The 257,316-nt window shown below is 49.4% G+C and overlaps 62 protein-coding genes across 62 annotated transcripts; 26 read left to right on the forward strand and 36 right to left on the reverse strand.

Moving 5' to 3' along the window:
- Window positions 1–6,356: 6,356 nt before the first annotated feature.
- On the reverse strand, window positions 6,357–10,055 carry KIP1_2 (Kinesin- motor protein; the record flags this gene model as incomplete). Its single annotated transcript, XM_056218992.1, has 4 exons — window positions 6,357–6,833; window positions 6,883–7,326; window positions 7,379–9,550; window positions 9,618–10,055. The coding sequence occupies 4 exons, from the start codon at window positions 10,053–10,055 to the stop codon at window positions 6,357–6,359; spliced, it is 3,531 nt and encodes a 1,176-aa protein (XP_056066119.1).
- A 15,952-nt stretch (window positions 10,056–26,007) lies between these two features.
- On the reverse strand, window positions 26,008–26,739 carry N0V89_010249 (uncharacterized protein; the record flags this gene model as incomplete). The annotated part of the gene is made up of 1 exon (XM_056218993.1): window positions 26,008–26,739. One exon carries the CDS (start codon window positions 26,737–26,739, stop codon window positions 26,008–26,010), a length of 732 nt encoding a protein of 243 aa, XP_056066120.1.
- Window positions 26,740–27,041: 302 nt separating this feature from the next.
- On the forward strand, window positions 27,042–29,252 carry N0V89_010250 (uncharacterized protein; the record flags this gene model as incomplete). The annotated part of the gene is given in 6 exon segments (XM_056218994.1): window positions 27,042–27,187; window positions 27,455–27,811; window positions 27,829–28,135; window positions 28,231–28,462; window positions 28,536–28,625; window positions 28,768–29,252. 6 exon segments carry the CDS (start codon window positions 27,042–27,044, stop codon window positions 29,250–29,252), a joined length of 1,617 nt encoding a protein of 538 aa, XP_056066121.1.
- A 3,080-nt stretch (window positions 29,253–32,332) lies between these two features.
- On the forward strand, window positions 32,333–33,075 carry N0V89_010251 (uncharacterized protein; the record flags this gene model as incomplete). Its single annotated transcript, XM_056218995.1, has 2 exons — window positions 32,333–32,338; window positions 32,386–33,075. The coding sequence occupies 2 exons, from the start codon at window positions 32,333–32,335 to the stop codon at window positions 33,073–33,075; spliced, it is 696 nt and encodes a 231-aa protein (XP_056066122.1).
- Window positions 33,076–33,233: 158 nt separating this feature from the next.
- On the reverse strand, window positions 33,234–34,565 carry N0V89_010252 (uncharacterized protein; the record flags this gene model as incomplete). Its single annotated transcript, XM_056218996.1, has 3 exons — window positions 33,234–33,535; window positions 33,582–34,155; window positions 34,233–34,565. The coding sequence occupies 3 exons, from the start codon at window positions 34,563–34,565 to the stop codon at window positions 33,234–33,236; spliced, it is 1,209 nt and encodes a 402-aa protein (XP_056066123.1).
- A 942-nt stretch (window positions 34,566–35,507) lies between these two features.
- N0V89_010253 (uncharacterized protein) lies at window positions 35,508–37,568 on the reverse strand (the record flags this gene model as incomplete). The annotated part of the gene is made up of 8 exons (XM_056218997.1): window positions 35,508–35,877; window positions 36,008–36,188; window positions 36,252–36,366; window positions 36,448–36,590; window positions 36,664–36,789; window positions 36,861–36,954; window positions 37,024–37,285; window positions 37,405–37,568. 8 exons carry the CDS (start codon window positions 37,566–37,568, stop codon window positions 35,508–35,510), a joined length of 1,455 nt encoding a protein of 484 aa, XP_056066124.1.
- Window positions 37,569–38,385: 817 nt separating this feature from the next.
- N0V89_010254 (uncharacterized protein) lies at window positions 38,386–39,603 on the reverse strand (the record flags this gene model as incomplete). Its single annotated transcript, XM_056218998.1, has 1 exon — window positions 38,386–39,603. One exon carries the CDS (start codon window positions 39,601–39,603, stop codon window positions 38,386–38,388), a length of 1,218 nt encoding a protein of 405 aa, XP_056066125.1.
- A 9,922-nt stretch (window positions 39,604–49,525) lies between these two features.
- Window positions 49,526–50,059, reverse strand: N0V89_010255 (uncharacterized protein; the record flags this gene model as incomplete). Its single annotated transcript, XM_056218999.1, has 1 exon — window positions 49,526–50,059. The coding sequence occupies one exon, from the start codon at window positions 50,057–50,059 to the stop codon at window positions 49,526–49,528; it is 534 nt and encodes a 177-aa protein (XP_056066126.1).
- Window positions 50,060–51,119: 1,060 nt separating this feature from the next.
- On the reverse strand, window positions 51,120–52,808 carry N0V89_010256 (uncharacterized protein; the record flags this gene model as incomplete). The annotated part of the gene is made up of 1 exon (XM_056219000.1): window positions 51,120–52,808. The coding sequence occupies one exon, from the start codon at window positions 52,806–52,808 to the stop codon at window positions 51,120–51,122; it is 1,689 nt and encodes a 562-aa protein (XP_056066127.1).
- Window positions 52,809–53,631: 823 nt separating this feature from the next.
- On the forward strand, window positions 53,632–54,849 carry N0V89_010257 (uncharacterized protein; the record flags this gene model as incomplete). The annotated part of the gene is made up of 1 exon (XM_056219001.1): window positions 53,632–54,849. One exon carries the CDS (start codon window positions 53,632–53,634, stop codon window positions 54,847–54,849), a length of 1,218 nt encoding a protein of 405 aa, XP_056066128.1.
- A 328-nt stretch (window positions 54,850–55,177) lies between these two features.
- On the reverse strand, window positions 55,178–55,948 carry N0V89_010258 (uncharacterized protein; the record flags this gene model as incomplete). The annotated part of the gene is made up of 3 exons (XM_056219002.1): window positions 55,178–55,319; window positions 55,376–55,875; window positions 55,940–55,948. The coding sequence occupies 3 exons, from the start codon at window positions 55,946–55,948 to the stop codon at window positions 55,178–55,180; spliced, it is 651 nt and encodes a 216-aa protein (XP_056066129.1).
- A 160-nt stretch (window positions 55,949–56,108) lies between these two features.
- Window positions 56,109–57,020, reverse strand: N0V89_010259 (uncharacterized protein; the record flags this gene model as incomplete). Its single annotated transcript, XM_056219003.1, has 2 exons — window positions 56,109–56,730; window positions 56,785–57,020. The coding sequence occupies 2 exons, from the start codon at window positions 57,018–57,020 to the stop codon at window positions 56,109–56,111; spliced, it is 858 nt and encodes a 285-aa protein (XP_056066130.1).
- Window positions 57,021–58,131: 1,111 nt separating this feature from the next.
- Window positions 58,132–60,249, forward strand: N0V89_010260 (uncharacterized protein; the record flags this gene model as incomplete). Its single annotated transcript, XM_056219004.1, has 3 exons — window positions 58,132–58,766; window positions 58,819–59,401; window positions 59,461–60,249. The coding sequence occupies 3 exons, from the start codon at window positions 58,132–58,134 to the stop codon at window positions 60,247–60,249; spliced, it is 2,007 nt and encodes a 668-aa protein (XP_056066131.1).
- A 3,208-nt stretch (window positions 60,250–63,457) lies between these two features.
- Window positions 63,458–64,747, forward strand: N0V89_010261 (uncharacterized protein; the record flags this gene model as incomplete). The annotated part of the gene is made up of 1 exon (XM_056219005.1): window positions 63,458–64,747. One exon carries the CDS (start codon window positions 63,458–63,460, stop codon window positions 64,745–64,747), a length of 1,290 nt encoding a protein of 429 aa, XP_056066132.1.
- Window positions 64,748–64,984: 237 nt separating this feature from the next.
- Window positions 64,985–66,073, reverse strand: N0V89_010262 (uncharacterized protein; the record flags this gene model as incomplete). The annotated part of the gene is made up of 1 exon (XM_056219006.1): window positions 64,985–66,073. One exon carries the CDS (start codon window positions 66,071–66,073, stop codon window positions 64,985–64,987), a length of 1,089 nt encoding a protein of 362 aa, XP_056066133.1.
- An 841-nt stretch (window positions 66,074–66,914) lies between these two features.
- Window positions 66,915–68,156, forward strand: N0V89_010263 (uncharacterized protein; the record flags this gene model as incomplete). Its single annotated transcript, XM_056219007.1, has 1 exon — window positions 66,915–68,156. The coding sequence occupies one exon, from the start codon at window positions 66,915–66,917 to the stop codon at window positions 68,154–68,156; it is 1,242 nt and encodes a 413-aa protein (XP_056066134.1).
- Window positions 68,157–74,605: 6,449 nt separating this feature from the next.
- On the forward strand, window positions 74,606–74,941 carry N0V89_010264 (uncharacterized protein; the record flags this gene model as incomplete). Its single annotated transcript, XM_056219008.1, has 1 exon — window positions 74,606–74,941. The coding sequence occupies one exon, from the start codon at window positions 74,606–74,608 to the stop codon at window positions 74,939–74,941; it is 336 nt and encodes a 111-aa protein (XP_056066135.1).
- Window positions 74,942–75,518: 577 nt separating this feature from the next.
- N0V89_010265 (uncharacterized protein) lies at window positions 75,519–76,845 on the reverse strand (the record flags this gene model as incomplete). The annotated part of the gene is made up of 3 exons (XM_056219009.1): window positions 75,519–75,981; window positions 76,030–76,691; window positions 76,747–76,845. The coding sequence occupies 3 exons, from the start codon at window positions 76,843–76,845 to the stop codon at window positions 75,519–75,521; spliced, it is 1,224 nt and encodes a 407-aa protein (XP_056066136.1).
- A 1,970-nt stretch (window positions 76,846–78,815) lies between these two features.
- On the reverse strand, window positions 78,816–81,990 carry N0V89_010266 (uncharacterized protein; the record flags this gene model as incomplete). Its single annotated transcript, XM_056219010.1, has 3 exons — window positions 78,816–81,440; window positions 81,488–81,544; window positions 81,598–81,990. The coding sequence occupies 3 exons, from the start codon at window positions 81,988–81,990 to the stop codon at window positions 78,816–78,818; spliced, it is 3,075 nt and encodes a 1,024-aa protein (XP_056066137.1).
- Window positions 81,991–82,637: 647 nt separating this feature from the next.
- N0V89_010267 (uncharacterized protein) lies at window positions 82,638–83,187 on the reverse strand (the record flags this gene model as incomplete). Its single annotated transcript, XM_056219011.1, has 3 exons — window positions 82,638–82,967; window positions 83,016–83,069; window positions 83,122–83,187. The coding sequence occupies 3 exons, from the start codon at window positions 83,185–83,187 to the stop codon at window positions 82,638–82,640; spliced, it is 450 nt and encodes a 149-aa protein (XP_056066138.1).
- Window positions 83,188–86,037: 2,850 nt separating this feature from the next.
- On the forward strand, window positions 86,038–87,499 carry N0V89_010268 (uncharacterized protein; the record flags this gene model as incomplete). The annotated part of the gene is made up of 4 exons (XM_056219012.1): window positions 86,038–86,358; window positions 86,450–86,590; window positions 86,639–87,181; window positions 87,254–87,499. The coding sequence occupies 4 exons, from the start codon at window positions 86,038–86,040 to the stop codon at window positions 87,497–87,499; spliced, it is 1,251 nt and encodes a 416-aa protein (XP_056066139.1).
- A 579-nt stretch (window positions 87,500–88,078) lies between these two features.
- On the reverse strand, window positions 88,079–89,985 carry N0V89_010269 (uncharacterized protein; the record flags this gene model as incomplete). Its single annotated transcript, XM_056219013.1, has 3 exons — window positions 88,079–88,297; window positions 88,426–89,682; window positions 89,902–89,985. 3 exons carry the CDS (start codon window positions 89,983–89,985, stop codon window positions 88,079–88,081), a joined length of 1,560 nt encoding a protein of 519 aa, XP_056066140.1.
- A 1,889-nt stretch (window positions 89,986–91,874) lies between these two features.
- On the reverse strand, window positions 91,875–92,301 carry N0V89_010270 (uncharacterized protein; the record flags this gene model as incomplete). Its single annotated transcript, XM_056219014.1, has 2 exons — window positions 91,875–92,129; window positions 92,224–92,301. 2 exons carry the CDS (start codon window positions 92,299–92,301, stop codon window positions 91,875–91,877), a joined length of 333 nt encoding a protein of 110 aa, XP_056066141.1.
- A 538-nt stretch (window positions 92,302–92,839) lies between these two features.
- N0V89_010271 (uncharacterized protein) lies at window positions 92,840–95,036 on the reverse strand (the record flags this gene model as incomplete). The annotated part of the gene is made up of 3 exons (XM_056219015.1): window positions 92,840–94,600; window positions 94,652–94,942; window positions 94,995–95,036. The coding sequence occupies 3 exons, from the start codon at window positions 95,034–95,036 to the stop codon at window positions 92,840–92,842; spliced, it is 2,094 nt and encodes a 697-aa protein (XP_056066142.1).
- Window positions 95,037–95,437: 401 nt separating this feature from the next.
- Window positions 95,438–96,577, forward strand: OST3 (oligosaccharyl transferase subunit ost3/OST6; the record flags this gene model as incomplete). Its single annotated transcript, XM_056219016.1, has 4 exons — window positions 95,438–95,782; window positions 95,833–95,933; window positions 95,986–96,344; window positions 96,396–96,577. 4 exons carry the CDS (start codon window positions 95,438–95,440, stop codon window positions 96,575–96,577), a joined length of 987 nt encoding a protein of 328 aa, XP_056066143.1.
- A 5,976-nt stretch (window positions 96,578–102,553) lies between these two features.
- On the reverse strand, window positions 102,554–104,081 carry N0V89_010273 (uncharacterized protein; the record flags this gene model as incomplete). The annotated part of the gene is made up of 2 exons (XM_056219017.1): window positions 102,554–103,555; window positions 104,073–104,081. 2 exons carry the CDS (start codon window positions 104,079–104,081, stop codon window positions 102,554–102,556), a joined length of 1,011 nt encoding a protein of 336 aa, XP_056066144.1.
- A 1,339-nt stretch (window positions 104,082–105,420) lies between these two features.
- Window positions 105,421–106,837, forward strand: N0V89_010274 (uncharacterized protein; the record flags this gene model as incomplete). The annotated part of the gene is made up of 2 exons (XM_056219018.1): window positions 105,421–106,084; window positions 106,149–106,837. 2 exons carry the CDS (start codon window positions 105,421–105,423, stop codon window positions 106,835–106,837), a joined length of 1,353 nt encoding a protein of 450 aa, XP_056066145.1.
- Window positions 106,838–107,216: 379 nt separating this feature from the next.
- N0V89_010275 (uncharacterized protein) lies at window positions 107,217–111,967 on the reverse strand (the record flags this gene model as incomplete). The annotated part of the gene is made up of 5 exons (XM_056219019.1): window positions 107,217–109,227; window positions 109,275–109,599; window positions 109,652–110,307; window positions 110,355–111,087; window positions 111,223–111,967. 5 exons carry the CDS (start codon window positions 111,965–111,967, stop codon window positions 107,217–107,219), a joined length of 4,470 nt encoding a protein of 1,489 aa, XP_056066146.1.
- A 355-nt stretch (window positions 111,968–112,322) lies between these two features.
- Window positions 112,323–120,603, forward strand: GCN1 (translational activator of GCN4; the record flags this gene model as incomplete). Its single annotated transcript, XM_056219020.1, has 7 exons — window positions 112,323–112,449; window positions 112,497–114,589; window positions 114,638–115,316; window positions 115,363–115,557; window positions 115,602–118,391; window positions 118,423–120,037; window positions 120,096–120,603. 7 exons carry the CDS (start codon window positions 112,323–112,325, stop codon window positions 120,601–120,603), a joined length of 8,007 nt encoding a protein of 2,668 aa, XP_056066147.1.
- A 401-nt stretch (window positions 120,604–121,004) lies between these two features.
- N0V89_010277 (uncharacterized protein) lies at window positions 121,005–122,537 on the reverse strand (the record flags this gene model as incomplete). The annotated part of the gene is made up of 1 exon (XM_056219021.1): window positions 121,005–122,537. The coding sequence occupies one exon, from the start codon at window positions 122,535–122,537 to the stop codon at window positions 121,005–121,007; it is 1,533 nt and encodes a 510-aa protein (XP_056066148.1).
- Window positions 122,538–127,648: 5,111 nt separating this feature from the next.
- On the reverse strand, window positions 127,649–128,089 carry N0V89_010278 (uncharacterized protein; the record flags this gene model as incomplete). Its single annotated transcript, XM_056219022.1, has 1 exon — window positions 127,649–128,089. The coding sequence occupies one exon, from the start codon at window positions 128,087–128,089 to the stop codon at window positions 127,649–127,651; it is 441 nt and encodes a 146-aa protein (XP_056066149.1).
- Window positions 128,090–133,529: 5,440 nt separating this feature from the next.
- On the reverse strand, window positions 133,530–140,392 carry KRE5 (killer toxin resistant protein; the record flags this gene model as incomplete). Its single annotated transcript, XM_056219023.1, has 7 exons — window positions 133,530–136,478; window positions 136,529–136,976; window positions 137,032–138,018; window positions 138,065–138,228; window positions 138,734–138,770; window positions 139,036–140,059; window positions 140,173–140,392. The coding sequence occupies 7 exons, from the start codon at window positions 140,390–140,392 to the stop codon at window positions 133,530–133,532; spliced, it is 5,829 nt and encodes a 1,942-aa protein (XP_056066150.1).
- A 4,755-nt stretch (window positions 140,393–145,147) lies between these two features.
- Window positions 145,148–147,485, forward strand: N0V89_010280 (uncharacterized protein; the record flags this gene model as incomplete). Its single annotated transcript, XM_056219024.1, has 2 exons — window positions 145,148–147,210; window positions 147,260–147,485. 2 exons carry the CDS (start codon window positions 145,148–145,150, stop codon window positions 147,483–147,485), a joined length of 2,289 nt encoding a protein of 762 aa, XP_056066151.1.
- A 7,456-nt stretch (window positions 147,486–154,941) lies between these two features.
- N0V89_010281 (uncharacterized protein) lies at window positions 154,942–155,599 on the reverse strand (the record flags this gene model as incomplete). The annotated part of the gene is made up of 2 exons (XM_056219025.1): window positions 154,942–155,535; window positions 155,591–155,599. 2 exons carry the CDS (start codon window positions 155,597–155,599, stop codon window positions 154,942–154,944), a joined length of 603 nt encoding a protein of 200 aa, XP_056066152.1.
- Window positions 155,600–155,861: 262 nt separating this feature from the next.
- Window positions 155,862–157,488, reverse strand: N0V89_010282 (uncharacterized protein; the record flags this gene model as incomplete). The annotated part of the gene is made up of 3 exons (XM_056219026.1): window positions 155,862–156,383; window positions 156,437–157,339; window positions 157,372–157,488. The coding sequence occupies 3 exons, from the start codon at window positions 157,486–157,488 to the stop codon at window positions 155,862–155,864; spliced, it is 1,542 nt and encodes a 513-aa protein (XP_056066153.1).
- A 4,425-nt stretch (window positions 157,489–161,913) lies between these two features.
- N0V89_010283 (uncharacterized protein) lies at window positions 161,914–164,545 on the forward strand (the record flags this gene model as incomplete). The annotated part of the gene is made up of 2 exons (XM_056219027.1): window positions 161,914–161,918; window positions 162,007–164,545. The coding sequence occupies 2 exons, from the start codon at window positions 161,914–161,916 to the stop codon at window positions 164,543–164,545; spliced, it is 2,544 nt and encodes an 847-aa protein (XP_056066154.1).
- Window positions 164,546–165,482: 937 nt separating this feature from the next.
- N0V89_010284 (uncharacterized protein) lies at window positions 165,483–167,800 on the forward strand (the record flags this gene model as incomplete). Its single annotated transcript, XM_056219028.1, has 2 exons — window positions 165,483–166,169; window positions 167,549–167,800. The coding sequence occupies 2 exons, from the start codon at window positions 165,483–165,485 to the stop codon at window positions 167,798–167,800; spliced, it is 939 nt and encodes a 312-aa protein (XP_056066155.1).
- Window positions 167,801–171,856: 4,056 nt separating this feature from the next.
- Window positions 171,857–173,897, reverse strand: LRO1 (phospholipid:diacylglycerol acyltransferase; the record flags this gene model as incomplete). The annotated part of the gene is made up of 3 exons (XM_056219029.1): window positions 171,857–172,032; window positions 172,090–173,497; window positions 173,562–173,897. 3 exons carry the CDS (start codon window positions 173,895–173,897, stop codon window positions 171,857–171,859), a joined length of 1,920 nt encoding a protein of 639 aa, XP_056066156.1.
- Window positions 173,898–174,101: 204 nt separating this feature from the next.
- On the forward strand, window positions 174,102–174,795 carry NAA30 (N-alpha-acetyltransferase 30; the record flags this gene model as incomplete). The annotated part of the gene is made up of 2 exons (XM_056219030.1): window positions 174,102–174,287; window positions 174,340–174,795. The coding sequence occupies 2 exons, from the start codon at window positions 174,102–174,104 to the stop codon at window positions 174,793–174,795; spliced, it is 642 nt and encodes a 213-aa protein (XP_056066157.1).
- Window positions 174,796–178,907: 4,112 nt separating this feature from the next.
- Window positions 178,908–179,795, reverse strand: N0V89_010287 (uncharacterized protein; the record flags this gene model as incomplete). Its single annotated transcript, XM_056219031.1, has 2 exons — window positions 178,908–179,479; window positions 179,789–179,795. The coding sequence occupies 2 exons, from the start codon at window positions 179,793–179,795 to the stop codon at window positions 178,908–178,910; spliced, it is 579 nt and encodes a 192-aa protein (XP_056066158.1).
- Window positions 179,796–185,811: 6,016 nt separating this feature from the next.
- Window positions 185,812–187,419, reverse strand: N0V89_010288 (uncharacterized protein; the record flags this gene model as incomplete). Its single annotated transcript, XM_056219032.1, has 1 exon — window positions 185,812–187,419. The coding sequence occupies one exon, from the start codon at window positions 187,417–187,419 to the stop codon at window positions 185,812–185,814; it is 1,608 nt and encodes a 535-aa protein (XP_056066159.1).
- Window positions 187,420–188,332: 913 nt separating this feature from the next.
- N0V89_010289 (uncharacterized protein) lies at window positions 188,333–189,131 on the forward strand (the record flags this gene model as incomplete). Its single annotated transcript, XM_056219033.1, has 3 exons — window positions 188,333–188,345; window positions 188,399–188,611; window positions 188,698–189,131. 3 exons carry the CDS (start codon window positions 188,333–188,335, stop codon window positions 189,129–189,131), a joined length of 660 nt encoding a protein of 219 aa, XP_056066160.1.
- A 1,605-nt stretch (window positions 189,132–190,736) lies between these two features.
- N0V89_010290 (uncharacterized protein) lies at window positions 190,737–191,360 on the forward strand (the record flags this gene model as incomplete). Its single annotated transcript, XM_056219034.1, is given in 2 exon segments — window positions 190,737–190,740; window positions 190,756–191,360. 2 exon segments carry the CDS (start codon window positions 190,737–190,739, stop codon window positions 191,358–191,360), a joined length of 609 nt encoding a protein of 202 aa, XP_056066161.1.
- Window positions 191,361–191,502: 142 nt separating this feature from the next.
- On the reverse strand, window positions 191,503–192,168 carry N0V89_010291 (uncharacterized protein; the record flags this gene model as incomplete). Its single annotated transcript, XM_056219035.1, has 1 exon — window positions 191,503–192,168. The coding sequence occupies one exon, from the start codon at window positions 192,166–192,168 to the stop codon at window positions 191,503–191,505; it is 666 nt and encodes a 221-aa protein (XP_056066162.1).
- A 266-nt stretch (window positions 192,169–192,434) lies between these two features.
- Window positions 192,435–194,201, reverse strand: DAL5 (Allantoate permease; the record flags this gene model as incomplete). Its single annotated transcript, XM_056219036.1, has 4 exons — window positions 192,435–192,667; window positions 192,738–192,982; window positions 193,037–193,703; window positions 193,751–194,201. 4 exons carry the CDS (start codon window positions 194,199–194,201, stop codon window positions 192,435–192,437), a joined length of 1,596 nt encoding a protein of 531 aa, XP_056066163.1.
- A 1,069-nt stretch (window positions 194,202–195,270) lies between these two features.
- PTH2 (Gluconate transport-inducing protein) lies at window positions 195,271–196,635 on the reverse strand (the record flags this gene model as incomplete). Its single annotated transcript, XM_056219037.1, has 1 exon — window positions 195,271–196,635. The coding sequence occupies one exon, from the start codon at window positions 196,633–196,635 to the stop codon at window positions 195,271–195,273; it is 1,365 nt and encodes a 454-aa protein (XP_056066164.1).
- Window positions 196,636–202,901: 6,266 nt separating this feature from the next.
- N0V89_010294 (uncharacterized protein) lies at window positions 202,902–204,044 on the forward strand (the record flags this gene model as incomplete). The annotated part of the gene is made up of 2 exons (XM_056219038.1): window positions 202,902–202,908; window positions 202,948–204,044. 2 exons carry the CDS (start codon window positions 202,902–202,904, stop codon window positions 204,042–204,044), a joined length of 1,104 nt encoding a protein of 367 aa, XP_056066165.1.
- Window positions 204,045–204,474: 430 nt separating this feature from the next.
- N0V89_010295 (uncharacterized protein) lies at window positions 204,475–206,064 on the forward strand (the record flags this gene model as incomplete). The annotated part of the gene is made up of 1 exon (XM_056219039.1): window positions 204,475–206,064. The coding sequence occupies one exon, from the start codon at window positions 204,475–204,477 to the stop codon at window positions 206,062–206,064; it is 1,590 nt and encodes a 529-aa protein (XP_056066166.1).
- A 3,109-nt stretch (window positions 206,065–209,173) lies between these two features.
- On the reverse strand, window positions 209,174–210,235 carry N0V89_010296 (uncharacterized protein; the record flags this gene model as incomplete). The annotated part of the gene is made up of 1 exon (XM_056219040.1): window positions 209,174–210,235. One exon carries the CDS (start codon window positions 210,233–210,235, stop codon window positions 209,174–209,176), a length of 1,062 nt encoding a protein of 353 aa, XP_056066167.1.
- Window positions 210,236–210,545: 310 nt separating this feature from the next.
- UBR1 (E3 ubiquitin-protein ligase ubr1) lies at window positions 210,546–217,063 on the reverse strand (the record flags this gene model as incomplete). Its single annotated transcript, XM_056219041.1, has 2 exons — window positions 210,546–211,955; window positions 212,054–217,063. The coding sequence occupies 2 exons, from the start codon at window positions 217,061–217,063 to the stop codon at window positions 210,546–210,548; spliced, it is 6,420 nt and encodes a 2,139-aa protein (XP_056066168.1).
- A 1,467-nt stretch (window positions 217,064–218,530) lies between these two features.
- N0V89_010298 (uncharacterized protein) lies at window positions 218,531–219,115 on the forward strand (the record flags this gene model as incomplete). The annotated part of the gene is made up of 1 exon (XM_056219042.1): window positions 218,531–219,115. One exon carries the CDS (start codon window positions 218,531–218,533, stop codon window positions 219,113–219,115), a length of 585 nt encoding a protein of 194 aa, XP_056066169.1.
- A 609-nt stretch (window positions 219,116–219,724) lies between these two features.
- N0V89_010299 (uncharacterized protein) lies at window positions 219,725–220,444 on the reverse strand (the record flags this gene model as incomplete). The annotated part of the gene is made up of 1 exon (XM_056219043.1): window positions 219,725–220,444. The coding sequence occupies one exon, from the start codon at window positions 220,442–220,444 to the stop codon at window positions 219,725–219,727; it is 720 nt and encodes a 239-aa protein (XP_056066170.1).
- Window positions 220,445–221,720: 1,276 nt separating this feature from the next.
- N0V89_010300 (uncharacterized protein) lies at window positions 221,721–223,296 on the forward strand (the record flags this gene model as incomplete). The annotated part of the gene is made up of 2 exons (XM_056219044.1): window positions 221,721–221,804; window positions 221,857–223,296. 2 exons carry the CDS (start codon window positions 221,721–221,723, stop codon window positions 223,294–223,296), a joined length of 1,524 nt encoding a protein of 507 aa, XP_056066171.1.
- A 1,035-nt stretch (window positions 223,297–224,331) lies between these two features.
- Window positions 224,332–225,789, reverse strand: N0V89_010301 (uncharacterized protein; the record flags this gene model as incomplete). The annotated part of the gene is made up of 1 exon (XM_056219045.1): window positions 224,332–225,789. One exon carries the CDS (start codon window positions 225,787–225,789, stop codon window positions 224,332–224,334), a length of 1,458 nt encoding a protein of 485 aa, XP_056066172.1.
- Window positions 225,790–227,227: 1,438 nt separating this feature from the next.
- N0V89_010302 (uncharacterized protein) lies at window positions 227,228–228,431 on the forward strand (the record flags this gene model as incomplete). Its single annotated transcript, XM_056219046.1, has 3 exons — window positions 227,228–227,431; window positions 227,617–227,971; window positions 228,022–228,431. 3 exons carry the CDS (start codon window positions 227,228–227,230, stop codon window positions 228,429–228,431), a joined length of 969 nt encoding a protein of 322 aa, XP_056066173.1.
- A 2,690-nt stretch (window positions 228,432–231,121) lies between these two features.
- On the reverse strand, window positions 231,122–232,570 carry N0V89_010303 (uncharacterized protein; the record flags this gene model as incomplete). Its single annotated transcript, XM_056219047.1, has 1 exon — window positions 231,122–232,570. One exon carries the CDS (start codon window positions 232,568–232,570, stop codon window positions 231,122–231,124), a length of 1,449 nt encoding a protein of 482 aa, XP_056066174.1.
- A 596-nt stretch (window positions 232,571–233,166) lies between these two features.
- On the forward strand, window positions 233,167–233,941 carry N0V89_010304 (uncharacterized protein; the record flags this gene model as incomplete). The annotated part of the gene is made up of 3 exons (XM_056219048.1): window positions 233,167–233,239; window positions 233,288–233,677; window positions 233,730–233,941. The coding sequence occupies 3 exons, from the start codon at window positions 233,167–233,169 to the stop codon at window positions 233,939–233,941; spliced, it is 675 nt and encodes a 224-aa protein (XP_056066175.1).
- A 302-nt stretch (window positions 233,942–234,243) lies between these two features.
- Window positions 234,244–234,972, reverse strand: N0V89_010305 (uncharacterized protein; the record flags this gene model as incomplete). Its single annotated transcript, XM_056219049.1, has 1 exon — window positions 234,244–234,972. The coding sequence occupies one exon, from the start codon at window positions 234,970–234,972 to the stop codon at window positions 234,244–234,246; it is 729 nt and encodes a 242-aa protein (XP_056066176.1).
- Window positions 234,973–235,733: 761 nt separating this feature from the next.
- On the forward strand, window positions 235,734–236,803 carry N0V89_010306 (uncharacterized protein; the record flags this gene model as incomplete). The annotated part of the gene is made up of 2 exons (XM_056219050.1): window positions 235,734–236,246; window positions 236,300–236,803. The coding sequence occupies 2 exons, from the start codon at window positions 235,734–235,736 to the stop codon at window positions 236,801–236,803; spliced, it is 1,017 nt and encodes a 338-aa protein (XP_056066177.1).
- A 2,535-nt stretch (window positions 236,804–239,338) lies between these two features.
- Window positions 239,339–240,448, forward strand: N0V89_010307 (uncharacterized protein; the record flags this gene model as incomplete). Its single annotated transcript, XM_056219051.1, has 2 exons — window positions 239,339–239,729; window positions 239,802–240,448. 2 exons carry the CDS (start codon window positions 239,339–239,341, stop codon window positions 240,446–240,448), a joined length of 1,038 nt encoding a protein of 345 aa, XP_056066178.1.
- A 2,072-nt stretch (window positions 240,449–242,520) lies between these two features.
- On the reverse strand, window positions 242,521–243,863 carry N0V89_010308 (uncharacterized protein; the record flags this gene model as incomplete). The annotated part of the gene is made up of 3 exons (XM_056219052.1): window positions 242,521–243,165; window positions 243,422–243,733; window positions 243,828–243,863. 3 exons carry the CDS (start codon window positions 243,861–243,863, stop codon window positions 242,521–242,523), a joined length of 993 nt encoding a protein of 330 aa, XP_056066179.1.
- Window positions 243,864–245,877: 2,014 nt separating this feature from the next.
- N0V89_010309 (uncharacterized protein) lies at window positions 245,878–247,137 on the forward strand (the record flags this gene model as incomplete). Its single annotated transcript, XM_056219053.1, has 1 exon — window positions 245,878–247,137. The coding sequence occupies one exon, from the start codon at window positions 245,878–245,880 to the stop codon at window positions 247,135–247,137; it is 1,260 nt and encodes a 419-aa protein (XP_056066180.1).
- Window positions 247,138–257,316: the final 10,179 nt, after the last annotated feature.

Consider the following 257,316-nt stretch of genomic DNA (forward strand, 5'->3'; position numbering starts at 1 on the left):
GAGGATAAGGCTAACCTCTATAATACTATATTATAAACACGCAAAGACGGAACGCTAGAGTATAACTAACTAAAAATTAAAGCTTAAGTAGCCTCTTTCTAGTATATAGGACTAGAGGTATATAACTTATAAGACTACTCCCAACTCTCTAGGGAATAAAGAGAAGAGTATAATCTATTCTAGAATAGTTTTAATAAAACCTAGAGGGACCACTAATAAAGGGTAATTATTAGAGACTAATACGCACCTATCTTAATTAGAAAGCTATATAAATCTAGGGAATAGGGACACCTAGGCATTAAAGAAATAATGCGTTGTATTATAAATAAATATACTATCCTAAAACTTAAGCAAAAAGTTATAAAGGAAATAAGTAACTATTTAGCATATTATAAAAATAAGCCTAAGAGATATAAGCCTTATAGACTCCTATAGCCACTACTATCTATAGAGAGGCCATAGTAAAGCGTAATAATAGACTTTATAGTAAAACTCCTAAGATTACCATAACTAGGAATAAAACGTATGTGTAATACTATTATAGTTATAGTAGATTAACTTATAAAAGCTACTAAGTTTAGACTAATAGAAGAGTCTATATTAGTAGAGAAACTAGCGTATAAGGTAGATAATACGCTATTTGCGGAATATAGCCTACCTAAAGAATTTATTATAGACTATAATAAACTCTTTATATCTAAATACTAGAATACGTTTACCGCAATATTAGAAATATATAGAAAACTCTTAATAAGTTTCTACCCTTAAATAGATAGATAAACGAAATAAATAAACTAGACACTAGAATAGTACCTTTAGTTCTACGTAAATAAATAGTAAGATAATTAGGTAGAACTCTTACCTATAGCGTAATTAGTATATAATAGCTCTAGGTTAGGCTTAATAGGGTACTCTCCACACTATACTAACTATAGATATAAACTAATTATTTATTAGAATTCTAGAGATGTGGAAAGTCTTTCTATAGAAGCTTATAATAAAGCTTAGAAAATAAAGGAACTTTACAAAATTCTACGTAAAAGAATTACGTGAAAATCCCTCTTAGTATCTAAAAACGTAAATAAATAAAGGATTAAGGGACTAACCTTTAAGAAGGGGGATAAAGTTTTCCTATTATAAAAAAATCTAAAAACTAAAAGGTAAAGCAAAAAACTAGATTACCTATAGGTAGGCCCCTTTAAAATATAAGAAGTTAGAGGACTAGTTATAAATAAATTACTTCTACCTATAGGTACTAAAGTATATAACACCTTCTATAAAAACCTCCTAGAACCAGCACCGCCGGACGCTCTAGTTAAGACCTAGCTAGAACTAAAAGACAACGAGTATAAAGTTAAGGATATTAAGGACCTAAAAATAGTTAAAGGTTAGTAGAGATACCTAGTTAAATAGAAAGGATAGCTAGAATAGTATAATATATAGGAGCTAATAAGAAACCTTATAAACTATAAGGAATTACTAGAGGACTTCTATTAGGGAAGGGGACACCCTTAGAGAGATTATACGCTAGTATAGTAGGAACTAGGTTAGAAAAAGTAGTAGTAAAAGCTAAAAGATTAAAAGAAGGGTTAGCCTATAGCTAGGTAGGATTAGTAAATAAAGGTAAAAATAGTAATAGTATATAAGTACTACTAGAAGCCCTACCCTCTACTAAGCCCTTCTCTTATAACTAATCTATCGCGTTAGTAACCTAGAGATTATAATAAGTAAAGGAATATTTCTTTACCTTAACCTTAGCCAACTCTAGTTTAAGGTAGGTAGTTTTAGTATATACCTAAAGAAGAGCTAACTACTTCTACTCCTTCTCTTTATAAACTAAGGTCTAATCGTCCTTAGGGACCTATAAGCTATAATTAGTATAAGCTAAGATATAACTAGTATATTAACCTAAGGTTATATCTATAAAATAGTAGAGTTTTAACTTCTAATAATACTTATAACTAAGTAACATCTTAAAGCTTTAGGATTTAACTTTTAGCGTATAAGTATAATATTTCTAAACTAATAAGCAAGGAGCTTTAGGTATATTTAGGATAGAAAGGGAAATCTAGGTTAGGGTATAACCTAAGTAGGTAAGAAGGCTAGCGCACCTTTATACGTCTAATAGGCGCTAATAGGCTAGCTATGCCATAGGAAGCTAGACTAGGGTATTAGAATAATACTCTTAAGGGGGGGGATAATATTATAATTATAGTAGAACTAAGTAAGGCGAGTAGGGAGGATTATACTTAGAATATTAATAGTAGAGGTAAGCTAGATTAAGCCCTATAAGCTAGCTAGATAGGTAGCTTATATTATCTGTTACATAATAAGGTCTAGTATAAGTAGGAGACCCTAGGGACCTTAAAGGCCCTAGGGACCTTAGGAGGTCCTAGGACTTTAGAGTCTAGGTAGAATCTCCTAGATAATAAAAAATAGTATATAGTCTAAAGGGACTTTAGAGTCTTTCCTATTCTTTATAGTTAAATTCTATAGTTAAAATTAGAGTATATCTTCTACACTAAGATCTATTAGTCTTCTTATATAATTATTACCTTACCTTTTATAGTAAGGCTAGGATATTCTCTTACCCTACTATTATCTATCTACTCTCGTCCACTAAATACCTATAAGATCTAACCTAGGTTAGGTACGTAAAAACCCCTTATAATAATCTATTAGCTCTCTAAGCACCTTAATTAGCCTTTCTAGTAGCTATAGGAGACTAACCGTCTTTAGATCCTTAATATAGAAGTGTTAAAAGTGCTTAATAATTATAATATAGGCCTTTCTTAGTATGGTATACTATTAGTAGAGATAGACATTAAGATTCTATACACTAGTCTTATAGCGCTTATAGATTAGGACCCTATACTTATGTAGATACTAAAAATACTCCTTAATATTCTTAATAGACTAGTCTACTGCCTTCTAAGCGCCTTTACTAGTAGTTAGCTATAGGTGCTATAGCGCTAGCTATTAGTTATTTTAAATATTACTAGTTTATATGTCCTAGGTAAGTTCTATAACCCTAAGTCTATTTACCCTAACCACTACGTAACCCTATATATGTCTAATTAGGGATGTAAAGCGATAAAATTATATAGAAAGATAAGAGGAACACTTTTAGTATAGGAAGGTTAAAGGGATTTACGCTAGATTATATATAGATTTACTATATAGTTTTACCCCCTAAATTTCCATTCCTAGACCCTTAAACTCTAACGTTAAACCTAATTTAGTATAGATTAGGCTAGATCCGTTACTACTTATTAGTTAGGTCTAGGTAAAAAGATATTAAGGCTAGAAATTCTCTAAGTTTAGTCTAAGTACTATTAAACTTCTCTAGATCTATAAGTTTTAGTAGTCTATTCCTTATTTAGAGTTCTATCTACTAGATCTATTTTTTTATTATATTATTAGCTTCTCCCCCTATTCCTTCTAATATAACTCTAACCTACTTAACTAATTACTTATAGGCTTCCTTAGCCCTAGTATTTTCTTTATTAAAGTAGTTAAGTTATTCCTTTATCTAGACTAGGTCTATTAGGTCTAATAATATTAGTTAGTTTACTATAAAAGCTATTATTAATACTAGTAATCTAGGTATATACCTATAGAGACTTTTAAGATATAATTATTAAAGTATAATAGGGCCTCTAGGACTCTATTACTAGCCGTGGCCCTATTAGGGTTCTAGTAAGAGATAAGTAGCGTATAGGGTTATATTAATTACGTAGGGTATAAATATTAATTAATTACTACTATAAGAATATATTACTAAAGACTTAATAGTAATCTTCTATAAGAAAACTAGATATAGAGAACTATTATAATAGGGCCTCTAGGACTTTATTACTAGTTATGGCCCTATTAGGGTTCTAGTAAGAAATAAGTAGCGTATAGGGTAGTATAGATTATATATATTATAAATATTAATTAATTACTACTATAAGAATATATTACTAAAGACTTAATAGTAATCTTCTATAAGGAAACTAGATATAGAGAACTATATTATAAATTAATAATAAAGGCTTACCTAGTAGTAATCTATTATCTCTATATACTACTATCTAATAATGGCTCTATAGGCTTTACCTATAGATTCTATAAATCTAGGCTCTATAGCTTTATTCTATAGATCTATAGATCTAATTACGTAACTTCCTTACGTGCCTATATTATACTTAGTATCTAACCTATAATTATATTCTTTTCCTATATAATCTAATTAGTTACTACTATTATTAATATAAGTCCTATAATTCTATTATAGCGTAGCAGCTGTAATAACTATATTATAGATTAATAATAAAGGCTTACCTAGTAGTAATCTATTATCTCTATATACTACTATCTAATAGTGGCTCTATAGGCTCTACCTATAGATTCTATAGATTTAGGCTCTATAGCTCTATTCTATAGATCTATAGATCTAATTACGTAACTTCCTTACGTGCCTATATTATACTTAGTATCTAACCTATAATTATATTCTTTTCCTATATAATCTAATTAGTTACTACTATTATTAATATAAGTCCTATAATTCTATTATAGCGTAGCAGCTGTAATAACTATATTATAGATTAATAATAAAGGCTTACCTAGTAGTAATCTATTATCTCTATATACTACTATCTAATAGTGGCTCTATAGGCTCTACCTATAGATTCTATAGATTTAGGCTCTATAGCTCTATTCTATAGATCTATAGATTTAATTACGTAACTTTCTTATATACCTATATTATACTTAGTATCTAACCTATAATTATATTCTTCTTCTATATAATTTAATTAGTTACTACTATTATCTTTATAAGTCCTATAATTCTATTACGGCGTAGTAGCCGTAATAAAGAATATATTTAAACTAGTACTATATATATTTCTTAGTCTTTTTTTAGCTTAGTATTTTTATTAGGTATTATCTAGCCCCTAGTAGTAATAAGACTAATATTTATAAAGATAGATAGGTAGTAAGTAAAATAAAATAGCTAATCTAATAAAATATAAAAGGTATTATTATAATAGAAATATTAGTCTCTTCCCTATACTACCTAGTTCTACACATAATAGTAGAATAATTAGGTAATATATATATTTAGAATAAACTATTATAATCTAACTAGTTAGATAAATATTATTATTATATATTATTATTATATAAGAAACACTATTCTAAGATTAGAATTTAAACCTAAATTTTAGTCTTTCTAAATAATACTAAAAGCCTACTATAAGCACTACTAGAGGCTTAAAAGGTTAAGGGGGTTTACCTCTTAAAATAAATATATAATATTTCTATTTCTCTTTTACGCTTCTATTTATCCCCCTTTTAATATATTTATATACTTACCCTTATAACTTCCCTATAAGACTAACCTATCTATATAGTAGTAAGTTAATTTATACCTCTAGTAACTTACTCTAGTATATATTAGTAATAACCTCGTCTATATAGATAATAATATTACTTATAGTATAGTTTATATATTTAACCTTATATAGATATTAACTTAGAAAAGTATATAAGCTTTATACTATAACCTCTCTATTAGTAAGTACTTTTCTCTAAAAAATCTCTCTACTATCTTCTCTATTAATAAGCTCTCCCTATATAACTCTCTACTATCTCTACTATCTTTTCGGCGTTAAGAAGCTCTCCCTAATAATACCTAAGTAAATTTATTTTAAGGTATTCTCTAATTCTCTATCTAATATTACCTAGGTAAATAGCTTTCTCTTAGGAGCCTCTAGTAATATCTTTTAACTATATAGAAGGTTCTATACCCTTATATTATACTTAATTAGGTAATTTACTACTCTATTTACTACTTTAGTAAGTATATAGGCTAAGTGTTTTAGGCACGTAAGTTATAGAGAATAGGCTAAAGGGTCTCTAGATAGCTCTAATAGATACATATACTACTTTATTGCGTGTTAGTACTAGCGTTTTAATGGCGCCACGATAGGTGCATAATACTTCTCTCATACATTCCGAGGCGGAAATGTCCACAGCTAGTACGGATGGCTTCGCACGAACATTGTCTACCTAACCACGAGGATGCACCCATGCCCTAGAACATGTCTCGGTGTCTCATTCTAGTGGTGTAGGGCTTGGATCTTGCGTGGCCGAAGCCCCATTCGTCATTTGCTCCATGCTATCCTACAAGCCACCAACGCCAAGTTGGCGGTCAGTGAATGAATCAATGAACATTAATGATATACCAAGCTATCAACAAAAGCCTATCTGCGGTCCCATTCCTTCAATCTTTGGGTGTATTCTCTTAGCCAGACCGAACAATGTGAACATCTAAGGTGTCAAAAAAGCTGCCAAAGCCCAGCCTATTATCTGCTCCTATTATGGCTCCTCAGCGTCCTTCCCAACGGAAACACTGCGCCATGCCCCACGCTCGCGCTCAGATTCGGCATCATCAGGTTTTCCCTATCCGCTAGCATCGCACTGCTGGGCACCATGGTGCTGCGCGGCCCGCGCTTCTTAGGCGGAATCTTGCTCTCCTCTGAAGCGCTGATTACGGCGGGCCGCTTGAGCGAGGGAAAGGGTGCGAGCGCGTTGCTGCTAGCGTTATCTTTCTCCGAGAGCACGCTGTCTTTTATGCTAGTGATGTTGCTCTTTGTCGTGGTGTTGTTCATTGTGTTGATATCCAGCTCGCGGAGACTCGTGGCATTATTAACCGTGCCTGCCCTAACGACACTACCGTTCTCCATCTGCTGCCTAGAGACGTCATAGTTATCCGCAAACATGGGCGTCTTGCTAGGATTTCTAGGCCTTGAAGACGATGAAGGCTCATCCCCCCACGTGCCCTGTGCGCATCAGCTCCATCAGCGTGTCACGGTCGCTCGTATGCGGTACGGCTGTCGGATAGCTGTACTCTCTGCGCGTTGGTGTCTGTCCTGTACGGATGTATTTCTCAAGCTTATTGTGCTCGACACGCTGCCTCAACTCTGCCAGCTGTCTGCGGATATGCGCATCCTTGTCAAGGTGCAGCAGGTTCTCGCGTAACCCATCCGTCTGTTCCGCGACATAGTTACCAAGACCTTCGACGCGGTCAAATGACGCAGTAAAGGCACCACCGATGTTGGCATACGAGTCCTGAACCGTTGAGGTGAGGGCGGAGAAGGACCGCCTCTGGGCGGCGTGTGCGGTGTTGTTCTTCTCCTGGATGCTGTCGACAATGGTGGTGAGGGCGCGCATCTCCGTGTCTAGGTGCTGGACGTGCTCTTTCACCATCCGCGCGGTCTCGTCGGGGACGGAAGAACTCACGGCCCTGAGGTTTTCCGTGTGCTTGCTCGCGGTCTGATTTGCGTTAGTTCAGCTCGTACTGTCTGTTCATGAGTGGTGGACTTACCGCGTGATCGCCCTGGATGCGTGTGTTCATCGTGTCGTGGGATTTAATCAATCTGGAGCTGAAGTTCCTTAACCGTTCCGCAAGCTGCTCGCTGCCATCTTCGAACGAGGCTCCAGCAGCAGAATGACTCTGTCCAGCAGACCTGAGCTGTGCGGAGATCTTAGCGATCACTCCAATACGCAGCGCTTGCTGCTGCGCGTTAGCCTCGACCAGTTTCTCAATGCGCTGCATTAGATCCTTGTTTTCCTGCTCTCTGACAGTTCTCTCCTTGTCTACGAGATCTGATAGCGTGTCAACCGATTGCGATTGACTCCGTTCTAGCTGTTGGTTCGCCTCGGCCATTTCGTCCTGTAACCGCTGCATCTCTTCGCGCTGCTCACTGATCTCTTTCGACATGTCGTCAAAGGTCGTCTTCAAGTCCATGCTAAGATTGAAGTAAGATAAGTGCAGCTGCGTGTGGAGGGTCTCGACTTCCGCCATGATACCCTCTGATATACGTCTCGTAGCTACGCTTAGGTCATTGAGTCCTGCCCCAACCTTTTCCTCGAGCGCTTCCCTAAGCATCTTGACCTCGTCCAGCACCTGATTCATCTCGTTCTTGCTCTGCGTCGTCTGTCCTGTAACTTCTCTGTGTGATCGCTCGAACGCTGTACTTTTCTTCTCGAGATCCGTTCTCGCCGTATTGAGTTCTTCCAGCTCGTGCTTGACGAATGCCTGCATACGCCCTGAAAGCGCCTCCACGAGCCCTTGCTGCTCCGTCTGGAGCTCGGCAAGCCGGCCCTCAACAAGCGTCGTGACGTCCACCACATTTCGCTGCGTTACGCCATACTGCTCCTGGTTCTGCGCGTGCAGCTCCAATCGCCGTCGTAGTCCCAAGTGTAGACTTGTGTTGTCCGTAGTGGACTGGCCGAGCGTTGTCACCAGCTCGCGATTGAGGCTCGTGAGCTGCTCTTCGGTGCGCTCGTGCTGCTGGCGGACGAAAGTCTCCTCGTTGAGCATGCGCCTCGTATGCGCTAGCGCCGCTTTTGTCTTTTCCAGCGATGACTTTGTGCTGTCGAGAAGGCCTTTGGTAGTTTCGCTGTCCTTCTTCAAGGTGTCGAAATTGCTTGTGATTTCGAGCAGGTCCTGTCCTTTGCGGGCAAGTTTGCATTCGATCGTTTCAATCTTCTCGCGTTGCTCCTTGACTAGAATACTATGTGACTCGGATTCATTTATGAGCTCCTCGTATGCTTCATGTGTAAGGTATACGCCATTCCGCTGTCGCGTAGCGGTGAGCTCTGACTTGAGTCTCTCTATCTCAACAGTGAATTCTTTGAGGAGCGTCTTTTTCGAAATTAATTTGTTGATCTGCGGCTTGTTTCTGATGTTCTTCGCGCGGAAGGCGTAGTCTAGGGACGAAATAGTCTCCTCCAGATTTAATCTCGTAGGAGAGATCGTGACGATGATGCATGTCTTCGTTCGGCCGCCCAAAGAATCTTGCAAAAGCCGTGTGAGTTTTGACTCGCGGTACGGGATATGTGCTAATCGATCGACAAGCCCGTTGATTACGCGGCCTAATGTGAGGAGACTCCTGTTGATGAGCCCAGCTTCCGCCGCTCGCTTGTTCTCCGCACCAGAGCGTCCAATGTTTTCCGATCCAGCGAGATCAACTAGGTTCAGCTTTCCAGAGCATACAAGTTCTTTGCCGGAGGCTAACGTTCGTTTGGTGTACACTGTGACGGTGAAGACTGTGTGACTGCGGGAGCTGACATCGTTGCATTTCGTCGCCGCGACCTGTCGCTTGTGGCTACCGTTTCTTAGTAGCTGAATGGCTTTCTTCGCGCTGGGGATATGTCGTTCTTCCATGCCCTGAACAACAGTTGCAGCTCCACGCTTGCTATCTCCATCGAAAATCTTCAAGTTGGATTTATCCTCGGCGGAAAGCAGGTCGCGAAGTTCTTCGTTGTATAGCTCGATGAATGATACTTTCACAGAGTTCTCGGGGGCAGCGCCGCTGGTTGGTGAGTTTGGTAGGGAGCCAAGCTTGAGAAAGAGGGAGTGCAATACGCGAGGAATGATACCAGCATCGTCGGGTAGTAGAGTGTGATCTGAAATATCTCCAGACATGGTGTATGTCTTTCCAGTACCGGTTTGTCCGTATGCAAAAATTGTGCAGTTGAAACCTTTTAGTACCTGCATTGAAGTTAGCCTATCTTCAAATGTTTCCTACTCTAACGCGATCATGTCTTTGACTTCTTACCTCGTCTAATATAGGCGTTACGACTTCATCAAAGATCATCTGCTGATCTGCCGTTGGTGAAAAAACTCTGTCAAATGAATACGTCTTGTTGCTGAGGGCATTCGGCCCCATGGACAACTCCACCGTCCTGCCTTTCACCCCATGCGTGTTTACCACTACGCCGCTATTCTCTCGCACCTCTCGCTCGTTCCTGCCGCGACACCGCACAAACACGTCAATCTTCGTTTCATCACCCGAGTCACGGTGGTTCATCCTCGGTGTCGTTGTCGATGCCGCGTCGTCAGAGTCCGGCTCCTCGCGTTTCGTGCCAACCCCAGAGGCAGTCGAGGGGAAGGAATCGGCGGGGGATGCGCGTCCATTGTTCATGAGCGAGGGTGTCATTGAGGTAGCGCGAAGCGAAACGGCAGCGGCTGTTCGACGGGTCGGCAGCGGGGGCATCGCGTTGCGCGAGCGCGAGCTCGCGGTAGAGAAGTCTCTCATCCCCAAGCGACTGTTGCATGGTAGTCTTGGGATATGTCGAAAGACTAGAAGTGGGTCTTGCGGGGTGGTATAGAAAAAGATATGTGTGTGACAAGGTGTGAGTGTATAGTGAGAACAGCTATGGGTGGTGTTGATGGCGGCAAGGGGAAGTAAACAGAAAACAAACCAGGGCTGGTCCGTGCTCCCAACGATTGCATGCACAAACCCTGACGGGGATTAGCCAAACCACTTAGCTCTGGTCGACTGAGCTGCATCCTCCTGTATACTTATCTCACACTATCAGACCTACCCTCCCCTAGGTGCGGAAGCGGAATGTCCATAAGACGTAGGCTATATTACTAAAAATTAATACGCCTTTTATATCATAATATTCATTCTAAATTATTCTTAAAATAAAGATATTAATTAACTCCTTAACATAATATATTTAGAAATTAAGTAACATTAGTATATTTATTATAAGACGAAAATAATAGTAGGTAATAGGTTAAAGTAGAGTAACTAGGGAGCCTATACCTTATAGATATTTCGCTTTTTTCGTGCCTAGAGAGCCCTAAATGTGGCTAGAACCACGTAATTATAGTATAGATAGCGGTTTTACTAAATTTACTTAACTATACTACTAGGTGCTAATAAGATATTATATAACTAATAGTTAATAAGTAATAGTTAACTATTAAACATATAACTAATAGTTAATAAATAATAGTTAATAAGTAATAGTTAACTATTACTTAACTAAGTATATAGAAATATAAAAATAAGTTCTTATACTTATATTTAATCTATTTCTTAATTTATTATTTAGATTTACTTAGACCTCTCTTATTAACTTATTATACTTTATAAAATACTTTTATATTAATAAGAACTCTTTCTCCTCCCTCTATAAGTCTTACCTAAAAACTAATCTTAACCTATTTAGAATTAACTACCCTTTCTAGATTTATATTACGAACCAGATAATAGTAGAGAAGTTTAGGCGCTTATAAAGGTAGAAAATATAATAACTAGGATTATAATAAGATAAGGATATACTAAGTTACTTAGATAGTAGTTACGTAACTTACTTAGCTACTTAGGGTTTCTAAATAACTAAGTAGCTAAGAGTTATTACGTAGCCTACTTAGTTATTTAGGGCTCCTAAGTAACTAAGTAAGATCCCTATATAGGAATATAAGGATAAACTTTTATACTTATATTTAACCTAAGTTTTAATCTATTATTTAGATTTACTTAGGCCTCCCTTATTAACTTATTACACTTTATAAGATACTTCTATATTAATAAGAACCTCTTCTTCCTTCCCTTAGTAAGTCTTACCTAAGAACTAATCTTAACCTATTTAGGACTAGCTACCCTTTCTAGATTTAATATTTTAAACACCCTTAATATAACTATAAGGACTCCTACTTCTTCTATAGCTTTAGATAATAATACTATTACTCTAATAGGTAACTCTAAGAGTAAAGCATATAAACCTAATTTATATTATAGTAATAGAAAGTATACTAATATCTAGCTTCTTTAGTTAGACCTCTACTTCTTTAAACTTAATAAATAACCTAAAGATAAACAAAAGGTTATTTTTATAGCCACTTATATATAAGGTAATACTAGAGAATAGATTTAACCCTATATAACTAAGTATCTAGAAATAGACTATAATAATAAAGATAAGAAATATATAGATAACTATATAGACGTAGTTAATATTATTAAAGACTATACTAATTTTAAGAAATACTTTAAATAGATATTTAAAATTACTAATAAGGTACCTATTATAGCATAAAACATTTAAACTATAATATAATAATAATTAGTAGCTAAGTATATAGTAGAGTTTTATAAGAATACTATATAACTTAACTAGGATAATAAGTTACTAATAATAATATATAAATAAGGTCTTAAGAAACCTTTATAAGAAGAACTTCTATATAGTAGGGAATTATTAGAACCCTTAATAAATTATATAATAAATTAATTAGGATTAATAGAGAATAGTTCGCACTATAATAGAAATTTTAACGCAATCTAAGAAATATTAGTTTTAGATAACTAGTACCTATAGTCTATAGGGTACTACTAAAAGGACCTTAACGCTAATTATAAGACTCCTATAGATACTAGCTAATAGAAGATATCTAGTTTAACTACTTAGGTAAAGAAAAAGGAAAAGAACTAGGCTTTTATAAGCCTAATATATATATCTTAGATAGAACCTAATACTAGAGAACTAAGACTTATATATATTTTATATATAGTAAACTAGGCCACATTACTAGAAACTATAAATCTAAGAATAAGGTTATTAGGTAGTTAAATGTACTTACTATCCTAATAAAGGAAATTAAGGATAAAGAATAGACTATTATAAATACTATTAATAACCTTATACTTAATAATAAATCTAGATTAGAGTTATTAACTAATTTATAACTTTATAAGGATATAGAAGAAGAATAATCTAAAATAATAAATAAGGAAGTTAAGTAGACACTAACACCTTACCTATAGTTTAAAGGTAAAAAAAGTAATCTTTACTAATAGAGTAAATATATAGGAATACTTAGATAAACTACTAATCTAACTATAAAATAGAGATATATTATTATTATCTATAATAATCTTACTATTATTCCCTATACTACTAGAAGCTTATAATAAACGCCAACTAGAAATTATTATAAAAGAGGATAGATAATAGGTAGATTATAAATATATATAATAAGACCCTAGTAAATACTTTTATAATAAAAACCTAGACTATTTATAAAAGTACTACCTAGACTACTAAAACCCGTAGTACTTAAATATCTAATAGATTAAATATAAATATAACTAGTACCTAACCTACTATAGAGCTAAGGAGCTATATAGAGGTAATTAACTACTAAATAAATAATAATACTATTAGGAATAGTATAATTACCTAATTAATAAATGTAATAAACATCTATAGGATAAGTAAGAAAGGCTATACTTCCTAAGTATAAATAATATATAAAATATAGTAACTAGTACACTCTATAATAGGATATATACTTAAGATAGATAGTAAACTTACTTAAATACTAATTATAGTAGATACTAGGATAATAAATATATCTATAAATTTAGTAAGAACCCTAACTAACTAAGAATAATTATTAATATTTATATAGAAATAAATATAGTATAGAAAGGTAAAGCTTCTAAAAAGAAACTATAGTAGAAGGATAACTATAGTAGAAGAAAAGAAGGGTAGAAATAGAAAGAATAATAATAAGGAAATATAGACTATCTAGCTCTTAAGAGAAATAGTTCTTTTTTTAGACTAAATCCTAGCCTATAAGGCCTAAGAAACCCTTAAAAACTAATAGATAGGTAGGAAGATACTGTTAGAGAATTAAATGCTATTAATAGTAAGGTATTAATTAAGCTACTAGTTTAGCTTAATAAAACATAGATTAAGGTACTATTAGATTTAGGTATATTAGAAAACTTTATATTCTAAGAAGTAGCACTATAAGTAGGACTCTAGCTAATACTTAAGGATAAAGCTTATCCTATCTATATTATAAATAGAAGCTAAATACCAAATACACTATATATTACTTATAAAGTTACTACTATACTTTAGATCTATAAATATAGAGAGATAATTATACTTAATATACTAGATAGATCTAGATATAATATTATATTAGGATTACCCTAGTTAAGGAAGTATAACCTATATATTAACTAGAGTTTAAGAACGCTATTCTTAGAACGCTATAAATATATATTATAAGCTAAGCCTATATAATAATAGAGATTAATAGTAGATAAGAGTATTATTAATAATATAAACTTATAATAGAAAGTTAAAAAATAGAAATTACCCTTAGTAGACGCTAGTAGGAACTACTAGGTTATAAAGCATAAGAAGAAGGAAGAAAGTATACCCTTAGAAGTACCTAGAGAGTATAAAGTATAGATATATATATTTATAAAGAAGGAAGAAAAGGTAAACCTACTAGAATATTAACCCTAGAATTATATAATTAACCTAGAAGAAGGGAAGACGCCACCCTTTAGACTACTATATAGTAAAATAGGAGAAGAATATTAAATCTAGAGAGGGTAGCTAGTTCTAAATAGGTTAAGGTTAGTTCTTAGGTAAGACTTACTAAGAGGAGGAAGAAGGGGTTCTTATTAATATAGAAATATCTTACGAAGTATAATAAGTTAATAAGGGAGGCCTAAGTAAATCTAAATAATAGATTAAAACTTAGGTTAAATATAAGTATAAAGGTTCATCCTTATATTCCTATATAGGGATCTTACTTAGTTACTTAGGAGCCCTAAATAACTAAGTAGGTTACGTAATAACTCTTAGCTACTTAGTTATTTAGGAACCCTAAGTAGCTAAGTAAGTTATATAACTACTATCTAAGTAACTTAGTATATCCTTATCTTATTATAATCCTAGTTATTATATCTTCTACTTTTATAAGCGCCTAAACTTCCCTACTATTATCTAGTTCGTAATATTATCCCTCCCCTTCTTATTCTTTACCCTAAAGAATTATGCCTACTAACTATTATTCTATAAAGCGTTACTATAACCTTATTTTTACTATTAAAAACTATAGTATTATTATAGTGTTAAAATATTTATTCTATTAGTTATACGCCCATATTTATAAGGTCTATATTAGTTTAGGAAAGTGTAGTAAGTGTTAGAAGTAAGGTTTAAAGTATAATATTACTATTACTTAGAATAAGTTCTTATAGTTAGTTACTAAGAAGAAGAAGTTAGAAGCGTAATTAGATAAAGTATAAAAGGAGTAGAATACTACTTTTAAAGCTATATATATAGCTTAAGTAAAAGAGGATTAGTTAAAGAAGTAGTTATTATAGAATAAGAAGCGTACTAGTAAAGTTATTATAGTAGAAAGCATAGTATTAGTAGAGTTAAATAAAGATTCTATTTAGCCTACTTAGCCTACTAGTCCTATAGAGCTTCGTCCCTCTATTTAGTTAATAATAGATAATCTTCCTTCTAATTTCTAAGAAAATATTCCTCCTATATCTAGTAGCTAGGTACGTCCTTACCCTCTTTATTATATAATAGGGTTTTAAAGGTTTCGTTTATATTCTCTAACCTTTTATTAATAGTTATCTAGATTACTTCTTAGTTCCTAAGTATTTTTGCTATTAGGGTATCCTTTTTACTTAATAAGGTACTATTAGATTCCTTTATAGGTTCTTACGTATATAATACTTTTAACTTTAAATTTAGTTTCTTCTTTAGCTCTATAATAGAAGGTGGTTTTAACTAGTGTCTTAGGGTCTACTAGTTCTAATAGTAATATATAGAATACTAGGTGTACTTTTATATCTAGTGGTAATTCTAATCTATAGTTTACTAGCGATATTTATTTAGAAACATAAAATAGTTTAACCTTAATATAGTCTAGTTTTTTATATTTTTTCTTCTAAGTTTAAAGATTCTTTATAAGTAGATATGCTTTATCCCCCTTCTTTAGCTAAGGTGCCATTTTTCGTTTCTAGTTTATGTATAAAATACTTTACTATTAAGCTTTCTTAAGGTTTTCTTAGAGTTTATTATATATTTTTTTTATATTATCTACTATATCTGTGGCTTTTTTTGCGTTAATATTTATTAGTAGTTATTAGTTAAAGAGATTTAGATATTTTCTATATATAGTATAGTAAGGTATTTGCCTTATTACTATTAATACTTTATTATTATGTGCCAATTATGTCATAGGTAACAGTAAAACCTAGTTATTTTTTATTTATTATAGTATATTTATAGATATATTTCTATAGTTTAATTTATTCTTTCTGTTTTTCTATCTATCTATGGATAATATACTATAGATAGTTTTTATTTTATTCTAATAAGTGCTATAAATATTATCTAAAAGTTTAATATAAAGAGCTTATCTCTATCGCTAATAATTATCTTTAGAATACTATAGTATCTAACCTACTTATCCTAAAAGAGGTAAGCTAGTTCTTTAGCTATTATATTCTTTAGACATAAAATTAATTTAATATAGCTTATAAATTAATATATAATTACTAAAATACTATTATACAAGGTTTTTATGGCTAGGTTAATTAAGTCTAGTATTTCTATAATAAAGTCTATAGTAATATCTTTAAAAGGTGCCGTTAGTATCTTAATTAGTTATATTTCTCTATACTTAAGATGTATACTATATTTATTTTTCTAGTAGTCTATATATTTATAGATATACGCTATTATAGCTTCCTTAATTCCTCTAAATATATAGTTCCTCTAAATTAATTCTAACGTTTTTATAATGCCTAGGTGTCTGTATATTAGGTTATTATGGTATTATCTAATAATCTTAGTTTATAGTTACTTTAGTACTTCTTAGTTTATAACTAAAAGTTAGTTAAGTTCTACTATTAGTTTAAGAGATCTATTTTTATTTCTATAAAGAATTACTAAGTAGGTCTTAACCTTTTCTCCTACTAGATTACTTTATCTACTAAGTGCGTTTACTTATCCGTTTTCTTTTCCTACTATATAGATAACTTTAAACTTATACTATCTAGTAGTCTATAACTATCTTTATTATTATAGTGTTAGTTCCTTTATTATTATAAACCTAAGTAGGTTTTTATAATCCGTGTAGATTTCTAGCGTAAAATAGCTAAGAGTATAGATTCTCTAGTGTTTTAAGGCTTTAATAATAGTATAGAGTTCTTTATTATATACGTTATACTATGTTTCTACGTTATTAAACTTACATAAGTAGTAGGCTATTAGATACTATTTACTATTTCATTCCTATTTTACGTATACTCCTAGTGCAAGATTACTTATATTAGTTTTAAATTATAGTAGTTTATTACTCCTAAAATAAACAAGAACTAGTTCTATTATATATACTATTTTAAGGAGTTAGAATAATATTCTACACTTATTTATTTATTTAAAAGGCGTATCCTTTCTAGTAAGGTTTATTAATAGTATTATAACCTTTACGTAATCTTTAATAAACTATTAATTAAATCTATAGAATTCTAAGAATTCTTAGATATTTTTTATAGTTTTTAGTATAGGCTAGTTTCTAATACTCTCTATCTTACTTAGTACTATCTTAATTCCTTCTATAGTAATAACGTATCTAAGAAATTTAAGTTATTTAATATTAAATTAGTATTTCTTAAGTTTAATTCTTAAGTATACCTTATCTAGTGCTTTTAGTACTATCTATACGTACTTAGTATAGTTAGATTTATTCTTAGAAAAGATAAGAATATTATTTATATATATAATAATAAATATATCTAAATATTTATAGAGTACATTATTAATAAGTGCTTAAAAGGTTACTAGTGTATTAGTAAGTCTAAAAGGTATTACTAGGTACTTAAAGAGTTTATAGCATAATTAAAATACTATCTTCTATTCTTTACCTTTCCTTATTCTAATTAGGTAGTATCTATCTCTTAAGTCTATTATTATAAAGACTTTTACTCTTAAGAGTCTATCTCTAAGCTCTAAGATATTAGGTAATAGGTATCTATTTTTAATTATTATATTATTAATTACTTAGTAGTTAATATATAGTCTATCTAATCTATCCTTCTTTTTAATAAATATAAAGGGACTTACTACTAGTAACTTTAATAGTCTAATATATTCTTTTACTAGGTTTATCTTAATAAATTTATATTCTTTCTAGAGTTTTTCTTCTATTTTGCTATATAGTGGTCTAAAGGGTGGCGTCTTCCCTTCTTCTAGGTTAATTATATAATTCTAGGGTTAATATTCTAGTAGGTTTACCTTTTCTTTCTTCTCTATAAATATATATATCTATACTTTATACTCTCTAGGTACTTCTAAGAGTATACTTTCTTCCTTCTTCTTATACTTTATAACCTAGTAGTTTCTACTAGCGTCTACTAAGGGTAATTTCTATTTTTTAACTTTCTATTATAAGTTTATATTATTAATAACACTCTTATCTACTATTAATCTCTATCGTCGTGTAGGCTTAGCTTATAATACACATTTATAGTATTCTAAGGATAGCGTTCTTAAACCCTAGTTAATATATAGGTTATGCTTCCTTAACTAGGGTAATCCTAATATAATATTATATCTAGATCTATCTAGTATGTTAAGTATAATTATCTCCCTATATCTATAGATCTAAAGTATAGTAGTAACTTTATAAGTAATATATAGTGTATTTAGTATTTAGCTTCTATTTATAATATAGATAAGATAAGCTTTATCCTTAAGCATTAGCTAGAGTTCTACTTATAGTGCTACTTCTTAGGATATAAAGTTTTCTAATATACCTAAATCTAATAGTGCCTTAATCTATGTTTTATTAAGCTAAACTAGTAGCTTAATTAATACCTTACTATTAATAGTATTTAATTCTCTAATAGTGTCTTCCTGCCTATCTATTAGTTTTTAAGGGTTTCTTAGGCCTTATAGGCTAGGATTTAGTCTAAAAAAGAACTATTTCTTTTAGGAGCTAGATAGTCTATATTCCCTTATTATTATTTTTTTTATTTCTACCCTTCTCTTCTTCTACTATAGTTATCCTTCTACTATAGTTTCTTTTTAGAAGCTTTACCTTTCTATACTATATTTATTTCTGCATAAATATTAATAATTATCCTTAGTTAGTTAGGGTTCTTACTAAATCTATAGATATATTTATTATCCTAGTATCTACTACTATTAGTATTTAAGTAAGTTTACTATCCGTCTTAAGTGCATATTCTATTATAGAGTGTACTAGTTACTATATTTTATATATTATTTATACTTAGGAAGTATAGCCTTTCTTACTTATTCTATAGATGTTTATCGCATTTATTAATTAGGTAATTATACTATTCCTAATAGTATTATTATTTATTTAGTAGTTAATTACCTCTATATAGCTCCTTAGCTCTATAGTAGGTTAGGCACTAGTTATATCTATATTTAATCTATTAGATATTTAAGTGCCACGGGTTTTAGTGGTTTAGGTAGTACTTTTATAAATAGTCTAGGTTCTTATTATAGAAGTATTTACTAGGGTCTTATTATATATATCTATAATCTACCTATTATCTATTCTCCTTTGTAATAATTTCTAGTCGGCGTTTGTTATAAGCTTCTAGTAGTATAGAGAATAATAGTAAGATTATTATAGGTAATAATAATATATTTCTATCTTATAGTTAGATTAGTAGTTTATCTAAGTATTTCTATACGTTTACTCTATTAGTAAAGATTACTTCTTTACCTTTAAACTATAGGTAAGGTATTAGTGTCTACTTAACTTCCTTATTTACTATTTTAGATTATTCTTCTTCTATGTCCTTATAAAGTTATAAATTAGTTAATAACTCTAATCTAGATTTGTTATTAAGTATAAGGTTATTAATAGTATTTATAATAGTCTATTCTTTATCCTTAATTTCCTTTATTAGGATAGTAAGTACGTTTAACTGCCTAATAACCTTATTCTTAGATCTATAGTTCCTGGCGATATAGCCTAGTTTACTATATATAAAATATATGTAAGTCTTAGTCCCCTAGTGTTAGGTTCTATCTAAGATACGCGTATTAGGCTTATAAAAGCCTAGTCCTTTTCCTTTTCCTTTACCTAAGTAGTTAAACTAGATATCTTCCATTAACTAGTATCTATAGGAGTCTCGTAATTAGCGTTAAGGTTCTTTTAGTGGCACCCTATAGACTATAGGTACTAGTTATCTAAAACTAATATTCCTTAGGTTACGTTAAAATTCCTATTATAGTGTAAACCATTCTCTATTAATCCTAATTAATTTATTATATAATTTATTAAGGGTTCTAATAATTTCTCTACTACGTAGAAGTTCTTCTTATAGAGGTTTCTTAAGACCTTATTTATATATTATTATTAGTAACTTATTATCCTAGTTAAGTTATATAGTATTTTTACGGAACTTCGCTGCATACTTAGCTACTAATTATTATTATATTATAGTTTAAATGTTTTGTGCTATAATAGGTACCTTATTAGTAATTCTAAATATCTATTTAAGATATTTCTTAAAGTTAGTATAGTCTTTAATAATATTAACTGCGTCTATATAGTTATCTACATATTCCTTATCTTTATTATTATGGTCTATTTCTAGATACTTAGTTACGTAAGGTTAAATCTATTCTCTAGTATTACCTCGTATATAAGTGGCTATAAAGATAACCTTTCGTTTATCTTTAGGTTATTTATTAAGTTTAAAGAAATAGAGGTCTAACTAAAGAAGCTAGATATTAGTATACTTTCTATTACTATAGTATAAATTAGGTTTATATACTTTACTCTTAGAGTTGCCTATTAGAGTAATAGTATTATTATCTAAAGCTATAGAAGAAGTAGGAGTCCTTATAGTTATATTAAGGGTATTTAAGATATTAAATCTAGAGAGGGTAGCTAGTCCTAAATAGGTTAAGGTTAGTTCTTAGGTAAGACTTACTAAGGGAAGGAAGAAGGGGTTCTTATTAATATAGAAGTATCTTATAAAGTGTAATAAGTTAATAAGGGAGGCCTAAGTAAATCTAAATAATAGATTAAAACTTAGGTTAAATATAAGTATAAAGGTTTATCCTTATATTCCTATATAGGGATCTTGCTTAGTTACTTAGGAGCCCTAAATAACTAAGTAGGTTACGTAATAACTCTTAGCTACTTAGTTATTTAGGAACCCTAAGTAGCTAAGTAAGTTATATAACTGCTATCTAAGTAACTTAGCGTGTCCTTATCTTATTATAATCCTAGTTATTGCATCTTCTACTTTTATAAGCGCCCGAACTTCCCTACCGTTATCTGGTTCGTAATAAAGAACTCTAGAAAGAATATAAATTTATTAAGATAAACCTAGTAAAGGGATATATTAAACTATTAAAGTTACTAGTAGTAAGTCCCTTTATATTTATTAAAAAGAAGGATAGATTAGATAGACTATATATTAACTACTAAGTAATTAATAATATAATAATTAAAAATAAATACCTATTACCTAATATCTTAAAGCTTAGAGATAGACTCTTAAGAGTAAAAGTCTTTATAATAATAGACTTAAGAGATAGATACTACCTAATTAGAATAAGAAAAGGTAAAGAATAGAAGATAGTATTTTAATTATACTATAGACTCTTTAAGTACCTAGTAATACCTTTTAGACTTACTAATACACTAGTAACCTTTTAAGTACTTATTAATAATATACTCTATAAATATTTAGACATATTTATTATTATATATATAGATAATATTCTTATCTTTTCTAAGAATAAATCTAACTATACTAAGCATATATAGATAGTACTAAAAGCACTAGATAAGGTATACTTAAGAATTAAACTTAAGAAATACTAATTTAATATTAAATAACTTAAATTCCTTAGATACGTTATTACTATAGAAGGAATTAAGATAGCACTAAGTAAGATAGAGAGTATTAGAAACTAGCCTATACTAAAAACTATAAAAATATCTAAGAATTCTTAGGATTCTATAGATTTAATTAATAGTTTATTAAAGATTACGTAAAGGTTATAATACTATTAATAAACCTTACTAGAAAGGACACGCCTTTTAAATAAATAAATAAGTATAGAATATTATTCTAACTCCTTAAAATAGTATATATAATAGAACTAGTTCTTATTTATTTTAGGAGCAATAAACCACTATAATTTAAAACTAACGTAAGTAATCTTATACTAGAAGTATGTATAAAATAGGAATAAAATAGTAAATAGTATCTAATAGCCTACTACTTATATAAGTTTAATAACGTAGAAATATAGTATAACGTATATAATAAAGAACTCTATACTATTATTAAAGCTTTAAAATACTAGAGAATCTATACTCTTAGCTATTTAACGCTAGAAATCTATATAGATTATAAAAACCTACTTAGGTTTATAATAATAAAGGAACTAATACTATAATAATAAAGATAATTATAGACTACTAGATAGTATAAGTTTAAAGTTATCTATATAGTAGGAAAAGAAAATAGATAAGTAGATATACTTAGTAGATAAAGTAATCTAGTAGGAGAAAAGGTTAAGACCTACTTAGTAATTCTTTATAGAAATAAAAACGGATCTCTTAAACTAATAGTAGAACTTAACTAACTTTTAGTTATAAACTAAGAAGTACTAAAGCAACTATAAACTAAGATTATTAGATAATACTACGATAACCTAATATATAGACACCTAGGCATTATAAAAATGTTAGAATTAATTTAGAGGAACTATACGTTTAGAGGAATTAAGGAAGCTATAATAGTGTATATTTATAAATATATAGACTACTAGAAAAATAAATATAGTATATATCTTAAGTATAGAGAAATATAACTAATTAAGATACTAATAGTACCTTTTAAAGACATTACTATAGACTTTATTATAGGAATACTAAACTTAATTAACCTAGCTATAAAAACCTTATATAATAGTATTTTAGTAATTATATATTAATTTATAAGCTACGTTGAATTAATTCTATATCTAAAGAATATAATAGCTAAAGAACTAGCTTACCTCTTTTAGAATAAGTAGGTTAGATACTATAGTATTCTAAAAATAATTATTAGTAATAGAGATAAGCTCTTTATATTAAACTTTTAGATAATATTTATAGTACTTATTAGAATAAAATAAAAACTATCTATAGCATATTATCTATAGATAGATAGAAAAATAGAAAGAATAAATTAAACTATAGAAATATATCTATAAATATACTATAATAAATAAAAAAATAACTAGGTTTTACTATTACCTATAGCATAATTAGCACATAATAATAAAGTATTAATAGTAATAAGGTAAACACCTTACTATACTATATATAGAAAATATCTAAATTTCTTTAACTAACGACTACTAACGAATATTAACGTAAAAGAAGCCATAGATATAGTAGATAATATAAAAAAATATATAATAAACTCTAAGAAAACCTTAAGAAAGCTTAATAGTAAAGTATTTTATATATAAACTAGAAACGAAAAATAGCACCTTAGCTAAAGAAGGGGATAAAGCATATCTACTTATAAAAAATTTTTAAACTTAGAAGAAAAAATATAAAAAACTAGACTATATTAAGGTTAGACTATTTTATATTTCTAAATAAATATTACTAGTAAACTATAGATTAGAATTACTACTAGATATAAAAATACACCTAGTATTCTATATATTACTATTAGAACTAATAGACCCTAAGACACTAGTTAAAACCACCTTCTATTATAGAGCTAAAGAAGAAACTAAATTTAAAATTAAAAGTATTATATATATAAGAACCTATAAAGGAATCTAATAGTACCTTATTAAGTAGAAAGGATACCCTAATAGTAAAAATACTTAGAAACTAAGAAGTAATCTAGATAACTATTAATAAAAGGTTAGAGAATATAAATAAAACCTTTAGAACCCTATTATATAATAAAGAGGGTAAGAATATACCTAGCTACTAGATATAGGAGGAATATTTTCCTAGAAATTAGAAGGAAGATTATCTATTACTAACTAGATAGAGAAATAAAGCTCTATAGGACTAGTAGACTAAGTAGGCTAAATAGAATCTTTATCTAACTCTACTAATACTATACTTTCTACTATAATAACTTTACTAGTATACTTCTTATTCTATAATAACTACTTCTTTAACTAATCCTCTTTTACTTAAGCTATATATATAGCTTTAAAAGTAGTATTCTACTTCTTTTATACTTTATTTAATTACGCTTCTAACTTCTTCTTCTTAGTAACTAACTATAAGAACTTATTCTAAGTAATAGTAATATTATATTTTAAACCTTACTTCTAATACTTACTATACTTTCCTAAACTAATATAGACCTTATAAACATAGGCGTATAACTAATAGAATAAATATTTTAACACTATAATAATACTATAGTTTTTAATAGTAAAAATAAGGTTATAGTAATACTTTATAGGATAATAGTTAGTAGGTATAATTCTTTAGGGCGAAGAATAAGAAGGGAAGGAATAATATTATAAACTAAATAATAGTAGAGAAGTTTAGGCGCTTATAAAGATAGAAGATATAATAACTAGAATTATAATAAGATAAGGATACGCTAAGTTACTTAAATAGTAGTTATATAACTTACTTAGCTACTTAGGGTTCCTAAATAACTAAGTAGCTAAGAGTTATTATATAGCCTACTTAGTTATTTAGAACTCCTAAGTAACTAAGTAAGATCCCTATATAGAAATATAAGGATAAACCTTTATACTTATATTTAACCTAAGTTTTAATCTATTATTTAGATTTACTTAGGCCTCCCTTATTAACTTATTACACTTTATAAGATACTTCTATATTAATAAGAACCCCTTCTTCCTCCCCTTAGTAAGTCTTACCTAAGAACTAACCTTAACCTATTTAGGACTAGCTACCCTTTCTAGATTTAATAATTTAATAGTTACTAAAAATCTAAATAGATTACTAAAAATCTAGAATAGGTTACTAAATAGTCTTTACCTATATATTTAGAATATTAATATAATATATATTTTATAGCTAAATCTCTACTAGCTATATATTCTAATTAGTATTATATATACCTTTCTATTATACTACCTATATTTAGCTATACTAAGACGTTAAGGCTATAACTAAAATATTATAAGGGGTTTCTATATACCTAACCTAGGCCGGCCTTATAGGTATTTAGTAGATAAGAGTAAATAAATAATAAAAAGAAGTAAGAGAATATTCTAATCTTACTATAGAAAGTAAGATAATAATTATATAAAAAGACTAATAGATCTTAGTATAGAAAATATACTTTAATTTTAACTATAGAATTTAACTATAAAGAGTAGAAAATACTTAGAAACTATTCTAGACTATATACTACTTTTTCTAGTTCTTATAATTCCTTACTAACCTTTATTTCTAAAAAGTATAGTCTTAACTTAGAAGTAATTTCTTTACTTCTACTAAGTTCTTTTACTTCTAGAATCCTATTATTTTAGTAGAATTATAGTTATATACTTACTAATCTAACCCTTTTAGTTTTTTAGTATCTAATAATATATTAGCTTTTAGCCTTATTAGCTCTATTCTACTAGATATCTTTATCTATCTACTACTATTCTATAGGATTATAATATAAAAGCTAAAAGTATAATTTTAAAATATATATCTTAGTAAGCTTACCTAGGTAAATTACTATACTATATAAGGTAATAGGGGTATTTTACTAATTTATTTAGTTTTACCTTCTATAAGGCTAAACCACTTATAAAAGTAATTAAAAATTTAGGCCTAAATTAAGGTATAAAATAGTATACTTAGGTATAAGAAGAGATATAAAGAACCTAGCTATTACTACTTATTAGGTAGTATTAGAAGTAATATTAGTAGTTAGTTTATTAGTAATAGTATCTCTAGTAGTAAAAGTACTATAATTTAGTATTCTCTTTTCTAAGACTTCTTAAAAGAAATTAGTAATATTTATCTTAAGGTTAGTAGTATTACTAAGATAGTAATATAAAGTGCTAATATGGCTATAGCTTAAAGAATACGCTTCTTATAATTTCCTAGGGGCACTTATAGCGCTGGCCTATTTAGACCTAGACATAATCACGGTCTAGCTATACTAGATATAAGCTTCTACAACACTATAGCCCATACCTAGAGAGCCTCTAACCATGACCACTTTGTTGCCGTTGAGCCTGTGGGTATATTTCTTGCAGTCGGGAATATTCAGTATGGTGTTGTGACGCCCAACCAAATGGTTCGAGGTCGTGTTGAGTCAAAATACTGTTGCCCCAGGATGTCCTTATGTTATCTTGCATTTTATTCTATTATTGTTACCGTGACTTGTCTACGATCTGCTGTGCCATTTCCTCCAGCCCCCCAGCCACAACGTCCAGCTTCGCATCACTGAAGACATCGAGGCAAGGCTCCTTCTCCAACACCGAACTCCACGCACCCCGGAACCCAACTTTGGTCGCAGCGGCCACATCCCACAAGTGGGCGGCGGCAAACCACTTCACATCGTCGGCACCCAGCCGCTTCCACACGGCCTGGTATGCGGGGAGAGCGGGTTTCGCGACGCCTAGAGAATCGCAGCTGATGAAGTTGTCGACGGGCATGTCAACACTGGCGCGCTCGAAGTAGCCCTTGACGCGCTGGACGTCGCCCGTCGTGAAACACCAGACGGTGAAGCCATTGTCGCGCAGAAGGCGGAAGGTCTCGCGACAGCCAGGGCGCAACTGCAACGCGCCGTAGCCCTCGATGCACTGGTCGCGTTCAGCGTCGGTGGCCAGGGCGCGTGGGTCCGCGACGCCGCAGAGGCTGAGGGTGCGGTAGAACAGGCCGCGCATAACCTCCTTGTACGCCTTGTAGCTGCCCGAGATGGACAGGAAGGTGAATTCCAGCTCGGCAGCCGTCTGCCAGGTGAAGCCAAAGTGCTGGGGCGTGATGGTGTGCGTGCGCAGTTTGGGGCCGAGGACCTCGTCGATGCGCGCGTAGTAGGCGTCGAAGGAGACGCACGTGCCGACGACGTCGAAGACGACGTGTTTCTGGGGCTGGGACGACATTGCGGGGGCCGTGTGGTGGTATTCTTTATCGGTATCGCAGAACTGGGTACTTGTAATAATCTGTTGGAAGTGGGTTCGTTGCGATGGTCGAGATACCGGGCCGGTGACCGGAGCCCTGGCAACACGTCCCTACGATAGCGGCGGCGGGCTCGTCTCATCTTGTTGAAGCCATCGGATCCGGTCACGCCGTTGCGATTGTACGATTGTACACAAGCCGCGCCATCATTAGACTTAAATTCAAGGGCAAGGTGCTGCTGGGAGCGGCATTCGCAGCTTGCCTGTTGTTTCTTTCTCAGCCCAGCATGGTTCTGCCGACTGCCAACCCCACCAAGTCCTACTGGATCGAGGCCGCCGATTCGTCGCTGCGCGATTTCCGCTCCAGCGACCAATTGCCTGTCGAAACGGATGTGGCTATAGTAGGCAGCGGTTATGCGGGCGTTGCGACTGCGTATTGGATACACAAAGTGCGTGGGGGGCACATCGCATCAGTCGCCACTGGCACGCGCTGACACCCTCCTAGTATGCTGAGAATGCTTCCACGCAGCCTCACGTGACTGTCTTGGAAGCGCGAGATGTCTGCGGAGCTGCCACAGGACGAAATGGTATTTAGAAACACACCTGCTGCGTTGTGAGTCGATGCATTTTGGAACCCCGCCAACCATCGCACAGGAGGTCAATTGCGACCGCATGCCTACTCCCGCTACTCGGTATGGAGCGAACGCTTCGGCCCCAAGGTCGCCATGGACCTCATCGCTCACGAAATGGCCCATCTGCCTGCCTTTCGGGACCTAGCCAGTGAAGAGGACATTGCTGAGCAAGTCTGCCTCAAGTTTGGAGAGACGTTTGATGCCGCCATGACCGACGAGGCTTGGGCCCGGCTCAAGGGCGCGCTGGACGCTATGCGGAGGGACCATGGCGAAGACCATGACATTGTAAAGCAGTGCAGAGTCGTCGAGGACCCAAGTGAGGCGGAGGAGGTCTCGCAAATGAAGGGTGCGAGGGCCGCCATAGTGCATCCTGCTGGGCAAATGTACATCTGCCATCCCAATTCCCTCTCGCCCGAATCAGAATTGTCTGACCACCTTGCAGATGGCCCTATAAATTCATCCACGCCCTCCTGCGCATTCTTCTGCAAAAAGACAATATAAATCTCCAAGCCCACACGCCCGTGACAGAGGTATCACAGCGCGACACCGCCGGCTGGATCACGATAACGACTCCTCGCGGAACCCTCCGCGCCAGGTCTGTTGTCCACACAACGAACCGATGGGCCTCGCACCTCCTCCCTGAGTTTTCTAAGCTCATCCGGCCCGATCGCGGTGTCGTAGCCGCCATCAAGGCGCCCGAAGGCTTCATCAAGCGCACTGGCGCCCAGCATTGGGATGCCGTCGTAAATGTAAGTGAAACGCATTCGAATATCCATCGGCATCGGTCCTCGCTGCCAAGTCGTCCTGCCCCTTTATTCCCAATGTTGATGCCAATATGCTATAGAATTACCACCTCCAGCTCCCCCCACCTTATAATACCATCATGATAGGCGGTGCCCGCCAGCTCCTCGTCCACACGCCAGACGCATGCCATGAAAACGACGCCGAAGATGAGCATGTTCCCGGCGTAGCAGAGTTCTTCAAGACCTGGCCGAACTCGGATGTTGCGGGTTGGGTGGGGCCGAGTCAAGCAGAGCTGGGGAAAGAGGATGAGCAGGGTGGCTGCTGGACGGGTAGTAAGTGAGCTCCATGCGCCGCGTTTTCGAAGCAATCTTTGAGTAGGCAAAACTTGAACTGACAGGCGAACAGTTCAAAGCACAAGCGCAGACGGCTTCCCCTTCGTCGGCCCTGTGCCTGAAAGGGAGGGACATTTTATAGCCGCTGGATTCGCTGGACATGGTACGTATTCTTTTCTACTTCGTTCCTTCCCTTTCCTCTTCCTCAATCTGCATCCAGTCTCGCCTTTCTCTCTTCCTTGTGTCCATCCATTCATCTATTCTTCCATTCATCCAACATCCCCATAACTAACTTGTCCCAACAGGCATGCCTCGCGTTCTCCTCACGGCCGCACACATAGCCCCTCTCGTCCTATCATCCCTTAACATTCCCCATACTACGCCGCGTCTCGCCGCCTCGTACCCGCCGCTACCCAAGCCATTCTATGCCACGCGCGAGCGGATCGACAAGCTGCAGGAAAACGACTTAGCTGCCGTTGCTGATGCCTATAGGAAGCGCTGCGCCGATAGCGCCGCGAAGCCTTTTTGTAACACGCCAAGGAGCGTGGTAAGCAATGCAGCAGAGATTGAAGAACGGCCAAAGGAGCAGAAGGGTACAGGTCTGAAATCGTGTGCTGGTCGCACATCAGTCTTATCCCGAGAGACGGAAACGAATTTGTGTCCTGAAAAGTCTAGACCAGGCGCCTTCTCCGATATGGGCTATCTTGAGAGAGCATTGCAGGGAGCGAGTATCGACACTGCTCCGGCGCTGGCGATGGGGACACCTCAGGATATAAAGTCGGGTGCTTAGGGTTATGAATGGTAGTAGGGAGGTGCTATAGGATTAGAGTATCTGTGCGTTATATGCTATATAGAGACAACTCATAGAGTCTAGCTAGAGAATATGCAAAACTCAAGATCACAATAAGTTAAGTGTCTAACACATTGTATTGGGGCAGATATGCATTACTAGAGTATGGTATCTCTGCGAATACCCAGCAGGCTTCGGAAAGCGCCTAATTAGACGCAGTCGGATAGGCCGAGACCAAGCTGAGCATTGGATGACTTTCTTCACTGCTATACTTTCGGATGGTCTCTACTGTCAGAGGGTGTTATCCCCAGTGCTCTAGGAGTAGGTAGCTTTTCGAAGGATCAAGAGGATTGGGTTTCTCGTCACCAGGGAAATGGAATACCTGCACATCTGTAGATATGGAAATGTCTGTTCCCGTGGCTGTACCGGTTTGACGGGTGTCTAGTTGTATTAATGAGCAGACTGCTTCCAGTATGAGGGCTCAGGCTCAAGTGCTCTTGCACGCAACGATGCGTGACATGGATGCCATTGTTATGCAAAATCTGAAGCGTCTCGAGAAGGGAACAAAGTATGTGCACCTCGTTGCTGGCCCACAATATGAACTCAGATGCACGTTCCTCCAGATCGCTCGCTGCTAGCACTACATATCATAGCCTTCCGGGCCATATAGCCAGGAATTGTCCGAGTAGGCATCTCTAAGTGTGGAGGGATGCCGGATCTAATATTCCATGGAAACATCTGCAGCATCCGTGACATCCTCGATTTTAAGAAAACATACTTGAATTGGGAAATTCTGCGACTTACTCCCAGACATATTGTCTCATGGTCGTCGTTTTCGAGAATGACCAACGCGCGTTAGCAGCTACATCGCGTACCATAGTTCCATTCTAAACATCGCCTCTCAACAGAACACCAATAAGTCACGACAAGGCTATTTCCCCGAACGTTGCCTAACAGCACGCGATCGAAGTGCCGAGCGAAGACTAACGCGCGTTCTGATTGCTTATCTTTTCGCCCTGATCAGCACAGGGTCCTCAGCCCGCTAGCGTCCTGGCCGGTCCGGTCATCGCCTCTAACCGGACCGGCTGTCAACACCACACTCCACCGGGTGCCACCTCCCACCTCCCGCATCACTCCCAACGACTCTTATCATCCCTTATGGACGCTGCGCATCCAAGGTCTGCAAAGCGGCGCTATGTGGCCGCCGAAGAGCGACAGCGAGCCGTTCGCGCGTAAGACAGCACTGCCGACCAGCGGTCTTTACGAGCATAGGCGACAGAACCTGAACTGACGTTCAACGTGCAGCTGTGCCGAGTGTCGACGTCTCAAGGAGAAATGTGAGGACGGCATCCCATGCAGGCGCTGTCGCCATCTACGTCGCGCATGTGAAGTCGCTCCTGTGCCTGCTCCTGCCGACAGGGTGACCCCCGACTTTGCCGGCTCGCTCAAGGAGCTGATGGACCGCTTGCGATGCATGGGATTCATCCTCAAACACCATTTTCCTAATCTCGCTCTGGACATTGATTCTCTGCGACGCACGTGCGACACCCTGGCCTCGCGCACTCCACGGCTCGACCAACATGACAACACGGTGGAATGGTCCGAGCCCATCGCCAATGCCCAGCCGGCTGACAACAGCCCTGGTATTGAAGATGAAGATTGCACAATCGACTCTGTAGATGATACGACAGTTCGTGCGTTGCCCTTGGGCTTCTCGCTGCTAAGCGCCTCACTGACAGCCTTTTTTCTCCGTGCGCAGATTATTCCGGTGAATTCTCTCATTGGAATTTCTCCATGCACATTAAACGCAACCTAGATGAGCTCATGGCTAAATCCAACGCGCCGGTACGCAACCATCCGCTGCCCTGGTCGTGGGTCTGTCCCTGATTTGTTCACGTACCTTTGCTCACCTTGTCTCGTAGAGCTTGGACAATGTCAACCGAGTACCAGAGTTCATCCGCGTTGGCGAAGCAGACCCAGGCTCGACTTCCATCAAGGACGTCGTCGCCATAATTCCACCCCGTCCGGTAGCTACTTTTTTGATCAACGTCTTCTTCAAGCATGCCACGAGCATCTATTATTTTGTAGACCGGCGTTGGCTCGACGGTTTCCTGGACCTCATTTACAATAACGCTACAGGACTGCGTTCAAAAGACCTAACTGCAGCATGTGTCGTGTTGATGGTGATCGCTGTCGGGACCCAATACGTCCACCTAGAATCCCCTGATAAGCAGCGAAGATGCAGCACCAACGCTCCGGCAACCACCAACACCCAGGGGGGTTGGGAGCTCGAAATTGGATCGGTATTTTACCGTCAGGTGGTAAAATTACTTTCGGAAGTTATTCACTCTGGTTCACTACTCAGTGTCCAGGTTTTCCTACTTCTTGGACTCTATTACTTACCTCTCGATGCCTCTGGACTGAGTTATATCTATCTAAACTTGGCCATAAAAATAGCTATACAAAACGGCATGCATCGGAACGTCTCTCGCAGTTCTTTTGATCCGGGCACAAAAGAGATCAGACGCCGTATCTGGTGGACGTCTTACTGCATGGAAAGGTTCGTTGTCAGTCTTCTATAAATATCTAGACTCTTCTGCTCAAGCATCTGAAATCAGAAAAATAGGTATATACCACGGCCGTCCGACATGCATCGCACGATCCGACATTGACGTAGACTTACCCCGAAGCCCTGGCGCAAGTAATTTGAATGATGACTCTTTCGATTCCTCCGGATTGTTGGAATCAATTCATCTGACTGGGCAAGCTGAACTATTCCTTCAAGAAATGTGGGTGCCGCGTTCCATCATTGACAATATGAGAGACGACGAACTGACCACGTTCTACTAGATCACGTCTTAGAACATGCGAAAAGTCCGAGGTTAGAACGATTTTGAACCGCATCAAGCTCATGAAGACGAACCTTCAAGGACGGTGGTCGCCCCCTCCAACCGATGCCCCATTGACATCCGCGACCAGCCAAGCAGAGCGACCAAAGTCACGTGCCGAGATACATGCTCGGTTAGAGTGCTGCCTATTGCACATGTTCATTGGACGGCCGTTCATTCTCGCCCACCGCCATGTGCGTGCGGGTATAATCGTGCCGGAAGCTTCAGCACCACCGCGATCAAAGACACCTGAGCCGCACATGCAGTGGAGTTTCTTAGTCCAAGACTGTGTTGCAGCTGCGAAAGAGGTTATCAACCTCTGCCACACTCTGCAAACGGGGCGCATGGGCCTCGCGAAGTCGTCATACACTGAGTATAGCTCGTGTCGTGCATCCCTGCTGGTCTTGATTGCCTACAGCATCTGTTACCGTACGAACGAGTTCGCAAGCACCTTAGAACGAGGTCTTGATGCAATCAGAGAAATGGCTTCGGTGGGTGATTCGGCTCGTTCTGAAGTGTCTCTTCTTGAGACGCTGGAGGCAGCGCTGCACCGCCTTCGCGTGTTCGATCCATTGCCCGACCAATCTACAGATACTGCCAATAACAATTCGGCACAAGAGGGTTACGCAGGCTTTCTCGACTGGTACAACAGATTGGGCGGCTCCGCTAATTCTCGCGCTGAATCTACGCACAACGGCGATGACGGGCAAGCGGCGAAGGCGCAGCAACCCCGTGAGACCGGTCCACAAATGGGCCCGATCAGATATGATCCAGGAGTGACCGGCATACCGACTGATTCAACCATAGATACCTATCCTTTTGACTTTGATTTGCTGAACACGGATGCAAGTGCGGCTTTCTTCACGCCAGATTTCAATGAACACGGGAATCCAGAGCGGGAATTATTTGAGAATCTTTTGTGGATACCCAGGTAATTGGTGTATCTACAACAGTTCAGAGCTACGTGCACGAGTTTACATAGCAAAGGAGTCATGCGATGCATAATTAGCTCCATAGAATTCCAATCTATGCCTACGCGAAGCACTGTGATGAGGAGGTAGGTAACCGTTAGATTCGTCGTTTACGTAGTTGCTCACAACACTGCCCGGACAGGATCGCTTTCCACGATCTGTTTCCACAACTTCAAAGACACATGCTCCGTCGGCTGACTCCATCTGGTGTGCGAAATACGATATGGGAGAGGCAGATCCACGTTCTCCGTGTCACCCGTAACGATCATGGAAGCAACAGCTTTCGCGGAGAGGAAAATCTGCGGCATACCGTGGCCGCTGAACCCCCCGCACAGGTATTGGCCGGATCTGCCAGGAGTCGGACCTACGTATGGAAATCCGTCATTCGAGTAGCCCATTACTAACAGGGAGAGGATCGAATCAGCTCGATATCCATTGTGTGATGATTCGCCAAGATGAGTTGTACTTACTGCCGGTCCAAACATCTTCAGTGCGAACGTCGCTGTTTTCCCATCCATAGAAATGCCGTTGCATGTACCCGTCGAAGTACCGTCGCGCGCCCTTGATTAAATTGCTATCGTCGGAATTGTCGAACCATTCGTCCAAATTCTTGAAGAAATCCTGCTTGGCACCTCCTACAATAACACTACCGTCTGGCCTCGGAATCATGTAGTCGTACTCAAACTCCGAAAGTCGCATCATGTAGCTATCTGTCAGTCTCTCTATCTTTGTGCCCGCGAGTCGCGCCACTATGCCTTTCACTGGAACGATTTTATCTTTCATCTCAGGTATTAGAGCTGAAGTGTAACCGTTGGTAGCATACACGACTACTCCTGTCTTGACTGAGCCGCGCGATGTGGTGACGAGCCATTGGTGATCTTTTGCATCTGTGCTGGCTGCAGAGACGCTGGTAACAGGCGTGTATGTCTGCAGATTAATGCCGAGGGAGACGGCTTTTTCTAGCAGGTGCGTCACAAGTCGGTATGGCCACAGACGAGCGGCATCGTATGTGAGACAAGACTTTGCGCCTCGGACACCGGACACCTGGAGATACAGTCAGCTTTGGCAATCAGGTGACATTGTACAACGGATATAATCGCTAAGGTTACGTCCATGCATACCTCTTCAGCTTCGCGATCCTCATAGTAACCGATATTGCTCGCGGTAGAAATATCTGCATCAACAGCCCTTTCAAGATCTGCTTTGATCTTCTCCCGACCCTTATCATACAGACAGACATCCATGACTGTTGTCTCTTCAAAGTCGCAATCTACATCTTCGCAGCTCACCAAATCTCTAATTGCATCAACCTGCCTCGCCTCAAAGCTAGCCACATGTTCTGCGACCTTTTTGCCATGAGTCTGCAACACACTAGCTGCCCGAAACAAAGGATCAGGCTTTAGATGTCCACCTAGCATATTCTCCATTAGCATAATCACGATCAAACCCTCCATGGCCAAGTCAGCAAGCAGGCAGGTTGGGTTAAGCACACACCATTGCGGCCAGTAGCTCCCGAGCACGCCTCCCTCGCCTCAAGGATAAGAATCGATGGTACCGGCCGCCCACATCGTACACTCTCTTCAATTAGGTGATGCACAATACTCGCACCCACATATCCAGCGCCGATAACGACAATGTCAGCGTAAGAAGGGAGCGATGAAGTGCTGCGGTGGCGGTCGATCGGGCTGACTTGTCTGCGCCAATAGGAGGGGAGGGCGTGCGCGGATGGGAATTTGGGGTTATCGCGATTAGAGGGAGACATTGCAGCAAAATGAGATCCGGGTATCGTGTGCAGTCCCTAGCATGTTTGATCACGGAGATGTGGGCTTATTGCGTGTAGTTGAGTTGAGCACCTTGTGGGTCTGGGACCGGGCCGGTCGCCGGCAAGGGTTAGGTAGGTGCCGTTGCGCATGTTCGAGATACAGTTGTACTTATGAACGGCTAGTCTGTGCTAAAAGAATGGAAAGTGGGATGATAAGACGATTAGGTTGAGCAGGCTGGACCGGTTGGATTGCTGTGCCAAAGCACCGTTCGATCACCTTGATATCGTGGAAGAGTGCCCCACACGTGATCTGGACTCCATGCGACTATGCGCCATCACGAAAATCTAGGCTTGAGCGAAATCTACTCTATCGGTGCAGAACCCATGAGATGGCAAAGGTACGGCAATGAGATCAGAAGCGTTTGCAACAACGCGTCGTTTGCAGGAGGTGCGCCAGGCATCGCAAGCAACATCCACAGTCGGCATAAATAACGGTCAACATCAGAATAACTCAAGTGAACGATCTCCAAAGGAACGACATCTGTAGATACGATGCGACATACGTAAAAATTGCTAACACATCTCGGCTGTCTCTACACAACGCCCTTGACCGCAAAACCAATCTAACACACACTCACTCCCCCTTCCCTACCTCGCCCTCTCCTGCCCTCCCCTCAGCCTCATTCAAGCCCCTCGCCTCTTCCACCATCGGCCGCAGAGGTACCTTGGATATCAATGCAATCATAGCTGGAACCACAAGGACCAGAAGCGCAGTATTAATATACAAACTGGCCTCGTAGCCGACGGTCTTGTTCGAATTGATTCCATAACTGATGGCCTGGCCTGCCACTTCGAAGGCGCGGAAGACGCCTCCGGCGCGCGATTGAACTTCGGTTTTATTCGAGAAGGTCCCGAGGACCCAGTAGAGTGTGAGTTGGGTCCAGTATCCGGAGACAAAGATGATTAGGTAGGGCATGTAGGCTTTAGCCCAGCGGGAGCCGTCGCTGGATGGTGATGCGTTAGCGAATTTTCTGGACGACAAATTGCTCGGTTTCTCAGGTACGGAGAAGGGGGCCGAGAGATAATGGTTGAACGCGAAGTGCGGAAGCAGGAAAAGAAGGGTGGTATACTTACAGACTGTAGTCCAAAGCCGACTTCTTGCCCAATTGATGGTTCTCAATGTTGATCCATATGAAGCAAGCAGTCTGCGGGATGACCCATAACATAAACGCAATCCAGGCGCGGGTACGTTGCGACCAACGCTGATTGTCGAGGAATCTACCGAACCCGATGACGGAGGGGATGGTTATAGATGCTGCGTTCAACCGGTCAGTCTCAATGGAAAGAACGGTAGGCAAAGATTGTTCAGTGTACTTACGCACGATAAGCGAGGAGAGGGCACGCGAGCGGACAGAGAAGTGCAGTGAAAGGTAGGTTCCCAATGTGCCACCGTAGAAGAAGGAGTAAAAGGCGGGTACGAATACGAGCCATGTCTTATCACATTGTCAGTAAATCTGTGCATGTGAAGCCGAACATCCAGAGAGAGCTGTTCGATCAGAGTTGGATGTATGTACCTTGCTTTCCCGGAGGTAGTGACCCAGAGAAACAAACTCCTGCTTCCATGTTTGCATCTTCGATATGAGGATTTTACTGTTGTCGCGGCGCCGCACTTTCGCTGTCTTGGAAAGGAGCAGGGCCCAAATGACTCCCGTGCATTCTGCCCATCTTCTGTCAGCATCGAACTAAACCAATCCTCGTTTTCTGAGGCAGAGTGAATGCACTTAACGTACCAAAACCCAAAAATATCAGATATGTTACCCAAGCGATTCCGCCGCCTGTTGATTGCGAATGATTGTTCGAGAAGTTGATTGCACCGCCTATGACACTGCCTGAGTTGCGCATTGCGGACCATATACCTGGAGTGATATGTTAGTTCAGAACCATCGTTTCTTTTGAAACGTGCTGGTAGATTGTTTTATCAACATACCAAGGTAAAAGCCCCTATCCTCAGGGCTAGGATAGGACAACATAGCCGTCGTTTCACCCACATAGAGGAAACCAGAAGCAACTCCTCCGATTATCTGTACACCCAGTTAGCACGATAATCCCCAAGCGTCCGTCTCCACTACAATCTACTTCAGAAAACATACATTTGAGGCGAGCAAATACCAGTCAACCGAAAACCTCGCATTAACATAGTACGCACTTCCATACAGCGGCATTGCTAGCGCGGCAATGAAACATGCCCACTTAATTCCTATTTTGTTGACAAGAGGGCCTCCAATAATAGTGACAAGGAAACTGCATGCGTAATTGAGTGAGTTCGCGAGATTGGCGAGCCACGGGGAGGACAGACCGCCGCCACCGAGGTTGCTGATTGCGTCCGACATGGCGGGGCCGACGAAGGAGAGGCTGTTATGGGAAAATTAGTACGGTATTTTTGCTTGTTCTCGCGTGTTGTTGACATGAAAGAAGGCCGAGTCGGTGGGTGGTTTGGAACGTGATATGATGACTAGGAAGGATGAACGTACCATCCAAACAACACCATTTGGAAAAGCACACTTCGGTAAAATTTGCCCATGGTGTATTTCGTCGGCGCGAGTTGTTCTGTACTCCCGACCGCGAAATCTTCGTTTCCGTCATTCATTGTGTCGGCGACGGTTGGGTCCTTCATCTCTTTCTCGGAAGGCTTCATGGCAATGTCAATGGTTGTTGGCCTGCTTCAGCGGGCTTATGTTTGGATTTCAGATGAGTGGTGGAACGGACACCAGATAGGTCGACCCACGAGCACGGATTCTGGGGTAATTTAGTTCAGTACAAGTACCCCGCGCTATCAGTGTAGTTGCCGCGTAACGTCGGGCCGGTTGATGTAGTTGTATCGCGCACGCGATGCCTGTCATGATCGGGCCGGTCGACGCTACGCTAGATACTACTAGTACTTAAGTTAGCTATCTCGCACAAAACGCGTCTACGATAACGTATCTCTTATCTGCGATATCAACGCAGGACTGGGAGGAAGACGGTCTACTTTTAAACCTAGATTAGCGATTACGTTACTACTTGAAGCGCTGGTCCACATTCGGTAATAGTTCCGCTACTCAACGTTGTTAGTTACCACGACTTAGTAGATTGACGCATCCCACAGGAGCTAATTGACACTTTCAAGTTGACATGAGCATGAATAGTTTACGACAACCTCACTAAAACGGTGGCACCCGTTGATAGAAATGGTATTAACACCTTCAACATTCCTCTGGCTGTGGTGCGCCCTAGGGCTGAAATGATGTTTTCGACCAACTTCATTTACTTCTTAGCAGATCGGTTGCGCACCACGCCGTCTCACCTCCTTACGTCTACCAAATATTGGCTTTGGCACAACAGAAAGCTTGGTAGGCCGCTCGGTCTTGTTCACCACAGCCTTATTTGTGAAGACGTTTGTGTCTTGTGAGCTCATCCAATTCAGTACACAAATGCTCTCCAGCCGTAAATGCTCTTACCCAATGATGTACAATTCATTTCAGGTGGGTCTTGTGATACTTGGTACTTCTCTTCAGCCCGTAGGCTATCTCTTGAGCTTCCAGAATGTCCAGCTCTTCCAAGACATCACTTTCTTCCGCATCAGCATGAATCTCCAAATCGGCATCTCGCCTCGGCTCACGCAGAAGAAGTGGATCCTTAGACTTATTCTGCTTCATCTCCGTGACTTCTCCCTCTGGTTTCGCCGCGGATCTGGACATCTTCTGTAGCCAGGCACCATCCTTCCGTACGTTGAGATTACAGCCAAGGTAGCTTTGGCCCTCTCGTTCACGGTTCCAGCACTCGAATCCCACAAAGTGCAAGAATGCGTCGGCAAAACATTGCACCCAGTTGACAGGTGGCATGCCACAAGCAGACACCAGGACTTGGGTTACGACCAGAATACGGTGGCACCGGTTCAGAACGTCGTCAACTCCCTTCTCCATTGTTCTTATGTCTCCGCGATCGTATGACATGCTTTGCAGCTTTTCTGCAGTCGTTGTGTTGCTGTGCGTGGCGTCGGAGAGGGCAAAAACAAATGGTACCCACGTTTCATGTGCAGCTGCAAGCGGGAGCGACTCTGAGAAAGACTTCAACATGACCAGAGAAAGGGCAAGCTCGAGCATTTCATCAATCATACTCAGCCAGCCGATGTTTGACCGCCGTGAAGAGCACAGTATGTCGACTTGTACATCTGCGGCAGCTTTGATGCGAGTAGACGCACATTCGGCTAGATAACAAAGCGGTTCGGTTTGCTCGCATGCCAAAAGCGCTCTAATCGCGCGATAGTAGGTCCGTCGCGGGTCTTGGCTTTTTTGCGGGCTACCCGTCCAATATGAGGTTCGCTGCATCGCTGGCTTTAATGGAGAATCGTGCGAAGAGTAAGGTCCTAGAATATCAAGGGGAAGGCCAAACACGTCATCCGAAAACAGCTTCTCTTGCGGTGTTCGACTGGTCCTCCCTCGGTGCTTATTTAAGTCTGTGGCTCTCTGTTCGATTGATCGGGCGAAAGCCGTCGCTCCCATATGCACCTCGGAGGTCCACTCGGCTCTCGACGTCTTGGGGGCGAGAATTACTGGTTCGCGATCACCATGTTTATCCTTCCAGCTCTGGTAGCTACGTTTGTAGCGCTGATCGTGTCGATTTGTCCTTGCCGGTACGATCCAGAAATGCCGCTGCAGGATAGAATCGAGGGACCCTTGCAGTGTCTCCATTATCTCTTCTCTGTAACGATGTTCTTCAATAGGGAAGGCTGAAGCAACGGCTGTGATGAGGTCAAGATCATTATGGAAGATCGGTCCATGATGTTGCTAAGCACGACAGAAGAGTCATAGGTGAGACTAGTGTGGCTGTGCAACTCAACCTTGCTATTTATGGATGATTGGGGGCCCAAAGACACCAATACGTGTTCAGATTAGGCTACCGTTCCATCTTATCAACTTTGGTCTACACCATCGCACCACCATGAGCGTCGCTACAACAACCGTAGAACTCGACGACGTTCATTTACGACTCATCTCCGCAGGTGGCTTCAATAGCAAACTTCGACCCCTTGTTTCGACATGCTGTCTTCATTTTCCACTTCTCCTCCGCGCAAGCTGGCTGCGCAACTGCTCAATCTTGCGTTCGCGCTCAGCACTGCATTTATGCTATTCAAGACTTTTGGCGTGATTGCAGACTGCTCGTCACCCATCGTCGTAGTACTCTCGGAATCTATGGAGCCAGCTATGCAAAGGGGAGACCTCATCGTACTCTGGAATCGAGGACTGGATATACAAGTGGGAGATGTCGTGGTCTACAACGTCGAAGGAAGAGATATACCGATTGTACACCGTGTCATCAAGCGGTTTGGGGGAGGGTAAGTGCAATGGGCGCCCAACACACAGTAGTTTGTTGCTAATCATGAGAGCACAGAGATCAGCATCTACAGTTCTTAACGAAGGGTGACAATAATCAGGTTGATGACACCGACCTTTATGCGACCGGGCAAAGCTTTCTGAGTCGAGGTGACGTCGAAGGCTCTCTAGTGGGCTACATACCGTACGTTGGATACGTCACGATTCTATTCAACGACTATCCATGGCTCAAAACGGTCATGATCTGCCTCGTGGGCTTGACTGCTCTTTGACAAAGGGACCAAGTTTACTCAGCAACAAGCTGAAGAAGTCTAGCTAATAAAAACATGCAATCCTGCATCATCAACCAAGCAATCGCGAGCACATTTCTCACATTGAGTGGCGCTTATGGGAGCTTGCAAGAGAGCTTGACAGCACCTGAAAAGCTGGAGGAAACGGATGAGATGTTCGGACCGTGCTTTAATTACCAGGACAAAAGTCGCACAATGATTGCATTTGAACACGAAAGAAGGATACATATGAAGATGCATCTAATGAAGCACGTTTGACTTTTCAGTCTTCTACACGAGGGCCGCACCATGGGGGATCTCAGTCCCGTAACGCAATCGCTCCCATTTTGAGAGGGGTGGATCTACAATCGCACTTGTAACTATGCTTGCTACAACAGAGGGACTGATTAATGTGCGCGGCACTCTTGGTTCCGAGTAAGCTAGGATATACTTTATCGTAATGAGGAAGTCCGATAATTCTAGACCTCCTTCATCGTTAATGGCCTGCACTACGCCGCACACTTGCATCGCGGTACACCAAATAACCTATCCCGTGCCACCTACTTGCTGTGCCGCCACCTTCTGTCTTACGTGAGCGTATCGCAACCCGCACGCGAGCTAAAGGCCACTCTCGTGCGTGCACTTCTGTCCTGTTTTCAACCGCTACTTACCCCCTTCTCCAACTAGCATACTACCACGCTTCACTTAAGGCCAAGCTGTAACGGTCCCAATGGCCGTACCGAAGAGGTTGATCGATGATGTGCCACCAGCGGCTAGGCAGAAGCCTATGGGGGTATTGGCTTTGGGCTTCAGTAGGACAGGTATATGTCAAGTTCATTTACCTGATCGATGCTAACACTAGATAGGGACGATGTGTATGATCGTCACTCTGCAAAGCATACCTGTCTTCACGGCTGACATCACTAGCATTGAAAGCGGCCCTCGAGAAGTTGGGCTACAACGTCTATCATTGTTCAGAGTGCGCAATGCGATGGAAGGAAAACCACCCTGTCCTTTTCAAAGAAGCTATGGAGGCCAAATTGCACGGCAAAGGGAAACTTTGGACTGGTGCGGAACTTGATAAAGTTCTGCAAAACTACACCGCACGTTGCTTCCTCAATATGCTGTTCAATACTGAAACGTCTTAAGGCGATCGAAGACATTCCATGCCTGCATTTTGTAGACGAGCTCTTGGAACAGTAACCAAAGGCGAAAGTCATTCTGACCACGCGAGATATCGATTCATGGGAGAGATCCGTCCGGAATACAATTTTCAAGATCGTCGATTTACGCATAGTGCAGTTCATGGTGGCCATCGACCCGGTAAGTACACGTCATCGCATGACTCGCACATTACAAGGCTGAGAAGAGGTGCTCAGATCTTTTGGCGACCATACTACTGGCTCCTCAAAGCAACGGTAGACAAATGGACTGATGGAGACATGTCGAACTCAGCGGCCCTACGAAAGTCGTTCACAGACCATTACGATCATATCCGCGCAAAAGTTCCCAAAGGAAATCTCATGGAATTCCACCCTCACGAAGGCTGGGCGCCTTTGTGTAAATTCTTGGGCCACGAGACGCCGGGAGACGACCCATTCCCAAACGTCAATGATGCCGTTAGACTGCATTATTTCATTGTTTTGATACGTCTGTGGTACATGTTCAGAAAGTATGTTGGAATTTCTCTCGCCGCTGTCATCGCTTACGGAGTGTCTCGGTGGATAAGAGCTGGCTAGGCTCAGATGTCTGGCACGTGTTACAATTAGAATACGAGCTAAAGGCCAGGTTCTGGACAGGCTTGCTGTGCGTTTTCACGGCCTGAAAGGGTTCACGGTGAAGTTTACATGCGAGATGGGGGACATTGCACAGGACATCTGTTAGTATGCGTACGATCCAACTGAGAGAAAAGACGAATGAAGAAGGTATGGAATAAGAGTCGAGAGTGATGGCAGTGAGGCGAAGCGTCCCATCTAGGAAGTTCCATTGTGGATGGCTAGCCATTCTACACAACGAATTTGTAATATTTTGGGGTCAGGCATCGTTTCGACTGGAGTAAGTCATGACTACGGCCCATACTGGTCTCGCGTACCGAATCCCGTGCCGAAATTCTTTTTCCTGAGTTCCCACCACCTTGACTCGCGCACTGCAGTCCCGGCTCAATATCTCAATGGCAGTGCTCTCCATCCGCTCAGTAACCAGACAGTACTCGAGTACAAAACTCTCTCCCGAAGTGACATTGCATTTATAGCTATTAGTTAGCACATACGCAATTGTTCCAGTCTGTGTCATTACGTTCTTGCATTCACGGCCTCTGATCTCGACGTTCGTGAGATCGCATACGGGTTGCCTATAGTCGTCCGGTCCAAACCTGCCTTCGACAACTGTAGCAGAAGCACACCTTCCTCGACGCGAGAGAATGACACAAATCGGGGCTGAATGTGGAACCAGAAACATGCTAATAATTCACCTGACTGATAGAATCTTCCAATAGGGCTAGCATGGAATCTAGCCCATTCTCCCTAGCCTGCTTAACACATTCTTCCGCTGTTCCTAGTAAGCCCAAGCTGGTTCCGTGGTGGATTAGAAGTTCAAACAGCATCGTATTTTCTTTCTCAATCGCGTATACAAGTGGACTTTGTTCCTTGATCGTCGAGCCATCAGCCAATGCGACTCTCTCTCCAAAACCCGCACTTGCATCTACGCCATTGTTGAGTAACATTCGGGCTATGGTTGTGTATCCTCCCTTGACTGACTTCAGAAGGGCGTCTTCGCTTCCAGGGTAGGTGGTTAAGAGAGTTCGAACGATATGAGCTTGACCTCGCTCTGCAGCGCTTGACATGGCTACTGAAGCAGAAGCTCCATGTTGAAGGAGGAAGTCTACTATGGGACCGTGACCCTCCGCCGCAGCGATGCGAACCGGATGGCTCGGAGACTCATGAATGCGGCTCCAATTTTTCCAATTGCGATGTCCGACCCAGCTGAAACCATACTTGAGCGCAGGTTCAATAAGTCCCGTTGCAGGGACATTGTGTTGGATGAGGTAGGTGACTGTATCCAGGCGGCCAGCCGCTGCAGCTTCTTGCAGCGCGTACACGAGAGCATATCTTTTTAGTATCGGATCAAGCTCAACAGACAATGTCGCAGCAAACTTAATCATGTCGAGATCCGAAGTGCCTTGGAGCCACATGGTCCCTTCCCTAGAGTAATCGCCTGGGTCATCGAATTTCCATGGGACCTTGTCTATCATGTAGTGATAGAGAAAGGAGGCAATTTCCACTCTGCCTGCCTGTGCCGCTTCTACGAAGATAAACTGCCGGAAACCGGAATTGAGTGTTTCTGTGCCAGCTGTCAAGAAATATTCTAGCACTGTTGTACTCGCGTAGTGTGCTGCTAGGATGAAGCAATCACCCAGTATCAGGTTGGCCCCCCACCGGCAATTGATCGTTGTTTCCAGCAATCGAGGATCCCTATTAACACAATCTTTGATGATAGAAAGGCAATTCGTACGTATCGCTGCAGCGTAAAGATGGCTTTCAAAATGAGTATCGGTCACATGGCCAGGATTTCCTTTCCGGGAAACTTCTATGAAACGCGCGGTGGGAGAGTACCTAGTATCGGACCATTTCTCGTAGCGGCTTTGGATGTCGGTTGGGGAATAAAATGAGTCCATGGAAGAGCACAACAGCTTGACGTAGTCATCAAGTGTGGGTAGCTTGACCATTCCGGGGTCGCCTGATCTATGTATCTCGATGGCTGCCTGCCTGATACAAACAAGAATCGGATCGCCATTTGGCGGTTCGTGAATTACCCGGTGCGTGAGATATGGTCCACGCAGTGATAGCGGTACGTCTCTCGGGTCATGTGGGCTATAGCGATCGCAAAAGTGCTCAAGAAGTTGTTCAAGGAGCCCAAAAGTATACAGAGCACTTGAGACAGCTTTCGCAAAGGTTTCTTGGTAGAATTAGCACGATATCTGATGAAAGGAAGGAATACGCACTGTTCACTAATCTTAAGCGGAAGGCACGCTTTAGGCCCCTTGAGATGATCGTATCGCGCAATATAAGCTCGAACAACTCTACTGGGAGGTCAAGAAGTTGCATAGTCGTTGAAAATTACTGGAAGTCGCCAAGATCGGTGCTTCAAAAGTCCTTGTGACTGTTCGGTGGTTTGTTGCAACGCTCGTGTATAAAGTCTTCGATGACGTAGACGTCGGTGGCAGATGTTAAGATACGTGGCTTGTTGTGCCGTTGCTGGATCGAGGCACTATCCGAGTGGTCTTGATGCGGCACAGTTGGGCACAGCCTCATTGGCAACCCTGTACCTAAGACGATCGTGCCAAGGCGGAAGAACACCCACTTAGGCAGGGCACACAGCTTAGCCAACACCGCTTGACTCCGTCTAAGACAATTACGAATCTTTTCCTCTTGCAGAGATACTACTATTATAGAACCACGTTGCGGGCTAGACATAGATCTAGCTGGTGTTATAGTCATATGGGAGTCAACTTCCGTACGCAATGTCCCTATGGTACGTCACTCCACCACCACCATCATTTCATTTATTTTATCACGTCGCCATCATTTGCTGTGCGGGGTAGTATTCTCAGTGAATTCTATACTCTGTATGGACGATAATGAGTGGGATTATGCACAAAACTACCGCAATATGATTGCAAGCACCTGCACTTTACTAATGAAAGACTTCGAAGCGAGTAAACGACCTAGGGCTCGTTTCCCATCAAGCTCTCTTAATCTCTACTCTTGGGGCCCGAAAGCTCCCTTGATCTGTTCCCATTCCAGGGTAAGAGGCACTCGCACTGTACTCGCCTCGCATGTCACTCCCGGCGTAGAGCGACATCAGAGTAATTCTAAGCGAGGGTAGAATCCCATCAGTTCCCAGTACACAACTATAATAGCTTCACCTTGGGCGCTCCATCTCATACACCGTGCCTTCCTTTCCCGACAAAGCCCATATGCCTAATTTTAAGTTTACCCCAAATCTTACGGTGCTAGCCTTCCAATCAATATCTTCTTTGATTGCTGTTGATACCCAGGTTTCCAACAGTATGCGACATATGTTGCACGGAAATTTAGGCCCAGGTTTTAGCTACAAGATATAACATGCTGGAATAGCACAATGGTGTGTGTATATTATGTATGAGATTGCAAATTCGACCTTGGAACAGTCAGCTAGGTTGGCGCGTGCCGATCTACATCGCGACCCGAAAGGATTCTCTGCAGGGAATGAGGTCCCGTTTCGTCAAAGGAGGACCGAGATGCAGATGGGGAGCCAGAATCAACCTGTCAGGAAAGACCTCAAACACCCAGCGGGAGGAATCGATACCAGGACCTACATGAAGCCTTTTTCGGAGATCGGTCAGGTGTTGAGAACACATGGAGTTTTTCGGGTAGAATCGTACGCGCGGACGACTTTGATAACAGGCTCACGCCGGAGGGCCTTCACGTCGGACAGCAACAGCACGTACGTTATGCTGTCTTACAAGCTTGGTTTCGAAAGCTGGCATCTGCAGACGACGTAAGCATTCAATCTCGAGCAAAAGCTGTCCAAGCCGTCGCCCAGTGAGAAGTATAGTATGTACCGTAAACATGGGGACCCTATATACCTAGTTTCCTCGACGTTGTCCGCAATTTACATGAACGTCCCTATGTTTCCTAGAGCTATCTAGGATTGTACTCGAAGAGGATGAGCTCTTCACATCAGCACCCTTGCATCAATCTGATCCTGGAACCGCGTTGGCTGGCTGGCTTTCCGATCATTGCCTTAGAACAAGTTAAAGATCGCGACTACGATATATCTTTCCTGTGAGGGGGAGGGCGACGTTCACGCAGGGCCCTTAAGTCCACTATGCCGATAGGGAGACTAATACCATGGGATCATACGTCATGACAAGCGCGGTACCAGCCGTTCGGCCTCGGTGACACTCAGTCCAGGCTTGGCTAAACGTCTCAACCGGCAGTTGCCCTGCAGCAAACAAACCCCTGCATTCTCCGCGGGATCCGTAGCACACTTCGACTTCTCCGCAGATTCAACCCCGTGGTAATGCTGATCCTGCTGAACCGTTATACTATGGTAAGTTACGCAGGGTTACTGGGTCTATGAAGCAGCCGTTGTTTAAGGCCGAGCGTGCCGAACATGCCGAGTCTGGGCCAAATAACCGATGCCGAACATGCCGCTTGTTGAATGAAGCCAACGATGCCCCTAGCATGAACGGTAGGAGCCGGCATCTCACAAGAGTATATACATGCGGTCGATGCCGAAGTCCATTGTAGCATTCCTCTTTAATCACCATCCAATCTGCTAAGATGGATACCACTTTTCGAAAGTTCGGGCTATTGACGGCAAACTACAAAACTGTCAACAGGACGTCGATCAATGTCGACGTGCTGGTGCCTAAAGACCTTACAGCCGGTTATCATCCTATAATTACTCGCTTTCACGGAGGCGGTTTCGTAAGTCTTCAACCAACGACAAAACCCTTGCACTGTGTTCTAATGTTGCGAGAAGACCAGCGGTTCAAGTTTACACCCTGACTTCTTCCCGCGATGGGTCCTCGAGCTGGCTGTTATCATGGGAGCAATAATTGTCACCCCCAACTACCGATTGTTACCTGAGTCAAATGCAGTGGATATCATGGAAGACTTGGATGATCTATGGGCTTGGCTTTTCTCTGGATTACAAAGTCTCCTCTCTTCATTCTCTGCCACCGGTGTTCAGGCGGACCTGACACGGATTTTGACGGTTGGAGAGAGCGCAGGTGAGTTAGTCCGAAAGCTGTTGATTTCCTTCCGCTGAATCTCGGTGTGGCAGGCGGTTATCTCAGTGTCCAGTTTGCACTAGACCACAAGGGAGATGGCGTTCGTGCGTGCATTGCGGAATGTCCATCTCTCGATATTCGAGCTATTGCTGCTGCCGGAGGGGTACAAGATGCTACCGCCGCTCCTCATGACCATGATCAAGTGGAACGTCAAAAAGCCCTCTCGAGTCCATCTCCCGTCGCTGACGCCACACTTTCTCGATTCGGAATGATAGACGAGCTGATACGAAACGGAACGTTATTGAACTACTTTCCTAACATCGAAAGAGTACATCCTATCGATAGGGTACGTAATGGGACAAGGATGCCTCCAACGTTCTTTATTCATGGACTGAACGATACCATCGTGCCCCATGAGCAAAGCGTGCGTTTTGCGCAGGAGATCTTGAAACAAGACTCTACAGCTAAGGTCCATCTGGAACTTCAGCCAGGTGAACATCTGATGGATATACCACTGACCTTAGGACATCCGTGGCTTATCAAAGGTGCGAGGCTTATAACAGGCGCCTGGCTTGGTAATTAGCTCTTAGCATCATGAATCGAGACACGATGCGACAATGCGGATGAACTGGCGAGTGCTGGGAAGGGAGCGGAGGCGATGGAAAATGGATTTCGGGTACGCTGATCAACGCGTAGAGGCCAACGTTTCTTCCTTTTCACGAGTGCTGCCATTCCTTGATTTTCCTTGATATTCTCCTATGATTGCGCAGGTACAGTGTCCTTCTTTGCACGGGAGAGACGCCACTTTGGACAACGATATAGGGTTCGCAACGGTAGTTATGGTGAAACAGAAGTCTTTCTATCTGTCCTTGCTCACAGAACTCTCATGGTGATTTAACACTCAAATCTTGCAGATTGCTTTCCACTGAATTTAAAGAACCGTCCTATCATCTATGATTTATAGCTCTATCTTAAATTGGAGTAGTGCCGTAAGCCTCTGATTTGGTACCGCAAGACCTAGACAGCATCTTCGAGTTGGCTAGTGATATAGTCCATTTCATTCCATGTGCCCATTCTGTGGCAACATTAGGATAGGTCTAAACATGCGGCGCACATCAAAGCTAGCTAGCTAATCTATCAGAGCAGCTAATCTTACCTTACCGGATCCCCTAACATCTAATGGAAGTAATGGGACGAGCATGTCTGTGTATAGTCAATACTAAGGAATCTTTTAGCTTCCAATATACTACTTTGAGCTTTGTCTGAGGCGCACATCAGAAATTCTCGATCACAAAGGCGACGGAATATAATGTACAGGTCATTCTAATTAGTGAAACACCTCAAACGATCGAAAACCTCAATGATGTGATAGCGTAGGAGGATTACGAGTTTTATATACTAGACTACATCTCACCCATGAAAAGGCTCCGCTCTCGCCCAGTATATATGAAGCTGGGCGGTCCTCGGGCAAATTAGTAAGCTTTCTACTTACACTTCTCCTCTTCGTATATCTGGAACACGATCCATGACCCGAAAATCCTACTAGATCATTGCGAATCATGATGTCAAGCTCCCAGTATGGCGCCGGTAGATCAGGAACCTTGGCTGTAAATGCACGTATAATGGCGTTCTTTTGGGTTCAATCGAAAAGCAACTTGCGAAAGGGCCCAGCGGACAGTGTTCACTTTGCCGTTGAGTAGATGTATCAACGAGCAGTTTGCAGACTGGGGATTTTTTTGAAGTTGACGACCCAGAAGAGACGCGGGCAATTAGTGTACTCGCGCCATCTGTCGTTGCGCTAGTCCGCACACGAAACGCCCACATCAGCAAAAATGTTCTCGTAAAGATTCTCATCACAAAATAATACAACATGTACTGGCTGCTCCTCACCCCATTAGCGCGGCCAAAATAGAACGAAAAAACATACAACAGCGGGTATTCGCTGCTGGTCACCCACGCAACTACTAATCCGCCGGTACACTGCTTATATATGGCTGAGCGGACGGGAAGCCTAGTTTTCAGTGTCCTATGGTCGTATGTGAAATAAGGTTATATTTTGCGCTATTATATCGCAATGTAGTGTGTGCGACAGGCTGCTAATTACCCGCCTATACGCTGGCTATTTTTATCAATGTCCTTGGTTTAAAGCAGCGGATGGCCCCCAAATCACCTTTGTAGTGCCTCGGAACGCAACACGTAGGATTCTGATAGGAGGTTTTGCGCTACCTGCCACTTATCCTCCCACCGAACAGACGAAGTATGCGCCCAATGGTCCCTCATCGCCTTCACGGAACCAGTACCCGTTGCTTCCCACGGTGTCGTCTTCACCATCCTGTAGCGGCAGCTTAAGCGGCGGATGCGGGTAGCGCTCGCAGGACCTATACTGAACTGTTGGCTCCTCGCCATCCAAGCACCTCCAAAGGGCTCTTCTGTTCCACTCCTTGGCGGGCGCCTCGTGCGGGTGGTCCATCATCTTCCAATCATTCGCCTGCTTATATGCCTCAGCGGGCAGCTCAACTCTCATGTCCCGTAGCAGCTTGGAACGGTAGAATGCGTCGACCATGGGCAACGCTAGGCCATCGAGAATCTCGCACGCACGGTCATACTTGTCGCTGGCGCCTAAGAAAGCTAGGCAGAAGCTGCGCAGGCTGTGACAGTGAGTGACGATGTTGTCCAAAATAGGCTGCAAGTGGTCCAGGTTGAGGATTGGCTCTTCGTTATTCCGTTTGATCCAGTGCACCCTGATGACTATCTCAAGAGAGGTCATGGACGTGAGTCGATTGGTTGCAATGATCCGGGGGAGGTTCAGTAGCAGAGGCTCGCTCTGAATATTGATGCAATTGGCAGAGTACAGGAAATCAATGCCTTCAGTATACGCCTGTCTGCACGACAGCAAAAAGCCCATGACGCCGATTTTGTTTTCCGGAGACTTTGATTGGCTCTCATGATGCAAGCATGGGTCGTTCCAAACGTGCGGACCAGACCAAGGGTTAAGCGGAGAAGGCTGAGATCCATGGTCATTCTGATAGCAGACGAGACCTCTCCATTGCCAGGCTTCGTCTCGACGCATAAGGTCCATGTGGAGAGTGCGACTACCAAAGGCAATCGAGAGGATTATACTCCGAACGTCCCAAGGCAACTGGAAGAGTAGGCATGCAGCTGTAGCGAATGACTCTTGCGTGATAGGACGGCGTGGCGAAGGAAGCACTGGTAGCGCATCTTTGGAACGCTTTTTGGGACCAGGTTTGAGACTCAGGTGTTTCTTCACCCATGCGCTGAGTTTGGGCATTGCCGTGAGGTAGATGTTCTTCACGACGGAGAAAAGGTCGATAGCTAGGTAGTCAGTCGGTGTACACAGGTCCGGTCACATTGCCAAGGTGATTGGAGCGGAGCAAGGTAACTTGTTCAAAAGCGATGCCTTTGGCTATCTAAATACATATGCCGAGCCGTGGTGACTGACTAAGAAGGCGTTATCGCCTTGTAACGGAGCAGCCGCTGATGGGACTCGCAATCTGAGCATCTCACCGATGCCAAGGAGCTAAAGGAGGCTAAGTTACGCTAGTCTGAATACGTAAGGCACTTCATCCAAGCGCCGAAAACATCGGCACCTTGTTTATACACTTAGACATACACCTTAAGAGCTCTACGTCGGCACAGCTGACCTCCGAGCAATAGTCGTTGCTGGACCACTCACACCGACACAGTAGAAGTACTCGGGCCACAGGTTTTCGCAATTTTTACCAACTGCCGGGTTCCATTCGTAAAATTGGCTGTACGTAGGCAGTCAGCGCGAGCACCATATCAGAAGAGTCACGTAAGGGACAGACTTACGCCAAGGAAATGCCGGCATTAGATGCTATCGCTCCGCAGAGTTCGCCAGGCTGCTGCAGGTAGAATCGCACGCACTTCTCCGTCATACCCTCACGGACAGGTGATGGCGTCTCCACCGGCTGTGGTGCTGCAGTCGTTGTCGTTGCAGGCTGAGTTGACGAGGACCTCTGCGTTGTCTTGATTGCAGTCGACGACTCACTGCTGCCTCCCTGGCCGCTGACACCTACACAGACGTAAAAGTCCGACTTGAGGCCTGCACATGAGCCTACCTTAATGGCTTTGTTCCAACCGTAGAAGTCATCAAGCGATATGCCGGCCTGCCGCACAATACTGTCACAGTTATCGTCCTCTCCCACAAACCAGTAATTGGAACACGCCGTAGCAATGCCTGACTGGGTAGGCCGTGTGCTCGGTATCTGGGTCGGTGACGGTGCGCCATCGGTACGTGTCGTGGGCGTGCTCGGGCGACCTGCGCAATACCATGCTTTTGTGACGATGCCGCTGCAATCACTAAGAATGGATGGGTTCCATTGCACGAAATCAGCGACGCTGAAGCTGCCGAACATGCGTGCGATTAAGGCGCATGTGTCACCAGGGGTAGTTTGGTACCAACGTGCGCAATCGCTAGGCGACCCGGCAGGAATGCTGCCTGTAGTAGGTTTAGTCGTCTGGTGTGCCGGCAACGGAAGGTCATTATCAGAGTATGCGCCGACGCAATAGTATGTGTCGAGCCACATTCCCAGGCAATTGCCATCAAGAGCTGGATTCCACGACAGAAACTGCTGTTGCGAGAAGTAACCGTATAAGCTGACAAGGTCGTTGCAGTTTTGATTTGCTTCAGCTTTGTGGAATGCCTTGCAGTTGGTAGGCATAGGTCCCTGAGAAGGCGTCGGCGCGAAGCTCGAATCAGCCGTGGGCAACGTCACAGATGTATACTCCGTGGGCTCGGGAGGCTCAGTGAACTCAGGCTGAGCCGTCTCCCATTCGAGATCCGTATTGTATTGCTGCTGCTGGACGCCGACGCATAGCCAATAGTCGGCAATAAGCATTTCACAGTCCTCCTTGGCGGCGGGGTTCCAGCCCAAGAAAATTTCGATAGACTGGAAGCCGTACTTGTTCATCAGCCGTTGACATGTGTCGCCAGGCATCACACGATGCCACGCATTGCAGATTGTTGTCTGAACCGCGAGCGTCTTGGTAGGCGGCCACGTCCTGTCAGTACTCGTTGCCGACACATTCCACGAGGTGACGGGATGCAAGGTTGAGTAGGTTGAGTTGAACGAAGAGGTGGGGATGATGGATGATGTTGTTGCCTTCGATGCCGAGGTGATGGTCGTCTGGGATACGGACCTTGAACTAGAAATGCTAGTCCCGGATGTGGATGAGGTTGTCGGTGGTTTGGAGCTGCTCTGTCCAACCCTCACGCAGTAGGCCGATTCCAACCAGAAGTTGTTGAGGCAGTCGGAGGACACGGCTGGGTTCCAGGCGAGGAATTGCTTGAACGAGATGCCATATTTCTGGGGCACGCTCTGGCAGGTATCGCCCTTAACAATGGTGTGCCATCCATTGCAGTTCTCGGGTTGACCTGGATGGACTGCGCCGCCAGGACTAGAGTCTTGAGCAAAAATGACTGGAATTATGAGGCCAGCAGCGAACCAAGCTTTTGTTTGGATGGGAAGTCGCATAATGTGTACTGAAAGAACGGCTTGGTGAAAGTTGAGCAACGAAGCTTGTTGGAAACCTCAGTATGGCCAATTCCTAACAGACCAGACTCGGCGTGATAAAATCACGAAGACAACTGCACACACCACGGTAGGTTGGGTGCAAGTGGGTGGCTTTACTAAAGAGTGGGATTAGAGGACAAACCTGATAGCTTCAGACAAGAGAAGACAGGAGCGAAAGCGCAGACTCGAAATCGGGATTCAGTCTGCCCGACGCCCTAACACACATGAGTCTGACAATCCAATATCTGAGTCGCCTAATAACGATCAAGACCCGTGCATGGCGATGCATCCAGACAATCTTGGCAGCAATCAAGATACTAGCACTTGACCACGCCTCTGGTCACGCTAATGCAGCCGACATCAACTGCAGGGACCCGCAAGATTTGAAGACAGGGCTTGGCAAAATAAGGGTGTTATAAGGCTGACTACAGGTGCCACCCTCTATCCGGGTCAGCAACCGGATTCGTACTAAAACTTAAAATTTGGTAGTCATGGGTCGATGTAGGGAGATTGCATACCTCCATCAAGAAACAAACGTAAGCTCGTGTAATGGGGCGTTGTAATACATAGGTAAGCAAGCTGGGGCCAGAACCAGGAGACGGACACCGCCGACATGCCCATGGATTTTAGCTTTCTCTGCCTGACCATAACAACTTGGATCCGAGAGTGGTTTTCCTGATCGGTTCCGAGGCACTATCAACCTGCCGTCGAACACCACTTACCCGTCAAGTCACTCCCTTGAACACCTCAACCACGTATCGATCGTTTGGTTTACTCATTCACCATGTACCTTTCTCCTATCTTTATCATTAGCTTCTTGCTGGCCAGTGCCGAATTTGTCCTCGGCGGCAGCAGATTCTTTGAAGCAAAAGCCCCAAACAAGCGGACGAATCCTAGCCCAAACTATGTGACCACGGAAACGCTCAACGCGACATCGCAACTTGCCAGACGCGGTATATCGATCAAAAACCTCCCGGGAGACGACGGAGCGCCACGCCTATGGCCGAACAGGAAGATCAGATATTGTTATGACGATAAAGATCCTGACGCCGTAGTACGAGGACTCTGTCACCAAGCTATCGAAGCATGGGCTGTCCTCAGAGATCAGCACGGTTTCTCTTATGAGGAAGTTACAGACGCTGAATGCGAATCGCAGCGGAAGACCGTCCTGCGTATCTACTACAATTCCGAAGGCAGGCTCGCATCGACGCTAGGCATACCCCCAATCAATGAAGCAGCCAACAGAAAAGACCCTGAGAATGCCATCGAAGGGCCTCTTTCTCATCTTTCCGATATGGAAGGTATCGGCCAAGACGATATTACCGCCAACGTTGCTCATGAGCTCGGTCACGTATGGGGTCTTTACCATGAGCATCAAAATCCTCACTACTGGAAAGTAACCTCTGGAGACGTTGGCTGGAGTTTCCCCACGAAAACTGATGCCGATGTCCGCTTCCAGACTAACAAGTTCAATTGCCAGAACCTCAAAGACTATGACGTAGCTCGTGCAAGGGTGCAGGAAAAAATTGATAAAATGGTGGAGGAGATTGCTAAGTTACAAGACCAGGAAAAGATAAAGCAGAAGACAAAGGAGAAGGGCGACCTAGAGACCGAGCTTTCACGCCTTTGCGTCTCTCAGGTCGTTGCCGCCAAACACAGATTCAGTGCTGCCGAGTGGATCCCTCTGGCAAACACTGTCAACGTGGAAATGGATGACCAATTCGACCCGGATTCGCTCATGATGTACCCATCCGGTGCAGGTGGCAAAGGTCTTTCCGACGACCGTCTTGTTGTCATGAGCTACCAAGATGGAAGCCCCATTCCGAATCGCCTGGCTCCCTCTGCAATGGACTATTCCCGGCTGATCGCGCTTTATGGCACGACGGCTGCCACGACGCCGGGTACGGTGCATACCTCAAAGTCGAGTAAATTGAGAAACCTCTTCAAAAGCAGCAGGAATAAGAACAAACGTGCCGGTGACACTGCAGCTGGACTATGCTGAGGGAAGGGGCGGGGAACACATGTAAAAGCACGAGTCACTGGGATTTTATATCTATCTATTAGGTTCTAGCAATATTATCTGATGCAACAAGTCTCAAGAGTCCAGTGTACACATCACGATGAGCTGAAAGCTTTTCCATGTAAGCCAGACTCATCTCCAATTTTCCCATCCGAAAGTAAAGCTCAAAGTTTGATCTCGTGATTATTTCTTAGTACTGTTCGCTTCACCACATACTGGGAGATGAGTTACAATATGCTCTCACCGCAAGGTAACACATTTCATGCTTCTTGAAATTTGATTTGCAATATCAAGAATATAGAGTTGTTATCTACAATTCTGATTTATCAGGAATGTTGCCACACTCGAAGTAATACCTCGGCGAATATGTGGGTAGCTCAGGTCGTTGAATGTTCTCTCCAAGAGCTTTGGTGAGCGAGCCATCATCTAAATCTATAGCCCAGACCATGGTCCTAATGCGTAGTTAGTAAATGAAGAGTATTAAACAGCGAGCAGTGGTAGTTCTTACCCTCCTAGACAATGCTGATTAGCAAAATCAACCTTCATTCCCAGCGTCTTAGTATCGTCAAAAGATACCCACTGGTCCGAGTCCCAGGTGACAATCTGCACGGCGGCCTCTTCATCGTACGTGATTTTGGCGCCGTTTTTGATGATCTCATTGATCTCACCTGCCGATAAAACGCCAGGCGTTCCAGTGCAGGAGCCACCATTCGCGCCTTCGGAAAATTCGCAGCCGGCCTCCATGCACCCAGGATCTTTCATCGTGAAGCTACGTCCGTAAAAGCCAAGTCCAAGTGTAACGCGTTCTGGGTTGATATTGTTGCGCCATAGGAGCTCGAGACCCATCTTGATCTCGGTCAGGTTTGTATGTGCCTGAGCATAAGGGCCAGGGCTGTCAATCTTGGCATCCCAGACGCCGTGGATGTCGTAGGTCATCACGTTGAACCAGTCGAGATACGGCTCCATCTCTTGAAGATTGAAACCTCGAAGATACCAGTAAGAAGCGGGCTGTTAAGGTTAGCCACGAATGGCCAGGAGGTGAAGCAGGTTGTGCCGCTTACGAGGGTTAGACTGATGCCATACTCCTTTCCGGATGCATTCAAGCGGGCTCTCAGACGCCTAAGAAGATTGACGTAATTGTCAAAGTCCTCGGGGATACCGCCGCGGTCTTCCGCTACGGGGCTAGAGTGTGTGCGTCAGCTCTTAGAACAGGCTTAATACTATGAAGGCTTCATCACTTACTACTCCCAGTCTAAGTCAACGCCATCCATATCATACTTTCCCAAGAACGTTAGCAGCGAGTCAAAAAAATTGTCGTGATTAGCTTCGTTGCCGGCCATGTCGGAGAAGGCCGTTCGATATGGGCCAGGATCATTCAAAGCCCAACCACCAACTGCAATCCAAATTTTGAGATCTGGCTGCTTTTCCTTGAGCGCTGCGACCCTGCCATAACGCGATCCGGTTCCGGAATCCATGTCCTCGATGTGAAACGTCTTGGGGTTAATAAGAGCAAAGGCGAAGTTGATGTGCGTCCAGTGGCCTAAGGAAATCTTCTCAGGCTCCATGTTGCCACACGGGCGCTGATAGTTCCAGCCCTCATAGTATCCGATGGTGCGACCGTCAGAAGTCCGCTGCGAGACGTCGCATTGAGGTTGTGCCACAGGATTGGGACCACAGAAGTCGACTGTCGTGCCGCAGAAGCCGTGCTTGCTGCAGCACACATTGAGCGGGCAAGTGGTCATGTTGGCATACTGCTCGCCCCAACCACCGCCATCACACTCGGACTTTCGCTTGCAGTCGCTTGTGCAATCATTGCCACAGAAGGTAGGACCGAAGCCACAAGCACCAGTGCCGGTGTCATCACTAACGACACGTTAGAATTATGACTATGCGCACCTGCCGAGAAGCCTAACTTACAGAGGCCCGCAACATCCCAAATCGCAGCGTTTCTTTGCGGTGCACGTATAGTCAGGAGGATCGTTCACGGCCTGGAGAAGTAACTCTCTAGCCTCAGTCGTCGTTTCCTGACCTGCAACATTTTCCATGAGCAGCTTCGTTTCTGCCTGTCCAGAAAAGGTGCTTAGATCAATTGCATTCACGCTCAAGAAAAGACCTAAGCCTAGGCTTAGGCGTTGGAGAGCTCGAAAGGTCATGATGATGGCAAAGGATGTCTGCGTAACGCCCACGCAGTAAGAAGCAAGACGTAAAACAACACGACAGATTGTAGAGAAAAGCAGGATCGTCAAACCTAACAGAAAAACGAGAGTCCCGGGCGAGAGGGCAAAGGGTAGACCGAAACTCCGATCTTGTCAAGTTCTCGAACGATAATGGAAGTGTTCTGGTCAGCAAATTTCACTCGAAAGTTTCAGTATACACCACCCCCAATTCGCCTTGGCATGAGAAAATCCACAGTACAATACTAGGGGTGATTCACCTCATGACCACTATCTCTAGGCACGGCTTATGCCAAGGTGACTGGATAACGAGGCTGAGTTCATCCAGGCCGGCACATGGAGGGGCGACTAGGGGTTCTGCAGGAACCAAACGGCAAATGTAAGACGGGGTAACAGGTACAACCGGGGTGGGGGTTCTTCGAGGGTCTCGCTTCGCTACAGTCACCGTATCTGGGTAGTCGCCGATGTAGGTACGCCCCACGCCCGGTTGCCTTCTTAGGTAAGAAAGTAGCTACCTGCACATCATGGTCTGGGCCGCATATTCTACAAATCTGAACTGACGGCGTTACTTGGCATCAGACTCGGAAAAGGGAGATTCAAACTTTGTCCACCTATTCCGATGGCGAAAAGTGTTTGCTGACCATGATTGTAAGCGATGTGTATTGGCTAACTCTTGGCTCAGACTCCCGGGCGTATTCTGAGTAACACAACACTATCGTTAGAGTTTTTACGGTCTTGATATTGGGGGTCTTAAGAGCTCCTCCAAATTACTCTCTGATCACCCAGTCCAAGGGTCTTCGCACTCTTTGTCACATTCCGTCAACTTTCTATTTTGCGTCTTTGCCTCTACTGGCACATTACTGTACTATTTCCCTTTGCAGAAATTCGACCGTATCTACTTGACTCGAACTGATCATTCATGTCGCTCATTTTGGCCTTGTCATACTAGCTATCATGATTCTCGAGTCACTGGCGGGCTTCTTAGCCCTGCTCAGCGTGGTTCATGGCCATGTGCCCCAACCTCGCGCAAAGTTTGTTTTTCCTGACAATCGTCCCTCATTCTCAAGCTCATCTCCTCTGGTGAAACGAGATGATGACCCCAGCAACATGGAATGGATCAAGCGATGGGCAGCTATCGGTGACAGCTACACGGCTGGAATCGGTGCTGGACGGCTGGAATCGGTGCTGGACGGCTGGAATCGGTGCTGGACGGCCTCTTGGTCACCGGATCACTGCGGATGAAGTGGCTATCAGAGTTCCTGACGGCCTCGAGGAAATCCGCGACAACTTCAAGTGCTCTCGGTATGATATGGCATATCCAAAAGTTATCGAGGCGCAGTTTGGTGCCCACGTCGAGAAAGATGGCGGCTTCCAGTATCTCGCTTGCAGCGGCGATCGTTCTGAACAGATATACCAGCAGGCTAAGGCCCTGAAGGGTAATCTCGACTTTGTCACATTTACGTCTGGTGGGAACGATCTATGTCTGGCCGGAATCATCAAGGACTGCATAATGGTACCTTACTTTAAGAACAGCGCCTGTGAAACGGTTCTCGCAAAAGCTCAAGAGAATGTCAAATCCATCATCACGGATAACATCAAGCAGATTCTGGGTGCGCTCAATGACAAGGTGAACAAAGACGGCATAGTTGTAGTCAACGGCTACGCTCAATTCTTCGACACATCGTCGAACAACTGTGAAGAGCAGTCGTGGGACATCCTCTGGTTGTAAGTGTGCTTCCATAGGGTGAATGTGAGACCAAACTGACTCCATCTTCAGCCTTCCGTTAGGCGCCTCATATCAGGCACTCACGATCTCTCGTCGTAAGACATTCAACCAGCTGGTGCTAGACATCAATAAAGCCATCCGAGATGCTGTAGATGAGGCTGCAAAAGACGATGATATCAAGTACATGGTCGGTTACTCCGAGTGGGACCACTGGGTTGCGGAAGAGCTCGATGCCCAGATGTGTTCGCCAAGTAGCAATGGCGACTACCCAGACAAGAACCAGGCGGACATGCACTTCATCAAGCCAGACACACATCCCTGGTGGAATTGGGGAAATGATGTCGGCAGAGACGAGCTGCGCAAGCGTGACATGGATCTTGAGGAATTAATGAGCTCGACTAGGCTTTCTGACTCACAGAAACGCCAAGTCAACCGCCTTAAAGCTGTCATGGAGGCCTGTGATAGGAACATCGAGGCCACGCTCTATGACTCGATTCTCTACAAGTCACCCAGTCCCAATGCTGCCGTCAAGCACAAGCTCAATCCCCGAGATCCCGCACCGCCAGGCTGCCCAGGAGATGGCGGCGCGGACATGACTTTTGGCCTGGGCATGCCAGACCATATAGGAGAAAACGTGAGCATTTCTTGCCCCCAAGCACCACATCTTCGGTTCATTCTAGCTCACACCCGCAGTTCCACCCCAATGAAGCCGGTCACCTAAGTATAGCATCCTTCGCGCTCGCTGAACTTATGGACCTACGTTCTATCAAGCTTGGCGTCGACTCACCGTCCTGCGCCATCAAAGACGAGTTTACATGTTTCTCCAGCACCGACAGCAAGTACTACGTCAGCGGTAACCGCACCAACGAGAACTACAAGGAGTTTTGCCAAGAGGTCGCTGACAAGCACCCCTCCAATACAATCAATTGGAGCTACAGCACGCCTTATGACAAAGGTACTCCCGAGGAGCACGACTACGTCGTCACGCTCGGCAACGGCGTCTCGGCATTTGACAAGGATCAATGTGAGGAGAGCATGAAGAAGATTATCAATTCGTGCGACACGTCTGACAACCCGATGAACTGGAAAGGCGGAGGCCGTTACATCCGTAGCGAAGGAGACTACAAGTACGAGCTCAACCCTAGACGCTCCAATCGTCCTTGGCCACCGCCCAAGAACCCATACGGCCGTTGTGAGGGTTGGTACAAAGTCTTCTTTTCCCAATACGAGGTCGAGGGCGCCGGCTTCTCTACGCTAGACTATGGGCAGAAGTCCATGATGCCGAATATGGATAGCTGCTATGGGTTGGGGACGACGGCGTGGAAGTTTGATTACCATGATAATCCGGGGGATCATAACGGGTATGAGTGGAAGGCGTCCTTCAATACGCCGATCTGGGTGAGGGCAAGGTGTTGGAAGAATAATAAGGTTGTTCAGGCGGCAGGTGGGTGGACGGATGGATGCGCGGGGAATGATGCGTAGGAGAGGTTTGGGGTCGAATGGCAAGAGTATATACAGCAAGTTTGCTAGCCGTAGCGTCGAGTATGGCTGACTTTGGGTATAGTAAGTAGATGTCAGCAGCAATAACAGTACTGTGTGTAAAGTTCCAACAACGCCGTCATTACCGCTTCCTACGAACGCTTGAAAAAAACTGAACTAGTAGGGGACGAAAGCTAAGGGCTTCACGAATGTGAAGGGGTGACTATCTGCTGAAGGTACACAGCGTTAGCTCAATTGAGCCTCCTTCCGATTGGATAACCTCGTATTTGCACAGCGTGCCTATTGGTTTGCTCAGCCCCCAATATGAGTACCTAATTAGATAGTTTGGTAGTAGTACCAGACGCGATATCAAGCACAACGACAGTGATCTTTCCAAATAGTATGACCTCGCTAGGCTGAAGGTTAAATCTGCTGCAAGTATGCGGGGCTCAGCGATGTGTTAGCTAGGAAGCGCGAGGATTTGCTACTCCGCACCTGGCAGGCATCTTACAGGCACTGCAATGACTTCTCGCTAATGGGTTTTCAACTGCGAATCCCACCCCAATATCATTGAGAATTATATTTCGCCCCAATTTGAACATGTAAGTCTACAGCTATTGATCCTTTCAGACCAAGAACTCATAAGACTCTTCTATGACCTATGATGAAGAATCAGTACGATGTTGTAGTCGTCGGGTCTGGCGCAGCAGGACTCTCCGCCGCTATACGTGCACACGATCTAGGACTCTGCGTCATAGTTTTTGAAACATACAACAAACCTCGGCGGCTTGACAGCCTTCTCAACATTTGATGACACACGCCGGTATCGACGATACACTCGAAGAAACACGCGCATACGTCAAAGCGCTCAACGACGACCCTTCTAAGTTAGATGAACAGTTGCTAGGTCAGTGGGTCAATGAGGCACCACGTATTCTAGAGCATCTGGAGCGATGCGAAGCTGTGAAGTGGGAAATAATTCGAGATTTCCCGGATGAATACCAACTGCGGAGATTTTGTTGAGACAGCGATTAGCTGGTTGGATCCGGAGTTTGCTGATCAGCTCGAGGTCCCTCTCGCGCCGGCAATGCAAAGATAATCGCAAATTCTACGAGAAGATCACTGTGGCTTGGGGTTGGTCGAATGTGTGTTCAACGACATTGCATAGGAGTTCCATGAACGGAAGCTTGGACAGAGGGTTAGAATTTTATTACACGACAGGCCAGTGTAAGAGAAACGTACATATGTCCCTTGGAGTAGGTAGCAAAATGATTTCCAGAGAACTGGCTCGAATTGCATCTCGGGGTGTTGAAGCGTGTGTACCAAATCTTCGAGACTGTGATGGCTAACATCGTTGGAGCCACGGTCAACGATCCATGAAACCCACTCCCCATCGACACATTCGCAGACGTACCGCCAAATCGGAATTGAGTCGGGGTCCCTATTAGTACCCGCTGAAGCTTTCATTGGTTTTGAGGCCTTAAGCAGATTCAGAAGCGCACAGATTTCTTCGTGACGTATGGATCCCTCAGTTGCTTGAGAGGAAGAGCTTGTGAGAGTGTGTGCGACAGCGAGCATTTCCTCTCGTGTATAGCCCCATTTAGATTGCGTTTTAATCTTCTTCCTCACCATGATAGAAATCATTACATCTAGCAGATCCCTATCGTCATCCTCGTTACGTTGTTGGGTGTTAATCTCAGAAGTATCCTCGGACTGTGGAATGGCCATGCTTCGGAGGAAGACTCGAATATCATCGCTGCAAAGCCGAGGTCTGGTGACTAATTCTTCTTGAAATTCGTACTTGTAGCTTCGCCTTAGCAACAAAGCTTGCCCTTGCTCAGAAATCATCTGTGTCCCACGCAGGAAGACTTCACAGCTCATTCTTACTTGAGTCTTTGGGTGGAAAGGAAAACTACCGTAATAGATGATGGTTCGGAAGAGTAGCGGCGTCTTCAATAAGGCTTTCCTTACCCGGATGGCGCGACAAAAGAAATCGAATGAATGTCTCGGATGTCCAGTCTAATGTGTTTAGCGGTCTGATTGGCGCGGTACGCGAGGATACGTACAGCAATCATAGGTTTGAGGTTTCTCGGTCGCGTTCATGTAGAGTATCGTGCGGCGATACTCAAGGAGAGGGACTGCATATTCATAAAGTAACTCTAGGAGCTCATGTTCAAGATGCGCTTTAAAGAGTGAGTCTATAAGCACCGAACAGAAGAGATGAACGCGTAGTGTGTGTGTATGTGTGTGTGTGTAAAAATGTCCGTTATGACTGCCGGGATTACCGGGATGCTTCTGCGGCTCCTGCGTTGAAGGAAAGAATGATCAGATGTACTAGAGGTGGTAAGTACTGTTGATGGAATAGTTTTTGGGCCAGGCACGTGACTATTGATAACGCCCATTGTCACGTCTATATATGTGCTTCAGTAGTAGTGTTGAGAATGTGATAATGGCAGAGATACGGCTCGCAAGACATTGCCCCGCTTAGTCATCTGGCTAGTCTGACCTGACGTCATGCTAGAATCTAGGTGAGGTGCATGGGAGGCACAGTCGACATTTTTGGGTTTCCTCCCTGTGCAGGCTTGTTACTTTGAATACTTTATTGATTAATTGACCAATCAATTGCCACGTCCTCATGTACATGAGACTCCGTGCCCCAGTGACATGCGACCCTATGAGATGGAGTCATATGACTTGGGACTATAGAGCCATAGAGCTGCTCGCTCTGGATTGGGGATGGTTGAAATGGCTGAATGCGCGCGTGCCGACCGCTAAAATCCCAACGACCCCAACCAAGCGCTAAACTCGTGGCTAGCGGTGAGCTGTGACTCATCGTCATCCATCTTATCATCCAGACACTCACCTTGAGTCTGCGTCTTCAAAAAAAAAAACGCAGTAACTCACGTTACTGACTGTCTCAGCTCGATCTCTATTCACGGGCTGAGGTGATTTGGTCTTTCTCGCACGGATGCGCTTAGTCAGTCACCAGGCAGCAGTACATTGCCGAGCTTTTATAACAACGTCGAATGCCTCAGCATTCAATACAAAGTCCCACTGGGCCCTCTCACGCCGACTCAGTTAGGCACACAGCACTTCGCACGCTGGGAAAGCACATATTTGAAACTATGATTCCACCTTAGAGCCTAGTAAGTCATAATTGCTCCTACTACCTGATTACATTCGGTGCTTATAGAACTTTGTAGCAACCTCAATGCTTCACTTATCAAATGAACTACTTCTCGAGATCGTAGAGGCCCTAGAATCAGACGCAGATATCAACGCCTTTGCACAGTCCAATCGCCGCCTCTACAATCTCGCCAATACTTACCTCTATCGTCACAATGTGCAAGAGTGCCAGAGTTCAGGAATCCGAGGGGCTGCACAGAGAGGCCAAATCACAGCGGTCGAACGGCTCTTAAACGAGGGAGCTAATGTGCACGCTAGATCTGACGATGACCGCGATTATGATGCAATGTTTCTGGCGTCCAAAAATGGACATCAAGACGTCGTCGAGCTACTCTTATCACGAGGCGCCAAGGTAGACGACGGCCCGGTATTTGAGCCCATCGAAGGCTCGACGACCGGTCGTCGTTTCTGGCGGAGCACCAGGAGATGGGGCAATGCGCTCCACACAGCTGCGCGGAACCGCCACGAAGCAATCGTGAAGCTGCTGCTTGCCAAAGGAGCCGATCCCAATTCTAAAAATGGCTCCTGGGGTGACCCAATCGGTGCGGCAGCATATGGAGGTAGCGAAGCGATCATACAGTTACTGATTGATCATGGAGCGAAAGTCACTACGTACACGGGACATTACGGGAAGGCTCTTCAGACGGCTGCCGATAAGGGGCATGTGGGCGCCGCAAAAGTGCTACTGGAAAATGGTGCAGAGATCAACTTCGATGCCAGACAATACGGCAATCCAATCCAGCCAGCTGCGTCTAATGGCCACGAGGCAATGGTACGGTTTCTGATCGACAACGGCGCCAATATCAACATGGAAAGCATGTACTACGGCAACGCGCTCCACGCAGCTTCTACCTCCGGACACGAAGCCATCGTAAAGCTGCTCCTCGAAAAGGGTGCCGACATCAAGCTCGGCTCTCCGCTCCAGGCAGCTTCCAACGGAGGCCACAAAGCCATCATAAACATCCTCCTTGACAACGGCGCCAACGTCAACGCCAACAGCGGCTATTACGGAACAGCACTTCAAGCAGCCGCTCAAGAAGGACACGAGGATATCGTAAACCTCCTCCTCAGCAAAGGCGCAGACGTCAATATCTGTGGCGGATTCTTTGGCAACGCACACCAGGGAGCGGTCGAGCGATGCCACGATGCTATCGCCGAGCTGTTACTCGAGAAGGGCGCTATTGTTAATCCATTCGGAGGAAGTTTTTGCGAGCCAAATGTTTGCATTAGAAGGGGCTGCGAGGTGTGTTATTCTTGTGCTCCACAACGAGATCCCAGTCGTACGGGCGATTGGCGTTTTTGGCAATACGACTGAGGCTTGGGCATCGTGAAAGGGTTGTATTGCTCGAAATTACTATCTATCAAGGGCGCAGAAGGCAGGTGGAAGAGACTCAATCATTCTGCGCGACAGCATCCGGCATCCGTAGACGGCATCATTGAAGAAGAGATCGCTATAGTATGATATGAGCAAATTGCTGCCGCGTGTTTCCTAGATGAGATGGCAGTGACGAGGTGTGTCAACGAATGTAATAACGTCAATTACATCTGTCGTTCATAGATGATGGAGTTGTGAAAGTGCATCGTCGGGATATCTCCTAGGCGCACGAAAGGCTATGGGCTTCTGCCTTTCGCGATTGACCGTCAACTGGAAGACATCATGCCTTTGGTACCCACCTACAACGTCATGAAATTGTTTGCCTTCCACGCAGTCCGACAGATCAAGATCAGCGTACAGTATCCCTTCTTCTCGCTGCAGAAACTCGGTCTCTTCTCGTATACCAGTGGCACTGTCCACAGTATAGCCAGAGATCGGCGCGCCAGTAGGGTCTAAGAACATCGTCGCTCCCCTTTGAGCACCCCTAAGTACCTTTTTGATATCGCCCGCATCAGGAACTCCGGCGGCGATCGTTTCAATCGCGTGCTCGTCCAGAAAGCCTGAGCAGAGAACACCAAATGCCTTTGCTTCGAAACAGTGAGCAGCAGCTCTTGTACGGTTTGCAGCAACATTGTCGTAGTCTTTACCCTTGTCGCTTTCTCCACTGGTGTTACCCGCCACACGCGTGGGCCACACAGCCGGCCATGTAGAGATATGCAATTGCTCCCCCTGAGCCATAAGCGCGTATCTTGCTAACGGGTTGGTGTTTTCGCCGCAAATCAGTGCTCCGATCTTTCCAAAAGGTGTATCTGTAACCTGGAGACCGTGTCCATCGCCCGGTGCCCACGTTAACTTCTCGAAGAAGGTCGGTACCAGCTTGCGGTGATGATTCAGCACCGCACCATCTGGACCAATGAGCAGGTTTGAGTTGAAGAGACATCCCACGCTGTAGCGCACTTTCTCAGAGATGCCGATGCTCACGTAAGTTTTCAGTTCTCGGGCAGCAGCTTGAACCGCTTGCACTTCGTCGCCGTCAGCGTATATTGACTGCTCGGCCATCTTTGTGAACAACGCGTGATTGTGCGTTGGGGGCCGAAGCGCACTCCATATCGGGAACGCCGGTATGTATGTCTCCGGGAACACAACGAAGCTGGCATGATTGTGAGATGCGCGTTGGATGAGAGATATCGCTTTTTGGGTGGTTTTCCGAGCGGAGAGGAAGACAGGCGCAGCATGACAGGCCGCAACTTTGATTGTTCCTGCCATTGTGGCCGTGTTTGGGACTCTCCAACTAGACCAAGGTTGGTATTTGTTCGCTGCAGCCGTATCTTCTAGTTTGTAACTCAGCCGATAATCACGATAGCGACAGTGATGACGCTTCACATGTATTCTACCTATGCAAGATATATGCGAAGCGAGTGTACGAAGTGAGGGAGAGCGGTTATGGCGGAACGTGCGGGAAGAGGCCCCGCCCTGGTATCGCTACTCCGCGAGTAAGTTCTCAGCGACACTAATGGGGCACAAACGCATCCCCGCACGCTATCTTAACCTGTCCCTACTTGCAAATGACATCCGGCCGACAAAGCGCACCTTGCAGGGCCTCAATTGAACGACTTTGAAGGATGTTGACCAGCCCCCTCCGTTGCGTGCAGGTCTGGTTGGGACAGACAACGACGTAGTGCCACGGGCCAAAACAATACCACCTTTGTATTCCCCTCACCGGGATGACGATGCAGGACTACAGCATCAATATCAACTCCAATGATGTACCACTTTTTTTAACACGGATTGAGCGAGATTGTGTGCTTTCGCGCAAGGCACAGTTCGCGGGCACGTTCCAATCTATGCAGCTTATCGATTCCATTTGTGATTTATTTCCAGCGAACGCGATGCGGCACAGCAAAGAAGTGACGTGGAAGTTGGAACGCGGCGAAGCAAGTAGATGCAGGGGCACCGAAAGTAACAATGCGGCTCAGCACCAGGCTGGTCTCTTGCCACGCCTAGAGCAAGTCGCTCTTGACCTTCGTCGGGCGCTGGTCTGTTCTACAACCAGTGTCGCGATATTCGACTCCCGGAACTGACACCACTGCCGCGCACGCTGTCCACGATGTTCTCCGTGTTCATGGCTCTCTCTCTGCCTCTCATTCTCTTTTTTTGTACCACCGTTTGGAGCCTCTTCCGCAACTATCGTATCGCTCGCCAAGTCGGTCTTCCGATCATCATCGTACCGATCAGCCCCGAGAATCCAGTGTGGATGCTCCTGGCTCGCTACATGCTCCCCATACTTCAATACGTCCCTTTCGGAAATGGCCACTTCTCTCGATTCTGCCACATCGGCTGGGAATTTGACGAAAAAGCTCGCGCTCATATCGAATTTGGCGATGCTTTCATGTTCGCGACCCCAGGGAAGAATTGGATCTACCTATGCGATGCGGATGCGGTGCATGATATCATAAAGAGGGAACGACAAGGAGAGTTTGCTCGTCCCGTAGAGCTCTTGGCCATGCTAGACGTGTTTGGGCCAAACATATCTACCATGAATGGCCCTGACTGGCAGCGACAACGAAAATGCACGGCTGCGAGCTTCAACGAACAGAGTAATCTCTTGGTGTGGAAGGAGTCTCTACGCCAGGGACAGCAGTTGCTCCAATACTGGAAAGACAACTCTGACGTGGACGGTCCTTCTACTATGGCCAAAGATACCAGAACATTGACCCTAGACGTACTCGTCCACGTAGCTTTTGGGAAGTCTTTCGACTTCTACGGAGCACGTGAGAAGAGAGCAACCTCTGGCCCCCTCAGCTATCGAGACGCTTTGGCGCTCCTTCTTGAGAATGCCATATTGATTTTTGCCTTGGGACCACAAACCTTGAGGAAACTCGCTTTTGTGCCACAGCTTCGCCGGTTGAGCAACGCTGCAGAACAGTTCAGACAATACATGTTGGACATGTTCGAAGAGCAGGCACAGCATGTCCAAGAGGAAAAGGCCCAAGGCAATCTCATCATGTCACTCGTGCGGGCTTCGAAGGATGACAAGATCATAACCCAGGACGAAGTGATTGGGAACATCTTCGTGTTCAATTTTGCGGGCCATGACACCACATCGCATTCTTTCGCATTCACCTTCATGCTTTTGGCGGCGAACCCTGAAGTTCAAGAATGGATGGCTGAAGAGATTCGACACGTCGTGGGAAATTTGGATATCTTGAGAGCCGACTACAGCATGTTTCCGAAGCTTGTTCGGACTCTAGCTGTCTTGGTGAGTCATGTGCGAAGACGAGGTGGCATATTGTTGACATCAAGTAGCTTGAAACACTACGATTGTACGAACCACTCCTCAGCATCGTAAAAGGCACCGCGGATCAAGCCGCTCCCCTCACTGTTCGGGGGAAGACCGTGACTGTACCGCCTCACACCCGCGTGGTCCTAAACGTCAACGCCCTCCATACGCATCCGAGATACTGGGGCGATAACGGCTTGGAATGGAAACCGTCGCGTTGGATTGTAGAAACGTCGGGAAAAGGTCCGGTGCATGACCGCGAGCAGATACTAATGTTGGCGGAAGGTGTTCCGCACGCAGCTGGTAGGAGCTACCCTATTAGCTTAGCCTATATAGGCACTTCCCGCCACCCAACCAATTCATCACTCTTACACTCAACTTTATGTTTCCTGTACGTTTTAAGCCTACTTTTAATAGGTTATAAGCCTAGCGCTCCACTGCCTTTACTCTACTAAGCATTAATTCACGCTCTATAAATAGCTGCATAACTACTACTGCTTTGCTACCTACCTGCGTTACTAGCTCTCTCCCTACACCGCTGCACTTAGCTGCTAGATTAATTACTATAATAAATAGCTACTATTACAGCAGCTAAACTGCGTAGTCTAAAAACCACTTTTAATAGCGTCTACCGCTATTGCTATCGCCACTAGCGGTTCTATTAATAATTAATTATCCGCTATTATTAAGGACCTTGTCGACGCCTACCTAATTAATTAAGTTATACGCTAATACCTACTTACTATATTAACCTTCTCTTTTAAGCTTAATCCTACTTTGCTGCCTAAGCTCTCTACCTATGGCGATAACTTCCCTAAGTATTACTTAGCGTAGACGATAGCCTTCTAATACGTAGGCTTATGGCTAGTTATTTCTAAGAAGAAGCCTAGGCCCACTACACTACCGCTCACTAATGCTAACGCAGCGGCACTAGCGCTCTATAATAAGGCGATAGACGCTTAGAATACTAATAACACTAAGGCGCTAGTTATAATACTCTTATCTATTTATAATAACCTAACGCAGTAGGTTGCTAACTATAAGACTTTACCTATAGCATAGGACTATCTTACTAGCTACTTTAATTATAATATAGGCTAATTATCTATCTTACTTTTCTAGAGCCTTACAAATCTCTATTATTATAATAGTAATAACCTGCGCCTCCACCTTAATAAATTCTATTAGTAGTAGACCCATATAGCTAAATGTTTAGTATTATTAACTTAGCCTATAGCTATCGCCATAAGGGCTATATTTAATAATAATAATATTAAAGGCTCTTTCTTTCTAGCGACTTTGCCTAATACTATAGATAATATTATTAATAACCTAGCTACCCGCTAGCTTATAGCTTTCTAGGATATTAAACTAAAGATCCTAGATATTAGCGAGAAATACTTACTTAATATTACTAACTTATTAATAGTATATACTATTTAATAAATAGCTACCTACTAGATAGCTATATAATTATAGTAAACTACGTAGTCTAGCTAAAAGACCTTTTTACCTACTACTAATAAGTATACCTAGTATTAGAAATATAACCTAACGTTTATTAGCCACGTCTATACTAACTATAATAAGCTCCACTAACATAAGGAGTAGTAGTAGTAGAAGAAGAATCCGCTAAAGGGTAATACCTATAGTAGGCCGCATAGTAAGCGCTAGAAAGGAAACTTAGCTAAAGCCGTTACTAGTAAGTTAGACGATAATAACTTAATTACTAAGGTTAATAGATTTATTACTAGTATTATTAATTTAAGTACACTGCCTTTAACGCCGTCTATTACTCTACTATAAATTAACATAAATAGAAAGCACTCCTATAAATATATAAGTGCCTACGCTATTTTACTTTATTAACTAACTATAGGCTTTAATTTATCTACTTTATAGCTATTTAACACTAGTGCTTTGCGCTATATATCTGGCTATATTAATAACTTTACTGCGCTCTTACTAGGGCAAGGAATAATTATAATAGTAGGCAGTATTAAGCTGCCTATTAAAGGTATTAAAATAATACGTCTATAATGTTGGCTCCCTAATAGATTAATAAGTATTACTAAACTAACTAATACCCTCTATTCTAGTAAGCTTTACCGTACCTGCCTATTCTCCTAGGTATATATCCGAAACTATTATAAACTTACTACTAAAAAGAATAACCTATATCTCTTATAATAGGGTAAGACGCTGCTCTAGGCACGCTACGTAAATGGTATAATATAAATCTAACTTAAACTACTAAGTTACACGAGATTAGCACTAGTGGTTATACTAGTAATTAATTACCCTACTAAAAAGTGCTCCTTACTAATAACCTTAATAATAGGTGCTACCTACTTTAGCTCCTTTAATAAGTTCTATTACGCTATTGGCCACTACCTAATTAATAACCTATAGCGGCTCTATCGTAACGGCCACCTTATCCTAGTAATACCTAATAGATATAAGTGTAAGACTTATACTCTATCTAAATTAAAATACTACTATTTTACCTATAACGTAGTAGCACGTCTATAACTAACTAAACTACTAGAAGTTATATACTTAGACCTATTAGGTAAGTTCTCCTATAAGAGCCTTAATAGCTTATAGTACTATATCTTATTTATTAATAACTATATGCATTTCGCCTAGGTTAAGTTTCTTAAGAAGAAAGTAGACGCTGCTTAGGTAATTACTAACTTTATTAAGTTTACTAAGAAATAATTTAATGGCGGTAAAGTTAAGTATGTTAATACTAACGCTATGCTGTAGTAATTTAAGTTAGATAATAGTAGTAAGTACCTTATCTTAACTATCTAGAAGTACTTTTTACGTAAAGGTATTACTTATTATATAGTGCTACCATACGCCTATAAGCTAAACGGCGTCGCTAAATAATTTAACTAGATAGTTATACAAATGGCTTACTCTATAATTAATAGTAACACTATGCTATTCCTCTGGCCTAAAGCTATTATTACTACTTATTTCCTTATAAACATTACTCCCTACGTATTTAATAAACTATGCTATACGCCTTATAAGTGGCTATTTAATTATAAACTAATAATTAAACACCTCTACCTATTTAGAATTAAGGCATACGTTTATATACCTAAAGAGGCGTATACACCTAACTCTAAGTTACTATACTATATAGAATAAGGCGTCTTTATTAGCTATAGCTATAATACTAAAGTCGCCTATATCTATATACCTAACTAGTATATTATTATTAAGACACGTAACGTTAAGTTCTAATTCTTTATATACTAGAAAGCTCCTACGTATTTTATGCTAGCTACTAATAATAATACTAATCTACTAAACTATGTAGTCTGGCCTACTCTAAATAAGCGACTTAATATCCGCCAGCCTAAGCGTGATCTGGTAAATATAGAGGACCTATAGTTACTATTTAAAACTCCTTTTAAACTACTATCTTTACTAGGACAGACAGCGTCTAATATACCACTACCGCCTATAACTAGGCCCCTAACACCTAGCCTATTACATAGCAGCCTATATTAAGAACGTTAATGCGCTGCTACTACTTACTTATATAACTTATAAGAATCTTTATATTTAGTGGTGCTACTAGTACTACTAGGATCTTTGCGTTTAACGCCTACTTCTAATACCTTAGTAATAACTACCTATTTAGGTTAAATAGTTAAGCCATTACTTAAGGCGTAAGAGTCTTATAACGCTTACGCTATGGAAGAATTAAGAGATCTAATTTTTATAGATAACCTATTAATAATAATAGAGATCTATGTATACGCTACTATTACTATAGATAAAAACCTCCTACGTACGTATATAGAAGCTATAAGTAATATAAACACTCTACTCTAGTAACTACCTATTACTTATGAGACCTACGCTTACGAAATAAATAGCACGTATAATATTATATATATAGAAGATCTACCCTTAGGCGTAAAGCTTATTAGTATACGCTAGGTATTTAATATAAAAAAGAATAAATAAGGTACTATTATTAAGTATAAGGTGCACCTTATTACCTAGGGCTTTTCCTAGTAACCTAGTATTAATTATAATAATACCTATTTACCTATTATACGCTATAATAGCCTATAACTTATTATATGGCTATTACTCTATAAGAACTAGGGACTCTACTAAATGGATTTTAATATAGCATACCTTAATAGCGTGCTTAAGTATATTATATATACTTACTGCCTACTAGGAATTAGTATTAGCGGCTAGGTTCTAAGACTTTAAAAAGTACTTTATAGCCTTAAGTAATTAGGCTATAAATAGTATAAAGTTCTCTATAACTAGCTCTACTAATAAGGCCTTATCCTAGCGGCGTTTAATCTATGTGTATTTATTAGTAAGGACCTTATTATTGGCGTCTATATAGATAATATCCTTATAGCTAGTAACCCTAAAGTAATTAACACCTTTATAATAGCTACTAGTTAGTAATTCTATATAAAGGATCTTAGCCGCCCTAAACTACTACTTAGCCTAGAGTTTAATTATAATAATAATAACTGCTATATCTATCTACACTAGTGGACCTATATTAACACTATACTATACTACTATAGTATAAATAAGTGTAATAGTTATAAGATACTACTTAACCCTAATTACTTTCCCTATTAGACGCTATCTAATTAGCCTATTAATAAGGACCGCCAATGCCACTATTAATTAATTATTAGATCTATTAATTTTCTCGTAATTATCTTACGCCCTAACTTATTATATATAGTTAGCATACTAGGCTCCTATAATGTAAATCCTTCTAATTAATACGTATTACTCGCCACGTAAGTATTAAGGTATATAAAGGGTAGTATTAACTTTAAGATTACTATCTACTAAACTGCGTAGGCTAAAGTTAATATATATATAGATACTTTATTTAGCTCTAATCTAGATAATATAAAGTTCTTTTTAGGCTACCTTATAAAGATTAATAACTCTATACTAGCCTAGTTATTAAAGTAATAGGCCTACGTCGTAAAGTTAACTATAGAGGCTAAGTATATAGCCATATTATATGCTGCTACGCACCTAGTGTGGATATAGTTAGTAATTATAGAACTTATAGGTAGCAATTACTACTATAAATTATTAGTTAATAATAAAGCTGCCCTATCGCTTATTTAAGACTCTAAGATTAGCGCCTATTTAAAGTATATTAACGTTTATTATTACTTTATACGCTACTAGTATTCTACTAGTAAGTTTATAATCAAATACGTCGCCTCTAAAGATAATCTTACTAATATCTATACTAAGGCGTTACTGTTACTACTACTTATAGACCTAAAGTCACGAATCGCTAATAGTATTTAATGTTAATAATTAATTAATTAATTAATTAATTAATTACATTAACTACCTTAAAATTACTTTTTAGATTAACCCGCCGATTAGCGGTTCTTATAATGGGTATATCATTAATTAAGGACTATAATAAAGGACCTATAGATTGCATACTTATGCCTTATATATAATAATACGTTTACTCCTCTACCTAGAAGGACTGTTGGTGGAAGGTGTTCTATACGTAGCTAGTAGGAGCTACCCTATTAGCTTAGCCTATATAGGCACTTCCCGCCACCTAACCAATTCATCACTCTTACACTTAACTTCATGTTTCCTGTACGTTTCAAGCCTACTTTCAACAACTAATGCCTGACCACGGGGCGTATATTCCCTGGGGCGAAGGCAACCGTTCATGTCCGGGAAAGAAATTCTCTCAGGTTGAGTACGTTGCGGTCATGGTTGCTATGTTTCGGGATCACTTTGTGTCACCGAGGAGGCGCGATGGAGAAAGTAAGCAAGCAGCGAGGGAGCGTGCTGAGGACACGTTGAAAGACACTGGCATGCTACTGCTCCTACAGATGCTTCATCCAGAGAAGACACCATTGGTGTGGCAAAGGAGAACTTAATGCAGAACGTTGCCTCTTATATAGCCTGAGCACAAGTCGGCCTGTATAGCACTAAGAGCTGCGTAGTCAAATTGGAGCCGAGAATTAATATAAGCTAGCAAACTTCTGTAAGTGGAAAGATGCAACCACTCGGTGGTTGGCGAAACCGAGCCCATAGTTGTCAAAATACAGTTTTGCAGATACCGTAGACCACCTCTGTTGTGTGGTCTGGTACCCGCTGAAAGGTTAGTGCCCGCCGCATTTCCGTATTGACTCAAACGTGGTTGGGTAGGATGTACTCAAAGGGATGTACACGAACACATCGCTGCGATATTGTCGTGTTCTTAGCCACCAATATTTTTCTACATCTCCTGCACTTAAAAAAGAACAACAAGGTTTTGCAGCACTCCTCTTGCAGCTGTGCATTGTGATTAAAAATCGCGTTCGTCGACGCTCGCAATGTATGGGTCCTCCAATGAATTCTCGTATTATTCTATCACCATACACCATATTCCAGTTTCTAACACACCTTGCAAGCACAGCAACCCCAATTTGCACACGCAACAACCTCCAATATCAACCAGTCACCCTTTGCTCAACACAATGCCTTTCCTCGCAGGCTTCGAAACCGTCGTTCTAGTTAGCGGCCTCGCCTTCTCCACCGGCATCGCCATCCCCTGGGTCACAACGGTCGAAAAGCGCGAGCTACGCGATGAGAACGCCGAGCTGCGCGCGCAGGGCCGAGGCGAGATTTCCTATCTGAAGTATGTCTGGCATAGCATTTGGCATGAAAAGAAGCCTTCACAGGTGAAGGCGGTGGAGGCGCAGGGTGGTGATGTGGAGGCTGAGGAAGCTCATGATGTTCAGACAACGCTTGGCATGGACGAGACTGGGCAGTTAATTGTGGTGAAGCGGAGGAAGGTGAGGAAAGATCTATAGTGCTGACCCGTCGCCCACATGACTTAAGTGCAGAAATTAGACCCCTAAGCATTCCAACACATTGGGGCCTATTCAGTCACGCTTCCTCGTGTCATCGTCTCCAGGGTCATCCCCCCACCTATCCACGGACGGCTTCGACCAGCAATCGAGCTCGGCGCCAGACGGCTTTGACCAGCAATCGAGGCCAACGCGGTATCATGATGAAAAGCGCAATGATCAGCGCCAAAACTATTATTGCGATACTAATAGGCACTGATATAGGCGGTCAGTTACATCATCATCAACAATACAGCATTTGACTTACTGCCCACTTTCCAAAGATCCCAGGATGAGGGGTTCTTGTCGTCCCCTGTCAGTTCCGACACATTTTGTCCGAAGTAAGACGTAAAGAAGGATAGCGGCAGCTGAAACGCGGTACTGTCAGTTTCTAACGTAGTAGGAGCTAATTTAGCTTACAAATATGATTGTCATAATGGTGAATAGCATTACAGCTTGGCCTTGTTTCGTGGCTGCGCGTGCCTCTGCTAGACTTCCGGCATTCGACTTAAGGTCCAGTAAGTAGTTGATCTATGAATTCTTAGTCGTCTGTCGTTACATAAACAATCACCCAGATTACCACTTGATAAGTAGATTTCGCTTCGTCTCTGATACTGTCCAACTCCACAAGAAGCTTCAAAAGTGTCTCGTCTGCGGTTACCACGTAACCCGCGGCGAGGCCAGAAATGCTTTTCGCCAAGAGCTTCGTGTTCTCACTACTGTGATGCACACTTGCTTTTTTTTGCACGTTGACGAACATCTGACCCTGATCGAGTACTTCGATGTGTTGAAACACTGTAGTCGGCATATCGCCGTGGTTATCTTTCCGTATTTCACTCTCCGAATGGTATAGCCGGGTCAGAGCCTCAATGAATTGCGCTAGAACATCCCTCTGTGTCTGAACAAGGTGTCTTATCATCTTCAACTCGTCAATGATGTCAGACACATCGAGCGCAATTTTGAATTCTTGACTATCATCTAAAGCTGCCTCCTTGGTGTGCTTCCTGTGGAAGTTTTCAAAACATTCTGTTTTAAGTGCAGCCTAAGCATACGTTAACCACCACGGAATCTTCATGGGCGACCCTTGCGTTATCTTTGCTCTTGAAACCCATTTGTATGTTTCTATGAGGTCTACGACGTTCTTGTTGTTCTGTTCCAGGAGATGACCTACGGCTTCTCGGACTATTAGTGCCTGCAAGTCCCAGACCGTCTTGCAATGTACTGCGTTCTTCCTCACACTTCCGTAAAGGCCAAGGTAATTAGGTGAGCTTCCAGAACCGTTCTTGTAAGGAAAGCAGGAGACAATGGTTCCTAGGGCAAACGTCAATCCCGTAGTACACATGCTGTCTTCCCACGCTGTTTGCAACTTACTGTCGTCGATTGCCCAGCACCAGAGCTGATCTGCCATGAGCAAGGCACGGTCATACGCAGCGGTTTCCCTTCCATCGTTTCCTAGGTTATTACCGGTCCATTTTGAGATTGTCTGATCGGCGTCCCGCGTAGATGTATCGACAAGCGATGGATAGTAAAATTGATCAAGACTTCTCCTCGGATGGACATCCGTTGAGGTAACGTAATCGGCTATCGTATGAGTGTGTTGTTGCGTCGTCCCATCTGGATAAAATATCCGGTATGAGTTGTCTTTGTCATTATTTCGGTATTGCTTTTGGAGTTTGCGGTATCTTTTGCACGATTCCAAGCTCATGTATGGAAGCTATCCTGCGTTAGAAGGATCTCAAGTTGCAAATCGTTATCGAATAGTCCCTCACGTATAATGTAAGTCGCGGTAACCAACCTTCGCCATCCGGCTTTTCGCTTCCTGCTTGTGGAGGGTTCGCATTTATGCCTACGGTGCAGGACGGCTCCATGTGCCTGGAATGCCTAGGCTTGTTCACTTGCCTTGGAATAGGACGTTCTTTCAACTCGGCGATTTTTGGATGCAGGTTGTACTCCGCATCGATTTTCGAAAAACAAAGCTTATATTGAGTGAGCGGTTGATACTAGTGCACAAGTGCACACTATGTGTTCTGGAAGAAACTTACAGCTACAAGAGCCATGCTGTTCACGGGTATGTGAATCCATTGGATACCAGATTTGACAGGAGCAATCGTCTCTTCACCTGAGCGTGTGCTGATGGTAGATTCGGAAAGGATATGTCCATCGCCTATATGATGTATGCGCATATACTCATTCAACTCTGGTCCTAAGCTTGACATTCCCCATCGTATCCATTCCATGGTGGGCCCAGTACCGCGCTTGTCTGGTGAAATCAAAGATGATAGTATGTCTTAAGAAATGCAGCAGGCTTTCGAATTGCACGGAAGATGCACGCTCTTAAATGTAGGGCATATGTACACAAGGCTGAAAACACTGCGGGGTCTACGCGCCTTCGGATAATGAGGTGCATCAGCTGAAAACACGCGCACCAATAGCAGTTCTACATGCCCCGCGAGAACACTATCATTGGGGACCTCGAGATATGGCTGCAGGAGGTCGTTGCCGATCTTCCGGAATGCACGCGAAGGCTGTACTTTGTTCGGCCTCGGTCGATTAATCCAGGCAGCGGCTTGCTTGAGCGCGAGTTGATCTTCGGAAGTAGGTATCGATGATGGCTGCCGAAACGACTATGTCTTCTACTGGAGCGGCCACCACCTCTGAGGTAGTTCGATTTCTTCCGGTGCGACCATCGCTTGTTCCCTGTCATGCGCTTCTTATCACGTTCTGTTACATACCATAGGTAACGTTCAGAGGAATAGCTTTGACATTATTTATTGGCGTTTTGTTAAGCAGTAATTTCTTACTTGAAACTTAAATTCTTGATAGTCCTAAAAGCTATCACTACAATGAACCTCTATGTCACCCATCTTACTACTATCCTGCTATCTTCTACACCCTTATCTACATCCACACTGCCCTGACCTCGCTGACTCTAGCTACGCGGCCTACACCACTAACTAGTCATGCTAGGGACAACCTCCGCCTTCACAACGATCATCCTCTCTCAAAGTACTCTCCGCCTAAAGACAGCACCTTATCCAGGTTCTGTCGATTGAACCTGTGCGGGCGTCAGCAACGGCTTACCGGTACCTAAGCGCAAACTTAATCGTATCAATAAAGTCTACCAAGACGACACTCTCTTCTACCAAAGCGCCTCATACGTCTGCGTCAGTGTCGCCTTCTCAACTATAAAGCATGTCAGCTCTATAAACAAATTGTTCCAAACATCTTTCCACGCGCCGAGGACCAGCCTTCCCTCCGCCATATGTATTCTGACTATGTAGGGCTCACAAGGAGGCGGCCTATCTTCATAAGTTGGGTTAGCGAACGGCGTGGGAGCACTGGACTTTTTCACATAATAAGTTGCTGTTCGATTGCGAAGCAATGTAACCTCGATGAAATTCTTATGTGCCGCAAATCAGCATTCCATCACCACATATTCCATCGGTATCCCTGCTGAACAATGCGTGTTCCAGCTGTATGCGAGGCCGAGTCTAAGGAAGCTGGCTACCTTCACACCCAGGATTAGCGAACAGCAGTAGCATGCATCTCTTACAGTCCTGACACAAACAATGGAAAAAATTCCTCTCACCGTCAAACATATTCAAGACAGGTCAGGAAGCCTTAAAGTCTAAAGAGGACGAACAACAGATACCATCTTATGCATTGCCTCTATCCTACACAATAGTCTCTTAAATGTCCTGTCCAATCCACTATTCCATTCCAATACCACCTATTTTCCAACGCCCAACAACCAGCGCGGGTATCACCCCAATCCGGTCCGTCCGTCTCTAACGAAACACATACAATTACACTCCAGCTCGCCTCGTTATCGCCTTGCCTACTCGCCATCCTCCCCACCGCCCTCCACCTCCGCCGGCGCAATCTCCTCCCTCGCGCCACCCGCATCCGCCTCGTGGATGATCTTCTTCCACCCAAGTTCCTCTTCTGCGTCCTTGACGTATTCGATGGTCGGGAAGTAGTGCTCGTTCTTCTTCATGGTAGCCACCCACGGCACGTTGTCGAAGGTGACGACCTTGAGGCGGAAGTACTCGTTGTCGGCGATCTTCTTGACCTCCGTCAGGAAAGAGTCGAGATCAGGCGTAGGGACGTTGTTGACGTGAGTGAGGAAGTTTGTGGGTGCGAGGCCGTACATGTACGCCGGGCTACCACGGGAGCGGCTGGATATGTAGACATCGGAGTGGATGCGGGAGATCTGCTGGCGCACAGCTTGATGAGGACGGTGCAGCGTTGCGCCGCAGAAGTTGACCACGCGGGCGGTTTCCAGGTCTTCGGTGGCAACGGTCGGGACCTTGAGGGACATCTCCTGGCGTTTCCGCACAATGGCCGCGTCTAGGAAGTCATGGTCGTACATGACATCCAGATCCGGCGCGCGGGTAATTAGCTTGCCGTTGAGGGTGAGCAAGACATCGCCTTCCATGAGACCGCCCTCATGTCCGGAGTCGACCTTGCGCACCATGAACAGCTGGTGCCGCTCTGGATCTTCACGCTCTGTCTTCTCGATCCACTCCTCGGGTACGCCCATCACTCTTGCCTGACTCATTTGCACGGTCTGGAACTCGACGTTGAGGATGCGTAGCTTTGGTGTCTTTCCGCTCTTGATCTGCTCAAGGACGGGCAGAATCATGGGGATAGCGAGACCGAGGTGGTATTCGACATCTTTCCCTGATTGAGACGTACGCTCGCCAAGGTACGAAAGCCATAGCGCTTGCACGGTGCCGTCTTCGGCGACCAGCACACCGGAATGGCTATGGGAAGCCTGGTTCGTGTCCACGGTAATAGCATCAAAATTAGTAGCGCGATACCTCGGTGTGACAGCACTAGCAGGGATGGCTACCGTGCTGATATCCGTGACGGTGGTCTTGGTCACGACTGGCCTAAAGTTCTGATTTAAGCCGAAGAAGACTGTCTCGTCGCCCTTTTTGATAAAGTCGGTCGCAAACTTCGGTGTCTTGACTGGCGCGTTTACAAGCGACGTGTCGTATTTTATGATGGCGTAATTCTGGAGAGGGTGCATGAAAACGACCTTTGCGTCGACAAAGATGGAGTCTGCAATGATGAGGGAAATGTCGCACAGATCGTAGGGAAGGAGAGCTCGGGAGACGAGGACAAGACCCTGTTCGGCATCTACGACGAGACCGTAGCCTTGCTTGTTGCTCTTGGGGAAGCCGTCTAGCTTGATGGGCATGTGGACGTGCACGCGCACAAAGCTGCGGACGATATCGACGGCAGCAGGATAGTTCGACGTGAGCTTGATAAAGTTTGCTTTCCGAGGAATCGGGGGTACAGCGGGTATTGCGTCGGCTATTGTAGTGAAGTCCCAGAGGCCCGTTTCGTCGTTTCGCTTGGCCACCCTCATCTTAGCGTGCCAGTGTCGATCGATCGTTGTGATGCTTGTGTTCGCAGTATGGAGATCGCGCAAATGCTTGTATACCATGACTACTCGTTTCCGGTCTGGGATCTTCCTCATGACTTCGATGAAAGTCTCCAGGTTGGGCGTAGGATGGTTATCGACTTCTTGGACGAGCCAACCAGATGTGAAGCCCTCGGCGAAGCGGAAGGATCCAGCAGCCTCGCATACGTAGACACCAGCATCCTTGAGTGAGATGGCATACAATCTAGCTTGCTGGTAGGAAAGATCGTGGAAAGAGGCACCGGCAACCGATATGAAGCGATCCGGAGTGATGTCGTGGAGATCATTAACGTCCAATTCGACATCGAGATCCTCGCCCGCACGTTGTATGGTGAGCGATACCTTGCCACCAACACTGTCATCTAGCATGGCGTCTAGTCGTACGAATTGTGTCAGGAGCTGGCCATTGACCTTGACGAGGACATCACCCTCCTCAACCTTCTTGGACGCAGGGCCGTTCTCGAGAACGACTTCGGCCACCAACATTCCCGTCTCTTTCGGGAATGCCGTTCGGACGGCCTTTTCTGTGTCGGGCGATAGACCTAGGCGGCGGCACTCGTCAAACGGCTTCAAAATCCACTGCGTTTGAATAGTACCCCGCGGTACGAACTTGCCCTGGCGTACGAGCTCCAGAGCCCGCAATGGCCGGTCGAGAGGAAGGAAATAGTCTGTCGCCGCGCCATCAGCTCTGCCACCGGCCTGTAGTGCGACTGCAAAGCCATCCTTGTTGACTACAGGACTGCCAGAACTGCCGCCACTTGCCGCAGCAGCAGCTTGTATATAGTTTGTGTTGAAATCCGAGTATCCCTCGCCATACTCGGGCGCATTGCGGTCCAGTCGACTGATCACGCCAGACAAGATACTGAGCTTCTCACCGGCATCGTTACCAACAACGCGAATTTCGACACCGACCTGTGCCTTCTTGGGGTGCAGCTCGAGCGCGGTAACGGGCATGTACTTGATCTTCTTGGGGTCGAAGCGAAGGATACCGAAGTCGTGTACGGGGTCGCGGTATACTGGGAAGACATCGACCTGTCAAATGTTAGCCCGGCCATCATGGTGTCACGCGGCTGACCTACCTCTTCGTGGTTGTCAAAGATGCAATAGCCGATGAATGGCCCTGCTCCAACAACGTGCTGTAGTTCGTCAGCTGGACTCTTGATTCAAATATCCACTCATGGCTACGAACCCTGTTGGTGAGAATGTATCCCCGCTCCGCATCAACGACGAAGCCCGTTGCCTCACTCGCGACGGCCGGGTCGGTGTCGAACGAGCACGTCTGGCAGAAGTGAATGGAGACGACGCTCTTGACCACCGTCTCGATTGTATTCTGCCACTCGGCCGTGTCGTGGAGCGCGCCCGCAATGTGCGCCGGGGCGAGGTCGTCCATGCTGACGTCCAAGCTGGGCGTGGGTGTTTCCTCGTGGGCTAGAGGCTCTGGCGAGGCAGCAGCGTATGTGCCGTTGCGCGTGTGGCCGTCTTCGGGTTTGATCTGCTTCATGGGACGCTCGTTGGAGGGCGTGGGCGGCTGCTTGCGCTTGGAGCGAGTGTCCGTGTGCTCGCCATGGTGTTCGGCAGGCATGAGGTGCGTCGTGAGGCGGCGGTGGTGCAAGAGTATCGGTGCGCGAAGCAGGCAACGGAAGGCGCCAGCGAGGGGTGGCCTGGAGGGTATGCGAGCGAAGGAGTGGAATGCGCTGGCACGGGCAACGGCGCGGAGGGAAGTGAAGGGAGAAGAGGCGACGGCTGCGAAACTTCTTTTGAAAGCCACAGAATGAGTTTGGCGGCTAAGCATCGATGCGCGGGCAGTCGCGCAATTCGTCCTTTCCTCTACTTAGACACACAGATACACGTGTAAACAATCCGGCAAGACCCAGACTAGCAGCAAACTCTTCCTTTGGCGGTGCGCTGCAATGCAGTCGTTGGCCCTGCTGTCGGCCTGCAGAAGAGCGCAGGCATCAGGGTTCACTAGCCGGCCCGAGCGATGATCCCGCTTCCACGCTCTTGGGGCTGCGCCGGCGTACTCTTATCACGACATGCATGCAATGTGAAACGCGACCTTCGACGGTATTGTATTCAATCGAATGCTGCTTCTGACTCCAATGTCAGATAGAAGCGACAGCCATGATTTGACGGTCAATCAGTAGCATCTCCGTTCTCTCCTTGGAGCCACTGTGATGAAGTCGGACAAGTTCAGCCCAACAGAGTGCTCAATCCTCGTCGCCCTGTCTCTCACTCAACCAAATTCATCTCATCGTCCAACTCGTCCTTGACCTCAGCCTTGATCTCAGCGTCGGCCGCCTTCTTGCCCTTCTTCGTGGGAGAGCCACCATCTTCGTCCTCGCCCTCCTCAGCAGCACCCTTGGCCTTGCGCTTGGGAGTGCTCGGAGTGCCCTCGTTGTCGCCTTTGGCCTTTCGACCCGGCTTCTTGCGCGGAGTGGACTCGCTACCAAAGGGTTGACCCGCCTTGAGTGCCTCGAGCTCGGCCTTGTACGCCGTCTTGATGCGTCCGATCATGCGCTCGCACGCGATCTCGCTACGGCCATTGGGACGAGGAGCATTCTGTATGCATCAGCGAAAGTGACCATAAAATGAGTAGTCGATGTTTACCTTGTAGTCGAGCTTCGTGCCCGCGCTCTCGAGGACACCGAGCAGGTAGACGAGCTGTTGCACTGTTAGCAGCGAAGCTACCCAGAAGGACCAGGTTGCTGCGTACGCGCTCTTTGTCGGTCCAGGCAGACTTGGCTTTGCCGGTGCCATTGTGCATCTCGGTGTCGGACATAGTGAAGATGCGGTAGGAAGCGAACACGGAAGCGATTTCAGAAGGAACCGTTGCGTAGGATGTCAATGCTACTCCGACGTGTGCGATGGGACGGTGAAGGTGTGCAAAGGTGCGAGAAGGTGCGAGGGCGACGAGGAGTCAGTAAGGTCGAAGACGGGAGATTGCGCTGGTCCGTCGTGCCTTCCCGTTGTGCCTTCACCTAGGTGACCTGGTGAAAGTGAACTCATTCAGCGGGAGATAAGCAAGTTGCAGTCTGAAATTCACCTGCTCACATCGTTCACGACCGCGGTTGACAAGCGCCGGAATAGCTGTGGTGGATATCGTAATTGAGTGAATCATTTTAAGGAAAGAGCAAATAGCTCCATAGTGATTTGAATGGTCATGCAAAGGACTGACAGGATCATGGGCTGTTAGTAAGAGTCACTCAAAATCAGTGCAAGATCAATTGCCCACGGAATATGCTGTGATGACCTGTCGGACCAAGAGGAAATGCGGTAACATGATGAACGTGTTCAGACATCACGGAGATGGACTGGTGAGGCTGAAGTGTGAACTCGTAGAGCGATGATCGCCTAGCGCTGCTGAGGATAGACGGTCGGTTGATCTCCATGTAGGCAGCCCTGCGTCGATCGCCGTTGGAACCATTCTGCTTGGTGAGCTTGTCACATTGCATGACACCGCCCCGGACCATGCACGGCTTAATCTGGAGTACGTTGCGCCAAGTACCCTCTCTTTCAACTTCTTCAGCTTCTCCAGCCTCATGTCAGATGTCGCCCCCGTCGCTAATCTCATGTCGGCATGTAGACACTGTTCCGCGACGCCTCAGTAAGCGAATGTCGTCAAGAAAAGCGATGAGACGTGCGCCTCGCCTCCAGCCACGATGACATGGGGCGGAAACTAGGAGCTGCGGTATACCATCTAGAAGGCCAGGGTCTGTAGGAGCCGAAAATGCGACGCCGGCCGACTAGAACCGACTGAAGTTCCTCCGATTCCGTCTTCGATGCATTTTGTGCGAGATCACCCTGTAGAAAATGGAAAAAGCGGATTGCTGGTTTTGCGGAGACGGCACTTCGGACGGCGGAGCGGACGATCGTCCGCCGGTCTGGGTCCACGAACTCTCCGCTGGCACCAGATACGGTGTGTACCTCGCCGAGATTCTGCTACGTCAGTGTTCCTGAATAGCACAGCAGTTCGTACAGCGACAGCGTCCGTTGGCGTGACGGCCTTCCGGGATAGGTGTCGCAACTCGCGTAGAAGTGGACAGCCATGTGGCCGCATTGAGCCTCGCATTTGTTTATACGAGCCATTGCGCGTCTGCATTGCGTACGTGCCTTAGAAGAGAGCATATTGCGCTGCGTCAGGCGTTCAGGCAGCAGCCTTTGAATTCCAAACGGTGTTTTCGCTCGGTCGGTCGAGGAGTTTACAGGTCTGCGCCACATTGTTTAGTAGAAACCAGGGATCGCGCCTTGCCTCGTTGGGTCATGCTTGCGAGAAAAGCTAAGCGCAGCCAACCCACCGACCGCCGGTAACGACCAGCTATGAGTGCGGTTTGCGAACAAGCGTTGTTCGCTCCAAAATGCATTCTGCATTGTTACACCCTCGGTACTCCATACTGCATCCTCATAGGCTCAGTCGTCTGTTCGCACTCGTTTCCGCTTACCTTTGACCGCTGTCGTCGCCCCAGCTTTTCGCGCCCGACATAGCCGGCGCGCGCGGAACGAGGATAAACGGCCATTCGATTGAGTCGGACAATACGGTATCCACGTGTGGCTTTGACCTTTACACCAGACGATCGTGCCGCTCCAATACTGCAGAAACGCGTTCACTGGGATCCTTTGCAGGGCTGATTTGGAACGGGAAGCCCAGACTGACGACCGCTTGGCTGAGTAGCACGTCCAACGTGGTTCTGATGGTATTCGTGTGCGTCAGAGGCGGAGTGCCCTGCTGTGCATCATCGAACGACAAGATACCGGATCTTTGTATATAGCTGCTGCTGGTGGTACTTTGTGCTGGCGATCGCTGGACTGGTCACTCCAAGCTTCTTAGTTTGTTGTTTTTTTGCATTACTTTCTTACCTTCTTTAGGGTCTACTTTGAGTGTGCGGATTGGCTTTGAAAGAGATAGCAATATGGTGTACACGGGAAAGCCCTCCAAGGGTTGTGGCATGTGCAAGAGTCGAAGGATCAAAGTATGTTGTGATAATTTCGTACATTCATCTCTTCCCTCCTAGCCTTCTTATACAAAGTCGGAGTGGCGTTGATCATTTCCGCCCTCTGTGCCTCCCTGCAGGTCGTTTCGGGCCTATCGCATCGTACAATCTGCATGTGGCTGACTTTGCACCAGTGCGATGAGAAACGTCCAATCTGCAGCCAATGCCAGAAGAGCGGGCGAGTCTGTCCAGGTTATCCGGACGAGTTTGATCTCATGTTTCGGGATGAGAACAAAGCGCTCGCAAGGAAGGCCAGAAAGGGAAGTGGTCGGAGTGACAAGAGCCAGGAGAGCCGGTCGGTGTAAGTCCCTTCTCCAATCAAGTTTGCCCATGTATAGGGAATCTGCGGTCATTCAAGGCACCGCGTCTTCTGCTAAACTTCCGCCTGAAGCCTCAAGGGCAATGGCTTATCGATGAATTGGTACCATAGATGAGCATGACTGAAATTTGATAGATCTCCGGGCACACCGGTCAGCTTCACGCCATCCCCACAAATCGAGAGCTCGAAATCTCAGGCATTACCGACTTCGGAACCAGATCAAAGCTTAGCACTCACCCCGCCTTTCGCCTTACCTTCCGGCTTATCTACCTTCCAAGACTTGATATGGCAATTCGACCATTCCATCCCAGCAACCATAGTAATGGCCCCCGAATTTGAAGCCATTCCATTCTTCTTCCGAAATTTCATCACCCTCCCTCAAGAAGCAGAATCTTTGCGCGGCTACCTCGAACTACTCGTCCCCTTGTATAACCGCGCCCAACCATTTTCCGCCCTTCACCTCGCCACTAGCGCCGTAGCCCTTGCCACGTGTGGAAACTACCCTGGAAGGCAGCATCTTCTACGCGATGCTGCTACCACGTACGGGAAAGCCATCCGCAGACTCAATGAAGATCTTAAACATCCCCACCTAGCTAAATCCGATGAGAGTGTACTGGCGACGTTGCTCTTCTCCTTGTATGAAGTAAGTCGGCTCATTACTTCAGCAAGGTCTTCAGTAGTTTTCCTTCCTTTGAGCGTGCGGGTTGCATGGGAAGAAGGCTGACAGCAGGCAGACCATCATGAGCACGGATGATACGATTACCGCGTGGGGCAACCATGTCGACGGTGCAGTTGCATTAACGAAACTGCGTGGGACCGATCAATTCGATGATCCCATGAGCCACGATGTATTCCGCGCAGTCAGAACGATGATGGTAAACGCATCTCACCAATACAACATTCTTTTCTAACTCGCCGTCTAGATTACATCCTGCGTCCAGCGCTCCAAACCCATCGACACCTTCCCCGGCACCACCGGCTGGCTAGCCTCTCCGCTCTCCGAAGAAAACGCCGCGAACCGCCTCACCCTAATCTGCATCGAGCTACCCAACATCCGCTCCCGCGCAAACACCCTGACCAAAACCCCATACAACGTCTCCTATGAGGCCGAATGCCTTTCCGTCCTCGAACTCGCCCAACTCGTCGACTCCAACCTACAGCAATGGTACCTCACGCTGCCCCCAGAGTGGCACCACCATACCATCGGCATCGTCAACGAGCCGGTGGAGGATCCTGCAACGGCAGAACGCTGGCTAGGCGAGCAGCATGTATACCACGACGTCCACCTCGCCAGTATCGTAAACGACTACCGCGTATGCAGAGTCTTCTGCATGCGCGTCATCATGGCGTGCGTCTCCTGGTTCGCCGTAAACCCAAAGCACAACCTAACCGCAGACTACGAAAAAGCCGTATTCGTCATCCAACAAATGGTCGACGAGATATCTGCCTGCGTGCCCTTTCACATGGTAAAGCACCCCTTATTGTACTATTCATCTATGAGTGAGAAACACAAGCTAATTCGAGGAACGAACCTGTAGAACTACGATCTCCAGCCCATGGCCAAAGAACTCGGCCAAGAACGAAACGCCGCGGAAGCGTTCGGCGGGTACTCCCTCGTCTGGCCGCTCTACGTCGCCGCAAACGCGGAGACAGTGCCGCAGGCTCAGCGCGACTGGCTCAGCGGCAGGCTGATGATGATCGGGACGAGGTTTGGCTTGACGAGTGCACAGGTGCTAGTCCTCGCGAGGAGACACGTGCTTACCTGCGGGCCGATGTTTCCTTGATAAAGGCGGGTCTTGTGGTTCCTTTATGTTCACGAGGATTGAACGAGGATGGGATTTCGGCTACGATGTTGAGATGAAAGGAAGGGTTGCGTGAGTTTGCGAAGGGACGAGGGTTACTAGAAGACATGCAGGCATGTATACGTAGAAATGTAATATCTACTCTTAGGAATTTCTTCGAACACTCACTGCTCTGGATCAAGTTTTGATCAGTTCTAATGGAATTCCATGATATACCATTTCATAATTGGCCAGAGGACTTTCGTACACCTATTCTGGTAGGCTAGTGCCCTATCTTAACGTCTACTGTGATCGAATTCAGCTCTTCGACGATCCTGGCTTTGCAATGTGAACCGGCTAACGATAGAGTAAAGATCTCATAGGGATCGAATGACATCGTTTCAAATTTGACCTAGAGCTATAAGAACGTAGTGGAAGAACTTTTGCAATCAACCATACATATCCTAGCTTCCTAGCTGTCCGTTTTATATCCCCATCTGTCCCCCAAACCCACAACATCTCCGCCTCCCTCCCCGCTCAACCTTCCTCTTCAGACCACCCTCAGGGAACCCCGTATCCGCACTATCGCACGACCGGACTCAATTTGACCATCAGCGCAGGCTTCTCCCACAGCATAAACAGCTTGTGCCGTTCCAGCCAGTCGTCCATGCCCGGCTGCAGCTCGAGATCAAAGTGCCAGAGCATTTTAGCTAGGATGACGCGCATCTCTGCGTACGCGAGATTCTTGCCGAGGCAGTTGCGCGGGCCGAAGGAGAAGGGGTTCATGACGGCGTGGTTGTCCTGTGAGGTGTTAGTATTTGTGAGTATGGAAGGGTAGAGGTTGGGTGGTGTGAGCCCGGTCTGGGGTAACGTAGGGAGGGTATCGAGACATATTGGCGAGAGACGGAAAAAAGCAGGGGAGTACTCACATGTCTAAATTTCTCCGGCGCATCTTTCAGCCATCGCTCCGGGACAAACGCATCCGGCTCGACGAAGTTGCGGGGGCTGTGATTCGTCGCGTGCTGCGAAACGTACACGACTGTTCCCTCGGGGATGTATCGGTCCGAGACGGTGTCTCCGCCTTTGGGCGCCACGCGGGGAAAGCCTGTCGGGACGGGCGGGTAGTACCGCAGCGCCTCTTGCAGGACGGCAATCGTGTACTCGAGCTTCTCTACTGCCGCGAAGGTGATCTGATCGGCGGACGTGAAGCAGCTTCGAATCTCGCTCTTCAACTTTTCGTAGACGGAAGGATTGCGCAGTATGAGGAAGGTGACGCCGGATAAGAGCGTGGCCGTCGTCTCGCTGCCGGCTATCATGAGTGTCGTTGAGTTCGATACCATCTCCGCCTTTGTCAGTGCCTTGTTCCCGATTCCCTGGTTTTTGATCACCGCAGTGAAGAAGTCAGGGCGCTCGGTCTCCCTCTCTAAGCGCTGATGCACTTGCTCCGCAACAGCCTTCATGAACGACTCCCGCGCGTTCAGCAGCGCCGCAGAATTCTTATTGAACATGGAGAGGAACCGGTCGTAGGCAGCGACAAGGGGGTACTGCCGACGCATCGACATTATGCCTCCCGCCTTGAGCGACCCCAGCACGAGCTGGACCCAAGGGTGGTAGCCTTTGTCGCGCAGGCAGTACAAGGGCTCGCCAAAGGTGAGGTCCGTGATGATATCAAAGGTAGTATAATTATACCAGGTCATCAGATCTGTAGCTTCCTTGCCTTCTGCGACTCGCTCGTTCAAGCGCTGGATCAACAAGTCGACGAGGTCCTGCACGAGGGATTCCTGGTCCCTGAGCGCCCTGTCGGCGAAGGCGTGGCTCAAGTTCTTGCGCATGCGGGAGTGATTCGGATCGTCTGCGATGAGCATGCTTGGACTTCCGGTGTAAGGGACGGGATACCAGTAGCGATCCTTCTGAAAGGTGTCGCCTCCCTTGTTGCGGCCGGTGCGGAATCCGTAGATATCTTGCCATGCAGTCTCGCCGGAGATGAAGGAGCATTCGTTGGGTGCCACGCGAACTACGTCGCCGTACTTTTCGTGGAGCTTCTGGATCCATGGCACCATGTCTCCATACCTGATGCCAAGGATGTAGGGGATTGGTGTTGCGCGGGCCCAGAGGGGACCAGGGATGTGGGAGAGGGGATGGAAGTAGAGGTTGTAGATGCATTTGTAGACGGAGTAGGCCGCTACCTGTAGAGTTGTTAGCAGATGTTTTGAGTGCGGGAACAAATGTTGTAGGCAATGGCTCTGGTATTCGACAATCTAGCCTAAAGTGACTCTCCCTATATAGTACGTCTCCAAAAATTTGCCATGATAGTGTGTGCGGACGCCCAAGTTGACGCAAGAGAGTGATAGATCGCGAGAGGGGAATCATCGGAGGAAAAACCCGATGAAGGAGACTGTACTCACTATCGAGAGAAAGGCACCGAAGGAGACGGCAATGCCCGCCGGGCTGGAAAGCCGGAAGTCATTTGGTAGGATGGCAGTACTCATAATGAGACAGGACCACGGATGCTTTCCTCGCTGAAAGGTTTGGCAGCTTGTTTACCCCAGGATGAGCAATGCAATACCCGAACTATAGAGTAGGATTGTAGAGAGAGCAACTCCAGATGTTCAGCTCTGCAAAAGATGATTGCAGGGGAGGCTTTAGCTAGTAATGGCCTGGAGCGGAGTTCAGCTGATCAAGAAGACGAAGACGTTTGCGCCACAGTAAGCTTGGTAGGATGTCTCCTGGGTATACTTGAGGGATATAAGACGTTTAGGGTAGAGCTAAAACGAACTTGCTGATTCGCAACGTACACGTGCCGCACGACCAAGCGCACCTGGGCAACTACTGTGTACTCTCACATCTCCAGCAGAGCGTCTTATAAGTATACTGCCTCGGGCCTATATGTGTAGCGCCTCGGCCGAGCTCCTGCCAGCAATGATCAGGGATGGAGTCCTGCCCCACGGTGCCAGACTGCAGGGTCGCAGGAATGTGTCGCACTGGCTACGCGGCGGTGGAGATGTGCTGATCGCTGATGCACGTTAAAACGTCGCACATGGTTGGGCTAACCTTGAGTGGAGCTTCCGGTACGCTAGGCACAAACCTTCATGTCAGAACTTGCATGAGGTGTTACATTGCGAACCATGCCGCTCATTATCTCAGATGGGTAAATATTCGACGTCGTGGTACGTATTGGATGACGGGCAGCGTCAGCATTAAGGTCCGCGGAAACAAGCTTTTTTTAAAGCTAAGACGGAGGTGCAGGGTAGCTGGTATAGCCGGCCAACGAGGGGGTTTTGTGGGCCTTTCTCCGCACATATAATCGGACTTCGTTGGCTAAACGCTAGGTACGTCCGACACCTTGAATCAGTTAGGGACGATGAAGTTGAGGCTGCCCATGGTGGCTAGCGGAGGAACGAGAGTTACGATGACCTGCTACGATAGGTGTAGTGTCTGTACGATGGAAGCTGAGATAAGCGCGAGTTTCTCTAGCCTGGGACCGTTGTGCCATGGACTTGATGATGGCTGAATGACCAATCTATACCTAAAAGGAGATATGCTGCACTCTCGACGAGAAGTGAGAAATGCTGCGATTGGGGTGGACCTCGTGCTGGGAATTCCTGGGCACTACGACTCGACATGCTGTGTGAGGACTACCTCTGCATACGCCAATTAATTAGGACCGAACACCCTCGGTGTTGTCGGGGATTTTTCGATCACGTGATGCGCCAGCCAATCATGTAGCTTATACAGAGCTCAAAGGTTATCCTTTATCGGCCTAGTCAACACCTGACAGAAAAACACCGAACAACCCGAAGGTAGTGCAGAGAATATGCGGTGTGGATATGGAGGTGCAATTAGATAGGAAGAGCGGGTAGCGGGTGCTTCCTGTTGGCTAGCGCACACCTGTCGTACGCCCAGACACTCGTGGAAGTATCGTCTTCAACAATGACCGGCGCACCGATTCACCGAGTCACCGATCCATTCACGCATTGTCCAAGTGACGTTCTAGGCCTCTTGGTATACTATGCTGTGGTATACGCGGCTATTGACTGTTCGAGCATGGTAGCTGCACGATCACAAGCACGAAGGGTCAGTTCATTTCCTACAAGCGCACTCACGCACTAGAAGCCGGAAGCTTCAGAGACCAAGCGATAACAGATATATTCGTCCAAACCGAACCTGAAAATATCGAAATCAGCGATTCTCTAATCGCTTGGATGGTATTGCTCGTACACGGGTCCCATCCCGTCCATCCCGTCCATACCACCAACCTACATCTGCCTTGTTGCTCAAACCGAAAGAAAACACCCGCTGTACCAATGCAACGCAATGCTCCAGCACCCACCCAAAACATCCCAACATCCCACATCTCTACCTCCCCCTCCCGGTCCACCTATTTCGTCCTGCTCCTACTCGCACTCGGCCTCTTCTCCGTATAGCTACTGCTCCTCGAGCTCTGCCCCGACGCCGCGCTACCCCCCTGTGCTGTATTCCACGTCTTGACAAACGCCTTCTGCGTGCGATCGGCGTAGTCCTCGTCGCGGACCTCCTTGACCGCGACCTTCGCGCCGTCTTTCGTGAACACGACGTTCTTCTTTTCCATCTTGCGGACGCCGCGTTCGGCGAGCTCGTTGGAGTAGAGGTAGATCTTTAGAGGGGTGGGATGTTAGCGGAGGAAGGCGAGAGAGGAGAGCGTAGTGTATGGGAGAGGGGGCGGAGAAGGAGAAGGGAGGGGGAAGTACCTGGTATCCTACCCATCCTGCGCCTGCGACGACGGCGAAGAGGATGACGAGGGGGACGAGGTTGCCTATTGCGCCCATGGTGTGATCTTTGCTTGTTGTGTGCGGTGTGTCGTGTGCTTGCTCTCAGGCTGTGTCCCCAAATGTTCGCTGATCAGCGCGGGGTAATGCTTTCTTTTGGGCGATTGCACTAGATGGCGCACTCGCTGGCAAGTCTGCGACAAACGGTCTTCAAGGTAGGAACTGATTCGTAGAAAGGTGGCAAAGGAGATGCACGACGCAAAATAAATTGTTGCACCGGAGTCTGCGAAACGAAACGGTGTTTCGCGCTTTCCAGCTGAGGCTGAAACACGCGGCACGGAGAAATGACAGGGGGCTCGCGGTTCGCGCAGGGGTCAGCCGAGTGAGCTAAGTGGGTCTGATCCGCTTTCTAGAATCTTTGGAACGGTTCAGGGTGTTCGGTCGACACAACACCACATTGGAGATACTCCACGGCAAAGGTAACGTCCGGCAAATGTGCGTGTATACCGAGGGAACTCCTAGAAATGCTAAAATGCACAAACACCGACACCACCTTCAATACCCACTACCGACCATGACGACCAGCTAACCTGATGTTTCACTTCAGGAAGCTTGCACCGGGACCACCTGCCCTCCTGTCCTTCTTCAGCGGCGAAAATGTGAACCCTTCATCGGACATCATGTTGTAGCCCCCACTTATTGGCCGTCCAATCCCCTTACCCAACCCGGCCTTCCCCAGCGCCCTCGCAGCAAAGAGGCCCTTGCTACTCTTTGGCTTGGCCGGGGCATCTTCGTCAGCCTCCTCGTCATCGTCGAAAAGCGTCTTTCCAAGTCCACCTGCCCCCAGTTTGCGCTTCTTTTTCTTCTCGGCGGCAGGCTCGTCAATGAAGGTCGCAAAAGACATGAGCGATTTACGTGGCTTGATTTTGGGGACAAGCTTCGACTTTGTAGGCTCTTTGGACGGACCATCGGTGGTCTTGAGCGGCACGGTAACGGCGGGTAACAAGTTTTCAGAGTTGTCCTTGGTCGAGAGGTGAGAGGCTTCTTCAGCAACGACGTCAAGAATGGGCGCGCTGGTCTTCTTTCGGGTGCCGGGTTTAGCGTTTGCCTTGTTGGATGCTGACGGTACGAGGGCCTTGATCTTGGGTGGTGCTGCTGCTTTCTTGGGTGGTGCCATCGAGGTTGCTTCCTCAGCGGCGTCGGTGCTGGCCTTTTCGTCATCTTCCTCCTCAATGATCGTCTCGCCGGGCACGCTGATAGCAGTGCGGTTGAGGAAGGGTGTCAGTGAAAAGTTGGACGTGTCGCCAATGGCCGTGGCCGATATTCCGCGTCTAGTCTTCTTCGCTGGGATGCCGTTACCTGGTGTCCCCAGGTTGGTCTCTGGCTCGACCGAGGCGGCCATGCGCTTCCGCACGTTCTTTGCGGGTTTGACGGACGTCTCGCGAACGGCTTTGGCAGGCGGCGCGGTTTGGGCTCGCTCGGCGCGCTCCAGTTCTTCCTCCTTCTGCTTGAGCTTCTCTTTGGTGGAACGTAGCTTCTCCCGGAAAGCGCTCAGCTTATCGTCGAGAATGGCGTTCTTGTTCTGCAGGTCGGAGAGGGTCTTGGTGTATTCCTTTTCTTGCTGCTTCCGCTCCCGCTTGGCCTCCTCGAGCTCCGTCTTCATATCTTCGGCTTTTCCATCGGATTGTTGGCTGCCCTGCTGGCTCTTCTTGTTGGCTTTCTCAAGTTTCTGACGCTCGCGTTTCTCCTGGTCGAGTTGCTGCTGGAGCTCCTCTAACTGCGCATCGCGCTCGCTGACAATTGCATTGGCCTTCTCAGCAGCTGCCCGGGCGCTCTTCTCTCGTGCTAGTTCCTCACGTAGCTGCTCGACTTCCGCCTCGCGTTCCTCATCCCGCCTGTTCGCCTTTTGAGCTTCCTTCTTTTCGGCCTTGTCCAGCTTGGCTTGTGCGCGTTCCATCACCTGTTCCTGCGACTCTAGATCAGCCTGTGCCTGCTCAGTAGCCTTTTCGGCCTTGGCCAATGCTGCCTCAGCTTTGAAGCGGTCCTTCTTCTCCTTGGCCAGCTCATTGCGCAGCTCCTCCATCTGTCCTCGGAGATCCTCGTCCTGTTCCATCTTCTTTCCTTGCTTTGCGAGGGCACGCGCCGATGTGCGCTTTTCGTTCTCGAGTTCAACCTGGATTGTGGTCAATTGCCGCTGCAGGGAAAGCTTCTCAGCAAGCAGGCCGTCGTTCGATTCGACCTGCGCGCGCAGGTGTTCGACTTCGGGGCGAAGCGAGGAGATTTCGCGGGTAAGGGCGAGCTTCTCGGAAAGGATCTTATTCGAATCGGAAGTGATGTTTTCCATTGCTTTGAGCTCGGCCTGTGCGTTTGTTCAGTGGGTGAAGTTGAATGCACGGCCGAAGTGACGCACCTTTAGGTTCGCGACTTCCCGGGCCTGGGTGCGAATTTGGTTTTGCGCTAGCTCAGCAGCAGCCGCTTGCTCATCCAACTGAGCAAGGGCTTCGTTGAGCTCGTTCTCCAGACCATCAGAACGCGCCTGTTCCTCTTCTAGCTGCTCGTGCAGGTCGCCATTCTCATCTCGCAGAAGGCACTGGCTGACCCGCAGCTTTCTAATGTCTTCATCTTTCGCAACTATGTCAACTGAGTGCTTGCTGCGCTCCAGGCTGAGCTCGAGGTCTTTCGTTCGCAGCGCATGTTTTAACTACGACACGTCAATACAAACTTTTGTTAATGCTATATTCGGAGTGGCTCACATCTTTTATTTCATAGTCCCAGTCCGGATTCACGACAGCCATTACGACGATGCAGCAAAGGGTAAGATGGGATGATAGGATGGAGGGGTTGAGTTGGACGTCGGCCGACGCGTCGTAAACAAAACAATAGCCGTTGCCAAGAAACCAGGCACCACCGATGGATATCCGACGTTTTGCAACACTCACCAACAATTGAAATGATGAGGATGGAATACCGTATTATGGATATCTATGAACACTCAGAAATGCAAAACTCTTCCCAGATTGATCGACCGTAATCTTATGCTGTTTTCAAGAGGTAACATTCGAGCATCCAGCCATATCCCTGCAGCTCGCTTAAGCTGATTACGTAGCCCTTCCGCTCCAGCGCAAGGACACGTTCCCCAAGCTCTCGACATCAAGCAGAGCTCCCATTCTGTCACATTTCCACCCGCACGCCTACAATGCGCTGGCTACAGCTTCTAACAGCTTCGCTGCTGCCTTTCACGGCGCTTGCCGCCAAGAAGTCCTCGGGCGACCGCTTCAGCGACTTCCGCTCCAAGTCGTCCTCCGGCCCGCTCAAGCTCGACGATGCCAGCTACACCAAATTGACCAAGGCCCCCCGGGATTACTCAGTCGCTGTGCTGCTGACTGCTTTGGAGACTCGATTTGGATGCGTGCTGTGCCGCGAGTTTCAACCGGAATGGGATCTGCTGGCCAAGAGCTGGGTCAAGGGCGACAAGGAGGGGAAGAGCAGGTTGGTGTTTGGAACGCTGGACTTTGTGGATGGGAAGAACACATTTCAGCAGGTATGGAAGACTCTGCTGTGAGAAGGAGCGTATGTACTAATGAGCCGCAGTTGATGCTCCAAACCGCCCCAATTCTGCTCTACTTCCACCCCACCGTCGGCCCTAATGCAAAGGTTGACTCGCAGCCCGTCCGCTTCGACTTTACCAACGGGTAACAACTCCCGTTCCTCATACACTTGAAGCATAGAACTGACAATACATAGTCCTCAATCCGCTGAGCAGATCCAGGCCTGGGTTGCGCGCCAGCTTCCCGCCGACGCTCCGAAACCTGCCATCTCCCGCCCCATCAACTGGGTCAAGATCATCACCGTGACGACCGCTATCCTTGGTACTGTTACCTTTGTCGTCGTTGCATCGCCTTACGTCCTTCCGATCCTGCAGAACCGCAACCTGTGGGCCGCATTCAGTCTTATCGCTGTGCTACTCTTCACCAGCGGACACATGTTCAACCACATTCGTAAGGTCCCGTATGTCTCTGGAGACGGCAAAGGTGGAGTCAACTACTTTGCTGGTGGGTTCAGCAACCAGTTCGGTCTGGAATCCCAAATTGTTGCAGCTATATGTAAGTTTGTTATGTCGAAGTAGATCAGACTCACGGGCTAATCCGATATAGACGGCGTTCTTTCCTTCGCTACTATCTCCCTCGCGCTCAAGGTCCCCCGCATAGCCGACGCGCGCGCCCAGCAGTTTGCTGTCTTCCTCTGGAGCGGCGTCCTGCTCTGCATGTACAGCTTCCTCCTCAGCGTCTTCCGACAGAAGAATGGCGGCTACCAGTTCTGGCTGCCTCCGTTCTAAGCGCAAAGAATACGTGTGAAGCAGAAGAGAAGAAGGACAAGAAGATGGCATGTTCTGAACCTGCCAATGTTCGATAGTTGAGCCTCGCTGGACGGACGAGCGCTCCCACTGTAGAGTTGATAAGATTTGTCACGTGTATATTGCATCAGCCGGCGTTAAGGCTGGACAGGAAAATTAGGATATCTATGAAACTTCGCGTCGCGACATCAATATTTGCACCATTTCCTGTCTAGATACTTACATTGACGAATCGTGGACAATCAGTGCTATCGCAATCGGCGCCGTCAAAAGCTCGTCATCCAGAAAATCTCTCGCGCGATTCGACATCTTAGAATGCACCAGAAGTGTGCTTATATCCTTTGACTTGGCCGGATGTATCGACGTGCGGAGAACTCAATGGGGACCACGAACAGTAATTGAACTGTATAAGCCATCATGTCCCAGCATCACTATCGTTGCAATTCGCCGTCCCATGCTGTTCGCCTCAACCTTTGGCTAAGCTAGTACGACCAGAGTGTTATGCGTTGAACATATTTCTGTCGTGACAGAGACGTTATCAGACACACTTCATACTGTACGACTTCTTGATGCAAAATCAATTTAGGTGGAAACCTGCTGTTGAAGATCCCATGAGTGAGTGTCATCGTTACGCGGGGCGTGACGCCGTGCAGCATTGTGAGCGTTCTCAGCATGCGGGTTTCGCGATGGATACACAGAGAAGTGTTCCCATGTGATTTCCTGATGAAGTTGTGATACCTGCGGTTTCTTCGATTCAGTTCGGTATAGCGGACTTCGACATAAGTTATAGAGGCATAGATTCTACAAGCTTTGACAACCAATGAGTTGAGCGTAGATTTGTTTGATGAAGCAATCAATAGACTTATATTAAGTAGGTTGATAGTTTCTCATCTTGCGGGATAGCGGCGCTCGGGAAGCTCATGGATAGGTCATTAAAGGTTGAGGGAGTGGCGAATATGAAGGTGGTGGATGCTAGGGTTGTAAGTATTCTGGGATACTATATAGAGACTTCCAGGGAAGGCGTCTGACGAAGTATAGATTTCGCTACTGCTTATTTATCACGCTATCAGGTCGTTTTGTATGCGACTATAGAGCAGCTTGTGAACACCGTCCCAAAAAAACGTAATATATCAATTGTAAAGATCGAGGATATCGCCAACGGAAGAAGACTTCGAGAGGGATTAAATTCTTACATGGAAGAATGTCGCAATCGTTTTACAAGTTCCAAAGCTATTCAAAGTATAATTTAATTTGCATATAGCAACTTGTTTCTGGAAAGTTAGAATTCAACTTCTTTTTAGAGATCCTGCACTATATTGCGTAAGATAAGACAGCATGCTTTAAACACCTGAACGGCATATTACACATACCACAGTAGATTACTACCAGGCACTCAAGATATTTTAATTAGATCCGATTTCCAAAGAGCATGCGCTGTCAAAAACCGCTATTAAATGCTATTTCGTGATGTTAAGGGTCGTCACAAAACTAAACATATATCAATTCCCACGCAATGGTACAGAAAATAATATTTCACACTCCCAACAATTGCCAAAGATCTTACACTCCTACCGGAGCTGCTTGCCACAAAACTCTTTATCCTGCATCTTATCATCCAGGTATTACTAGACCCCTACTTCGAAGCTGTGTAGGAATGGAAAACGCAAGACTTCGCTCTGGGAATTCGGAACACACTTTGAACGACGAACCTTTTAGCCCATTAATATATCTGACCTAACGCTAAATAACTATCCCAACTCAATCTGTCCCATGTAAATACTGAACTATACTGCAAGGCACTCGGTATCTATTAAATATATAGAGCTATAATCCACGACGGTCTTAAATTATAACAGGGATGCAATAATCCCTAGGTCACTCTCAATCCTCTTTATTCCGTGCAAGACCCCGATAGTATTAAGGCACATAGGCTCTTGGAAGCTCTACAAGCTTGGTTCTATTAATTCCCAAAATTTGGATAGTATAAGCACAGAGGCTCCAAAATCAAATCACTGAAGCGCACTAGTTGAACGAAATCTTAGGATACGCAGAGGTACAGAGACTATTGATCGTCATAGAGAATCTGAAGATAGATCATACAGTTGACGACCATACGTTCCACGCAAGCAGGCTGATATATATGAGCAGGAAGAGAAGCAGGGCAGAGAGGTAGGGTGATTGGGTCTTGGGAAAATTCATGGAATTCCGGAAAAGCGATAGTGGCCAATATTCAGTTAAATGAGACATTTATTTAGGACACTGATCAGCGCGATGCAGATGTGAGGAAAAAATTAAAACATTTGGGGCTATGCGAATAAGAGCAACAGCGGTTCTACTGCCAAAATCGTGTGTCTGTTTAAGTCTGGCTGCAACACTTCGTGGTCAGGAAAGTGTTAGAGATGAGGATCGTTCTGCGCGCTCAAGGCGTTTGCTGAGCACTTGTGCTATGGAGTTGATCATGCCGGTGGCGGAATTAATGAGGCAAATCATGTTCCAGGGCTCTAAACCGTGTAGTGATGCTACGGAATATGTGTTATGGGGATGGCTTGTCCATCTTTGACATTTCCTTTCTCTTGAGACGCGTCTCGCTCTTGAAGTTGCCTTCGCGTACACCTTTTGTGACATGAGAGTGACGCATCTACTCACCCCTCATTGTCATCATTTTTCAATTCAACACGCCATAGGTTAAATCTTATAAAGAAGAACCTCTAAAAAGTATTCCTGGAAGGATCACGACGGTCTTCTATTGCTAACTCACGATCAACAAAACTTGTTGATACACGGCAAGACTCATACAACCTTTCGTCTTGCAAGGCCATGCAACTTGAACAAAATAGAAGATACCCGAGTATATCCCCTCTACCCTGAAAATATTCAATAATCCCTATGTTGATACTGCGCTTCTTTCCAAGCACGACTTCACAATCTCTTCGCAACAGGCTCTTTACTGGACCGCTAAAGCCAAGATATATGGTAAGCATGACAACAGTTTCCGAGAATCGCTTCAGCCCAACTCTATAATAAGCCTTCGATGTATCGTAAAGACCGTTGATGGCATAGTCTTCGCTGCTTATGATGACTACTTTTCAGCTTCTTCGCGAGATAGCGCGTAGAGCCATGCTCCGCACCTACAGCGTCTAATCCCACAGGAACTCGATTGCGCGTTTAGGCGTGTATCAGTGAAGCAGTGGTTCACTGCCCATAGAAAGCACATCTTTCATGGGACAAGATATCGTAAGTTATTGTTTAGCTTTGCCATATATGTCACTGTACCAACCGGGTAGTTTAGCCGATAGTCTCATTCTTAGAACATCACCTCTGTCATTGTGTGGCCGGGAAGCTTAGCCGTTAGTCCCATTCCCAATTCACCGTATGCATGTCACTGTGTCCCCCACATAACTTAGCCGGTCCATCATGGGGTTCTTTATGTGCGAATGGCCTCGTTGTTTTGCGATAGCAGACCAACGTAGACGGTACGTGTTTTCGAAAACTGGTGGATGAACCGTTCAAGGCAGCTCAGCATTTCGAGGCCTGCGGTAGAGATGATGTATCCAATCCAAAGATACCCCCTTTGTCGCCGCCCAAGCGCGCAAGGTTGCTGTGAATGCCTCCTTGCATTTTCTAGAAAATGCTCAGCATATCTAGAACGTACTACACAGTCGGCCAACTTGTCGGTAGCGCAATGCGCAAGCGGTAGCTAGCTTCTCAAGACACTAATCGTGTACTGCATGTGAAGCGCCTCCATCATCATCTAGATGATAAATACTTAGCTTCCTTAGAGTGCCAGAGGCGATCATATCCTTCATGAGTCTATCATGGAAGCAAGATAATGCCAAGTTTCTCAGCAGCCCACCAGCAGTCACACATAGCTTGCCCATTACAGGGATTAGGGCGAGCGTTGTAATAGGGGAAATAGTGACGCTGAGCACGCGAAAGGTCAGCCGTCTCCCGAAAAGTCGCATTCTTGCTGGGCTGGCTTTGGTCGCCACTAGGCAACATCATTGTTCATTTCATCGCATCGACAGTACAATGCGTTCGTGAGGATCGCGGTTACCTTCAACATAGCGCTGATGCCCGCCGTAGTATAGATGAATGGTTCTATCCAGAGGACCAGTCAGTGTGCAGGAGCCTGCGAAAAAACACTGACTGTTGTGGTAGAGCCATTATCGCAGCTGTAGATATTACCTAGGTACCGTGCGACGAACTCTAATGTGGGCATGCAAGGAATGTCATCACGAACAAGTCGTCGTGACTGGTATGGACCCGTGCAGGAGTAGCGAAGGGTCACAGCCATAGCATCTGACCTGTCGAAAGACTTCGGTGGGAGCCAATGGATACGGCTGGAAGGTAGGCATTGCATTCCGGTCCTCGAGGGTGCATGTTGATCTCCATGGCGCCGGGAAAGCGGTTGACACGTCGTTTATACTCGTGGTTCTGCATGATGGACCAATCGCTAAGCCACCTCTAGCGCCAAACGATTGCGCGTGTCACTATCCCAGCCTTCAGCAACACCAGCATTGTCGTCTCACAGCAACGTTGCGGTAACGTTCACCGTGAACCGAGAGCCTCGTCTCAGCATGGGCGCGGTTTCGCAAGGACGAGTCGTTCTTGAGTGTACACATCGGACTGTTTCTAAAGCTAACGGACCGGAAGCCGACTCATGGTTTCTTGATGCTAACGGGGATGCAGCGCAAGACCACTGCCATCATCAGCGTCGGGCATCTCCAAGAAATCTCTTACCTTTGTTGCCACTCGTGAGCCTGGCCCAACGACATCGTAAACCATTCCTGAAGAGTATTCTGTCGTTGAGCGGACCGCCGAGACCAGAGTAACGTCCGCACACAATGCCGTTATTGACAGAGGGTGAGTGTGGCGGGTTCAAGGAGAAGGGCGAGAAGAAACATTGGCCTGGAATGGGTATGCTCCTTGCCAAGATCAGTAATCCCTTTTTCGGTTAACTCCATCTGGGTACTTCGACATGTCGACGACGGCGTTGTGCTCCTGGCGTGACGAATTAATGGATTCCGGGCATTCGATCACCCGTCGAAGGCATTGCCGAATGTTTGTATAGGTGCTTGGCGAGAACGATCAGCATTGCTAGTATAGCGTACAACGCTGCATGCAGCTTGTTAGTACTCAGGAGCCTCTACGGCTATGGGCTGTAGCAAAATTCAAAGTCAATAGTCCGTAGCTTTAGGGTAAAAGGAACTTTGACTATGCATCATAATATAGGGTACGTGATTTTGAATCTCTACCTAGGTACCTATGGTACTAGGTCGCTCAAACAGGAAGGTCGCACAAGAACACAGTGCTCTGCGCCATCTTCCGCCGCTATTCATCACGTGGATGTCAAGTGAACCGTAGCAATAGAGCGCGTTTCAGAGACTCATTTCAGCCTAGCTGCCGGTGCTCGGGGATGATCTACGCCTCACTCTGTAGGAAAATTCAATCCACGGAGCAGACACTACGCTCCGTAGCACGCTGTGTTGGAATCGCTGAAGTCAATGGTGGCGGGTTTGATAGCACCGCGTGGGGATGGTACGAGCGTAACTAAGTAGGAAAGTAAGGCTCATGGTACTGTATGGGTTCAAATTCTTCAGCGACTGTGGTATCGATGGAGAATGGGTGGCTTCAACGGAGATTGGATAGGTCCGATCGAGATTGGATGGCTTTTCCTTTTCTGTGTAAGCAGATCAAGTTGTGGCAGCGATTAGCATAATATGTCTAGCCGCATATTGAAATTCCTAGCCGCCAGACCTCGACTTCGAGTCCCACATTCCGCCATCACATTACGGCGTCAGCTGTTTGATCGGGAGGAACTCCGAAACGATCACCCCTGCTTCGAATTGAAGAACGTGAATGCATGCCAAATTCGATATCATAAACACAACACTATAAGACAACGGATGGGCCTAAGGTTACATGTTGTACGATACTTTTTCGGTGGATATATTCAAACTAGTAAGTATGGCAGCTGTCCCCGGAAGCGATGATTAGAATCACACTAACAAACGTCCACAGATAGGCCATTCGAACCTCAGCAAGGATGTTACTGTTCACGTTTTCGATGCTTTTGGCTCTCGCAGCCGCCCAGACCTCGTCATCTGCGGCCGCAGCATCGTCAGCAGCAGCATCTTCAGCCGCAGCGTCTTCGGCCGCAGCATCGTCGGCGGCTGCTTCATCGGCAGCAGCATCATCGGCGGCTGCTTCATCGGCAGCAGCATCATCGGCGGCTGCATCTTCGGCGGCTGCATCTTCCGCAGCAGCATCGTCAGCAGCAGCATCGTCCGCAGCGGCGTCGTCGGCAGCAGCGTCGTCGGCAGCAGCATCCTCAGCAGCAGCATCTTCAGCCGCAGCATCTTCGGCGGCAGCATCTTCAGCAGCAGCAGCATCTACCTCATCAATCATCTCCAGTACGGCGCTGAGTAGTTCTTCTTCATCTATCATCTCCAGCACGACAAGCAGTTCTTCCTCTATCATCACCAGCACGGCACTGAGCAGTTCTTCCTCATCCATCATCACCAGCACGGCACTGAGTAGTTCTTCCTCATCTGTCATCTCCAGTACGGCGCTGAGTAGTTCCTCATCATCCATCATCTCCAGCACGACGCTAAGCAGCTCGACGACGACATCCTCCCCATCAAGCTCCTCATCGGTGGTGTCATCGTCTAGCAGCTCGGTGGTGTCATCGTCCAGCAGCTCGGCGGCGACATCTTCCCCATCAAGCTCCTCTTCGGTGGTGTCATCGTCCAGCAGTTCGGTGGTGTCATCGTCTAGCAGTTCGGTGGTGTCATCGTCCAGCAGCTCGGTGGCGACATCCTCCCCATCAAGCTCCTCTTCCGTGGTGTCGTCGTCCAGCAGCTCGGCGGCGACATCTTCCCCATCAAGCTCTTCTTCCGTGGTATCATCGTCCAGCAGCTCAAGCATGCTGACTTCCTCCGCAGGTGATACATCCTCTTCCTCGAGCAGCGCTGCCGCGCTTATTCCAGTATTGACGTCTGTAGTAAGTTACCTTTTCTATATTCGAATGTCGTGCAGATTGTAGCGCGCAGCACGATCACTGGTTTTAATTAACTTCTTAAAGGACGCCAGTACAACCTCAAGCTCAGCCGCAGCACTTTTGACAGCCTGCTCGCCTGTTGTCGTCACGTCACAGCTGCCTGCCTCAACAGCAGTGGTAACAGTTACCGGTTCAGCGGATACAAGCTACATAACAGTTACCGGTGCAGCAGATACAAGCTACATAACTGCGTACACAACTATCCCTGCAACAGTCACCGACTCCGGCAGTGCTGCCACAGTAGTCGTTACGGAGACAGTTATGCCGGACGCTTCTACTGTTGTCGTTACTACAACTACGACTGATGCCGGCACTGGTAGCACGGAGACCAGCACGACGACTGTGTGAGTATCATCTTCCATTGTCAATCAGATGAAGCTGATGAGATATTAGGACGCCGGCACCTAGCACATTCACCGCCACCATTTTCCAGCGTGTTGCCGTCCCCGTAACGATTGTTCAACGGGTCGCACAGCGAGTGGCTGTACCCGTAACGGTGATCCAGCGTATCGCACAGCGGGTGGCTGTCCCCATAACGGTCATTCAGCGCGTCACAGTGATTGCCTAGGGGAGCAAGACGTGACAAGTGGGAGGGTTATGTCGGTGGTGCGTAGCTATCGTTGTTGGTGTAAGTTGGTGAGAGGAGAGATCTGTGATGCCAGAATTTGCATTGCCGTCTTGCTGAGGAGTTCTTGGAGGCTTCACTTGAATGGCGCTTACCAGGTAGCGAGTGGGTGTGCTCCGCTACGTGGCCTTGGTGCATTGTTGTTTGCCCGTACAGTCTCTTTACATCGACTTCTCCACACCTGTTCAGTGTCTTTGATCTGCAGCATCAGATACTGTTACTTTAATCCCTCCATAAAATTGACCTTTTCGTACCATATTTGGCTCCAGGGCCTGCTTCGAATTCTTGAAAACGGTAAACACCCGGCTCGTGATGATTTTCGGGCTAGATTGCTTCGCGCGGAACTCCGTGTGCGTGCTGGTAGATCCGTCTTAGGGGTTCCAACAATTTTCTGGACAAGAATCAAGTATAGGAGTTACGCAGCCGCCATTCAGAGCGCTCGGTATCGCTTGCTTCGGTGACACAGCAATAAACCTCGATGGCTGGTCCAAAGAGCCTGAGGCCAATCTTGCTCTCCTACTAGTGTGCGGAACGCAGCAGGGATTACAGTGAGAGAGATGTTCGATTTATATCACACAACAAGTAGAGAGCCCCGTCGTGATGCAATCTATGATATCATTTCAGTATTCGCATCCACGGTGTGCTTTTCAGCTCAGCAGAAACAAACCTTGGAACGATTCGATAGCAAGCGAAAGACAAAGAGGCATTGGATAACGATACTCAACCCTCTATGCAGATCTGGGAAAGCAAGCAGAGATGTAAAATGCAAATATAGCGCAAAGGCCGTTGAGCTGTTCTGACATTGAATGAACTTCGCTTCGGCCACCCGCTCGTGCCGCTCTCCGCAGCCCTGCTAGCCCAACTCCGCACCTTACGGATTAGTCGACCGATAGCGCACCTTAATCCAACCTCAGACCACCGCATCACGCTCGCGTTCATCGCCGTGTCCGTCCCACAGCGTCCGATGCATCGAATCTTCACCTGATTTCAACATAGAAACCCTCTGCGACACCGATTACCCGCCCAAAACCAAGCCGGAGCGTCTCCGCAAGCATCTCTCGGCCTGTGTCGCGGCCGCGGCTGCTCCTCACGCGCGTTCCATCCCATCTCCTCCGACTTTAGACATCAAAACCGCCCAACATGGCAGGCACCAACTTGCTGCATGACATGGACATGTCGACGACGCCCGTCATGTCCTCCAAGACGCTGCCCGACCTCTCGATCCCGCTCAAGTCGGCCTCCAAGCCTAGCGCCCCGCGCGCTCCCCGCATCGACATCGAGCCGCTCTACACCGCTGTCAAGTCGGCCATCAGCGACGCAGACTGGACCACGTACAAGACCTCACTGTCGTCTTTCTTGCTGGGGAATCTCAACCAGGAGGAGCTGAGCGCGCGGCTAGATGCGATCTTCGCGCGGGCGGAAAACGAATCAGCGAAGGCAGGCCTGGCCCGCGGCGCATTGGAAAGAGCGCACAATGCGCTTGTCATGGGGCTGTATGCGAATGTCTTCCGGGATGCGCCCGAGGCGGGCATCGCGAGCTGGGTGTCTAGCTCGGATAAGGTTGCGAGCAGTATGCCCAAGGGGACGGGCGACGAGAGCGAGAAGCGGCTGAAGCAGGAGGTTATGCAGATTTCGCGGCGGGAGCGCAAGCGCTTGAAGACAATACACCAGGGTGGGGGTGGGGCGTTTGATTTTGCGCCTGTGGATCCGGTGGGCGGCATGATGATGGAGTATCATGAGGCGAGGAGGGTGAAATTGCCGGAAGCGGGGCCTGCAGCGCAGGCGGGCGGATATGGCAAGACGAGTATGTCGAATGATTTCGCTCACAATAACCCATTTATTATTATGCATACTGACAATGTTACCAGACTGGGACCTCGAAATCCGCAAACGCTACACCGCACCCCTCTTCACCGAGACGCACGAATTCCCCACCGCCCCCACAATCTCACTACGCTTACTTCCCATCTGCTACGAATCCGGCCTGCCGCAGGGCCACACCCCCGACTGCGCCGAGCTACTCAACATCGCGACGGAAAACTACATCAAAGAAGCCCTGTCCAATTTCTTTGCCTTGGTGCACGTGAATGGGCCCGGCTACGTGCGCACGGCAGAGTACAAGAAGCGCGTAGAATGGGAAGAAGGGAAAGTTGCACGGGGGGAGATGGCGCGGGTTGGGGGAGGCGAACTGCCCGTGGAAGTAGAAGAGAGGCGGAAAAGGAAGTTACTGTGTATGGAAGATTTGCGGCTAGCATTGGAGATTGGCGACAGCTACCTCGGGCAAATACCCATTCTCGCTGGAGAGATTACGCATTCGAGGTTTCTGGATACACCGGGCATGGAGGAGATATATTTGCCTGCTTCTGGCAGTAGGAGTAAGAGTTTGACGAACGGGGTCAATGGGGTGGGGAAGAGCAGCGCTCCATACGGCGAAGTGAACCTCGATGGGGACCCAATGGACATTGACGAAGAGTTAACGTGGCAGGGTGGCAGCGTTAAGGATATCGAGGACTTGGATGCCGTCCTGGATGATGTGCTTGAGCTGGGTGACCTTTGATTTCTCATGTTGTTGCGAAGGTCGACTTCGGCCTCCCCCGCTTCGGCGGTACTTGCATTTTCGGCGTTGGGATTATTACGGCATTTGCGTTCGGGTAGGCTGGCGCCTTGGGATGATACCCGGAACTTGATTTCTTATCTACAAAACGGCGTTTCTTTCAGTTTGAAGTTTGATCTTTTCAATCATTGCTGGTATCACTCTAATGCGGGAGGCAGACGGCTATAGATGCTGTAAGAGTAATAGTGTAAATGCAGATGCATACCATGCCTATTAAACCTACGACCGATGCCAAGATCACCGACTAGGGTGCCTAAAAGCTAATGTCTAAAGGTATCTCTAAACACACCTCTCCCGCATTTTTCAGCTCGCACGACGCATCTCACTTCCCCTTCGCCCCACTCCTCTCCCTAATCCTCTCCTCCCTCTCCCATCTTTCTTGAAATACCCTGAAAAACAACCCTAACCACTCCTTCTCCCTCCCACTCAAACCCCGGCTAGGGTTCTTCCACGCCCCCTGCAGCACCTCCTTCACACGCCGCCTAAGCACCTTAAGCGCAACCGCAGCCCGCCACTCCCTAACCGCAAACCTCAGCGTATTCCCCGGCATCGCAACCACACCAGCATGCAGCTTGAACTCGACATCCGCCGCCGCCATCAGGATGAGCGGAAGCGGGTAGACGATGCTAGTGGAATGGGCATTGTAGAATTTATTGCTCGACTGCATGATGTGGTAGTAGCTCAGATACTTCGCAGTTGAAGGATTAATGGAGGAGGCTTTGTTGACGGAGGTAGGTGCGAGCGAGACGGACTGCGCGTTGGAAATGTTGCGCCAGCCTTTGCCATCGCGGGTGAGGATCTTGGGGTAGAAAGCCATGCCGACGACGGCGTTGACGAGGATGTCGTTTGCGGAATGGGTATCGTAGGTGGGCGGGATGGCGACGAAGGTGCGATGGCGGGAGGTGCTGCGGTAGCGGGATAGTGCCCTGCGCTCCTCCGGGGTCATGGATATGAAGCCGGCTTCCACAAGGGAAGAGAGTAATTGCGCTTTCAGGTCTTCGATGTTGGACAGGTTTGGAGCGCTGAGGAAGTTCTTGTGGCAGAATTGCGCTTCTGAACGGCCGGCTGTTGTACATACATTTTTCCAGGCGTTGTAGGCGTTGTATGTAGTTAGGAGGTCGGAGTCGCCTTTTTTGAAGGCCCAGCGTGCGGCGTCGGCGCGTTGCTTTGCGCCGAAGGGGGTTAGGAAGGGGGATTTGGAGGAGAGGATGGCTGCGATGGTGATGGCTGCGTCGACGCAGCTGAATATCGCTGATAGGAGGACTAGCTTGCCGAGATGAGCATCTAGCGGTAATTTTGCGATTTGGCTTCCGAGAGGTGTGAGGTCCTCGCTAGGTGTGAGAGCATCGACTTCGATGAGCGCATCGATCGCGCGGCGAATGTTTCGTGATGAAGGGGGATCAAGGGCTTCGGAAAGTGTCTTCTCTATGTCACCGAGTTTACAGATCTTGGTACGCATAACGAGGTCCTGCAATGACAGCCGAAGCATTTCAGGTGTCTGCTGGTCCACCATGAGGCTGTCATGTCGATACTTGGTGAACAGGTGGAAACACAAGCCTTCTTGCACACGGCCTGCGCGACCTCGTCGTTGCTTTGCGTTTGCACGTGAGATGAATGACTGCGTTAGACGAGATAGCTGTCTGCGCTCGTCGAAGCGCATCTCCTTGTGCTTGCCGGTATCGATGACACACGTAATATCTGGTATGGTGACACCTGTCTCCGCGATGTTCGTAGCGATAACGATCTTCCTCATGCCTGGAGGTGGGATCACAAAGGCTGCTTGCTGCTCTTCGCTGGAGATGGTGGAATGAAGAGGGTATATGAGCCAGCTGTTATCAAAGGAAGGATGAGCGACCAGTAGGTCGTTCAGCTGGCGAATCTCAGCAATACCTGGCAAGAAGCACAAGATTGCGCTGCTGTACTTGGCGAGCTGCGGATCATATGCAACTGCTTCCATGAGTCGTATGATCAGTTCATAGTCGATCGCATACTCGTCATACTCGGCCAGTACATTCCGAGTGGCAACGCTGTAGCTCGTCAAGGTGTTCGGGCTGGATGACTTCTCAGAGGGGTTCTGGTCGTCATCGTCGCTGTCTGAGCCGTTGAAGATCTTGTTGTTTGGTGCTGCAGCGTAGTGTGTCAGCTCAATTGCATCCTCAAGGTACTTGGTCTGAACAGGGAACGTCCTTCCGGGGACATTAAGCACCGGTGCCCCATTGAGGTAGTTCGAAAAGCGATTCGCGTCAACAGTAGCACTCATAAGAATGACTTTCAGCTCTGGACGAGTGAGCATGAGTGAACGGAGAATGATGAGTAGAAAGTCGGTGTCGATGCTACACCTTATCAGCTTCGCAAGTTCATCAGATCCTGGTATGCATACCTTCGCTCGTGAACTTCATCAATGATCAAGTGCGTGACTTCGTTGAGGTTGTTCGCCGATTCCAACATACGCAAAACTACACCCACAGTGGCAAAGACGAGCCTTGTTTGAGGTGTTGTCTTGGACTCCAATCGAATCGCGTAACCGACTAAAGAGCGAATCGTTCCGACGTCTTTGGGTCCTTCTCCTAGCTCATCGCTCACACGCTGAGCTAGAGAAATAGCCGAAATTCGTCTAGGTTCCGTACAAAATATCTTACAGGGCTTTCCCTGAGACAGCTCGTGCTCAAGAAGAAAGGAGGGTATCTGGGTACTCTTTCCGCATCCTGGACTTGGTCAATGAATGTACACCTGCTTATCAGCTCTGAGAGAACGCACCCGTTTCACCGCACACTATGGTGACTTGATGCTTATCAATTGTGGAAAGGATCAACTCCCGATAGGCAAACACGGGCAAAGTAGTCCGACCCGCAAGCATATACTGAAACGAATTTGTGGAGGCCTTTCTATACCACAATTCCCTAAGACTGTCAAATGTCTGTGGAGGCGTGATCTGTCCCGATGCGGACGAGCTTGAACTGGTTGCAGCCTGATTACGCGCTCTAAAACGACTGGTAAGTACGACGCCTTCTGTCTCTTCCTCTTCCAATTGATCTTGCACAAGGGACCGAAAGTATCTAATTCTTTCACGGTCGGAAGCATCAATGCGAGACCTGCGGCTATCGAGCAGGTCTCGGTAAAGGTCCCTCCACGCAGGTGGAAGGCGTAGGTAAACTTTCTCTTCCTTAGCGGAAGCAGCGAATATGCTGAACAGTGCTACCGTCGATATAAAGCCCTCGCTCTGCTCCACGGAGACGGTAGCAACGTCGGTGGCCTCGAACGTGGATCGACGGCCAGATACGTTACAAGTCACGCCGACGATTTCAGTGTCATATTCAAGGTCCTGGTCTTTAGACCAGAGCACAGTCATACTATGCCGGCAAGAGTAGGTCGTAGGAGAGATTTGCTTGTATGAAAGGCGAGCACCAGGGTCCCTAAAGTATTTAGCAGGTTGGACCAAGTTATGCGTGTTCGTGCATACCTTGCACGGATGGCTTCTTCCAGAACCCTCCGTGGGTTAATACCGCTCTGCTTGCCAAAATCGCGTAAAATTACATTATCGTTAGCATCGTTCGCCTTTATACCATCGCCTTTCGGGGCTTCATCTGGTACAGCTGAGAACATATCGCCTAGGAACACCTCCTCGTCTTCATTCGCTTCTTCTGTACGTGTAGCTGGCTCCGGCTTTTTCCAAGACGGAATCTTAGGCCGATTGGACACTCCATTCTCTGTTCTAATAGGCTTGGGCGTTTTCGGAACGGTCGGTTGCAGCTGTCTCTCTGCTGCCATCTTCTGGGCAATTTCAGCCCGCTTGTTTGGCCATTGCGCTTCTGCTTCAATCTCGTCAAAGAGCGCATCCGACTCCAATTGCTGCAACTGCGACAGTAACTTTCGGACCACAGGAGGCTGTGCTACACTTGCTGGTTTACCATTTCCGGATTTCCTACCCTTGCCCTGCTTCCGGGACTTTGCTTCAACGGTGTCAGGGTCGATTTCGAACAATTTTCCCTTTATCTTAATATACGTGGGGACCAACTGATCCGGCTCCAGGTCACTGTCCAAGTCGCTAACAGCTACGTCAACTCCTTCGGGTTCCGGTGGTGGGGCTCGAGCTTCTCCTCCGCGTAGCCCTGGACTTGGGGCTCGTGATGATTCATTTTCAGAACCAACACTACTCCCCGTAGTGGCCGTAGGGGTCTCCGGCACAGGAGTTCCTGAAAGATCGAATCGTCAGCTTGGAAATGGAACCGAACGTAACAACAGCCAGTATACAGCATCAGCGAGCGCAAACCAAACGCCGTCATGATGAGTCATGATGACCAAAGCGGATATGCACGAGCACGACTTACCAGGTCGCGATGAAGTTGGGGAAGCACCCGCTACTGGACGTGCCCTCTTTGGCTCGTCGTAAGAGAGCGAATGACCGTCACAGTGATCCAAAGCAAGCCACTCAAGAGCTTCCTGTAGACCCCATACGCTAGCTGTGCTGTCGACAGAAGCAACGTTGGCACAAAGCCAACGGAGAACAGGCTCTATGTGAGTGGGCGAGAAACCCATGTCGCGCAATGTCAGATCAAGCATCCACAGTCTAGAAGTGGCATCTTCTTCAGATAAAACCTTGAGCAAGGATTGCTGTCCTTGTCTGCGATTAGAGTCTTTCGACTCGGTTTGGGCTAGCGAAATGATGATGTCTGTGACGTCCTTGGAAAGCCAATCATGCGTAGTGAGAGACTCGGCGGCAGCGCGAAGTACTCTGCGGTCTGTTTGAAGCTTCGTCGCCTGTCTACGAGACTCTCGTCGGACCTTAGGCGCATGCTTCTCAACCAGCAGCTGAAGTTCATCGCGTTCCAGCTGAGCTTCCAGTTCCTCTGGGGTCTGTTCGACCTTCTGAGCAACAGATGCCGGAGTAGGAGCAGCAGTAGAAGAGACCTGGGAAGTCGGCTCGACTACTGGACCTTCCTCCTTTTTGGGTGGACTGGGTTCGTCTTCGGTGGCGGCGGGCCTTTCCTGCTTGGGCTTGCTCGCTATGGATGTAGTAGCGAATCCACGAGCAGGATTACCGGCAGCCTTCTTCTTTTTCTTGTTTGGGGCCATCGGTCACGAGACCAGTCCTCTCTTGGTGGCAGCAAGCAAGTGGCAGGCGGAGGCAGGATGTGCACTCAGGTCGGGCTCCGTATAGAGAACCAGGGTGCTTGATCTCTGGCTAGATCGAGGTTGGCGGATCCGGGTCTGTGGGTGAAACGCATTGGGGCGTGCACAAGAGACGGATAGGCCAGGGACGAAAAGGGCGTCGATGGGTCGTGGAGGGCGCCGCCGTGTGCTGTCGCCGGGTGCGCTAGCGACTCGGCAAAAGTTTCCTCCGCCGGACGTTTACGTCGTGCGCCCAGGAACCTCAAATTTGAAGCTCAAACTCACCCCGCCAAACCCCGCCGTCGCATGGAGTAACACGATGGCAGTCAATGGGGAGAGTGCGCAACACCTGGACCGCGAGGAGCTGCGCCGCGGACTCGTGACCAGCTCCACAAAGCGCCGTATCCATGAGCTGTCGGGCCTGCAGCATCAGGTAGAAGACGATTGTGCGTGACAACGGTGCATGACGATACGAGTGCTGATTGTTTCGCAGCCCTCCTGCCCCCGGACCTCAAAATCCTCCTCGAGCTCCTCTTCGAGACATATCCCCTCTACGACGACAGCGATTCGAGACGAGCCGTCGAACAAGTCCTCCGATCCCTGATCAGTAGCACGCATGGCAATTTGGTGCTCTCCGCAGTCGTCGAATTTCTGAAGAGAGAATCGCAGAAAAAAAGCCTGGCATTGAGCAATGTTACTGTATTGATAGACTGGTGCTCGGTCCTCTTGCAACATTTCGCAAACGTGCCGGATCAATGGGCAAAACATGGGTTAGACGTCGCGCTTGCCCTCGCAAGAGTGCTGGAGCTATGCATGAGCATTGAGGATAAGAGACGAGGTGCGCGCGTCCACCATTCCGCCCTTGTTTCGACACGCCGAGCATTGCGTCCCCTGTTCCGCGCGAAGGACATCGGAGAAGATGCGCTTGGCAAGTTGGTCACTACTCTTGCGGCCAAGGGTGCATCGTCCACGGCTGGAAATGCCGTCCTCCTCGGTGCCATTGCCGGCGTCTCATCACGCCTATCGACCGTTAAGCCTCTGATAGAAGCCCGCAAACAGGAATACTATACTTTCTACGTGCGAGAGATTGTCGGATCACGGACCCAGTTGCCCGACCATATATCGCACGCTTTCCACGACTTCTTCGACAGCTTCGCGACACTGGAAGAGCTGCGAAAGGAGGTCATTCCTCCAATCGAAAAGGCACTCCTCCGCGCACCAGAGGTGGTGTTGAACGACATCGTTACGCCCATGGTATTAGCTCTGCCCAAAGACATGGACCTCTCCGACGTGCTTCTCGGCAACCTGCTTAAACCACTCCTTTCGAATGTCAAGTCAACAAACCCTAGCATTCGCGCGGGGGCCCTTCGCACGTTCCAAGCACTCGCTTCGCGGTCCCGTAGCGATTCAGCAATAGGCAAAATTACAGATGAAGTCTTGAACCCGCTGAAGCAGGGTAAAATCAGTGGAGTCGATCAAAAGGTGCTTCACGCCCAAATGTTGAGCGCGCTCCCGGAGTCCGCCGCGTCATCGCAGAAGATTCCTATTGCGATTGCGCCAGTAGCTCTCAAGGAACCGAACGAAGCCGCTGTGGTCGCCGAAGTGGCTGCCCTAACAAAGCATCTGAAATTCGGTCTGGCAAATGGTGTCGTTATGGAGAAATCCATATCAGATGCCTTCATCAAAGGAATGGCTGACAAGCGCGTTCCGATTCGGCGACTTTGGGCCCTTCGCACCGCGGACCTATTGTGGGATCTAACCCCTCAGCAACTAGAAAGAAAGGATGTTATCTCTTTCTACCAAGCTTCGCTCCCAAAATTGGTAGAGATCTGGCAAGAGGCCAATGCCAATCCTGTCCCAGCTACTCAAAGCGGACTGGTAACGGTGGGACACTATGTGACCGCTCTCTTAGCAAGCAGAGTCCAGTCTTCTGGCGATGCTACACTCAACGGAATTTACAAGAAGTCTGATGTTGTTGCTCAGTCTTTCGCAATAAAGCCTAAACCTTCGTTTCTGCTCAATCCACGCGTCTACTCCAAGCTCAATACTGAAGAGGACGTCGAGATCGCCTTGCGTGCTCTGACTGCTGTCTCGCCTTGGCTTCTTGAAGAACGTACACCCATTGAGGCACGTGAAGCGTGGGCACATGCTTTCATATTCTTCATAGTCGCACAAGGTGTCTCGACCAAAGCCAAAGCAGCTGCTAAATTGGTCCTGGAGAAGGCTTACGTACAGGCACCCAGCCAGATCAGTAGCGTCATTATAGCTGGACTGTGGTCATGGTACAAGTCGGACGAGTCAGGCGACAAAGAGAGTGCGGCGGTCGCTTCGAAATCCGGGGTCAGCGAGTTGTACAACGTTCTTGCTTCAATTTGTCTTTCCCAAGATTCTGTGAAAAAGCACGACGCAAGCATAGACGCTGAACATCTGCGAGAACAAAGCGTCAGCCTTCTTCTACTAGCGAGACCCGAACTCATGCCCCGAGTCTCCTGGATCGATCTTTCCCTACGAATGGGCGTCGATCCGGGACGATTGGTCAAAGACAAGTTGCAAGAGTGTGTCGAGCTCATTAATAGCGCCACGATGGTAGGTGACACGGATGGCTCTTAGATTGCGGAACTGACCAGGGTATAGGACCAGGAGAACAATTCATTCCCGTCCATCATTCAAGCTGCATACAGCGCATATACTGATCTAGCGTTTGTTGCCCCGGAAGTTGCATTACCAGTCATCGTAGACCAGTTCAGCGGAGACCTCGACGCACAACAGCTGGAGTCTGTCGGTCCTACCGAAGCTGCCATCTTCCGGACACCAGAAGGCACCGCATACATCGATGTCCTTTCAAAGAAGGCTCCCGTTACAATCGATAAGAATACCAAAGACTATGACACCTTGAAATGGGAAGAGGAGCTGAGGGCGCAATTGGCGCAGAAAACCGGTCAAACCAAGAAACTCACTGCTGACGAGCAGGCCAAAGTCAAAGCTCAGTTGGCCAAGGAAGCTACCATCCGGAAAGAAGTCGCAGCTGTTGAGCAGAAAATGAGACGTGGTGTTGGGATAATTCGAAGTTTGGCAACCGGTCCGCCTACTGAAGCAGAACAGTGGATGGGTCCCGCGGTCAATTTTCTCATCCAAGCTATCCGTGCTGGTGCTGGCCTATTACTCGGAGATCTGCCCGCGACTGCATATATCAAACTTTCCGAGCGAGCTTCCTCCCGCCTAGGCCCCTTTAGACCATTCGTCGGAATTGCCACGTTGAGGACCATTGGCTCGATCCAGCTACCGGCGGAGTATGAAGCGGAAAACCTAGGAGGTAAATCACACAATCCTTTAACATAGCCAGGGCTCACCCATTACAGATATGATCACTCGAGTGCTTTATCGCCTTCGCTTCCTGAGCGATCAACGACCTTTAGACGCTGTGTCCCTGGCCTACTGCTTTCCTCTTATCTTCCTCGTCCTCGAGAAGGGAGGCATAGGCCGTGCAGACCCTGAAGAAGCTGATGAACAGTTGATATTGGCCATTGAATTCATATCATTCCATACAAACTCTTGTACGTCAATCGCACCTTTCATGTTATCTGGCTCATATTTCCAGGTACCGACAACCGACTTCCACGCAAGCAACTTATCGAGACCTTAATAGCTTCTATGCAACATTACAACCAACACTACAAATTAATCAAAGACTGCATCATGGACTTGGCTCGTGGTCTGGCTGCAAATATCACAGACGAGGAACTGACAGCACTGCTAAAGGGGATTATAGTGCCAGAGGTCGCTGTACGGACAACAGTGTTACAAGCAATCGACGCGGAACTCGACATGAACGATCAACCTTTCAGCGAAGAGGTTTGGCTTGCTTGTCATGATGATGTCGAGGAAAATGTTGAGTTAGCCCGCACAATTTGGGAGGATAACGAGCTGCAAGTGAATGCCGACGTTGCGGCCAAAACCATACCATACCTGGATTCGTTGGACAAACAACTACGACGGGCAGCAGCACGCTCTATCGGCGAGACAGTGTCTCACTATCCGGCAATATTCCATGAGACTCTTAAGACCCTCCAAGAATCGTATAAGGAGAAAGCTAAGCCGCGGATGCCCGAGCGTGACGAGTACGGCATGCCGCGCAAGGTTGACCTGCGCGACCCATGGGAATCACGAGATGGTATCGCACTTGCATATAAAGAGATGAAGTCTTCATTTAAAGATGAAGATCTTGTCGACTTCTTACGATTCATGGTTTACGATGGTCCTCTCGGTGACAAGAGTGCTACGGTTCGCGACGAAATGATCGAAGCTGCCACATCCGTCATCACCGAAAAAGCTCAGTCTAAAGTAGAGCAATTGATGGAGTTGTTCGAATCTGCATTGGAGGACCCGGACCGGAAATCGGAAATGTACGACCAAGTCAACGAGGCCGTTATCATTCTTTACGGTGCTTTGGGAAGACATCTGAAGAAGGGCGACAAACGTGTTCCCAAAGTTGTACAGCGCTTATTGGCAACCCTGAGCACACCATCCGAGTCAGTGCAATACGCTGTCGCACAATGTTTGCCACCATTAGTACGGACGTCTGAGCAAGAATTGCAGACGTACGTTGAGCAGATGTTGGAGCAGCTGTTGCAGTCTAAGAAGTATCCCGCTCAGCGTGGTGCCGCCTACGGTCTCGCTGGAATCGTTAGTGGCAAGGGCATAAGCATCATCAAGGAGTATCGTATCATGTCAACGCTACGCAGCGCCACGGAGAACAAGAAGGAGGTCCACCAGCGTCAAGGTGCCTTCCTCGCTTTCGAGCTGTTCTCTCTCATCCTGGGTCGCGTATTTGAGCCCTATGTCATTCAGCTAGTTCCACAATTGCTGGCTGGATTCGGCGACTCGAGTGCGGATGTGAGAGAGGCCTGTTTGGATGCCGCGAAAACTTGCTTCTCGACACTTAGCTCCTTCGGTGTCAAGCAAGTCTTGCCGACCCTCTTAGATGGCCTTGATGATGACCAGTGGCGAAGCAAGAAGGGTGCTTGCGACTCACTAGGAGCCATGGCATATCTCGATCCGCAACAGCTCGCCTTGAGTCTGCCTGACATCATCCCGCCACTTACCACAGTCTTGACTGATAGTCACAAGGAAGTGCGCAATTCTGCTAACCGCAGTTTGCAACGCTTCGGTGAAGTCATTAGTAACCCCGAAGTCAAGAGTGTTGTCAGCATCTTGCTAAAAGCGCTCAGCGACCCGACCAAGCATACAGATACTGCTCTCGACGCTCTCATCAAGATTCAATTCGCGCATTACTTGGATGCGCCGTCTCTTGCTCTCGTCGTGCGCATTCTGGAGCGAGGTTTGGGCGACCGCTCTGCGACCAAGCGCAAAGCAGCACAGATTATCGGCAGTCTTGCCCATCTTACAGAGCGCAAAGATCTCATCGCGCATCTCCCTATCTTGGTCGCCGGTCTGCGTGTTGCCATTGTCGACCCTGTACCAACCACTCGCGCAACGGCATCGAAAGCCTTGGGTTCCCTCATGGAGAAGCTTGGAGAGGATGCGCTGCCCGATCTCATTCCCAGCCTCATGGCGACCCTCAAGTCCGACACCGGAGCAGGCGACCGCCTCGGATCCGCTCAAGCGTTGTCCGAAGTGCTTGCCGGATTGGGGACAGGTCGCTTGGAAGAAACTCTCCCAAGCATCTTGCAGAACGTTTCGAGCAGCAAGCCATCGGTGCGGGAAGGTTTCATGTCGCTCTTCATCTTCTTGCCCGCTTGCTTCGGCAACAGCTTTGCAAACTACCTCAGCAAGATCATTCCGCCTATTCTTGGAGGACTTGCGGATGATGTGGAGTCCATCCGCGAAACTGCGTTGCGTGGCCGACTGCTCGTCAAGAACTTTGCTACTAAGGCCATTGACCTGCTGCTGCCCGAACTCGAGCGTGGTCTTGCGGATGACAGCCACCGCATCCGTCTCAGTTCCGTCGAGCTCGTGGGAGACTTGCTCTTTAATCTCACTGGTATCAGCGGCAAGGCAGAAGATGATGAGGTTGAAGAAGGTGCCAAAGAAGCAGGGCAGTCGTTGTTGGACGTTCTTGGAGAGGAGAAGCGGGACAAGGTCCTCTCGGCTCTGTACATCTGCCGCAACGATATCTCCGGACTTGTACGATCCGCTGCCATCAACGTCTGGAAGGCACTTGTCGCCACTCCACGTACCCTACGCGAGATCATCCCAACCCTTACCCAGCTCATCATCCGCCGTCTGGCCAGCTCAAACATGGACCAAAAGGTTATTGCTGGCAACGCGCTTGGAGAACTTATCCGCAAGGCTGGAGACGGTGTACTCGCGACTTTGTTGCCTACATTGGAAGAAGGCTTGCAAACTACTGACACGGATGCCAAGCAGGGTATTTGCATGGCGCTGAGGGGAGTTGATAGCAGCCGCCACGCCGGAGCAACTTGAAGACTACGAGAAGACTCTTATTCAAGTTGTACGATCCGCCCTTGTCGATCCTAATGCCGAGGTTCGTGAAGCAGCTGCTGAAGCTTTCGATGCCTTGCAAGAGATTCTCGGCAAGAGGGCCATCGATCAGGTTCTGCCCCACCTATTGGCTCTCCTTCGCAGCGAGGATGATGCGCAAAATGCTCTCTCTGCGCTTCTTACTTTACTCACAGACAATGCGCGGTCGAACGTCATTCTACCAAATCTCTTGCCGACGTTGCTCAAATCACCGATGTCCGGTTTCAACGCCCGGGCTATCGCATCTCTTGCTGAGGTCGCTAGCAACGCCATGGCTAGACGTTTGCCCAACGTTCTCAACACGATCATGGACAACGTCATTAGGTGCAAGGATGATAATCTTAGGCAAGAGCTAGAAGATGCCTTCGACGCTGTACTGCTTTCAGTGGACGAGTTCGATGGTCTTAATACGGCCATGAGCGTCATGTTGACATTGATGAAGCACGATGATGAACACAGGCGCGCAAAGGCCGACTACCACCTTGCCAAGTTTTTCGAAGAAACCGAGGTGGATTTCTCTCGTTACTATCCCGACCTCATTCGCGTCCTACTCGTCTCCTTCGACGACCGCGACAAGGAAGTCGTCAAGGCAGCTTGGACTGCGCTCAGCGCTCTCACCAAACAGTTACGCAAAGAGGAAATGGAGTCTCTCGTCATCTCCACGCGGCAATCATTGCAACAAGCCGGCGTTGCAGGCCACAATCTTCCTGGTTTCTCACTGCCAAAAGGTATCAGTGCCATTTTGCCGATCTTCTTGCAAGGTCTCATGAACGGATCCACCGACCAGCGAACCCAAGCCGCCCTTGCAATTTCAGACATCATCGACCGCACCGACGCGAAGGCTCTCCAGCCTTTCGTCACGCAGATCACCGGTCCCCTTATTCGTGTGGTCACCGAACGCTCCACAGAAGTCAAAGCCGCTATCCTGCTCACTCTCAACAATTTGCTCGAAAAGATTCCCACGTTCCTCAAGCCTTTCTTGCCACAGCTGCAACGAACTTTCGCCAAGTCTCTGGCCGATACGTCTTCCGATGTTCTTCGGGCACGTGCGGCTAAGGCGTTGGGTACGTTGATCAAGCTCACACCTAGGGTGGATCCCCTGATTGCGGAGCTGGTCACGGGTTCCAAGACAGCCGACCAAGCAGTCAAGGCCGCTATGCTCAAGGCACTCTTCGAGGTGGTCAGCAAAGCCGGCAAATCCATGAACGAGACGAGCAGGAATGCCATTCTCGGTTTGATCGATACAGATGTCGGGGACGAGGGTGATGCAATGGCTATCACCAACTCTCGTCTCCTTGGTGCGCTTATTGGTGTCCTACCAGTGGAGACTGCCGCGGGACTGATCAAGACCCGTATATTGACTACGCACTTCAGCAAGGCGTCGATTCTCGCCCTCAATGCAGTCTTGCTCGACTCGCCTGACGCACTAATCGACAACTTCCCCGACGAGACCGTAGACACAATCTCCAAGGGCATCGCTTCTTCGCAGGACATTGTGCGCGACAACGCCGTCCTGGCATCAGGCAAATACCTGTACGTCCTCCCTCATCTTCTTTCTATTCCCTTACTACCCTACTAACCCCGCATCCAGACTCCTCGAGCGCGCCGCCAAATCATACGACCATACCAAACCCCTCTTCGAGGCGCTCGCCCCTGTAGTAGCTCCCGGCAACCCAAGCGACACACGGCGCCTATCCCTCGTGGTTCTGCGCACCATAGCGCGCACACACAACGATCTCGTACGCCCGCACATCCCCCTCCTCACACCGCCCATCTTCGCTTCCGTGCGCGATCCGGTTATCCCTGTTAAGCTAGCCGCGGAAGCGGCCTTCCTAGCGCTCTTTAGCGTCGTCGACGAAGAAGCTGCGGTATTCGATAAGTACATGCAAGCGCACGGGAAGGACCTAGGACCGGGTCCCCAGCGCTCTATGGGCGACTATTTCAAGAGGGTTGCTTTGAGACTCGCTGGTCAAGCGAGGGAGAGGAGAGAGGCGGAGGGCGGGGAGGGCGGATTGGGACTTAGTAGTGATGAGGTGGAGGATGAAAGGGAGGTGTGGAGTGTGGGGATGGTGGAGTTGGGTGATGTTTTTGCGCAGTAGAGGGTGGGGTGTATATGAAGGAAAGGAAAAGGAGGAACAGTGGGATGGGATGGGAAAATGGGTGGGCATTTAGCGGGCGTATAGGGTGTATATTGCTGATTTTATCGCGTTTCAAAAGTGGGTGCGTGTGTATTCGAGGTGTATGTTCTGCTGTGTACAGGAGAGTGTGAGCAGACTAGTGATTTGAATTCGTGAGGTCATGTATCGAGTTGAAAGTTATTCTCTCGCATACGACCCTAGGACACCGAGAACTAGTTCTCCTGCCCGGCCCGCTGTGTGTCATGGTACTGTTGCAAGTAGTCTGTTGTGTATTCTGAGTGGTTTTTCAGCAACCTTTTGCACTGGGGCTGTCTCTCCAGTTCTTTGATAAGAGGGATATCAAATTGTTTCCTCCATGCCGATCAATGCAGCTCTATATACTCGAGCTCTTCACCTGCCTGGAGAGCCTCGCCATCCATGATACCGTGAACGTAGGCGTCCCCAACAATAGTATAATGGTGTTCCTCTGGTCTCAATATGAATGGAACTCGACCTCCTGTCAACACTGCAACGACGTCGCCTTGTCTCGCATGCTTGGGTGCTAAACCCACCCGTCCGTCTCTTGTACCCATGACTCTTCGATTCCTGTGAGCGAGCCCTACGCTCATGTTTATGGGCCTGTAAGGGTCTGGTATGACGACTGCCCCGGCCTCTTTGGTTTCCGGTATTTTTCTGAGAGTCTCCTCGTATCCTTCATGGAGATCCGTCTCGATACCGCTCAGCCGATGGAAGATATCCGAATATTTTTGTGTAGGCTGCATTTCATTGAAATCATTGAAATCTTCCGGAGAAGCATTCGAATTTCTTTCGATACCTGCGCACATTGCTACCCAGAAGGACTCACGTTTAGCCAGTCCAGGGTCCTCTTCTTGGGGTGGTACGTTCGCTATCTTCAGCCACTCATCGATGGCATCAGATGTTGAGACCCCACGTTGTCTCTGGGAACCGCCGAGGTCTTGGGTAGCCACCGTTCTTATCACGTCTATAATCTTGCCCCGGATTGAGAGGGCTCCTGGTTGTGCTTTAAAATCAACCTTACTCCCATGACAAGCATCATAAACATCGAGAAGGCACCACTGCTTTGACCAAGCTCTTTGTTCTGGCCAGTATATTTCGCTCAGGTCCATTGTCCAATCTGGCACGAAAGACGGTAAATTAAAGTTCGGCTGGCGCTCGGTTCTGACATGGCTGAAGACGTCGAGATGCTTCGTACGATCGAGAAGTGATACGACGAAGTTTTCGTACACCTGTTCCACAGAGAGAGTATAGTCAGGCTGAATAAGATCTTTCGTGTCACTCGCACCAAGTCCCAGGAGGCCATAAATTTTGTCTCGCGGATCTGTTGCCTTCCTGTGTCGAAAGGACCCAATGCACTCCAGGAGGCTGCTACGAAACGTCTTGAGATGTTGAAAGGCCTCCATGGTCGAGCAAGCATTCGAGATATAGATCTGAAATTTGATAGGCAAGTCAACCGCACAGCAGAAGCGGTCATGCTTCGTAAGATGCGACATGAACTGCATGAAGGCGCCTCCGTCGAAGGTGTGTCCGCCGCAATAGAAAATCGATTTTTGGGCCAGGAAGAACTCTTGCACGGTCCATGTCCGTTCAAACCAACAGTGCCTTATGAAAGACCTTAGACCGACGGTCAATCCCACAATCTCACGAGCATTTTCGCCGTCGAGTGATTCTACGTCGACTTCCTCAATGTTTTCGATATAGAGGTCGTCAGGCCAGGCGTCGACCAGATGCGCATATGACGGGACTATTCCTTCAGCGGTAAGACCTGTCGCGAACTCCTTGAAGAACTTGAAAACGGACTTGATGTATTTTCCAGGCCAGCCCAAATCGCCAAGCCATATTGCCACGTTGGAAGCCTGAGTATAGATTGAGTGCATATGGGACAGTTGTTCTGATCGCTCAACCAAATTAGATTGGTTAATGCATAATGCGTAAACCCACAATACCCGGGGTTTATCTGAGTAACGTAGGCCTTCTAGCGCATACCAAAGATTGTCTGTAACCGGGACCAGACATCCTCCGATGTGCACGGCATGCTTCTCCGTACGCTCACCCCAGACGCACGACAATGCTTCGTATTCCGCGCTCTTATCATCAAGCGACGTGGTGCTGAAGTGACAGGCCAGGTAGTCTCCAGGCTTACCAGGGTGGAGATGGAGAAGTCGTGTCTGCCTTTGCGATGTGTCGAGAGCGGTATACTCCATGACTCACATGCTGTGCCACGCGATACTTTGCTGCCGCTTCAGATTTGACTTCCCTTCAAAGTTGTGGCTCCACAACTCGAATCTTCGTTTCTTAGCATATTATGTATGAATTAGGTCGAGAATAGCTGCGGCGTGCCACGTTGTAGCTAGGTCTCAATGTGTTGCTGGGAAGCTGTGTTGGTGGGGGTAATCGCTATGGTGCTGATTGGCAGAGGGGCGTGCATGGAAATATAGCACCACGTCAGCCTGCTCTAGCAGCCACCCATAAGCTCAGGAGTGGGCCTCGACGATTGGCGCCCAGAACTCACCTGCAAGGGCGGCTGGGAAAATACGAAGGCTTGTTCTGTCGACCGCCAGGTACTCAGAGATATAAGTCCAGGGCTCTTCGGCTTTCATAGCTCCTTCCGTCTGCGTCTCCCTTCTTTGTGCCATGTGCAGCTATAATGTTGTACATAATATTTGTGGTGAGCGGTCACGAGACAACAAGGCTTCCCATCCCATAAGCACGACGAAGGTGAGAGGCGCTAAGAACGTGAGCGTGTACGACTTCTGCAGCAAAGCCGTAAAATCTTTTGGCACTACTATATAATAGGACAAAACCTTACTTTCTTTCACATACGACCATAGGACACTGAAAACTAGTTTTCCTCTCCACCTCGCCATCTTTCGAGGGACCGTAACCGGGAACGGGAAACAGATCAGGTTATATTAGCAGCACAACTATGCCACACCGACTATGACAAGATCCCGTATACAATACCGCTAGCTATCCACAGTAGAACCTGCGCCATGGCCGAATATAGGCCCTGCGCGCGGCAGATAGGTATTCCTTTTACATACAACCATGAGACACTGGAAACTAGTTCACTTGTCCGTTCCGTCAAAAGTCGTGAAGCTGGTTATAGCCCAGCTGCTACTTCTTTTTTGCCATTTTGTTCACTGGAGACCGGAAACAGTTTCGAGGCAATCTGAAAAGCGACCACCCTCGCCAATACACCATCGAAACAGACTCCTGAATCCTGCAGATCTGTGGCAGGCTGTACGGCACCAACCGTAGCTTTCACGTTGCGTTCTTTGTTTCACTGCGTACCTCAACATATCCGACGCTACCTTGGTACATAAAGGCCTTAGCGATGGCGGCTAAGCTGCTGAGGCCTAGCATGATGTAGGCAGACATGGAAGGATGAAATTTAATGTCCCCTAGATTCAACGTGCCAAAGCCGCACTGTCTTGTCGCTGGATGCAGATGCTAGCTGCTTACCGTCTGACAAGAAGGCTACATTACACACCTGGCCTGAATGACCCTTAAGTATCCGTCGTAGCTCCCCAAATCTGACGTCCCAGAGCCGTATTGTCCCATCGTCTGATGCGGATGCTAGCTGCTTACCATCTGGCGAGAAGGCAACCTGTTTTACCTGAGATAGGGGGATGTGCATAGTAGGATTAGGGTTAAATTGTAATATCTGATAGAAGTAATCTTTAGAATCATCGTTAGGACTTATTGAGTGATGGTTTGTGGGCGGTGATTACTGTTGTGTTACGGCGTTCAAGGATCTTGTACGGACTTGAGCAGAAGTAATCCTGTAGTTGTATTTCGTGCGGCTGCTGCGAAGGTTCTGAGGCTGGGCAGGAGACACACTGTGCCTTGCGTAGTTTATTATACCCTGCTCAAGCTCTCTACATCAAGCCTTATTCTGCTAGGAAATAGCATCGCGGGTAGTCGGCGTGGGTATGGTGCGTCAGAACCAGGGGTCAAATCCTCGACACCGAGTTTCAACATTTTTTTCGCGATAAGAAATTCGAGCGGGAAATGCAGAATAGTGACACAGTCTTCTGGTGGGGGAGTATGCATGCTGGATCTGCGATCGCTGCTTAGATGGGCGGGTGCCGGCGCTGGGAGGGAAGGCCGTCAGAAAATTGAAAGGGCTCTAGGGTGATCAAACTCCAGACAGTGTTTCTACAAGATGTGCACGTAGCATGGGACAACCTGATGAGTAGCAATGGCAGGGAGAAACGGCGGACTGGCATGCAGTCGAACAATGTCCAAAGATTGGATTGTCCGGATGCACCAAAGGATAATCTGGAGATATTCCACGTTTCTCGTGCCTGTAGAACACGACCAGTGACAACGAATATACTGGAATTCCTCTTAAGCGGCCTGTAAAATTGTAATTATCAACGAATATGTTAGCCCATGAATAAAGAACGACCGGAGGACACTGAAAACTTAGTCTCCTGCGCGTCTGTTGTGGTACTGTTTCGAGTTAGCCGTCGTGAACCTTCCAAAAACTTGGTCTTGCTATTCAAGAGCGACCTAAAGTCCAATGTCCTTGCCAACTGGGCAGCCTAGGCTGGCCATAGCTGCCACGTGCAACAATCCGCGACTGCACCCTCTTTGGAAAGTAAGTCTGTGCCTGCACCTGCGAACGGGCAACCTCTAAGGGCGGCCTTTTGAGGAGAGGAAGGAGAGAGCTGGCAGTGTTCTCTGCACTATATGAAGCTGCACTTCGCCCTCTACCGTCCATCTCTCCTACACTCACCTTTTTCCACTTCCAACCACTTCGACCCTTCATACACTGCCCTCTTCGCCACATGCTCTTTGGCCTGCATCGTGACTCTTCTACCTCGCATTTGAATCTCTCGGATTCACCACTCTCACCTTAATGGTCTTCGATCCCAATTCAGCAACTCAAACCCGGGCTACTGCATCTGGCAGACCGTCTCGGCACAAGCACAACCGCAGTAACGTGAAGCTTGCTGTGAGTCACCTTCTCTTCCATCTCCATTCTCTGCTAACATAACTACAGCGTCCACACTGACTCGACGATCCAGCTCTTCGAGCACAGCACCAGCTCGTCGGCGTGCGCGCATCCCATCCACTCCTCGCGGCACGATCCATCCCTGACGAACACGACTAGCACGCTGCTAGGCCTGCGACCACGAGCAAGGATGCCGCAATCGTATACCTTAGTTGTTGGGGGAACAGTGTTGGAACTTCTTGAAGGCGGGTGGAATGAAGAAGCCTACGGGCACTTTGTTACGATCTGAGGCTTCGGCCAGTGATGACAATCTAGCAATCTGACCATAAAAGTCGCCCCGCATTAGCTTTGCTAACTCCGCGCAATCTCAACAGGTACCTTCACTCGTTTCAGACCTCAGAACAGTGTGTCAGCGACAGATCTTCATCACCGGTCTCGGGCACTTTGTTACGAAGTGGAGTGAAGTATTCCTTGGGAGGAAATGGGCGGCCGCACGCGAGCTTTTTGTAGTATTCGTGGTTCTTCTTTGGGAGCGTTGGGACGCTTAGAGGTTGGTTGGGCTGGGGCTGTGTATGTTAGTCCAGCAAGCTACCTGCTTCTGCATGTTTTCGGTCCCTTCTTGTACCAATGTTGACTCTATGTACGGTCTTGTGCCTTTTTGCCGTGGGTAATATGAATCCAGTTGAGTTGAAGACTTTTGTAGTATATGATTGGGAAAATCATAGGCTTCCTGTCCGCTCAGTGGTAGACAGCGTATGGGCGGATTAGTAATTGGGTTCGTGAGAGCCTTGAAGTTCCTGGTGTTGTCAAGCGCGCCTGAAGCCAATCAGACAGTCTGTCTCAGCGTAGTTCTCACGCTAATCGCGATTCGACCTCTCTGCATATCTCTGGTTGAGAGCGCTGCGAGTTTGTTGCTCAGCCTTGCTTACAAAACCCGCTCGTCTGGTGGCCTCATAGCCTGCGTGGCCGATGTCGTCTTCGCCGTCGCGTGAGAAAAAGAAGCTGGCTGCGAGACGCTGCGTGTTGTGGTACCTGTGCGCAACCGTCCGCGCGACTGTTGACTTGCCCTTACCTGCTAGGCCGTGTAGCCAGAAGACATATTGCTTGTCTTGTCTGTCCGCCCAGCCGTTTATCTTTTCAAGCAGACTGACACGTGTTCCGGGTTGGCAGGCAGGCTTATACTGCTTCGCATACGAGTTGAAGGGCGCCTCAGCAAATCTCTGCCAGTGGGCGGCTGGCTAAGCAAAGCGGCTAATAGCATCATATAATTCGCGGCTCTTCGCACTTGTGCAGGTGGTATTATGTACGCTGTACGTGCGTATAGATCCAGGCTCGCGGGAATTCCGAAACTGATGAATCTAACGGTTCACGGTGTATTCACCCAGTGACCGGTTTTCCGGAAAGGGTGTTTTTAGCGGTCTGAGTGGCGAGTGGAGCAGAGAGAACTAGGCTTCCCGTCCGCTCAGCCATATATAAGCAGTGTACCGGCGGATTAGTAGTTGCGTGGGTGACCAGCAGCGAATACCCGCTGTTGTATGTTTTTGGTTTTTTTTCGCGTTGGCGGGGAGCAGTCAGTACATGTGTTTGTGCGCAATGGGGGATAATTGACTCGCTAAGTGTACCATGCTACTTGTACTATTGGGGTGGTGCTAGTACTTTTGGTATCCACGCCGCCTATCGTAGGATCCAAGAAACTCCACACATCCTCCATGCATTCTTGACAACATTAACAATACATACAACAAGATAACAAAATTGGATGGTGATAGGTACGCATGGCGAAGAGTCTTGGACCAGGCCTTATTATTTTTTGAGATAGATTCAAGTATCGACGTGCACGATTCAAGTCATCGTTGCGAAAGTAAACACCGCTACAGCAACGCTTCTCCCATTCCATCTCAATCCAACGCCTACCATCCGCCGTACTTCCTACTCGACGTCGTCTTGGCCGTGCTTTTAGCTGTGGTCTTTGGAGTGGTCGTGCAAGAAGACGTTGTCTTCAACGTCGATTTTTTGGTCGACGAGCTAGGTTTTAGAGTCGACTTTAGCGTTGTCTTGCACGAGGTTGAGGTGGTTTTTTTCGTTGGAATTGGGGATGAGGTTTTCGTGGTGGTTTTGGGGCAGTAGTATCCTAGGCATTTGGACGTTGTGGTATGCGTGTAAATGGAAGATGAGGAGGGCTTTGAGGAGGTGGGGGAAGGTGTGAGGGAGGAGGTGGTTTTGCTTGAGGGTGACGGGATGCTGGAAGATGAAGAGGTAGGAGTGGGCGACGAGGTGCTCAAGGTCGAACTTGAAAACGGCATAGAAGACGACGGCGGGGTTGGCGTAGATGATTGGATGCTTGACGATGAGATGACGGGGGGACCGCACGGCTCGGTCGACTCCAGGTTCTTCGCTACGTAGAGCGACAAGCGATCGGCGCCACCGCAATATTGCGTGCTGTTTCCCGAGCATGGGGTCGAGCATTGAGTAGAGTCAGTAGGAATAGTGCCGTTGCCTAGAACAACACCGCAGTAGCACTCTCGTCCGAATTCGGTGCCTGCGAACGGGAAGCCTTTCGTACCGCAAGCGTCGAGGCACGTCTCGGTTGTCATTGCTGAGATGTTGAGGTAGCTCCATTGCGAATAGTCGAGTGAGCGGCCACTGTCGCCTTCGGTGTAGCAACCGAGGGACAGGAACTCTGATGAGATTGCGATGTCGTCTGCATCAGTGAAGGTGGGATCTTGGTAGATGGATACACTGTCTTCTCCTCCACAGGCTTGGGTCGAGTCACCTGCATGTATCAGCAATGATGAGGGGCGAGGAGAATGAGCTGCTATACCATTGCAAGGGAGATTGCACTCCGCTTCAGGAGCCGCAGCAGCTGACACGCTGGTCCCGCAGAAACATTGCCCTGGCACTGGTCAGCCCATTATGAGTGCCGTTGGCGTTGAGCTTACCATGATACTCAAGCCCTGCGTATCGGTAGTTGTTGCCTTTACAGTAAGCGGTACACTGCTCAACTGTAGCGTTGTTGAACTCGAGGTCGGCTGTGAATGGGAGTGCGCGACTTGCGACACTGTCTGCAAAACATCCCGAGTAGACGAATTTGGTGTAAGGGTAGACACATGGTGGTTGGGGCGGGTTGTTCCTGGCAAGTAATGATAGAGATGGGGATGCTGTCACTACAGTCAAGAGGCTTGTAAGTGCGAACAAGGCCATATTTGAAGAACGTGATCGAATCCGATGCTAGGCTTGCACTGTACCATACGATAGCCAGTGGGGAGTCTTTATAGTAAGAAGTCGATAAGAAGGGTATTCGCTGTTTCCTCGTTTCTAGTATATGCTTGGTCCTACCTACGGTTTACGCGAGGCTGGGGCTGTTATCGTGACCAGGGGCCATTCTAGATCTCAGCATCCCCTGTCGCGCGCAGCCGATACCAACAAGAACCGTTATAATCGACAGGCACAGCTTCCGGACTCGGACATCGTGTCTGCACGACAGCCGCAGGATATACCGGAAATTCTGGGACGCATCGTATTTCCCGTCCCCCGGTACCTGGATGCACGTTTTGGGGGGTTCATCGGCTTGGGGAACCATTTCCGGCTTATTGATTAATCTACAATGTACGAGCGGCCATGGATTTATCGGGATCGATGCAGTCGCATGCAGGATAAAGTATTGTCTCGATGTAGAATGGAGGATATTGAGGCGAGGAGTACGAAGTAGGTCGGTTCGTCAGCTACTACCGACCTGTGGCACGTGCACATGCCGGGTTCAACGTCGTGTTCGTCTCACATTCCTACTTCGAGGACAAACAACAGCGAGTGCATCTCGGAGATATGAGATCTTGTCCATGCTCCTGCTTCACAACGAAAACTCTCTTAATCAATTGACTCTTTCTTGCATATGATGTGGCGCTGTGAATACCGCTCTTTCCGACTCCTCCCCTGTCTACTGCTGGACCAAACCCTCGAACACACGAAAATCCCAAAAACCAAGCACATAGCGACATGATTATCCAAAATACCCATCATCATCTGGTTATGCGGGCGCTGCCATACGTGACTTATTTTGCTGAACTATAGAGCATAGGAGTTTTTGCCCCTCCCTGTCTTGGAGTAAGAGAAAGTCCGCGCAACCTGGCTAAGGTTAGCGTGGCAAGAAGCCAAAAGAGTATATAGCTTCCGCCCATGTGAACTGGCTGCCCTCTGGCTCTAGATTTCCTTCAAATCAAAAGTGGCTCGCAACCACTGCATGGTACCAAATCCCGGCAAAGATCCAGACGTGAGCGGGAAAGTGCGAAAGGATACAGACTATTGACGCCATCTCTCTTGATCACAACATTGGCCTGCTGCATATAAAACTCAAATGTTACACCTTTCTTCTGTGTTCACACAACTTCATCGCTCCTTCAAAAATGATGCTGCTACACATAGCATGGGCCTTCGAGCTCTTCTGCGGTGAACTAAAAAATTGCATTCGAGACAGTATGTGAGTGGGTTGGAGATAGTCGAATTCCTTCTGCTCATGAAGACGCTCCCGCCCAGCACTGCCCAGGTGATGACCAAGGACATGCCATTTGGGGGATCCTTTCTCGAGCCTGTTTAGAGTCGACGGACACTTGTGATATGATGTGCAGCTTCTGGTAAGCTATCTGACATCCGAAAACAAGTTGAAGATTTGCGATGCCCAAGCTTTGTGCAACGAATGTAACACCACGTTCTAACCCACCTAGTTCCAGCTCTTCCGGTAATACAAAGCACCGGTCCTTGAGCTCTCTTTCTGTCTTCACAACTCGGATTTCCTAGGTCGACTCGAATGGCACGACTAGCGAAGAATGTGTTCTGCCCTCTTTTGGGTGCCAGAAAGAATGGAAAGGGAAGCTATGACGAGCGGGCCCTTCACAATCTCATAGGCCTGTAGCATAGGTTGACGGACTTGCACACACCAAAAGCAGAACACAGTGAGACTATGTGGAGTCAACTTGCTTCTAGATCGTCAAAACGAGGCTCCTGAAACGTATGCCTCACGGATATTAGCCAACTCAGCATATGTAAAATCCTCCGTCTCCACTTCTTTCTTACTTCACACTTCTTCCTATACCACTGAAACTCATTCGAAGAAGGGACATGTAGCTTTGGGCTTCTGAAGGACACCAAAATCACATCTACAGATGTCTGATGGCCTGCGGACTTCTAAAGCGTAAAGAGCTTGGCATCGTGTGGGTTCTGCCTTCCTACCAAAAGTCAGCTACCATCGATTATATAGTTTCACTCTTCCGGTTAGTCCAAGAAAGTGCAATTCGTCAACGAGCGTGTCGTGGAATCAGGCTACGGATCGCATATATAAAGCGCCTTCTTTCCACAGTCTTCCTCTCCACACTTCCTCCATACCTACCAAAATACTCCTCGATCGCGTACGATGTGGTGCCGAGCTCCTGGTGGGCATTTGAAATCGGAAATCGACAATCCTCATGGTAGCGGACGCTAGAAAAGGCAGCATTCCCGTTTCATGTCTATGTTCCTCGTGGGAAAGCAACAGCACTAGCAACATGCGGTAACGCCCTCGTGGATCCTTCGTTCATTGGCTGGCACACATCATGCGAGCTTGCCGTGGACCCACTAACAGTCGCATGTGCAAAATCTTTGCTCAAACCGGATGCCGTCTTCGACCATGCGGGCTTGTTCTCACTGTCCCTTCACGAAATAAGGTCGAGAAGCTAGGAGTGTGAGGCGGAAGTAATTGGACGAGCAGAGGGTTTACATGCGATCGAAATACTGGACGTTGCTTCGGATGCCTGTTGCGACTTCACTAAAACATGCAGGAGCAATATCATGGTACGTCGACCTTCTGGGGCGAAATGAAAAACCCCTCCCGGAGGATCAGATGTGGAGCGCGTGTGTTTAGAGATCCAACCTCCTGCAGCTATGTGCGCTGTCTCTAGACCAAAAGTCTTATCTGAAAGCATGTATGTGGACTCGTCATCCGGCTGCTGCGATACAAAAGGAGCAACCCAATGAGTATGGCGTGCAACTACCATCCGCCTATCTACATAAAGCCCTCTCCTCCACGGTTTCCAGCCTCACACCTTCGCTGCTTTGACTAAAACTACAACCTATGCGCTTTTATGTGGACGCAAGCGCTTTGTGTGAACTAAAAGTATACACAAAGAATCCCATGTGCAGTGCGTGCTCTAAGAGTTCTACACACGCAAAATATGCGGTCGCTGTCTCTACACGAAAAGAAAATGTCCAAGTCTGCATGTGGACTCGTTGTCCGTCTCTTTCTATACGAAATTTGAGTTCATTCGGCCAGTATGGCGTGCAACTACCGGCCGGCAGCTATATAAAGCGCTCTTCTCCCCGATCCTTCTATCGTCACACACCTTCTCTGCTTCTACTAAAAGTCCAAGAAGCAGGTCTCGATGTGGATCCGAGGGCCTTGTGGGCACTAAACTCCACTGACAAACTGTTTATGGAGTTCGTGCTGTTCAGAAAGTGGCGACTAGAAGCATGTATGTGCGCTGCTCCCTTTGCATCCAATTCGGCAAATGCACTCAGGAGCGTCGAATGAGGGATAACAGTCTCTATACTCATACTGAAACCATACAGCAGATGGAAATCATGTCTCCCTAAGCGCTTTGTGCGCACTAAAGATTGCCAAAGAAATGCTCATGGTGAGCGTGCTCAAAAGAAAATACTCAGCAAGCTATGTGCGCGCTGCTCTCTTCGCACGTAATTCAACAAACGTACCCGGGAGCCAAAAGATGTGGCGTAACCGTCTCTCCACTTCCACTAAAACCTTCCCGGGACGAAATCATGTGTCCCCAAGCGCCTTCTCCACGAAAAACCCCGACAAAGCATTCCATGGTGTGTGTGTTCAAAAAGATATACATCAGCACGCTATGTGCTTGCTGCTCTCTTCGCACCCAAGTCAACAAACTTACCAAGGAGCACAATCTGTGGAGTGACTCCAGCCGACAAAGCCTTCAAACCGCGCGTTCACAAAAGCAGAAGTCGCTATTAAGCAATGTGCGCCGCTCCCTCCCCACTCAAGCCAACAACCGCACGCGTATTCGACGTATTCGACGTATTCGACGTATTCGACGTATTCGACGTATTCGACGTACATAACCCCCTCCTCCACCCTCTCTCTATCCTCACACACTTTCCCTACTTTGACTAAAACCTTTCTGGACAGGAGATCATGTGGCTTCTCGCGCCTTCTCCGCTTCGACCAAAACTTTCTGGACATCAGCCTATGTGGCTTCTCGCGCCTTCTGCACTAAAACCTGATCCCAACGTGTCTACGGTGCATGTGCTCAAAGCGACACGTATTCTGCAACATGGGTGCTTGCTTGAAAGATATGTCACCACTGACATGTGTGCGCTGCTTCGACAAAATCTGTGAAGCAGGCATTATGAGCTGCTGCTTCGAAAAAGAAGAAGTAGGTGGGCATGTGGAGAGGGCGGCTCGGCTTGTGCACTGAAGCGGGAAGAAAATGCAATCATGGGCAGACCATGAGCGGGTGGACGTCGATGCGAGAGCATAGAAATAGGATGCAATATATTGGTATGTGCGTGTGTGCGTGGGTGCTTGTTTGATCGTACCCGGCCGGGATCAATCGAATAGGGAAGAACGGGTGTTGCACGTGAATCCTAAAGAAGTGCTTATTTGACTGGTGTGTGGGATGAGCTGTGCTGCTTGTTACGAGTAGAGAACATGTGCTCGCGAACGCGGTGCGCTTCACAGGCCCACAGGCGCAGATGAACGGCATCATCACGCAGAATCCGTCAGCTCAAGAGCACGCCGCACAGAGACACGCCACAAGCCGTCCAACCAAAGTCATAACCTGCATAAACGCTAACAAGATCTATCATCTACACACATCACACGCCTATAAAAACGCCTAAGCCATCCCATTTACAACTCATCCCTCCTCCTCCTCTCCTCCTCCGCCCTCCTCTCCTCCTCCGCCCTCCTCTGCTCCTCCTTCTGCAACTCCTCCTGCACATCCACCTTCTGCACATTCTCCCCCCTCACCCGCCCAGCCAGCCTCGCAACCTCCTCATCATACACATTCCACTCAGGCACCTGCCTCCTCGCCCGCTCCAACTTCGGCTCCTTCGTCTGCGGATTATTACACAGATCGATGGTCTTCGCGTCCTTCAGACTCTCGTCGGAGCACCACGTCTCGCACCACAGCCACTCCTGCGGCAAGCTCTTGATCTCGAGGTTGAACTGCATGTTATTGGGGAGATCCTGGTCGAGATTGGACAGGGAGGCGGGATCCGCGGAGAGAGAGTGGTACTGTTGGCGCAGACGATCTCCCGCCGCGAGACGCCGGAATTGCACCAGGTCGACGACATACAGCGCAGAAATATGATACGGCCTGCCCCTCAGGAAGTTCGCCCAATACCCCGTCTTCCAGAAGCGGAAGCCCTCCATCTCTGTGCGAGAGTCGCACATGGGTGTAAACCCGTACGGCGCGCCGCCCAGATCGAAGGTGACAAGCTCGTACATATCCGTGCGAACGATCTGGTCTGCATCCACGAAGATGACTTTGTCGAGGTCGAGCGGGAAGAGCACGTCCAGGAAGAGGATCTTGTAGCCCCAGATCTCGCGCTGCTTTTCCGACTGCGCGCGCAGCCAGTGCGGCCACTTGTACGTGACCAGTTCGTAGTCGAAGCCGTATTCGGCGGCCATGTGCGGGAGGAAGGATTTGAAGCTGGGTGAGAGGAATTGCTCTACGAACCAGAATTTGACCGTGTGCGACGTGTGCTTCATGACGGAGAGCATCATGATGTTGAGCATGCGCTCGTAGAGGTGGCCCGAGGCGACGGAGAAGATGTTGATGTCGGCTTGTACGCCTTTGCCCGAGGACTTGGAGGATTGGAAGAGAGAGGCGCCCTGCTTGAGGACCTTCTCGGTGTTGAAGTTGAGGCCTACTTTGCTGAGGAGCTTGTTTACTTTTTGCGTGCCCTTCTCCATGAGCTCGACCGCGAGGGAGTCGTCTGAGGCAAGCACGTCCGCGGTCTCTTGACCTGGTTTTCGGGACAGGCGCGGGAAGAGAGTGAGACCTTGGAAGGACATGAGCGCGATCTCGCTGGTTTCGTCACCAGGAACGGGTGCCCAGCCGGCGGGTCCGGCGCTATCAAAGGAGAAGATCTCTGAACTGCGACCGGCTTTGAGATGGATATTGTAGAAACCGGGGTTGGCTTTGAACTGGAAGTAGCCCAAGTTGGCCATGATGATTGTATCAGCAAAGTGAGGGTCTTTCTCTGTGGCGAGAACGACCTCGGCGCCGCGAGGCGGCTGACCGCCGTTGGTCGTATCGCGCGAATGACCTTCAATGAGGATGCTTTCGAGGCCGTAAATGGCGTCAATGTTGGCGCCTGCGGGCAATGAACTGAGCTTGATATTGTCCAGGTCGTGGATGGATTCCTCAGGTGCGACGAGCCACGATGGCGGGACATCCATGCCCAGGTTGAGCAACGCTTCCTTTGGGATTCCGGAGAAGTGGGCTTCCAGGCTGTTGACAGAGCCGTCTTCGTTGAAGGAGGGCTTCGAGGCGAGCAAGTATCGGTAGAAACGCTTGACAGGTAACTCAGACAGCATCTGCTTAGGATTAAGATAAAGCTTCAGGTGAATGCCATCCATGTCTGACAGTGCTTTCAATATAGGCACCCATTTCTGAGCCAGCTCCGTTGCGGGATCAATGGATGCGACAACCTGGATAATAGCAGTGTTGTTGTCGCCCGTGACGATTGCTGTGTGGGCGTCATTCCACTGTCTGAATCGGTCGATCCTGAGCGTTGATGCAGACTCAAACATGCCTTCCGGGATATCTGAGATCGTAGAGAGGGCGACAAGCGACTGAATCTTGGCTACGTCGAGGGGAGACTTGACCTTCTCCGTCAGCTCAAGCGCCTTGAGCGCCTTGCTGAGCGGCTCGATACGTTTTCTAGTCTCGTAGGTAACCAATGTTTCAATGTCAGACTTAGAGAAGGGGTTTGCAGCCGGGATAGTTCCGACGAAGCGGCCGTTAACCAGAATACCGTGCTGACCGGGCTGAAGACCGAGTGCATCGTAGATCGGCTGCGCAGCCTTCCAGAAGAGGGTGGTATTCCCCAAAGTGGGTGAGAAACTGGGCTCCTGTGCCGCGATTGTCTGTAGTTGCTCGATGCTGAGGTCGTTGAGTGACTTAACCCATGCTTCTAAGATATCCTCAGAGGCACTAGACTGATCAGCGCCTGCTTGGGGGTTGTGGAGAAGCACAACTTCGACGTTCGGGTTCTCTTCACGATACTGAGCCACCGACTTGAGCAGGCTCAAACCGGGGTCTGAATCGAAATCTCCAACAAGAGTGACATGGGCCCAGTCTTCCTTATTAGCTGATTCTGCAGCTTGTACGCGCGGCAACACGTTGAAAATCGCGCCATGCTTCTCTACAAATTCAGCCATGTCGATGAGCGTGATGTTTTTCTCGTTCTCAGGGATGATCAGCGGGTTGCGCTTCCTCGCAGCCTGGAACAAGAAATACTGCGGAATCCAGCTATCGTCGTTAAGTGTGTCCTCGAAAACCAGTTGCTGGATCTGGCGAAGATCCTGTCCAATGCGTTGACTCATATATTGCAACCATGCCTCATCCTTTCCGATAGCCACGCCATTGACGAAGATGGGAGCGCTTGTTCCATCTGCAGCCAGACGGGCAAGGTACTTTTGCGCACCTTCCAGACGCTGTGTAACGTCCACCGAATGTGATACATCTGTAAATTGAAGAGCTCGGCGCTCGGCGCGAAGAGTAGCGTCCTTGACAACGGCGTCGAACACGGCCTTGTCCGGCTGTGCCAGCTTCTTTGCTTCGAGAGACTGTGTATATATATTAGTACGAACTCCGATTAAGCGTGTGGTATACTTACAGCATCGAGATACTTAATTAATGTACTCAAACCATAGGTATCAATCAAATGGTATACGACCTTCGCCTGCTCAGCAGCGCCTTGCGTCTTGGTGAGCGGGACGAGACCCCATCTAATCGGAATGCCGCGTTGAATCAAACCCAGTACAGTTTCGATGACCATAAAGACATCGTCTTTGAAAGTAAAGTCAACTGGCACAATAGCGTTGTGGATGTCTTTACGGACGGATGGCAGTTGTCCTGGGTACGTCCTCTGCAGCAACGCTTGGATCTGCGAAGGCCAGGTCTCGTATCTGGAGTCCTTCTCAATATTGTTCATCCAGATGATGACATCGCCGCCTTCGATTTCGTCACGGAAGTCGTAGCGCTGGGGTTCGTCTTCTGCTTGCGTTTCCGTGATGGCAGAATGCGAGAGCAGGGAGATTGCGTCAGGGCCGGAGAGACCCTGGCTGCGAACCATTAATGAGGCCACGCTCTCGGCGCAAGTGCTCTAGGAGTGCAAACGGATTGATGTCGCGGACAGGGACTTGCACGCCATTGATCCAGAGGATGTTGAGACCAGCGGGAAGTAGTTGTGCGCGGTTGGACTCGTGCTCTGTGACAAAATTCTCGGAAGCATTGTGTGCCACAATAGCGGAGGAATACTTTGGAAAGTCTTGAACGAGCTTCAACAAGGTGTCCATAGGATGATCGCTCTTCATCACGAAACTGGCAGCCTTTAGCCCGAGATCCGCTACCTCATCTTTGGCGAGCGGCTTCAGGTCCGACACATCTGCTTCATCGTGCAGCTCCGCATCCAGCGACTTCTGCTTCTCTCCCTGGTCAGCTGGCGCCCGATCATCAATGACGATATAGTCCGTCCTCTTCAGCTGCAACGCGACACCGTATCCATTCACCACCAGGGGCGACTTCGATGCATTAGCAGAAGGCTTGTGTCGCACGCGGTACGACGTCTTCCCCTCCTCGGCGGTCTTCCTCAGCGTCTTATGGAATTTCGAAAAAGCGGGGGGATGTGATATCGGCGTAGAGAATCGAAGGCAGCGCATGCGAGCTATTCCCCAATGTCCGGTCGAAGGGCAATTCATACGACCTGCATATATCAGCTCCGTCTCGAACGTCCTGTCAAGGGGAACCCACCGCTCGCCCTTCACATTCCCATGGCTCTCCTCCAACTGCGGGGAGCAATACTGCTTCCCTCCGAAAGCCACCCATGTCTCACAATCCGGTCCCTGTTCACCCTGTAACGACGGCTCCACCGAAGTGTTGTAGAACTGATAATGTGCCTCTATCCTCGGGGCAGCCGACCGCACGGAGAGCGCAAACTGGAACGACGAAAGCGTCTCGCGGTCCGAAATATGTCCGTCCGTCTGCAGCAGCTCCACAAACGATGTGAAGAGCTCCTGGTCTGTCTTCGCGGCATCGAAGTAGCCGTCCGCTATGCGGTCGAGGAGGGGAAAGTATGCGGTAGCGTTTTCTTCTGCAGCGGTTTCTCTGCGGTCTATTAGCTCCCATCTCCTCTCAGGGTTACAGAACGTACAATAACTCCACCAGATAGGGCGCAGAGTTAAACGAAGCCTTCAGCGCGACGTTGATCGTGGGTCCGGCGCGGACACCAAGATGCCTCCACGCGCTCAGCAACAGAAGACCCCGCGCACCCAGCAGCCCATTGAGCGCCCGCATCGCGCCAGAAAAGATGTGAAGCTGCGCAAGGCTCCGGGTAAGCTCTCAGCGAGACCAGCAAGCAGAGGGTCGGTTGTGAGGGTACGTGGTCAGCTCCGGGAGATTTTAAGATGTTGCAACGTATAGCTTTCGGCCCCGGCGCCTGTTGGATTCAACACCGCATTGATACGCGTGTGGAGGATATATACGTGAGTGGTCGTGTGCGATGAACAAGAGAGATTATTTACAGGGCGGATTTCCTGTTCCCTGGGTTGAAATCAGTGGGATATCGTTGCGGTGTGCCTCCAGGTGTTCGAGATGTGGGTGTGACGCCACCCCGCACCGCCACACTGTGGCACTTCCGCGCTCGTCGACGCGGGGAGAGCATTTCAGAACGAACGTAAATCACAATGTCGGCATTACTGCGATAAGCTTCCCTCCTGTTTGAACGGGTTCCTGGTCCTGTGGACTTCTCGAATCAAGCACCAGTAGCTATACACGCATTTGAAATTGGCTTTGAGAATTTATTCTTCGAATAGCTACTTACATGTAGCTCACTAAATTCACGCATAGATTCCCTCGACCTGTCTCACGCAGAAGGTGTCATCCCATCCTAGAGCTTTAATAGCCCACGAATGTCATGAATTTGACGTAGGAAGGTTCATAGTTATCGATGCTATCAAAATACATTTTACAAAGGGTAGCCTTGCTTCGTGTTGTACATCAAGTTTACCCCAGCTACCCTACCTGGCTTTTACTATCGAGGTGGACGGAAGTCGGTACCTTTGCCTTCCCTGCTGTATGCCTCAATAATCAAACTTCAGCCTCTCCTCCCCTCTCTTAACCAACCGTATAGGAATCGTATACCCCCTCAACTGCAGCGTAATAATGCTCGCCGTTTTCTTCTTCAACAAGAACCACGCACGATTCGCCGCCTTCCTCCACACTTCCTCTCGTCCCTTCTCGTCCATCCTCTCCATCTCCTCCTCACTAGCCCATTCGTCCACGGCAAGCTCAACGCTATACTGCGTGAATATGACTGCAAATGCAGTCAGAAGCTCTACCTGCGCGAATCGCCGCCCAATGCACGACCTGAACCCGTCGCTGAATGGGATGTACGAGCCCTTGACGGGCTTGAACAGATTGGACGATGTGTCTTCTCCTGAGGGACCGCGCAGCTCCTCGTCATCATAGGCGATATCCGCGAAGGAGTCGGTAGTTTGGGACTTGTTGAGCCAGCGTTCTGGGCGGAAGCGCTGTGCATCCGGGATGCCGTTTACGATTTCCTCGCCGGGAGGCGCAGGCCAGTATCTGGGGTTTTTGTGGATAGCGCAGGAGAGCGAGACTTGGGTGCCTCCGGGCATGGTGTACTGCTCGCCGTCCATGGTAAATTGCTGAGGGCGGCCTGGCGCGGTGGACTTGGGAATGTTGTTGATGGGCGTCATTATGCGGAGGGTTTCGTTCATGACGGCGGCGGGCATGCTGTTGAAGAGCGGCTTGAAGGTCTCTTCGTATTTCCAGTCTGAGATTGGCCGTCCTTGGATTACTTCGTCGATGTCGTCCTGGAGTTTCTTCTGGGAAGACCAGTGCATCGCGAGGAAGATGAGGGAGTAGTGTAGGGCATTGGCGGTGGTTTCGTGGCCTGCGAGCATGAGGACGAAGGCGTTTCCTAGAAGATCGGACTTCTGGATGGTGGTCTGGTTTTCATCAAGGATGCCTGAGTTGCGAATGAGGGCTCGGAAGAGGTCCATGCCGTGGGCGTCTTGGCCGGAGGATACTTGGTCCTTTTTGAGTTGGAAGATTTCGTCCATGTAGTTGCCCCATTCGGACATGGCCTGTCCTACTTTGCGGTGAACCTTGACAGGCGACTTCACTGTCGTATGTTAGTATGTGTTTACGTGAGAGTTCTGATTTATCTGTTCAGAAAAGGTAACGGAAGGGATGTAAATTCGACCATGGATCTTCCATGGCTGCAATTTCACTCACATAATACGGACGGAGGACCCATAAACGTCCACATGATATTGTGAAGAAGCTCACTGAGTGCCTCACGGTAGTTCATGGTATGTCCTGGCGGCGGCTGAGACCCTGTGAATACTGAATCAGCTCCGTCTGCTTTGTCGACCTGACTATTGCCGTCTTCATGCGGCCAAGTTACTCGAATATCGAACCCTGCACCGCTGATTATAAAGAGAGCCCAGCTCATAGTATCGTGGCCGGGATCAGTAAGAGTTCGACTCTGGTCTGCATTGGGCTTCCACATTCGAAGCAAAGCATTGGTATGATGCAAGGTTTCAGTGAATACAAGCTCATTATTACGTTCTCCAAAGCTCGGCGCCGTGAGTTTTCTGTGCATTCGCCAATCAGCGCCTTCAGTAGAAACCAAATTCTTGCCGAAAACGTCGAGACGAGTGTACATTTCAAGTGGTTTTGGAAAGTCATTTCGGCGCGTGGTTATTTGCGTGACTACTTCCGCGTCTGCGACAAATGCCATTATCTTGGAGGGGGACACTGTGAGAAAGACATCTGAGCCTATTTTCTCATAGGGCTCATGTCCAAGCCTATGGGCCCATTCGGGATCCAAAAGACTGTACCAACAGTTAATATCCGTCGGCATGATATATGTAGGCATGACACGTACTCGAACCATAGTCCTTTGCGCGAGGCTGGAAGTTTGTTCAGTATTGGGATCCACAGGTAGTACGAGGCGAGCCAAAACACGCTGAAGACATGCACTGGTTGCACGACATAGGCGAGACCAGAGCTTTTGGCGATGGAGATGTTGCGCTTCAGACGTTGATAGGTGGTGAGGGCTTGGTACAACAGCACGCATGCAATCGCGCTCCACAGGAACGGGTACGCCATGGGATACCCCGCTTTGCGACGTCGGGCTGATGGGTGCGAAAAGGAAGACGCAAGGAGGCTCAATGGGATTGTGAGTGCACGTTGGAAAGAAACGAGTCAGAGATGTCAAAAAGGCATCGTGGCAGTTGTTGTGGTCGGTCGTGATGTCAGGAGGTCACGTTTCCGCGCATCAAGTACGTTTGAGCCCCGCATGTCGCTTGTTCCCTCCGTAGCGCCGGCTGTGGCTATCAACGTCCATGGAAATGCTCTGAAAGAAAGATGTTCTGCACATGGCGAAGACGCGACGGCGCAGTAGGTGTCGCAAGGCTGTAGTAAACGAGCGTACTGTGTAGCTTCTCCTGGCGGCAAGGCTGGATGTGAGTAAGATGCGGTTGGGGCTAGCGCCCGAGGCACTCGAGTTAGCATCAGGGTGACCTTGCACGGCAGCTCACGGTGAATGGCCAGCAGTGCCGTGTCTCGTGCGTTTTGCTGGAGTTGTCGACAGCTGCAGGTGGCACAGCGATGTGCTCAAAAGCATGGTCGCGCCACTCAGACACGGCAAGTCGCGAGCCTCACAGGACAGTCGCATTGAGCGCCTCGAACAGCAAGCACTGCGGGCGAGCATGTCCGTCCCGTTGCGGTTCAGGAGGCCGCGATACCTACCGATTGCAGCATCTAGAGGGTGCTCGAACCGTGGGGGAGCGCAATGCGAAGAGAGGTCGTTTCTTTTCAGCAGCTGCTAGATTCACCTCTGCGGCCAGCCCCTGCGCCCGTCGTTACATTGCGGCGTTTCGACGGGACTTCGTCGGAGCATTGTTGGGCTGCTTGGAGTGTTTCCTGGCGACCTCCACGATCTCTTCCACCCCGGCCCTCGTGGCACGCCGCCGTCCACGTGGCCATCTGTTATCGTGAAGGGCCTTGGCGATGGCCGGGCGGGCGCGTTGGCAGCAGCATGGACGGAAGATTCTGTGTGCATACCGCAGTCTTTTTACCGCCCTTGCCGTCGCTGCTGAACACAACACGGTGGACTGTGAGAGTTGTGAAGTGAGGCTAGCCCGTCGCGCCTGCCTCGGGCTAGCGCCAGCCGCTCCTGCTGTTTTGGTCGTGCTGTTTTGGCAGCTGACTTGCTGCCGGCATGGTGCACTTTGTATCTGACTCTGTCGACCGCATCCCGAGGTGTGCAGGGGCGCATCGTCCGATTCTCGCTGCATGCCACCGCATCATTGCTGGACGTTGCAACCACTGACCGGCAGGCCCCCTGCACCAACCCTCTACCAGATCTGCCCTCGACTCAGCGCGCCTGACAGCTCGACTGCGGTACTTGCGGTGACTGGCGGTGCTTTGCCGGCGAGATAGTCGCGCAGACCGCTCGTCTTTCAATCTCAACACACGAGCGCTCCGGCAAGGGCCAAGACGCGCATGTCTCGTTGCCCAACATGTCGATCTTGGGCACGCTGGCCGAGGTGCTGCTCGCTGAGTCCTGACGCCAGCGGCGACGAGGACTGAGTCGCCGAAACGACGGCGCCGACGCCGTCACGGGCACTCTCCAGTGACTCCAGCATGCCTTCACCGCACGCTCGACACCTGTTGACACATCCCCCGCCGATTGAAGATGCTGGCGACTCATCGCCCGCCCGCCGCCAGCCGCGCCTCACTTCCAGCGGCCTTCGAGAAGCCTCGTTGGACCAGGCCAAGGCAGCATGACCCATGATCCTTCGCAGAGCGGGGCTTTGGACCGCACGCTCAGTTTCATGCACAGATGCACTGCCAATCTCGCAGCACTCGGCCATGCAATTGGCCGTGTTGCCCTGGAAATTATCCGACGCGACACTCGAGAGGTGACTGTGCTGGAAGCTCATGGGCTGCGCGCTCGACGGAGGACCGCGCACGTCGCCCTGGCCTGGCTGGCCATGCACGCTGCCCAGCCCGTCGCACGTTGCGCCCGGCTCCCGTCTGCTCAGTGATGCAGCGCTGGCGTCTCTGCCTTCTAGAGGTTTGCTGCTGGCTGCAGCGGCGCGCCCTTCTGTCCAGGTGCGCCGGGCAAGTGCAGGAGGCACGGCGCGCTCTGCGAGTCCGGCCCTTCCAGCGCTCCGGGCCTGGGTACGGTGATGGCTGGACGAGGCGTCAAGCGAAGCATCCTGCAGTGCGTGAATCGCGGGTGCTGCTCATTTTCACTCGCCCTGGTTGCGCAGATTCGAGCGTCTCCACCGCCAGCCGAGCGCGCCATCCCCCCTCCCACTGCCCTCGTCAATCACAACTCTCCCCTCTGGCATCTGCCTCGACAAGCCCGGTGCCAATCCGCAGCTCCCTGCCCACGCCCAGGGCCCGCTGCCGTCTCTCTTCCTTCCTGCCCACGCGGCCAGCTTCCCTGCCCGGGGCTAGCCAAGTGCCCTCTCGTTCGGTGCACGGCCCGTCCAGCAGCCACCCTTCGCCGCTACCGAGCCAGAGCGCCAAACGTCGACGCATTGCCTGCCAGAGCCCGCCCTGTCTCAGCGCAGCAACCTCGCTCGCTTGAAAGTCTCGTCGACGGTCTTGCCTGCTTCCAGCAACGTCTCCGGCTCCATGGTAAGGTTGCCATCTCGACAGGGCCTTCCTCGCGCGGCTTGACCAGCGCCCGCCTCTGCATCGCACCCGCTGCTCTGCCCTACGCAGCTCGGAGCCTCCTGTGCCTCGTCAGGTGCTCTCCCAGTCTCCTGCGACGCTTGTCAAACTTCTCTCTCCCCCCAGTGATGACGCGGATTGGCCCAGCACAAGTCCTTCTCCGCCCACTCCACCGCTGACGTGCTGGTGAATTGCTTCTACCGTCCCTGCTCTTGCCGCACCCAAGGCCTCTGCACCTGGCTCCAGCGCAGGGCCACGGCCACGGGCATCAGTGAGTACATAGAGCCCAGTGACGGAATCGCGGCCGCATGGCCTGAGCGGAAACGTCTGATATAAGGATGGACGGCGTTGATCCGGACGCGCCCACCCACAAGAGGCCCCGTTTGGATTCGGTCAATCCCGTGTATAACGGCCTTCCCCCTCCACAGCCGCCTTCTGCCCGACACCCATCACATCCCACTTCGGCCCAGGCTTCCTCACCCCCACCGCGCATCTTTCCACCGCATAGCTTGCCGCATCCCTCGCACGCCTATCCGCCTCCCGCACTTGGACCCTACGGCCCAACTCAACCCTCGCCATCCCTTCCGCCTTCTGATATACGCCACCTCCCCGATCCAAGGAACGTGTCGTCGCCTGCCCACCGCCCTCATGGCCTCCCGGGCACGCCGGTGACACTTCCTGCCCGACATCCGCAGCAACCCCAGCCCGTACCTCAGGATTCCATCCGCTCCTACAGCACAGCACCAACGCCACAGTCTTCCGCCGTGCCCGTCCAGGGCTCGAGGGAGACGAGTCTCAGCATCAACATCGACGTCAAACGTACAGACTCTGAACCTGTACCACGAGGCATGGAGCATGGCGGCCCCAGTCCTTGGCCTGCAAACCATGACCCCCACGCCTCTCGCCATGGCAGCATGAGCAATGGCTACGGTGCCATGAGTCCTCCAAACGAGTCGCAGTTCCATACACCACCGCTCCCGCAGACTCCGCAATATGGTCAACCTCCTCCTCTGCCGTACTCGAACGGGCCCTACATGGCACAGTACGGTCCTGGGGCGCAAACGATGCGACGAAAGCAGGTCCGAGCCACCCAGGCGTGCAACCATTGCCGATCGCGAAAACAAAAGTGTGACGAAGCCAGGCCGTGTCAGTTCTGCAGAGAAAACAACTTCGACTGCCAATACAAGGACGTCCCACCACCCAAGTATGTAAGGCCAGTCTTGACTGTAGTTCGCTTGCTGACCCTTGAATTAGACAAGATCGCAGCATGATGCAGTTGCAGGACAGTGTCAATAGCATATCCGACACGTTGAAAGATTTTGTGGAAAATTTTAACATATGGAAACAACACGTTGACGGGAAGCTCGCGCAACCAAAATTCGCTGCGCATGCGTCGCCAGCGTTTGATCATGCGTCTCCGCAAGCTTTCGGTGCTCGACCCCCGACTGGCGAGCAGCATACACCAAGACTACCAACTCCGGTCCATGGACGAACTCAATATAGCCGAGTCAACAGCATGAAGATGGAATCCCCGGTCGTTACTCATAACCATATATCCCCCGTGCCAGCGCAGCCGCCGACACCTATCAAGAGAGAATCCTTCCAGGGATACGCAGCGCAGCCTGCTACACCCGCCGACAGTGTTGTGACGACCGTTACACAAATAGCTCCAGACCCGGCCAATGACAACGATCGAATTGGTCTAAAGGCCGATCATCGGACGCCAGCACATCGCCTGTTCATCGAGTGGCCCTCCATGACGAACTTCTGCAACGGTGTACCGTTCATTCAACGACTATTGCAGGAAGGCCACCGAATCGATCAATATCCCATGCTTATGGAACAAGATCGAGGACTACTCCGCGTCTGGGGTGTCGGAGAAGGCCACGACCTCTATGATGGTGCTCATGGCCCTGGCAGTCCGGAAAACCACCTCGAATCGGACAGTCCCTCACCTGCTGCTACGAAAGAGGGTTTGTGGGGATGCCCACCTGCTGATCATTCGAGCCCTAGCACCTACAACGGTGACCTCCCACGACATGATCACGTAGGTGGTCTTGGTCCCGATGGAAAGCCCGATTTCAACTCCCAGACTCTATGGAAACTTTACCGGTCGTACCAGGAAAACATACATAATCTGCACCCGTTCCTGAATCCGGCAAAGCTGCGAAAGATGATCCAGGAGTTCCAGGATGTATACAGCCCGGATCGCAAGAACAGCACCATGTCACCATCAGCGGTGCCTGAACGACTCAATGGCGGCATGAAACGAAAAAGATCCAGCAGCATGTTTGGTGACGCCTATGGATTGGCGGATGAGCTTGCCAGAGGCAGTATCGAACGTTCTCTACGCAATGCGATTATCCTTCTCGTCCTTGCGTTGGGTAAAGTTTGTCTTCACAAGGAGAAACTACCCCATCCCCAGAGTGACAGACTGCCGACAGCCAACGGAACATGGGGCTACCATCGAGACTCGCCGCGCTCTGCGAACGATAGTTTCAGCAGCGATGGTTCGGACACGCGTGCAAGGAACATTGATATATTGCCTGGAATGGCATACTTTTCCTACGCAACCGACATCCTCGGTAATCAGAACGGTGGCAATACGGTGGCTCATGCTCAAGCCATGCTCCTAGCTGCCTTGTATTTGGGACAATTCGGGCGGGTCCTCGAAAGCTGGAGCTGGACCAACAACGCTTGCAGAATCTGTTTGGTACTTATCAGACGCGAGGGCAAGAAGGTTTACCGCAAGAAGATTACGCAGAACGCCGCAGGTCAGAATGTTGTCGAAGACCCCAACGACGACGGCCAGTCGGCTGAAGAACGGCACCGTCTGAACTTGATCAAGTGCGTTTACTGGACATGTCTCCAAATGGAAAGCGATATCATTGCGGAGATTAGTGAGCTTCAACCCAGTGCAATCACCCAGTACCAGACCAAGATCGAATATCCCTCCGGAGTCTACGAGTCTTTCGGTGAAGGCATGCCCGAGCTTCATGAAACATCTGAGCACACGAAGAACCTCTTCATTTACTCAAGCCAGATCCATTTGCGTGTCATCCTTAACGATGCACACAATTCGCTGTATGGCGCGCGACTTGGCTTTGATAGCAACAACATCGATGAGATTGGAAATATGGCACGATCACATGCTGAACTGTTAGCCACCTGGCGGCGCCTGTTGCCTGAGCCGCTGGCTTGGAACGACTCGGATCCACCGTCCACCGACATTAACATTGCCCGCATGCGTGCGAAATATTACGGCGGATACTACGTAGTCTTACGACCGCTGTTGTTCAAGGCTATCCATCACATGAAGCTGCCGCCTACCGTAGCATCGAACAATTCGCCGCTCCCCACGGACACTTCGTTCGGATCCAATCCGCATCGGGATATCGTGGATCTGAGTGCCGAGGACGAGAAGGCTCTGAAGATTGTCCAGAGCTGTGTCGAAAGTGCCATTCAGAGTACAATTGCATTTGATCGAATTGGTGCCGACGAAAACCTTCCGTACAGGAACTACGAAAGTCAACGCAAGTCTCGGCTTATTGTGCCCAACATTTTCGGCACGTTGCATGCGTAAGAAACCCATCAACTCAATAAGAATCATACTAATTCAATTGTCTAGGCAATTTGGAAACATGCTCGTGCTCACTGCGGTCTACACCTCTCAGATGCGCAGATTCCTTCCCGAGAAGAACTGCCTGACCAAGGATACTCTGACGGCCTTGTTTACGCGAACCCAAGACATTCTCAGGGATTTATCAGGCAACTCCCCGGTTCTCTCTCTGGACTATGAGATTTTGGATAACCTTGCACGACTACACAACATCCCATACCGACGTTCCAGATGAGTGCCTGATCTGCGGTTTTAATCCGCTATCTTTGGACGGCAAAACCCCCCACGACGTCCTCGAGGATCGAAAGGGAAAAGGAAAGCGAGATGATATATGAATTTGGCAGGGTCAACCCGACCAATATCAGCAACACATCGCAAATCACACACACACTCTCTCTCTGCATTTACTACGGCGCATTTGACCTCTTCTGGTCCTACATAATTACATTGGGTGGCTAGCGCTCGAATTTTGACACCATTGCATAGCCAACTTTGGTTTTCTTGTTTTAACACCACACACATAGCTGGGCGGCCATCTGTCGACTTTCTGCTGGAAACATCTATACCCTGGTGGGAATGGGAGCTTTTGGGCTGCGATATCAGCCATAGTTTTCTTGGAAGGACTATATCCACGTTCCATGTTTGAAAATAGCAACTGCTTTTCGGGTTTGTCTGCAAACTACGCATGGCTTGCATGTATTTGGTATCCGACACTAGCCGTGGCTGTGTCATGTGTTTCGGCACTGTTGCAAATCAGAGCAAAGCGAGGGGGTTGGTTCGGGTTACGGAGTCTGGGCATCCATCCATCGCTTTGCTTTGCTTTGTTGAGAAAGCGTTGAGCTTGAGCACACAGTAATGGAAGAAGTTTCGGATCGTGGATCCGTTCAATCAGTGCGTTTCGGGTGCGTGCGGATGTGGTAACTCGGTGCTGCATCCGAGACGGTGATGCATGGCATGGCAGCGTTTGTTCACGGTGTTTTCACAGCGGCATACCATACAGGAAAGCTTGTGTCTACCCCTCATTCGGTCAGGCCTCAGTGCTGTGCTCAGGGTCCGATCTCAAATCTGCGAGGTGGTCGATCTCTGGCTGGCGAGCAGGTCATGGCGGACAGGCTCCGCAGCGATTGTCTAACGCGAAGGACGTACTGCGCGCGTAATCTGGCGGAGAGCGTTCCTGGATTGCGGCCTGAGGTCGGGCCGTAGCCACGTGCTGTCGAGCGATGTGGGGCATGCTCTGAGGCGCGCCGTTGGACCCAGGACTAAAGATGGGGGATCATGGCGTCTCGCGTGCTGACGCGAGGCAGTGAATGTGGTGGATGTGGAGATTAGTCCGCACGGCAGTCGTGTCTACAGAGAAGGATCGAGGATGGGAAGGAGGCTGGGACTCGGGCAGATGTTTCCACGAACGGGCAGACGCGACGCGACGTGCATGGCAGGTTGATACGGCGCATACGAAGGCAAGTATAGCCATGGTGTGCACGAGCTTCAGCGCGTCAGGGACGCGTGCTCGTGCTGGACGCTATGGAGCGCAAGTAGTGCCTTTTTTGGGAAGGGACAGACATCCTGGTGCGTATCACTGATCAGCGGGCGACCGAGGGGAGGTCTTGGTGCCGTTCAAACGCGCGGTATTTGATCGCGTCGGGCAGCAAGATCGTCGGCGAGTGCGAGGGCGCCTGTTTGATCGACGTGGTGCGGTACCCATCGCCGTGCTCCCTCGCAGGGTACGAGTTGAATGTGATGGATGTGCGATGTGAAGGTTCTACGTGTGAAAGCGCTGACGTCGCTCAGCATGCCGTCACTGTGCTCGAAGAGTGACATTAACGTTCGTCTGTATTAAACCTTCGGTAGCCGGCAGCTGGCGTCCGTTGAACTTAATCGAGCCTCACTGATCGCTACTTGAAGCAGGCCGCACAGACGGCGCCGTCCTCCGCCGTTTATCGCGAGCCAATAGTCCCGCCGCGATATTTGTAATGGCGACTTGCCCGTGCGGTATCGAAGGAGTCGGCGAATCATGCATCGCCGGGCGCAGGCTCCGTGCCCAGAAGTGAAGGATCCGTTGACCGTAAGCGGAATGGCAGGTCGGGGCGGGCTTGTCAGGCGTTGCTAGCCACTCGAGTGTGGTTGGCGTGGGGTCAGAAATAGAGTTAGAGTTTGGCGGCGCGTACAATCTGTCGCTGTAACAGTCGGCAAGTATACTTTCCGACACGCAAGGTTGGAGGCGTAAGGTAGATATGCAATGCAAAGCTGATCATGTGGGCGACTGCGGGGGTGCACGGAGCTAGGCTACATGGCGGCAAGGGGGTGCGACGAGGAAGCGAGTTGCGCTGGCGTTGCGTGCTATACGCGCTCCGCTATAACGTTCACCTGCCCCGTTACACAAGCACGTGGGTGGGGTTACACCGCATGCCCGCCGTATCCGTCCGCGACTAGCCTACCCGTACCGGCTGTCGTCGAGAAAGTCACATCAGGCCATGTCATTTCTGCCCTGCCCCGACCATGTCACCACTCTACCTGAGGGCTCGATACGAAATGAATGCTCAGACTCATCGCATGTTTCCTGCAAGCCATTGCCGTAGCGGTTTTACATAGACAGGAGAGACAGGATCGAGTCACATCCCCTTCGCCCAGCACACACGCAATACCTCGCTACCAGCACCAGCCCTTGCATCGCGATGAGATGTCGCAGGGCCTCTTCGCTCGCTTCTAGAAGGCCGTTACGACCATGTCCATGTCGTCGGCGAGCGCATGCGACCGGGGTCCTCGCCTCACTTCCTTACCTTGCATCCAGGGTCCAAACTTGCAAATGGTGGTCTGCCCAGTCGCACGTTTCCATCGAGTAAGTCAGTCGATACAGAGTACACGACACGCCCTCCAGCCTGCGTCGAGAAACAGGCGCCAACCCGCGCATCGCCGCGCGTCCCGTGCTCCTCCAGTCCAGTCCAGCGCAATTCACGCACCCTTGGGCCGCATCAGCAGATGCTCAGTAGCCGAGGTTATCGCACAGACGGGTGTGTAAATCTTATACCGAAAAGATGCGCAGTGCATGGAGGAATTGAGGGCCCCACATGAGCAGATGCGTCTCCAGCCGTTCCTTCCTTCGAACCGAACGGCGCCTGGCCGGCTCGGATACTGGCGGCTTCCGGGGCGAGGGGCGGGCCGAGGGTCGGGAGGGTGCCGAAGCGGGTAGTTAGGGGAGGAAAGGATGGGAGGGTGGATGGGAAGGGGATGGGATATGGGTGGTGCAGGTGTTTGTCTAGATATGATAGGTATAGAGCGTCGCTACTTACAGTGCTACGGAAGAAGATGACTTTCACATCTCGAAATTGCACGCGAGAGCAGAGTGGACTGGCGATTATGTCTCCAGCTAATCATCGCTTTGACAGGTTTAGCATCCAACAACACATTTCCACCATGCTATCTCCCCGAAACCAGTCAGCGAATTATGTACCCGCCGATAGTAAAGATAGGACATCAACATGGGTGCTCGCCGCTAAGCTTGTGCACCGCACCGATATCGACTTGCGGCTCCGTCCCGCCGACTGAGGACGTCTTGACCGTGGCGCGCCGGCGTGCCTTCGGCTTCATGTCCACGACGCACGTCGTTGCCCCCTTCCCTGTTCGTTTGCACGGCCAGCACAGCACAGCACAGCACAGACAACCCTCACAGCTCAGGCCACGGAGTCACGGACACAGTTCACTCGCGTTCGGTCCTATGTCGCTGCTATGCAATGCATGCAATGCACATCGAAGCAGGCTCAGCATCACATCATCCAAAGGCCCGAATATCCTCGGATCATGCCGTGTAAATGATACCTGTGTGGACGGAACGTAAGACAGCGGTGCCTTGCCTTGCTGGGCAGCAGTCCACTCCACTCCATTATACGAGACGATTGGGGGTTAGACTCCGCGATCTGGGGCGTAGACCTCGCAATATATTACTCAGGCTGGACGATATTGTCTCTGTGCGGGAGTCATGTATGCTATCTATCTATCTATCTATTGCTGTTTGAGCACGTTCGCATTCGCGTCAGATGCGCTGGATGGATGGAAGCGTGTTGTGACATCGTATCGTATCACGACGTTGCAAATGCGGAGGCAGCACGGAGGATGCAGCTGCACCGCCCCCACATACTTGTACCATCCCATGCCCACTGCGCAGCACTAGCGACGGTTTCCTCTTTCGGGGGACCCTGCGTCGCGTCTCATGCATCAAAGCCAGTACCAGTGTGCCATGTGAGTCTTGCCCTCAAGCTTCTGCGCTTTCTCCTAAGCATCAATCAGGACAGGTATGTAATCCTACATCTGCTCTCCTCCCAAGGCGTTACGTTACTATCCTTTACGGGCATGCCGACCGCATCAATATGCCAATACGCCAAGTCCCCTTCCTTGCGCGCAGGAAGCGAAGTCCACCGGAGGAGCCGGCCGACAAGGGAAGGACTTGGCGAATCGCACCGATGCCGTGGAAATGGGAGGTTCCTACCGTGGTATGCGATACGATCAGCCCGTCTCCCTTTTGCCGGCCGGGATGTGGGGTTTCTGTTCGCGAAGAGGCGACGCTCGTCCGGGTGTTGCGTTGTTGATTTTCGGCACTTTCTTTCTGATGTCACGTGCAGTGAGGCAACGCTCGTATGGGAAGAGGTGCAATGTGATTTATTCGTGTTCTGTGATGTACTTCTTTTTCAGGCACTTTTTATCACGTGCTGGTAGGCAACCCGAGGTCGTGGGAACTGCTTTCATGTGACTTGTTGGGTAGGTAGTATTCTGATGAGCGGCGAAGCCTAGAATGAAACCATGGTACGCTATGAAGTAGTGATGTCTAGGAGGGGACTGTGGATGGTGAAGGGGCTATTTGCTAGCACGGAGAGCTGCTCGTGGTCAGCCTCTGCATCGCCATGCTCATCTTCCACCCCTTTTTCCGCATACTCGCTTGGTGCATCGTGCTTCCTTTGTGATTGGGAATGCCTCCTGTAGAGTAACTACTCAGGTGCTCTCCTTGAGGTGGGTTCGTACGAGGATTGTAGTAACAAGGTAGCGTAGCGATGCCTCTTTTGTTTTTTCAAGTCACTATTTCGTTCGTGCCCTCTACACCAGTCTTCCAAAACAGTAGTTTCGGTTGTGTTCTTTCTATTTTTTCACCTCCAGTGGAATACATGCCCAAATGCACACCTTGGGATTGGATTTCATGAAGTGTGCAGCAACAAGGTAGCGTAGCAATACTTACTGTCGTCTTTTCGAATCATCATTTTTCCTGTCCTCTGCACTCGCTTTTCGAAGCGTTAGATATCGATTGTTTTGGTCAATTCATCATGGTCAGGAGTCTCGGTGCGTCAGTATCCTGCACGATGGAGTAGTGCGTTGAAATACTCGGATTACCAGTGCGCAGCTACAAGAGTTGGGATATTAAGTTGGGCGTTGCGGCTTTCGTCTTTTCATGTTCCCTGCTTTGGTCCTTCGAAGCGGTAAATTCGATTGTTCTTTTTTTCACCTCGGGTGGAGTATATGCACAGAGACACACCTTGAGGTGGGATTGTTTGAGGTTTGTAGCAACAAGGCGGTGTGGCAATGCTTACTATCCTGTTTTTAAGTCGTTATTTCATTTATATCCTCTGCTCTAGCCTTTCAAAGTGTTAGATATCGATTCAACTTTGGCATTCTAGCATTATCAGAAGTCTCGGTGCATCGGTATCCTGCACGATTGAGTAGTGCATTAAGATACTCGGATTTTCAATAGGCAGCGAGAAGAGTTAGAATGCTAAGTTGGGCGTTCAGTACCTGTCATGGGGTTACACGAAGTACTGAGAGCCTGACAACACGTCACGGCCGCACTCGCCAAACGGGGACAGCAAGATGTGATGGGCTTCCAAGGTTGTACAACTGCCATGCGTCACGGTTGCCTATTGTGACTCCACGAACCCAACGGAGCATGCACATCAGAACTCTTGCTCGCATCGCCCTCTTCTTAGCCAACACCTCCTATACAGCTGTAACACGCTCCTTTGTATCTTTATAGCAGATAGCAACCACGGGTTGCTTCAAGTCGGCACACGACCGCAAGTCACGGCCTCGGGAAAGCGCGATGCACCACCACGAGCGCCATCCTAGAGGCCATGCTCACCCTCCCACCCTTTTGCCACGGTGGCCAGAGAACGCTCACTACGCGCCCAACTATCCTATCTACCCACTGGGACCTGCGCCGGCACCGATTCTCCATTTCCCCCTCGCAGCAGTACCATATGCGGCCGTCTTCGCCCCTCAACCTCCGCACCGCCATGTGAAGACACCTCCGCCTCCAAGACAGATGCAGCCGCAGCCGCAGCTCCGCCACAAGATCAGTATACCGAAGAAACAGGTCCATTTCAATTTGCCGCTTCGAAATGCTCCTCAGAAACAACCGCAACGCAAACCTAGCCAGGTAAGCTCCATTCTTGAGTAACCCAAATGATAGCTCGCATGGAGAACACACAAGGTTAACGTACATGATACTGAACATTCTATGCAGGCCCGCCTACCAAACCACCACCATCCAGTAGCTCACGCCCAAGCACCGCGAAACCCCCGCCAACAGCCCGCTGCTCCTCTTCCTCGCGCCGCCCACGCACCGCGCGCCCGCCCATCTCATGCCAACCTCCGCCACCAGCCCGCCGCTCCTCTCCCCGCGCCGCCCACCCAACCATCTGGATCATCACCTTCGCCCACACAAAAGCAAACTCCCCAGCCGCAGTCCAAAAGATACTCACCACCGAGCTCCCCCAGGCACACCCCACCTCTACACCATCCACGCCTACAACTACACGCCCCCACCCCCGCACATCTGCGACGCATACTCCGGCGTCTCGCCCATCGTCCAGGACTACGTGATGCGCGACCCGCGCGCCAAAAAAGCCGTCGCCGACGCAACACACGAGCTTCTCTCCTTCGGCCGGCGCGAGATGAAAAAGGAGAAAGACGGCGGCCGCCCGAGGAGGGATGTCGCGCTAAGTGTGTGCTGTCTGTACGGGACGCACCGCAGCGTCAGCATTGCGGAGAGGATTGCGCAAGGGTTGATGGGCATGAAGCTGGGGGTGAGGGTCGTGGTGAGGCATGTTCATCGCATTAGGGGGGCTAAGGACCTGCGCTGATTACAAAAGGGCTTGGATAACAAGAAGATGCAGAGGGGAAAGATGTGATATGATGGACTGGTTGTGAGAAGATACCCTAGATACCCTAGATACCCTAGATACCCCTATTCCAAAGTTTCTATGCCATCATCATCAACTGTGCAGCACCGTGCTTAATATAGAGAGTCCTGCGCACAAAAATTGTCACCGCGACAGTTTGATTTAGAGGCAGAAGAGCTTGTAACACATACTTCTGCGCAATGGTTTCCTGAAGATCTATAAGGCTATAAGCATTTATGTTTCCGCAGAGTACGGCACGAACAGCAAAATCTCCGAGGACGCGCATTTAGTAAATAAAACCAATAAAAAAAAGCATAGGTTACTAACAATACGAAAGCAGGACCGAACGTAGCAGACACTCAGACAAAAGACACCTCAGTCGCACCACCTCCTCCCCTTACGCACATACAGAGACCATGCTTGCTCTAGCTAGCGGACCTCTCGCAAACAACTTATCCTCCAGCTCCGGAAGTGTGAAGTGAGGTCGCCTATACGTGTAACCCACGAAAGCACCTGACGAAGAGCATAAGTAAGTCATGTATCGGGGGCTCTATGGGATGACTTGCCTTTCTTTCTCAGCTCCAATACCGTCTTTCCAACCTGAGGATCCCGAAGAAGCTTGTCCCTTGGCCTCTTCTTCTCCTTCTTTCTCCTCTGAATCTTCTTGATACCCTTCGCTGGACTTTGCGGCGGTGTAGGTAAGTCTGCCCCACCGTCGCCATCCCCTACCTTCTGTTCGCTAGCAGCCACATCACCCTCTGCGGGTGCATGATCGTAACTCGAAGAATCCAGGTGGTCTGATTCGCTCATTATGTCGGCCTCGTCATCGAAGTACTTGGTGATTGGTTGGCCGCCGTGGACGCGGGGCACGAACGGTGGACTTGTGAGGTGCAGATTCTGCCACTGGATCGTACGGAAGAAAGGGTGTTTCTTGATGTCTTCGGCGTCGTTGGAGAAGACGATGTGGCCGGTGCAGTTGAAGTTACGAACGCGACGGGGACCGAGGGCACGGTCGCGCAGTACCCAATCATTCTCTCGGTAGCGCTTTGCAGAGAGGCGGTCGGAGCGGTCCTCTAGAAGGTGCATCATGAGATCGATGGCGTGGCGGGATACTGGCATAAGGGGCACCTAGATATGGTACAGTCAGCTTCAATGCGTCCAACGTCTGCTGAATGAACTCTACCCGATCCATGTTTGGTCTAGCATAGCGTTGCTCTGGTGGAAATCTCAACCAACGTTTGTGTTGCTGAAGCGGTCAACGAAGAAACATGCTGCAACCATTGATTACTACATACCAAGATCCGTGTTTTAGTCGCCTGTCGGTTCTCGCAAAAGAATGGAGTACATCCATATAGGCACTCGTAGAGGATGATGCCAATGCTCCACTAGTCGCATCTTCCATCGTAGCTTTCGCCTTTGATAACCTCTGGTGCCATGTACTGACTAGTGCCGACCTAAACGATGTGGTGAGCCCATGTCTTTGAGATAATGTATACAGTTTGACTCACCACGCTCTTTGCAAATTGGCGTTTTTGGGTCCGATTGAGCCAGTCGAGAATAGGCCCGCTTGCGCCATCTTGTTTGGCTACGAATCTATCGCGAGGAGCCCTTCCATTGATTAGGTCAATCGCCTTTCGGCGCTCCCGCTTCTCCTCTTCCTCTTGGCAGTCTTGAGCATCACCTTGTACCTGCAGGTCCAGATCGCGGAGCAGAGCGTATCGCTGCTCGTTGTAGTATGTCTGATTGTGAGTCCAGTGACCATCGAATGCGAGACCAAAGTCAGAGATTTTCAGATGACCGGAAGATGTGATAAGGAAGTTGTCGGGTTTGATATCTCGATGAATCCAGTTCATCTTGTGCGCCTCTTCGATGCAAAGAATCATCTCGGCGATGTACCATTTCGCGACACCCTCGTCAAGGATATCTTCGCGCAGCAGCAAGCCTAAGAAGTCGCCTCCGACCATGTACTCCATGACCTGCATTGCTGTTAGAGTGCGGGTCTCATGCAAAGATGTTGGTTATGGCTTACCAGGTACAAATTATTGTTGTCTTGGAAGCTCGCGATCAGCGGGACTACCCATTTCGAGTTCTCGGAAGCGACCAAGAAATCGCGTTCAGCGCGTAAATGGCCTTCTTGGCTATTGCGGAGCATGTCGGATTTGCGAATAACCTTCATGGCGAAGACCTGCTTCTGAGCTCCTGGACCTCCGGTTTCACTCGTACCGTCCACGTAGGATGTTTTGTCAGAGCTGCTCCCAGTAGAGTACCCGCTAGCGCTGGACGGGTCGCTCTTCTCGCGCACAAGTCGGACGACTCCGAAACTTCCCTTGCCCAGAACGCGGACAATATCATAGTTTGAAATATGCACTCCCTTAGTCTTCTGTCGCATGAGACTTTTGGATTTCAGAACACGTGTCTGGCGAAGGTGATTGCTCTCCGCACGATGCCACTCTTGTCTCGCCTGTTGGCGTTGCTCATTTGGAAGCGCCATGGCGAACAATTTGCGCTCAAGGTTACGCCTGCGCATCGAGCGAGGGCACGAATTGACCCCAAGCAACGCATTGAAGTGTGACTCGAAGAAGACCTTTGCAGCAGCAGCATTCTCGACGGTTGCAATTGATGGTTTCGACAGCATGGGAGAATCTTGACGGGGGAAAACCAACCACTGGCATTTCAGCTGCTCGCTCGATAGCTCATATATCGGAGAACCTCCTGTCGAGACATTACGGAGACTGTGCTGCGCTCGCTGTGTTGTCTCACCGGATAGCGGTGCACCGGATGACATGAGTGAGGTCGGAGTCGTTGACATTGACTGTAGGCTGAGCAGATTGCTGCTTCCGACCAGACTTGAGACCTGAGAGGGCAGACTTGGAACATCAATCATGGTGCCTTGCACCGGAGGCGCCTCGGCTGTATCCTCGAGCTGTTGCGCCTGAGTGGCTCAATGTCAGCAACACAACGTACACATTGAATTTCTCCAAGCGGCTCACAAGATTGAAGTTGGGCACGGTGGGTCGGGGCTTTAGCTTGGGCCTGTGGATCACAGTAGAATTGTGCAGCAGGCTGGACGACATCCTCCATGTGAGCTGTTGTGAAAGACCGGGTGTCGACCGGCTTGTATGCAGCGCCGCTGGACGTTTGTCTCTAGTATCCATTGCCGGCTCTGACTCGCCATCAAATCCGGCTGCACTGGGAAGCTGCAGCATCGATGACGCCTCCTGGCGTAACGTGTAAGGCGGTTCGATCATCGGAATCTCGCCAACACTGGGGCACTGCGAAGCCGAAATTACCTCCGACGGACTAGCTGGGGCGGTGGCAGCACGCTGCGTGCTATCCGAAGTGTTCGTATTGGAGCTACAGTTTTCAACAATAAGTGGTCTGGAGCCGAGCCCCGAGCCTGCGCATAGTCAGCATCGAGCAATTCGGGTCTTTGTACCAACACACCTTTGCCGCTTCGAAAGATGGACCAGATCTTGATGCTTCCTCGGCGTAGGTTGGTGAACGTGCGAGATGACGGGAGGCTGGCCCTGACTGGCGGCGGTTTGACGGAGGATCCAGAATGGCGGCTCCTGCTGCGCTCAAGAATTCGGACTTTGCCTTTGTCTTGCGAGGATACAATGGGATTGTGGGCGTCTTTCCGCTTCCTAATCGCAACGAGGGACACCATATTGGTAGCTAGGAATGGATAGGCGCCTGTACCCTGCCATTCGTGCACGGTCAGTCAACGTCAACCTGCGGACATCATGGCGGGACTCACCGTATTAATACCTGTGCAATAGGAGACCGAACCTGAGCGATGCGATCACCGAGAGGATGGCGATGTGGGAGGCTGGTGGAAGTGTGCATAGCTCAGAGATGCAGGCGCCCGGACCTAGAAGTGAGGAAAGAACGCACGCAGATATTGGAAGGAACAACGAGTTGGGAACCAAAAAGGCTAGAGCAAGCGAGCAGAAGGAGCAACCAACGCAATTGTCACCACAGCTGTCAATATCTACATGAAAGGCCTTTGCCAAATGGTAGATTGCTAAACGAGCGTCCTTGTCCGTTCTATCATCTTTTTATCAGCCTCATCATGGCTGCCAGTAGAGCATTCACGTTGCGATGATAGTAAAGTTGCATTTGACAATTAGCACGAGGGCTACCCATAGGTTTATTGGATGGATGTTTTGAACAAGGCGAGAAAAGAAGTGTGGGAGTACGAATGGACCAAGAAGGGAGAGTTTATATGCGACAGGCGGTCTCGCTGGACTAGGAACCAAAAAAAAGTAGCGGGTCCAAAGTCTCGAGCATTGATGCTCCCGTACATCTAGCCGACTCAGTGAATTTGCACCATGCACTTCTTCCGGTTCGAAATTTGATTGAGTACTGAGATGACGCGCTACAGTGGGGGAAAGCAGCATCACAAACATGTTGCGTTTGTATCCATCTTTTCGAAGACTCCATACGCGTTTCTCATGTTTCTTTTGGACGACAGCTTAGGGTCACATACCCCGATTGCAAACGCGCTTTTAGTAGGCACGAGGATGAAGTGTGAAGACGGGAATTGAGAGGAGGTGGAGAATTTATATGCGCAGGCTTTCGACCAGGTGATCGGCTAGAAGCGCGACTCACACACAATTCAAAGTGTATGCTTGACTAGTGTGGAGAGTCGTGTTAAACACTGCTTCTTGTTCGAACCACAACCTTATCTGATAAGCGCTAAAGGTGACGCATGTATCGTGACGTGTCCGTTCTGTCCGCCAATCGACTCATCCTTCGGTGTTTCCGGTCGACGCACATTGTGCATCATTGTAACAGTACCTGTCGTGATGGTGGATATCGGATCCTGAAATATGTCCGTCTGATCGGAGGTTCTTTGACACGCGACACTTTACCCAATGAAGCTTAGCTCAGGAGCGCGGATGACATCATCTGTAAGCCTACGCTACCGCTTCTCCGACGGAAATTTCCCGTGCTCCCAATGTTGCTCTACACTGCCAACTCAGTACGCAAATTAATATGGCACACAGCCAGGGTCGTGACGCGATGCCTCTCCAGGAGCTACAGCAACAATCTTCTAGCCAACATGAACAACATGAGGGTCAAGGTCCTGCACAGCGAGAGCGAGATCGAAAGAGGTTGCTAGCTCTTACCGGTTCAGCATTGTCTCAATTGCCAATATGGGGTAACCATTCCCAGATGGTTGATCGACCTTAACTCATGCGCATAGGTTTCGCCATGAGCTACGGCGTACTGCAGGAGTATTACTTTGATCATTGGACCCTACAAGGCGGTCGCGAGCTCACAGGCATCATCGGAACGACATCTAACGGAGTTATGTACCTCTCGATGCCGTTGCTCTTCGCCTTATTCACAAGACGGTGGGCACGATATCGCCAAACAGCAGCTGCATTTGGCGCTATCCTTGCATGCGCCAGCTTCATGTTGTCGTCCCTTAGCACGCACGTCTGGCACCTCATCGCAACGCAGGGTGTTTTGGCGGCCCTAGGCTGTGCACTTGTGTTCAGTCCGCTCACCCTATCGCTCGGCGAATGGTTCAACACGAACAACAGGATCTGCAATCGAGCCGTGGCTTTCGGTATATGCTTGTCTACAAAGAACATCGTAGGATCTGCTTGTCCCTTCTTCTTCCGCGGTCTCCTTGATAGCCACGGCTTCCGTACAACCTTGATAGCTTGGGGCGGCTTGATGATAGGTACCGCGTTGCTATCCATATCCATGATTGCGACTCCTCCTTCAAGCTTGAACATGAGCGATACTCGCGGACGCAAGATCCCTTGGCAATTTCTGAAACACAAAACCTTTTGGATCTATAGTACTGCCACCTTGCTTCAGAGTGCGGGGTATGGTATTCCGCAAACGTACCTTAGCGAGTATGCCAGGAACGTATCCGCACTGTCGCCAACTTTCTCGACATTACTGATTACTCTCATCAACATACCAGGGATATGCTCTTCGACCTTCTTCGGGTTTCTGAGCGACAACAAGTACCTGCAATTGTCCGCTCAAACCGTCACCGCGATATCGGCAATAAGCTCTGCACTTGCTGCATTCCTATTCTGGGGCTTTGCTGCTCGGGGAGGCACAGCTTTACTGGTACTGTTTGCAATCACGTTCGGGTTCTTCGCCAGCGGGTATAGCGCAACCTGGGGCCGAACGATGAACGATATGGAGCAAGAAGCTGCAGAAAGGAATGAAGCCATTGATAGCGGAGTCTTGTATGGCCTGCTCAATGGTGCTCGAGGCATTGGTTATGTTGCAGGCGGACTTGTCAGTGTGCCTCTGGTGAAGGCAGGAAGCACGACCTCGCTTGGTCGCTTTGGCTATGGGACGACGTATGGGCCTTTGATCGTATTTACGGCACTATCTCTGGCCTGCGGCGGATGCGGCATCGTCTTCCGACCGAAGTGGAAGCGCATATTATCTATCCGATGATTGCGAAAGGGCAGCGACAACTGTTCCCATGCATTTTCCTCCAATAACATGCTCTTCTTTACTGGGTAGAATTCTCAACTACGAAGTTTTTGGCTAGAGGAAGGCTTCAATTGAAACATCTCGTAGAGGCTTGGTACGACAATGGCATATATCACAGAGAGTCCTCTGTATTCATACAGGACTGTTCTTCTACTTGGACAAAGGTGTTTTAAATAAGAAGCGTGGTACAGAACCCGCACAATCAACTCTCGTGAGTATAAACCTCCACAGTCCAAGCCGAAATGCCTTAATTGCTGTTGAGGTCAGGCCGGCAGGAACTCAATAGTCGTTGGAATTCCCGACGTAGAGCTGGTATGTTGTCGCCGTTGTGACCACGAATTCGGTATGTCATCGACTCTGATTCGTCGCCAAATTCGATATGTTATCGCCAAGCCAACATGTCCCACCTCCACCAATCCCAATTGCACAGTATACACTGGTCACCGATGACTGGGTTATATGCAATTTGAATGCAGGCTTACTTTGAAGCTCACAGGTCTCACTTCAGGGTTGCGGCGCAGATGTACAGTCCTTTTTTGGGGACTCCAAAAGGCTGGCTCGGGCTTCCACAGCTGAATAATATTACTTCTTATCGCGACTTGTCGACGACTTGGATTCCTCACTCAGCACGTTCTTATTATGGCCTGTGGATATGGGTGCTGTGGCGCCACTCCCGACCCTCAACCTATTCCGATTTCGCAGTCAACACAAGACAACGCAGACACTTGTTGCAGCGTTGAAGACGATCATTCAGGGAGTCCCATTGACGATTGCCCGGATGACTGTTGTGCTGAGCCGGCTCAAGACATACGACTGGAAGAGGACCGCCCTTCTTCAAGTGCTTCCGAGATCCCCAACTGTCGTGAAGGCACGCCCTCACCTTGCTGCGATCGTAAGCTCGTTCCGCGTTTCTTCCCCTCGAACCTTCGAACTAAAATATGCTACAGCCGAGAAGGCAACTGAAGGATCGTCCTCGCCTCCGCAGCGACCCGCATCGCGTACTTCGACGTATCGCTGCTCTCCGACGAAATCATGCTGTGCGCTTAAGCCCACCAACACATATGACCCGCAAGATACCAAAGGCTGCGCTGATGCTCACTGTGACGAAGTAAAATATTCGATCAGCACTGGTAATTGCGCTACGAAAAGGACGACCGTGATCGAAAAGGTCGCGGAGATTAAGACAGACGTGGTACATACCACTGACACCGAGCTAGGCCTCTCCGGCAAGGAACATGTTGTTCTCAGCATTTCAGGCATGACATGTACCGGATGTGAAACCAAGCTTTCGCGGACGTTGAAGACACTGCCGTCCGTCACGAAACTGAAGACAAGTCTGGTGCTGTCGAGGGCCGAATTCGTTTTGGACGTAGGCCTGCAGTCAGTTGATGGAGTAATAAGACACTTGGAACGAACAACCGAGTTCAAATGCGAGCGCATCACAAACCGCGGTTCTAGTCTCGACCTGGTTTGCGCCGGGTATGCCGAGGAGGTTAGCAAGGGCGATTGGCCGAGCGGTGTAATCGAAATACGGGCTGTTGACAAAAAGACAGTACGCGTCGATTTCGATGCGGAAGTTGTTGGCGCGCGGGACCTTGTCCAGAACGGTTGGCCACATCCCATGGAACTAGCACCGCTCAGTGTTGATCCTACTCTGGATGCTGGTGCCCGACATGTCCGTCATGTAGGATACATGACCTTGTTATCCATCGTCCTCACGATACCCGTATTAGTTCTATCATGGGCGCCATTGCCGAACAAGGAACAGAAGGAAATACGTTTTGCAACTGTTTCGTTGGTACTCGCCACCCTGGTCCAAGTCATTGTTGCCGGACCATTCTATCCGAAAGCCCTTAAAGCCTTGATCTTCTCGCGAGTAATAGAGATGGATCTTCTCATCGTCTTGAGCACGACTGCTGCATACGTTTTCTCAGTTGTGGCCTTTGGGTACCTCGTCACTCATCAACCGCTATCGACCGGTCAATTCTTCGAGACCAGTACGTTGCTGGTTACCCTCATTATGGTCGGTCGGTTCATCGCAGCCTTGGCCCGCCAAAAAGCTGTGGAATCGATATCTATCCGATCGCTACAAACCTCTTCTACGACCCTTGTCCTGGCAAATGGAGATGAAGCAGACATCGATACGAGACTTTTTCAGTATGGCGATGTCTTCAAAGTCTCCCCGGAGTGTCGCATCCCTACTGATGGAACGGTTCTATCAGGTGCCTCGGAGATCGACGAATCAATGCTTACTGGGGAGTCCAGACCCGTCGTAAAGTCAAAAGGATCTCAAGTCATTGCCGGATCCATCAATAGATCAGGAGTACTCACCGTAAAACTCACTCGCATCCCTGGAGATAACACTATCAGCACAATCGCCAGTATGGTTGATGAAGCCAAGCTGACGAAGCCAAAGATTCAGGCGATCGCTGACCAGGTAGCTACGTACTTCGTACCTGTAGTTGTATCTCTCACCATCATCGTCTTCTGTATCTGGCTCGCTATTGGTATCACGGTCCAGAAGAAGTCGGGATCAGAGGCGACAATTCAGTCTATCACGTACGCGATCACCGTCCTGATCGTATCTTGTCCGTGTGCCATTGGCCTTGCAGTACCGATGGTAATAGTAGTTGCCACCGGCGTGGCTTCCGAGAAGGGTGTCGTCTTCAGGTCTGCAGATGCAATCGAAATCGCGTGGAAGACTAGTGATGTGGTTTTTGACAAGACGGGTACCCTCACCCAAGGAAAACTCTCAGTTGCTGAGAGCGAGAGCCTCAATCCGTCAGTCGGTACCAAAGCCCTTCTCTTAGGTCTTGTTAAAGACAGCAAACATCCGGTTTCTGTTGCTGTTACGACCCATCTCAAATCACAAGGTGTGTCTGCCACGGCAATTTCGACTCCGAAGAATGTAGTCGGCAAAGGTGTCGAAGGTGCCTTCGTCGGTCGCACACTCCGCGCAGGTAATTCCACATGGCTGGGACTCACAGATCATCCTTCTGTCCAACCAGTCCTCTCTCGAGGCTACACGGCTTTCTGCTTCGCCATAAACGGCGAATTGGCGGCTGTATTTGGCCTTCAAGATGCGCTGCGAGAGGATGCGCTCACCACGGTGGCCAAGCTCCAAGAACGCAACATCGCGGTCCATGTACTCTCAGGTGATGACGACGGCGCTGTCCGCGCGGTCACAGCCCGGCTCAGTATCCCCTCTGCCAACGTCCGATCACGCTGTACCCCGGCAGAGAAACAAGCCTACATCAAAGGCCTCCTCTCCACAATTGACACACGCGGGTCCAAGAAGAAGCAAAGCCAACCCATCGTCATGTTCTGCGGAGACGGAACGAACGACGCAGTCGCGCTCGCCCAAGCCTCCATCGGCGTCCACATGAGCGGCGGAACCGACGTGGCCAAATCCGCGGCAGACATTGTGCTCATGCGTCCAAGCCTGGCTGGCATTCTCGTTGCCATGGCTGTCAGTCGCAAATCAATGCACCGTATCGCGTTCAATTTTGGGTGGAGCTTCGTGTACAACTTGTTTGCAATTCTACTTGCGGCGGGTGCTTTCGTGCATGCGAGGATCCCGCCCGAGTTTGCGGGGCTGGGTGAGCTGGTGAGCGTGCTGCCAGTGGTTGCCGCTGGGATACTCCTCAAGTGGGTGAAGATCTAGGCAGCGGGGGAGGTGTAGGCATGGAGGAAGGAGCTCGGACTTCGCTTCTTCGACTCCAGTGCACCCATAAGTTTTTTTAATCCCCTTTCGCTTCCAGTGTAGCAGCGGGAAATTTTAAATGAGACCCATAAGTTTACTTACCAGGTGCTTTGTCCGTTCCTCATTTTGTTACCTATGATATCAGGGAACTCGTGTACAGTGTCATTATTGTGGGGAAGATAGTTTTAATCAGCTACCGATCGTGCCCTATCACTTCAGGTATAGGAGGCATATCTGTGATCACCAAAGTCAAATCTTTCTGCCAATTTTGAACACCAAGGCCTTCTTTGCGGATAAGGTATTCCTAATTATATTGCTGAGGAGACTACTGATGACATCAGACGTGTCGTGGCCCCGGATTATTAGCAGGATGGATTAGAGAAGAATTCTGATTGTTCCGGAAGGCGAGAGAAGAAGACAAGAATTTTGGTTGTGCACGCTCAGTCATGTGAGGGTGGAAACAAACGTATCACGTGATAAACATAAGCGAAGCGCTAAATATTCTAGTTTAGCTCTTCCTCATCTCACACCCATGATCTGTGCACACTCAACATTCCTAAGTGTACGTCATAGTCACAGCTCTTCAGGGGCTTCGAAATCATCCTGCAGCTGATTCCAAACTGTCATTGCCGGCTAGCCGATACAGGGGAGAAACTCCGCGAGGCCTAATTGTGATTTTCTGGGTGAGAAAATCCGACGCAGGCGGATTTCATCACACAACGACAACGACCAACACATGCTGGAAAACAGAGATTCCGGGAGAGGATGCCTATTTTGAGGAAGGCCATTTTTAATAGCATAGACGCTAGTCGATGTTTTGTGTGAGCCGGAAGGTTTGAATTAGCCATAGTAAAAAGATATCAGCAGTGGAAGGCAAGAGCAAGGAAACGGGATAGAGATGCAAGAACTCGCCATCCAGCCAAGAGGCATATTCTGGCAGGACGACTTCATAACGCCCGAACACGAAGCCCACCTGATGAAAATTTTCCAGAACGAACTTGAATGGCCAGAGCGCTCCGGCCGTCTATCACTACACTATGGCTACACCTTCGACTACAAGACGTTTGGCGTCGATCCGAGCATTCCTTTCAAAGACTTCCCGGTTTGGTTAATCCCATTGTTGCCGACGAGGGAAGGCAGACCACCTGATCAGGTGTGTCTGCAGCATTACCCACCCGGCGCAGGTATCCCTCCGCATGTCGATACACATTCTGCGTACGATCAATTGTACGCTTTATCGCTGGGGGCACCGGTTATGATGCAATTTACACGAAATAGCGATGCCGATGGCGATGAGGAGGGCGAAAAGAAGGAGGTAGTAGAGGTGGACTTGACACCGAGGAGCATGATGCAGATGTCCGGCGACTCACGACTGCACTGGACGCATGGCATTAAGAAGCGCAAGACGGATACGCTGCCAAATGGTACGGTGAGGAGGCGCGACGATAGGTGGAGCATTACGTACCGTTGGATTAGAGAGCCCGCTGTGTGCGACTGCGGCGACGCCAAACTGTGTGACACCACACAGAGGAAGTTGGGCATAGAGAAAGAGTATAGGTGGAAGAAGGAGGGCGAGGGAACAACCGTTGGACTGCTTCAAAAAGTTGAGTGAGAGGCCGTGTCTGGAATGCGGCATCACTTATCGGAGGACTCTGCTATGCAAGGGTTACCATACGTTAAATTATGAAAAGTCTATTTGGGTTCGTTGAAACATGGTCCTTCACTTCTTATTTTGGGTCTAGCTTGTCATTGCCCCTTCGATCGTTGTTTGTTGTAACGCGCGGATCGCGCTAAGCGCGGAATGCCCCTAACGCGCGCAAGTTCCTCAAAACCTCACTTGGGTGCGGTTTCCATGCTCCATTCTCTTCTCGCAATTTTCTGCAGGATTACCCTCATTTTTTTAGTCACACTGTTACCATCAACATTCACTCAGTTAACGAGTAAGTGTTCAGAAACAGCTGACGGGAAAAGATGGATAACATTGAACCAGTGATCATACACGCACTTGCAGTTGCTTTGCTTTTGCGGCTTCCTGGAGGAGAGGCGAACATGCTTGATGGGCATACCAACGACGCCAGTTTTGTTGGCCTCGCACCTGCTGATTCATCACCCTCCGGATGGAAATTCAATGGGTGCTACTCGAATCTCCCGGAAGGCGTTTTACGCTCCGCACGCTTGGGCCAAACCATGACTGCAAAGGTTTGCACCGACATCTGCGACGCGGATCAGGCGGGAAGTCATAAGTACGCTACTGTGTATGATACGGACTTCTGCCTCTGCAGAAGTACAGTTGACACTGCTGGAAAGCAACCGGACGCGGACTGCTTGCAGCCGTGTGATAGGTTTCATGAGCCTTGTGGGGCGACTGGGATGGCGGTGTATTATGAGAGAGCGCAAGCGGTGCAAGCGGTGAGTCGACTAATCAATGGGTGAGATGTTAACGATAACGGATACGCTGTTAACGATCCAGGTATCTGGAACATCAACCACTACCAACACGTTCTTGACAACTAGCCCATCTCTCACGCAGACATCAATAGCGACTAGTACATCATTCACGCAGACATCAACCGGAACTAGCACATTTATCACGCAGACATCAACAGCAACTGGCACCTCTGTAACGCAGACATCAACTATATCCGGCACATCTGTCACGCCGACATCTACGACAACTAGTACACCTGTCGCGCAAACATCAACTGCACCCAGCACGTTGTTAACGACAGAGACATCCGTTACGGAGACTCCAACAACAAGCGACACGTTGCTAACGACGGAAACATCGGTTACGGAGACGCTAGCGAGCGAGACTGGTAAGAAACAACCTGAGGTCCGAGCCAAGAGAGATCTCAGACATGTTGCAAGTGCAACTGCTCCCGCAGATACAGCCGGCCTTCCAACTGATACACGTCCAGCTAATACACTCCTACAAACACAGATATTACTACTACTGCAGAACAGACTACCACCACCGATGAGCCTTCTACTACTACCGACGAGGCAGCTACCACTTCTACAGAGCCAGCCACCATTGAAGAACCTAATACAGATCTTGCTACGCCAGAAGATCCTACACCAGAAGACCCTGCCCCAGAAGATCCTGCACCAGAGGATCTCGCACCAGAGGATCCCGCACCAGAGGATCCCGCACCAGAAGATCCTAATACTCCAGAAGAACCTAATACTACCACTGAGGTGAGTGAATTCCTATAGTTTCAGCTCTACATACTCTGTGCTCTAAAGGTAGGTCGCTTTGCTTTTGCGTTGCATGTTCATATATATATCTTTGAATCCGATCAATCAGCCAGTTGTATCTTGCTATTTTCTGTCGTTAAGGTGCATGGGAAACTCCAATGAAAAATCGTGAAAAGCTCTTCCATTGCGAGCACGAGTGTGTGAGTATTTCCCACATTTGGCCCCAGTGAGTCATAATCAGACTTCCATCTGCATCGTACCTAAATTCTGAAAAAATGTTCTTCGTGGTCTTGTGATGACTCTCGCCATCAATCCTTAGCACATGTTATCATCATCATTGCCAAGTATGCAGACCATAGTACTGCGTCAGAGTTATTGGGCCAATTGGCCTTCGTGTTGCCCATCCCGGGGCACCTGGGTGTCTGATGAGTCCCTGTACATACACTGATTACGGTAGAGAGTGCGGCCCCCCAAATACCATCTCTCCTTCGAATCTTAGGAGAGTCCGGACAGGACAGCATGTAACGTAGTCGTGTTGAATTTTGATACGACCAGAGAAAGGATTTGCACATAAGTTCATATACTTTTCGTTTAAGCCCAGAAATCGTGACAATATGTGCGTGACCAGAGAAGGGCAAGTGAGCAAGTTTTATATATCGCCCACCCGCTTGCATTCAAGTGTAGCGTCACGTTTATGAGAGCGCCGGCAACAAGCCATGTATGTGATGCAAGCATCTCTTGGGTCCAGGCAGGAGGAGCGCAGAGCCACATTAAATAGCGGTAGCTAGATTTCTAGTCCAATGACAAAGCATCGTGAAGAAGCATGGAGATGGCAGTGGAGCTTTTGTAGAGCATTTGCCGAGGCACATAGCTGTTTAGTCTAGAGTTTTCCGAGGTTCACCCAGCATAACATTGACAGGTTCATGTTAGAAACACAAGAAAGCCAATTGACATATAGTAGAAGCGTCCTCCCATCCTAGTGAGGTAGAAAAGGGTCATGAAAAAGCATAATGGAATTTTGTGATGGTTTAGATCTCGCCGCACCGTTCACATGAAGGTGATGCCTTGACAGTTGTTAAGGGGCCCGCGCAGCACGCCATGGCTTCCTTGTTCCGACATTTTGATAAGATCTGGGAGAAGCTTTCGCTACATGAATTGTCCAGCTTTCTCTTTTTTAAGCTGTTGGATAGATGAGAGAACAGTAAGAATGATATGAAATGTGGAGAAGTAATGGAAGCGGTATAGTTTGGGGAGCTTGCGCAGCGCAACATTTGATTTTTTCCAAGTTCTTTCGTACGAAGGAACCAACCCGGAAGCCGCATGGACCCAGCAAACTTCGCTTTTGATTGGGTGACGGGGGACTCTGGGGATGAAGGAAGGCAGTAGGCGTAAAGTATGCAGCATCCCCTCGTTTACATAGACACACGTCGGTGCATTTGGCTGCGCCGCACAACAAGCCATATTTCTTTTCCCGGAGGTCTTCGTCGAAGAAAGGAGCAGCTGGCGCCACATGTATCCTAGGCCATTTCGATTGCAGTACGAACAGCAGGGCGAAAGCGAACATAAGAAGAAGGATGGATGTGCTATGGAAGCTTCGACCAACTGCTAGACGTGGAATGTAGGTACAATTTTCTGGGAGAGCCGAGCTGTGCGCCATGTATGTGTGGATCGCTAGATTCTGATCCGGCCAGACAGTGCCCAGAGCCACATTGTCCTCAAGGCGTTGTATTTAGTGAGCCAACTGGTTCGAGGATGTGTGAGAACAGGCCAAGTAAGAAGGTGATAAATTCATATCGCTTCCCTTCTTCCACATTACCCTTTCTGAGCGGGACTTGAAGAACCGAGCAACCATCCAGAGACCCGTTTCGTCCACTTTAGTACTGTAAGAGGAAGGTTGACGCCACATGAGCAAGGTGCGTCTCGACTTTGCGTTAGCCAGCATGGAACATGCGTTTGTGTCCGGGCATTTTGGAGAAAAGAGAATCAAAGATCTCATGAACCTGAGTCCCGTTCAACTTTGGAAATGCTTCCAAAATGCTTTAAATAGCACAGCGAAAACCAGTGATTGCTACCAAGTCCATTTGTAGTAGGAGACATAGTCTAATGTCGCGTACAGCGAAGGTGGTAGACTTTTGGTCGATCAACACGGTGTGTGTGCGAGGAGCGGAGTCAGGAGGAGAATCAGAAGGCTCGCGCTCAAATGACGCCTGTGCCCGTATTCTGCAACAGCAGGAACAGGACGGCATGTAAGATCCGAATGGTGCTTTCAGCACATACACAAGATAGCGGCTTCTTCATGCAATGTACTTCCTCTTCGCAGGACTAATAAAGGAAATCCTTTCAAGAGGAGCCAAGTGAGAGCTTGAAAGGTTCCTTCACCTACTCGTTCACATATATTCCTGTCGATATATTTTGAGAGAGCCCGGGCAGTCCGCCATGTCCATGGCCTCGTCGGTTTTGGTACCCTTAAAGAGGATGGCGTCCACGACCACACATAGACCTCCGTGGAGTTGGGTTTTAGTATTGGCGCAAGCAGAGACGTTCGAATGTATGGCAGTCGGAACGGGATGACTTTAACCAAGCGTGGGCAATGAACCACGTGACCTTCACGCTGGCGGGAAGTGTTTCGAGCAGAAGTACCGTCTGCCCATGGGCCTATGGACTGAAGGTTTTGAACCACCCTAAGCACCTGCCCTAAGCACCTGGCATATCATCTGGACGTCTGTGATTCCATAGAGTTAGGCGGAGCGCAGCAGCACATTTCCTCTCCCTATCTTGGTTTGTTGACTGATGAGGGGATCGTCGAAAAAGCATGTCCCTTGCGTAGCAGGTTTTTGTACAACATCCGCCCACCCACATGACTACCCAAGGAGTAAGTTTTAGAGCTCGAGCACCACTCCATGTCCATATGGATCAGCCACTTTATTACAGCCAAAGCCGAGCTCGACGCCACACATGCGCTCACAGTATCGGTATTTTGGTAGATGGAGGAGGGTAACGTGTGAGAAAGTAGGCAGAAGGATTGTTGCAAGGTTTTATACCATGCACCTGCGCTAGGTCTCAAAGTCCTGAAGAAGGGATTCGACAAAGAACACCGCACACCCTCATGTCCAATATTCGAAGTCACTGTGATGAAAAGGGACAGAAGGTCATGAACCGCTTGAAGGTCTCTTTTGTACGGCCAGAGCGAGCTCGGCGGACCGTACGTTGATTTGCTGGGCGGTTTTAGTAGCGCATTGAGGGAAGGCAGATGAAGCATGTAGGTTCCCGAACATAGATTTTGTAAAGACGAGCTCGCTCTCGCATTCTCACATAAAGCTCTTGTGGGTTGGCCTTGGAACACAAGGAGAGCACGCCATAGATCCGGCATCCACTTTTTTTTGTAGAGCCACAGCGAGCTCGCGGCCCCATGTTACGGATGCAGTCATGCTTTTAGTCAAGTAGCAAAGGACTGGGTTGTGTGTAGAGAAAGAATAAGCAGAGGACATTGAGAGGTTTCATATACCTCGTTCGCGCACATCGCCATGTTGCGCAGGTCCTTTGGAGAGAGCGGAGCAGCACCTCAAGGCCGAGCATGCGCAGAGCTTTGATGCGGCAGACGGAGTGGGGCACCACATATAATAGATGTGCATCTCTTTAGCATGGGCGAGAACGGAATGTGAGGAAGCACAGAGGTAAAGTCGAGAGGCTTTCCAGACCGCTCACCCGCTCACATAAGATGCTGGATTGCGGCTTTGTAGAGAGCACAAGCAGCGCGCCATGCAAGTGCTTGAAGCCTATTTCAGTCTCCAGGCCCAGGAGCCCGACAGCACATGGTAAATGTCTTTTGCTTCTTTTAGTGAGGTTGCAAGCATAGAGTGTAAGGAAGCAATCAAGGGGAGTTCCAGAGCTCTTATAGCGTGATTCGACTGGTGGTACACGAGATGATGCGCAAGAGGTCGAGAGCCTCGACTCTCTCGCTCGAATAACAAAAGTCCATTGGTCTATGTAAATGGTATCAAGCGTTGAGCGGAGTCCATCTATACAAACGCCGCGGCATATCATTACATCTTCCACGACATATTTCACATGAGGTCAAGGCGGTACACGCATCCGCTCGCCTGGCTCATCCTCGTCATAAATCTTGACCTTCTCGGCGTACTCCCTGATATTAGAGTGTATCGTCTCTTCAATGAGTTCGCCCCGGCCACCGGCAACGCGCAAAATAAGGTCGTTGAGGGAGGAGCGGCCAAGGATGTCGACGTGATCGCCTGTGCGGTCAATTATAAGCCATACCCAATGCTAGATGAGAGAACGGAACGACTTACCAGTGTTCGGTCCACCTCGCGGACTAAAGCGGTCCGGCTCGTGCGGCATCTCGTAAGTCGTGACCTTGACACCCGCTGGATTGTACCGCTTCATCTTCCACCCCTTCGCACACATGTACCCGCTACTTAGCAGATTCACTGTGCCGTCACCCTCACCTAAGACCACACCATGATCGACCGGCCCACTGGCGAACGTCGTATCGAGTGTGATATTTAGCTTGCTCAACGGATCGTGGTCGTCCCTGTAGTAGTACGCGCGCTCAGTCGGCTTGCCGATACCGTAGAAGCAATATATCTTTAGACTTGGTGCTAGCGGTAACCTTGTCTCGAGCGGATTGATCCACTTCGCGGGAATAAGCTGGTTATCCTCGACCACGCGCTTGGTGTGGGCGACACCGTGAGAGTAGCTCCTTTGCACCATCTCCTTATACCACTGTTCGCTGTTTTTCCACAGATACGGAAAGCTCTCTTCGACGGTCAAATTTGTCTTCGTAAGACTTGAATTACTTTCTCGTGCAAAACGGATGAAGTTCCCGTATGAGATGTTCTGACCCGGTTGGTCGTCCGGCGCACCGGTGTGGTCGCCCCAGACAGCATTTCCACCCAGTGGAAGCATGGAGGAAATGCCAGGCATGGCTCGGAATAACTCTGCGCGTTCGTGGCGGCTGAGGAACTTTTCGAGGCCGTAAACGGCGAAGGCGTTGAGTTGGGCGGTGTCTTTCATCTCGCCGGAGAGAACTGCGGGCAAGCCTTTTAGTGCGCCGAGCATGCACCCCGAGATATTGATCCAAGAGTCAATGTTGGCTTCTACCCAGCCTGGGCCGCCGTTTCCGTGACCTTCCGCTTCGACCCAGTGCAGGAAGTAGTATAGGACTTGCGAGCCCATGGAATGAGAGAGGAGAACGACCTTCTTGTTCTGGACACGGACTGCGATCTCAATGTGGGCTTTTAAGCGGGTGAAGTACTGATCGCGAATCTCATAGTTCATGTAGGACATACGCCAATCGTATGCGGCCGTAAAGGCGTTTGTGGGGTCATATCCGATGGTCGCTAGATTCTCGAGGATCTTATTCCAGATCCAGTACCCCGTGATGAAGAAGTCTGTAGCATCGAAGCCTTGCGCAGCTCGCAGCTTGACGCCTGGTGGGTCCAATCCGGTCTTCGTGTCCAGCATTATGTGCTTCTTCCAGCTTGGCTTGTCTAGGACGAGTGCCCGCATCATAGACCATGAGCCCCAAAGTCGCTTTCTGAAGTACTGCCGCGAATCGTCCTCTGTGCCCCATGACTCGAGGCCTGTGGATATGACGCCGGGTATCATGATTACAGGGTGTACAGCCGATATGCCCTGCGACCGGGCATGCAGTCCCACGGCGAAGGAGTCGTAGTTTACGGCATCGCGTTCTTGTTTCTACTGAGTTGCGCAAATCAGCACTCAAATCCTTGTCGCTTCTGCGACGCCAGCCTTCACGTACCTGCAGTTGTTGCGCATCTCTCAAGAACCCCTGCGGAAGCGCATCCAGGATACTGTCCAGATTGACACCCTCCAAACTGCTCAAATCGATCATGTCGTTGCTGCCCGCAAAGAACGCCGCCGCCATCACGCCGGCCAGGCCTCCGAGCGTGAATATCCAAAAGTTCTTCTTCTTCCCATTTTTGACCTTGGCTCCCTTCTTCAACGTGTGCAGTTTCTCCGCCGTGATGAGGCGGAGGTTCGCGGGACGGTCCGGATCTGGCGTAGGCTCGCGGGAGACATCGGTGGAGGAGTCTTCTTTGCTTCCGCCGCCGAAGCGGCGCCTGAGGAATGACATAGACTACGGTGAGGTGGAAAGAAGGCCAGTGGACAGAGCCATAGGATCGACCACGAGGTTGTGCGCAGCTAAATTAGCGGCTCATCCGCGCATGTGAAAGCTGTCGGAGGGGTGTTTTAGGGGCGCGTCATAGCTTCGGAAAGCGCCAAAGCTTAATCCGACGCCGTTCCGATCACCCCACCTTAACTTCAACGACAACCCTCGATGGGCGACGACACGGATGCGAAGGAGAAGGATGGCGATGCGCTGCAGTATGTGCAGTATGATGGATCGAAGGAGGAGACGTATCTACCTGCGATTCGGCAGCTGATCTCCAAGGACCTCTCGGAACCCTACAGCATCTATGTCTACCGGTACTTTCTGTATCAATGGGGGGATCTGTGCTACATGGTATGTTTTCCCCCCTTGACGATCTGATATAGTCTCGCTAATACGGCGTCAGGCGCTAGATAGCGCAAATGAGCTCATCGGCGTCGTAGTCTGCAAGCTCGAGCCCCACCGCAGCGGCCCCTTCCGCGGCTACATCGCCATGCTCGCCGTCCGCGAATCGCACCGCGGCAAAGGAATCGCTACAAAACTTGTGTGCATGGCCATTGATGCTATGGCCGCTCGCGATGCCGACGAGATCGTGCTCGAAACCGAGGTCACAAATACGGCATCGCTCAAGCTGTACGAACGCTTGGGCTTTCTGAGAAGCAAACGTCTGCACAGATATTACCTCAATGGAAATGCGGCGTTTAGATTAATACTCTATATGAAGGAGGGTACGGCGCTGAAGAGACCACCGGGAATGGAGACGGCGCCGGCGGGGCAGATGATGGGCGGGCCGCCGAAGATGGAGGAGTACAGGGGATTTGCCCAGGATGTGGGGGTGGGAGAACAGGCTTTTGTTACTTGAATACCGTAGAGCCGCCGTTGCGGCCCTGGTAGACACGGATAGTGAATAACGTTATGTGAAGTGGATACAAGTCAACGATTGACCGTCATCAAGTCATTCGAGGCACAATAGAAAGACAGGAAGAGCTTCTAATGCCGTGCCACATGACGACATCAGCGAGCGTTCGGAAATCTGAGCAGGAATGCTGCGGAGCAGCGTATCTAGTGGAAGGAACACGTGCAGGCGCTTGAGTGGACGGCAAATTAGACATAACCTGACAGTCATGGCACAGTTTGTAATCACATGATCAAAAGCCCTGCCTTTGTGCATCTCCATAGCTCATCTCGTCCCTTACGAGTCCATTGACGCTATAAAGTCCGCCTCAAAATTTCCAATCTTTCTGCTCCTTACACTCTTCCAACGCCCTTTGCGAAACAAAATCGGTGGCAAAGGGAAGCATGTGCGTCTCGCCCTCTGAGTCGCTCAAAAAAATCAATTCGCGCGAACTGATGGCGAGGCTTTCCAAATCCGGGTCAGCCCGTCTCATGTGGCCGCGTCGTTATAGAAACTACCTGGCAATCTATTATGGCTGCGCGGAGTTGTCCTTTCGCGACTCGCAGTCACCAAACCATCGGTGCAAATGATAAATGGGAAGGAGGAGGCTCGTGGCTCTGCCATACACATGAGCTCTAAACACGCTGATTCGCTTCATGTGCGACCTTGTCATTGTCTCAAAACCATGCGTGTGTCCCTTCTCTTATCTACACTTCTCATGCCGCTGAGAGGCATTAGTTTGTGGAATCCATGTGAGATTGTCTCCTTTGGAAGGTCTAAAAAATGGAGGATACTCAGTTCTATGCCGCATGACTCCTCAAAAATTTCACCCCTCACCTTGCCATGCTGTGCGCTTCTTCAAAATGTAAAGAACAAGCAGCTACGGCTGTGGGAGGCTGTCCTACGGGAATTACATCTGTCAAAATATGCAGAAGTGCCACTCATGTGGACGAGCTTTTCTGAGGCTGCCATGCATGCAGTCATATTCTCCAATTGTCCGGCCCATTTCCGATCAAGTATGCGTGCAAATACCAGCCGGACCTGCCTCTTCCTCTGCTCACTTGGTATATCTGAGTGACATAAAACCCATGGCGGAAGATTACATGTGCGTCTTGAGCTTGGTTTCTCCAGAAATCAACAGCAAACCCCCAATGCAACACATGCTTCAGAATTCTGAAGCCCACGATTCCATGTGGTGTGCTTCTCCACAACAGGAAATCCATCGCAAAAATGTCTGTGGGAAGCTTGTTCTTTCGTTTCCTCTGCACAACCATATTTTCTTTTTGGGATCATGGGAAAGAACTGTTTCCAAGAGCTGCTATACACAGTCTATAATCGCACGCTCGATCGACGTATATCCAGCCGAAGTAGGGTATAAAAGCAATTACAAATTCTTCCAAACCCCTCATACAATGATGCCCTCTCCAGTGGCATTAAAATTAGAAAGGACCAGAAACATGTCTCTTCTGTCTCTATGTCGTTCGAAGCTGGCAAAACACACATGTGTGTCCTGCTTGTGCCTGTATTATTTCTAAAGAATCAGAGTGCATGTCCAAGAGCGTGCACTTTCTCAAAAGGACAGGACAAAATTTGATGTGTTTTGTCTCTTGAACAAGATGATCGCTGGCAATGTCATGGTCGTGGTAAAGCTGTTTCCTTGACAATTCTGAACGAGCTGCAATAATGCGACAAGTCGGGTCTGGCACTTGCGGGTTTGATGTACTTTCAGTCAACCTCTTGCATGAAACCTCTCTACACCTCTCATTCTTTGCACGGTCACCTCGTTCGCAAGGACACAAAAACGCGGGGCATATCAAATCATGCGCGTCTCCAGCCTCTAGAGCGCTAAAAGTGGAAGACGAGTTTCTCCATGTGTTTCTTTCGCCTCTTTCTTTTTCTAAAAAAAGACTGTACAAAGCCTCATGGGTGTCTTCACCAGGATCACTTTGTTCGCGTCGATGTGCCGTATGCTCCTCCTGAAAAGCAAGATCAAGAACCGTGTATGTTGGAAGACGTCCATGCGTGATTCCGATGTGTTCCAAAACACTCAAAAGAAGGAATCATGGGAAGGAAGCGTCTTGTAAAGACGCAATTGCGTGGGACTAGGTGTCGGTCCAGCAGTCTATAGCCCTTGAAACCTACTATATAAACCCCGTACACTCCTTTCTGTCTTCTCCCCGCACTTTGCCCATATTGTTTCAAAAAGTGGAATGCCTTCCCATGTGGGCTCGGGCCTCTGGGTCTCTCAAAGAAATCTGCCACGCAATATGATGGAGAACGACCACTAAACATTCGTCTATACCTAAAAATGTGGCTGCGCTTCTCCAAGGTCCGACGAAAAGAACTTTCGTGGCCGCGAAGCTTCTACAACTCATTTGTAGCCTTGCATGTGGCCTGCGCCCTTTCAAAAACAACACCAAAACTGAACATGACCGTCGGAAAGTGCCCTCTCGCAACGCCATTGGGAAAACCTGCACATGAACATGCATGGGGAAAGAGATCGTTTGTGGCTTTATCCGCTCATCAGATATACATAACCCACTTCTTTCTCCTAGCATTGCCGGCGTAATTAAGTCTGGGGACATCACTTTATCCTCTTCGCACAACTCTAAGCTCCCATTGACTTTCTGTACCTGTGTCTTATTTCCAAGACTGGAAGCAGTCCACGCCATGGAGCGCGACTTTCGCGGATCTTGGTCAAAGCTGAACATATGTGTGCACCCTTTTAAAAGGACTACAGTGAGTTCAGCATGGATGTATGGAACGATTCCTCTGGGAAATTTGTCTGACCGGATTGTATTGCACCATGGGCCATGGAGGCTGGACAATAATTCTGTGAGTTTGTCGCCCTCCAATATCCGGAGCTTTTCCGAAAACCGCCATATCCAGCTTCTTCAATGTAATCAAACCCGCGTTCGTGTCCCTTAATTATTCTCTACTCACGAAGTGCGCTACGAACGGAAATTCGAAATTGGTTAAATTTATGTGGGAATGTGCTCCTGGCTGATTAAAATCCTCATTGATGACGCCACATGGGGTGGGTTTCTGGAAAGGCGAAGGCTCGCAGGCCTGCTTTGCGCTCTTTCAACACTGTTGTACGACATCAACCGCACACTGGTATGATCAAAACGACCCCAAGAGACCCCCATGGGACGGGAGATCTTAGAGCTTGACATCTGCAAGACATACTGATACAACCTACGGGATTAGAATTGGGGTGTCTGTAAGGCATCTTCATGGATTCCCTGGTCTACGATTTTGTTTCTATCTAATCTGTGGATTGCGTTCGGTGAACCATAAAGCTAATGCATCTCCGTCTGTCTTTGATCCTCTGACTCTTGTTCGCTAGGCAACAAAAGTGCGTAACTAAACCTCATGTGCAAGCATATAGCATTTTTCACGAAGTGAGAGGCATATTGTCTTACTCTTTTAACCCTTTCAAGATCCCTGAAATACGCAGCGCGTCCTTTGAGGGGGAAATATGTTAGATGGCACAGTCTTGAAAAAAGAGATTAGCACTCTACACACTAATATTTCAGGTCGAACCCCTATAGAGAGCGCTTGACAGCTATGATCACCTGACACCAGAGTTATATCAGGACCTTCCTCTTTCATCTTAGTCAGCCAGTCAATTTGCCGTATCACAACAGTGTATCTACCTTTCACCTCCACCTCAACCATCCTCTAATTGGGTAGCTGAAGAGTACTCACCTCCGCGGCATGTGGTCTTTTGCGTTCTGCGGGCATACTCAATACTCAAAGAGACTGTGGCAGGCAGCTTGGAGCTCTTACTGGGTTTCGATGCGCTCGAATCATTCGCCTCACTCCGTCGTTAGTTCTGTGCAGCTGTCCGTATCATGGCTATACTACAAGCACTGCTCCACGATGTAACGTATGGTATAATAATATCAAAAGGCGCATCTGCGGATACATTGTGCGTCCTATCGCAGACGATAGAGAGACAGCATGCTTTAACAAAGCAGATGCGACAGACTTCTGATCCAAATCGAATATAATCCAAATGGGAGAGTGGTATATTGCAAGTGCAAAGCATTCTGGCAGGCTAACTACACATGCATTCAATCAGTCAAGCATGTGACGTACATCGGGCGAACAGTCGTAGAATACAGATTCAATGCGTTCTCAAAGACCGACTCCGATGGCGGATCCTCGTCATCCAACAGCTCCCAAGCAGCGGGATCCATCACCTGTCCGTGATAGTGCTCATCATCCTTGGCCGGTTCTTTCCACTTCAGATTAGTCACCGTAAAGTACACATCCTTCTGTTCCTTGTATTGTTGATCCCAACCCTGACTGTAGTTAAATTCTCCATCTCCAGCGTTTTCGTCATAGTAGTCGAAAACATAGAGGTCGATAAAGACCCGTAGACCTTTCCAACCGCTTTGTAACGCGGCAATGGCTTCTTTCCAATCGGAAACATAGAAGGCGGCTTTATTCAAGTCCCACAAGACGATATCAACGGACTCCACGTTTGGAAAAGAGGACTTCAAGTTGAGCAAGGCCTGAGTGATCATCTTTGCACAGTTTTCGCCATTTTTAGGCCAGAATTCATAGTCTTCTGTGGGCGAGGAAGGCTTTCCATCCGCACTAGTCTCGGTTTTGCAGACTTCGGACGTCTGTATTATCTCGACTGAGATGCTCTTTGTGCCAAACCTTCGTTAATGAGATATATGGTCCGTGTTTGTATCGATGGTCTTTTCGCCCTTGAGATATTGGAATGGTTCCTGGATGGGTATGACTATCTTGTGATCTTTGTAGATAAGACATTGCAATTCTTCCGTGATTTGAGCGTCAACGTAGAGAAGTGGAGCGGACGTTGAGGTGTAGACGACTCATTTGGCGTGAATGTTGCTATGCTTGAGAATGTCAAGATCCTCGTATGCCAAATCGTAGATGATGTCGCGCATTTCTCTCGGAAGATCAAAGAAAGTAGCGCCACTAGACATGTTGTAGGGTTTTTATCCGATCGCGGACAGTGCATTTTCGCGTTCATCCATCCAAATGCGATGCTCGTCGGAATTTATATCAGCTGCCCCCTTCCTACCGAGCGGGCCGTGCGCAAGGCACCAATACGCCCTGACTAGGCAACCGCGCTATCCATTTAGCCATTTTGGTATATCAGTCATAATAAGCATCGCCAGTTCATCAAGTATTGCATCCATTGTACTAGAGCTCTTCTCGGACCGTATGCCATTTCCAAACACGGTACGCATAATGTTCTTAGCTAAACCCTTGGCCTACAAAACTAACTCAGGATGTCAGCTGTGAACGGTATAGTCAAGACAGATGCTCTTGACTATGCCAAGGACAAGATTCGAATCAATGCTGTTAGCCCTGGTTTCGTGAAAACAAACTTCGTAGCGCCAGAGATGTGGGCTGCCATAAGTGACTAGTTAGTCTAGCATTTGAAAGGCTAATGATAATGATACATGATTAGTTGGATCCCGGTATAGCGGCGACGCCGATGCAGCGCTTGGGAACACCGGAAGAGATGGCCAATCTGGCCATTTTCATCGCAAGCGATCGCGCGTCATACATGAAAGGTAGATGGCTTCTACCCTAAAGCTGCTCAAATCTAATTTGCATTCTCACAGGGAGCATGGTGGATATTGATGGGGGATACACTGCCCAATTCGGATGCTATATCAGGAGTAATTCTACCTTGCCGTCATGACACTGCGAATCTTCTTCACAAAGTTCTCAGATAAGTCATGAATAGTTTGGGACTGCGGGAACAGGGCTGAGAATAAAACTCTACATCCTTTAGGAAAGAAAAATGCTCGTAGAAACAAGACAATTGAGGAATGGGTTGCCACTCAAAGCTACAAAAGTCGATATGGAAGGACTCTAATTCACGATCCCCCGCCCCTCCCCGCCCCGGCTTTTTTTTGATACGTTTGGAGAGCCTTTTCTTACGTCTACAGTATTGTGCGTGCTTAGTGTTGGACAATGGCCCTGAAGAAGTGCACATAGTATCCTGGTTTGCCTCTTCCTGACGACCGTCATCGCATGTCTGATCTGTTGTACGGTGGCGAATATATCCTGGCGGTTTCCGTGCAACCCTAGTAATGGAAAGAAGGACGATGAGCATGACCTTGAATGCTGTGTCGAAAAGGCGAGCTGCCTCAAAGTGGAACATCTCCACCCACTCTGCGTTCAAAATTTGGAGGTTATCGTTTGATTCTCTTTCTAATGAGTTAGACGTCGCGTTCTGTCCATGATCTATGCGGATGCAAAGGGTCGCCTCGTCACGGTTTTGCCTGGCACGAAGGGCAGCCATCCCAGCTTCGCGCCACCGGGACATGGCGTCGCGCATTAGGGTTTGGAATTCTCCCATCAAAGCTAAGTCGGAAGATACATCCCTTCTAGGTGGTATACTAGTAGTTGGGATGCAAATTGTCTTCGTCATTGTACGTCGCTGTGTCGTCTGGGGGAATCGCCTGGTTACTGGCTGGAAGTCGTATATGCTATGTAGTATCTGTTCGATCTTGTTGGGAAGTGAGTTTGCTCAATAATCACACTTCGGCTTTCAGATCTGTCTGTTTTAGGCCAAATTCTACAGTTTAGTGCCCACAGTACCTCCGGGTGCCGGGTTGTTTTTCAGTCACGTGCAGAGTAAGCCACCTGGGCACCTGCAGCAGACTGCGATGTGCAAGGCTCGGGCCGTTCGCTCGGACGATCGGAGCATACGCGCAAATGGTTATCCACCACCGTGTTCCCCGGCCCTTGAACTATGAAGTTCATTGCTTTCGTCGTTGATTTGAGATGATTCCAGTAGCTGGGACTCGACATACTCGTTTCCACCGACCCCAATGGTGGAATTGTATCGAAACCCCATATTCGAATGTTGATGCACATGTTCAGCGCTATGGGGTTGGTACCATATAAGTAACCAAATGAAGACGGAACACGTGCTTCCCAAATCATTAGACTGTGTGTTCAACAGCCTCCGTAGACCCACTTTCGACTTCAAGCATATCTGATGATCACACCGATCCCGAGCCGTTCAATTTAGGTAATACCGGAATGTTTTTTTCATTATCGATAATGGTTACATAACGCATACAAAGCGCCGCCATAAATGCATCGAGTCGTGCCTTCGTCTGGCTAACCTCCTATTCACGTGTCAAGTAACTCGCACCGCGCACCGCGCACAGCTCCCATCTCCACCTTTCCAACCGCTCAGACACCATCAAACCCATACATACGACGGCATCACCAGCCGAAGACTACACGGCATAGCCCACGATGGCGTGCACAAGGCGCTGCTGCGCCAGACCTATGTCGCCGCCTTCATCATGACGCTGGTTGGATGTCTCTACAGCTCCCCCACGCCCAATATCATCGGCATCTTGACTGTTGGTACGGCTAGAACCTTGGTTTGGGTGACTAGCTCGGGGTGCCGCAGAGCGCTCGGGATCATGCACGGCCTGGGCGGGTCTGTTATGAAACGGTATATACACCAATCCCGCGCATACCGTCGCTGCCAAAGGGCCAAACATGAAGAGCCCTTTGGTGGCTTCCTGGGTTGTTTCGGCGGCTTTGGCGAATCCGAAAACGAAGTGCGCAGCTAGAAGGAGGGAACAAAATAGGTAGATTGGCCCATCGTTCCTCATTCGTTGCCTCAAGCGGTAGAAATTAAGGGTAATGAACGCTCCGAAGGCAACTGTCCAGAGAGCTCGAACTATCCAGCATAAAGCGGCAGCGTTAGTCTCTGTCTGTAGGGGAACAAGGGCGACCCCCGCCGAGGTCGACACCACGCCGGCAATAATACGCCTGTTCCCTGGTATATGCGCATCGAAGAGTATCGCAGCGGCGCAAGGCCCACTAGCGAGCATTGCGACAGCATACACTACTGCCACCTTGTTCCCAGGTACTTGATACGAACGAGGGTATGAATTGCGACTGGAATAGCCCAAGGCCATCTCTGACCCTTGTGAATGGTATTCGTCCTCGGGTCTGTTCGGGAAATAGGTGTCCGATGCTTCCTTGGTCGATCGCGTATACGTTCGACTGGTGTGAATGAAGGTGTTGGCATTTGCTCTTGAAGAGTTTGCCGTCGTCGGACATTGATACAATAGCCATTCGATGTCTGATCTCCGTTTACGAAGGGCGTGGAGGTCAATTTGCCGGTCGACGTCCAAGGAAGGAACGAGTGCGTCAAGCTTGCTCGGAATGTCAAGACTGGGTGGCTGATATCGAAGCCTATGGTTCACATCGATCTCAATTTCCATCAGGTCGTCAACTTCGCCAATGCATCGTCCAACTACATTGTCGTGTTTCACAGAAACATTTGGATTCTGGGACGACGGACCTGGCCGCGGATTGAAGATCACAGAGGCCAGGATATCTTGCCAATGATTATCTTCGGGCAGCGCAATGAAAGGGAAGTCGGAGCGCATGCTAGGGGTATTCTGAATAATCAGGGGCGCCAGAAACGAGAATCTGCTCATTCCATCAAGGTTTATTACCGAAAGGTTTACGATTTGGGAGCCACTGTAGGTCAATGGCCTTTCTTCTTCGAACGGCAATTGATGCACCTTTCCACGAGTGGTGGGGCTCTGTTGATCTGGTGGCAGGACTTGCTTTTCCTCTGTTTGATTGGCAGCACTCTTCATGTTGCTGATCCAGATATTCTGAGAGCTTGCGTGATAGGTAGAAGGTCGTATCAGTCCTGACAATATTTAGAACTTGGAATCCGCACAATGAAGACGTAAGTGTAGCAAGGAAGCTTCACAGCAGCGAGAAATTTGAGCAAGGGTTCGTGGGATGAGAGTATCAGAACATCCAAAGCGGTTGCTTCGAAGAGTCGAGGGCGTATGCGGGGGAATGGGGCAATCTGTCGCGCGCGGGCTGTGCTCAGTGGGGTGCGGATGGGAAGATGTGGCCAGCGCTGGTGCAAGAGAGATGCTTCCAACCTGGATTTCCAAAATGCTCTAACTTCCGGTCACAGATTGAGGCTATGCCTGCGCCTCTCCCAGCTCATGCACGCGTGACGTGGCGAGGCGCAGTCGACGACTACCATAGGTTGGTCTTGTTCAGCCTTGCGGCTGTTGCCCTTTCAGCTGAACAGCCCACTTCACACGAACAGCGAACTCGGATTGCAGCACGATCGAAAACTCCGCAACCTCGAAATCTCTACATTGCCCGAATCTCAAGCACATACGCCTGTCGTCTTCATCGGCGGTTTTGTCGCGCGTGGCTATCCGCATCCGTAAGAGTGAAGAATCGCGAATTCGCACCACGATCCCACTACTCCCAAGACGTATTTGACGTAGAGTCTTCCGATAGAGGCATGTCTGGCTTCTCCCTCGCGGACATCGTCGCCGTTAGTCGGCTCGCGATGCAAGTATGTGAGCAGTTTCGCGACATTACAGCCTTCAAAAACGTCGTAGGGCGTCTTCAGCAAGATTTACTTGCATTCACGGAAGTTCTTCGACATACCCATACGCTTTTGAACACTATGCAACGAGATTATGGACTCGAAGGAGAGCAGCTGCCTTTGACGGCCGATATGGATGAAAAACTTCTGAAATTGGCGCAGAGTTCGCAGTACACGTTGGATGCTATCCAGGAATCAGTGGATCGCTCCGCGACAGTGAAGTGGTTTTTGTTGGTTCGGTGTTTTCGGGACCACATCATTAAACTTACACAACAGTGGCAGATGTAGGACCAATCCTCCACATTATCAATGTTTTGGCAGTGCTAATCAAACGTATAGAATGCTACGTGCGCTAAGCGCTTGTACAAAGCACCCACTGTCCAACAGTCCGCATACTGTCTCACTCACTTGTAACCTCGAGGGAATGAGGATGCATCACAGCGTTGGTTCTGCGGAACAATCCCAAAGGATGCGACACGCTTATGCGATCCACCTCGACCCTGGGAGCATCACAGATGAGTGCGGAGAAAGAGGCAGAGAAGCTGGGAGAAACATGTTATGGGCGGACGTTCTCTGTATCGACCAATCTGATCAAGCGGAGAGGGCAGCGCCGTTTACCGAAGTGCATCAACTGTACGATTATGTGGAAAACCTAGACGGACAGAGCGGACATCCAGATCTATGTATGCAGAAATGGGCCTTGGGGAAAGATTCCAATCCCCTCACGCTGGATTCAATCGGATATCATGGGAAACCGACACAACAGTTGATCGATAAGCGACATCTTGCCTCAAGCTCCATGGCAGCTCTCACGAGTTTTGCATGCGGTCTTTGCATGCACAGTTTCGACACCATCAACAATGTTCAGCACCAGGCGTACACGCACGTCTTGATATCCAGCTGGCTTTCTTTCCAGGATCAACCGTCTACGCCAACCTTCGTAGTCGCCACCCTAGTCCATGGTATCGCAACGCTAGCGTACTACACTCTTCGCTCTCGCGATAAATTCAAAGAGCATTTTCTCATAATCGGGGTCATAGCTGGAATCGGCTCTGCACTGTTGGCAGGAAACAATGTACAAAGTGTATTGGTCGGTATCTTGCCGCTGGTCATTACCTCGAGTCTGCTTCTCTGCACAGCGACGAATACAGTACTACAAAGCTTTCGACAGCATCAAGATGGCAATCCAAGCGGAGGAGAAGATCTCGAACGGCAGCTTCAGAAGTAATGCTCGAGGTTCGTTCAAATTCATTCAAGCGGAAGGATGCGCGTCTCAAACACTATCGCAAGCACCTGGCTGAACAGTAGTAGGCAACTCGCGGATGCCGCGAGATGCCGTGAAGGATCCTTCCCTTATCAATAGCTCCATATTGCAATATATTGTCGTCTTCGTCATGGCCTGCGTGTCGTCTGGCGTACTTCTCTTACCTCTCTACCACTTGTTACAACCTCCTTTCTGTATTCAGTACGCGAAACTCGCGAAAACCAACCTCACCCCTGCCACTGCTCCGGCGGATACCTCTCCATCCCCACACAAACTCCCTCCCACAAGAACCTACTATCCCTACTATTTCCCCACCCTATTCCCTTCTCTCCCACCCATTCACCGGCCACATGGGCACATAACAGTACTCACCCACACCACACTTCTCCTCACACCCCACATCCTGCTCCACCCAGCCGAGCCACGCAATTAGCTCTCGCAGATCCTGCTTCCACCGTTGCGCTCGGCTCTTGATGATGTGGGGTAAGAGTTGCTTGGGCGGGTCAGACGGGGAGGAAGGCTGGAAGTACATGAACCAGTGATATTCGACGTGCAGCGAGATCTTGATGACTGTGCTGCAGAGGGCGTGGAGGGTTTCGGTTATGGCGTGGGAGAAGATGGCGTCTTCGTCGGTTGTAGGGTCTGCATCGAGGGCGTATTGGGAGACACAACGCTCGAGGGTCGTTTGTGCGAGGGGTGAGTGTGTGCCGAAGAGGTCGGCGAGTTTGTCATCGTCGTAGGGAGGAGTGGGGTATTCGAAGAAGGGGAGAAGAAACCAGTGTGTGAGTTGTCGGATGTTGGTTAGCCAGGCCTTGAGCGAGGCTTGCTCTTCGTCTGTGTCTGAGAGGTCTTTCGCTAGGTAGCTGAGCAGGGTTTTGAGCTCGTTGCTGTGGCGTGTGACGATTTCTTTTGCGACGTAGGACCAGTCGATCTTTGAGCCATCTCGTGTGGCTTCAAGGCTGCTTCGTAGTCGTTGCTCTACGGCTTCGCGCATGTATTGCGCATCCTGCTCGTCCACGCTAGTCAGCCGATGCTGCCTTCGCCGTCGTTGCAATCCTAGGAGCTCCTGTTCCCGCCATGGGTGGCTTGGGAACAACTTTAACTTCCACCTTCCATCGGGGCCCAAACCAAAGCGCTCTATGTCCTCTGCTATTCTCACACGAGACTGGTTTTGCAAGCCCGGCTCATAGAAAGAGAAGACACCTCCCGGATCAAGCCTTATGCGTAAATCGCCTGTGTACCTCTTTGCGGCGGCCGAAAACCAGAACCAGTTCGACGTATTCCGGAATGGCTCCCTCGGGTCGCTCATCCCAGGCCCATGAGGACCCTCGTCTTCGATTCCTAATCGAGCTTGAGCATGGAGCTGCAAAGGCCGCTGGAGCCACGGTTGCTGTACCTCTGTCCGAAGAGGTATCACACTATCAGACACGTACGGCGCCGACACATCCAGGTTCGATACCAGTTTCAACGACGGGCTCTCAAAGTCGCACCAGATAAGCTCGAATCCCGCGTTCATCCTTACAATGGCCTCGTAACCCCATCCTTTTCCTCCTAGGCCGCTGTTACCCAACCACTTGCACAGCTCCCTGGCACGGAAATATTCGTTCGCAAGCGGATTCCAGCCATCTGGCGGATGGCCTCCCGGACGACCCCCCGGTGGTCTTCGCGGCGGACCTTCACCATCCTTCCCACCATGTCCTCCTCCTGGAGGTTTCTTTCCTGGCGGTCTATCTCCTGGAGGCGGCCGGTCCCAACCCGGTTCCCTACTATCAGTTCCGTTCTTCAAAAACACCATCTGACTCCACGTCCCATCCCCCATTAAATTCGCGCTTGCGCCATCGAAATAGACCGCTTTGACATCTTTCATGACCTTGTAGGTAAGCATCCTGCTCTCCGGCATGTTTCCCATGATTGCGTACGCCATGTAGATGTCGAAGGCAAGCCATTCTGGGCTCGGTACTGGATCGTTGTCGTGGCGCCCATGGTAGAACAGCGTGTGGCGGGGGATGGTTACGGATGCGATAGTGTGGCCGTTGGGGAAGAGAGTCTGTGGGTGGACGGATAGTAGGGCGGACAGGGAATGGGTTATGTGGGGTGACGGAGATGTGAAATTCAGGAAGGGGAGGAAAGACGGGGGAGATGCTTGACCGGCTGCGCTGAACGCTAGAATGCTCGTGAGAGCCGCTTGCAATGCCATATTAAAAAAGGACTGTCATCAAGAGCAAGAGGACATGTTGATACGATGTTGGATAGTCCAGAGCTTAGAACTATCGTGTTGACGCTGAAGCTGGATGTCAAGATAAGGTTTATCGCATCGCGTATCGGTGACGCGTCATCCAAGTGACTGCCAGACTGGGATAGACGAGTTCATATCCTTGTAAATAAAAAGATAGAGACGAACAGGAAGAAAAATCGAGAACGTGAGTGCCAGAAAAAAGGTTGTGGAAATGTGATACCTACCGTCCTTGTATGAAGAGAAGCTGGGCAGCAATTAGTCGCATCGTGCAAAGAGGTGCGCGAGTCATGCACGACCGAGGGGCAACTCGACGTCGGTCGCTTAAAAGCTTCCCGCATTGACTGGTGTACCGCAGTTGCACTCAGGTAGGGCTGGAAACATACTTGATGATGATCATCGCGTCGCCAGATCTGCAACGTCAATGCGCGCCCATTATGGGGAACCTGTCGTTCAAGCACGGTGGTGCGACGCATGACGTCAACGGCAGCATGTGAAAGTCGAGCTCCATCCTCCCCATCCACATCTCACAACGCCTTTAGCACCGTCACCCTCCCATAGGACGCGCAATCACCTAATCATCCTCGAGATATAGGTAGCGAAAATGGAAAACCCAGGTACGCGACTCTGGATGCGCATGACGTTCGCGACCACTACTGACGTTCCCCAGCTAAGGAAATCCCCGGCGTAATCCACCTCCTCACACAATCTCCTCCATCGATACAGCGCGAAACAATCGAGACATACTTCACGCAAGATGCCTCATTCACACACCCCTTCTGCCGGACCGGCAGCTTCGACAACTCGCGCTTCCTAATCAGGGCGATATACCGATGGTACAAGATACTGAGTCCCAAGATCGAGTTGACGATCAATTCAGTGGGTAAGTCGTATTACCAGACACTGCTCCCTTGCACGAAGATTGCGCAAGATGAATCTTCCCAGAAAACGCTGACGGGACCACGATAGCATACGACGAACCCAACCTCCTCCTCTACGTAAACATCACCCAAGTCTTCGGCATCTGGGTCATCCCCTTCCACCGCGCGCGAGTGAACCTCACCACCGTCCTCGCGCTCAGGCGCAATCGCGGCGACGAGAAATACTACATTCAGAGCCAGAATGATCTGTACCAGACAGACGAGTTTGTTAAGTTCGTCCTACCGCCGAGCTGGATGTTTGTGTGGCTGTGGCAGTTCTGGGCGACGTTCTTTTGCTTCCTGGGGGCGTTTGCGCTGTGGCCGATTAGCTATGCGGAACAGTGGGTTTGGGATGAGGGCGAATCGCGGAAGAGCCGGAGTAAAGTCGAGGGGAGGAAAGGGCAGAGGGTTGGTGATGTGCTTGATGATATTGAGCTGAAAGACCTTGAGCGGAAGGCTTTGGTGAATAAGCCGAGTAGGTAGTCGCTGATGCCGAGAAGCTATATTCAGTGAGTTCTTGGAAGACTCCAAGATAGGCATGGTTAGGTGATCTATGGGAACTATTCCTTGGGTCGTGCGCACATTTTGGAATTACTGGATGTATATTCCTGATGTGGAGCGGCCCGCAGTAATCAGTAGATTGGCGGTCCACGAAGGTTGACTTTCTAGCTCCGGACGCCCAATATAGAATCAAGAAGCGCCGAAGAAGTTATTTCCATTGTGGCTTTTACCAAGAACGGAAATTGCAGCCCAATCTTGAACATGACGTTGCTTCCAGGTCTTGAATTTCTGTTGTGTTGCGCGACCGACAGCGCCAGACCGCCGACCTGTAGGTTATGCAGCATAACATCTACATTCGCGCTCTCGCAACCAGTATGCGCGATCGGATCTGATCGGCGATGGTCGCCTGCGTAGTCTCCTCACGCTATCCACTCTCATACCCAAATATTGAAATGACAGACGTGCAGCAGACGGCGCAGTTGCGAAAATAAGGTACGGCTCGAGCCAAAAACTGCTGTGCCGATCAACCGAAGAAGATTTCTGACAAGTCGCTAGAAGCGCGATGGCACGTGAGTGGCGTGCGCTACCCTGGTAGCTTCTTAACGGACGTGAAACGGTGCGGAGGCGTCCCCATCAACGGCTCGTCCCCGCGTGCTGGTAGGTGCATACATGCTGCTCAATTACACCTAGTGCCACGGCGCCAGGCGACTCAATTTCACATGGTGCTTTGCGCGCCGATTTCTAGGTTATTTTGGGCAAGTCTAGGAGTGGTGGGGTGTGCAAGTGAGTATTGTAGTGCTCACGCGAGGCATCGATAGTGTTAGTAACTCGGTGTGCTCTTAACTTCGCCTATGCAAGACTTTTCTTCGTCTAGTCGTACGAAGTGCGAACGTGGCTTTGACGAGAACGCCTGATCAGAGCAGTGCCGATTTAGGCGAGTCGCTATCGCGAGCTTCGAGATGTTGAGCCTGGGATGCAAACGAGAAGCGCATGGTGTGTCGTTTCGAGCAGACGGCAACCCTGTCACATTGAAGAGAAGAAAGCCAATCACGATCGGTGCACTCTCGAAGCGATAAGGCGCCAACTGACGGGCGTCTTGGGAGACCATGGCTTCTGGTGATCTGCCGCCATGCATGTCTAAGAGAACCAGTCGGAGTGGCGCGTAGGACGGCATAACCCTCCTAAAAAGTACGCCGCATGGCGCTGGTCGAGTCCGTGCATCCCCCATGGACTGAGATAGATAAACTCCAAGCCTTTCCCTGCCGTGTGTCGCCTCTCCTTCATCTGGTCTCTCTTCACCTGTCTTTTCCCGTCGCATTCCTTTTGCGCGTCCATTCGTTTGAACCCTCCACGTATCGCATACACCACGCTTTTCGCAGTCGCGACTTTCCAGAAGTGCGGACCCCTCCATAGCCTGGGAACTACCGGTTTCTTCCACAAATTACCAAGATGTCGCTTCGAATCATATCCTTGGCTTTCATTGCCGGCGCGCTCGCAACTCCTTTCGAGAAAGTAGCACGTGACTCTTGCAATCCATGCAATCCCAAAGGGGCAACTGGATCCAATCCTCCTAGTTTCGGATCTGATATGAGTTCCCTTTACACAGACGTCCTCGCCTCAGTCAAAGACATCCATTTCGACACCCGCTCGGACACAGTCGAAGCTCGCGACGATGGTTTTTGCTGCGCGGAGACGCTCGATTGTGTAAACGTACAGAATCTAAACATCCCCATGTGCTACGACAAGTTTACGACGAACTTTGCATTTCCCGATCGCTCGTACGGTTCGTTGACGACTGGCGAATACACGCAGGGCGGCGCCGAGGCGAACCTGCTCACTGGCCAGTACTCGAAGGATGGCAGCGAAGGGAACATCTACTCGGAGGACCCTTCCGCGAAGCCTAACACAGCCACCTTGTCGATCCCGCCTCAGTGGACTGGGTCTGGTGTTGGAAGTGCCATTCCGGCTACGGCGATTGTAGGAAGTGCCACAGCACCAGCGCAGACATCGGCACAGACGACCGCGACCGCGTCGGTACAGTCATCAGGCCAGACGTCAGCTACATCGGGAAATGCTGCGTCCCAATCGGCAGGATCTGCTACTTCCTCAAGTGGCGAAGCCGCTTCTTCGACGTCAACTCCGGGTGTTGCAGTTCAGGGCAACCCGTCGCTTGTGATGATGGCATTTGCAGCAATATTGTACGCTGTATGAAGAGATGCATCCCGAAGACCTTTGATGGAAATACCACGAGGATGATACCCGTATATGATCATAATGTTAATTCTGGCATGTACATGTCCAACGCGATGTATATAGACGATATGAAAAGTCATACCACACGTCAAAAATAGCTTCATTCGCTTTCGAGTACACTTCTGAGTCTTGAGACCTCGTCCTTATCGACCATTTCGCCGGGCTGTGTGATAGCTGCAGAGTGATACCACGGGGCCTTCGTTTGCTGACGCAGCGCTGCAACGTTGGTCGATCGAACGCCTCCACCAAGTATGAACGTGATCCGATCACCAAAGTCTTTCTGCAGTCGAGCGACATGAGCAGCTCCAGAAACAGCGTCGGCCTCGCCTCCACTAGTGAGGACTGAGGTAAAGCCGCAACGGATCAAGCTCTCGACCGCTTCCCCTTGATCCGGCACCGAATCAAACGCGCGATGGAATGTGCAAGGAAGTCCTCCTGTCATTTTCACGAGCTCACGGTTGCGCGCTTCGTCAACGCGGTTTTCTGCATCCAGTATGCCGAAGACGAACCCACTCGCTGTCGGCTTGAAGTTCAGGATGTCAAGCTGCATCTGGTAGAACTGTAAAGTTGTATAGACGAAGTCTCCGGGTCTTGGCCGAATCATGACATTGATGGGTTTCGTTGTCGCCTTGCGAAGCTCGGCCAGGGCATCATGGGAAGGAGTGACACCGCCAACAGCATAGTCGGCACAGAGCTCGATCCGGTCTCCGCCTGCCTCTGCCGCTGCGATTGCGGACGGAACATTGAAACAGGCGATCTCAAGCATGGTTGGAAGTTGTACGAAGGTGTCGAGGAGAAGGGTGGAGGCACATGGTGGAGGAAAGTGGAGCCTACGAGTAACCTGCGCTAGCATCCGTATCGAGTTAGCGTACTCTCAGTACACTAGTGTAGGCCGTATGCATAGTCGTTGCCATTACAAAAGATATAAAATACCTCTGAATCGTCTTGTAGATTTGGGGATCAGAATAACTCTGAACCACTACTCTATCATCCCAACTCTAGCCTCCTTCCGTCCCTTCCATCAGAACCTTACTATAGGGTATACACAAACTCAGGGTTCTCCCTATCCGTCAAATCCAACCACTCCTGGTTCTCCAACCTGATATATCCCTCTGCATTGCGGATCTTCTCTTTCTTCTTATTCTGCCAGACGCAGTAGACGTGGATAAACGCCATAATGACCAGACATATTGCGTAGCACACAATAATCGTGATTTCTGCGGGGATGTAGCGCGGTGCGTCTTGTGGGCGGAACGTTTGTGGTCCTAAAGTCCCCATCAGTCTGATGTGTTCTTTGTGTAAAGTGGATTCATGAGGGTGAAAAGGGCGTCTTACCGATGATGTTACCCGTACAGTACCCTATGAGAAACATAGCGGCGACGGTGGTCTTTTTGGTGTAGCCTGCGATATTGCTGGATATGAGGCTGAGGATGGCGACGAAGGGTGTTGGACTGGCTTGCGTGAGGTAGTACCCTGCGAGGCGGCCTTTGTTGTTGGATAGCGGGAGCGCGACGATGAGTATCATGCCCAGGAGCGCGAGACACATTCCGCTCATGGAGACGAGGACACGGTAGCCCAACCTAGCATCTGTCAGCTTTGCTAGAACATTGAACTGGGAGGAGGGCAGAACATACTTGTCACCGAGCCATCCACACCCAATTAGCGCAACGATCTCGACGACGCCTCCAGGAGTACCGTAGAGTAAAGACTCCTCAGGCGTATATCCGAAGCCCACGATGAGTTGAGAGAAGAAATTCGACAGTCCACCATTGGGGATATCCGCTACGAGCGCGTAGAAGAAGAATGCCCAAGCTAGCGGGTCCAGAAAAGCCTCCTTCAGCTGGTACAGTTTAAAGTGTTTGTTTCCCACACCCTGGCCATTCACTCTGATGCGCTCGATGGCAAGGATTTGATCTTCTTTGCTGAGCCAGCGGCAGTTGAGCTGGTTGTCCGGAACAATCCAAAGGAAAAGCACGCCGACCGCGGACGTGAGTAGGCCGGTCACAAGGAAGATGAGCTTCCAGGGCTCGATCAGAGTACCGTGCTTGCGAGCGCCGACCGCGATACCGTAGGCGACGACACCGCCGAAGATCTGTGCAAAGCCGTTGAAGCTGAACCAGATACCTGTCCTGAAACCCTGCTCTTTCTTCGTATACCATTGAGACGTAAAAAGGGCAAACCCTGGCGTGACAGCAGCTTCGAATACGCCCAGGAAGAACCGGATTGCAATTGCCCCAGAATAGTTCTCTACCGCGGCGAAGCAAGACAGTACGATGCCCCACATGATGATGTTGAACGCCGCTGATGGAGTCAGTGTATGAAACCCAGTCATGCCGCATCATACCTACAGTACTTGCCCAACGGTAGCCGTTGCAGCAGACGACTCGTTGGGTACTCCCACGCCAGGTACCCGAAGTAGAACAAGCTCCCCAGCCACGAGTACTCCGGCCCCGAAATGCCAATCCCACTCTTGAGCTTGTCGTCCGAAGGCGGTAGCTTAAGGCCCATAATCGAGGCATAGCTCAAGGTCGTCTTATCCAGATAATTCAAGCCGTACACAATACACAAGATGGGCATCAAGTGTCTATCAATCTTCCTCAACAACCTCCTGTTCGTCTCCTCGCTCAGCTCCAACGTCTGCCCTTCGTACCCTTCAAACGCTTTCATCGCCGCATCCGCATCATGCGAATGCTTCAGGATCTTATCATCAATGTGCTGTATCATCTCGGGCGGCGGAGCATCGACCGCCGACTCCTTCTCCTCATAGGGCGGACTCGTAATCTCTTTGCCCGAAGCCATGGCTACTGGAAAAGTACCTGCGACAAGTGTGACAGGGTGCGTGAGAGGTAGGAAGTACAGATGGTATGCAAGAGAGGCCGCAGCTGGAGGATTACAGATGACATCAACCCGAGGTGCACATCACCCCTCATCCTAGAGCCTTTTAAGCGGGTGATGGTGGCGCTTGCTCGACGCCAGTACTGTCATAGTAGGTACTAGGAGGTAGATAACGTCGCACAGGGTCTCCCAAAACACTCTTGTCTATGTCTCCCCACCTCTTGTTCTCGGCTGTGATTCGTCGCTTTGCATCTCGAGTATCTTGCAGCGATAAGCCTATGTTCCTTGCTCCGCATCTCGATAAAGGTATCATGAGTCCGCCTGCGCGATGCGATGATAACAATTCCGCGGACATGGACCGGGAGTGTAACAATTGGCGTAATGCGACGGCTAATCAGTGGATGGGGTTGCAGAGCGGAGGCGACGATCGTATGGAGGCGGCTATACTGGAAGAGGAAGGCGTCATGGAAAATGCACAGTTGAGTAGCGGACCGGATGCATTAATAGATGCCGGGATGCATAAAGAATGCGCTGACTGATTTCAAAAGAGTTAACTTCGTTCGTTACGTGACGATGCTCACAAGTGTCGTTACAGCAGTCGAGCGATAGGACAGGTCGTCGCTCAGATATGTTCATTCGTGCCTGCCCGATGTTCGATTATGCGCGCGGGCTGACCGGGTTAGCGCACACATTAAATTTAAGCTTAAGTGCAGCGAACGCTTCGTGAACGTGAATGTACTGCTTATGAATTATGCCATTGCTATGCTACTCATGTCGAATGCGGCATTCATTCGCATGCACACGTAAAGGACCTCGGTGACACAAAAGCTGCCCTTTACGAAGTAGGCACCATAAACTCCGAAGCCCTGCGGGCTGTCCCAGCCCAGAAATGCATGTTGAGAAACGCCGCCGAGATGCTCGTGACAATGCCATCAGAAGTCCGCGCCGAACTTTTCGTACGTACAGAAAACACGATCATGATCCGTAAAATATTTCACAGAGAAAGGAAAGGGTGCAACAGGGTGTGAAGAAACTAAGTCCGAACGAACATGTTCCTGTTGAGCTTGTCAAGCGCGCGCGAATCCGTCGCAGTGCTCATGCTTGCCAGCCTGTCCGGGGGCAGTTCCCTGATTGCGGGCTGAGATCCGCTAGGGCTTCGGCTGCCTGAACGGCTGTTGCTTTGCTTCTCTCCATTTTGCTCATGGTTGTTGAGAATTGACCCAATCTTGGGGATTGTTCGTGCCGGGGAAGGCTCGTTCGCGGCACCGTTCGACTCCGGTGGCATCAATGACCCCTGAGACTGAGATTCAGAGGGCTGGGGCGTTGGAGGCTTGTGAGCCGAAGTGGGAGTGGTGCTGTTGATGGCCGGTAGTTGAGGTCCTTGCTCTGGCCTGGGCGCAGCGGGAGGAGCAGGCGGAATATGGCCATTAGGCTGAGAATGCCGCTGGACAAGCTCGGGTCTCTGAAGAGCATGCGGAGGAGGGGGTTGCTGGATATACTGCGGAGGATGACCCGGGTGGGGCGCCATTGCAACATGGCCTGGTGGAACGTGGTGAATGCCAGGGTGAGCAATTTGAGGCGGCGGTCGGTCAAAGACATGGCCTTGTTGCGGAGGATATCCCGGGGGAGCATAGATGACCGGGGCGTACTGGAAGTACGGGTAATGGGGCTGACCGTAGTAAGCGTGCTGGTATGGCGGCGTACCGCTGGGGGGCGTGGGCGGGTGGTAGACAGGCACGTATACGGGCTGTTGCGGAGGACCTGGTCGCGAATAGGGTGATGTTGGCATCTGGTGCGGCGACTGGGCATACGGCGAGCCGGGCAAGGGGCCGCGTGTCACGGCTGCGACAGGCTGGGTCTCGTTGACTGTGGATTCGGGATACATGTTTTTAGGAGGTCGGATGTGCCGTAATGAGCTGTCGGTTGACGGTTGGGTCAGAGGCATCGAATTTGATCGCGAGTAGTAGCTGATGAGATGCAAGTGCTGTCCGCTCGAGGTGGTGATGCTGAACGACTGCTTCATAAGACCGTCCGGCTTGTACCGGTAGCCGTCCGGGCCCTCGCCTTCAGAGTCGCCAGTTGCTGATCCGTCTGGGGACTTTCCACTTGCGCGCTTCGGTGCCGGCTGGTTCAGGTTGCTGCCTCCTCTTTTGCCCTCCATCTCCCGGTAGGTCAAGAAACTGCCCGACACCCGACTTGCGCTCCAGGACTTGCCATCGGTCCAGCGCCGCATGCCCGCTTCCCTCTCGTCCCAGACAAATACCGAGCCCGACTTGATCTGCTGGCGTTCCTTCTCGGATAGGCGTCGCTGCACGCGAGGGAGCAGGCCTATGCGACAGGCCTCGAAGAGCAGAATCGCATCATTGGGCGTGCGAACGTGGCCGTGATATGTTTCCATTGTGAGCGGTCCTAGGTGGGACGCGACCGACTGGGTATAGGTGAGCTCTGAGAGCACTGAATAGGAATCGCAGCGAGACTATGATTTCATGTCCACCTGTGGCAATAAGGTTAGCAAAGTATGTTCGAAGGAGCGAGCGATGGGTGCAAGAGATTGCTGGCGTGGAGGATTGGAAGCTGCGGCGACCACTCTCTATTGGGAGATGATGTGTCGAAGCGACCCACTTGATGTGGTGAGCCGGGGACCGAAAGTGGAAACTCACCTATAGGTAGAGGTGCTGGGAGGATGTAGACAGGCGAAAAGACGACAGCAGGGCGCGTGTACAAGTCCGGCGGAGAGGTGTACGTGGGCTCGAGGATATGTTGGCGTGAACCTTGACGGCGTGTGAAACAACTGGAGGGTAGCTGGGGAGGAAGGTTTCTGGGTATGCGGGGATTGGCAGGACGGACGGTCAGGCAGAAAGAGTAGAAGGCCGACTATTGCGTGCGACGCCGTGTACAAGTAGTCTTGCCAGGACCAGGAATGCTTTTGGCTCTCGGCACACGCCCTGGACTTTGATCGCCCGCCCAGGCCGCTGGTGTGGCGCCGATAGCGAGATAAGGCCCGCCAAGCAAACAAGCTTTATTTTAAACGCCGCCGCGATCCATGGGTCCTGGAGACCATCCTGCTTGCAGCCCACGCCGCGTATGTAGCCAGCAGCCGTCTGTGAGAGTACGCAGCGCGTCCCAGGGGGCGGCGTAGCTGCTGGCCGTCTCTTTGTCTGCCTCCCGTCCGCCTACCCAGCAGCGTGCCAACCCGAGCGCCCAGCTGCGTGCCCAGCCTGCACGATGCCATGGTCCGTCCGCTCCAACGACGCCAACCATGCTAATCCCAATCTTTAACCACGACAAGCCTTCGCCCCTTGGCTACAGTAGTCCGCTCCCGGCCTGACAATGTTGCCCAGCCCTGGCACTCCCGCGGATGACATCGCAGCCTGCCAACCGTGTCCTCAGATCTCCATTTGCGCAACACCCCAGCATTGGCGCACACAAGCCCAGCTCCACTCATTATTCACTCACGGCGAAACGCCCCCGGCGAGCTGTCGCTGCCTCACTATCCGCATGGCACCTCGCGGCACAGCTTGGCCCCAAGCAACTCCCAAGCCAGCTCCACGCCGCGCTGTCTCGTCGACCTTCCTCTGCGTGCCCACCAAGGACTGTGCCTCGTCCCGGCGCGCTTAGAAGACTGACAAAGACGACAGCTTGCTGCGCTCAGCACAAGCGAGCCCATCCGCACATGAGCGTGCTGACGCCCGGCTGCCTGCTCCTGCGTTACCCACGCCGGCTCGCACGAGAGGCGTACAGAGCCATCCATTGCTGGCTGCATACGTGGGCCTTGAGCGACCTCGCAGCACTGCTGCGCTTGTTAGAGAAAGGCGTCCGCCCGACTCCACACCCAACGTAATCACCCTCGCATTCCCACGTCTGCTAGCGCCTCGGCGCTGGGCTTGGTGCACTTTGCAGTTTAAGCTTACCTTTGCGTCCGCTACGGCCTGCCTGGTCTCAAATCGCCCACAATCCCGGGTCCGATGCCCTTCCCACTTGCAGAAAGCAACCTGTCATCCTCCTCATGACTGAGCCCTCACGAACAGTGACACAGCATATCTGCGCCTGTACTGACCGACGCAGCCAGCCGCCAATACTCCCCTTTCCTTGATTGTTCCGCCTGGTGCCGGTCCCCGCAGGCACGGCGCTGTTGCTGTATCCACTCCGCGGCGGGCCCAGCCTGAGGTTGTCTTGGACGCCCCAAGCTGCGTGATCAGGAGACTCCTCCTAGGCTTGGAAAACTGGCGTCTCAGCTTGCCCCAGCGAGACAAAGGCCCGAGTCAGATTTATTGGCCCAGCCCACACAAGCACAGCCAAGCAGCAAACGCCCACTTTGTTTCGACAATTGGCCAAGCCTTGCGGATCGGAGTGCGGAGCACCCCCGTGGCCGCGTCAGCGAACCAGCAGCTAATCTGCCGTACGAGGATCTCTTCTCGTGCGTTGCTCGTTGAAACTGACCTTGGCACCTTCCACTCGGTCTTTGTCCGCACCTTTTCAGTACGCTCACTGTGTCACACGACTTTGTCCATAGAAACGCGGGTAGTCTCCAACATGGATGCGTGCAGATGTCATACGATGCGAATACGGCTTGGCTGGCTGATCGGCGCTTCGCTTACGGAGCTCCAAATAAGGTTAAAGACAGTTAAGCATAAATCGCTGACCCGCTGTCCCGCTTTCGTCCACACGGCGTCTCCGCAGCAAGCCACGGGCCCGGAAGAGCAAATCTTCTCGAGCCGCCCTATTTCTACGAGCCAGTACGAGTTGCGTTGGCTTGTACTTAATCTTGTTTCCAAGATGCATGGCACTCCTACCGTACTAGTCGCTGTAAATGTCACCATTCGCTCCAAGAGTTTGTATGTAATACGGTAGCCGGATACGATATTAGCAAGCCACGCCGCGACCCTACCTCGCACCCCAAGCTTATCGCGCGAGCACAGCAAGAGGCTAGGCGCTCTAGAATGCGCCTCCGCTACTGTGGCTTCCACGCATCACGCTCTACGGGAAAACGGCATGAGCAATGTAATGCAAGCCAAGCGACTGGTCTGTCTGGTAGGTTCCGATCTTGCTCTGCCCAGCGGTCAAGTTTTTGATGCGCGCCCATCTGCGATTCTTGATTAATTCGTCTATTTTGCGGCATCACTTCCCTATCGAATAAATGAAACCTACACGCAATGTCTCAGAAACCCGGATTGACGCCGCAGACGGAACTGCGGCCTAGATTGATTGAGCTCTTGCTACCGTACTTGAGTGCTAGCAAAACCCTCTTCAGGTTATCGGTCTGAGGCACTTCACGGGCACCAGATGGAGGTACAAATTGGCCTCACATCAGCTTTCCCACTTCTCAATTACGGCTGTCTGCGATTGTACGAATTCCTGATATGGCTACGCAGGACTCTTCGCAGGGTGGCCTGTACATTGATTTTGATTCGCGTCGTTGCTGCATTCAGCAACATTCTGGCCCCTTTGGACCCCGGATGGACCTGCGCGGGAGAAGGCAACCAACTTTAGCGCAGAATCCTAAACATTCGTTCACTTCGTAAGGAGCAAAGACCACATGTCACTGCGAACGCCCCGCACAGTCAGACATACACCGAAAATAGCGCCTGGTAACCCCACGCGCCGTTCGCGGCGTCATGTACGACGTATCCGGCAAGCGATCTGAGTCGTCTTCTACGCGACATGAATTCCACGTCCGTCTACTATGGAACCGTTATTCCTCGCCGGATGACGCTTCTTTCACTCCCAATGAGTTCCTGGTTGAGCTGTGCTGCACAAGCTCTTGGGAGCGTGACGACTAGGCCCCCAAAACGGCAGGTATCACTTGCTATATTAATCCAGGCACTTTGCCGTATCGCGCAGGCATACATAGCAACGGCGCGACATGTGCTGCTTTTGCTCCAGCGTATTGGTACGCCGCTCGCGCTTGCGGGATACAGCTTTTCACGGACTTGCTATTGTGCCTTGTGATAAGCGGGTGCGTCGATGCACGCTTTGCACGGATTTGCGTTCGCAGATCCGTACGAGAGGGCGGCATGCAGCGTGTTCAATTCCTGATATGCAGATTCGCCGTGTACTGCTGCTCCTTCCTAGGGGAAATGGCCCGGGCGAGGCGAAGTAACAAGGCAAACACCGGACTTGCCTATCAACAATCTTGCCTTTCGGTACTCTACTCTTTCTGCATGCAAAGAGACCCTGCTCTGTGAGGTCCAGGTCGACCTTCATTCGTTGTGGTCGTTGTCTGCAGTCTGCACCACCAGATCCACAACAGTCGACCTTCCTGTTCGGTTGGCGCTGCATCGCCAAGCCCCCCTGTGAATTCTTTTCTCCGAGGCCATCGAGACGATCCGCAATCCGCCACCATGTGAAATTCGGTATTGCGCGGGAAGCAACACCGCCCAATAATAAGCTTAAACGAAACCGATCGTCAGCCTCGCATTCGAACGGCACATATCCGACATTCTATTTGTGTAGCTTTGCGGGGTGGGACACATGTGCAGTAGCTGTCAGAATCGCCAAGTCAAGACAAAAGAAGACAACGGGGTTTTGCTAATCCTGCAAGACGGAAAGCCGCCCCCAAATCAGTGTCACAGAGGCGGGGAAGCTTTTACCAAAAGGGTGCAGTGTACGTTTCAGCGCTTACTTGGTCCACAGCCTCGCAATCAGGTTGTCATTTTTTAACTTAGCCAGGTTACGTTGCCTCCGTTAAACGTCGACGCAGCTAGATCCAAATGGGGCGATATCCTACATCGCTTGAGCTTATACAGCGGACAACCAGCATCTGCCTTGCAGCTCAAGCTGCAAAGCGGCACAGGTACGCTCAAACACCCTTGGGTGCGCCTCGCTCGTACGCATCGCAGAAGTCCACCGTCCTTCAGGACATCTGCCTGCGTCCTGCGTCCTTCCGTTCGTTTGCGTCAATTCGCGGTACTTGTCGTGCGAAGGAACGGGGCACAACAGACTGATGCCCGGCCCCTGTCATGTGTCATAGCCCGTTATTCTAGCTCAGCGCATCGTCACGCATTTTCCTCGCGCGATTGAGATGATCTATGTCGCTCCCTCAACTGGGCCTGTGGAGTTGTGCCTACTGCCTCCGCCGGCCGACTATCACGTGTACTATCCATGCCAGACCAGGACCCGATGCAGTAACGTCTGAGCTTGTAGTGTTCCCGAGCCTTTAAAGTCGGTCGCCATGGTGAAACTTGACAACGCGACAAGAGTTACGAACGTTGTGTTGCTCTCTTCTGGAACAAGAGGGTCGCTATCTTGACAGATGCCTCCGAGAAGTCGCATATGAGCCTGTGTACGAAGAGTCCACCGCATCGCCTTCTTGTAGATCGACTTCAGAAAGCCAGTCAGTTTGTTTCGCTGCATGCATCGTGGACGGTGGTACTGCCTAATCATTCGTCCGACTACGAGCACACGCGAAGCTGAAACCTTAGAGCAAGCCAAGGTTCATACGTAGCCTTAGGAGCTTATAGCGCAAACCTATCTTCAGAATGAAATGGATACCAAGTCAAAGATGTCGCTATACACGAACATGACCCACCTTGCCACAGCCATCCCCGCCGTGCAGAACCCTCCTAGGGAGGATGAGATCGAATACCAATGCAGCGCCAAGTCCTCTTGGTACTCAACGACTCGACAGCCTATACCATTGGAGGATCTCTCTATTGGCCCAGGAGTGGCCCAAGATGAATCTACAAACAGTCTCCTGGGTGCGAACGATACTAAATACCATAACAGCTCGGTGAAAAAACCGGCCACGGAGCCGTTCTTTCTACATCCCAGCATGTGGCTGTGGGAGGTGCTCTCACTTCTATGCGCACTTATTATACTCATAGGGGTAGTCATCATCTTGGCCCTGTATGATGGCAAACCTGGTCCAGTCATTGGAGGTATCACGCTTAACACAATCATTGCGCTCGCTGCGACTTTATTCAGAATTTGCTTAATGGTACCTGTGACGGACTGTATCTGCCAGTTAACTTGGGTGTGGCTTAGATCAGGTTACAAACCGTTGCAAGATGTCGTGGACCTCAACATGGCGAGCAGGGGGCCGCTTGGGAGCTTGCGGCTACTCTTTCAATTCAGATACAGGTAAGTTACCATGCATCCCTCCCATAGCGGCCGCTCCAGTCGTTGCTCTATGCGACTATATTGTCGAGTAGATGAACATTACTAACGTCTGTGAATGTAGTCTCAGGGTCTCCCTTGCTGCTATCATTGTCATCGTCGGAGTTGTCATAGCTCCAATTTTCCAACAAAGTGTCGTGTTTTACAGTGCCAGCATTCCACAGGCTTTGGAACATGCCGACAACCTAACGGCCTTTGCATCAGCAGCTTTCACCTACACAGGAACCATAAACTTTACTGGTCGTGTCTATATCAATACTGGTACTTAGAGCCTATGTATTCCGTTTCGAACTGGTGGCTATAATAACCCTGTTAGGTGACGATGTACCCTTCAACCTAGTTGCTGCAATGTACAGCGGCATGTATTCTTCCAGCATGGCCAACCTTCCCGACCCACCATACTCGTGCCCCACAGGAAACTGCACCTGGGATCCATTCCCGACTCTTGGTATGTCTGTACAATGTTTCGAAGACTCGGCAGACTATTCTCTCAACTGCTCGGAAATGGATACCACATCCTTGCCAGAACGGCCGTTTCGGCCATGCAACATGACAAGTCTATATGAGAACAACTATTCACCCTCTGAACAATTAGTATACGATAGTGAGGCTTGGGATAAGTCAGTGTTGCCTAAGTATCTCCCCGCTCCTCAAAACACCTCAAAGTTCGATTATGGATTTCCTGAGGACCCGCAAGACACGTGGACATCGCTCCAAGCCGGCATCACATTTTTTCGATGGAACTTGGCGCGGAATCTCCTACTGGTTCCCTCTGAGGAAAGGCATGAATCTATTGTCACGTCGGAGAGCACGATAGAAGCTGGACACTGTATGTTCTATCTCGAAATGCAGACCATCAGTGCTCAAGTGCACAATGGTGTCTACCAGGAAAGCGTACTTGGGTCTACAACTAAGATCGATCCTGTCGGGAACGTGGACCTACAGCACCTCGGGCTGGATGGAATTGCCGAATTTGAAACGGGCAATATAATATATACGTACCTGCCTTCCTGTCAGCTTCTATCGAACCCCACTCAGTGTGAGCACAGCAACGATGACAAGCCGGTATACATTACAATCCCTCGGCAGCGGTACTTAAGCATCATAAAAGCACTTCGTAAGAGCTTACCCATGGCCAATGTCACGTCATGGGAAATTGGTCTAATCGCCGATGGGTTTCACAATGCAGAAGCAGCAGTATCCCTCTACATGTCTCCAAACATAACGAAAACGATGCAAACAATTGCGCATTACGTCACGGTTGCACTGCGCGCAAACGATACCATTCTAGAGCGACAGAAACATCCAGACAACAACACGGGAATATCTACCGACTACGTTGCCCCATCGCATCGCGTGGCCGGCACTGTATACGTGCAGACCGTGCTCTTACATGTTCGATGGGGATGGCTAGCTTTCCCGGTAGCATTGACATTGGTTGTAGCGGGGCTACTCTTCGAAACCATCAGAACAAGTCGATCTCAAGCTATCGGGGTGTGGAAAGATAATGCACTGGCAATTCTATTGAATACTCAGTGGAAGCCTGAGACGGAAATAATGGGTGCGGCAACGAGTAAGGAACTAGGAATGATAGCGCAGGGGCTGGAAGCAAATATCGTTCAAGGAGAGGGCGTATCGAGCGCTAGACGATCCGTGGTCATACGGAACAGGCGTGTGGTAGAAGGGGAGTGAGTTGGCTCACGTCTTCCAAGGGAGAAAAACACGGATATAGCACAAGCGATGGTTTAGTCTATGGAGAGGGGGAGTAGGTCTAGGCGGAAGGAGCTGTGAGTATACTTGATCAATTAAGGTCCCGGAAAAGAGCCGCAATAGAAGTCCATGATTTCCGAATGAAGAGTTCAAGCGCGTTAATCAGCAGCGTTTCATTGGTACTGCTAGACGCGCCAAGCGCCGACAGTTTTTTTGCCACTCCCGGAATCGATGCGACTTCCAATTGCCGTTCTAGGAAGTTTGCGCTTGGACCGAGCTAACGCACGCCTCGCCGCATCCCTGGAACTTTTTCTTCACGTCGTCCTCGTCTCCCGAAAGCTTGCCTCCTTGTCCTTTCTGCGTTGACGCACCGCACTGTGTCCATTGGTGCTCTTGTGCGGTGCGCTTGCCAATGTCTGTATGTTTGTGCAGCTTCCGGGCATTGACGCGCTCCCGTACACCCTCCAAGTCGCTCGCGCCCTTCCTGTACCAGACAGCAACCATCCAGCAACGCAATCCCATCTCGCGCCGCAACGCTTCCGATTCATCGCGTCGGAGCCGATCCGAGCATGATGTACCCTTCGAAGGCGAGGAGCTTCCGCCTGTCATTAACGATGCCAAGGTGAACCGCAAGACAACGATCACAGGCTCGGAGCGTGCCGCGTTCGAGAAGCTTTATAAGAAGTTCAACAATGCTGAACAGAAAGAATTTGACGAACACGAATTGGACCAGATCGCCGACGAGTACTACGAGGATGACGACGACAATAGCAAAGACAGGTCTCCAGAGTCGATAGACTCCATCTTCGATGCCGTGCTGTCGGGCAAGACTCCTAGGACGGATACACAATTTTCACCGGTTCGAGCACGTAGCAAGAAGTCGCGCACCGATATGGAGACCCTTGCCAGGGAAATCCTTGCGCCTGAAGAAGAACACGAAAAGAGGAAAAAGAAGGAGGCGGCCGCACAGAAGCAAGTGCGCATAAGGGATCTACGCAACTCGGAGAAGGATAGGGTGAAGGCATTGCTCGAGGCCGCGCCGACCGACCAAGCGCTCTGGGCTGTCTTGGAGAAGGAGGTTTTCTCCGTGATCCGGGGCATGGACCTGGAGAACGGCTTCCTCGCTCGCATTAACCCAAAGAGTCTCAAGTCCAACGTCCAGCGGGCGGCCGCTGGCCTCAAATCCAGCGAGATCTCCGCCTCAGACCCGACAATCGTCTACCCAAACTACGGCTACCACCTCCTCACTGCGGCCCACACCTTGCGCTCCAATTTTCCAGCGTCCCCCCTCATGTTCAATATCCTACCCACCATCAAGAGCCTAGGCCGCTCTTCCTACGCCCTTGGCGCTAACACTGCCCTATACAAGGTCCTCATTCGCACTGCCTTCCGCCAAAACCATTCTTACGCCCAGGTCTGCTCGCTTCTGCAAGACATGGACAACGGTGGCATCGAGTACGACTACGGGGTGGCGAACCTCGTGGATGAGATGCTCGATACGCATCATGCTGCGGATAAGGGTCACTACGGGCGAGGCATGCAGGCCATGATGCGGTTAGAGTTCTACGGGGAAGGAGCGGACAAACTGCGTGCATGGCGGTCTGCTATCAGGAGGCGTCTGGGCGACTTTGCCGAGGAGAAAAAGGAGAGGGGACATTTGATTAGGAAGACGGGAAGGAAGGACTTTTCGGCGCTGGGGCCGAGGGATGATGTCTTGATTAAGACGGAGAAGGTTAGAGTGGGTGGGAAGAGGTTTGGAGCCGGTGTGCATGACGACATCCCGCTTGTGGACGGGGAAGTTCCTTTCGTGGAGGAGCGCTCGCGGCCTGAGGCTATGGAGGAGATGAGTCCGGATGTGGAAAGCTTCCTGCGAGACACGGTCGATGCGCCTGTCGATGCGCCTGTCGAAGCACCCGTCGAAGCTACCGTGCCGTCCGTGGAAGAACAAAGCTCTGCCGATGAGAAAGAAGCGCAGAAGCAGCGTATGAATGACACTGTATAGTATGTTAAGTCTAGAGAATACTGTTGTAAGATATGATACCAATACACTACCTAATGAATAGATGTTGTCTCAACACAGTGCTATACTTCAAAAGTGACGTCAGCCTTTCCATTCCCGTGGCTCCTGCGTCGCGCCACCGCTCTTGCATTCACTGCGTGCACTTTTTCTGCGTGGCTCAGACTGGGGAGGCAGGCTAGCGGTCTACCTTACTCGGCCCAGGGGGTAAACTCCGCGCCACGGGTAATCCGCATGATTAGGTGTTAGTAACCAAGGCAACCAGGGCAGTGGTAGTGCGCTCGTTTACAGGTATGGAGGCATTGAAAGCGGGCCTTTTAAGGATAGTGTAGAAGTCGAGGACGTATTGGTGAGCATTTGGGTCGCCCCACTTCTGGAGATCCATAGTCCACGGGGCCCCGCAGTCACTCCACACGCCAGGAGACAAGAACGTCATTCTCTTCGAATCAATAATCGACTCCTAGTCTAAGATTTGACAAGCTTCCAATCATGAGCATCTTCCTCCTGGCATCCATGCCACTCACGCACGAGCACACAAGATTTGTATCCAGTGAAGTCACAGCAATCCGATCCATTGAAATTCAGACCCACAAGACCATCCTGTACTGAAGTAATCCCACCACAAGTGACTCCCATCCCCCAACGCACAAAAGGCCGCCCTACCAAGTTTCCGGATTCACATTCTCCTCCCCAAAAACCTTCAAGCAAAGCGGAAAACAAACCAAAATCTCCACCACGCCACATACGCACTCAAAAGTATCTCTCTCACAGCCACTCCACTTCTTGTTGTGTTCTTCCCTATGCCTGGCGGCCTGCTGCGCGAATTTGCGATTCCGTTCCTGGTAACGTGTGGTTCCTGAGGCGGCTGGCGACGAGTATTGCATGCTGAGTGGCTTCGGTGATTCGTACTGAGATGTTTCGATATCGATCAGCTTTCTTGGGCTTTGCGAAGGCTCCAGGTCGATGAGATCCTCAGCTTTCTCAATGTCGCGCATGGGAATATCTGTCTGGGTGCCCCGACTAACATTGCGTCGTCTGCGCTCTCGCTTTTCGGGTGGAATGCAAAAACAGTCCAAGACGGCTTTGAACTTTGGAGAAGTTGTCAACATCTTGAGAAGATGGACAGGATAACAGGCTGAGGGGCGAAACGTTTCCACTGAGTGTGCGTTGTCTGGAACAGGTGTGGTTCGTTGTCTGGAGTAGTTGCGGTTCAAGGTCTTGAGTGGTCTCGTAAAACTTTGGCGATTGGGATGGAAATTTGCCTGGTGTCAAGACTCGACGCACGTCTTTATACGTGTGCGCAGCTGCGCTTGTGGTTTTGTTGAGCTGCTCTCTGGCCGGACTACCAAGTGCGTCCATTACAATTTTTAAGGTACCATGGGACGAAATACCGAGGACCGAGGACCGAGAACTCGAAAGAATTAGATGAACTTCATAAAGGCTCTCCACATGAGTTGCATTGTCGATGCCCAACAATTGACTGTAAGGACTCCTGGCTGTAGTAGGGCTTCTGGACGAAACGTTGCTGTGCTAGAGCGCTCGGGTATTGAACTTGCTGCAGAAACCTGTCCGGGCGGAACAACCGAGTCCGAATCGAAGCTTCTAGCGACGGTGCCGGTTGCGTCCACAGGAACGGACTGCTCGGGTGCAAACTGGAATGCCGACTGGATTGTATGGTATATGTTCTCTGCCTTTCCAAGCGATAACAAAGATGTCGCTTGTAGAAAGGTATACGAGGGACTAGATACGCCGGATCACCAGGTCGACTAGACAGGAGGGGAATTGCGTCGATCGTATGAACAGAGCATAGATGCATAGGAGAGCGTTCAAAAATGCGGACCCGAATGGATTGCGACGCAGCGAAGAAGAACGAGAGGCGATCGAGATGGCTGGTGACATTGACGAAAAGCAGCTAATCGGGACCCAGCTTGCAGAAGGACTTGAGCTTTGAGAGGGGTTTTGAGCCGATGTATGACTGTGCCATAACTCCGTGTCAAGATAAGATGAGATGGTAACTGTGCAGTTTTCAGCAAGATGCGCTTGACATGAACCGAGAGCGAACGTACGAATAATCCCTCTTAGTGGAAAGCCTCAACACCACGTCAAGGTGAGGGATGGGTTGAGGTTTTTTTTTTTTTTTTTTTTTTGGAGAAGGACCGTGTGCGGGATTTTGTGGTGTTGGTGTGGTGATGTTGCCCTTGCCCGGAGGATCATCGCGTCATATCGGCATCCGTCACTACAGCCTGGAGTTCATAAGGGCTGCTCTGATCCTCCGGGAGGGGCTGGTCTTCCGAGGTGGGCCGGTTTTCGTACCGTTCGCGGACCTAGAAATGATGTGAATCAGTGAATATCCTCACCACCGTGGGTTGAAGGTCCAAATGGGCGATGCGAAGGAATATCAGCGATCTGAGACTCACATGCTTGACCACAAGCGACAACAGATAGCCAAGGAAGAACTTGACAATGTCGCTGTAGCCAAAGCCGCCAAACAGTGCGGAACCGGTCCACCAAGGTTGACCAGCCACGAGGCACAACATCACCATCACCAAACACCAGAAGATGCCGCACACGGCCTCCTCGATTCCCCTCCAGATAATGTTGTTAAAATGTTCTTCAATAAAACGAGAGTAATCCATGTTCGTGTAATGATACAAAATAAGATAGGTGAAGAGCAAAACAACACGGAACCGCAGCAGCCTATATCTACGGCTTGTTTATTGCATCTTGGGAAAGCACGGATTTCTTCCTCCCCAATCGATGGTTTGGGAAGCAGGAGGCGATCTTGGCGGGAAGCGCGAACGCACAACCAGAAAGAGCCTACAACGATAAGGCAAGAGCCTCCCCCCAAAAGTCTATTCTTACAGCGACTTGTTCAAAGTACCTTGGGTTACTCCAGGATCAGCTATGCACTGTGTCGTATACGCTCGGTGCCGTCAGGCGGTCTCAATGTAGTAATGTAATTACGACTTGTACAGCGCCTCAATCAAAGTACTCTGTGTTACCCCAGGCTAAGCTATGCAGTACACGGCTTACGCCTGGTACCGCTAGGCGCTCTCCATTCTAACAACGTGCCCCTTCGCCATCATAAGCGCGTTTATCTCCGTTCAACCCAATACCGATCAAGTGCCTCCTGCCTCACTTCATACGCCCAATGCAAACAAGTCTGGCTCACGACCGGACTAACCTCTCCCGCCACCCCATCAGCGTCATCTCCATCATCAAACACACTCCTTATTCCCCGTTGAACATACTGCTTCAGCAAAGTCCTCCTCCACCGTCCCGTCTCCCCCACGCACTTCTTCCATCTCGAGATCTGACGCTCATCATCCTCGCACCTCCGGCCCATCCAAAATCTGTAGTACCACTGGAACCAACCACGCACGTCGTACTCGTGTGCTATCCACCCGTTTTCTTCCCATTGCTCGATGCTCTGCCCGCAAGCAACGCCATGCTTGTTGATTTCGCGATTGTACTCTGGATTGACCATGTACTGGTTGACGTCTAGCCCCGCCGTCCAATCAGCAGGGAGCTCGCGCCAATCATCTTCGACGGTCGTTCCAAGGCGTTTCGAGTATAGTGGTCTCCAGTACGAGCCACCGAAACAGCCCTCGCGGATAATGTCCGCGGGCGATTTGTTAGGGGTGAAGTCCGGGTGGGAATCAAAGTGATATGTTCCGAAAGAATCTCGTTTCGGAGGAGACGCAACAGGGTCCCAACTCGTCCAGCCGGCTTTGATACTGTCCAGATCCGGATGTTTAGCTCTTGATTCTGGGGCTGAGGAATTGACGGATAGGATCTCTCGTGATGTCTTTGCCAGTGGTTTCTTCGAGGAGTTTCTGCCACGCGATGCGCTTTCAGACTTTACATTGGTGTCATCCTCATTGTAGTCTGGACGGGAAGGAGCGGTGGCAAGGCGTGCTGATGACCGTGTTGGTTGTGTGATATCAAGCTTGCGCCGCTTCTTTGCTGGAGGTAGTTTTGGTTGGAGTTCCTCCTTTATGTGCTCGAGTTCTAGCTCTCGGAGCAAGATTGCATTACGCTTAATGTTCTCTTGTCTACGCTGCTCAAGAGTACTCATTTTGATTGACGGATGAAATCCATGGTTCGCGTTGTTAATCGCGTAGACGCGTAGTGCTAGGTACGTCATAGACGCCATGATGCACTAATCCCATACAATCCTAGCGCTAACGGCCGACCGCAGCAACTACCAAATCAATTCTCGGTCACTGTTCGAGAGAGAAACAATATACAACACACGACATGCACGTAACGGTGAGATACGCACGGTTGTCCATGACATCGCTGAACATAATATCTAATCATGCACTGTACACCCTACGAGGCGCCTAAACGCCCTCCCGCAGCACGTCCGCGAACTCCAAATCAAGAACGCGGTCATCTTCAAGTAAGTGTACAACAGCCAAGCCACACATGTTGAATCTCCTCTCGCTTACGAAACTTTGTCATCAAAGCGTCTCCCATCCCCCGTTATTGATATCCCCCTCCAACCTCCTCGCGATAAAGCTCTGCACGCCCCCCTCAAGCCATACCTTCCTCAGCAGCACATCATACCTCTTCTGATTCAAGAAAAGCTGATGGTGCCTGCGCAGTGTCGGATCCGTCTCTCCATGCTTATCCAGATATGGCGCTGTGTACCACGTGCCGTGCTCCTCGTTCAAGAAAAGCACCATGCACTTGCGTATATGAATGAATAGCCCGATATTTCCGCCGCACTTGGCCTGGTGCTGATTACACCCACCGCGCGAGTCGGACGTCATGCAACACACGCCCTGGGAGCACATGATTTCGCCGCAGAAGAGGCAAAGGGCGGGGTCGGTGAGTTCTCGGCCGGTGGCGGGGCAGCGGCGACGGATGGCTTCGTCAGTAAGAGTGTCGTAGTTCTTGGGGAGACCGACGAGCTCGAAGATGGAGGGATGAGAGAGGGTGATGGGCGCGGGGCTGTAGTGCCCCTCGCGAGCCCAAAGAAAGTGGCGGAGCCAGCCTCCAACGACAGATCGTGTCGTGTGGCCGGCGGGGGTATTGCTCGACAAGGAGGCGAACATCTCGTGTAGAGACGGGAGCTTCAAGAGCGACGATAGACGGTCTAGCTCGGGATCGTCGACGCGGTCGAAAGCAATTGGAGGAAGTTCGACGCCATAACGCACATGCATAAGAATAGCGGCTTTGCGTACAAATGGTAGCGCATACGTCGATGCCAATGTGAAGATACTATAGAGAAATTTCGGATCCCGAAATTTGTCTGGAATTGGTACGTTGTTGAAGTCTGGAGGAACCGGCGAGTTGCCGAGACGGGAAATGTTCAGAACGATACAGACGAACTTGAGAAGACCGTCGAGCTGATCTGGGGTGAACGTGCCGTGGTTGACCTTTTCGGCGTTAATAAAGCGATCGGTTCCATATTCATCAAGCAAATCGGGACGATCAACAGCGAAGGCAATGGCAACGCGCACTAGCTCAGCTAGGTAACACAGGCGCAGAACGTGGTGGATGTCTTGGTTGATTTCCGGTACTGCAAAAATCGAGACCTCGCACAAGAAGGTAAATGGGTCCTGGCTCAACAGCGACGGTATGTCTTTAAGATCGTAGGGCAAGCTATCGGACTCGAAAATGTTCGGATGACCAATGAAAAGCTGGTGGAGATGCTCGAATCGCTTACGTGCTACCTCTTTCAAGGTGTGATTGGCGTGAGAGTAACGTAGACCTCCGACTGAAATATATGAAGACGCCGTTTCAGAATAAATTCGAAGGTGCGTCAGTGACTGAGGGGATATCTTGTCGAGCAGGGTTCCTCGCATGGAATCTGACTGCACCCCGCGCTGGGCAATCTCAACCGAGGAGATAGAGTAGCCGAGGACCTGTACAGCTCGTTAACATATGACACCAGCTAGTAAGGCAAATGTGATTGGAAACAACACATGTATATATCATGGAAGGATAAGGTAAAATGACCTACCTCTGCCAAAGCGTCAGTGTGAGAAAGTTCTTCTATGGCCACTGTGGGGTTTTTCGGGTACGTAAAAGCTGAATAAGCCCCATTGACGCTTAGTGATTCCTTGAGGCGCAAGTAGACCTTGACAAGCTCGAGCATTGGAAATGAGGCGTTCGAAGCTCCTAAGACGGCCCCAGCAGCAGCAGCACCGATGGGCTCCGGGGGAATTACAACAGGTTCTCGAGGGTCGTCGTTTTGCAAGAACGCTGGTACTTGAAACCGTGGTTGCGTAGAAGACTGAGGCACTGGTAATGAGCTGAAAGTCGGGCTGCTAACGTCAAGAAGGCGATTTGCGATCGGTTGTATAAAACTTTCCCTCCCGTACTCGTAGAACGACTTCTGGGCGTGGGACAGACTGCTACCATCACCCTCTACGTCAGGAGAATCCCTGTCTGCCTCAGCAATGGCCTTTAGAAGCTGCGAACTGATCCACTCGTCAAAGGAGAAAACGGTCTCCAGGACACCAGGGTAAGCTATCTTCTTTCCCTTCCAGATGATTGGCAGAAAGACGTTGCCCATCGCCTTGCATAGTGGACACATGAATTCTTTGTGCTCAGGTCGCTCCGGGTGGTTCCTCGCGATCTGGCTGACATGCCTTCGTTGCGTTGCTTGCAAGTATACCTCGAAGCATGCATAATGCATGATATGACCACAACCCGTAGACACGGGACCAGGTCGTGTGTACTCGCACGGGAAACCTTTGCCTAGGTCTTGCCGTTCTGTGGCAACCTTGTCGCCCTTGGACGTAATCTTCTCGACAGTACGCCGATTCTTTCCGGAAACGCCAAAGGGGCGTACAGCATCCGCCGAGCGATCAAGGCTAACCGGATTGTCTACAGCTTCATCGACCCAGTCCACATCGGATGTCTTTGTCTGCCGCAATATGTGACTGCGCGAAACGTAGCCGAAGGATCCATATAGGCGCTGCTCATTCGTTTCCTCCTGGCACAGAATGCATGTTCCACTAGGATATTTCTCGACCTTCTCTTGCTCCGCAGCCGGTACATCAGTCTCTTCCTCCATGTCGCTGAATTCCTCTCCCCAGTCAAAGTCCTGATTTGCCATGAATTGGCCCTGTTGCTCCTTGAAAGACGCCATGACACGCGCTTGTCTCTCGAGGGCCTGCTTTTTCTTTAACTCTTTTTCTTGAAGAGTGATTGTGGCAGGGGAGGCGGTGTCCATACGCTCAGCAGCCATGTTCAGGGCAGCGGACGCGATGATGAACGTATTTGGCTGCCGTTGCTTCAAGCGGTGCATGATGAGTTTGATCTTAGGCTCGCAGGTCTTGAAGTCTTCTTTCTCCGACAGGCTCTTTAAGATGGAGAAGATTGTCGGATGATCAGGCAATCCAAAATTGGCACGCTTGGTCAAGACTGAGGTGACGAAGGATTCAGGCGCATCCTGCGACCACTCATGCTGTGCTGATTTGTCTTCCAGGACAGCAACAAGCACAAGCTGGAGGGCAAACTGGATATAGCTTTCAACGCGGGTGCCAGGTATGTTAGGAGTGCTAGTCGAAGACATCAATCCGTATCCTAATAGGTAGTATATGATCTGACTAAACAATGGCTGGCGGGTGAAATCAGAGAGATTCTGGAAAAGGCCGGAGGTTATAGGTCGCAGCTTGGGCTCGAAGACGATTTCTACTGCTTGTTTCCCTGTCTTCTTCGCCATGTGGTTTTTGTATATATTCTCTGCCTCTTCACGTTGATTACGGCTATATTGATGCATGTAAGGATCGACGAGCTCGATGTACTCCTCTCTCAGTTCAAAGGTTCCAGAGTCAGATAGACCTTCTGGTGGTCTGAATTTGGTGGTATCGGCAAGGACGTCATGGAATTCCTCGGCATTCTGTACCCGTTCCGAGAGCCTAGTCGTCATGTCTGAGTACGACAGTGGTTTGAAGCATAAAACATGGGCAATATCCCTGCGTATCAACGCGATTTGGGGTTCCACTTCGTCTTTCAAAGGAATGAGCGACGATCGATCACTGAGCAGAATGATCAGAAGGTGGACGAAATCTTCGACGACCTCTATAGCTTGTGTGTCTTCGAAACCATGGTGAACAGCCTCGTACTTGCCGCTCATCCAACCAAGTACACCGAATCGGTCTACCATGCTTGCCAGAAAGACCGATGGATTGCATAGGACAAGCGCTGCTTGTAAGAGGAAGATGTCGCGCTGATAAGACACATCGCGCTGCGAGACGCTGCGGTACTGCGTCATCTGATGCCGCAAAGTTATGCCGTTCCTAACCCAGATGCTGGCTCTCATCTGAGCAAGCCAAGCGCACACTCGCAACGGAAAGTCAAACAAGGCCAGCAGATACTCTTCTGGCTGGTACTCCGGTATAGGACTTTCTAGAGCATTCTTGCCCTCCTGCAACTCGTCTTGAGAGAAGAGTAGCAGGCCTAGAAGATGCTCCTTGGGCATACTTCGGGCGCGATCGACGAGCCATGATACTGTGTAATGTAGCGCATGGTGGAAACTCATCGGTTCCTGTGCCACGACGCAGTCCACTATCCGGTAAGAAGGACCCACCAAGCTCGATGGCTCTGCATCGAACTCAAGGCAGTCCAGAGTCTTGAAACGGGTCTCGCTCTTGAGCTCAGCCTGGTCAAAGCGGTTCCGTTCAGCGCCAAGAGAATTGACAATAGCAACCTTGGCGGCGGCCCGGATAGCTCGACGGATGTCGCTGGGGTCGTCCTCGCGCTTCCACACAAAGGCTTCCGAGAATTGTCGGCAAAGCTTGTTGATCTCACGTGTGATCAAAGATGCACTGATCCAAGCTTCCGTCTCGTACTCAAGATGCTCCCCAACAGCACGAACGTTTGGACAGATCCCCTGGTGCAGTTTGACAAGATCCAGGAACTGTAACAGATAGCGTTCATCCTCGCGGATCCTGCCCTGCACATGCTCCGAGCCGAGAAGGTACTTCATGTCAAGGAAGAAATGATACATCCGACGATTGGTCACAGCGCCTTGTTCAAAGGCTAGAGTCGCCTTGGGATCTACATTCCAAGGGTAGCCCACCTGGCGAGTCGTGAGGAAAGTATACAAGATGGCCATGAGATTCGTGAGGAAGTTCCCTCGCTCCACGATCTCCGCTGTTATCGAAGGTGTAGTGAGCATCTGTAGGGAAAGGTTGATGATCGAGTGGTCTGGCTCTCGGTCTGCGATGAGGTATAGTTGTGCCAGTGCAGTGTACACCCCAGCAAATCGTAGCCCCAAAAGACGCTTGAATTGCGGTATCGTCACAACCGTGCTAATGAAGACATCTCGGACACCTATCCGTAACTGTTTCCACATGCGGAGATCGTATAGGATAAGATGGTCGAGACGTAGTCGCTGCCAAAGATCCTCATGTGCAGGGGTTCCGGGCGTTCTGCCGTAACTTTCCGGTTTTTCTAGCCAGTATCTGGGAGGTCGCATAGGTCGTAAAGGTAACGACTTCGTCCGGGGCGTCTCTGGAACAGGCAACGATGGCTCAACATGGCTTAGGGCTGGAGCCCCTATCGTAGGTTCACTGTCGGACTCCGCTGGCGTTAGGTCGCCGCCTTGGGGAAGAGTGTTGCCGACAGGTAGCCGTACCAACAAAGAGACTGGATCTTCAGGCTCCATGTTCACGTCTCCATCTCGATCCGTCTCATCAATATCCATGCCCTCATCTCCGTCACCAGTATCAGCAGCGCTCTCGGCTTCCTCCTCATCAGCATCTGAAGCTTGAGTACCGTCATTAGTTGCGGTGCGTTGGCGATTCAATTGTGCGATCTGCGCACGGCGCTGTGCGGTCAAGTAACGGATATAGAAGCCTTCCATCTCAGCCTCTTTATCCTCCATCTCATGATCGTCAAGACCATTCTTGCCAATGACTTGGTTGGTAGCTTCGCTGCCAACGCGCCAAGGCTTTAGTAGCTCCTCACATACAGTGCGACGCAAGACTTGACTGTCCTCACCAACGCTGCATCCGGCAATGTCGGAAATCCAGTTAACGATAGCACCGCCCATATGCTCTCGGAATGTGTCGCGTGCTGACCGGATAGTGACGGTCAACTTGATATCTTCGATGATCTTCGCCATCTTCAGGAGATCTGGGATGCTCCCCCTTGTGACAACCGTAGCGCGGCCGATATCATTGACCTCGTGGGCTTTGGCAAGCCCAAATGCCAGCTTCTGCTTACATGCCCGCGCGACCTGGTCTCGCACATCATGTACTGTATGTTTCTCGTCATTCCATAATACAAGACAGAACTCCTGGTGTTCCTCTGGCTGGTCACCCGGACCATACCACTTCGCCGTCAACCGCGACGAGCGCTCGTCTTCTAGGATAGATTCTTGCGTCTTGGGCAACCGTAGCTGTTCCGGCGAACACGAGAAGACATCGATAAGATAGTCGAGTGTTCGAGCAATGGTCATGCGTATGCTCTCAAGTAGCTCTTCAGGCAACGCCGATCCTTCCTTTGCTTTTCCTGCTGATTCGGCTTCGGCCTCGGACGTTGACGAAGCAGTGTGGATGTTGCAGTGTACAGGCCGCACCCATGCTTCATCGTCTCCACAATCGCAACAGCCTGAATTTCCCGGGGACACGCTGACATATACCTGGTGTCCCTCATGATCTGAGGCGTCGAAGCATCGCGCGCAAAGCACACAGGTGTCGTCTGCAGTGCACGTCTTGCACCGGTATGTAGCTTCTCCGCTCTTGAAAATATGTCCACATGGCTTTCCCCGTGCTGCCTCGGTGTATTCGGCACCCTCTACGGCGCCTTGTGCATCGCGCAAGCTCCATGGTTTCTCTGGGTCGGTAGGTGGGCCGTGGGGGAAGAGGTGCGGGAGATATTCACCCCGCCCCGCAAGGGAATGGAAGAGAATCTGCTGGAGCTCCCGGGTAGCATCCTCTGTATAGCGGTAGTTGTGCCGTCGCGGCAATTCGCGCAGGTGTCGGCAGAGCTCCTGCTCCTGCAGGGATACGAGCATCGTGGGCGTCGAGGTGGGCTGCAGGCGGGGGAACAGCGGGGGGTACAAAGCTCAAGTCGGTCGTAGCTCCAAAGGGCGATGCGCGTGGATGTGCCGTGGACCGGCCACTTTTTGCAACCTTATTTGTATGTGAGTGAGTGCCTCAGGGCGTGGCGTTAATTATTCATGCGGAGAGTTAGAGGACTCGTTCTAGACGTGCGTCACTGCCAAGACATGTACGCCAGGGCCGCGGCTGCCCTGTAAGACACGCGACATAGGTAAAGGTCGCCGCTTTGAGTCGAGACTGCTGCAAGGGTGGAATTCCACGGGTTATACACTGGGACACTACAGACCGGACTTACTCACTTCTTTGCGCGGAAGTCTACAAGCTCACGGGCTATAGCTGTCCAACAGGCAATGTCCTCTCACATAAACACAGCCTCGCCATAACCTCGCCCGGGCGCGCATGTGGAAGAGGACATAGAGTTGTCTACTTGGTAACGGATGGATTGCAAATGGACAAACACATGCGTAAAATTGACATGGGAAATTCTATTGGTGCATTGGCTGCTGATTTCGCGCTGTAACATACACATTTGTACAGTGTCTAGCCTCGGAAATTGCTGGAGAACTCTGGAAACCGCTCAAATATTCCTCATGATACAGATACTACACACCCCTACTCGTCGTCATCGCCATCGTCCTCGGCCTTCTGTACGTATCGGTACTTAATGTCCTTCCATTGCCGCTGCAGCGCCATTAGCTTCCATCATCCTTTCTGCGCGACTGGAAAGTACATACACCGCGGTTTATGCTGTCCCAGATGCGGTCGGAGCCGGTGTCAAACGCCCTAATATCGCCCGTCAGTATGCGGTCCGCGGAGGGTGGTGGAACGTCTGCCTGTACGTACAGCTGCATGGCGAAAGCTGAGGCGAATACGGTGGTGAGCATAGTCACATTGCTCCGGAAGATGGTGCTGCAGTCCAAGGTCAGTGGCGGCGCGGAGCGGGTAATGCGAAAAGGGAGGCTTGCTTGTAGACGAAGGACGTGAGCTGCGCGGACTCGTTAGCATCGCAACCTGGGAGATTCAAGGGGTCAATTGGCTTACGCCGGCCATTGTGAAGGTGCTGCGAGCGCGTGGGAGCGGCTGTCGGGGGTGTATCGTGGGGATCGTGGGTGATGTCGAGGGTAGAAGCTCGGTTTCGTCGAGATTCTCGCCGGCAACAGCTATAACGGGTGCGCTGATTGGCTGGGCTATTAGCGGCTTGCTCAACCACCACCTGCCGATCTTTTACCTTTCATCACGCCAGAGCCCCGCGCATTGTTGATGCTTCACAGTCGCTTCTCCTAATACGCATCTAATATTGAAACGCTGCATACTTCGGTCCACGAAGTCTGGTTCGCATCCTTGCACCCGCGCTTTTCGTGTGGGACATACCCCACTACAGCTCTCGGCCGGCTCGCTGGACGTTATCACGTTGCGCAAAGATGCCTACAGTAGAGACGACGAAAGTCTCAAAGGCTGGAATTACCACATCCGAGACTGGCGAGCGTCATATTCCCTCGTCCACACGCGCCGACGGCTCCGTACGGAAGGAAATCAGAGTTCGCCCAGGCTACCGCCCGCCCGAAGACGTCGAAATCTACAAGAATCGTACTGCAGAAGGATTCCGTAACCGTGGCAAGGGAGGCGTTCCTGGAGCTGAAGAATCAAAGGACGAGAGCGAGCCCGGCAAAGGGAGCCCTGCCGCGAACAAGAATGCCAAGCGTCGGGAAGCCAGGAGAAAGGCTGCGACTGCTGCTGCGGACGCCAACGATACCGCAGAACAGCTGCCCACCGAGAGCAAGGCACCTGTCGAACCCACACCGCCCGCCGACCCTGAAGCTGAAAAGGAGAAGGAAGCCAAGAAGCTGATGAAGAAGCTACGCCAGGCAAAAGAGCTCAAAGACAAGAAGGAGAAGGGCGATGTTCTGCTGCCAGAGCAGTTTGAAAAGGTGATTAAGATCAATGAGCTTATTCGGCAATTGGAAAATCTGGGTTTTGATGCACAGGGTGAGAAGAAAAATGGCTGAAACTCGAGCTCTAGGATAGAGAGAAGTTTCAAGCCGAACGCTATGCCGATCTCGTCACGAGAGGAACCATTGTCGAAATCGAACAGTCTCCGAACGGTACGGTCGTATACCAAACATGCCCGCCGATGTAGGAATGACGCAGGGTCCGTGAAGACGACTTCCTTACGCATCGAGTTTTCGCATCATGATTCACAGCGCAATGCGCTCAACAGGTCGACCATTCGCGGTATCGCTAAGCCTGAACAAACTTTCTATGGGCTGATTAAGGTGTGAACTGTCTATGGAGGGTCTTCGGCTACATTTCTGAATCGGGCGCACAAACGCATCTGAATACAGTTCTACTGACTAGTTGAGACTTTTCAGCATTTGTCAACGGCGGGGTTTTTGGTTTGAGATCTGCGTTTCTGCTGTATGAATGCAAGGTTGGTCACCACAGCATCGATCCCAGGACCCACCAGCGGCAGTGATTGTGTGGTTGTCACTATTAGACTGCCTCAAGCCGCTCCCATCGCAACTACCGAGTAAATTCCAAACCAATCGCGCCCTCGAGGAATTCTCAACCCCTGCGACCGATGTCAGAACCAACTCAGCTTGCTGTTCCTCCACCCTTCAACACGCCACATCCACCCTCACAACAACGCACTGTCTATTCATCGTGTCATATAACCCGAACTCATTCGTCGTTCGCAAGCATATCTCCTCGACCCTCACGCGAACCAAAACCTTGTCCCCACCTCCCATCATAACCTCCGACCCACCCACTTGCTCCTCCGCCTTTCCCTCCTTCCTCCGCCCAAAGAACCCCCTCTTCTCCTTCTTCTTCGCCTCCTCCAACTCCTTCACAACCGGCATACCCCTCTCTTCCCCATCATTGAGCACATCTCTCAGACCTCTCTGCAACTCTTCCACCACAACTGTTGAACGCCAAAACGCACCCGTATTCCCCTCGCCCACCAACCTCACCACCTCCACTGCCTCCTCCCCACCATCCTCAGCAATAACCTTTACCTGATTTTCAACGTTCTCCGCGCCTGCATACCCCGCGAACGAGAACTCGTTCTTTTCTGGTGGCGGTGGAAGAGGGATGTCCGAGGGCAGGAGGGCGAGAACGGTGGAGGGCAGGCCCATGGCAGCGCGCGAGGATAGCAGCGGGAGAATGGAAGTGTGGATTACGGAGCGGATGGTGGTGGCGCGGGTAAGTGTTAGAGTGTCGAGGAGGGATTGGCCGCGGGGTGCTGACGACGATGCGGTTGTCTGTGGGCGGAGGGAGTCGGTGTAGGAGGGTGGTAGGTTGGGGTCGTAATCGTCCTTTTCGTTGGAGTTCGACATTAGGACGGGTTTAGCGATGTATGAGATGTTTGTAGACGTGATAATGTTAGTTGTGATAATATCGCGACTGTTAGAGCGCAATCAGCGCCGGCGATGGTTCTCGGTTGTTGGGGTTGGGAAGTGGGCCGGTGTTGAGTAGAGAGCGATTGCGCGAAGGGCTTTCGCAGAGCCACGATACCGGTCACCTGGAACTCCTAGGGCTACCACGGAATCTGCGCCCACAAGTTTGTATGTCTAGCACAAATAAGGTGACCGATCCGTGTCATGCCTAAGACCTCGCCTCCGTGAATGCCTTTCAGCCTAGGGCACAGCCTCGTATTTGACCCCGCGCACGCCACGCCTAATAACGTAGCTCCTAACGAAGCACCTTGCGAGCTTAAGCCAATGTAAAAGCCTTGAAGGATTCTAGCATCTCAAAATGTAAGTTACCATGTTCACGTGAAAATGCGAATATATTGAACTCGGGCCGCGCGGGCTTGGTTCTGAACGTTGGGCCGATGTATAGGAAGAGTTGTGGCGACAGTATTGTAGATGCGACCCTCTGGGGAGTAGGCGTTCAGAGACCTCGTAACTAAGCTATCTCCTAACGTTGATGCCTAATCTCCCGAAACACTCCTTACCCTCACCCCACCGCATGCTGACCACAGGGCAAGAAAACCCCGCGAGCTATCTCGTTGCAGTCACCGCGCAGCTTGCCTCGGCCCCCTTCATAGGCGAGGCCAAGTGCAGTCGACGGGTGGCTGTGGAGCGTTAGGCCGAATCCGCCACCCGTGGGGAGTTTAGGACCTGGACCGTGCATTCACAGCCCAATCACGGCCCTCCTTATTCGCCATATCTGGAATGCGCAGTACGGTTCACCGGTCGATTCGTATTGCCGCATGCCGAGATATGGTGCGCGACTTTGACCATACAAAGATGAGGACGCTGTATAAGTATAGGCGGATGCCTCAACTTTGGATGTCATCAAGTTTGCTCTGAGCGATTGTCTGGGAGCACCGCCTTAATCGACGAACAGGAACCAAAGTACATAGTGAGCAAGTTTGCGCATATACTCCCAACCGTGGTATTGAGACATCACCGGTGGACGTATACCTTGAAAGCCTTTTTTTCTTCTGGTATTTATTCCACCAGCTTCAATTCGAATTCGATCTTCCATCTAACTACGACCAGATCAGCCTGAGCTCTGCAACTACTGCGACTCAGCTCCGCAAGTGTCATCTAGAGTACCCTTAGGAAGATATCACTTCCTTCATCTACCCTGTTGAAGCCATCAAAGATGGTCTGGTATCATGTCGCCGAGCCGAACTCGTACCTCGTCATTACTGGCGCAGGTATCGAGAAGGTCACAATCAAGAAAAAGGTACCTTTCACCTTCTGACCCTTACATCCGCAATGCTAAACCAATCGTACAGGCATTCGTCCTTCCCTTCCAGAAGGTTTCCAAGATCAGCATCACGCCTTTCGACTTCTCCATGAACCTGACTGCTATGACTGTTGAGAAGTTGAAATTCTCACTCCCTGCAGTCTTCACTATTGGACCCGAGGACTCCGTTGAATCCCTGGAGAAGTACGCCGTACTGCTGACGGGCGAGTCTGATGGCAGACCTACGGTATCTGCCTCACAAGGCGCAGTCGCCGTGGCAGCCGGAAGGAACCATGTCCAGGACATTGTGAAGGGTATCATCGAGGGTGAGACGAGAAGCATCGTGAGCACCATGACCATGGAAGAGCTGTTCCGCGAACGCAAGATCTTCAAAGACAAGGTCATTCAGCAAGTGCAGTCTGAACTAGATAACTTCGGATTATGTATTTATAACGCCAACGTGAAGGAATTGCAAGATACCCCAGGATCAGAATACTTTGCCTTCCTATCACGCAAGGCTCACGAGGGTGCACTCAACCAAGCGAAGGTCGATGTCGCCGATGCGCGCATGCGCGGTGAAGTCGGCGAGGCCGAAAAGCAGGGCAAGACCAAGCAGGAAGTCGCGAAGATTCACGCTGCAACTGCCGTCCTCGAAACGGAGCGCAAAGCAGAGAAGGCAGCTGCGGACGCCAAGTTGACCAACAAGGAAATCAGTATCGGGAAGGACCTCAATCTCGCGCGCATCCAAGCAAAGCGCGATGCCGAGCGACGCGACGCAGAGCTCAACACCGAAGTCGAGAAGAAGAAGGCGCTGATGGAACTCGAGCGCCTGCGTGCCACTACCGTCACACAAGCTACCATCGCCAAGGAGTCTTCCCAGCAAAAAGCCGATGCAGAGCTGTACAAAGAGCAGAAGCAAGCGGAGGGTAAGAAGTATAGCGAGCAGGCTGACGCAGAGGCCGCTGCGTTCCGCCGCATCCAGGACGCAGAGTCGAACTTCCAAGCCAAAGAGCGCGAGGCCGAAGCGAACTTCTTTGTCTCCAAGCGCGCCGCAGAGGCAGAGTACTACCGTGCCGAGCGCGAGGCCCAGGCGCATCTCATCAAGCAGCAACGCGAGGCAGAAGGTCTGTCCGCGATGGCCAAGGCATACGGCGATATGGCGAACGTGCTCGGCGGACCGCAGGGTCTCATGCAGTACCTCATGCTGCAGAACAACACATACGAGCGGTTGGCCAATGCAAACGCCCAGGCTATCCGTGGTCTGCAGCCCAAGATCAACGTGTGGAACACTGGTGCTCAGGGCGACGGTGCAGCTGCGGATCCTACGGCGCCGATTAGGAATCTCTTTCAGAGCTTGCCGCCGCTGCTGAGCACGATTCATGATCAGACGGGTATGCAGCCGCCGAGCTGGCTGGCGCAGATGCCTCAGGAGAATGGTGTGAAGGGACAAAGACTGGGACTGAAGAGTGGAAATGAAGTGTCGGAGTGATGAAGATTCCTATCACTAAGGAGGTGCTGGAAGGCAAGTGGGCGAACGAAATTGCTGACAACGCCCGACTGAACTGGGTCTTTCCTTTGTTTTGCATTCAATTGTGGAGATACCCGCTGGTTTGGCGTTGCTTTTCTCTCCTATGTTGTTTGCATTGAGTAGTTAATGCTGGGCTTAATACGTTCCATGGACTGCGTTTGTATGAATGGGTTGGATGATAGAATGAGCTAGCACCGTCCAATGCTTCTGTGATTATTAGCCATGGAAGCTTTTTGCGAGTCATGCGTAATGTTGACCAGCAACTATGTGCTGAATGCCTTGAAACAGCTTCAATCGACTCCGGTGCTTCACTCTGTTCTTCATATTGATATGCTGGCCTTCCAGTCTTATTTGTATGTATTTAATGACGAATCATTGACTGCGTCTCCAGCAAAGGCGACCGGCAATTATCTTTAGTCTTCACAGAGACATGATTGACGCACTTGGTGCCAATCGGTCTGGTATACCGACCAATCAAGCCCCAAATGAGCTATTTCAATACAGGTAGTTGAGACTGCACCATGGATTGTGTATAGCGGATGACAAGTTTCATGATATCCTAGCGTGTTCGGCGAGATCATCGTGATCTACCTTGGTATCTAACATTTAGTTTGACTTTGGTGCCTTTACTATACACCATACAGGAACACATTGCTTGCGTAACGTCGAAGCGTTGTGGTTGATTCTGGAAAATGTTCATTTCAATAAAGCGCAAAAAACGTTTCCGGGTCTTGAGCGCAAGTGAGCCAAACTCGAAAGGAGATGTTTGGGATAGTCTTCACTACGGAAGGTTACGTAGAATTGCTTGGTTTCCTTGCCCCGCCACCCGATCTCCAGGCGTGGTGTTTCCTACGTTTACGTTCGGACCTTCGAACCAAGAAGGACAAGGCTACCTAGATAGCATGGAACGTCAGCCAAACACATATGCATAAGTGTGTTTCCCATTTTGCAATTTTCCCAATCCCAATTGCTCCAGCCAGTACTATAAACTTTTACCTATAGTTTAGCCCGGGTTTCTTCATGCTCGTCTATGAGTGAGACATTTCCTAATGCCCTAGCGCCTTTGGTGCCTTCCATGAGCACATTGAAGGCTTTTTGGTCGCCGAGATCACGCCACCGCCACGCCTGAATGGCTGCGCGTTCCTGGCCAATTCCCTCAATTGCATCAACAACCCAGTTACCAATATTGGGTAGATACTTGAACGCATGCCCACTTCCCCCCGTCGCCACAAACAACCCCCGCTTTTCAGGAACATGATCTATGACAAAGTGGTTGTCGAATGAATCTGTGTACCAACAAACTCTCGTCGTTTCGATCTCAAGACCCTCATCCTCAAGCTCGGGCATGTACTCTGCGATAAATCGACGTAAAACCTTCATAGCCTGCGAGGGAATCTTTCTCAACTGATGATCTTCCGTCCATCTTGTTATAGGTACACTTCGCTCGATTCCATCTTCCTGCCGTTCTGGGTTGGTGTACTTTGTCCCACGGTATCCGATCTTAAGATAACCGTTCTCGTCCCTTGGAAAGCCGTATAAACCACCTTCAGCTCCATCTCGCACTTTCCAAAGCCACGTTGGGAATCGTTCAGGAGAGAACCTTTCCCATAAAGACGAGGCGCGCGGTATCTTGTATATGATGACTGACCCGGCCGTGGCTTCGCACAGGCCGTCCAATTCCGGGAGGAGTGAAGGCGTCCAACCGCCGCATGCCATGATCGTAAGCCTGGCAGGATGTCTTTTGCCGTCCTTGGTCTGTATACCGATAACGTCTCCGCCGGAAGTGGTCATGAACCTGTCAAATGCACCAGCGGATGGATCAAAGACGAATCTGGCGCCAAGATTCCGTGCCTTTTGCAAAGCCACCCTGCATGCTTTATCCGCTATTGCGACACCGCCAGTAGCATCTAGGACGCCAACATTCGACTTACCCCTCTTTTCCCGCAAGAAAGGATCCATCGCCGAGCCCATGCCTCTTGCTTGAGCAATCGTCTGGTGCTCTTGGTTCGTAGTAATCAGCTGAGTGTCTTTGTGCCCCGCGTCTTCCATGTTCTTGATCGTAGCTTTCTCAAACTCTGGTAGCTCATCCCCATCCGTCAAACTCAGGCTACCGCACTGGATGAATACCCTGTCCGCGCGTGACATGCCCTCCGGTAGATCGAAGCCATTCTCCAAGTCGGAGTTCCACTGTTTCCAGGACGCGATTGCTTCCGTGGATAGTTGTTGGTATTCAGTCTGCGAGCCGTACGCAGAACGGATGATCTTGTTGATATCTGCGGAAGCACCATCGCAGCCCTTGAAGTAGGAGTATAGTGTCGTGTCGTAGGGCTGTTTGTCGAAGACGGTGACATACTTGTAGCCGCGTCGGGCTAGGTGTAAGGCAGTGGATAGGCCAAAGATTCCGGCACCGACAATGTTGATTTGATCCTTCTTGGATAGCGACGGTAGCGACATCTTATTGCTTGTGCATCCAGTGCCTTGTAACTCCTAATGTGCAAATATCTAAGGGAACAAATTCAGGGTTGTCGTAGTCATCAATCGAGAGATCAATTTTGAAGTGCTACCTAGGTATGACAGTAGCGACGTGAATCGGAGATGAGCGCAGTCTGATGGCGCCACTATGTAGCGCATCGGTTGGGATAACACGATGGATCCATATGCTGATAATAATCGCGTTCTTACGACATGACTCCGTCGGAACAGCGACCCACCTCTGGAGAGAAAGAGGTCACGAGTCGTCCCGCATGGCTGGGGGTTGCCGAAAGGCGCTAACGACTACCGATCGTTCCTATCGCGTGCGCAAAGTTCTCGGAAGAATCCGAATCGGCCCTTTCCCCAGATAAGCGATAACGAACAGCCAGGACGCCAGCATGAACGTTTGCCACGGTTGGGTCATTTTCATGATAGGAGGAATCCAGATTCGCGGCATGCCCCAGGATGTCTTGATTCGACGCGGGGAAGGCAGCACTATATGTTCGGAGGCCCAATAACCAAGAACGTGGACTAAAACAACCACGTTGGATGAGACCATAAGCAACGTCAATTCCATCATTCCGGATCTCCAATCAAGTTCATCCACGGACGGCCAACACATTCAAAGAAAGCTATGGGCGTTCTCTCGGACTCCACGTTAGCTCGATATGTGCGCGCCATCAAAAGCTCGCCTCGCGAGCTCATCTTCAATCGTCGGTTGTTAGTGTCAGCTGCGTTGTATGCAACAGCTGGTATTCCTATTAGTAAGTCGTGACTGAACTATATTGCTTTGCAAACATCTAATCATCTTCTGCAGCATGGGACCAAGGTTCCTCATCCATAATTCCTTCACTTCCCGGCTTCCAGCGAGACTTCGGCATCACCTCCGGCGCAAACGCATCTCAGATATCGAACTTCATATCCTTCGTGTACTTGACTGCCGGCGTCGGAGCTGGCCTTTCGTTCTTCATCAACGACCGCATTGGGAGACTCTGGTCTCTTCGGTTGTACATGGTAATATGGATCGTCGGACAGCTGATTGCAACTTTCTCCACGGGTCGACTTGGAGTACTTTACGCGGCGCGGTTCATCTCGGGTCTAGGGATTGGGCCTTTGACCGTTACCGGGCCTATGTCAATCGTCGAGATCGCGCCGTATGAGATACGAGGACTGGTAAGACACTACGGAGCTGTGAGAGAAGATCAATTGTAGCCCCGCTGATACAAGATAGCTTGCGACCTGGTTTTCCGTTGCTATGCTTCTCAGCTTAACAGTCAGTTGTTTCATCGTGTACGCCAGTTTCCTGCACATCGCCGTGGGGCGATTACAATACCAAGTTGTCTGGTTCCTGCCTTGCATAATCATCGCGATGATAATTGCACTGAGCTTTTTTGCGATGAGCGAATCACCCCGTTGGCTGATGCTCGTTGGGCGCGACGATGAGGCTGTGAAGACTTTGGTCGCTCTTCGTGGGCTGCCAGCCGACCATCCGTATGTCGCACGCGAGATTTCCGAGATCCGGGGCCAGATCGAGAGCGAGCATGTCAAGTATGGCGATGCGGCTGGAGGAGGTATCAAAACCGTCATGCGAGAGACATTTCTGGTTCCTGCTAATCTTCGTCGGGTATGTTGACCATGTGCGATGTAGCTCTGTTTTACAGTCCCTTGTCGAACGTTTTGGTGCTGTGAGTTACTCCAGGAGGGGTAATGCAGTGCTTAAACTTCCGATCGAGTATTGTTTGCAGAGCTGCAACGTACTTGTTCCCGCTTTTTCCATACCCTATACTGACTTCGTATCTGCGCATCTAGGTTCAACAAGCTTGCTTGTCCTACATCCTCGCTCAGCTATCGGGAGCCAATTCAGTGACAAGCTATCTTGTCCCTATCTTGACTATGATAGGTGTCGGAGGGTCTACCGATCGGTCTATGTTCCTGACTGGGATGTATTCCATGTCAAAGTTCTTCTACACACTTATCGCATCGTTCTTCTTCATCGACGCTCTCGGCCGCCGCAAGTCTTTGTTCGTCGGTATCACTGTTCAAATGATCTCCGATATTTACATCGGCGCCTTTCTCAAGTATAAACAGGCTGGCCCCGTGGCGCCAGGGTCTTCCGAGGGTGCGATCGCAGCAATCTACATCCACGGCTTTGGTTACGCAGTCGGTAAGTGGATGGGCAGCTGTACTCCGAGTCAATCTGACATGCTACCTTAGGTCTTCTCGTCCTACCCTATGTCTTTGGTGCTGAGCTGTGGCCGAACAATATCAGGTCCTTCGGTAGCGCGCTATCGCAAATGTTCCACTGGCTCTTCTACTTCGGTGTCAACAAAGGGACGCCGTCAATGCTGAAAAGCATGCACAACTGGGGTACCTTTCTCTTCTTTGCTGGTTGGTGTTTCGTGGCTTTGCTATACGTCTATGTGGCAGTGCCTGAAACAGCCGGCCTTAGTATGGAGGCAACTGACAAGCTGTTTGAAGGCCCATTCTGGCAGATGTCGAGACAGGCGAAGAGACAGAGGGAGATCGGCATGGTTCTTGAATCCCCTTCCGGTACTGATAGTGTGGAGGAGGTGGACGAAGCGTTTCCAAAGGGCGATAAAGGGGATGTCGCAAAGGCCGTGTGAACGTTTCTAGTTGCTCTGAAGACGATAGCAGCACGGGAGTCTGGGTTCGATAGAGCAGAGCAAAGTTGCTGTTCTGCATGTTACGTCATATTTCTCAGTGTACTCGCTTAATGACGCCACCTCCTTCGTAGAACACATTGGATGTCAAACATGATTAAACCTATCCACGGCGCAATGTGCAAACCCATGTCTTCGCGATTATACAAAAGGGTGCATGTGACTTTGATAGAAGTGAGAGTATGGTGGTATTAGTCATGTTAGCGCTAAGGAATACGATAAGCGAGAACCCCTTCCATCTTCTGCTCCCTTATCAATCCTTCCCCAACTATCACCAACATGTAGCAGCTATGAACCTTGTCCGTCTATGATTGATCATGAGCAACGAGAGACCTGGCCCAAAGCGCGTTCGCTTGGGAGAACGCACAATGCTCGCGTGCATTCACTGCAAGAGCAAGAAGCTGAAGGTGCGCAGGCCGATGCAAATACAGCTTGAAGCACGTCCTGACTGTACATCAGTGCGATGGACAAACACCTCAGTGCCAGAACTGTGTTCGCACAAACCGAGGTAAGAATCCTGGCTTGCTTCCATTCGCTCTTTCAGCTCACGCAAAAGCAGATTGCTTGGTCGAAGACCCCGCCACGGGCTTGCATCGACCGAGGGACTATCTTAAATCTCTAGAAACACGCGTTGCTTACTTGGAAGGTCTTTTACAAGACTCTAGACCCGATGTTGCACTGGATCATCTGGATGGCCGAGATGGACTAAGCAACCAACTGACCAGTAATGCCATGGACGGCACTAGTCATTCACATGTACCGGCCGGAGGCATCGATTTCCTTGCTTTTGATAACGCGTCGCCAGTAGGTAACGTGGATGAAGAAAATTTGGACGACCTTTCATCTGAGGTGGCCTTGCTCTGCCTGAGCGCCGCGGGGCGCGAGCCGCATTACTTCGGGCCTTCGTGTGCTGTCTCGTTCTCTCGGATAGTGAGTGCAACGATGGGCCTGCCAAAGCGACAAGGGACCTCCCAGCATAGTGTTGCCGGGCCTGAAAGACACGACCCAGAAGTCCGTCGAACAGTGTCCGTGGGGTTCCCGTCCGCGAGCCTGGCCGCTACACTTTCACAAGCGTACTTCACGAACATCCACTCTCAATATCCGTTCCTGCACAAACCCACCTTCTGCGCTTGGGAAGAAGAATGCTACAGGGCTCATTCCGTCGGCGACTTGAACTCGGCTGGCGATATTGCGCTCTTCTTCGTGCTCATGGTTTATGCCATTGGATCTCTCGCGCTCGGGCCAAATCATCGCGACTCTGCCGAAGCGTACTACGCCATGGCTCTTGACCACCAAGAGAGTGTACTTGATCTTGATGGACTTGAATCCATCCAAAGCATTCTATGCTGTGCTGTTTATTCAATCAGGTCGCCCGTTGGTGTCAGTCTCTGGAAGATCTCTGGCATGGCTATCCGTCACTGCGTTGAGCTTGGTTATCATAGAAGTGTGACTAGGTTTCGTGCGCATGCCGATCCATTGACAGCTGAGATGTCCCGGCGCTGCTTTTGGGTAGCCTACGACATCGATCGGGTCGCTGCTTTTATTCTTGGCCGACCTATGGGCATACCTGACGATTCGATAGATGTTGAGATGCCAATGGATCTACAAGACGACCACATCACCAGGGAAGGCTTTTCAAAGCAACCTAGAGCAGCGGACGAGCCTGCAACACCCATGACAGGAGCTATACACGTGATCAAGCTTCGAAGACTCTGGTCCAAGTTTGCAAACACATTGTACCCTACTACCACGAAAAAGACAGTTCCTCACGCGACTACAAGACAAGTACTGGCTGGTGACTTGCGTCAAGAGTTGGAGGAATGGTATGCAGCTGTACCAGAGCCGGTCGATCACGCTTCATCAAGCGCTTTGTCAGTGTTCGCATCCAAAGCTTGGTTCCAGCTGGCATACGATCACTCGATTCTTCTACTATACCGCCACTACATCACGCTCCCTCCACAATCAGGGGAAGAAGAGAGCGTGACGCGGGCCTTCGAAGAATGCGCGCATCGATCTCGTGAGATGTGCCTTCTATACCGACGGCTATATCAGAACTCAAACATACAATTTACCTGGGGCTCGCTTCATATTCTTTTCGTCGGAGGAATAACTTACCTGTATTGCTTATGGAAATCCGGCCGTGTTCGACAAAATGCCAGACAGTCCGATGTCATTAACACGTGCATGGCTTGCAACACTGTACTCGTCATCATTGCAGAACGGTTCAAGCAGGCCTCCACATATCGCGACACGTTCGAAGCTCTGTCAGAGAAGACTATTAACATGATTTGCAATGATACAAATGGACTACTCAATCCATTCCGAACGGCCGATAGTGACTTGGACCCATCCGTCAACGTTCAGCCTTCAGCATCTCAAGAATGGATCATGGGCCTGAATGAATTATCTATGCCTATGGAGTCTGAGTGGTTTGTTCAAGAGTTAGTCCAAGGCATGCGGGACTTTCAGCAGCCGGACTTCGCCTTCGGAGACAATGGGCACTTTCCAGCGTGAGATAGCAATCGTCATCAACTATGCTATGTGCTATAATGTTGATAACTCGAGGTGCGCTGTAAGGGCAAAAGAGAATGAATGGAGGATAGAACCGACCTGCAACTGCATTGTTGGTTCCATCAGAGAAGCGCATCCTCAACCATTCCGAGCTCGAGGGCACATTTCCTTAAGCTCGCATCCTGCGCCATTGCGTACGCTGTATCCAGATCCGTCACTGCGCAACCTAAGTTTTGCTGGAAGCCGAAGTGATCTGAAAAGCTCGTTATTGTATCATTCTTGGCTGTCGTATCATTACCCAGGTTCGACTGGAAGATGCCCGCCGCGGACATGGGGAGGAAGTCTTCGTACGTTATCGGCACTGCCACTAGGACGCCTCGAGAAATTAGATCGTCTACAGACGGGTTCAAAGGTATTGTGGCTTCCTTTGCAGATGCGCCCAGAGAGTAATCAAAATAAACGAGACCCTGGCGCCGAAGGTCATCCCAATTATCTGGGAAACGCGCGAACGTGTCAACCAAGATCTTATCCTTCTGAGACGCATCAAGATATCGAGGACAAGCTGAGATCTGCCTCATCGTCTCATTCAACAGCTCGTCATACAAAGCTCGTCCTCGGTCAGTAACGGCCGCGCCTCGTTCCTCTATCTCGCCAAAACGAGCCTTATGACAACCTTCCTCGAGGCCTCTATCGCTAGGGAAGTGTGTTGATTCCTCCAAAGCCAGGAAACTCGTCTGTCGCAGGAGGACAGGGCATTTTCGAGGAGGCGGTCCTTCTATCCGTTCCTTGACTCGGAGCCCCTCGATCCTCATTCGCTCTTGGGCAGCTGCGATATCTAACGTTCGTGGTGTGAGGTGGTTGATGTGTGCACTTTGAAAGCATGCTACATCTGCCAGTATGGGGTGCTCATCCTTCAACTTCTGGTATACATCCTTCGATGCTGCGGCAATTGGCCTCCATCCAAATGTCTTCATCGATTCTCGTACGAAAGCAGAAGCCTCGTCTGGCCTGAGTCTGTGGTTCTGACGTTCTGCTGCATCTAGAAGTCTCACCAGCTCCGGACTGAAGATACTTCGTTGAGAGAGCAAATCAAGAGCCAGGTCTTTCGATTGGGCGTCCTTCAACAAATCGGGTCGCAATAAGGTGGTGAAAACCCTGAAAGGGTTACGACTTAGCGCAGCTGTTGTCGTCGGTCGGAAGCAGGTCGCGTGCATCGGAAGCCCTGCGGGTGAAAGGTCGTAATATCCAACCGGATACAGGCCAATGATGGCGAAAATCCGACGCACTGTCTGAAGCTCGTGCGGCGTCCCAAGACGAATTGCCCCATGCCTCTCGAGGTCAAGACGTTCTGACGCAAGGTTGCCATTTCGCATGGCGGTGATCTTCGGGTCGGCCGAATTTCTGAGCGCTTCTTCATTGACGCTTTGCACGATTTTGATCAGATCTCCGTATAGCGGTACTTCTTTCTTGTACATGGCCGACATGGCCAGTGAGAATGTCGTCCGAAGTTCATTAGGGTCGACAAACTCCTGCTGAGATGGGCTTGGATTGTCGATTGCTGAAGGCGCCATTTGGTATGCAAGAGTATATCGAAAAAGTGCGTGCTATCAACCTTGGCAAATTATATGAGATTGCAACAGAGGTATTCAGATTGTTTCGACGTTTCCTGCTCAATTACATATTTCCACCTTATGCGGCTTTGACTCCGTTGGCCACGTCTTTCAAATTCGAGGATCTGCCACGGTCGTATCCGAACGTACTCCGAATATGGAATAGCCTGCTAATACTCCGCGGCGGCCAAAACCGAGCACGTGAGACGTGCATGAGCCCCGCCTACGAACCTCGGAGAAACCACGGAATCGTTCCATTCCTTGCTCGGTTTCCTCCGTATCACGCCAAATCGGTCACTAAGTGCAAGGACTAGTCACCTTTAACAATAGATCTGATTTTGGGACAAGCTGCTCGCCCTAACGTGCTACAGACAAGCATTACGAGACAGATCATAGCCATGTCATCAACCACAACGATCACATCTGCCACCACGTCGATCGAAGCCACGGGAAAGTCATCAGCACTTAACAAAACAGAAGGGAGCAAACCCAAAAGCCGATATCATATCCCATGGCCTGCCACGAAAGAGGCGCACCGACAATGGCAACTGGAGCAAATGGCTGGCGCTTTCCGCGTATTCGCTAAGCTTGGTTTTGCCGATGGAGGAAGTGGACACATCAGTCTGAGAGGTCAGTCCAAACCGATCGGTCGTTTGAAATCGATACTGATAGGCCTAGATCCCATACAGCCCAACACGTTCTGGATCAACCCTTACGGCGTCCATTTCGCCCTACTCACCGTCTCCGACATGGTTCACGTAGACGAAGATGGAAACCGCATTGGCGGTGCAGACAGACTCATCAATACTGCTGGCTTCATCATTCACTCGGCCATACATCAGCGGAGACCAGACATCAACGCCGCGTGTCATATGCACAGTCCGTATGGCCGCGCATGGTCGAACTTCGGTCGTCCAATCGATATGCTTAACCAGGATAGCTGCATGTTCTACGATGACCTCGAGGTCTATACGAACTTCGGTGGCGTTGTGTTCGCTAAGGAGGAAGGTGGCCGTCTTGCCGACGCGCTGGGACCCCGCAAAAAGAACATGATTCTGCAGAATCATGGTCTACTGACATGTGGGGGGGACGGTAGCAGAGGCGGCGGCCTTCTTCATAGCGCTAGAGAGGGCTTGCCAATGCCAGCTGCTTACGGAAGCGGCAATTGGAGGTGATATTGGCAAAAGTAGCGGGCTGAAGAAAAGCATCGTCAGTGAGGAAGAAGCGGTGTATACGAAGAAAGGAACAGGTACTCCGGAGGTCATGTATATGCAGTTCGAGCCTGAGTACCGACTGATCTTGAAAGAGTCGAACAGGGACTTCCTGGATTAGGTAGATCTCCAAGCTATGAGTGCCAATCTGCCGGTGAAATATATTCCTTGCCTCTGTCCATATATGGTATGGGAGTGGATGTCGAAGTCGTATAAGTGATAAAGTGGAAGGGGATGGGATACCCTGAGTGCACTTAGTATACGATTCCTATGTCACTGTAGGGACAAATTTTGTCGTAGGACGCGTAGGTCATGCTTGATACAACAACGACCTTTAGTGAGGTCTTGTGCCCCGTACGGGCCGTGTCCAACATCTGGTACGAAAACGTTTGCCAAAGAACGGTCTATTGCTTTTCAATGCAACTATATTTCCCATTGTACCGGCTTCCGCCTCACTAAACCGGAGTAAAACCACATCCCCATAGTATACACATCATACACAGGCACTCCCACCCTCCGCTGAATAGCCCCCGCATACGGCGGCATCTGCGTACACTCCAGCACTATCGCCCCAAGCTTATCACCACTACCTGTCACTTTCTCCAGTAATTCCCCCACTGCATCAATCATCTCCTGCTCCATACGAATCTCATCATACTTCTCGCCCTCCTGGATAACCCTCCGCAAATGGCCCCCCTTCGGCATACCCTTGATCCTTACACGTCCCGCATCCACACCCAAAGCCTCCAGATGCGCAACACCCAATCTCTCCTCATCGTACGTAAGGACACCCACAATAGCCTCGCTGCCTAAAAACGCGCAAATACTCGGAATCTGCACCAATGCGCTCGTGGCAATCGGGATAGGGAGTTTCGAAGCTAGTTCGCGCTGTGCGAGCGCGAGGAAGCCGCAGCTTGTGATTATTCCGATGCATCCTTTTGCTGCGAGTTCTTTTCCGGCTGAGACGAAGCGCTCGATGAAGGCTGGGGGATAGGTGGTGGAAGTGACGATTTGGGCTTCGGAGGAGCCGGGGACGAGGGTGTGGATGAGGGGGAAGGGCCAGGTAGAGGGGTTGAATGGGTCGCCTGGGGGTCTGTGGATGGAGACTTCGACGGCGAGGAAGCCGAGGGGTGGGAGAGGGGCTGTGGTCATGTTGGTCTGGTGTGGGTTGCCTTGACTTGATTTGGGAGCTTCCCACGGCGACCGGGCGTGGTCCGAGCTGAGGTAGAGTGGAAGTAGGACAATACTTCGTCAAAGGTTGGATACCTTTGTTGCCCCAAGTTGAGCAATACAGTATCTGAATATTGAGGTAGTGATGTACTGTGATGAAAACGCGCCCGACGTTCTGGTCGCATGTGCTATGGCCTACGGATGCGTTTCAGTCAGACAATTACATCCGACTTCCGTTCGGTATTCTCATCGAATCCAGCACCATCAGAGTCGCAAAGATGTTGGGGGGACGTTAGCATCTCAATTGAGTCATGCGTAACCATGGGACTGATCTGATTGGCCAACAGCGGCTCGGATTCTCCCGAGCGTTCCTGGTGTGATTAGTTCCATCGATAAGCGGGGTGGGGCTACCATCTCGGAGGAACCCAAGGCCCCTCATGCATCCCCACAACTGATTCCGATGCGACCTCGGAATCGGAAGAGCAGATAACGGGATGGAAAAAGTGCGCGGTCAGGTCCAGTCATCGTTACAGTCTTACATCACGCCCGATTGACATTGCTCTCTCATTATCCGCTGTGCTTTCGAGATCCGGCGCGTGCGACCCATCATCTGCATTGACACACACAGTCGTTCCATAAAACGATCGTGCAGTACTTGCTCAGGATCTTGAAACTGTACTGCTCATCCGGGAGTAACACAAGACACCGAAGTATCCGACGATCCACCCCTCACCATGGGCTCAATGCCAGTCCGCCAACCTCACATCGTGTGCCTCGGCACCCCCAAATACGCAGGCCCCTCCTACATCACCACCTTCTCCCAATCCTTCACATACTCCGTCCTCACCGCATCCAACCGTGCCGAAACCATCTCTCAGATTCCCAAACTCATCGCCGAGAAAGGGCCCATAGATGGCTTCGTCATCCGCATGGGGACACCGCCCTACGAGCCGTTCGACGAAGAGCTACTTTCTGGCCTGGTCCCTGACTGCAAGATCATCACTTCTGCCTCGGCGGGGTACAATGAATTTGACGTGGAGTGGATGACGAAGCGAGGAATCGTGTTTTGTAACAGCGTGGATGCAGTTGCGGAGGCAACGGCCGATATGGCGGTCTGGCTGTTATTGAGTGTGCTTAGGAACACAAGCAATGCGGAGAGGAGCGCTCGAGCAGGGAAGTGGCGAGGTGGGCTCGTGCCTGTGAGGGATCCCACGGGTCTTACGCTGGGAATTGTAGGCATGGGAGCGATTGGAAAGGTAAGTCAGGTTCTCGGTTGTAGGAGCAAGCGAGCAATGCTGACGAGGAACAGTATCTTGCGAAGAAAGCCGCGGTGTTCAATCTCAAGGTTGCGTATCATAATCGCAATCGGCTACCTGAGGGGGAAGAAAAGGCTTACAACGCAACTTATTGCTCTTCCCTCCACGGGCTGTTGTCTGCCTCCGACGTCGTCAGCATTAACTGTCCGCTGAACGCCAAGACGGAGAACCTGATCTCGACCGCTGAGTTCGCCGCCATGAAAGACGGTGCTTTCTTGATTAACACTGCTCGAGGAGCCATAGTCGACGAGGCTGCGCTCAAAGACGCGCTGACGAGCGGCAAGATCGCCAGAGCAGGTCTAGACGTCTTGTGCAACGAACCGAATGTGGATCCGTGGTTTTTCGAGCAGGACAATGTGATTGTCCAGCCACATCTAGGCGGACTGACAGATATTGCGTTCCAGAAGGCGGAAAGGGAATGTTTCGAGAACATAAGGGCGTTTTTCGAGAAGGGGAAGGCGAACAGTCCCGTCAATGCGGATGAGGTTCGACGATAGTTCATTTTAGTCTTTGTCGAATTTTGGAGGACCAGGATGCGACGAAACTACAATGGAGTGCATCTGCACAGTTCGGACCGATATTCGCAGCTTTTCATCCTGAAATTCGTGCATTGGGATGCTCCGAAGTCCAAGAACCTCGGTGGACTATGCGCGAAGCTCCGTGTGCGAAGTGAGCTTGATGGCCGGTCCCGACATTTGAAGCTTTCGTGGGTCACGGTGAGCTTGGGTCGCAGCGCACGGGCCATTCACCTGATCGAAAGTGACGGTGACCGACACAGCATTCAACCTTTTGTCTCGATATTACCCGATTAGGAAGTTTGGCAAAACAGTTCACCATCACTCCCTGAACGATCTTGGTTGGCCAAGTGCAATGTTGTGAAAATGAAGATCTGGGTAAGCGTCAGGGGTCGCGTATACGATGATTCTTGTTTCTGAGATCCCTGCGTAAGGAATCATACCTAGCTAGCAACTGCACGATTAAGATGCCCGTCTGTTCCATATGTGCACCCAGGCGAGAACGGAGCGTTTATGGAGATTTCAGCGGCGGTGGATTTACAGAGGAAGTACTTCTATCCTTTCCTAACTGACTCCAATAAATTACAGCTCTTGTACCACGTTGCCTCCGGGAACTGGAGGATTTCGGCCCTTCATCTGCAACGACAAAATATAAAGTGTGCCTTGTGGGTGCCCAAAGATCGCACTATCTGGTCAATTTCGGCGCCATGCTCTTTTGAGATCCAAAACACAACCTTTGTTCAATGTGAACGGAAAAAAATTCGACGAATGCGACATGACTGCAGAGTCAATACACCTACCCTTGCCGCACTGCTAACGGCACTGCATCGAGTAAATGCCTTGCGGCGCTCCTACATGCGCTTCCATGCAAGCGGACGCCGTGCCCTTTCTCACCAATCCGCAATGAGGAGCTTATACCAGAGTCACAGTCGTGGCAAATGGGTGCTTCCCACGACCATGTTGTCGCCTCATGACTTCCAGAGTAACTTCTTCAGGTAGGAGATGTTCATCCTGCGATGTTGGTGGCCGTGCATCGTCCATTAAAATATTGAGATTCTTATCTCCAAAGAATTCAAATACCTGTATGGTCACAGCTGCAAGTAGTGAATCTGCCTCGGGCGTGAAACGATAATCTCGGTGCCGCAAGCATCGTACAGGGCATTGCCAAAGCAGTAACAATGAACAACGAATCGACTTGAAACGCTGGACCTATTGCCGCCAATCTTGAGCATCATTCTGCAAAGACAAACATTCCCTCCCGTGCGGCATCCACAGCCAACGGCGCGGCAATAAAACATGCTCGCGGTAACGCGGCGAATGCGACAACGGCCTTATCTCTCAGCCCTGCACTTCGCCGTACACCTCGCCGAATGCTCGCACGGCACGGTTCGGGCGTTATTATTCGCCCTAAGTGGCAGTGCACTAACCTGGTGCTGACGGGGAAGAATTCACGCACAGAAATTGTCACCGGTCAGAAGAATCCATCCATCCAAGGCGCAGCACATGGCAGAATGTTGATGGAATCATTGAGGGAAATGAAGCGCGAGACCAGCGTATGGGGGCAAATGGCGCACTCCCCAGACTGGACTGCGCTAGGCTGTTTCGGGGCACAACGGTGAAGAAAGCACGTTCCTGCCCAGGCCACCTGCTACGCCTCACGAAGGCTTCTGGAAAATGTGTCATGTCCACTTGGACGCAGAAGAGGCCTCAGGGTAGAGACCCTAACCCACCAGCCACTGCACCGATGTTGCAAACGATAGTCGCCACACAAGGCATCTTCTCGTCGCCACGCCTTGCGAAGGCCAAACTACACCAAGTATCGCCAACAATGACAAGCGCATCGGTCCTTGGCCACGATCCGAGGAGCCGAGCGTTGACAGCTCGATAGGTGGCGCTACATCAAATACGAGGACGTATTCAGCCTTGGGGCCCTGTAGAGCGACAGACTGGGGAGGTCTATGATGTAGTGTCCATCACGCGACGGCTCACCGGTGGGTCTCTTGTGAGTGGGCCCGGATCGCGGTTATGCGGCCACGCTAGCCGAGGACGCCTTGGGTGGCTGTTGATCGCACGTGGCGCACACTCGATTGTACGTCCATCTTGAGGTTGCGCGTTGGTGCGGGAATAATACCATCCGTGCAATTCACCATCGCATGGCGCGCGCTTTCTCTGCGCGAATTCCACAAACAGAAGTCGATGGAGAGGGGGTACTGTGTCTGACCGGAGGTGTTTGCGACGTCTGATGTGTAGACATTGCACCAGTGTGTGCACAGCCCCCTGCAGTGCACCCCAAGCGGCCAAGCCCTGCAGCCTGGACAGGGATGCTTGTCCTTCCCCGCTCTTGCGATTCCAACCATCGTGAAGGCTATAAAGAAACACCGCTGTCCTGCCAACGACATGAGTGCATTCCACGACCGCTACAGCACACACACCGCAGAGTCCTCTGCTGCGTCCACCCGTCCCATTGTTCCACGTAACAACAGCAACCCTATCGCCGACAACACTAATACACCCGCCATGAGCGACACCAACGGAAAAGCACCTGTCAATGGCGACGGCGCGATGGTGCCCAAGCGCAATGTCGACGAGCCGCTCGTCAAGATCCAACCGCCCAGGAGGGAGGACTTGCAGCCGAGCTATGCGCGTGCGATCCAGCCCGACGATGCGGACGCCGACCACCACGGCTGGTACGGCGCGATGGTCAACACGCTAGGTTCCTGCATCGGTACCCTCGGCGCGATTCCCTGCTGCATCGTCTGCCCCAACCCGTACAAGCAAGTGCAGCAAGGAAACGTCGGCCTCATCACAAAGTTCGGCCGCTTCTCGCGCGCCGTCGACCCCGGTCTCGTAAAGGTGAACCCGCTGTCTGAAAGCGTCATCCAGGTCGACGTCAAGATCCAGATTGTCGGTGCGTAACCCTACCCCCACCATTAAGGCTTCATCGTAGGAGGCATGTGACACGCATGCTAATACACAACAGAGGTCCCTAAGCAGGTCTGCATGACTAAAGACAACGTCTCCCTCCACCTCAACTCCGTCATCTACTACCGCATCACGTCCCCCCACAAAGCCGCCTTCGGCATCACAAGCATCCGCCAGGCCCTCATCGAGCGCACGCAGACCACCCTCCGCCACGTGATCGGCGCGCGCGTCCTCCAAGACGTCATCGAGCGCCGCGAGGAAATCGCCGCGTCTATCCGCGAGATCGTCGAAGAGACGGCCGCAGGCTGGGGCGTAGACGTCGAGTCCATGCTCATCAAGGACATCATCTTCTCGCAGGAGCTGCAGGACAGCCTGTCCATGGCCGCGCAGAGCAAGCGCACGGGCGAGGCCAAGGTCATCGCTGCGAGGGCCGAGGTCGAGTCCGCGAAATTAATGAGGCAGGCTGCCAACGTGCTCAATAGCGCGCCCGCCATGCAAATCAGGTACCTGGAGGCCATGCAGGCTATGGCCAGGAGCGCAAATAGCAAAGTCATATTCATGCCTGGGCCGACTAACTCTGGCGATTTTGGAGTCCAGCACTCCGGGGAGGGGGGCCCGAGCGATGCGGGGACGAGTGGGACGAGTGCGCTGCCGGCGGGCAACATGCAGCAGACGATCAACGCGCGTGTATTTGAGGAGATGTAAGCCTGGGTGAGCTCAGGCCACCTCTCTGCGATATGAGAGGTTGTGGAGTATCGATTCTAGCTGGTTTCTCGCGGTTGAAATTTCCCCCTCTTTGCACGATGAATTGTTTGGCGGAAGAAATTGGAGGAAAACAAATACAAGTTGACGGGTACGGCACAACGAGGGATGGTTATTTTTTATTTCTTCGTTTCTTGGTTGGTTGGATTGGATTGGATTGGTTGGCTATGATACCCTTTGGCGTCGGATATTGGTTCACTCGCTCGCTTTTTCACATCCATGTTATAGTAATGACGCCATTTCAAAAACGTCCTCCCTACATGACATGGTGAATTTCTCTGTGGAACAGTGCTGCTAAAGAAAATAATGTAACGACAAGCGTGGAGGTCATCGTCACTGCAGCTGTGCGCCGCATCGGGAACGACGTCGTGTCTTCTGTTGACGAGATTCTCCGAAGCTCACAACAATCCCGAGCAATTTTCTTGTGTTTTCTTCATGATCCATGCCCTTGTGCAGAGGGACCGTATATCAGGATATCGCGCTCACACGCCGACCGGCTCTTGGTGAAAGCACCTAGCGAGATTTCCTCCTGCGGCTCAATCCATGAACAGCACGACTGAGACTGCAAGATGACATGGGACTGGTGTTCGTATGTCGAACTGCGATATACATCGTCCGCAATGACGTCTCCAGGCTGATAGAGGGCTTAAATGTGGCCGCTCGTGCTGACGCTTTTGTCAGCTTCGAGGAAGGCGCGTCATGTGGTACTCTGTAGCATAGCACCGCACCTCTCCCATTCCAACTCTAACGCTGATAATGGCGACGATCCTCTTCGTACATCAGCATAGCATAGCATATCATAGCCACGACGACAGTGCAGATTCAGAAAATAACATAATAAGGTCCAATATACTGACAGAAGCCATTCCGAGCTGTGTGCACCTTTTCTTAAACCTACTGTTCGCTTCCCAGCCACCACACCCTGGCGACTTATCTCTCCTCACAGGCAGGCAGGCAGCTCTCCGAATCTTTGTGCTATGTTCTTCCTGTGACGCACGTACGCAGCCTTGTTGAAGTTTCGGCGAGTCACCACCAAGACCGTCTGCATGGGTTTCTCATCCTGCCAAACACTCCTGTTCCGAGGAACCCTCCCGAAAGATCTGTGCACGACCCCGTTGTCATGGTCCGGAAATACCCATCATCCAGCACCGTTGACGGAAGTATAGGAGCGAGCTCTGGCGTTGTGTTATCATCAACCACACACTGAGGAACCCGCCCAAGCATGATACTAACATCGATCACCTCAAGGATCCGCATAGCGTTGGTTAACAGGCTCCATTTTCCTTATGCAAGCGCTTTTGCTTCGTCGAGAGTTCATTACCGCTAGGCGTAGTTTGAAGCATTGGCAAATGGGGACTCGAGAGCGGCGACGGCGACAAGGTAGAGGAAAGAGGCCAGTGGACCTGCGATGGCAGGCGATATAGGGCCTCGACACGGCATGTTTAGCAGCTAGCGGCCCTCAAGCGGGATCCGTTGCGCGTTCTTGTGCATGCGAAACAGTACTTCTACCACAAGATTGAAGAGTGGCAGGATGTATGGTGGAGTATTACAGTGAGGAGGTGGTGATTCGTCCGCCGGCGCACGGAGATACGCAGCTAGAAGCGGTTGTACGTTCTTGAGAATGACGCCGGAGGAGGACTTTGCGTTAAGTTCTACGACAGCGAGGCGTTGCTTGCGGGTAATGAGGAGATGAGTATCTGTCCGCACAGCGCCGTCATGTACCATGCGTCCGTGACGAAGTTGCAAGCTGCGAGTTGCGACTTCGGTACATCTAGTGCCTCTGATTCCCGACAAACATACCCGATAGCAAAGACAATGACTCGTACTGGAAAGGATTTCATTCATTCCGCTGTCCCACAACCGTGGTGACGGCAGCTAACGCCCACGCTATCCGAAGGGTACTCCCAGCCCATGGTACCCAATGCATAATGCTGATAAAAGGAGATCCTCGATAATGTCTCCCGGTAAACGCCAGGGGTAATGCCTCCACCTCCACTCCTGAACAGGGTAGCTATCTACAAGAAGTTCTCCCGCTGCTTGCCCATCACGAAATCACGCGTCATCTCGAAGCTCAGCCAGCTGCTCGCCATGCTAGGCGCGACCTTGAGCAGATTCGGCACGATGCCCTTGTACAGCCCGCGTGGACCCTCCGTCTTCACGATATTCCGAATCGCGTCGCCGATGCCTGAGTACTGGTAGCCCATGCCGGACATGGTGTTGACTTGGAAGCGTCGCCGAAGGACATCGAACGGGTAGGTGCATGTCTGGGCGACGGCGCCGGATACCGCACCCGCAGCTAGCTTTCCTACCGCGCTGGGGTCTTTCTGGCCTTCGGGTGTGAATTGTGTGCGCGCCATCTCGTAAACCATGAAGTTGAGGCCGACGTAGGGCGCCACGCCTGCAACGGTGGGGATGATGCCGCGGTAGAGCGCGAAGAAGCCGCCTTCGTTCTTGTACATGCTGCCCATGATGCCCCACATGCCGGGGAGCTTCTGGCCTGCATCGCGTTTTAGGGTCTCGAAGGAGGCGGATTGGATGGAGAGGCGGGTGCGGACGATGTCGAGGGGGTAGGTGAAGGTGACGGAAGTGATGCCGGCGAGGCCGCCGCAGAGGAGTCGTTGGTATGCGTCTAGGGGCGCGCCCGGCTCACTCTCGAAGAACTGTCATCGTAAGCAAGAATACCAGTATGTTACAGACCTTCATCGCAGTCTTCGTTCATGCTGTCCTCCCGAAACCAGCCCCACCCTCATATCACACCACTTTCCGACCGTCCAATACCCAGAACCACCAAACCAGTTCTCCACCTTTCCCTTTCTCACCTTATTCACCTTTTCCCAGCTCCTTCTCGGCCATGAACGCCACAAAAACAAAGAAAACGCCAGGCAGATCCGCACCAAAGAAAAAGCAATCACTCACCCTCTTGTAGACATTGTATGCGCCGAACTGCACTGCCGAATAAGGCACGATCCGAATGCAATTGGTCCCGTTCCCAGCCATGAAGCCCCTCCAGCCCTCGTCTCGCCACATCTTCGCCAATGCCTTGGGGACCGACATCTTGTATTCATTGCGACCCACGCTCTGGACCTGGAAAAGAATCTTGAGACGTTCGAGCGGCGATACGACGGTGCGGGACACGGCGCCTGCAACGCCACCGGCGACGAAGGAAGCTACGACAGGCTGCTGGAAGAATTTGCGAAAGTTATCCGCACCTTTGTCGACGATCGCAGGCTACGCATGATGGGTTAGCGCGAGTCGCGAAACCTAAGTATGCGGAAGGAAGTTGGTTCCCTCGCAGACCCCACGAGCCTGGTACTGCACTTACAGGCGTCGGTGTCTCCGAACTCGACGATGTGGTCATTTTGACTCTTTGCGCCAAGACTCGATCAAAAACGTCAACGCCGCGCGCCGCCTACACAATCCAGCCTGCGCGCCTATGGAAACGAAGGAGAAGTCGCCCGTGCTATAACTCGCTCATCGGACGTTCGCTCTATGTTGTCGCGAGCTTTGTGTGTGCGGTGGTAGCGGAGCGAACGAAGGTGCGGCGCTGTCGTAGGTAATAAAGCGGGCCATCCAATGCGTCGAATAACAATACGGGGTGAAGCGCGCAAGCGGAATCGGTCGTCACGGCGACTGGACGAGGTGCGGTGTCGCGGTGAATGTGGGTTCTGATAACAGTTGCAGTCGAGGACAGGGTGCCGAGGAAAAGAGGAAAGGATCGGGATGTGGTACCTAGTGCGCCGCGCCCACGTCCCTTGTCCGCTTTCAGCCCTAGAGACATGTGCCAGGGGTTCGGCGCCTTACATAAATAGCACTCTCTTGCAGAACGCCCCCATGCTTTGGTACCGCGTGCCGGGTCGATCTTGACATGACCTGCAGGTCGTTCTGTTTTGTGCACATGCCTGACGCGCCTCAGGCTGCCTATGTTTCTTGATTGTACTGCTGGCAGATGCGTGTGACTGTCGCTTGTGTGACACGTGCTTGTTCAGCAACAGAAGACGTGTCCTCGTTACTCACGATCACGTTCAACAATGACATGTCGTCAAATGCTCACGAGCACGGTATCTTGGTTCACCGCCAGAATTGTTCGCCAAGCTGAGCTGACATAAGTGGTGACCGTCAAGGTCACGTGTGCAGACTCCGACCCAGGTAAAAGCATCAAAGACTGCGACGGTACGCCTCCTGTTCCCCTTCAGAGCATCCAGCAATTTGTCACTAAAAAGAGAGGGAGGAAGTTGCCATAGCTCCTGGTCTGGGAACTCTCTAAAACTTGAATTCGCTTGGTGCATCTGCATTGAGTCAAAGCTCATATCACATGGCTTATGTCTCCTTTCACGACATTCCGAGTTTGAAAGCGTATTGAACTCTTGCTGCCCTCCTGCTGGAACCTCAAGGTTCGAAATGGCCTATGTTCGTATCCTTGCTCTCCGTCGAGCCCGAGAGTATCAGTGCCTCATATTAATTCTCTCATAGCGTATCAATATCGACATAGAGAGCCGTAATATGAAGGAGGTGTGGACCCTTGAGACGCAAACAATTAGTGTACTCATATTGTCTGTCGGGGATTAGACGGACTAACAAATCACGTCAAAGCTATTCCCACGAACGTTGCCTACCAGCACGTGATCAAAATGCCGAAAGAGAACATCGGTGCCTAGCTCTTATGTGGGGGCCAAAAGACTTTCCTCAGCAACTTGCCTCCCGGCTCTACTCACCTAGCTTTCCGACGACATCGCCTGCCAGGTTCTAGAATTTCGGTGAACATGGAGAATCTACCACTTATTGTACTTCAAATTTTATGTGAATACACCGCAGACCTCGAACCGAATCGAACTAGTTTATGGGCTCTTGCATCAGCTTCGAAGGCATGCTATACGGCTACAAAGCGCGAGCGACTCTCTCGTGTCCAGCTACACTTTGATACATCTAAGCAGCTGCAACAAGAGCTGGAACGACTTAACGAGCTGTTCGAGTCAGCAGATGATAAAAGATATGTACGCCATCTCAAATTCAGTTCACTGGAGAGCAAAATCGACAACGATGGATCGATACACTCGTCTGAGATGTCTCTGAGTACAAAGATTCGTCCTTCACACATAGAGATAGCATGGGACGAAATGTCATGGAGTGAACTTGCAAATCTCCTACCTGTGTTTCCTCTTCGAGACCTGACCTGGGCTTCACCAACTCAAATTCCGCAGTGTGTGCTCTCTCTGTTGCACGAGCATAATCCCGCCTGTCGTTTGCACGTTCAATCGTTTCGTCTGCGAAGCCTGCACCAAAGATTCAGCCATGAAGCTGTCAGCCCCGCAGATTACGTACTAGCGACATCACCTTGCTTGTATACTATTGCCGGCCCGTATTGTCAATACGACATGGCGGGGTGTTGGATATACGATAAGGAAGCGGTGCAACACATTGTGGCGGGCTTGGCCCCGAATCTGCGCCACGTCCATATATGGTTTGATACCGCGCCTTGTGAGGTGACCGGGGCTGGTTGGCCGCCTCCGACAAGACCGCCGTGGAGGGGATTCCACTCTGATAAACTAGACGGATCGCTTCCTGTTCCGAAGACGAAAGGGCGGCTTGAAAGCTTACGCATCGCCAGTTACCAGATTGCGCCATGGCTGACTTATACCGAATTCTCGTATCTACAGGTGCTCACTCTTGATGGGAAAATCGGTCTCCAAGGATTACAAGCCATCGCAGAAATCGCAGTTAGTGGTGAACTTCGAGCTCTCCGAGCGCTGAGACTGCCAGATCTCGACATCCGGACTAAAATTGAACCTTTCCAGGCCGATTGCGAACTCAACCTTCTACTTTCTACACTACAGCCTTTGAAGTCACTCTCCATGGAGCCACCGGGTAATCTATCTCTTGATACGGCCTTTGACCGACACGGAGCTACTCTGCACTGCTTCCATGTGAGGAAGTATGCTCTACGGATTGATCAGACCACACAGCTCCAACGTCGATGCCCGGCTGTCACAGAACTGAGTCTCGAATTCCTTCGCAAAGCCGGCAGCCATGAGGAACTACAGATATATCAGACTCTTCGCGCTATTCCTCGCCTTAAGAAGCTCACGCTTAGCTTTCATTCATCAACTCATGGCCCGATCTGTATAGCACATGTCCCAGGAGAAGAAAGTCCCGATGGCGAGGACACAGACGAAGAATTCAAGGAACGATTGAAACTAGAGATCCAGAATATCTTGCGAAACACCGCTATGGACGAGACCCTCGCGCGCTCCATCTTCGAGGAGTTAATGACTACCAACCATCCTAATCGAGCAGATTTGCACCCGACTCTATCTTACATCCAGCTGTTGAATATCATGCCTAAGTTAGTCTGTGGGCAAGATATTGCTGAGCAATTCAATGACATTCTGGAATGGATCGGGAGACAGTGGGTCTGCGAACGAGACCGGCGTGACACTCACAAGGATGAGGCCACCGTAGAAGAGCATTGCTATGAGCGAAGACTCAGGCGTGGCAATTGGTTGAATAACAACCTAAATAGGGCTTACGGCAGCAAAGAATTTGCTGGCGCTTGGAAGACTCTTTGGCCAGGGACAGATACTGATTGGAAGAATGGTTGGAAAAGCATTCCACTTTTCGACGACAGCGAGGCCTGATACCAGTAATCGGATTGGGAGAGAGCTGGTCTTGAGATGGCATGGCGAGGCATAAAGGGCCCCAAAATCTGTCGTCTCTTCTCTTCTTCACCCTTGGCTCTATTTGACGAAAAGTTTTGGGAAGGACGGCCTATGAGATGCAGGCCAAATATAATCGCCACAACTCTATGTCGTATGTTCGTGTGCGTGCGGTAAAGACAGTAACTTCTGTAACGTCTACCTCATGGAGCAGTTCCGAAACCTTGGCAGGCATGCCCATAGGGTGCAGAATAAAAGATATGCTCGGAGCGAACCATGTCTGTGCTGGTGTGCTCGCGAGTGCGTTCAAGGTAATCACAATGCACCCGAGCATGATCCGATAAAACATGTCACAGCACTCACCGCGGAAGTTGCTCACCATCAAGATGCACATGGATAAACGCTATAAGAAGCAACAAAGTCTTCCAGATCGACTGTTCTTCACGTCTATCACTCTTCTACCAAAAAGATGGAAGAAGAGCTCCATGCGGTGTGGACAAAAATCGGTCAAAGGACTCAGGAATGTCTTGCGTGCGGAGTAAGATAGAATTACGGGACAAAATTGGTATGAGGCATAGTTAGGATACCTCGCTGATATGGCTGGGAGGTGCTGGACTAAAAGTGGAAATCAAAGCCCGGCATGTGTGTTTGCGCTCGTTGGGGAAGCGAACACGGTTCGACAACTGGCCCATGGGATCCTACGAATCTGGGCAGTGGTTCACATTACGCGGTGTTTACCATGAGCACATGCGAATTGTGGAGTATAAGAGTCGATAGCTCCGACTGTGTGTTCTGTTCTTCACGCTCATATCCCTTCACTACAAAGAGCTGGAGTAAATCATTCTGAAAAGAGGACTAAAAGATTAGGCAAAACGTTACATGTGTGGCTCTGTGTCGAGAAGACGACTGAGATTCCTGGTCGGCTCCACTCAGTGGAAATTTGGAAATGTGGAAATCATTCGCGCTAATACGTCATTAAATGTGATAGGTCTTTCAAAATTGCACTGCGTCCATCGAGCTCGTTGTTCATCATGATCCTCCCACGCTAAGCATCATCATTGTGACAGGCGAAAGAGCCCCTGGAAAAGCTTATAAATACATTCAACTTCCCTGACTATCCTCACTCTTTACACTTGGGTGCTTTGTACTAAAAGCAGCAGTGCTCATGGTACATGGGAAGTAGACTAAAATCATCAAAACCATGACCAATGTGTTGCTTCGTGCTAGGAGAGGCTGAAAGCTTGGGATACTTGATAGACAGACCAATGTTAGGTTTTCCTAGGCCGATACTGAAGACCATCTCCTTACTGAGCCGATGATTATCATCATTCTCAAAGAGAAGTCGATGCACGGAAAGACAAACATGACGTGGATACAGTATAAATACCCGTCCCTTCGTGCGCAATTCTTCCTCCTCACACTCTATGGCCTTCGGGGCTACTAGAAAAATTCCATGAAACAATCGCATGAGTGCGGTCTACCTAGGACTACCCATCTTAGCGATGTGTGTTCGTGTGGGAAGGGGCATGTCACTGAGCACGTCTCTCTGTGGCAAGGACCACCTCTTCACAGCTATTTCTCCCTGAATCGCCCACCATCATCATTCCACAATGAGGATCTTCACTGTGGTCCACGGCAAGCAAGCTTAGGAAAAGGCTATGATTGGCCTGCAATGGTATGAATGTGCCCTCTTTCCTGCGCGCCTTTATCCTCACATCTCACCGCGGTGTAATAAATCAGCTTTCCTCCAGGCCATAGGGGTGGAAAAACAACCCAACCACAGAAGGATCATGAGTGCGTGCGTGTGCGGAGCCGGCTGAGGCGGTGGAGGTCATGGGGAATGGACTAAAAGAAGGATTCACGATTGTCAATGTGTCTGTCTGTGTGCGAAAAGACATCTATCCTCGGTCAATTTGACCTATGCAAAAGCACGCGTCCGCCCAACATGCCCTAGAGGAGCTGACCACCATCATTACATTACTCTGGTGGTGATAGCGAAGGCGGGGCTGAAGCCGTTAGGAAGTCTGGATTCACTAACTGTGACCACTCCTGGCACTCCATCACCATTCGATTCTAGGGTGTCATAACTCGCTGCAATGTTTATGAGAGCTTTTGTGCAGTCGCGAAAGGCCCCTGAAAACATTGTTTTGCAGGAAATAGCAAGCATCGTACCATTCGTGTATCGGCCATCCCGTAGCATCTCGTATTTGTGGCTCCAAATTCCCGCTCTCAGGGACCCATAGCCCAAAGCCAAGGGATCTCTAATTGGGCGGACACGCCAGGTTCCTGCATCCGATCATTCGCAATGGTCGTTCCAGGGACCCGGCACCGAGCGCGTGGCTACTTGTGGGGTAGCGCGCTTGGGTGACAGGTCTAGATCTCCAGGTGTGCGCCCAATAAGGAATAGGTGGAAGTGGGAAAGATTCGCGAGGCTGAGAGCTTGTTAGCGAATTCTAGCCGTGGCGTCCCTAGCGACCAACAACATGCAGCTGAGCAGTATTTTAGTCAGGGACATACCCGCCCACCAAGCCTCGTGCAGGTACCATTTAGGACTGAATTGACGAGATTGCCAGCATCCGCCGTTGTGGGCAGAATACATAATGAGGCAGCTAGGATGGAAAGCACGCGCTCATCTCTCGTTGGACTTGTCGACCTCACTCATTCGGTCGTCAGCCATCCACTATACTCTCATTAATATTAATTCCTAATTCATCGCGTTGATTAGACTTGAACACAATGCACTACGTCCTCTTCTGGGTCTTCGCGGCCCTGACTTTCTCAGTCACTGACGCGCTGAAGACCAGCAAGTCTGCGCGTTGCGGTCCCTCATTTCACCTTACTTGCCAGGGCTCCAAGTTTGGCAACTGCTGCTCCCGCTATGGGTACTGCGGAACATCTGACTCCTACTGCGGAAATGGTTGTCAATCAGGTTTCGGGTCCTGCAAGAAGTCGCCTCCAACGCCTAAGCCTAAGCCGGTCGTTCCATCAACGCACAAACCTTCTACGAAGGCTGGGTACAAAACATCAACACCATCTGTAGCGTCTTATTCATCGACTGGGAAGGTTCCGAAGACTCCGAATGCAAGGTGTGGTAAGGGGTTCGGTTTCTCCTGCGAGGGATCCAAGTGGGGAAATTGTAAGTCTGCCTAAGAATTGTTATAGAAGGTACGAATACTAAAACGTGCTCAATAGGTTGTAGCCAGTACTCCTACTGCGGCTCGACCGACGCATACTGTGGCAATGGTTGTCAATCTGGTTTCGGCACGTGCAAGAAAGTGTCTCCGGTCCATTCTTCTCCGGTCCACTCGTCTCCGATCCATTCGTCTTCAACGGCGAAGTCGACGCCGTGTTCATCGAAAGCTAGCTCTACCCCAGTCAAGTCAAGTTCTGTTCGTTCGTCTCCGATCCGTTCATCTTCGACGACGAAGTCAACGCCGTGTTCGTCAGTCGTTAACTCTACTCGAGTCACGTCAAGCTCTGTTAGCTCTCCGATTATCTCTATAACTTCAACGGCGAAATCGACACCGTGTTCGTCGGTCTTGAGCTCTGCTCCGGTCATATCAAGCTCTGCTCAACCGTCGTCAATCTCTTCGACCAGTGGTACACTTAGCTCGACTCTAAGCTCCTCCGCCTATTCGGTGGCAGACACTTCAAGCTCTTCGCCGCCTTCCTCGTCCCCTGGATCGTCGGCCGCAACCACCAGCGATGTTTCGAGCTCGACTGATGTCTCCACCTCAACTGACGTTTCTACCTCTGATACTCCAACTCCAACTGACGTTTCGAACTATCAAGTTCCAACCTCAACTGATGTTTCGACCTATGACGTTCCAACTTCAACTGATGTTTCGACCTCGACTGAAGTTTCCATCTCAATGGACATTTCTACCTCTGAAATTTTAACATCAACTGACGTTTCCTCGTCTGACATCTCAACTTCAACTGAAGTCTTGACTACAACTGACATTTCCACCTCAACTTCAACCAATGCACCAATTTCGTCCGATACACCAACCTCAGCCAATACACCAGCATCAACCGATACACCAACATCAACCGATACACCAACATCAACCGATACACCAACATCAACCGATACACCAACATCAACCGATACACCAACATCAACCGATATTCCAACATCGACCGATGTGCCAACCTCAACCGATGTGCCCACTTCAACCGATGTTCCAACCTCAACGGACGTTGAAACATCGGTCTCCGCTTTGGCTTCAAGCAACAGTGCTACACCGACGTCATGCACTGACCCAAACCACTTTCAGAATGCTGGCTTCGAGTCTGGCGATATGTCCTCCTGGGGCTCGGCTGGCTCCACTAGATACTGGACAACAAGCGTATCATCTGACGTTCCCCACAGCGGAACTTACTCTTTTGCGGCAGTGAGAACGCTGGCCGGTGTAGGACTTTCGTACGGTCTTACACAATCGGTGACATTCGCCGTAGACACACTTGTAGAAGCATCGGTATATGCACGCGTGAGCGGTACACCTAATGCATATGACTATGTCTCTCTAAATTGGTATCTGGACAACAGTGGGTTTGGAAATGCCATGACGACCGTGCAATACTCACAAGGGTGGGTACAGCACTCCTCAGGCCAGCTGACCATCCCCGCTGGTACGCACACACTTTATCTTCAGATCATGAGCCGATCAGGACCTGTTGGGTTGCAGTTTAACATCGATGACTTCAACCTCGGGGTCATCTCGCTGGTGGATACTGATGTTTGCTCGAGTGCGCCTGCTTCTTCGACCGAAGTACCTATCACTTCCTCCGGTGTACCGAGTGCTTCATCGTCTGAAGTATTAATGACACCTACCGAGACTTCGGTCTCTCCTACTGAAGTGGCTACTACTTCATCCGAAGCAGTGCCATCTTCTGATGCGGCTACTACTTCGTCTACTGAAGCAGCTCAGGCCACCTCAACTGATACATCCTCATCTTCTGAGGGGTCAACTGCTTCCTCTTCCGAGGTGGTCCCAACGTCTTCCGACATTGCTACTACTTCCTCAATTGAGGTTCAAACAACCTCAACGGATATTCCTTTATCGTCAACCGAGGTCTCAAGCTCTTCCTCTGTTGACTCATCTGCTCCTTCTACAACGGAGTCACCGACCTCCACTTTCAGTACCCCTGTGACAACATGCACGACTATATTCACAACAACAACGGCCACTCCCAATGTAAACATCGTCGCTAACCCTAACTTCGACGTGGGTTGGGTGAGTAACAGGGATGACGCCCCATGGACCTCACTTAACAGCCTCTCGTGGTTCTACAAAGACAACGGGATATCCTACGCCCAATCCTCACCAAACTTTCTGATCATTCAAGTGACCAAGGCCGTGCCCGCCGGTGGCGCGTATCAAGACCTGACTGACCTCAACACGCGGGGTCTCTACACACTCTCATTCTATGTGCGCCCGTACTTCACGAACTCACTCATTTCGGCGACAGCAGCCTGCACCATGACTGTCAAGCTCGACGATCAAATCTTGAAAACTCAAAATTACGGCCGAACAAGCAGCACGACCACCTACACACAAATCACAGTCACAGATATTCAACCTACAGCGTCCACCGGTCGTTTGAGTTTGGAGTACTCCTGTCCGGCTGCACAGATGCTCGCAAGCCCAAATTGGTCATATTTCTTCTACGATACCATCGACATGCACCTGCAGCAGTCTGTAGAGACAGTGAGCTCGAGCGAAGTGTGTGACGATGGGACAGCGACGAGCACATCGTCGGTGCCCCAGGTCACGGCTGATATTTATTAGGGAGATCAATGAAGGTTAGCTGGTTATTGGAAGGTCTGTTGCCGACTGAAAGGGAAAGGGGACTATGACTTTTGTACATATGTCACATGTATCCGATGTACATACGTATACTCGTTAGACTTCAAGAAGTGTACATCCAGTAGGGAATGCCAATCCACATATCTAGGATAAGTTGTTCTACAGTAAACTTTTGAGCTTTTCGTGCTATTTTGGTCCTCGGAGGGTGGCATATGAAACACAAACTTTGGGTACGGTACTGTATGAGCAATATACGTAGAATCCGGCGTCGCTTTACAAACGACGGTGATAACCATCGTCAGGCCACGCTAAAGGATTTCGGTATGATCGAGTGAAAAAACATATGCGCAGGGCTGGGAGAGACACCCTTTCTCTTCCGGATACTTTCGCTCGTCGCACTTCGCCACCGGTGTTGGACTGTACATTGTGAAGAATTGCAAGGAAGTTAAAAAATGTTCTTAAAACATCGTATGTGAGTGTTTATCAGCAGAGCAATGAAAACAACGCACCTTGGTGCCTATGAAGTTGTGGGGTTATGTGAAGTACCTATGGCATCCACTTGAGAATGTAAACACCATCACGCCATGCTGCGGATCATCATCGGTCCTGTCGAATGCACCTAGAACACCTGAAGCATGTAAAGTCCTGTGAACAAGTGTATAAATACGCCGGCTCTACTACTGCATTCTTCCCTCTTCACGCTCTGTCGCGCCTTACGCAAAAATATCAGATCCAGAATGCATGTGACGTTGACTGAAACCCACCGTCGCCCACGCATGCAGATCGACGCTGGCAGCAAACAGAATGGGATCTTTCGCGTTTTAGCAGAGTGTCAACGGCTTTGCCATCTCCGGCCCCGCAAATTACATGAACTCTGTGGCATGATGATTAGCAACATCGCCGTGGCTCATAATCACTCATAACACTTGAAAGATCGTTGTTCTCAACGACGAGGGAGCTGAAACACGGCCGAAAACTGGGTTGTAGGGTGAAGAAAAATCGACCATCTCTATTTTCACTTATTCCTTATTACTGACATGCGGTTCTTCGTAAGCACAAAACGATATGCTTGATTTACATGGGAAGTAGACTAGGTTCTTCAGCCTCGCCTACAATGTGGAGGCTTTGAGATGCTTGAAAAGGAGCTGACTTATACTATATGGGTGTGTAAGCTTCAGCCGACTTTTGGCGTGTTATGAAATCTCTATGGAGTTGATCACCATTAGGTCACGCTAAAGATCAGCTTATGATTCTCGAAATACAACATTTCTACGAAAGCCGCATTAATACGCTTCTCCTCTGGTACAACCCTTACCACCCACACCCTGTTGCGGTTGATTAAAAGTTGGTGTCGGGTTCAGCATGAGGAGTCCAACATTGCATTCGATTCCCCCACATGTGGCCGCAATTGGATGGCATCAAAAACTACCATGCACTTCTCCTGTGGTATATTCGCATTTTGAGATTGGCTGAACACTTCCCCATGAGTTTTGGAATTATCCTCGTCTTCCCGTGCTGATGATTATCGTCATCGACTAAAAGTAAGCATGAGAAAGCGAGATCCCGTGGAGAAGATATCAATATCTCCTCCACTTGGGCAGTCTTTGCTCTCTACACTCGAATGCGGATGAGTAAAAGTATTGAGCCATTAAATGTAGGGATTGCATTAAAACCAAAACAGAACGAGCTTATGTGGAAGCTGTTGGAGGGTCTAAAACACTTTAGTCCACCGAACCATGGAGCGTGAATGGCATGCGTACTTTGAGGCGACATGAACGGGATTGAGTGTGATAGCCCGATGATGGGCATCATCATCATCACCGTCACGATACCGTAGGTATATAATCTCCCTCTTACCCTAAATTCTTTGCTCTCCACACTCGGGTCTCATTGTCTAAAACGCGAGATGCACAAGATTTATGGGAGCGGGTTAAAACTAGAGTTGGTACGCAAGCATGTCGAGATTGCCTTCCCGGCTAGAACGATGGGACCTTTCGAGATATGGAGTGTGCGCAGTTGGAGCTCCTCTCAGGGTATCGAAACTGTTCCGAACGGGCGAAGATGTATTGGGAACGTTGCACTCAGATCGATAGCCATAGGTGTGAGTCTGAACGTAGCTGGGAAACTGGTTGTCGTCATCATCATCCACCAAGGCGCGTCACTGTCAGCGTTCGAGGAGAGGATGACGATGCGGTTCAGGAATATGCATGGAATTAGTGTCTGCTTCGGTCGTAACTCACTCTTCACATCTTGGGCGCGGACAATGTTCTTTGAACGAGATCATTAATTTCTAGACTGACAGCGAGTATCCGGAGATTAGTCTATAAAAGCTACCCACAATGGCTATTATCTAACCCTCACACTTCTTGGCTCTGCACTAAAAGAACCACAACTTCGAAACATGGGGGTGGACTAAAAACTATGGCCCAGTGACGCCATGTGGCCGTGGTTGAGGTCGGAGTGCACCAACAAGACCCCGGCACAGTTACATGAAGAAAAGCAAAGCGCATGTCCCTACTGATTGAGAGTCAGAGTGCTCGACACACACGAAGACGATGAATATCATCAGTCAACTGATGCCAAGAATCATCACTGCTACTTATCGAGGGACATCTTCTGCTCGTACCTCAATGTTTCGACAAGAAATAATATAAATACCGCTCACTTCACTCTATCAGTTCTTCACACTATGTAACTAAAAGACGGCTGTGCTTGAGACCATGGGGTGCAAGATGAAATAGGTGTGGATTAAGAACATGTGGGCGCGCTGGGACGCTGAAGGGAGCTAAAGACTTGACAAGCGCATATTCATGGAGTAGGAAGGAGTGGCCTTGCACACGCGCAGAGTGACCGGACGGGGATTCCGTGATCAACCATGTTTTTTACGACTGATGCAGACGTTCTTCATCATCTCTTATTGCGGCTGATCGTCAGTGCACATATTCCAAAGTAGTTTTATTGTAGTTGTGGCTATATAAGATCGCTTCCCGCTCTACTTCGTTGCTCCTTACACGTCGGTGAGGTGCACTAAAAACCGATACTGCAAGATATCATGGTGAGTGGAGGAAAAAAGATGAAGGATTACGCGATGTAAGTCGGACGGATGGGACTCAAAAACAGAATCAACAGTTCCCATGGAGTTGGAGAAGCTGTTTGAGAGTAATCAGAAAACTCGAAGTCTACGACACACATGGGCGACTGATCATCATCGCAAGAATAAATGCAGAAGCTCGCCATCACTACTTGATGCGTATTCCTGCTAATTTCGGTATCGTGAAGCATCGGTGTTACAACCCAGTGTATAAAGACCGCCCAGATTCCCACCTTGACTCTTCACACTTCGCTGTCCGGCACCAAAAAGACCATGGCAGCATGGCCTATGAGGGCGGAATAAAACTGCCTTCGTTCCCTATGCATGAGAATTCCGTTGGAAGTGGAACGAGATTAAAAGGACTTACTGTGCCCTCCTATGGAGCAGCGGCAGTCACTTCTGTCATAGAAGCTCACTTTGAAGTGATCGAGCATGTAGCAGCTCATCGTCACTCTTCGAGGCTGTCCATCACTAAGCTTTCGAGTCACTAAGCTTACTCGTAAAGATGTAGGCATATGAATACCTCCCTTTGTCGTCCTCTGAACCTGTACATTCGGTTGCTCTACACTAAAAGTACAGACACCTGGAGAGAATGGGAGGCGGTTTCAAAATACTATGGCTTCTTTCCATGTGCGTGTGTGGTTGGAGAGGCTAAACCAGTGCTCTCCAAATCATGAAGGAGACCCTTTTGCTTTTGGATTCTTCGGGTGATCCAAAGATTGTCGATCATGGTCGTACAGCTGGCTGAAACTCATCACTGATTCCTGACGCTGTTCATCGTCAGTGTCTCGACTCAAGAGGCTTTCAGTGCGGTAGTGCAAGTTAATATGCCACTCTACCTTTCGTAGACTTTCTCTCCGCACTTGCTTGTTCAGCAGCAAAACCCGCAGAAGCAGCAAGCCATGGGAGGTGGACTTGAACACACTCGATGACTACTACATGGGTGAGCTGGAAGACACCATAAGAGTGTGCTGCTGAGGAACATGAAGCAGATGAAGATCATGAAGATCGTATCGATCATCGCAAGGGATACCAAGGCGAGCCAACTGCGCAAACTCATCGTTATTGGTTAATGTGGACCATCGCCAGTTTGCTATCGTTAGTCCTGGAGGCAGCATGTACGATATGAATACTACTTCAGATACCACTTCTTGTTCTTCACAATGACTTCTCTACACTGCACTAAAATAGACCTTATATGACACCGTGGGAGCCGAGCAAAAAGCTTCTTACAGAATCAAGTTGGGGGTGAGTTGT

This window comes from Didymosphaeria variabile (genome assembly GCF_027946475.1).
Source record: "Didymosphaeria variabile strain IMI 356815 chromosome Unknown scaffold_8, whole genome shotgun sequence".
In the NCBI taxonomy this organism is placed as follows: domain Eukaryota; kingdom Fungi; phylum Ascomycota; class Dothideomycetes; order Pleosporales; family Didymosphaeriaceae; genus Didymosphaeria; species Didymosphaeria variabile.